The sequence below is a fragment of the Styela clava genome, chromosome 11 (assembly GCF_964204865.1).
Source record: "Styela clava chromosome 11, kaStyClav1.hap1.2, whole genome shotgun sequence".
Classification (NCBI taxonomy): domain Eukaryota; kingdom Metazoa; phylum Chordata; class Ascidiacea; order Stolidobranchia; family Styelidae; genus Styela; species Styela clava.
Window position 1 is genome coordinate 19,118,995 of NC_135260.1, and position 288,358 is coordinate 19,407,352.

Below are 288,358 nucleotides of genomic sequence, written 5' to 3' on the forward strand. Positions count from 1 at the left end.
ATGTCAAGCTGATTATAGTTGGAGTCTCCTAATGCTGTAATGTTAAATTGAAGTCCAGATTATATCATATATTATCAATCATCAGTGAAAGTAATTATGATTAGTTAATGCAGTATGATACTGAGGGAGGGTAATAGGTTATGTGAATATATATACAGATATAGGTTATTATAGGTTAGGGGTCTCAAACTCAATTTACCTGGGGGCCGCCGAGACAGAGCCCTAGTGAGTCCGGGCCGCATCAGGTTTTTCACAATAAAAGCATTAACCTTAAAAAGTTAAATCTTTCTCTTTATTTTTCTATACGCAAAACATGTCAAAAACATAAATGTAAGTAATTTCACGATGGCCCTTTCCCCGAGCATCTACTTCCTTGTTTATTCCGTAACATTGGCTAATCAGCAAGACGCAAAAAGTGACGTAACAATAGACTTTTTCGCAAACGCTCAATCACTCAGAAAGATTTTCAGGCATGTTTGTAAACATTACCTCGTTTTTGCATGCTATTTGTTAGTTTTGGGTTGTGTTTCAGAAATTCAAGTATGAATCAAAGAACTCAATGATGATTCTGATTGCTTGGGCGTCGTAGCTTAATTGCAGTAATCAAAAATTAGTCTAGAAATAGCTGTGATAGACTAGGCCAAACTTCTCCACAGGTACTGTTGAAAAACAGGTTGTAGAATGTTTTGAATCAAAATGATGACGTGAAACATATACCCCAGTTTATAGGCTTCAACTCACGAAGCCACCTCTAAAATAAGCTTCGAGAATTTGCAGGTGAGGTATAAGAAAGTTTTCTTTGGGGTCAAAGGTCCATCGAATATCATGCCTACAGGTACGGTACTAGTAGGTTACCGTATCGCATATGCCTTTCGGGGGATAGATTATAAAATATTTTGTTTTCCTCTACTTGCTGACTTGTCCTGATCATATATTGAATGCATCAATCATTCTAACCTAGCTGAGTGACTTACGGGCCGCACTAACATTAAACTTTCATACCAAGGCGGGGGCCACAAACTATCGTCCTGCGGGCCGCAATTGGCCCGCGGGCCGCGAGTTTGAGACCCTGTTATAGGTTCTAGCAAGGTTTCCCATTTGTAGTCCTGGATTATAGACAAGGAAATATAATTGAGGTTGTCGATTACTAGGTTCAGTTCAAATTTATCATAGATGATTTGTCATTCGTTGAAAAGTATAAATTTGGAATATTCCGATAACAATAGTTACCGTAGCTATTCAATTTGCTGATAGAAATCAGTAAACATAGCCCACATGAAGTAAGTCAAAATCAAACATTTACCGTACTGCATAGACCATGTTTATATCTGGAAGCTGCGATTTGCAGTTCACAGATAAAGGATCAAATGAAATAAATATATCAACTTGGACTGATAACAGGACAAGAGGCTGTTTTTCGGCATTTAATTGAGCTGTTTTATGGTCTATTCTTTTCTTTGAGATGAATATGTAAATCCTATCCTAAATGAAACCATATTACTGTATTAAACAATAATATCCGAATATTTCGCAGAACACAGCATAAAATGAAATATTGAATGTTAAAGGTATATATTGCAAAAAAAAAAGTTTGATATATTTGGGAACATGGCAAAATTTGACACTAATAGACTAACCTGGAAATACTTCTTGCATCCCCAGACTCGTTGTTGTTCGAGGTTCTGGTAAACCAGATCTCCATAAGCTTTTCAACTCCCTCAAAGAAATGATCTCCTTCTCCATTCATCTTTCAATCTTGTGGATTGTAAATTTCACAGCAAAATCCCTCCTAATTGGAACTATGCCCAAAGTCGCAAGGCCCACCACCTTGCCGTTGATTAAATTTGAGATCGTCGTACTGCTGCCTACCACGGGGGACGGACTAAAAGTAGGCACTTGCAAATTAGGCACTTTTTTAGGCACTTATTTAGGCACTTTGGAAAAAAAGTAAAAAGGGCGTAATACCTTTTAAAAACATAATTAATTAGTTAAAAATGGTCAAATTAAATGTTGAAAACGCAAATTGCAACGGGCAAACTCAATAACAATATTTAAAACGTAGTATTAAAGGCAGTCGCACGCGCTTGGTCACCACATATGCTAGGCACAAAATTAGGCACTTCGAAAAATAAAGAAAATGGCAATTATCACTAATAAAAGACAGAGACATAAACATATTACCCACACTGATTAGCCTGGGTAAATATCCAATAGATGCACTTGAGTCTAGTACTGGAATTTAGAAATAATAAATTGTTACCGGTAGGCACTTATTTAGGCACTTCGGAAAAAAGGTGAAATGGACGTAGTAACTCCTAAAAAGGTAATGAATTAGTTCAAAACATTTAAATTAAATGTTGAACGCGAAAATTGCAACAGTTAAATCCAATAACGATTTTTAAAACGTAGTATTAAAGGGAGACGCACGCGCTCTGTCACCAAGTATGCTAGGCACATATTTGGGCACTTCGAAAAATAAAGAAAATGGCAATTATCACTAATAAAAGACAGAGAAATAAAAATATTACCCACACTGATTAGCCTGGGTAAATATCCAATAGATGCACTTGAGTCTAGTACTGGAATTTAGAAATAATAAATTGTTAACGGTAGGCACTTTTTTAGGCACATCGAAAAAAAGGTGAAATGGGCGTAATAACTTTTAAAATGATAATTAATTAGTTGAAAATTGTCAAATTAAATATTGAACACGCAAATTGCAATGGGTGAATCGAATAACAATATTTAAAACGTAGTATTAAAAGGAGTCACACGCGCTCGGTCACCACATATGCTAGGCACACATTTAGGCACTTCGAAAAAAAGAAGAAAATCGGAATTATCACCAATAGAAGACAGAGAAATAAACATATTTCTTACACTGATTAGCCTGGGCAAATATCCAATAGATGCACTTGAGTCTAGTACTGGAATTTAGAAATAATAAATTGTTACCGGTAGGCACTTTTTTAGGCACTTCGAAAAAAAGGTGAAATGGACGTAGTAACTCCTAGAAAGCTAATGAATTAGTTCAAAATATTTAAATTAAATGTTGAACGAGAAAATTGCAACAGTTAAACCCAATAATGATTTTTAAAACGTAGAATTGAAGGGAGACGCACGCGCTCTGTCACCACATATGCTAGGCACATATTTAGGCACATCGAAAAAAAAAAAATGGGAATAATCACCAATAAAAAAAAGAAAATAAAAATATTAGTCAAAATGATCAGCCTGGGCCTGGGTGAATATCCAATAGATGCACTTGAGTCTAGTAGTGGTATTTGAGAATAATAAATTGTTACCGGTAGACACCTTTTACCGTGTTTCCCCGAAATTAAGACAGTGTCTTATTTCAAATTTCTTCCTAAAATTACCACTAGGGCTTATTTTCGGGGGATGTCTTATATTTTAATTTATCAAAAACAAAATTACAAAGTAAAGAATTAAGATATTTTCAAATATGCAAAATATAAAAACCGATATCAATTTACCTTTACTTACGCATTTTTAGAAGTGTCTAAATAAGTGACTAAAAAGTGCCTACCGGTAACAATTTATTATTCTCAAATATCACTACTAGACTCAAGTGCATTCATCGGATATTCAAATAGGCTAATTATTTTGACTAATATTTTTATTTTCTGTATTTTTATTCATGGTAATTACCATTTTCTTTATATTTCGAAGTGTCTAAATATGTGCCTAGCATATGTGGTGACAGAGCGCGTGCGTCTCCCTTTAATAGTATGTTTTAAAAATCGTTATTGGGTTTACCTGTTGCAATTTCCGCGTTCAACATTTAATTTAAATATTTTGAACTAATTCATTATCTTTTTAGGAGTTACTACGTTCATTTCACATTTTTTTCGAAGTGCCCACCGGTAACAATTTATTATTCCTAAATTCCAGTACTAGACTAACGTGCATCTATTGGATATTTGCCCAGGCTAATCAGTGTGGGTAATATGTTTATTTCTCTGTCTTTTATTAGTGATAATTGCCATTGTCTTTATTTTTCGAAGTGACTAAATATGTGCCTAGCATATGTGGTGACAGAGCGCGTGCGTCTCCCTTCAATTCTACGTTTTAAAAATCGTTATTGGGTTTAACTGTTGCAATTTTCGCGTTAAACATTTATTTTAAATATTTTGAACTAATTCAATATCTTTCTAGGAGTTACTACGTCCATTTCACCTTTTTTTCGAAGTGCCTAAATAAGTGCCTAAAAAAGTGCCTACCGGTAACAATTTATTATTTCTAAATTCCAGTACTAGACTCAAGTGCATCTATTGGATAATTTCCCAGGCTAAGCAGTGTGGGTAAAATTTTTAATACTCTGTCTTTTATTGGTGATAATTCCGATTTTCTTCCTTTTTCAAAGTGCCTAAATATGTGCCTAGCATATGTGGTGACCGAGCGCGTGTGACTCCTTTTAATACTACGTTTTAAATATTGTTATTCGGTTCACCCATTGCAATTTGCGTGCTATACATTTAATTTGACAATTTTTAACTAATTAATTATCATTTTGAAAGTTATTACGCCCATTTCACCTTTTTTTTCGATGTGCCTAAATAAGTGCCTAAAAAGTGCCTACCGGTAACAATTTATTATTTCTAAATTCCAGTACTAGACTCAAGTGCATCTATTGGATATTTACCCAGGCTAATCAGTGTGGGTAATATTTTTATTTCCCTGTCTTTTATTAGTGATAATTGCCATTTTCTTTATTTTTCGATGTGCCTAAATATGTACCTAGCATATGTGGTGACAGAGCGCGTGCGTCTCCCTTTAGTACTACGTTTTAAAAATCATTACAGTATTGGGTTTAACTGTTGCAATTTTCGCGTTCAACATTTAATTTAAATATTTTGAACTAATTCATTGTCTTTCTAGGAGTTACTACGTCCATTTCACCTTTTTTTCGATGTGCCTATAGGATGCTTGTTATCTTAAAGCAATCCTAAACAGCGCTTAGTGAAAAGCATAAACTCTCGGTTAATTAGAGTTTAAACCAGACTTCCAATTTCCCTCTGATTCAGTTAGGGCAGAGCTTAACCCAGCAGACAACGAATATAATACAAAGTCACCAACCTTATAATTCTTGTATTGACAACACAGAGCAGAATATAGATCAAGATCAAAACCAGTCAGTTAATTTAAAGAATTATTGTCCGTTTATATACAATAGTCGAGCCGCCTGTTATGCCTTTAGGGTTTAGCTTTTACGTGGATATCGTTTATAATAAATAAAGTAAGAATGCCGTAATTAAGTCTCGGCAATTCTTGTAAAACGATTTAGAAGGATGTCTGTAGCCAATTAAATAGTTAGCTATAAGTGGTCGAGTGATTAAAAGCTGGCTTGTACTAGTTTGTCTTGCTCAAGGGCAAGATAACGTGTTTTTAACTAACGGGTTATTCCTATGAAAGCCAATTAAGTATTTAACGTAAATTTCATTTTTTCTACCTTTTTCAAATTCAGAAGAAATCTTGTCCTAACTGGAATTACTTTTTTTCTTACTGTTAAAAATATGGTCTAATTAACTAATAATAATCCCTACATAATAATTCGGCCCTAAAGAACGGAGTTCGGGGTTTCGGCATAACAAACGTGTCAAAAATTGTACAGATTTCTAAAAAAATAACAAAGAGAAAAACATAAAATTGTAAGTGAAATTGAAAATATATCGTAAAATTGAAATTATAACGTCATAAATTGAGTGATTTAAAGTTATCCCTGATGATGAAATATTAATTTAAATTTAAATAACGAAAAACATAATAAAATGATATCAATAAACCAATATATACTTTTTTTTTTTTTTTCATTTTTTTTTTATTTTTATTTTTTTTTTGAAATATTTATTCAAGTGTATATTCACCAAACAAAATATGTGATACAATACAATGTAAATAAGAAAAACATGTCACCAAGAGAGGTGAAAATTTCAAGAAGGAAGATTGGGGTATAGATTGGGTAGGTTATTGGAAGTATGGGGGGCATGTATAGGTACAGCAGTCTCAGTGTCTTCTCTATTTGTTCTATTTACGTTTGGCAAAGGTTCTACAGGATTAAGTTCCTGAGCGGGGTTTCTAAAAGTTATCCAAAATTGTCTGGCTCTGTTATATACAGGCGTTGACGAGGTTTTGAGCATTGGTATCATACGCTTTATGACGAGTATGGTCAATACAATACCCCAAAACATTCCTAAATGCCATGCTAGCATGTAGAAAGCCGACAAAATTGGATGACTGATAAATGATAAAGCGTTTACAAAGTTGTCTTCAACTTTGTTTTTAGTTGTAGTAAATTGGTTGTTTGTATTTGTTTCGGAGGACGACTTGTGATCCAATAATATCTTTTCTTTGATCAAGTTCAGGTGATTGATCGAAATTAGAATATTATTGAGATCTTCGAAGCCTGAGTGTCCTCCGTGGGGCATATCTTGGAATATCTTTTGATATTCCATTGGTTTAAAGGTTTCGTTGATTTTGGTTAAAGAAGGCCTTAGAGATTGTATGTGGGCATTTGTATGAGTTAGCGTGTAATTGATATACGTATAGTATCGCCCATTGATTGCAAAAGTAAACGTTCGTCCGGAGACGAAGTTTTCAAAAAAATGTATACCTGCGTAGACATTCGTATCTGTAAATATCTGCGCAACTATGGTAACGTTATTTTTGTTGAGAAACGTTACAAGTGGCCTTGTTGCATAAGTATTATTATAGTATAGTGATCGTAATATAGTAACGTTTATTTGCTCACAGTGTATTTCTGTGAGGATATCCCCTACTGTTATAGCAGCATGTTTGCCTCCTAACACTTCATTTAAAATTTGACCTGGATATTGTTTACTTAGAGTTTTGTATATTCGGGTTAGAATACTTTCCAGTTGACACTCGAGGTAATTGATGTCTGATGATATATTAATAATTACCTCGGTTACCCTGTCAGTATTTTCCTGAATAAAGCCAGTCAGAGTGCTAGAAACAGAATCTACCACTACGGAACTATACCTTAGTTTTGGGTATTTAGAATTGATGAAACCAGCAGCTTTCAATGAAGAACATTTGTGAGTTTCAAATAAAAGTGCATTATTTGTACAAAATGTTTTTGTATTAAAACATCTTTGAACATAAGGACCACATGAACCCCATTGGTGGATGCTGGCTCCCAACTCCGGAAAGTCTAATCGGTAAATGTCACCCGACGCATTATAATGCAATGCCATTTTCGAATTGAAATTTTTAAAAGGGGGACAATCTATTAATGGGTAATTTTTCCAAATAATTGTTTGAGTACCTACAGTACATGATCCGGAATTAATACTGCAAGTGGATAATCCTGAAAATGGGCCTAAAAGAATACCTTTTATATGGTCATAATAAATTGTTGTAAGAGCCAAATGTGCATTAAAAATTTTCCCAGTTGTGGTTGTTGGCCAATTATATTCGTATTTTACTTCATTATCAGTAGACCAAGTATTTTCCGAGGTTACTTTCAAATCACCAATATTTTCAGCTTTGAGAGAATGAACCCAATCTTGACAATATAAAGAAGTTGGAGGATCGGCCATATAAGATTTAGATTTGTCATAAATCGAACCAAAAAAGAATCTAGTTGCCTGCCATTCTGTGACAGATTTTTGGCAGACATACACTGTAATATTAGTGTATGCTGAAGATAATTTATGTACCGTGGCATCGCAATAATCTACGCGGGTGATAGTATTTCGTTTACAATTTGGTGGTTCCGGTATGGCATATTCTGCTACGGGTACTTTTGGATCACAAAAATTCACTGACACTGTTGGGCTAGGGGAGTTAAAAGGAAAAGCATAAGAATATATACATACATTTACGAGAAAACTAATAATAAGCGTAATCATGCTGGCGGTTGTGGCGTGTCGTTCTGCCGGAACGCGTTGTTGTTGGCGGTTCAGGCCTGTTTAAAAACAATAACGCTGTTTCAGTATTCGGCTCAATTGGTATTTCTAGTTCTGTTTCGATATGCGCCGGTTTTATTCTATCTATACTAACAGTTCGAGGATTACCATTAATATCTATTTTATAGTACTTTGCATGTTTTTCTAACACTTGAAATGGACCAATATAAGGCGGTATCAAAGGTTTTTTAACTGCATCAACACGTAAAAATACATGTGTGCAATCTTTTAATTCTTTAAATATGAAGGTTTTTCTATTTTCTGGTATTCTTGGGTTTGTTGGTTTTAAGTCTTGGACGAATTGTCTAAGACGCGCTATAAATTCATTAGGTGATTCTAAGTCCTGGTTTATATTGTTTGAAAAAAAATCCCCAGGTAAACGTAAGGATGATCCGTATACTAATTCCGCCGAGGATAAACTTAAATCTAATTTTATTGCAGTACGTATCCCTAACAAAACTAAACTTAAATTTTGATACCACTCATGGTTGTTTGAACATTGTGCCATAAGTGAAGCTTTAATTTGTCTAATGGGTCGTTCAGCGGTTGCATTACTACAAGGGTGATAACTTGTAGTGCATATATGCTGACTTCCTAAAAATTTTATCATTTTGTCCCATAAAGAACTTCTAAATTGAGCACCCCGGTCAGTAGTTATTACCGTTGGAGATCCAAATCTACTTACCCATGATAAAAGAAAAGTTTTAACGACAGTTTCGGCAGTTATATCTCGCATTGGCGTTACTTCGGCCCAACGGGTAAATTTATCAACCGTAATTAATAAATAAGAATAACCGTTCGAAACTGGCAAAGGTCCAATTATATCAGTATTTACTTCTGAAAATCTTTTATTGGGAGCTAAAATAGGTTGTAAGGGTGAAATAGTATGTCTAGTTATTTTAGATTTCTGGCATGGGATACAAGCTCGACACATTTTCCTAATATCTGAATTCATATTTGGCCATGCATACCTAGCTTGAATTAAATGTTGAGTAGCTCTAAGTCCAGGGTGGCTAAGATTATGCAAAGTGTCAAAAATTTGTTGCCTAAATTTCTTAGGTACAACTGGTCTCTTATTGGGTAATTTAGAATCACAAATTAAAGTTAAGCCTGGAACTGAGGTATCAACAAAGTCTAATTGTAAACTCATGGGATTATTTAACAATGCCTGTATTTCTGGGTCCGTGTTTTGCTCTTGAGCGATAGAAGTAAGAGAAAGATCGGAAATCGCTGCAATTGTTGATCTGGATAGAGCATCAGCTACGATATTTGCAGAACCAGGTATATATCTGATATCAGCAGTGAATTGACTGATGTAATCGAGATGTCTGCTTTGCCGAGGAGATGTTCTTTCCATTAATATTTCAATGTCGTTTACAAAATGGATCTCAGTCATAAAATACGTAACAATTAGACGTCCTGTAAGGTACGATGACGATAACGCGTCATGCCCTAAGGATACCAAAACCAGCATAAAAGCGACCATTCGTTGGGAGAGAAAAAAGGGATAACGATGGACAAGTAATTAACGAACTCGGGCTTGCAGTGAAACTTTGATTTTATGTGACTTATCAGTCATGACTTGGAACTGTTCTTTGTATTTGTAAATATACAATTGCAATATATGTATTCGGTACCAGGAGTATGTCTTCTTCATAAGATCAGATCAGAAACAACAGCAATACAGAAATAATAGCAAAAAGATAAATGTTCCCTAAAAATGGTGACCCGACAGACAAACCAGCGCCTTTCTGAGATGGAGTCTGAAAAGCAACCGTTAGAACTAAAGTTGACCCCAAAGACATCAACTCCACAAGCAAGCCGAGGATAAAAAGATCAAGGAAAATGAAAAACAACAACCAAACCAAGATTCAGACAGTATGAAAAATCAAGGAATTACAAGCGAAATACCAAAGACTCTGACAAAAAGAAAAAGACTGTTAGATTTAAAATGTGTATGAGATTCACATTATATGAACTATGGACTGTTATAAAAATATGTGTGTAAAACATTCATACTATATGAACTGCTTTACATCAGAAAAAAACCGTAAAATCAAAAACTAGTCGGAACTCTTGACTACAAAAAACAAATGAGAAAGATATGAAACGAAAGAACTTCATAAAGAAACGCCCGCGAACCAACTTCAAGAAACCGCGCGATTGTAGCATTTTATATTGTACTATAAATATTTCAATTTCGTGTACAAAATGGACAGACATTCTTCTTCACAGGTATTTCACGTTTCCTTCTTTCTAATCTTTAAGGCGTTCTATATTTGGTATTAAACCCAACGAGGTTTACTCAAAAATATTTAATTTATTCGATTTTGGCAGATATTAGCATTCGTTTTCTTTAAATATACTTTACGTTGACTTTAACATTTTTTTTCAAAATATGATTACAAATACGATCGTATTTCGAATCAGCGCTTCGGGATGCATTTGCATAAACGCAAGTGAAATTCTCATTGTTTTTTATTTTTAAACGCCCAAAGAGGCTCATCACAATTATAGCCGGAAAGGCTCATAAACGCAACACGCGTATTTTTTTATTTTTTTCAGCGCTTCAAAATTTATTAATGCGAAACGAAGTGTATTAAAGCTAAGCATTGGTAGTAATCTGTCACCTAAATTATAAAATTAAACCAACGCCAAATCTTTTTCTTTCCATACACTGTATAACACACACACATTCTGTCTCATAATCATAATTTCAACTTTCTTATGTTTTTATGAATTTTGTTGCATTTTGTGTATTGTTTTTCACTGCACGCCCAAGCTTGGCCACTGCTCCGCAGCTAAAGTAGGTGCATAGTATAGGATATTGGGTAATTTTGCTGCTTTTGGTTAAGTTACGTGTTTTGACTTAAAGTCATACTAATCTTAAAATTAGAAGCAATCTCTCAGTCATAAAATACGTAACAATTAGACGTCCTGTAAGGTACGATGACGATAACGCGTCATGCCCTAAGGATACCAAAACCAGCATAAAAGCGACCATTCGTTGGGAGAGAAAAAAGGGATAACGATGGACAAGTAATTAACGAACTCGGGCTTGCAGTGAAACTTTGATTTTATGTGACTTATCAGTCATGACTTGGAACTGTTCTTTGTATTTGTAAATATACAATTGCAATATATGTATTCGGTACCAGGAGTATGTCTTCTTCATAAGATCAGATCAGAAACAACAACAATACAGAAACAATAGCAAAAACACAAATGTTCCCTAAATGCCTAAACAAGTGCCTGAAAAAGTGCCTACCGGTAACAAAATAATATTTCTAAATTCCAGTACTAGACTCAAGTGCATCTCTCAGATATTTACTCAGGCTAATCAGTGTGGGTAATATGTTTATTTCTCTGTCTTTTATTAGTGAATATGCCATTTTATTTATTTTTCAAAGTGCCTAAATATGTGCCTAGCATACGTGGTGACCAAGCGCGTGCGACTGCCTTCAATACTGCATTTTAAATATTGCTATTGAGTTTGCCCGTTGCAATTTGCGTTTTCAACATTTAATTTGACCATTTTTAACTAATTAATTATGTTTTTAAAAGGTATTACGCCCTTTTTACTTTTTTTCCAAAGTGCCTAAATAAGTGCCTAATTTGCAAGTGCCTACTTTTAGTCCGTCCCCTACCACGGGAGTACCACTGTGAAGCTAGTAGCACGGTGACCTTTGTATGCGACCAGGCGAAAAGGTCAAATATCGAGGCAGAATTATGGGCGGAGCCAAATTCGCTACACCAAACAAATACGCAAATGGAATTAACAACAACATTACATGGGTATTTGAGAGTTGTTGTAAGCAAAAACTGGGAATTTCATTAATAAGGGAGTGGAGGAATGCCTTGGCATCAGATGAAAAGCCTGCAATCGATTTGACAAATTTTGTACATTGCGCCATCTCACGGACGTAAAGATTCAATTTTTCCACGCGAAGCTGTGTGGAAGGAGCGTTTATAGAATGATAATGTTAGGTAATGTTAATTATGGATGTTTACCCGAGCACCCATTTCCTCGGCCATGTCCGTAACAATGATCAATCAGCAATAAGTCAACAGTGATGTAACAATTGCAATTCATGCAGTCGCTCAGGCACATCTTTCGCCGGAACAAATTTTTAATTCAAAGGCTCGGCGGTGCGGCTGGCTCATCGTGCTAAGCGTTAGGAATACGCTCGCCACCGCACCTCTGAATGCTCTTCGTGGGTTCGCAGGTTCGAATCGCATGCAAGGATGGTTATGTGCGAGAGGATTGCTGGACTCTGGTTGTGTTTCCAAAAAATAGTTATAAATCAAATAACTTAGTTGTCATTATTATGTCTTCTGAGGACCTTTCGTTTAGTTGCAATAATCAAAAATTGATCCAACAAACAGTGGATAGACCGTTTAAATAAAAATGAACAGTAAGAAATGCCTAAATGACCCTGACCCGGAACCAGTCTTCACTGGCACCGGTGTTGCTCGAGAAAAAGACATCTTGCCCACTGCAGGTTTGACTAGATCACTGGAGGTTTTTAGGCAAAAAATTGGTATCACCCCTAAGACTATGGAACTCATATGCCCACACCCTATAAACTTGATAGCGGTCCTTGTTTGATTCCAGTCGTGTTAGCATGTCCAAATTGTTACTTAGCCTTATGCTATTTTTTTTGCACTTAAAAGCGCATTTGCACGAAGAAAAATCCGCAGAGCGTTTTGCCTTCGTGTTTATTAATACAGTAAATAAATCCTGTGCCCAATCCGGGGAAGAACTGAAACGCCTGGCGGTTAAAGTGTTTTCTGGTTTAGCCCAAAATGTGTTTGTTGCGTTGCTACGTTCAGTATTTCTGGAAGGTTTAGATGTTGATATGAACAGGCACCTTTGTTATCCAGAGTCCGAGTCATTTGAGGAATTGGCAAGGGCAGTAGTAGCGCTTTAAAGGCCCGCAAACCGATTATTGCGACACCCTAAAATGTTTACGACGAACCTGAGTGGGAATTCTAAAAACAGCAGCAGTCATGTTGTGATTTATTTGAATAAATTGAGGAAATGCAGGTAGTTTTGAATCAGTTGGTATCCCACAAGTAATGCTCGATCGTGCTTTTCTTCAGAAAAGATGGCAGGTGGAGGTTCTGCGTTGACTATAGAAGGCTAAACGAGGTCACCGTAAAAGACACATATGGCCTGCCATGTATATAAGAAATTATGAAACATTGAGAGGGACCGAGAATTTCTCACCGCTCCATTTTGCGAGTTGATACTGGCAGATTAAGTCTGTGAAGAGGTTATTCAAAATATTGCTTGATATCAGTGGCCGCTTGTACCTGGCCTTGTTTAGAGCGAAAAACGCTGGTGAGCGTCGTATTAAAAAAAAATAAGTTGAAAACTAATAAGTTGAACGATTTCCATTATTTGAAGCAAAAACCAATAGGGGATATATTAATAGGACTACAGCTAATTTTGATGTCCGTAATCTACCCACAATGGTATGGAAAACGTTCAAATTATTACTATGCCCCTAGAATCGAACCATGGTTGGCTTGTCTAATCGGCGCCGTCTCGTTTTTTTGCTTCGGGAATATGGTAAGCCTATCTATATGTAAAATTTAGAGTCTAGTACAACGGTGCACAACCTGCGGCCGTAGTACAAATAAGTAGACATTCATGAAAAAATAAGTTTTTTAACCCTCCCTCTCAAATTTTTGGCTTGCTACGCTCTTATGATACTATTCTTTACAACATTCCCGCCATCTTTTACTCTGTCAGCATTTAGCGCATGAATCCATTACTGGATCATTTTGGTCAAAACTATCAATTATAGTTTTCGCTTCTGACATCACCAATATTACCGTTGTTGCTCCGTTAGCCACCGGACGAAACTACACATCAATAATATAAAATCAAGAATTCAGAACGCAGGAAAATTTAGGCGAAGTAACCATTTCACGAAATTATTGGTATATACGTAACGTAGAACTGGTTGCCTATATACATGCCAATGCTTCAGTGGCGTTACAATATGAAGTTGTGACACGTGAAAACTTATATGGGGCAGTCAAGAGCAAGGCCATTTTACAAGTCTATTTCAGTAATTAGGAGATAACACAAAAATATCAAAAATTTTTGCCTGTACGCTCCCTGATTCCTAATTGAAACAGTAAAAACTGTATTTGAACATCACTGGGCTCTAGAGTCTAAAGTATTTGAACGGTTTTGCCTATACTTATCTTTATTGCTATCTTCAATTCTTTGCCAGCCCACCATATTTGACTGATATCTGGATTGAATCAATTTAGTAGAAATCTGTTCGTTTTATAACGGTATATATCGATGTTGTTGTTAAAGTTTCTTTAGAGGGATTTTTATATTTTCCTGCTGTTCCCAATCTTTTGAAACCGAAACAGGTTACTTATAATATGGGTAACATTGTTTTTTATCGGATTTGGGTTAATTCAATAATAACGAGTATTGCATTCAGTAAATCTGTCTTCATGCTGTTTATTAGTTTGTTTTTGCATAGTTCAATGCACAAATAATTTTTTCAATATCAGCATTTGATTGAGGTACTAACATTGCTTGCGTAGCGCACTCAAAGAGTTCTGAAAAAAGAATCCCTCCAAATGTATTTTTAGAAATTCTTAACTTTAGCTCAAAACTTCTTTTTCTGTGTTACTTTCTGACTCAACAAAATTAATGTTTTATACCTGACTTTTTGCCCTGTCAGTAATGCTTTTTAAGGATAGCTGTGTCGTATGTTGCTGACAGATAACAAAGACACGCTTTTTAAAATAGTCAAATTTGCAAGTAGTCTCTGCTTTAGCTGTTTATGAAGAGATACTGGATATAAAAAAAACTTTGGCACCTATGCTTTATATTGCTCTCTTCAGTTTGTGATAAAAATCCCCTGGATTTCATATCAGATACTTTTGGTAATCTAAATACGCATTGGAATAAACACGTGTATTATGTTCGGCATGTGATTTAAATTTTATCAACCTTACATGTAATTCTAAATACTATTCGGTCAACTATCCGACTAATATACATATCGCTTTATTATTTCTCACCATGTAAAATCCAGAGTTCTGGACGTTGAAAAATATATATATAAACTTTATAGCTATTATAATCTACTAGACTCTAATTTTTACATATAGATAGGCTTACCATATTCCCGAAGCAAAAAACGGGACGGCGCCGATTAGACAAGCCAACCTTGGTTCGATTCCAGGGGCATAGTAATAATTTGAACGTTTTCCATACCATTGTGGGTAGATTACGGACATCAGAATTAGCTGTAGTCCTATTAAATTATCCCCTATTGGTGTTTGCTTCAAATAATAGAAATCGTTCAACTTATTAGAAATCTTTCACTTTGTTTTCAGCGTTTTGATGATTCAACGACAGTACAGTTGGATGTTAAATTAACCTAACGCATGGTTCATATTATCGCTATGACACAACAATTTTTCTCTCAATCTAAATTAGTGAAGTGAGTTGCAAATCAGCGGTAAATCGGCTGCCCCCGTTAAAAAAATGGTAATAGTATCAAATAGAAAGTTATTTATAACTGTCATACTGCAAAACCGGGACATTCAAGTCTATCCCCGGGACGGCGGAAAACATGCCAAAACCGGAACTGTTTCGCATGGCAATCCGTATTCGTATGGTATGGAAATAGCCAATCCTAATATATTATTAGATATCGACGCTTTTATCTGACCTTGTTCGGAGCGAAAGGCACGAGTAAGCGTCATATTACATCATTATACAAAAGCCGATAAAAGGGCTTAACCATATGGCGAACCACGGCCTTTCGTCCGGTTACCATTCCATGTCGAATATGGGATTAGTTAGTTATTTGTTTTCGGAAGCATGGACTTAATGGTGGAGGAAGCCGTCACAAACCAGCGGTTACGTGAACCATCCTACGGCGGCGAAGAGTCCAGCAATCCTTTCGCACATAACCATCCCCGCGTCGACTTAGTAAATATGTGAATCATATCCATAATCCGCTTTTCACGAAACTAAATTCTGATAAAAGAAGCGCATGGATATGGTAAACTTACACAGAAACGCTCTCACAGAATTATTTTAAGAAGTCTTCAGCCAACGGAGGCGAGCCTGTTTGTTGTGCGGGATCTTCCATTTACCACACATGCGTTTCTCGCGATTACCAGTAATTTGCACTGTGCAACGATGGCGTTTAGGTAAGCGAATCACCCAACTTTGTGAGCCCGCCAGCGACGAGGACGCACATCAGTCGGTTCGGCAAAACACCACTTGGCTATGATTAAGTTGATTTGGGGTCGGGTTAACTGTAAGTACAGGAAATTAGTAAATCAAAAGTTTTATCTCTGGGGGAAAACGTACTCTAGGTCAAGTCGCGAACCATCACAATTCTGCCCAGTACTATTGGTACATATAAACAAAACTACATTCAGAATTTTATGTTCATTTATTTTGGCAACCAGGCTATATATATATTACAACAAAAATACAACTAGCTACTTCAACTTCATTCGAATTTTGCTAAGTTTTGACAACTAGCAATCCCAGACCTAAAAACATATTTGGAGTGAGTTGTTTAACTCAAAATGGCGCTTGTGGTATTTTTCTTGCAATATACGCTGTTGAATTAAATGATATACAAAAGATAGATAGATATACATGAAAAGGGTACAATTGAGGTTCAAAAATTCAATAAAAGCGTAGCCTGGAGTACACTTGAATCAATTATAAAACAGGTAGAAAAGAACAAGCAACGGCAAAAAATAGGATTAGTACAACAAATCTATATTAATAGGAAATAATTATTAGTGAAAACATAATAATAGTATAATACACAGAGAATATATGAAAGGCACTAAAATTGAAATAAAAAAAATTACAGCACCATTATTTGTGGAGAAAGTTGATATATGAAGTTCAAAATTGCTACCAATTTAAGTAAATAGGCAATGCGATATTTACTGTAGAATGGAAAGTTTTTAACTCGGGTATCAAAAGTTATTGAGAAGATGAAATCTTTCGTGTTTTACATACAGTGAACCATATACAAGATCGGTATGCTGCATGAGTTTAGAGAATAATGCTTAAGAAATCACACAGAGGCAAAATAACACAATAGATAAGTTCATAATAAGAGAACAGAATAAAAATACTAATAGGCAGACATTGTGACAAGGCATGAGGTGTAGAAAAATACAGTTAATATTGAAATTTGAAAACATCCTTTTATCAATGTCTTACTGGTATCAGTTTTAGAGCTTAATTTTGACGGTCAAGCTGAAGTTAGCCAGAGACCAGACAATAATTACTAATTGAGTGAAGTAAGGGATGACAAGAATAAAGCACCAATAAATACTCCATTGGTAATGGGATTAAAATACAATACAAACGTTGTATAGAAAACAGTTTCATTAGCCCTTAAAATGTATTGCATCACAACAAATAAATCCAATTCCAATTGAAGACCAAAATAAAGAAAAATTGTTCAGTGGAAATAATGAAATAATTCGATTGACACACTTTAAATCAAATAGAAAAAAATCTTTACGACTACCATCTCTGAAACAATTTTAATTTTTGAAAGAACAATGCTGAATAATTTTTACACTCATATTATTTATTTCATGTGTACGAAAAATGTCTTTATGACTGTTTATTTTCTCATTCTGGTTGATAATGTGTGACTAAATAAATGTATAGCAACTAAGAATATAAAATTGACATAAATTGGCTTACACATCACAGAATACCGTGGGGGCTTTCTGAAAATGCAAGAATTTCCACAGATTTTTTTTAACATATGTAAAATTGGGAAATTTCAAATAAACTGACTTAAAATACATGGTCGTTGAATTATTAAAATTCGAATTGCTTATTTCCTTACTGAATAAGCCATTGGCATATGATGTAATCCTGCAAAAAACCACTGTAAGCAAACAGGAAAACTTTCTGAGTAGTCTCCTTTGTTCAGGATAAAGTCAAGATATCCAAATTTTAATTAAAAGTAGACTTCCATTAGCTCTTAGAACACGACATGGTCTGCACCTTGTTATTTTAAAAGAAAACATAGCGGGAAGTTGCTATGCTCAACTAAGCATGTTCTTCAACTGAATCCCTTCTGAAAATTATTCAGTCATAACCCATGGTTGATAGAGCTTAAATTTCTTTGTGATTTCTGAAGTGGGAAGTATCGCCAAATACCACAATATCATTGTTGCACAACAGGCAAGTAAAAGCAGGTTACACATGGCCGAAATTTTGGTATAAACAATTTTTGTGGCCATGTTATTCAAAAAACACTAAAAAGTATAAATACCAAATCCATAATGAAATTTCCATATTTGGATGAATGTAAACAATGATATTTACTATCTTAAAACACTGACTGTGTATAATAATAGGAATATCCAAAAAGTGAGCGATGAAAAAAAATCATCTGAAATTAATGCTACTTGAAAGAGTATTATTGTTCCTGTAATCAAATCTTAACATCAATTTTATGGCGCAAAATTTAATATTTATCATCCTATGTATGCAAAATACAACAATTCAGAATATTCCAAACGAATTGCAAAGCAAATTTCATATCAACGTTTTAGGATAATGACACCCAAATTAAGTCACATCAAAAAAACCTGAGGTTAGCATCTCATAACTGTCAACTGTATTGACATGAATCATGTGTGAGTATAAATTAACAATGGTTTGATTCAAAAAACAACCTTCGGGTGCATAAAATAACTCAGCAGTAAATATTATAGTCCACCAAAGGCTTAAGCTAAACAGGCTTCAAAATGAAACACAATCAACTTTCTATCAATTACAAAATTTTTTCAACTAATAGCACATGATTTGCTTGTTCATGAAATGAATTTCAAAACGAGGAAAATGAGAAAAGGAATAAAAATTACAGAAAGAAATAAAAATGTACCATATCTCATTGATTATTATTTAAAATACTGTGGCATATGAAAAAGATATCTACAAAGTCATTGTAATGAATGATTATTTCAATTCGATAAACAATAAAACTATACAGCATGTAGTTATATCTTGCACACATGATTAGATTTCTCAGTGTGTGGTTATAGGTAGATAACATTGTACCATTAGCACATGGAAAAGTTTTTGAAAAAAATCATCATAATTATTTCCAGACTGAATGACATGTTTAGCTTAATAATAAGCCGTTTAATAAGGAACATGATGGACCCTAAGATTTTCAAAAAATGAAATAAGAATACAAAGGTAGTATACCAATGTCTTGGGTAAGATTGATATATTATTAAAACTGCTTCAAGCAGTTGATGAAATATTGAAGAAGTTCATGGCACATATAATAAAAGTATTCAAATATATCCCAAAAATCCCTTTATGATCAACTTCAAGTCATCTCATTCAACTCCAAGTTACCAGGGAAAATGAAGTCCATCCTCCTGCATGTGCCTTATTTGTATTCCAAAAAGAATAATTAAAGATCAGAAGTCTGATCTGAATTTTTTCAACTCCATAGCATTGGTTTCAAAAAATAGATGAGAGAAGTGATTTGGTTTCTGGTAATATTTGGAATATGTTCGGCGATGTTTTGCTTTATTTTTAATATAGTTTCCGTACTACTAGTCTCTTTTTCTTGTATGTTCTATTCAAATGAATAGATAAAACATAAAAGAAAAAGACACTAAATTGTTTGTTCACCCATTCTGTAAAAGAAATGAGACAAGGTACACAATACTGTAAGTGAAATTGTGACAGTGGATGCTGCTGATGTCGTAGTGACAGGTTTATCTGTTGCTCTACCGGCTGTAGATGAAACAGCAGTATTTTTAGAACCGTGCGGTATTTCAAAAATTTCCAACAGAATCTGTTGCTCTGATCTATTCAAATTTCCAAAACTTCCCAGATCTACCTCTGTAAAATCTGGAGTTTCTGGTTGCAACTGAGGATGCTTCATAACACGAGATTTGATATCTTTCAGAGTCGCTCGTAACGATATTTTTTTGCCAAGTGCATGTCTTATTAGTTTGATCTCACGTTCTTCAAGATCCTTCATCTTTTTATTTTTTGTTTTCTTTGGGGTTGAAGCATTTTCAGACTCATCAATTTTGGGTTTCTCATTACCATTTGATTCATCAGCAGATCCGTCGCCTGAATAATCAGCCATATCAAGACCAACATTCCCAGTTGGTAGCTCGAGATCTACAAAAGCTGGATCGATGCCCCGATGTGCGTGCCATAATTTTGCCGTGACTTCTCTCAGATTAACGATTTGCTGACGTACAACAATGTCAGGAACTTTAGCAGAATCTCCGTAAATCTCGCTATTGCATAGTCGAGCAGTGGCATTACCATCTGCTAAGTTTTCACTTGACACAGTATCCCCATCCCAACAATCATGCTGTGCAACAAGCTCTGAATTCTCTTCGCATATGGTTGCTGGTAAATTTTTCCAGAAATCTTCAGCACTTTTCTGAGCAGTCCTCATTTCATTGACAAGATTTGACAAGCGACTAGGTTCGTTCATTTTTTGGAAGAATTTTCCATACGCTTGTCGTTGTTTTGAAATAGTTATATCCCTGACTCGATGTTTACGGCGCTTATTCTTTCTGCGTTTTCGCGACCTTTTCCTTTTCTTATTTTTCTTTCTCTCTTTAGTTTCTGTGGATCTTTTTCCACGTCGAGGCTTGCCAGATCTTGGCTGTGAAATGCTTGAATCTATGTCAGTATCGAACTTCAGATTTGATAATCCCATCAGATCGAAATTGTCATCTCCCACTTTGGGATCTCCGTTAATAGAATCACTATCTGCATTAGTTTGCATGTTGCCATAAAAACCAGTGAAGTCAAAGTCACCAGTACTTAGTGGATTCATATTATTTTCTGGTGCTCCCATACCAAGCCGCATATTTCCGAATTTCATGTTAGATAAACCAGACAGGTCAAATGACATATTTGAACTTGGGGGTTGACCACATTGTTGAAAAACCGATTCAGAAATAACCTTTTTATTTTCTTGCAACATCATTACTGCTTCTGAAATCTTTACATCGATGGGTGAGAGAACCGATTCAATATCAAATGGACCTACCAAGCGATCAAGAACAGTCATCGAAGTATCAAGATACTTGTTCCAGGCCATGTTGAATTCCTTGTCATAATTACACAAACAACCTTGTAGAATATTTAAACAAGCATTCTTGCAAGGCTTAACGGTGACCAAACCATTACATTTTGAACAACTCATTATTTTTGTGATTAACTTTGCACAATGTGTAGTGGGATAAATTTTTGAAACACTTTGTGAAACACGTTCACCTGTCTTTAATGCTTGAACAAAAGTCCTAGCAGCAATAAATGATCGCTGAATCTGATTGGAAAGTTTTTGGGGAAGGTCGGCAAATGGTCGTATCACATTGAGGTTATCTCCCATGCATTGCATATAATTCTCATTGAGATCGAAACTTGGATTCATTAATTTGAAGACTTGTTGCATGAGTGTGATGAAGAAACTATCAAAGATGTCAGTGAAATCCACAACACCTCCTTCATAATATAATTTTAAATCATCAAAAAACTTCGCAAAAACCTCTGAATTTTCCATATAAATATCCCCATATGTTTCCTCGAACAAAACATGGAGAGAAGTTTTAGCCGATCCAATCAATTCATGAAAAAACTTGTCAAATTGCTCATGCTTGGCATTCAGCATATTTGTTATTGTTTCAGTCTTTTCTCTAACATTCCTGTTGAACTCAACAGTACTTTCAACACTGAGACGATCTTCCATTGCAGAATTACAACATGTGTAATTTCCTCCGCAAATACTGCCATCCTTTGTCGGTATTGCCTTGTTGGGAACAATTTGTCCAAATCCCTTACCTTCATAAAATAGTTTCACCTCAATGCACGAATCCGAGGCTTCAAGACTTACGGCTCCAGAAATCATGAATAACACGAAGCACCAGGTGAGCATATTTGCTCTTTTCACAATCATTGCTATGCAAATATTATTCTACATAACAGAATATCTATTCCTAGTTTCCTGACAAAGCAAATAAAAATTTAGATAACATTATGACTGACTGGGCTGTTAAAACACCCAGCATTCGACTTTTAATAATACGTTACGAGATAGGTAATATGATGAAGCGATGATATGGAGTAAAAAAATAACTTTTTAGTAGTATTTAATAACGTTAGACTAACTTGGTTCATTATTTTTTTAACAGAGATTTTTAATCAAAAATCACAAGCTTTATTTATTTAAAACTAAACATCGAGCAGCCAAATCTTTAGACACAATTTACATCGGTCTGAAAGTTCTATTTTGCATACCAATGACATTTCCGCTATTCCTAAAGAATTTAATTCCTGCATTAGTTTTTCAACTTGTCAAATTTTTATTATTTTCCATATAGCTAAGATGCATTCATCTCATGATTACGACAAAATATGTATAAAGGTATTAAACTGCGTGCTAATGAATATGAAATAAAACTGAATGAACACGAATGAATAAATATCGTTATGGATAAGAATCAGCAAGTTTAGCAACAAAAATTACATAAAGATAAATTTAAAAAAGCAACAAACGTCAGTTGAAAATTTTCATAAGAGTCAAAATGCAGGAACAAATACTTCAATGTAACAATTACAAAAATTTCAAAATAGATTACAAAAAAAACCTATTTTAGCAACAGATGACTCAAAATTCATCATATTTAATTCTAAAAGATTGAGCCATATGTAAGTAATGAATACTTTCGTGAAGATATGACTAAAAAGGTGGGAAGCACTCGACATACCCAGGTATGAAGTGTTGGGATAAGACAACAAAACACTCGATAGCATCGTCACTCATCATATCATTAGTCATCTCAGCTTTTGTAAATAAATGTCGATGACGATTGACGACACAAGATATCTACCTTATTGGGTTGTGATATTGTTAGTATTGTCATTGTTGTAATAATGCTATATAAATTACATTGTGCGGTCAAATATATTTAAACAGTTGTTGTTTCTTGAAAACTTGTGCATAATTCCTTCTCTAAAAAACTAGAAATGTTTAAAAAGAAAAATATAGCGAGTATTTAATTTTTTCAATATCTTGCATTTATTGTGCACCACTCATACAAGGATTCCAAATTTCTCTATATATATATGTATATAAGAAAATATCAAAATTGCAAAATATATTATTTATTAATTTGAAAAAATACAAAATACAAAGAGTAAGACTAAATGTACCTTCTTACATATTTTACTTGAATTGACCAAAGAAACTAAGATGAACACTTCTGTTACAAACAATACTTTTATGTGTGAACTATTGAAATGTTATGCTCATATAAATAACAATATTAATTTATTACAGTAGATCAATTAAAGTAGCATAAAACCTTACTTTTCCAATGTCTATGCCCAAATGATGACCTTGACCAAATGATGGATCTGAAAACGCTGATTAGTGAAATACAAAAACATGGGATCAAAACAGCTACCGGTATATCATACCTATGACATGGCATACTTCTTATAAAAAAAATCAGTTCAACACGATGAGCTAGATTTACCCAGCAATCCTTATATAGAAAATACCAGACCATAAACCCGTAACACCAGAATCAAACCCAGACTATCATTCGAATGCTGTTGTCAATTCTAGCACTCAATTAGTATGCAATGCAAATCTCCAATACAAAATAGAACAGACAATAATTATATTCCAAGTAATATGTTTCTCTAATGAGACATTTGAAGAACAGAGCATAGATTAAGTAAAAATACCAAAACAATGACATACCAATATGTGTCACCAATTACAAAATGAGATCAATGGGATTCCATAACCTATTTTAATTTAACCTCTTGATAGACAGATCTAAGTTACTGACAAAGCAATATCATTATACTGTGCCATACAATTGGACAACTAGAACAAATGAGATTAGTATCAACATGACATCAAATAAAAATTATTGAAGGAAACTTGTAACACCAGGATATTCATTGAATTCACAGCAGGATATTCAATAATGACATGTTAACACAATAGCTGTATCCTCAAAACAAATTTAACTTGGAAAAGCTCATTTCCTTAACCAAATAATGAATAAAAATTCTACAGGTAATTCTTGACATGCAGATTTAATTCGAAAATACCCTTTTTCAGCATTGCCATATTGGTATCAGAACTGACACCAAATGAACTAAGGTAAGTAATACAAACTTTATTTATACAGGTAATTCAATATTTTTACAGTCAGTATAATAAAAGATATGTATATATATCAGGTAGTAATTCTTGATCACAATTAGAACCAGTTCATGCTTACATAAACCATGTAACAAAACAATGCATTTCTTTATTCTGCTCTAAGAAGAATCTCAAACCAAAGCCAAAAGTGGAAGTAGTGAAACTGATTGACATAAAAGTGGGAATCAATCACATATACATATCTCATATCCTTAGAAGAGATATGAGTAGTTAGCAATTGACATGAAACTTTAAATGGGATAATTCAAGTCAACAGTGACAGGAAACCAATATGTGAGAGGAAATTAATTCCACATGAATGTGATGAGCACTTTAATATCTAGGATACGGCGAAATTTTTGAACTACTCAATGACTTTTGAATATATAAATAATAAAATAAAACTATTAATGAGTTTGCCAAAAACATTGATTTGGACAAGTGAACTGGACAACCTTTCTCCGCAAATTTTCAATTTTGTTTATTCCACTCATACACAAAACTTTAAGGTTAAAAACACTAATTTTGTCAGAGTTATTACTAGATTGCAACACAAATTGAATCTTATGTTTGATTATAATATAGAATATGACGAAAAGGAAGGGACTGTGCACAATAGAGGTCATCTTTAACATTAAGCCTAATTTTTGTTCAAAAATTAGTGGCATTAAATACCTGTATATCGACTGTTTTGAATCAATGCTCATTTTCATAATTTTATGCTTGTGAGCGTTGGTCGGAATACTTCGGTCCTGACGTTGTTTGTTTCAGACCTGACCTTACAATAATTGTAAAATTTATCCTTGAAATTGTAAAATTCCATCAGTAAAAGAAAAGTGGTAAAACTTCATATATAATGAATGCATGACTTAGTTTTAAAGGAATTTTCGATTGGAAGTCATATGGTGGCACAATATATGCAAAATTAGACATGTGGTATTGGGCCCCATGAAACAGAAAAATAAAAGAACTAGCCTTTTGTGGGTTCTAACGACTATTTCCATTGGTAGGGTGACGTATATCAAAGATAAAGTTTTCAGACTCATTTCATTTCAGACTTCATTTTATATTTGATGAAGACAGAAAAATCATGGAAAGTCACTTAATGGAGATAATCTATTTTCTTTCTTCACTATTGAATCTAATGCATTCATTTTGAGTTTGTATCAGAATTTAATCACACATGGCCAGACTGGGTATATGTTTACTGATTTGTGTAAGCGTGTAAAAAGAGACTTAAACGATCTAGAATAGTCTAATTACAGAATTACTAAGTTCACTCTTACAGTATCTTTGCATTATATGCATACGGATAATCTTTTTTTTTTTCAATTTCGTATGTTATTATGTTCGGAAAAAATAAACTTGACTATGCAGCAATGAATGAGTTACATTGTCGGCAAATGTCTGAACGTGTAGGCTACATGGTATACAGATGGTGACATGGGGTCTTACTACTTACTGAATACAGCGCGAAACACCGCAAAGAGCGCGAAACATAGGAAAACAGCGCGAAACAGAAGGAAACCAGCCAAAACAGAGGAAAACAGCGCAAAACAGGAGACGCAGTCATTACCACCTCCTGCCACGAAAGAACCACGGTGCCTTTCGCCATGGTTTTATGGCGCTATTTCCGGCATATATACAAGGTTATGTACCGGATTATAGGTCATCATGCGAAATTTTATCTACCTTTTTGGTGCTCCAGAAGTATGTGCAGCAATATGTCGCACAACCTGAATCCGCTACACACACACATACTATTTTCAGGTTGTGCGCCATCTTGGTGCACATACTTCTGGAGGTCCCTTTTTACCTAACCCTAAAGCCAACCATATCCATATGGAAAATGTTCTAAATTATGCTACCCAAAATGTATCACCGGCAGGGGCAGACCTGCCATTACAGCATTACTGGCTACATATGTTCGTTTGTGTTTTTAATTTGCTGCCGTGGTACTCCAACTCAAAAAAGGTGCCCCGAACTCATTGCAAAATTTTTTTCCGCTTCACACTGTTTCCCTCTGTTTTGCGCTCTTTCCCCACTGTTTTGCGCTGTTTCGCGCGGTATTCAGTAAGTAGTAAGACCGGGTGACATGTATATTAACAATGAATTTAGTTTGAATAGTCAAATACTACCATCTAAAAAAGAGGCTGCGCTATAAGGTATGAAAGTTTGAAAAAAAGAAATACAGAATTGACTTCACTGCCTTATTTCGAGAGTCCAATAGCTGTATGAAGACTGAAAGATCAGAAGATGATTTAATCTCACAATCTACTGTCAGACTGTTGCTTACGACATACATCCAGAAAATAACCTATTGAAATATTTCCCATCAAAATTCTGAAATTTAACTTGAATTACAAAATAATCTGATTTTTTAGCGTACAAGTGCGAAGTTCCCTGTCCAACTTTCAGACTTCATACAGCCAGACGCTTTGCACTGTGATAAAACATCTTTTTAAAATCTACCAGACTTACCCCATCCCACAGTCGTTCATACAATTGAACGAATACAGAAAGAGAGAAATAGCAAAACACAACTGCAGCTGCACTGACTCAGAGTATGCGCCATAAGCGCATTGGAATCATATGAGGTTCAAACAATTTGTGGGGAGAAAAGTACATGACAAAGCGGACAGGTTTCCTGCGGATGAGCTGTGAGGTTATGTCGTTTGCGCGAAACCTTTTGCGGGACCAACTTTTTTACAAGTAGCAAAGTTACATGAGCAAACTTTTATGAGAATGTCATTCTATGCGAGCAGAATTTTACGCAAAATTAATCTTGCTAGATTCAGATAATTCATTTTCGTCGTGCATGAAACATTATAAACAAAAACAATAATAATTCAAGTCACATGGAAATAATCAGACGCACAATGTTTCGAGCCAGTTTATGGCAGACTGTGGATTTCAAAAGGCATGATTCTGCAAACACATGATTTTGCTAATACACCGATGCACTAGGGAAACATGTATTTCCATTTTTTTAGTTTTATTAAATACTTTCGTATTTTAGGCGCAAAGAATACAATTGTACTTAAAAAAAAGTTTCCAATTTTTACATGAGCAGGCAGTTTCTCCATTTTAGTCACAATAACTTCTTCAGTGGATAACTTTTTGGACACAAATGAACCAAAGCGCATTCATAATACTGAACGCTCTTTCACAATCGTTTTCATTTAAATAAATATTCGCGTAAATTACATCCGTTTCCAGTTTCGAACGATGCCGACATGCTTACATGGCCTTCTATTTTAGAACGCCTTGGTTGTCAGTATATTCCAGGACAGTCGTATCCCAGACCGGGACAAGAGACGCCAGACGTCAATTCCGGGCCTTCCCGGTCATTCCGGGACGGTTGGTAGCCCTATCCAAGAATAACGTTCTTTTGGAGCTGTTCTTTATTAATTTTCTTTGGAATATGTTGGACATATTTTCCAAGCGTTCTCGCCACGATTGGTATTGTTGGAGTTTTTAGTCCCCACATCTTCTGTATCTCGATTTTTAGGCGCGGTGGCGTGACACATCTTACTAAGCATTAGGAATATGCTCGACACCCCACCTCTGATTACTTTGCGTGGGTCCGCAGGTTCGAATCCCATGCGGGGATAGTTGTGTGCGAGAGGATTGCTGGACTACTCGTCGCCGTAGGGTGGGTCACGTAACTCGTAAGCGCAAGGTCGGTTACGGCTTCCTCTATCAGCAAGTCCATACTTCCGAAAACAAATAAAAAACTAATCCCATACCCGACACGGAATGGTAACCAGACGAGAGGCCATGGTTCGCTTTCCTCTCCCCCCGGGATAAATACGTGAATCCTATCCTAGATCTTTGTATTTTTAGAGTTTTTCAATTATTTTTACTGGTGTTTCTTTCGAATGGTATAGACCAGTGGTTCCCAAACTTTTCACTACCGTTACCCTAAAATCGATTTATCAAAAGCTCAATTACCCCTTTCATAAAAATATTTTTTTAGCGCATAATTCATCAAATTTAATAACAAATATAACATAGGAATCCAAAAGCATGGGAACAACAATCCCGATTTATTCTCAGTGAGAAGGATGCCATTGTTTCTGCGTTATCAAGCGATTGAACCTAGGAAAAGTGGACGACAGACACTATTTTGAATCGGTGTCAATCACCAGCTTGTTTCAATATTTTGTTTCAATGGTCGTAATTTTTAGGACATTGAACGAATGGATTATCCCCTGAAAATTGTCAAATTACCCCTTTAGGAACCACTGGTATAGACTATAGACACATCAATTACCAAAGAGAATTTCTCTGTGACATCTTTCTATATAATATCAGGTCGATATGCTCCAATGGTTTTGTCAGTGTGAACAGTAAAATCCCACAAGATTATTACATCTTTTTCTGTAACTGATGTAGGCTTGTGATTGTGCCATCTGTAGGTATTTGGTAGAGTTTGCAAATGTTTCAATGCATGTAAAAGGCGGTTTGTTATGCCTTGCTTTTTATTCTGTCGGTGCTAAAACTTTACATCCTGATACAAAATGATTAACGGTTTCTTCGATCGAATGACCTGCATTCTGAATCAATGTTTATTTTCATAATTTTATGCTTGTGAGCGTTGGTCAGAATCTTTGGTACTGACGTTGTTATTTTCAGACCTGACCTTTTTCTATTCTTTCAAACGCCATTTATGCCATTGTTTGACATATTTTGCTATCTTGTTTGCATACTGTTCAGTTAGGAAATTAACAACATCAATTTCCTTCATAAATAGCCTACTTCAGTTTTATTGAAAATTAAGTCAAATTTTTTTTTTGCCATTTTTTTCTCGAAATCTCGCACGATGCGCATTTAAAAATATTATCGCTGTTGATTACTTTTCAAATATAGATTTGGGTTTCTACGAAAAAAACAGAAATTCTGACAACGTAGATTTTATCAAGTTGAAGAGGTTGAGCAAAATCAGAAATAGTAATACATTTATTTAATAGCATTATTCTGTGTGTTTGATAGGATCTTCTGTTTGGACCAAGTATTTTTTTAGTCCTGCAGTAAATGCTTTGTATCTTTCCTCAATTTGAATTATGATTTTATCTTCAACAAAACAGATATTTTTACTATTCCAATCGTTCATATATAAAAGTTTTCGTTGGCAAGACATATTGATAGATATAAATAATATTTGTGATTCTAAACGGCAAATTGCTATGTTTCCGTATATTTTTCATCTTCATTGTTTTTTTAGTTTTTATAATGACATGCAAGCGTATTTAAAAATTATATCATGTTTACCCAAGAATGAAAAACTAACTTATCAAAAACCTTACAAGCCAATTAGCATCTTAGTATGATCGATGATATTAAAAACATTAATAAAACCTCCCGATATATATACGAGAAGCCTTGTAATGTAAAAATGGAAAATAGAAAATGGTCAAAAGAATTGTGCAAGAACTTGAATAATCGGTTGACACTGTATGAAAAAGTTTTCTATTGCTCTATTGAATCGCGCCTTCGTTCATTCCATGTCAAATTTCATTTGCGAGCAGTACCGACCAATGGCCTGTTTTAAAAAATAAATAAATCGTCGAGTACAAAGTGTACATTTTGTGATATGCATGTCGAAATTTTGTTACATTTATTTTATTTCTGTGAATTTGTGCAGCAATTTTGGGAGATAGTTAATGCATGGCTAACTTTTGAGTATGGATTAAACCTCAATTTGACACATAGTGAAATTTTATTGGGGGTAGGGCAAAACCAAGGTATAAATTGTGTAAACTGTCAATTCACAATAAGGAGTAGAAAACTATTATGAGCTTGTTTTTTTAAAGTGCAATTGTATTTGTGTTATTGTGTCTGCTTCGCTTCGTGTTACTGCTTCGCCTCGTGTTTGAGTATCGCTCTTTTGTTCTTGTAATGTATAAAAATGAAGACAATTAAAGTTTACACTTGTAAAATGAAAAACTATCGCATCAATTTCAACTTTCCACTTTTTACATGAACAGATAGTTTCCCCAATTTAATTGGCAATAACTTCCTCAGCGGATAACGTTCTTATAAGGCATAAAAGTTAGAGAAATAGAAACTTTTCCTGGCAAAGTTTGTATTTGTAAATCAAAAATCTTGCACATAATACAATACAGTTCATATTGTATATACAATCTTAAAAATGAGAAAAAAACCTATTAATTCTGTCATTGGAAAATTCAAATCGAAAGACTTGACAGAATCCGTCTTATGTCAGTGGAATACAAATATAATATATATATATAAAATGTGCCGAAAAGCAACTACAGGTAAACTGTCTCGTAGTCGACAATTAACCTTGATCTTTAATAGGGCTTAGAATTACGTGAATAATGCTGTAACAAAGGAAGGATACAACCGAAAACTGGAACATATTCGCTATACTTACTTCTGTTTCTTCAAAGTGATATATAGCTCTTTCAAATTATCTTAATTGATCAAAAAGATAGTTAAAACGTATAGATAACTCAAGGTATGGTATGAAAACAGTTGATTTATTTCCATGATATTTGCTCTAGAACACTGCGCGTTTTTGTATAATTGTAATACTTTGGTTATTGCATATCGATTTTAATCGATAAGTATGTTGATATTGAGGTATTCGTCTGTCTGTTTGTTTGTCTGTTAGATGCACGCGATATCTCACGAAAGCGAGATTGAATCTGCTCCAAATTTTGCACGTGCATTCATCACATGTCGTACCAGAAGCCTATTGATTTTGGATGAATTATGTCGTATAATTAGCGAGTTATTAATTAATTAGTGATGGGACACAAGGTGTCACTATGGAGTAAGAGCGCTGTTTTGGGGATCCCCTAACTTTCGATCGATAAGTCTTCGGTCTCTGACCGATATTCTTGTTTGATAGTTGATGCATCCATGTTCACGTTCTTCTGCAACTCCGGTTGAGCAATTGGCATTAGGTGGTTCCAGCTAAAATCTAAATCTAACTAAATTAATTTTATATTTGCAGGTGAGTGAACACATACCTCTTCTTTTGGCGACACTTTTCACTTTAAATTATGTGCGCTTTAATATTTTTCTCGCTCCTGGTTCTGTAATCTGGTATTTTGCTTGTTTTTCTCAATCATTTCATCATCTTTTATGCCGAATATGATGTCGAAATAAACTTATAATTAATAATCGTATAAGCTTAAAGCGAAAAGTTACCACTGAAAAACAGTATTTTGAATGCGTACTGTTCTTGATTGCTTACATAGAAATTATATAAAAAAAATTCTGTAAAGCAATTGACAATGAGTAACTCAAGTATGGGTTTATCCTTACCCATAATTACAATTAGTATAAAGAAAACGCCCAATGAATAATTCAGGACGTTTTATTTGAGCATCCAGGACATTGTTAACTTCCATAGTTAATAGTCACCCAAATTCTATATTAATTTATGAGATCGTATTGTCAATTGCGGCTTTTCAGTGAATTTTCAATTATTCTCCATAAAATGAAAAAAAATCAACATATCAATGACACCTATTATGTCGAGAAAATTCTTTTTCTCGAATGTTCGCGACTACTGTTTTGGACAGAAGTGTGTATTGCAGTGCGTAACTTCAATGTGCAATTTTGTTTGTGCGCACAGATTGGTATTGGAAAGAATGAGATATAAATTGAGAGAGTTGTATTTGAGGTAAAAGTGAAAAAATTAAAAGATAAATTAGCAGGCTAAACAGTCCCCATTTTATAGAGTTGCGATTTTGGAGCAAAACTAGGCCTGATGTTAATTAACACATATTATATTCAATTTGTCTGAGAAGACCAATTACAATTTGAAACACCATTTTCAGAATATGACTTAAAACCAAGAATGAAATCGATCTATTTCGCTTTACTTCTTTTCTATGTGGCGATATGCGACGCCATTAATCATTTTGATAAAAATGGAAATCGGTAAGTAGAAATTTATTATTGTTATTTATTATATATATATATTAATAAGGAATAATTTCATACTGTATAGCCTTCTTCAGTGGTTCCCCACCTTTAATATCTCGTTGCCCCTTTCGAGGGCTTTCAGACTCCGTGCCCCCAAACCCCCCACTGTTTATCATTCCAGTGGTATTCATAATGTTACTTCGATTGGTAGATTTCAAATACCATTATTTTCAAACATGCTCAACAAAGAGAAAACACGCTGTGAAATAACCTTATTAATCAAGAAAACTAGAAATGAACGGGGAGTTTTTTAGTAGAATTAAAAGTAAAATCAGTTTTTCTTCATCTGGCACGGCGGGCCCCTCCATCTGCTCTGCGGTCCACTTGGTGGGCCACGGGCCCCAGTTGGGAACCACTGACCTACTGCAAAGCCCAAACCGCAGCAGAAATCTAGTTTAAGATACTCGCTATAAGATGTTTATCGGTAATGATTTTAATTGTCAATACATATTTGAAGTAGTATGTTACGCGATTTGGATCTGTGGTTTTTATTCTTCTTCTCTGTTATCTCTCTTTAATGTCATCATGATGCAGTGGTTTTACTGTTTTTTTTTAATCACTGTTGAATATGTTGCTGTGGTGATCTATAAGCCGGGAGAGAATGCTCCGAAACGCGCTTGGAATCAGATTTTTATTTTGCACATCCACCAACTAAAAAATTTCCAATAGGGTTTTATAAAAATGGACATATTGAACGCATTTCAGGTTATTATCACAAACTATATTTGCGCATGTTCGAAAAGATGACATTGCACACATGGCGTATTAGTTATTTAGATTTACAATAAATCATGAACAATCACTTTTATTTAACGGATTTCATTCCATAAACTCGGTACAAGAAAGCCAAAATACAGACTATTTCTCATGGTAAAATTAAACTTACCGAAATGCCCGGTTACCTAATTCTAATTAGTAATACTAGAAAGTGGACTATTTGTTTTTCAACCATACCTGCAAAACTGTAGCCTTTGTTATATGTTTTGGAATCAAATCCTACTATTTAAGCCATATGAAACAATCTGGTGGTTAGCAGAATCGGCTCGAAGTGTTCAACATTATTTTATATAAAACAATCCTAAGCTCACATTTATACCACGCCCTTTCCTATGAAGTAAGCTTCTGCCGTACCATTAGTTATGGGTTAAGCTCTCAGCGGTGATGATGGCATGCTTTTGAACAGATAGTTCGTAATCCCTCTACGAAAAGAGTGCAGATGTGTCATTTTTGCGAAATACCAGCAATTTTCGGTTGACACGATACTACATGTAATTCAAGTCTTCACTGTCGAAAAAAGCTAGTTGCAGAAGTTTTAGCCCTTGTCTCCACTCCTAGCAATGGTTAACTCTCTTCCAGCTGTTGACCCAATTTATTTGACATGGTCTTTTTAAAGTTATTTTTTTTGTCTACCACTAAGCCCTAAAGCTTCTCTTATGGATTTTTAAAAGCGTGTGCTAGAGTTCTATTCAGCAATATATCTTTAAAACACGCTCAAAAAAAAAAAAATTTTGCAAAAATATTTCAAAAATTTCGCGTTAAAATTACCATTAATTTTACGTTTTTTTTAACTACAAAAAATCTCCATACTTCTGCCAACTATGGAGCAGTCGAAATCATATTTATCAAAACAACACAGCGCCAGGGATGGTCAGGGATAGTATATATGACTGAAAATACATGCTTAACCAACAATAAGTCATTATGAATGAGTATTTCCTGTCTGAGCTGAGTCGACATTTTTAGACGTCTGACAGGCGATTTTGAAATCCACGCTATTTATAGAATTCGCACTTTGCGTCACGGCTGGAAGGTTCTCTCGCTTCTCTCATATCAGGCGATAACGTCAACAAAGAGCTAAGAGCGATATTAACAGTAGTTTACCGAGCACAAAATTAAGCGTAAATATTCTCTCATATGAGCTTAGCCGCTGTAAGAGGAAACGGCTGTTCTATATTGCTTAGACGTTTACAACTTCGATCGTTTAAGTTAGGGAAGCGGAAGCAGAGGCCTTAGCATTCATGCCACCGTCGAACAGAAAAGCCATGGAAAATAGATTACCGGTGTTATAAACGAGAAAATTTCTTTTTTAAATTGGAGGTGGGAGATGGATTTCTTTGTGATTAAGACTACAGTCACAGCATATCACGATGCTGTAATGTGGTTTTTATTTAGTATAACTATGAGGACAGATAATGTAAAGCGATATTTTGTCGCTATATTTTCGTCTAACTCATGGTGATCCAAGGTTGCGAGATTAAAGATCCGCAAAAACTTTTGAGATCTCGCAGGCCGCAGTCGGACAAAACCCAAAAGGGATCAAAATATCGCGAGTTTACTTACTTTAAATTTATTAAAAAATGAGAGTTTACTGTTCAAATCGGCCTAATGTTATGGTGCATGTTTTTTTCAATGAAGATATATAAAGCCTCTGGTTATTTTAAAATTGCTCCCCGAGAAGTACCGTGGTATTTTCCGTATCTTTTCTCGTATTTGGTTTTGTACTGTCGCTTCAAATTACATTCTTTCGTGACATATATTACTTGAAAATACACCAGACACTGTGGTTTGCCGTTGTGGGCAAGAAAATCCTCCTTCCAGATTTCCTCTGTCACCTATAAATTTTACTAATTTTATAACTTGGGGTTTAAATCTCGGAATCCCAACCTAAGTTGGAATAGCTAAAAAAAACTTAAAAATGTTGTGCCAATAAATACAGCTATCTGCCAATGTTTTTTTTTTATACGGTAAAATTGTTCGCGGGTTGCGTGCGGCCCGCGTGACAGGGTTTGTGCCGCACGTAACTTATCGTCTAAAATTATCCGCAAGCCTGAAAGCTCAAGATAGTCGCACTAGTCTGACTAAACGCACAGTTCCGCAAGAATAAAAAAATAGATAAATAAATAATAATTAGTTATTTCTTGCAAAAAGGGGAGAATTGTAGGCGTGACAGCTTATCAACAATAGGATGCCTGTTGGAAATGACCAAACTGACGAAAAATTGACGAATATAACATAATTAACAGAATTTATATATATAAATATATATATCTATAGTTAATTACGAAAGAAAGGCGTATTGACCCAAGCGCTCTGGCCTCGCTTCCAGCTGTAGTTCATAAAAGTTTTGGGCGTGACGCGATTTGATGAATGCACATGCAAAATTTGGAGCAGATTCAACCTCGTTTTCGTGAGATATCGCGTGCATCTAACAGACAAAAAAACAGACAAATGCCTATCAACATACTTACCGATCAAGATCGAAAAGTAATAACAAAACAATCTATATAGAGTTATTTTTTTTAAAATTCAACACACCTTATAGTTATAATAGACGTCGTCTCATTGGTCGCGCTGAAGACCTTTCACAAAAACGTAATGCGGCGCCAGTCACCCCTGGTGTGAGTGGTTAGAAATTCTGGTCGCACGTCATTCAACTACTAATGCCTGTTGTTTGCATAGTCAGCATGCACATTGAACTTCCATTTTTGTGCATCCTACCACTTAGTGGTGTTTTTTTAGAATTTCTTTCTTAGTCCATAGAGAGTAATTGTCGCAAAGACAATTCAATTCTTAAATAGAGGAAAGCACTATAACGAGATGCCTGCCCTTACTTCCCAAGACCTTTATAATTTCACAAGATTTCCACATGATTTGTATAGTTCTTTGTTTATGATAAATTGTTACTATGATAAATAAAAGTAATTAGCAAATGATACTGTAATAATCAATGCTGTTGAAATTCCAGTCTGTGGCAAAGATCAAGTTGTCAGACCCAGAGGATTGATGTGGCTCTTCTTAGTCGTGAACATTATCCAGATATTGTTTTTGAATTGATTGGAGGAAAAGGTTTTGGTACTGTGGTGTACTTCAGGTAACATATACATGAATTCAAATTTTTCATGCGGAGTTGGCATATTTCAATTGAATAGTCAAGCACTACCAGACCATTACAGTTCGGGGTAGATTATGTATAAAATGTACTACATTATTGTACAATAAAAATATGAGATGGCAAACATGCAAGACTGTAATTATGGTTTCAAGATTCTAATGTGAAATCGTACCATTTGATATCAGACATTTTATTTGCAGGTGGAGTCATGATGACTGTCGTCACCTATTTGCCATACCTCTGCCATTTGTAGCAAGAAGTATCGAGGTTGAAGGAACACAATTTCATGTGTTAAAAGATGTGATTGATTTATCAAAATCATCAAATTTTTATAGAATAAGAAAAGAAAATTTCATTGGAGGTTTTCTTTTCTGGTTACAAACGTAAGTATAACAGTAGTTTTGCTGCATTTTTGGTCAATGCATTTTAGATATTTAAACAACATATATTTATTAATGTAGAAAAAGGAAGGGAAAATTGAATATATCGAATTACTAATATTAAACTTTTTGCGCTTACAATGAAATTTGTACACGAGTGGTTTTATTTAGTTAAACAGTACTTGCTAAAGTTAAAACACATTGAATAGTCTTTTGCTACTTTTATCTGATATTTCTTCCCATATTTAAAAAGATTGCTTTATCCAACTTTTGTTTTGACAGCAATTGTATAAAAAATTACATTCTACTTTCAACCTTGATTGAAAACTTTTTTATTTGATTATAATAATATGATTTTTACATATCCAGGAGAAAAGAGCAAAGAAGTGCTTGTCAAGTTACTCCTGCTGTACCATTTAACTACAGTGATGTGTTTGCTCAACAAGAGTTAGAAGCCTATGTAAATGCTAATTGGTATCACGAAATATGCAAGGTGTGCTGATTATTTTTGTTTATTTTTATTATATTACTTGACTAATCTATTCTATAACTATGACTCAGCACAAGATAATATTGACAATTAAATTTTGCCAAACACTTTTCTCTATCTATATGATAATAGTCATTGTTCACTATGAAACATACCAAAAAAAAGAGAAATTATGCATTCTAATTCATACTGCTGGTTTTTCCTAATTCAAAGATGTTGAAGTTTTTATTCAGACTTATGTTCAATCAGACATATTATAAGTATCTCATTTTACAGCTCTCAATTTCTCACTGTGCATGGGTTAATAAAATTTGAATCTTTTTGTAATATGACATTTGTCAATTTAATTTTGACGAGATTGTTTTCAGCTATAGCAATACATAAAAATCCATTGACAATTGTTCCATTATTATGAGATACAGTATCAATTATTAAAAGCAGCCTGTATAACTTGAGATGCAGAAGCGTGGAAATAAGCTACAGAATTGTTGCAATGATTCACTACAGGAAGATTTTTATGGAGTTATTGGACAGAAAAACATCTATTTCATTGAAATGATGGGAATATAGACAATAGCCGTTCTGCAATTTGATTCAGATATAATTTCCTTACTCAACAAATGTTGTATCCCACTTGTACTACACTTGGTCTACCCCTACATGTTTTCTTTTTCCACATCTCACTCTTTTCTCAAGATTCTGAATACCGGTATAGATTGTGAGGCTAATGATTAAAGCAAGCATATGAGGTGGAATTCATGCTATGATCATGATATTAAATCTATTTATATGTAGTTCATACAATTGAAGTGGGACACAACATTTGTGAGACATCAGTTTTTCTCTATATGATAATAGTCATTGTTCACTATGAAACATTCCAAAAAAATGGGGAATCATGCATTTGAATTCATACTGCTGGTTTTTTCTAATAGGAGTTAAGCCAACTTGTATCCAAAAATGTTGAAAGGGTCATCCCTGAGGACATTTGCATGGTGACATATATCTAATTTAAGCTTCCACCTGAATGGCACTATTTTTTTACAGGTTTCAACTCATCAGATTTTACTAGAAAATTACATCGATATATCAGAAAATGATTTGTTGAAATTTGGTAAAAATTTGTTCAATAACTATTTAGAAGAGTTTAAAACATCCACAAACAATTGGTCATTGGAAGATCGACTGAAAGCATGGCTGGACTGGACACTGGTAATATTCATAGGATATTCATGCTTTTGTAATAATATGTTTTTGTACTGTAACCATAGCCCGATGAATGCACATATTTAATACCATGCACAATACACAGCATATTCTGTTACGATTTATGTAACTATTTCTTTATTTTTGTAAATGTCAGTTATAGATATTGTCTTTTCACTCAGAGTAATTGTAACTCACTTTAATTCATATTACAGGAAACGTCTGCAACTGAACATTTTTTACACTTCTCTCGAGTACAAGGCCGTGGTAGAATCGCTGCTATATCAGTCGAAAACAATTTAGTGTACATGTATGGACTCTACCCAATATCAATCAAGCATACGAATGTAAAAGCTCGCACTGTTACAGCTTTTGATACAAATAAAAATTATAATAAGGAACTAACTCAAATATTTTACATTGATCTGAATGAAAGATTAATGTATAAACAGAGCGATAATGATAGCTTTCATGTGAAATCATATTATGATGTCTAACCTATGCAATGAGAAATTCAAATAATTTTATTTGAGTTACAACATTTCAAGAAAACACATTATTATAGAATTACTCTGCACTTGACCTTGAACAAGGCTCTGTGTAAGCTCGCATATGACATCGTGAGATAATTGAATTGAATTTTTTTAGATTAATCAATTTCTTGATGTCACAATTTAGTTTGGTCAATGTACTGGCTTGAAGTTTTCTTGGAATGAAGCTGTGCTTGCTAAATCTTTACTAGAAGCTTTTGATGAAATCTACGGTAAATTCTGTTTGTAGATTGGTGACGCTCGAGGAATTTCTCACCTGTACGTACATGGTGAACGACTATATGCATCGGATAACAACAACGTTTTATATTATTCTGACGATATAATTCCGCGTATGTAACTTTACTATATTTATTAGAAAATTTTCAGATTATTCAGTTTGAAATCATGTCTTTCAACCTGCGGGCTGACTTTCACCACTCAAAAATTACCAAGCCCCTGAAATTACTCAAAGTTACTGATTTAAAAAGGGAATATTGGCTTTAGTATGTTAGTGTCACTCAACATGTCTATCTACACATCGCTGATTTATGTTGTACGAATAATTGTTTGGTAAACGGTTTACAGTATAATGTAAATCCTTTTCCAATCATGTAGGTGTTATAAACGAACTAGGAGTTTGTGATTCTGGTTTTATGAGTATAAACAATTCATGCATCATGCTTGTCTCGAATCATGACAAACTTCGAGATGCTAAAGAGGTGTGCGCTGCTGTTGATGGGGTACTGTGGAAACGTGAGTATTTTTCATGATGAATTAGTTTTTTTAGAATCGTATAAACACAATTTGTGACTTGTTGAACTTTTTTTTTTAATGAATTTAATTGTCACCGATACTTTCATTTACATTCTAAAATCTGTACAAAGTATTTTATACAATAATATTACAGGTGCATCACGACCCCAAAAAAACTGCCAAATGAAATATACATCTGCATTTGTACCTGATTATAACTTTGAATTTTCTTCTGATTTCTATGGATATTCTTTTAAAACTGCATATCTTGATTCTGCAGATGGTTGGTCTGCCAAGACGAGTGAGTGAAATTTATCACAATATACAACATTTAAAAAAAATTATATAATCGAACTCAAGTCATGATGAGCGTGTGATTCGACTTAATGGCATGAATACCTCATTTAGAGTTCCACCACTCATTTTGTTTTAATTAATATTCAGATAGTATTGGTCAATGGATCGGGATAGATCTTAAGAAAACAGTGATTGTCTATGGATTTGTTACACAAGGACGTGCAACAATAGCTCAATTTGTGACTTCATTCAAATTTTCTTGTGACGGAAATACTGTGAAGAAAAATAATGTTGACATGGTTTGTCTCACCTAATTTCATTCAGAAAATTTATTTCATAGGGTTATTTTAAAGATATTAACAATGCATGGCCCAAAATTTGTGATTTGTATAGAATTCAAATATTATGTGTGTTCACAAATTGAAAACAAAGTGAGTAGTATAAATGAATAAATATGTATTTATATACTGAATGATTAAAGAGTTTTTGTACCATTACTGTTAGGACTGTGTTTAATGATATATGTATTTCAGTACCTTGTTAATAGTGAAATTTGGAACACTATATGCTAAGAGTCAAAATATTCATTGAAATAGTTAATAAATAGAAAACCAAGATTCATCTTATTTTATTCTATGAATTTTATAATAGAAATATTTATTGATCATTATTAAATGTTTCATAATTAGATTCACAGCACTGTGAATGTCATATCAAATATTATGATTTTGTGCAAGTTTACCGTAAGTTGTATGACATCTGATTTCAGATATTTCCAGGCAACTCTGATAGTAACTCCAAAGTTGTGAATTACCTTCCAGTGAGCTTACCCTGTCAAAGAGCTCATGTTTTGCCCCAAACCTATAACTGGTGGATGAGTTTGAGGATGGAATTGATCCATGCAGACTGTCCCATGGAAAATGTACATGGTAAGTTTCGATTACGCTCAAATTGTGTTCATGTGATTAATTATGTATTTTAAATATTACTTTGTCAAGAGAATGACTTTATAATTGTGGGTGAAAGCGGTCAAAATGAAAAAATTGAATATAAAATTGGTTGTAATATTTTTCACATATTCTACCCTTCAATATGTACGGTAAGTATCGGTATGAAAGAATACATGAAGAGCGTTACATGAAGCTACTTCAAAAAGTTTGTTATATATTGCTTCGAGATCGTATTTCATTGAAGTGTCACAATTTTGGGGGAATAACCATCCTAATTAACATATTAATGATGTTCCTATAAATCAGTGATACATTATTCAATGCTAACAATTGGTTTATAAAAGTTGGATTGGATGAAATGGAAAAATATATTTTAAATTTGTACTTTGAAAATATTTCCTAATATTAGGCTAAGTGTCATGGACATGTTGTTTTCAATAAGTTTTTATGTGTCATAAAACGTTGAACAGTTACCATTAAGCACAGAAGTAACGTTTCATTTCTATAAAAAAAAATTTTCCTTGAATTGCATAAATTCAGTTAAAATTATGTTATCACCAACAGACCAATTTGTGGCCAATTTTTGCTGGTGTATTCTGATAATGAAAAGTTAGTAATATAAATTATGTCTATTACTTGTGTTATCCTCATTGATCTGAGCTGGTGCATTTACAGAACTTGTGACTGTATCAACAAAACTAAAATATTCAACTGTTTTTTCAATTCAATAGCCTTCCAGACTTTGTCTTAGTTTTCTCAAGTTTGAATGGCTTGGCATTCAAATTTCACATTTTTATTCCATTATTTTGTAATTACCGGTAATATATTTTACATACATATAAAGATAAATAATATTAAAATATGTCAGGATCATCACATCTTGGAACCAATTGTGAATTGAAATATACATCAGCACTTGTATATGACTATACTGTTAGTGTTTCATCAGATTATAGTTTGAATAGCCATGAAGGTCTCTATCTCGATTCTACAGATGGTTGGGCTTCTCTAAGCCGTGGTGAGTGAAAATTATTGCAACATAAGAAAATTTTGATAAAACTTAATCAAAAGTAATCATAAATATAGTTTAATAGAGAAACAATATTGGTCATTTGTATAATTTTTTTCAAAGTTTTATTGATTTCCATGACACACCACTTTTGAACTATTTTATTGTTATTCAGATGTTGGACAATGGGTTGAAATTGATTTGAAGAGAACAACCATGGTTCACGGAATTGTTACACAAGGTCGTGCAATGTATGATCAGCATGTAACTTCATTCAAATTTGCTTGTGACGGAATTTATGTGAAGGATAATAATGTGGACAAGGTTAGCAGAACCTGATTTCATTAAACATCTGGAAAATTTACTTCATAGGGTTATTTTATTGTTTGATACAAATTTGAAAAAATATTAATAAAACACAACACAAAATTTAAAAGTTTCATAGAATCCAAATATATTAGTTGAACATACTTAGTGTTCCATTATTTTTGAGTAATTATATTATCATGCAACCTAGTATAAAATATTTTAAAGGAATCATTAATCAAGTATAAACAAGCATTGCAATAGAACTCGGAATGGTTATCCTTCTATCCGAATGGCAGAGGATCAGACACATTTAATAACATTTTATGTATATTATAGCAATAACTAACGATTAAGAACAGGTTCAAATTGAAGATAATATAGTGTGCTTCAAAAAATTCTAGTTCCTATTTTATATTGTTTACATCGTTATCCCGGGGGAGGAGAATGGATAGGCCAGCCTAATCCTATGGCGCACCCCGGCCTCTCATCGAGTTACCCAGTTATTTGTTTCGGAAGCATGGACTTAATGGTGGTGGAAGCCATAACCGACCATAGGTTATGTGAACCACCCTACTATGGCGAGGAGTCCAGCAATCCTCTCGACATAACCATCCCCGCATGGGATTCCAACCTGCGAACCCACGCAGTGTAATCAGAGTTGCGGTGGCGATCATATTCCTCATGCTTAGCACGATGCACCACATCGTCGAGCCGATGAAAGGACGTGGTCCACTTCCTCATCATTTTTTCCCCCCTGGATAAGTGAAAAATTGTAACTGATTTAATTACTACTAATTAATTTGGTTGCATATCTGATTTAGGTGTTCCTGGGAAACTTTGATAGAAATACAAAAGTTGTAAATTTTCTTCCGGCAAGTTTATCTTGTCGAACGGCTAGAGTTTTTCCTCTAACATTTCACTCATGGATGAGCATGAGAATGGAATTTATACATGGAGAATGTTCAGTGAACAACTTCCCAGGTAAATTACAACGATACTGATATCAATTGATCCATGATTGTGTTTGTTGTATGTTAAATGTTGTTGCATGTCTTTCATTGGAAGACGAATTGGGGACATTAACATACTTTTTTGAAGATAATCACCGGACCGTGTTGACATCAAATAAAAAATCTCTGAGAGACATACCGGTAGTTATATTTTGGTGTTGATTATTCTAAGTATTCGACAATCTGTTGAGATGTTCTTTTTAAATATCAAACTCTGAGCATACTATAAGCCATTTGTGTCATAGTATGAGCAGTTAACAAAAACTTATGGTACTGCAAATATAATGTTTAGCCATCACACTGTCATAAAGAAGATTGTCGACGGTTTCGGTGTCTGCAGTAAGCACTGATCATCAACATGAATAAAAGTTAATTTGGTCGATAGAAAATTCCAAAAAATTTATATTTTAATTAAGAAAGATTTCTAGAGCAGGGCTACTCAACTATTTTCATCGAAGGTTCGTACACAAACTTTAAAAATTACTGGGGTCCGGTCATTCGAAGAATATATTTTAGCTATGGAACAAAATTACAAATGCATCGTTTGACAAAACACAAGAGCAATGCTTAATATCACACTTCGGTGTCGGTATGACAAGGCTTCAGTTGTGAAGCCGAGTGTGTGAGTTGACACGCGTGAGAAATTTATATGGAATACATATAAGCTACAAGAACAAGCTAATGTTCACCACCAAAGGCCAATATAAAAAGAGGAGCAAAGAAGTGACTGGAAGCATCTGGCGCTTATCAACAGCCTAAACCCTAAAAAGCGGCCGCGGTCCAAATTTAGCACTCGAAAGGTCCGGATTCGCACCGCGGCCCGCTAGTTGAGTAGCCCTGCTCTACAGAGTACAGATTCCATGGAAGGGCCTGAGTACCCAAGGACCAGAAAATACACCTCTTGTCCCTCTGCTAGTCTGGACCTATGGAGCGTCTATTTCAATTTAGAGTAGGGCCTAGTTCTTCTTGTGATATCAGTAATAAGTAGTTTATTTTTAGCCATGCTGAAAATATGCACTAGACGTATAAATTACATTGAATTGTAAAAAATCCAATGGTTGTGCTGCAGGGAGATGCGGAACACCAATACTGGCTATATAGTTATATGGCAGAGAGTCATTCATTAGACTTTTTTATAAACAATGGCTATTGTACATAAGTTTGATTTTTCAATTTTGTGATATTTTCTGCACCTCACTTTCTGTAACTTGACATTTATGGTTAATTTAAATTTTTTTTGTGAAAGAGTAATTTATTACCTAAACGTTTTTTAGAAAATATTTGAATTTATTTTTAAAACTTATGTTAGTATTATCAACTTTGTATTCAGCATATTAACATCTGACCATTAGGGATGGGAATTGCAGGGAAAACACTCTAATCATTAACCGGTTGAAATTTAGTTGAAATTTACATTAACATTTCTCTTACATTATTATATGTAACGCTCTAATCAACTCGCTCATGCGTGTAACCTTTCTCCCGTCGCACTCTTCGAGCGCGTAATGCTATTTCTAATCATTCCTTGTTAAGATGTCTTAAGAGTCTGTTGTTGTTTACATTTAATATTATTTGTCACTAAGGACTTGTGTGTTGTATTCGGGGTGAAGGATTGTGGCAGGATCCATTAATATACGTCCATACTGGCGGGAGGATAAAATGAGGAGTTGTGTGTATTATGTACCTACTAGTGTACCATCAGAGTGTGTATTCAGTATGGGAGGAAATATCGTAAATTTACAGGCTTTGTCACTACTTCCCGAAAATGGCTATATGCTAACACTTCTGGGCAGAATGTTCACTCAATGTTTATCCATTCCCAGCCCTACTGATCACTTCTTATATCTCATATATGATACTTTATAAAACAGCAACTAATTTTTCAAGACGACTGATAAAATTCTTCATGGTAGATCAAATACTTTGCAGTAAAGAGTAAAGCAGTTCATTTATTTGTTTAGATGATCACACATATGCATCCTCTAAGATCCCCGTTACTTGCGAAGCAAGACTAGCTTCAGAACTATATCCTGGTTTCCTGATAAGTGCTTCCGAAGACTATATTAATGCTAATGGAGCTAGTGCCAGACTCGATGAATGGGGCTGGGCTCTTAAATACAGTAAGATATCTTCTGTTATCGCATACATTAATGTACATTAAATTGTTTAATAAGCATTATTAACTTTCTGTGTACGCCAAAAAGATAATTATTCCTGAAAATCAATCTCATGCTTGTCTGTGACAAAGTGGTGTATTGTTTTTCTAAAATTTGATAACTTTGTGTTCGTCATTCAACTCATTCTTTCAATATTACTAATGCTACAAATTTGACTATAAATTTTCACAAAGCAGTCGATTAATCATCTAATACACTCAACCGGCGAATTTCACTGCTTTTGTAAGTAAATATAAACTGTTTTTGGTTCTTACATTTTTATCAGTTTCCGGGGAGTACTCTCGAAGAATGTTTTTATTCATTGCTTAGTGTATAAGTATTTAATACCAAAAATGAATTTTACGTTTGGAACACTGATGGCCTGCCTGCCCATATGCCAAAAACAATATTGTATGATAAAGCAAAAAGTGAAAAACTACCACTCATTTTAATATTCAGATCATTCGGGTGCTTGGATTGAATTTGATTTTGAACTTACTGTGGTAGTGCTTGGGATTGTTACAATTGGACGTGCTGGTGGATATCAACAATGGGTTACAACATATAAAGCTTCATGTGATGGAAATTCCATTTTTGAAAATGGACAAGAAAAGGTATTTTCTTCAGTGGAATACCAAAAGTGGTGCTGGTATAATAAAAATGAATGCACTGAAGCCACTGTTCCTGGATAAAAATATTTTTGTAATCTTGAGGCCAGAAGTCATTTTATTCACATTTGTCATTCTTCATAAATTTGGTCAGGAATATTCTAGAAAGCTGTAACAAATGTCTAAGAAACACTTTACTGAATAGCATATTGGCTTGTACACATAAGTGATATATCCATTCAGGCAATAGCTTAATGAAGCACAATAATGCAACATTTCTATTACATTACAATATTCCTAGCAGAAAGTGTAATATTTCTATTCTTGTGCAAATCATTTAAGGTGGGATCTAGAAAATGAATAATTGTTGACACTAATAAACCATCCTGAAATATTGTTAGAAAAGATTAAATAGAAATCATCAGGATTTTGGTTCTTTAAAGATTTTCATTGGGCCTCGAGAGTATTATAATTTTGTATTATATTATTCACAAGTGATTAGATTTCACATTTCTATAGAACATACTTAAGAATGCACGGCATTGTGTTGATTTTGCTATCAAACTTAATCAGTAATTTATTTTTCCACCAACGGAAGCGATTCTATGAAACAAAAAATTGACTATAATGCAGGAATTTTAGGGGCGACTTTCACTCTTGCAGAATTTAATCAAAGGGTATAATTCAAAACAGGTATACCAAGGTAACACTGATAAAATCACAAAAGTTGTGAATTATTTGTCTGAGCCACTGTATTGTCAGAAGTTCAGAGTCTATCCTTTAACGGGTCATGGTTGGATGACTATGAGATTGGGATTTATGTTGGAAGACTGCAAAAACTCAGCAGGAGGAGGTAAATGCTTCAAATATTATTTGATACAATTTGATTACCAATTGATTTCAATCAATCCATACTTGAATAACAAAGCAATATATTTTCCAATGAACTGAAATAATCAGCTATAAAGTGTTGTTTATGCGTCACCTGAACCATGAACTTATTTTTAGTTGTGTATGCGAGTCGAAATTTTGAACAATTAGAATTATTCGAAAAGCCCATGTTTCCATGAAGATATTAGTATTAGTTGATTGGTTTTTCCCACTCAAAAATATTGATTCAAATGATGGAACATTCCAAAAGATTTAAAAAAATCATCAACACAAGTACTGAACCAGTCATATTAAAATTTCCATAATATGGTCATATAATGACAAATCAGGCCAAATAAAAAATAATAAATAAATGGTTGAATAAATTGGATACCATGAATTTTTTTGCGTTATTATGAAAACAAGCTGTGCGTTTGTATTGATCTTCTAAGGTCATAGCATTGAATACATTTTGTATCCAGTGACTTTGTGTTTTTTGATTACTGAACTGTACATTCCATAAACTTATTGTTCTGTTTTATAATCCTTTTTGTTCAGGTTGAGCTAGGCTGGGTACAATCAAACCCAAATCGAAGTTCGGGTGTTAAAGAAATATTTTCCATTTTCCTAGAAGTAATTGAGCTCTATTTTTGGGTCACCCAATATTATTTCACTTTCTTATTTTCATTATTAATAATATGTTTTAGAATGGTTTCATTTTGGTGGAAAATATGAATATTATGTTTCCTCTGACATGACTTGTAAAGAACTCGAAGCCACAAAAGTTGAAATCAATTCAAAACAGAAAGCAATTGAAATATCTAGCATGCTGAAGCAGCTTGTAAGATTACATCATCACTTATTTTTTTTTATATCATGAATAAATAATGGCGTAAATCATACTGCTTTAAATTCAGATTCAGATATTTATTTTCATATTGCAATAAACACACATAAAAAAAAAGAACAGAAAACATTGACTCATAGCAGTTGATGCCAGATTCATAAAAAACTCGTCATCCACGTTATCCAGCTAACAACACCTTATTGCCAAATTCAAGCAGCAAAGAAATGGAAGAAACAATTATTCAAGAAATTAACTTAAAATGCAAAATCATGAAGAAAACAATAGATTAGTGACAGGAACCAGATAAATGAGGAGAACTATTATGAATTATTTCCCATAGATGCCGAATTATCGACATCTGGGGATTAGAATATGCTTTGATGAGTGTGAACACAGCAAAACTTTGCTGACTAATATGACTAGGCTCAATATAAAAAATGCTGCTGCTGCCTAGCAATGAGGGTCGCTTTTAAGCCATTCAAATGATAATTACCTTAATGGCTCATTTAAAATTATAGCTAATGTATCTGATACGCAGACTTTTTGATTATTTGTTTCGTTTAAATGAAAACTTTGTTTTTGTAGATTGAAAAATATCCAGGTGATTTTATATGGAGCAAAGTCCATAAAACTCGACACACCAGCGATTATATATTTGAAATTGGCCCAGGTAAAATACCAAAGTGAAATATGTATGTTTCTAAAGTTTTTGTATTGCCTGTATTTTCAATTTATTGTCAAGTCATTGAGTGCAATATATGTCTAATAGCTTCTTTCTGGTAATCAATTATTCATATAGAGTTATTGAAAATGTGTCATAATTACTTTTTCAATATTATATTCATTATTGAATGGTTCTGAAGATCCAACTATTCACAAACAAAGCTTCAGAAGATAATATTTTTTTCACTTGCTTGGTAATATTTTTGTATTCAATCCACTTGAATTATGCAAGTATATGTAATGAAGCCTTTGCTCCCTTAGAATCTCACAATAACAAACAAAATTGCTCCGCCACATCCTGCCAAAAGTTGGGAATAGGCTTGCCATTACCCCTCTGATTACACATGTGTTGGTTCACAGTTTTGAATAATACGAGGGTTAATTATATGCGCTGTGGGGTTGTTCATGTAACCATTGGTAGGTTACCGCTTTCTCCACCATCAAGTTCATGCATCTGAAAACAAACAATTGGCTATCTAATCCTATACCCAATATGACCTGGTAATCAGACAAGAGACTGTGGTACACCATATGATTAAGCCGACTAATCGACTTTCCTCTCCCCTGGCATAATTATGAAATTAAGATGGAAATATTTATCATCCTGTGATTTTTTTTTATTGTACTGAACTATTGAACTATTCATGAATCAGAATTTTGCATTCTATCATTTGCTTTTTATTTATTGTGATGATAGTGACATTCTCAATATTTTTGCGTATGATTCGATATTAGTATCAAATGAAGTATTTTCACTTGTAATGATACATCAAGATATTAGTGTTGTAGTTATCGCTGTTTAAACACCTCTCTAGGTCTCTCACGACTCAGGCCACGTATATAACATTATTTGTTGTATCAGTTTTTTATACACATGGTTTTTGGGATAAACGATTGACTGACTGACGATGTTAGGTAAATCTAAATTTACTATAACATATTATAGGTTGGTGGACAGATCTAGGTTGCTGGAAGGATGTCCAAAATGATCGAGCAATTCCATCTGCTGATGCAAATCTTATTACTGATTCTGGGAATCCTAAGCTTAGAAAAGATGCCATCAGATTATGTGCAGAGTATGCAGACAGCATGGGATTTTCTGTATTTGCCCTACAGGATGGAGGATCATGTTTCACAGGTGTTAACGCTCACACTACATATAATAAACATGGAGAATCATCTGAATGTAAAAATGATGGAGAAGGTGGATATTTGGCAAATCAAGTTTATAAAATAAGAGGTAAATGTTACAATTCATTATGAAAATTTCTCAAATATATATATTACTCACATAAATGTTGAAGAATTTCTATTATTAATCTCCACCTTTTCTAAATATATTTTATATTTTAGAAAATTGGCACACTTTGGGCTGTTGGGTAGATTTCAACACTGATCGAGCAATTTCACCTATGGATTTCAACTTTGGAGATGTATATGATACAGGAGTTGATGCAATTAAAAATTGTGCAAAATATGCTTTCGATCAAGGATATTCTGTGTTTGCTATGCAAAATGGAGGAGAATGTTGGACTAGTGCAAATGCAGAAACTTCTTATAAAAAACATGGGCCAAGTACGCATTGCCAGAGTGATGGACTGGGTGGCGTATTGGCGAATCAAGTGTACAGATTTGCTGGTATGCTTGCTTTTGGAATTCATTACTAAGCAAATGTAAAATAATATTCTTAGCTCTAAAATAAATAGCTTTTCTGTAGTCTTTAATGCAGTGCCCACTTGGAACCATTTTATTTATTTTCTTCAGACAATTGTTGCAATATCCCAATTGGTGATAGAATAAATTGTGGATTTTCTGGCGTCACAAAAGCTAAATCACATGCAATGGGCTGCTGTTTTTCAGATTCTTTGTCTTATTTACCAAGAGGTAACTAACATTCATTTAATAAACAAATGAAGCAAAATCAGTGAATAGAAATTCCCAAATATATTTTATACACATTTGCTCACTTATATCAAAATTGAACCCTTCACTAGATTGGAAAAAGTGCTAATAGAAGAGTTGAAACCAGCTACTGGTACACTGACAGCAACAATATATCAATCCCATGTATTTTATGAGTGTTTTATTCATAATATTGCTCTGAACAATGATCAGAGATCATAAGATAACAATAATAAATTGCGCCAATGAAGTTGTACATTACCATAAGTTACTTTGCTGATTTTTTGCAACACTTAAAAAGTTGATTGTCTCAATCGTTGTAGATTCGTTTAGGCAAGATTCAAGGTTAGCATATAGCATATGTTATTATCATATTTATGTTCAGAAACTTGTTGGAGTGATTTTAATTTGTTGGCTAATACAACTATAGTAGGAAGAAATGGAACGCAATACAAAAGAACAGAAAAGGGATTAAAGTCTCGTTGTCTTGCCATTGTGTTTAATCCAATACTTGGGGTTCATTTTGCTCATAAAACTTATGATTGTGCATTGAAATATCCTGTCATTTGTGAACGAGGCATGTATAATGTATAAACCTGCTTTTATATCATTATTAGAGCACACTGAGAAAATTGAGATATATATATATATACACGATATACATTCATTCATTCATTCATTGTAACATTTTTTCGACTGTTGTACAAAATATTACAACCAGCTGCTGTGACTAGATGCAATGTGTACTAAAAGTTGGTCTAAAAACCAACAAATTTTCACCACTGAGCTGAAACTTTTGAATAATATTTTGAACAAACAAATTTTTTAAGATCTCAAGTCAAATTTATGTTGTACATGGAAGATTGTAATATTTGTGTCAATGTAACATATTAAATGCTTTTTTGTCTTTCTTATTCACTAAACTTTGTTTTCTTGAAAGAAGACATCCAAGTAATAAGTGTATTCTTTGACTGGAAAGTAACTACCATGACCACAAATAACCCTATTGTGAATATCATTAGACTAAGGAAAAGTGTATACACGACTTCTAATATCATACTCACTTTTCAGAGTTGAGACAATGGCATATGCCAGAACATGAAATTGTGTTTCCTAGTGACACTGAAATTGCTGCAGAATGCAAAAATGATACAGATGGTGAATACTTTTCTCAAGCTATTGATTGAAACAGCTTTTTTTGCCAGCATCTATTCAGCTATTTGTTTTACCAGAAGAATGTATCAGTTACCATATTTTCCAGCTAATAAGCCGATCGTCTGTACCCAATCTGTGACCTTATTTTTTGGGGTTGGCTTATTATTAGCTTCTAATCGCCAAAAAGGGGCAATAATGTGCGATCCCCATCAGTTTTCATGAATCGGTTTTCTCATTCTGTAAATCTGGTATACCCCCACTATGACTATTGTAGTTGATGTTACTTTATTTTTGTGTGCATTATGAGCATACTAGCACTCTGGTATATCATAAAAACATGGCATTTTGTCTTTGGCATGTGTACCGTATCCACTTCAAAGTGAGAGAGAGAGAGAAGGAGTTCATTGACCCAATGAAGAAAAAAGAATCGATAAAAATAGAGTATGCATTAGTGCTTAACTAACGAATCTGCCAAACATAGAAAAAAATAATTTCGATTTTTCTGTCTTGCCCTAATGGACAGCAATATCCAAATTAAAAATCCTCACTTGTAGTACCCTCATGCAGTACATTTCAAAATGCACTTTATTTAAGATTATAATTTTTTTTTTCTATGTTCCAGTTACGTACCTTCTTCCAATCCAATGCACTGCAGAAGATGGAAATTGTCTTCTCTCACCAGGTATCATAAATTGATTTGATCTCACTATAATGAAATTGTAAATTAATATGACGTGAATCGTGCCAAACATCAAAGGTCTTATTAAGGACACTAAACAGAAAGATATAAATTAATCATATACCACACAACGGTTATATTAATCTATTTTTGTGCCATCTGATAAATGATATATGTAGCATTTAAAAAATGTTTTCTGGAAACAGAGGCTAAGCAACTTCCATTTTATGTTCATGACTTATATTGGACAAATCATCCATGCTAGTCGACCAGGATGAAATCATTTTGGTTAGGCCATTGCTATCACAAAACCTTTTTTGCAAATATTAACAGAAATTCTTTTTCATTCCGCTATCTCTCCTTGTATCAATTGATACCTTGTAATTTCATTGTCAAAATTTTGTATATATATAATTTATTTTGATTCTTTCCGACAGGTGCATGGACAAACTTAGGTTGTTGGGCAGATGATCCTTCGGATGAAGCTATTTGGCCACCTGTCGATCACTTTCTTGAATTAGATTTGTTATCAAGAAAAAAACCTATTAAAGAATGTGCTGAGTTTGCTTATAGTCGAGGATATTCTGTGTTTGCTCTTCAAAATGGTGGAATTTGTTACACTAGTTCTAATGCTGAAAAAACCTACACAAAACATGGGTCGTCTGCTGCATGTGGCACCAATGGTAAAGGAGGTGTCAACGCCAATCAAGTCTACAAATTTGGTGGGTTAGTCCAGTACATATGAGAATATCTGCTATTTACACCACATGACTTCATCTTTGTTTTGTGAAAATAAAAGTCTGCCTTCATATTTAAAATTTACTTGAGCAAATTTAATTTCTGGGATTAAAATTATTAAACAGGATGCCGTATTGACCCATTCTATTCATCAATACAATATGTCTGATTGAATCTTATTAAGAAGTGTCGTATGTGATAACTCCGGCTATCTAATAAGATTTTTTTTTATTGGTATTGTCTGATAGTCGACTATTATGCTTGGAAATTTGAGTCATCGATGTCCAGAGGATTGCCAATACCTGGGATGGAAATATCAAGAACTTGTTCTAAGTCCAATGGAAAACCTAAAAGTTAGAATTTAAATTTTATTTTTGTAATGAAGCTATAATTTCAATTTTACATGTATCTTAGTTTTGTATAGTTTAATAAGATAGATTATGAAATTTATAAACATTATATCAGCAATGTTACCAGTATCTGCACACCAGTATATGCGATTCACCATGATTGTTCACTTATAGTTAGATTGCACTGATGCGACATTCCGATTTTCCTTATTTAAGTTCTATTACTAGTTTGGGGACTGTCGGTGTTAGTCTCCTCAAAATTCCCCTGTTCATAGATTTCAGTCCCTTTACACAACTTATTGTAAAATAGGCGAACAAAATTAGTTACTTCCATTTTGGTAAACATACTTCTGGAGCGTCAAATTTGTGACAGTGGTTCACGATCACTGTTCTATAAGAATATATTTGGTATCTCAAATCGAAATTTGTGTTCATAGTTATTGCTGACGAAGATTGTGAAGTTCGATTATCATACAGAAGAAGAAAATGTCATCACTGGCATGAAGACATAGGAAAACAAGAATGTCTTGCACATGGATGTTGTTTTGATGACTATATAAATATACATTCAGGAACAATCCAGTGTTTTGAGAGAAGGGATTCAGGTAAGAACAAAGTTAAGCAGGTTGAGTTAAATGCAGTAGCTTGTGATGCATATAACTTGACATATCATTGCCAACATTACCCTAAATAAATTGCTCTGTATAGACACTCAAAATATTTACAAATTCAAATTTGTGACTTGTGACTAAACTATCACTGGGATGAAAATATGTCACGTCATTAATGGCACAAAAATATAGGGGAAGCAAGAATGTCTTGCACATGAATGTTTTAAATTTGTTACTTGTGACTGATTAAACTGAATTTTATTTTTGAATATGAATGAAATTTGTAGCAACAGCTATCAAATGGTGATTTTGAAATCCTAACCTTGAACCCTTTTGAACTAATACCTTGTACAACACAAATTATTGATGGTATGTTCCACGTCGATTATGTTTTACATATATATTGAATTGAAAGGATATTAAAACTGACTGTTAGATTAAATAGATAAATTTGATTTTTCATGACAAAGTATAAATTCAAACTTTTTTCAAGGATATTTTTCTGGACCAAACATTCCTGTCTCAAGAACGCATAACAGACTTTTCTGTCAAAAACCAAAGAAAAAGGCGTGTGAATATTTATCAAATACATGTCATGAAATGGCCACCTGTCTTAATGATAGAATCTTTCAAAATGAAATAGCTCACTGCTATTGTAACGAAGGTTATATTGGAGATGGTCATGTAAGTTTTTTAATTCTTGTTCCGAAACATTGAAAGAACGCTTTTTCTCAGCTCTTTTTGGCAATAACCTGTTTTCATGATCACTTGGATGCAGTAACCAAACAAAACAAACAAACAATAACCAGTGTTTCACAAATTTGACTCTGTAGAAAAATGACTTCTATATCACTTTGGTGGCTTCTTACAGAATTTGTCACATAATCTTTTACCTGTGATATTGAATCAGATATTTAGATTTGAATTCGAATCATATTAAATTTTTCATGCAGAGTCCTATAGTTCCACGCTTGTTAAAACTCCATTAATATAAAATGATAACTGAAATAAATGTTTAGAAAAAAATTGTTAAACATTTCTTGGTAACAATCAATTGCACACAACTTGCATTAACTCTGGCTTGATCAGAGAACAAGTATTACTGTTATATGAAAGTAAACTATTGCTGCTTGATGCAAAATGACTTTGCTGTGCAATAGTTTACAAGATAATCGTTCCATGAATATTAAATTAAATGGTATTAAACCAGATTCATTTATTGACATTCACTGATACCTCTTCTTAACCAGTGGCCGAATGAAAAAAAGCCATACATGAGAATTCTCCAGATATTTCGAGGTGTTTGAGAATGAAATTCGACAATTGACAAAATTTTATTTTTATCTGATAAGATTGATCTGTTCTAATGATTAATTGTTCTTGTTTTTACAGTTTTGTGTTGAACTTCAGCAATGTCCACCATCATGGAATTATACTAAAAATACAACTATATGCTCAAAGAAATTCTTAGAAACAGACAATTACAATTTTACATCATCAGTACCAATTTCTTTAGGTTGGTTTTATCAACTTGAAACAATATTTACCTTTACAATGTACAATGCGGCTATTAAAATTCAAATACCATGGGATACAAATAGTTGATACGCAGCAAATTAAAAAGAATGTACAAATGTAAAAAATATGGAATATTTCAAACCTGGTTTGACATATGAGTTGCAATTGCAATATGGAAAATCAACTCCACAATGATAAAATAAAACTACCGTAATTTCAAGTTTTCAAATATCCTAACAAGGTTTTATAGCAAAACCTATAAATGATTGAATAAAGCCAAAATTGGGCACTGTATGATGGTGTATTAGGATGAATATTTAAATTTGGATATTTTTATAGAAGTTGGCTTTTTGTTATAAATTGTCAATATCGACAAAACCAATGACTCCATCCCATGTTTTTTCTTTAGTTTTGGGATAAGATTTTCAAATTTTCAAAATTATCAGTTATGAAAATATCAAATTTGATATTTTATGTCATTACATATGTCATATGTCAAAGTTTGTCCCTGTTATTTTTTTTTGAAAGTTATTTGTACACTTTCAATTTCAAATTTCTGTATTCAGCACCAAGCTCTTTATTTGTGGAACTGACGTCAAGACCACCCGACTCAAGAGCATTTGGATTTGAAAGAATTGAAATTAACAGAGTTTCATCAAAACAAGTAAATTGGAATCAAGAATTGGAAGCTTGTGTTTTATTGATGACTTTCAATAATGTGGGAGAAATTGTTTTTGAGTTGTGGATTTATAATAACCATGACAGTGTACAAACACGAGGCAGTATAGCAAAATTTTTCAGAGAAGAGACACAAAAAGTGAGTGTTATATTCGTGGGAAGGGTGGAATTAAATGTAAAATGATGTCCTAATACAGGGGTGTGCAAACTGCAGCCCGCAGGCCAAATGCAGCCCGCGGAGAAATAAAAATTTTGAATGGTGTACCTGCATATCAGCAAAACGAGCTAGCAAAATTCTGTTGCAAAATATTACACGGTATATATTACAAAAACGTGTTTCTCACTACATTCGTTTAAAGTCGGTGTGACAATAAATTTAAATAGCAGTTTCTTCAGAAGTTTATGCGTTTCAAATCTACTATTTCTGCAAGAATCCTTAATAATACCGTAAAATCAGTAGCAAATATAAGCAATTTTTTTGCTTGCAACCCCTGGAAAGCCCAAATTAAATAAACGTGCGGCCCGCAGCTTCACCCACCCTTACTTGTATTTGGCCCGCCAATAAAAAAGGTTGCACACCTCTGTCCTAATATATTACTAGGACGTTATAACATTGAGTTGTGAGTGAGGAAATAGGTACATAGTACAATAGCAAAAAAATGGTGCTGCATATAGTTGTTTATGATATATAAACTCACACCTTGCGTCTATATGATGCTTATGTCTTTCATATACTTACTTATATATATATCTTTTCCAAATTGTGAAAAATTAGTTTGAATTTCACATGTTTTGGCTGCATATTGCAGTTTTACCTTACTGCATTTTCACTGAAATGATCGTTGATCTCATTTTTTTTGAAATCAATAATTTTCATGCAGCCATTCATGGGCTAGCAATTTGGGAAAGACCATTTGGATTGATCTACATAATTTTCTCCATACATCCTGGGAAAGTGTTGAGTATGCGATTTGAATCTAAATTCATTAATATGCATTGCCGATATGGTTGGCCTAGCCTTTTAATCGCAAGCCATAAAATAATTCTGTGGAATTCAACATAAAAATATTTCATATGCCAAAACAAAATATAATCTTCCACACAGGCAACTTACTTCAGTGTAACATCATCTGGATTTCTGAAGGATACACTGATGTCACTTATTATAGAAGAACTGAATGAAATGGAAATAAACATAGAGAATACTGAATATGACATTATACCACAAGGTTTGATCATATCGTTTTTGATGAACTGACATCCGTCCCGAATTACATCAGTACATTAAAACTCATCAATTACACATAAAAATTTCATGAAATGGTATAAATATTACAGTCATATTGTAGTTCCGTGTTGAAGCATGTCCAATATTTGAAAAATTCCAATTGAATTGAAGCTATTCATCCTTTCTGACATGTGAAGATTTGTTGTGCAAAAATATTGATCAAAAATATCAAAATTATGGCAGGCAGCAAGTTTCAAATTTCTTTTAACGCTTGGTGTGAAAACTTGTTCAATTTTTGGCAAATAATTTCTAAATTTAGATCATGGGTAATTATATTACTTTCTCACATCAATTTATATTTTACTATCAGGGAAATATGAATTGCTAGATGAAGTGGTTTACACAGAGAAATCGGATGAAATTATATTCCATTGCAAGTGTGTTAAAGACGTCACTGAAGATGGTGTGAAATGTCTTGGTTCTGCTATTCACATAGAGAATGATGTCAAGCGTTGTAGATTGTATTATGAAAAGGCAACAAATGATACGCAGGTAATTCATGGCTGAAATAAAAAATGCTTTGCAGATTATGCATATTCCAAGGGGGAAGAAAGCAACTATCCAGAAAAGAATTAGTGAAACAAAAATGTTTTGATGAGGATCTATTACTCTGAAGAGCAAATTTGTTAAAATATGTTCAACTGGCAATTTTTTCATTGAAATGTAATATTGTAACATATTGAAAAAACAGTGATGACTGAAAACATATTTATTGAAAAAAAAATTAAATTTTTTTTTCTAATTTTAACAGATGAACATCACCACAGTAAAAAAGACAGACAATATTCGAATATCATATCAAGAACAGGAGTTATCTGCAACTGGGGTCACAGCTGAACTTCAATGTCCTTTTCCATCACTCACTCCTGTTGTGATGGCAGTGGATGCGTGAGTCAAATAAATTTGAAATACGTTATGAACCAATTTCATTATTTTGAAAGCCAAGTGTGATTATTGTTTGTTTATATGTTAAATTACGACCTATATATTTTGACATGTTGGTTGTATTATTCAGATATTAGTGTTGCTCTTTTGTTCATACTTTATATCAGGCGTTCCCAAAACTTTATTGGACGCGGGCCAAATTTAGAATCGGGAGAATGTTCGCGGGCCGGAAGAGTTTAGCGCCCGAAAGTTCGCGGCAGTTTAGCTGGGGTTCAGTGGATTCACTTTCATTTGACATTTTTTGCAATCTGTTTGTTTGACTCATAATGGCGCTTAATGTCGTATTCCTTCAGAACTGGAATATTTCATTGGCAAGACAAATCGCTGAAGTTTGATTCTTTGCAATACAGAAATATGAAAGCTACCATTTATCCCGGAAACGTCTATTTGCAAAGTCTAGTTTTGTTTGTTTTTTTGACATCTGCAAGCTTTCTTATAGGGCTGATAACTTAATTGCTCTTTGTAACCCTACCGTGTTCCCTGAAAATGAGACCAATCCCGTAAATAAGACCTAGCCTGAATTTCAAGAATGATTTTAATATAAGCCTCACCGTAAAATAAGACGTATAGTCAGTAGCACCTAGTCGATAGCAAGAAATCTCCCCTACACGTTGGAAATGATTAATCTAACAAGTGTGAAAGAGGAAACGTGCCATTTAAGTAAATGGATATTGGTTTTCATATTTTTTATATTTGAAAATCTTTGTAATTTTTTTTGGACTCATGAAAATAAAAGACACGCCCCGAAAATAAGCCCTAGTTATATTTTTCGAAAGAAAATTGAAATAATCTGTTCTATTTTTGGGGAAACACGGTAATACCGGTACGTATTATTGAGATATCGGCATAATTGAAATGGTACGCGATAAACACGTGCTTAAACTGTGGTAATGACATAACAACATCGTTTTACTCAAGTTCGGCGGGCCATTTTAAATTGTTACGCGGGCCGGAATTGGCCCGGGGGCCGCGGTTTGGGAACCCCTGCTTTATATGATTAATAATTTTGCTTTTTAATATTACAGCACATACACCTTAGATGAAAGCCTTCGCTCCGTTAGTGGGAAATGTAACAAATCCCCTTGTGTTATTCAACTTGCTTGTCCCTGGATCTCCTACAAAGACGATACAATGGTATGTTCAGTATATTTAGAATATAAAATGGCTTACAAATATCAATTATTTATGGTACTGCAATAGTGTGATTAGAAAATAGTGCACCAGCTTATTGCAAATTTTGATAGGGCAGAGTAATGATTGAATAAGAATGGTGTAATGAAGCACTTATATAGATTATGCTGCTTTAATAAAATTTACCATTAATTATGTTTTTTCATTACAAGGATGACCTCCAACAAGGTCCTCTTGGTCTTCAACTAGTATGTCGAAGATTCACAGCTGATATTGTTAAATGTCCACTTGTTGAACAATTTTCTGTATTCAATGGCATGACAAGCAACTCTGTTCAAGTGCTATTGTCAAATGGTAAATATTTTTGAATTTTTGTTACTATGTTTTCATTATCTGAAGATTCTGATACTTCCAAGCGTTTCCGGAAAATAAGGTTTTTACTATCAGAATTTTGTACTAGCAGACTTGAGGGTAGGCTAAATTGAGGCATCCCAATATTTCAGTTTTTCTTAGATAAATCCTGCCATTAATCACATCGTCGGTAAGGTTTTAGACATGGATTGATATCTAGACTAGTGGTTTCCAAACTTTACAAAAAAAATTCCATGACGAATCCCTTGCAATTTTTTTAATGATATCCAACCTTGTACTAAAATAAAACATTAAAAGATCACAACAAAAAATCAATAGTGAAATGCTGTATAGTGAAAACAATTGAAACGAACAAGAATATATGGCGAAGTTTAATGAGATGGGTGCTCTTGTTTTGTTGTAAAACAGAATTTAAAAGTGAACTGGCATAACTTCATAAACTGCCTAGTGTCTACTGTAACTCCCTCCTATTCCGACAACCATGCAAAATGGCTGTGTCAGGCATCAGCTACACCTCTGCAGTTAGTTGAGCACTTAATTTTTGTATTATCAAGTTATGAGCCATATACCAGATTTCTTTTGTGGACCCTCCGAAAGTGCTTCATGGATTCCAAAAGGTCTGTGGACCACATTTTGGGAAACACTGATATATACCGTACTAATCTGACTTTGAACCTAAAATCTACAAACTCTGATTGCATCGCATTGTAAAAACAATTTTTATTATTTTGTCTGTTACTAGTGAAAATGATTGATTTTTTTTTATTTATCTGCTTCTATGCTGACCAATTACTATAATCAGTGTCATCATAAATAACAAATCTATGCCTGTTTCCAGGGGATCTTTTTCAGGGAGTATATTTGGATATGGACGAGTTGCTTAATTTAGGAGCACCATCCATTGCTTATTCTACATCTGAACTTAGCAACAACACTTTTAAATGGCGTCCTCTGGAGTGGTTGTGGATAAATGATGAGTACCCAGACATGGTCTTTGTTGGTGTGAAAAACAGAGCAATAAAATTTAGCGGACAAGAAGCTCGTACTCAGGGAGATATTTGTTGGGGAAGATTAGGTGATCCGATTCTATGTCGTCTCGGAACGACAATTTCTTTTTGGTTTCGAATTCTGGAATTTCCTTCATCCTCCCATTTGAGGATTTTAGATACAGGTAAACATTTTATTATTATTGAACATGAAGTGGACATACAGATCGTTGTGTTGTTGTTGTTAGAATTCTTGTTGGTGTGAAATAATCACTTTTCTCTTCAACTACTTGACCAATTGCTTTGAAATTTTCAGTGGTTGAACATTGTTGTTATTGCTAGAAGGTTATTGTTTTTTTTTATCCCCAAAGTTTCTTTGGGCTACATAGGATTCGTTTTTAAATTCACAAGTTTTGTGTTTTGACGTTTTCGAAATTAAAAATTGTTGGTAGTGATTTTGCGACTGAATGTCACCGATCTCTTGGTTATGCGGAGACGGGAGTTTTTTGAAGATGTATAGTTTAGTAACACACTTACCGTCCTTCTAGTTGCCGTGACATAACCATTTTTGAATATGTCATTCCTTACATCTGATTCCAACCCAAAAATTATGTCACTACCACGTCACATTGACATAAATTATTTTATAACTATCTATATATTACTGTATATATAAATGAATGCCGTCAAGTTATATGGACAGTTGTTCGAAAGGTGCAGACGACAAAAGTATTAACTGAATTGAAGACAATTAATTGCCATACGGCGTTTTCATCTAAGTGCTTATGGTTCCCTGCTGTGATACTCATGTTTTTTGCAAAATATTTGAAGGTGTTTGGGAAATGACTGACGAGTGTGGAGGAATATCAGCATTTATTGATCCTTTGGATTTGAACCTCCATCTTGTTGTTGCTTTGAATCAAAATAAAATGTGGAGTGTTGTTGTTCCAATAAAGAAAATGGTACGATGTTAGATTTTCAAAAATTTAATATTTTATATCTCCTCAATATGAAGTGACAATGAAGTATTTTGTTAATTGAATAAGCGTTTTGCTGTTATAAAAACAGTTTATTTTTTCTGCAAGTTCAAGTTCAGCCTAAAATGAATTGTTTTTAGTAAATCTTTTTAGGCACATAATTTATATCAAAACTATCTTATACTTTATCTTATAGATATGGGCACTGTTAAATTAAGTATTTAATATTTTCTATATGTTTTCACCTAATTCAAACTCAAAATGTTGTCATTAAATGATAAATAATTAAAAAAAATTTATCAATTTTTTTTAGAGATGGTATCATGTAATGTTATCCTGGTCTGAACGTGATGGCCTCTGGACAAATATTAACAAAGGAGAATTTGTGAGATATGCTGAAACACACACTGGAAAAGCAAGAATATTCAAACAAAATGTGACAGAAAAAATTAATTGCAATGATGCAATGTTGAGAATCGGGAATTTTAAGAAAAATGAGTTTTGTGATGGTTCTTTTCAAATTGATGAATTGTACTTATTTCCTGAACGATATGAAGAAGAATTTGCATACGAAATAGCAGGTTTGATATAGGAAAAGTGAATATAGGTAGCCATATATTGTAAAACACAAAAAATATTTTATGAGCACAAACAGTCATAATCATATTCAACCTGCTCACAATTAACGTTCATGGGGAAATGTGAAAACACATAACAGTGAATAACATTAATATATCACCGTTGTTTTCATTTGCTCTTTTATTCTTCATTATGTTTTTACCATTGTTCACTTGTTAGAAGAAAATTAGAATTCACATTATGATAGACATCAGTAGAATTGAATACCTTTGAAATTTCATTAATTTTAGTAATCTTGTTAGTTGTGATATTATCTTATTTTCTTATTGCTATTTATTTTCCTCAGGTTTGAGTTCTGCTCTCCCAATACACCATGAGTTCAATGGGCATAGTTCTTATACCAATGCAAATTCATGCAGTGGGTAAGTCATTACTGCATTACATGATACATACAATTGTTGCATTACTAATATGGCATCAAATCCATTAACTACTTATTATGTTATTAGAAATCATTTAAAAGTTCGAAAGTAAACGTTTTTTTCTGGTCCTAAAAAAATAACGACATTCAAATTGATGCAACTCTGAAGTACAAAACTCTCAGCCACACAGTTGAGAAAATTTGATTCTACTTCTAAACCATTCGAGAAACAAATGAAATTGGGTGGAAAAGTGAAGATGTTTAGGAATTGATCTTACTGAACCGAAATCTGATAATAAATATATTCACCATTAATTAAGTTTCGTTCAGAAATCTTTTGATTTTAATCCTTTTGACTTATATTGCATGTTTTATAATAGGGAGGAAGCGGAAGAGCAAGATGTTTTAGAATCAATTGAATCTGCTTTTGATGAAGCTTTCTATGGACTGGAGCCGACTTTTCGTTGTTTTGAATTTGAACAAAGTTGTCTTGGATCCTCGATTAGATGTGTCAATGGAATTACCATTGCTTTTACCATTACTGTAAGAAATTATGAAAAATTATTTTCCTGACCTTGCCTGGAAAAGTCTGTGAAATGAAATTCTCTATTAGGTAGATTAGAAAAAATAAATTCTAATTTTAAGCATCCGGTGATTGGAACGGTTTGAATGCCAGATATGTTGTATTTTTGCTGGAAATATAGCAAAAGTTACTCTTATGAACAATAAGTTTGAGTGGGTCCTCAAAAAATTAAAATCTTCAAGATATCAACCTAAATAAAAATATTTATAATATCTTGGTGATGTGAGAATCTCCAATGTGGAAAAAAACATCTATTATTTATGAGTTTAACAAAAAAAGCTGAAATAGAAATAACAGAGGCTGTTACTTTCTGAGAGAAAAACGAATAATATTCTATTATTTTTACTCTGCTATCAAAGTGAAACATGAAATTAACAATAAGATGACAAAGATGTAAATTTTCGTAGACCACATGTCTTTTTGACTATAATGAAACAATGACATGGACTCCCCTTTTTTATTGTATATCCATTTCTTTTTATGATTTTATCTTTACTAATCTTTGAGAAAATTGAAAAATCATTTTATTTATTAGACATTCTTATATTAAAGCAAGCTTTTATATTATTAGTTAGTATAAGTTTATTTCGACCTCATAATCAGCCTAATAGATGAAAAATAATTGATAAAAACAAATTGAATAAAACTGATTATAGAATCGGAATAGCAAACAATCCTAAGTAGGGTTTAAAACATACAGTTTTTAGATTGAAAGTCGCTGTTAAAAGAAGTAGTATGTGTTCACTCAGGCAAGTCTTCTCACCTTACCAACTTATTCCATTTGACTTATTTTTTATAGATAAATGCCGAGCTTACGTTATCTGAGCTGAATGCTCTCCGTCCCGACACAGTTGTGGGTAACATACCGGTACCTATAAATCCTGGCCAGAGTCCGTCATATGGATTTTCTGTTTATCTTGATTATATAAAAGCTGCAAGTTCTGGAGCTACACAAGACCAATTCTATATGAGAATAACCACAAGTACAAATAAGGATGGAACATATGCCAAGACATAGTAAAATCATTTTTTATTACTTTTTATATGTACCGGTAATTTTATTTATGTAACACCTGTTTAATAGTGAAGTATTCTATATTTTGATATCTTGGGAAAAATTGTTCAAATATTTTCATACAATTATCCAATTAAGCAAAATTCTTCCTTTGGTCAAGTCCTACCACATTTATTTATTTAATACAATGCATCAAAATTCACATGGCAACTTACGAATAAAGCGCTTTTTTGATTTTAAATTTTGGGAAAATTTTGTTATTTGTGTTTTCTTGCAGAAGTAAGTTTACTGTGAACTCTGTATACATGTATGGTTATGGACAAACAGCAATGATTTGTTTTTTGTGCCAACATCATTAAAAACAATACATAAAAGAAATATCTATATGTTTAGAATTGAATTTTTCAGTTATAAAATGTTACAACATTTCAGCATTGTTTTGAAACAAGGAATATCGTATTTTTTCATACTTCAAATGTCACGACATGGTAAATGGAGATTAATTCAAGACTGGCCTAATGAAAACAGAGTTTTGAGTAATGTAGGTACTCCTCTGGATCCAAGGTATGTCTAACATCTAGATACTGTATTGCAGTGACAAAATTTCATGGACCTAATTTTAGATTTTAAAATTTAATAAATTCTTTGTGACAAATATTTGTTTTACTAACCATCTTATAAATACACTGCTATTAAATCCTGTTTAAAGATAGTATTCTTTGAGGCACATACTAATTTTCAAATGCCTTTTTTTAATTTCAACTCCCAATGTATATCTTATCATATTAAAATGTTGAATTTGGGATGAACTGGTGAATACTCTCGGGTGGAGCAACAAACTCACTAGCCTCAAAACTAAGATCTCTAATCTGCAATTCCTCATTGATAGGATTATTCACTGATAACATGACCTAATAAAACATTTCAATATTCTTCATATTATGTTTATTGGATCTCCGCTATAGGAGACCCTTATTATCGGTTTTTCTGTCTGTCTGTGTGTCCAGCTTTGGCGTCTTAATGGCTGGACCGATCTAGATGAAATTTCACATGCAGGTTATCCTGCCACCCTAGTACTGTGCGTTTTATAGAAAGTTCGGATTGAAGTTTTGTTTCCATGGCAACAACGAAAAAGCGCGCCGATCGTTTCGAAATTTTCAATTTTTTCACAATTTATCGCAGTTTTCTCGCCAACCAAGTCGAAAATTTAAATTCTAAGAACGCTATCTTCCGCATAGCAAAATACTCTTTTCGATAAGTGGTTTTTGGTCTCGATACTTTATAAACTGGAGAATCCTTAGGGATTTTAGTGAACATTTATTTATTTATTTTTAGCCACTTATCAGTCACGCGAGTATGTCAACGCAATGCGCAGCATTCGGAATGAACTCAACGGTACACGCAGCGTTTGAAATGACCTGACATTTTTGATAATGTCTACTATTATTATCACAGAGATATATTTTCAGTTCAGTGATCATTATCCGTTAGTAAACTGAAATGACGCGGGCCTCAAGCAATGGCGGAGATCCAACTGGGCGCCTACCGACTTGTTCTATTTTCTATTCATGGTTATCATATCTCTCTCATTTCTATATTACATGGTTTGTGAAAGCTACACTTTTATCATAATATTTGTCTTACAGATCATTGCCAGAAGAATTATTGAATGCAACAGATCCACATACTCAATTTATTGTCGGACCAACAATTTTGAATGAGAAATCTTTATTTCAAGTTGATTTAAAAGTCATAGAAGAAGATTTAGATCTTGTCGTCGTTTTTAGTAATTTTTGCATGTTTTCGTATTAATTCTTTATTCTTTTACTTTCAGCATTTTGCAAAATAATGCTCTATTTCAAACTATATTTTAGATGAATTCCATGGAGTAACAGAACCTTATTATTGGCCACTTGTTGATGATGACCTAAAAACAAAAAGTGGTAAAATGAAATTTGTGGTGAGGAAGAGGAAGTTTACTTTACTGATATTATCGAACTTGATTCCTGTACTAATAAACAATTTATTCTCTTTAGAAAAATGGAGCAATTGAAAGAATAAATGCCATGGCGGTTATGGGCACTTTATTGAATAATACAGAACTTTATGATGCTGATCAGTAAGGTTTTTCTTCTCTTCAGCATTAGAATAGTTGGTATAGAATGATTTTTCTTAATCAATGGGGCCATTCCTCTGCTTTCAATTTTCTGAAAGCTCAAAATCAGGCCTGAAATATTTTCATAGATTTTTTAGTAGTTATGAAAAAAATAATTTTTGGTGATAGAATTTGAAAGAAACAAAAGAAAATTTCATAATACTATGGATATGAACTTAAATTATATTTTTCAAAATGGAAATGATAAAGCCTACATACATATAAGTTAACTAAACAAGATCATTTAAAATAATTCGAAACACTCAAAATTTGAACTATGAGTCCTAATTCACCGAATTTTTTCTTTTTTTTCTTGTTAATTTACACAAATAACAACAGTGATTTTACTTGTACTTGTTTGTTTATCATGGAAATTTCATTATTCACCAGTAGTTCTTGCAATGGTTTAAACTGGAAAAAATATGTTGTCCTGATGTGAAATACGATAGTTTGAACAGCCTACCGCAAATTAACAAAAAACTTCTCTAAACAGATCCTATGCTTCGATTGAGTTGCCACCACAGGAAATGGCTGCATTACCTTGTCTTGCTAACATTGATGAATGCTGGAATGGATTCACAGTGCAGTTTTGGATGCAAATAATAAAGTGTTCATATAATGTAACAATGTTTTCTTCGAGATTTTTGTTTTTTTTGTGTAAAGAATTTTATTAAAAATACATTTCAGATCACTAGTAATTACTGGTAGTGATTACAAAAATAATATGATCATGTTCATATAGTGTTCGTTAAGCAAGGTCATTCCATATTATTATCCACAGTAAAATTTAATTTGCAGGGGCTAACGAAAATGCCATGTGTACCTAATGCAGTAGCAAGTACAATTAAATATTCAATATATATGTGATAACTGAATCAGTATATTAATACTAACATTCAACTTTCTCATATTTTAGCTATCTGAAAATTGTGTTTTTGTAACAAGCATGCCTACGATATCTTCATCATCAAAAGGATTTGCAATTTATAAGTCATCATCAGACAATTATCTCCATATTTTGATTCAAACTTCTTCTTATCGGTTAGTATAAAATAATAAATGATTAAACAATAATGTAATTATTTTTTCAATTTTTGTTTAACACTCAGTTTGAATTAGTTTTAGTTTGATTTGTTTATTTTTAGAGTTGAATCTGTCTTCATCATTCCTCAGTCTCATGAAAACAAATTCATTCTTTTGAGAATATCATGGCATCCGATTAAAGGTACAATTAAAGTTTTTATTTCCATGTCATGTATATTAGATGTTAATTCGAATGAACACTACCTATTGTACGTAATTTACGGATTTACGGAATTACGGAATTATTTCGAGTTACGGAAGCAAAGTTACGAATTACGTAAAGTCCTAATTATTGGTCGAGCGCTTTCGCGATTAAAACGATCTTACTTCAGAGCAGTCAATTCCGTCGATTGTAAAAAATTAAAAGTTAAAGTAGAAGAAGTTAGAGTTCCGGTATTCGCAGCCGTTTCTCTCTCTCTTTCTACGCAGATGAGGAAGGCATAACGCGTGATTTACTAACCTATTATCCACTTATCTAGCATGGCCAATGTACATATTAACCGTAGATAAGGAATAGAAGTGTGTTGAGACCTATGGACGCCAACACACCTGGTTTCAACTTCTTCGGGTGAAATGACTTAAGAATGTAAGAGAACAACTTATAAAACATGGTCTATTTGTAAATGCCGTGATAATTAATGTCGCGCTCATCAAACAGCAATATAAAGACTGAAGAGAAATTGCGTAATGAACCAACGCAACTTAGTCTTTTCGGCATCGGTAAAGCGATTGAGACGGCAGAGAAACAACAATATGACGCGATTTCCCGTGTCTATTCTGCGCCAGATCCATTTTCTATTACAAAATCTTGATGTTCTGTTACCGATTCTATAGTTATATATCTGTCCGGACTTGGCATTGCTCAATATGTTTTTCACAATGCCTCGCAATATGTCGGCCAATTATGATTACCTGTCTTTACCAAATGCGGCAACTTATTTTGATTTATCGTCGACTCGAATACCACCGGCACTCGACCAAACTTGTGTCAATCTTGGCAAATAGGATTGTCGACTTGAGTTAGAAAAATAAATTAATATTTTCATGAGTGCAAAATAAATGTCACAAAATGCATTGTTTTGCGATATAACTTTGTATTTTCGGAGAAGGCATGTCATATAGTATGGTATTTTAAATTATGCGCAAATAATTAATATTTGATCTAAATTTATCACAAATAATATTATAACATTTAGGCCGCGAAATGATTTAATGTAAAATGAAGCATGGAAATCGGAATATCGTCAATAAGTCGGCATCAATAATTATTATAAAATGCTAACTAAGTAGTAAAGTCGGATATTGTGAAAAACGGTAAAATAAATAACAAGTCTTCGTCGCGAGGCAAGCAATGTATAATCAAACAAGATAATACGCTTGTAGTTGATGAATAAATTAGCAACCCGTAATTTTTATTTAATACGAAAGTCGTATTAATACGTAATACGAATTTAAAAAAGTCAACTATCGTTTCATAATTATATTACCAGTGTTGGTAATGATAAAATTGATCGCATAAAATTTGGTGATAAAGTTGATAAATGATAATCAAAGCTAATACAAAAGATAAAAATCAGAATAAAATTATTTTGAATTCACTCCTTGATATTTGTCTTTAACATCTGTCGTCGGCGTGTAGTACTGCCGGGAATATGAAAACCAAACTTCGATGTCCCATTCGGAATAGAAATGGATTAAATTTGTTGTTATGATAGGTTTAAATGTGTGAAAAAAATATCGCAATTACGGGGTCATTACGTAATCGATTTGGCCGTAATTACGGAATTGATTTTTGTCAATTACGTGCAAGCCTCTATTATATTTATTTCAAAATTTTTGTGACAGTTCCATTATATCACTATTGATTTTGCCCTTTCAACAAGTTGGCATAACCATCTTACATTTTCATTCACATTTATTTGTCACTCGTGTCACTCACTCACTTGTTAAAACATGATTTCGAAACGGGTAAACTTTTTTTTTTTGAAATATTGTTGCTGTTTAAAAAACTCATATTTTTGAAGATAGCATTGCAAACGATGGTCAATATCATAAAAAATTACTTGGTTATTTGTTTTTGAATCAAAGTTGAATCAAATAAAAATTTGTCTTTTTCAATATTTGCAATGTTTGGTATTATAATATGTGTTGACTTTCTCAAATCATTCTTAATGCCAAAAGTAGAGTTAAAATATATTGTATGTTCTGTATCAGCTTCTAGAAGTAAAAATAACTTTTAATCACTTTGCTCATGGATACTAACATTATAAATTGCTATGTGAGTTGTTCATGTGCAGGTTTAAGTGTCTTCATCAATGACGTATTAAAATCAAGAATGTCACCAGAAGATAACAATCTATTGGATATTTCACAAGAGAGCTCAGTTTTGAGTATTGGATGCTGTGCTAATGATAACACATCATGTTCTACTATGAGAATTCATGACTTCTACTATTGGGATGCAGTTGTTGAAGGAAAGCCATTTACGGATTTAGGTAAAATTATTTGAACACATCACTATTGAAAGATAATACATTAATTCATGTTAGAGGTGGAAAAATTTATTTTAGGGAGATTTAAATTATTTTATTATATGCGTAAGTCTCTTATTCTGATCTAACCATTTATTATATTTTATTTTTGTTTAAGCAGTACCTTGATTGGGGTTCTGAAAACTGAATACTAATAATAACGTTTTTCTATATTTTTGCACTACTGGATATGTGTTTGTATAATGTAGAGATTCTGTAGTAAGATTTGAGACAATTGTTATGAGTGATTCAAGGATTATGCTGCTCTCTACTGTTACATATCTATTTCAGTATGTTGCCAAACTCACTTTCTGAGAGTTACTTAACATAGTCAAGTAGCATATTCATATTTTGGGCTATATTGTTTTGTTATTTTTCACATATGTCTCACAGCTCATAGTTGCAGCTCCTCAATGACACAAATAGGAGAAGCTTGCTTTCTGGTTGCATTAACATCATATGATTCACTCAGTGAATCTCAGGAGTTTTGTGAAACTTTAGGAGGAAATTCTGCATCTATACCAACATTGGCACATTATGCAATTTTAACTAAGCTGATAGGCAATAGCTTGTTTCAATGGGCGACAGATTTCAGAGCTGAAAATGGAAAGTTTTTCTGGGAAAAAGCAGGCATCACTGTTGATGAAACGGTAATTAATATGTTTACATTATGTTTTTTACAGAAGATTCTATTTTTTGCCATTTGAAACGAAATTTGACAAGTCTAGTTTTCCACATATGAAATTTACATTATTTAAATTTACCACATGACCACCGAGTTATATTAAATATTTATTAGAAATTTGTACCAATTCCTGACGTATCACAAGTAGATGTCACGGCAGAATTTCTTTTCATTGGAAACTTTCTGCAAGAACAATCAGCTGAAAATCAAGATGGAACAATATGTGAAATTCCGTTTGTTCATGGTAAGTAATCAATTATTCTGTATTGATAATATTCAAATGAGAACAAATTTGCTAATATTTTCAATGTCATTATAAACATGTTCAAATCTTTGAGTCACGCTGCAAATCAGTTTGTTGTAAAAAAATGGATTTTACTACACTCTCATCAAATACTGATTGATAATTAAATTCAAACTTTACGGTAGAAGAGAGTAGTATTAGATAGATAGATGGATAACTAGTGGAAACTTTCTCAATTTCTATAATACATATTGTCTTTTTAATGTGTGTTAAAGTTAAAAACATAATAAATAAGGGAATTATGTTTGAACAGAAAAATTACTTTAGTTAAAATTGATATTTAATAGATATCTTCCTGAATTCCATGATGTCATTCTATTATTTTTAGATCCTTTTTATTATGGATGTGTACAAATAGAGCAAAATATATTGGATGTCAAAGGGTCATTATTAGAAATTCATACAGAAACATCTGAAAATTCACTAGGAACTTACAATTTTGCACAAGCTTGTTCTATTGGATGCTTGAATGAAAAGGACAGAAGCTTATCTGCTATAACATCTGTGAGTCTCAAATTTTTCCAAGCAGTTTTGTCAGTTTTAACTCTTTAATACTGTACTTTTCACTATCAACAAGTACTGTACTATTATTAAATATGTTTGGAACAGGGAAACTGCTACTGTATAAGTGGGACAATGGAAGATTACAATATCCCTAAAGTAAGTCACTGGGAATGCAAGTCATCAATACAAGATGGAAAAATATCTCTAGGAAAATTCGGAATTTCATCTGATAACAATTTTCACCCTGATCACTGCGGATCGATTCAAATGGGTGGATCTTACAAATGCAATAAAAACGATAGTCAATCTGTTACATCATCTGTAAGTTCTATATATCATATATCATTAATGAGTAACAATTTCATCGTGAAATAAAAAAAAATGAATAACTTCTAGTACATCATGCAATTTTTTCAATTACTATATATGTTCACAAACTTTTCACTACAATATTTTCTATAAATTTCACATGAGTCCGCTTAAAGCGAAATATGAAGCTAACTGTGTTATTTCAAATCAAGAATTGTATGGTAGGCAATATATATGGTGATTTGATGACCCATAAACAATACTGTAATTTAAAAGCTAAATTTACTTGTTGCTGTTTATTCTACATACTAATACTTAAAACTATAGACAATTGGAAATTCATGTCCTGCGTATTTGGGAACTTGCCAAGAAAAAGGTGATAGAAAATCAAGAAATCATAAGAATAACATTTTTAAAGATTGAGAGGCTTTGGATTAATGATTCAATTACTAAAATATGCCACTGGATGAAAATATGGCATTGTTTATTGAGAATATGCAGATTCAGTGCTTCATTTATATGTTTTTTTTATTGTTTTCTTATTCACTTACACATCTATATACCTTAGTACTGCACTGTACAAAGAACCAACAGCTGATGGTGCTGACATGCTCCCAAGTTTTGTATCATGAAAATCAGAGACATCACAAAAAGTTTATTGTTAATTTATTGTGGCTTATTATTGTTAATATTCAACAGATTTATGCATCTTTATATGACCGCTATCAATTAACTCTGAAACCAACGAGAAAATTATTAGAATTTGGATTTTCCATAATCAACAATCAAATAAATGTATCAAGCATTTACAGTCACATAATCTTTGAAATACAGTTACACCTATTCTTGTGCAAAAGTTCAATGGATTACCCTGCTTTCGGTATAGTTCATTATTTCTAAGTTTTTGTGGTGTTGTACCTAATGGTAAATAGTTTGACTCTAAATCATATGAGAATGACCTATGGCTTTTCGATATATTCAAAAATGATGAATCTTCACTCTTTGATATTTTCAAGTCTAATTTAAAATCATAATATGGTGTCTTTAGGTTTATATTGAAATCAAAGTTATAGACATTTAACTAGACTCAAAATGGTGGTTAGAAGGCAAATTTTTTCAAATCTTTTTCAAAGTCGATTTTTTGTTGTAATTTCTTAGTAATCCCCCTAGTGCTGTGTTTATATCAAACGTTTTTATTGTTTATGACAATACCATGTTGTGTATGTTTTGCAATATTCAACTGTTTTGGAAGGATGATACCACATCTAGTAATACTGGTTAAAATATTTTATTTATAACATATTATAGATACTGTTGATAGCAACTGTGATGGAGTTTTGATAGATGTAAATTATGACTTCAACAATGATGTGTCATATGACTTGAGAGAACAGACGACAATTCAGGCCACCAATTTTCGGCTTTATCATTACTATGAACAACCGGGTGAATATGAAATCACAGTGACCATAAGGTATGTATGTACATGCTGGCTGTAATGTCATACTTATATGGTCAGATATATAGCATACCGTGTCTGTTTTTGCTTTTAATAAGAAAAGGGATTTCTAAATAGCCACAAAACACTGATCCCAATAATTTATCAGCTCACAGACTTTAGTACTTCCATTAACAATTTTTTGTGTCTTAATTATGAACGACTAATATGTAAATGTTGTTGCTATGTTTTGAATGTTTTGTAACCTTTTTTGGTTTGGCATAGTCCACACTACTTTATTGATTACACTCTTGGATGTTGTGGTTGGACAATGTTTTTTTGAAGATGATTTGTTCAAAGCAAGGTCACATTCATTCACATATCTTGAAGGAAACTGTAACATATTACAATGGGAAATATTTTGTAATTAAGATGTCAATAGTAAGCCAAACATATCTATTATGAGATGTATATCATCAAATTCGTGATTGTTTTGACTTTAATCCTATACCGTTTAATGAATTTTGGAAAACGGTCTTCCAGCGGTAATTAAATTGTACAAAACTGTACATAATTTCCCAGTTGATAAAATCATAGCTGTTTTTGATGTTTCGCATCATTTATGTCATAAAAATGCATCTAAAATACTGTGTGTACTGTGTAACTAACACCGAATTTTACACCAGATTATCAATGTTTATTGTAGACCAGGCGACCCCGTAAACAGCAGTTTTGACCTGGCCCAGTGCCAGCATTGCCATAGTCAACACTCCCATCACTGCTATCACTTTCTACAGCTTTATCACTGTCATTATCAAAATCGCTCTGATTTTGATGAACTATCACTATATTCATACAATAAACGTTTTATTTCATATCTTGTCAAACCTCGCTTTTGACTCGCCATTTTCAATTTAGTCGCCCATGCACCATCCACGTAGCTCCATCCACCTTCGGGTCAGCTGTAACAACAGCCGCCTACCCAGTGGCAATGACATAATTATTGATTTGTCAGCCTACGACGTGCGTGTCCGGTGGTAACGGTACACCAACGACTTGTAATTGTGCATTGCGAGAATACTCGTGGTTAACTTTTCACATATGGCCCGTGCTGGACAATTTTTCTTGGAGACAACAATATAGGGGTTAAGTTTAGGATCTGTAAGCAATCATAATTTGTAAATTCTCAGGATGGATGGTTGATATTGACAATTTACTTAATTCTCTCATATGTGATGATTTATTTATTTGTTTATATAGTGCAAACAAACAAGGAGAAACTTTTAATAATACGAAGACACTAACAATTAGACGTAAACCTGATACAATAGTTTTGTCTCATTTATCGATTCCATTTGGAAATCCTGGAGAAAAGATCAAAGTTAGTATAAGCTGGTTTGAAAATTAATATGTAAGATATTTGGATTTTGAAAATAGGCATTTGTGCATACTGGAAATTTAAATTTGTATAAAATATACATTCTTGGTGTTTAAATTTGTATTAAATGTTCTTTACTGTGTATTGCTTGATGTATGAAAAATGTGATTTTAAAATAATACTTAGATTACATAGATTTTCCTTTACTTTTTTACTTTTATTGTCAAAAATAAATATAGCATTTCCTGTGGTAGTAAGTGCAGCAGAAAGTTTTGTTATGTGTTGGACATTTCTCATTGCTCTTTGTTTACTGACATCAATATTTTTCAATTTTAAAAATACTAGGTACAACCTTTTTCATTATCTGGTGAAGATATTAGATGTCTATGGGATTTTAAAGATGATACTCCACTGGAGAAAACATCACACGATTCCGTTCCTATTCCCTCAGCATATCACAAGTAATCAAACATTTCAAAAATTTTTCTCTGACTGGTAACTTATGTGATTAACTTCGTGAAAGCTAATGTTCAATTTTTCATGTACCGTAATTTTTTTCGCAATACTGGATTTGGAAAATTTCAATCCTAAAAATGATTTTTGACTTGATGACTAGTATTTTTCGTCTTTGGAATTAAAAAATTGTTTTGATACATTCTAATTATTTTTATTAGATTTAAGAATCCTGGGGTGTACGAAAATGTGTATGTTCGCTGTAACAACGAGATATCAATAAGACATATATTTGCAACAGCGTTCATTGATTATCCGATCAATCTTCTTGAAGCAGAACAAAATGTTGTTTTAAACTTTGAATCCGAAAGTTATGAGCACAGCTGGAGAGTCTTTGGAGGCTCAAATATAGTTTGCAAAGTTAAATTTGGCAACACGATTATTCCAGAGAAGATGGTTGATGAAGAAAGGAACGGTATGTAAAAAAAATGATAGAAAGCTTTCATGTATAAAAATCATTGTGTCGCATTCATCCTGCATTACTAAAACATAGAAACGCTCAATTACTTTTTTACCATTTTTTTATTATTTTAGATCTTTCATCTTATTTTCAATATGACGAAAAAACTTCAAAAGGCAAAGCAATATTGAACAGAACTTTATATTATGATGTAGGAAAATCCTTTGTTCCAGCAACGTATATTGTGTCAGTCATGTGTTATAATTCTGCTACTGATCCTGTTCCTATAGCTCTCACCTATCTTATTGTGGAAAGGGAAATAAAAAACCTGACAGCTGAAATTCTTGGTAACAAGAAATATTTCTTACCAAATGAAGAAATGATTATATTTGTCAATATAAAGGTAATATCATAATAGCTTCAGAATTATATTTTGGGTTCGTGAATGATATGGTGTAAATCAAATTAATGAGAATATCAATTGTTTATAAAGCTATGTGGCAAATTTTGAGATAGACATTGGCCCATGCACACACTGGCACCTCCAATGAGTATTATGAAGTCTTTTTTTCAAGTTATGATATCATGTAATGTCATTGTATTGTGATGATTTCTCATACTTTAATGGTCCTATTGTTTGCAACAAATGAGCTTGTGGTAAAGTGTAATAAAAGACAGGTTGAAATTCTAACTGACTGCTCTATATTAATCAGACTTAAAATTATGATTGCATGTTTTCATATTTTGATTGTGTCTCAATTTGAGAATATGTCGAAATTCTGAATTACAGTGTTGATCATTAAATCGTTTAATAACACGATTTTGCAGTTTATAAAAATAATTTTTTGTGTTTGTATTTTGTCTACAGGAAGGGCAAAATATTCAACTCGGATGGGATTTTGATGAAGATCCAGATAAAAATTTTGTTGAAATATGTGGAAATGATAATTGTGAAGAAAGGTTCTGTTTTTTTTTTCTTTTTCAAAAAGTCTTTCTGATACACTCTGCCAATATTATCAAATTATCATTATATTCATATACAGGAAAGTAAGCATGAAATATCCGTATGAAGGAATATATAACATAACAGTGACTGCGTCAAATGCTTTAACATCTCTGAAGAAGACTTTGGAAATCGTAGTGGAAATTTCAATCTCACCATTTTCTATAAAAGCAACTGATGTTCCAATGCCAAATGATGATGTTGAAATTATTCTCATACATCCAGTGTCTGAAGCTTTGTTCCCAACACCTGGTTTAGTTGAATTCAGATATTCTTCAGATGATGATGATGATGTCGTATTCTTGTATTTCGAAACAACGTCTGGAGAATTATTACATTTGCACAAGTGAGTACTAAAATTAGGTAAGGAGTAATATGTTTAATTATATATTTTAGAAATAAAACAGTTGGATGACAGGAATATTCCAAATTGAATACTGACTTTTATAAAAACTCAGTCTGCATCTTTTTTAATGTCAGAATTATGTTATGTTAAGAAATAATTTGTTTTGTACTAATATTTTCAATATGTCAAATTATATTTACATACATAGATGGAAAATAGTTTGCATGGTTAGCAATAAACTAGTTTAATAACTCTCATTGCTAGGATTGGTGCAACTGTGTAAATATTTTACTTATTTTACTTTTTTCTTTACAGATTCAAATCAATTGGAATATATGGCATAGAAGCTTATGCATATAACAATGTTAGTAACTTTAACATATCAACTTCAGTGCAAGTTGGGAAAAATATTTCAGAATTGCAGCTAACAGTGGCATCTTCCAGGTATTAATTCCACAGTCATATTTTACTTATGAATAGGTATAAGGTCCTTAATTTTCAATACCCCATGATGGCTATGTGAGTGGATTTCTGAATTTTTCATTGTTGCAAATTGGCACATTTAATCACTAGTCAAATACATCTTAGTAAACTATTTATTCCTATACCTCAAAAAATCTAAACTGATACCTGGGTGAGGGACTGTTTTATCAGTCTTTCTTCCTCACTCTGGAGTGATTATAAACATTATCTAATTTTGTACAATATTTTTGGCCATACATTGTATTTTGCGAACAATTTTAAACCATTTACCTAATAAAATAGAACAACAATGAGTACAAAAACAATTCAGTAGCTGAATACGGATTTGTAGTAGGGACAATCTGATACAATGTATAATCGTGTTATTAATTTATTGTTATAGCATTCTGATGAATATCTCTCCCCTCTTTCTTTTACTTACAACTAAAATTATCATATTTTATTGCATTTATTGTTAAAACTTAAAACCTGAAATCAAGGTATCTAAGGACAAATATGGATCAAGTAGATTTGCATATCACAATGCAAGAGGGTTCTGAAGTAACTTACCTCTTATCATTTGGTGATGAAAATATCACGAGAACTGACCCATACATGATCACTGAGAATAAAACAAGGAGTCATTCTATTGTACCTGATTTCAATTATGTAAAACACTATTATATGTGAGTACTTCTACCTAATTAATGTACAGTGTTTTGAACTTTTTAATTTTTCATATAATTCACTTTAGGGTTAATATTGTTGTGTGTGTGTCCACCACTTTTAACTTATATCTTATATTTACCCTGCGAAGATAAGGTAAAAGAAAAAAACCTACTGATACAAGTATAATGAAATGCCATTGAATTGCTGATATCGGTATGTTGAGGATGAACATTTTTATTTTTTTTATTTTGTAGAAGCATGTGACTGCCGGATGTACCAGGTTGCCTTGACATATTTAGTGTTTTTTTTATAACATATTCCCATATATAGCTCAACTTTTTTTCTTTATTATCATTTTCTGTTAGGCTTATTAATGGGTGCTGCTGCCTTATAATCAGTATTGGTTTTCCGAATCTTATGTTACCCTGAAATATGAATTTATTGCAAATTGTATGTATAGTGTGTATTTTCAACATGGTATAAAAAATATACTACCGATTACGGTATAACTGCCAGAGTGCTTTATATGCCACAACTCATAATTAGAATTTTATTTAATTAATCAGCATTGTTATTGTACACATCACAGTATAATAGTACACCTTCATACCTTTAAAACCCATTTGCATATTGTTGGTTAAGAGGTTCTGATGAGAATAAAATGATATGCATATTGCTATAATAACAGTCCCTAAAAACTCAAATATGAGTTGTGGTTTGTTGATTTTAACTCAAGAGAAATATTTACAATTCTGGACTCAAATTGATAATTTAAGATGTTTAAGTTTAGACTGCTCAAAAGGAAGACTCAAAATTTTCAACATATAATTAAACGCATTCACCAGAGCTTAAACAAATTTTCATGGAAACAGAAAACAACATGGAAATATCAAATTTTTTGGGTTTAAAATCATGTTGGAGTTAAAATATTTGTTTGTTTTCTGAATGTCTCTGAATCATGTAAATAGTCATAATTGCCATAGTCATAACTGTGATACTTTTGTCAATTCATATTTAAATAAGCATGAAGAATTCAATGGTATTCTATATTCAATCGTATTTAATTTTACCCCTAGGGAACCTGGGAATTACACATGCTCTGTCGTTGCTGAAAATGTATTTGGTCGTGAAGAATTTACAATATCAGAAGAAATTATTGTACAAAATCCTCTCGATGGCGATGTTATTTTGTTTCTTGCACCCATAAATACAGTACCATACCCCCCAGGAGATTTGGTTTTGAATGCATCATTACAAATAATAAAAGAGTCAATTGTTCCATTATTAAACTTCAATAATATTGATGGTTATGCAAACAATGTTCACATGAAAATATATTTGGATGAGTATCTGCTTCTCAAAAAATATGGGGAACACGAAAGTGGTAAAAATCTTAGCCAATTTTATTCTTTGATAAGAAAGCATACAAGATGCAGCAAATTGCAAAATTTCAATATCTCAATTACTGATTTGGAAAGAAGTTACCAAACTCGATTTAAAAAAAAATAATTCTATCTAAACAACATTGAAATCCAACGTTAATACTGAATAACATTTTTTAGATTTCATTAATATAGTCAATTCCTTTCAGATCTTTTTCCAGTCAACATTACATTACCAAAGAACAAAGTCGGAAATGTGAATATAGCTGCCAAATTAGAAAATAGCGTGAGCTCAAAGGCATACATATTCAATTTTATGATGTCTGAATTAATAGAAAATATACTCGTACGTGTTTCAGCTGATGCTATAGATAGTATTGTTGAAACAATATCAGACACCCGCTTTTATGTTGATTCTTCCATAAATGAAAAAATTGTGTTCAAATTAAGCACTATCAAAGGATCTCATGTTAGGTTTGTGAATTTTTTTTAGTTATGTATGTTCTACACAAGATCAAACTTTTGCTTAAATGCCATGCCATATCAAACTCGTTTTGGCAAGAATTGCTTTTGTAATTCTGACATTTTTCTTGTTCAATTTTATAATAATGTAAAAATACTCTTTTTGAAAAACAATTATTTTATACCACTATTATTGGATTAAACTTATACCACTCGAGGGAGGTTCATTTAAATTTGATCTAATTTGATTCTAGTAATTTGAAAGCTGTTTAAAACTGTTTTAGAATTGATGTCAGAAATATATTTTTTTTACTTGTTCAGATATAATGTATTTTTCGGTGATGGGAATAATTCAACCATAGAAAGCACAACTTTGTATGGATCTGAACGTTTTGTTACAACCAAATATGCGTATGATCATCCCGGTGTTTATGATATCTTTGTTACTGCTGAAAATGATGTCAGCAAAAGTAATTTGATGATAAAAGAGTCAATTCGAATCTATCAAAGACTGTCTTCTGTTGTCATGATGACAAATTATCTGAATAACGATAATTTCGATTTTACAATTGATGATCCAAATGATTATGGATTAGAAGAGCGAATTTCTGGACATAAATTTAGGTACTGGTACATTTTTTGCAGACACACTAAAATAATATGCAATGCTTCTCAAATACTTTATTTTTTGGGTAATATGCCAATTTTTTGGGGTAATATGCCAACTCCCCGGGGTCGACTTATTGGTTCCTCGGCTTATTTTCTGGGATCGCCTTATTATTGCCTTTCTTGAACTTTTGCCGGTTCACATGAATTGACGTAATTACACTGTGAACCTAGAATATGTCTCTATGACAAAAAGCACTTACCTATCCATCGCAAGTAGTAAATCGTGAAAAATACTCGATTTAATTGGTTCTGTCTGTTACTGAAAGCTATATAGAAATTCTCTCAGAATTCAAGCAATCGATTTAGCCATTGGCGAATTCCGTATTCAATCAAATCAACACAGACGGTACCAGATATTCGAATACTAAAATTCCATTCGCATATTTTAACATCATATTCGATATGCATTGTTAAATTATTTTGCCCAGCCATAGTCGTGATTCGTAATAAAGATAGTGACTGTGTATCAGAGAAAGATCACATAACCGCTTTCTGGTGACAGGGGATATGTTTTGTCAGTTGAAGAATAAATATCATTCTGTGACATATACAGGTCAAGTTTTTTCGAGTTTGCCATAATAACTCATTTTGTAGTTCACGTGATTCTGTACCTTTGTGCCATGGTTAATCAGCATGAATAATGTTATGAACGTATGTCAGCATGAACAATGGTACATGCACAATGATACATTTCTCAATTATCACAGAGATAAGTGACATTATTAGAGCCAAATAAAAGAGATAACGTATCCTAAACATGATAAAAAGTGTTGTGATGTTAAATTGTGTTAAGGTGGCACCGATATATTTTTGACAGCGCAATCTGGATGCGCTTACTGTAAAAATAAATTCTTGTTTGTTCAAAGCCGAAGGTAGAACACTTTTACTAAAATCTCTTTCACATTTGGGTGGCTCACAACCCCCATAACACCTTGCTGTCTGTGCCCCTGGCTTCAAAACATCAGTTAATACTTATTTTCCTAGTTGGCTTATTAGCTAGAAAATAGAGTATACACATTAAGTATGATTTCATGCTAGTTTGTGTGACAAAAATTCTTTGTGCATCATGGCTATTTATTTAATTTTTCTATTTTTTTCTTTATATCAGGAATTCCCGTTACTTCCCATTGAGTAAAACCTTATTGTTGACGGCATTTATCTCTTCTGGTTCAAATGCAACATTTACTTGGATTTTAAATGAGGAAGGTTTATCAATAACGAGAACATTAGAAGATGGTGTTTTCAATGTTGTCAATTTAACTCATCCTGCACAGAAGTGGATTGTCAATGGTAGCTATGGAAAGTAAGGGGTCTAATTCTTCAAATCGTTAATGGGCTTGAATCATTTTAAAACAATGGTCTGAGTGTAAGGAATGAGTTATTTCCTTCTAAATATACCGATATATACGGTATATCCAGCCACTGAAAAATTGAATGTTTCGGGGCAAAAAAAGTTTGAGAAACGCTGCTTAAGATCATCTTTTGTTTACTTACATTTTAGACAGAATCAGTTTACCTAACTGCTTTGACTAAATCTTCATGAATAAATTTATTGCTTGATTCCCTGATAGATGTTGTGATAACAGTTTGATGTTATTTTTAGTGATAAAATATTGATTGGATTGGACAGAACAGCTTACACACAGAGTCCAATGAGATCTACGTTGTTTGTTAAATATAAAAATCCCGGTAAACAAATTATAATGGTCAATGTTTCAAATGCAATTTCATCACAACAATCCCGATTTGAATTGGTGGTTGAAGATGAAGTAAAAGATGCAAAGTTTATTGAGACAGAACCACCATTAGCCAATTTAACAACAAACATGACATTCTGCATAGGAGAGGTAAATCAATATTTAATGAAATGTTCTTCACAACATAGCAATCAGGGGCATAGCCAGAAATCTTCAAAGGGGGGTTCTAAAATTTCTATTTGCCAAGTTTGATCGAAACAGCTAGCGGCTCCGGCCGAAGAACGTGTGTTTTCATGAGTCTTGAGGGTCTAAAAAGCGTTTCAAGCTACGAAAAATTGCTATTTATGGTACAGAAAGATGCTTTTATTTTTTTTACATTTTAAAAGGGGGGAGGGGGGTCTGCCTCCCAAAACTACCCCTCTGGCTATTCCCCTGATAGCAATATAGCTGTAGTGGAAATTTGTCAAAAAAAACAGGAACTGGGGTAATTTTTTGATTAGAATAATCATGCAAGTGACTTGATATAATTTTTTGAAATCAAAGCAATTGGCTTTTTTCAATTTAATTTGTTCAACATAAATATGTATAGTACTCTGCTTTATACGTCAAAATGAGCAAATTTTAACCTCTTTCAGCTTGGAACAGACTCCTGCATGGTTTTAAATTGGGGAGATGGCACTCCACCCGCTGCTTTTGGATTTAATGAAGATTTTTGTATACAAGATCAAAGAATTGTTTCTGATATTTATAGAAATTTATCCTTGAATAAAAATGAAAGTTTTGTAAAAGAAAAACAGATTACCAGTGTAATGTGGCCTCCAAAACTGAAGCAATATAATTCAACTATGCCATCCATTAATATCACTGTATCGCATACATATGTTGTGGAAGGAATATATCAGGTAAATGACTTTGGAATAATGCTGGTATTTGTGTATTTGTATACTATTATTTCAATTGGACAATAGAAAATATTGTTTAGACAAGATTGCAGCTTTGATGAATAAGCACAAAAATTTGCCTTGAAAACGAAATCATTTATATAAGATAGATTATATTAGTTAGATTATAAAAACATTTACAATAATACACTATTGTCTTATTATTGAGTATTTACAAATCTATTTGGTAGTAAGGCTGTCATAATTTTTCAATTCCTTGAACTTCACACAGCATATGTTCATCTGTTAGTGCTCATATTTTTCTAATAGCATTCAACTCATGACAATGAGTTGCTGCTCTACACTTTGTCGGCTCTTCCATACAGACAGACTCTGCTCTTATCTTTTCTCTTTACTTTTATTTAACTTTCTATTGTATTTGCATTCTTATACTTCTAACACTATCACCGTGGCTCACCTCCGTTCACATTTATCACAATTTTTCATTTACACTAGACACATTTGAAATCATGTGTGGAACAAATCTTCACATAAAACATTAACTCCATTCGCAGTGTGCGTCTTGTGAACCTGCCCTATAGACAAGGCCTATATATCAATCTCTATTTCCAACTAATACAATTACTGAGACTAAATATTAAGCCGAGTGTTATTTCTATCACAACATATTATATTATACAGGCAAGCTTATCAGCATTCAATCGTGTCTCGCAATCTTCTGAAATCAAGACGATCGTTGTTATTAAAATTCTATGTGATTATCCTAGAGCACAGATAGATAAGTCGACATCAAACTCTCGTTCTAAACCAAGAGAGGTAAATATGTCTTCTAAATATTGATCTATATGAATAATAAATACCTGTACAATATGACTTGGCCTATTCGAACAATTTGTTGTTAAGCAGTCCTGTTCTGACTCGACTCAAAGCAAACTTTTGATATAACATTTTTAATCTAAAGTTCTAAGTGACACATAAACCGATTTCACACCAGACGCATAGATTCTGATTTATTTAACTTTGTTTAATGGTTTAATTCAAGGTCGCCCAGGCCGCATGCGGCCCACCAGACTGTTTACTGTGGCCCATGAATGTTAAGCATTTTTTTCCAACTTTTTATAATTCCTATAGGCTGAAGTATGCTTCGTGATTTGGGTGTGATTGTTCCCACTATCTACATTCAAATTTTCATTCTCTTTATCACGTATCGAGTCTTGCACTCTGTTGTACATCATTATTTTATTTTTTTATTTTTACAAAACTACGCGCTCTGTGCGAAAAACCAGGATGCTTTTGTGTGATTAATGGTGACAAGACCCTAATGAAAACTATAGGAATGAATTTGCAACCTAAATTAATTTCATTTTGATTATTATTTTGCGTTAAATGACACTGCTGAAATGTCGCTAATGCGTATCCTTTCCAATATTCTAATAAAAATGACTCAATGTCATTTCTGCATATTCAAATTGATATATTTGTTCAAAAATCTTAGAAACGTTACATTATTAGGTAGGCTGCTTATATTAATGTCTGTAGTTTTGCAACAGGTTCCACTAAAACATTGTTGAATTTCTTGCGAAATTGGCACAAATTAAGCTCATTCAAAAATTAAAACAATATCATAGACATAACATCATAACACAGATATAACACTCTATTTTAACGTCTTTGTTTGTTAGCGAAAAATGTGTGCAGATTCACATGTGTTTCTCAAAAATTGGCAAGTGTATTGTGCAATCCAATTGTTTGATTTAGGGATGCAGCTGTGATGTATCGTGCCAAGCAACGTGTTACCAGATTTTCGAATAGTATACTGCTAGTCTATTATTTTAATATTTGATACAATATTCTAATATTTTGTTCAGTCCTACTCAGAAACCAGTAAATATTGACATGATTAATTTTATGTGAATATACTTGCTTTTTATCGTATTACCTAAATTTTATCATAAATCAGACTTGGCTGGTATTCATGTTTGGGTAAAAACGTATATAAAAAAATAAATAAATAATAAAAAAACGTATAGGCCGTAACGTAATAAAACGTATAGGCCCTCTATAAATTTCCTCATTTGAAAGTGGTCCGTGACACTCAAAAGGTTGGGCAGGCCAGGTTTAGTTGCTCCAATTTTTTCTATGTTCTTTTTCTGGACGAAGCAACTACATTCTTGATCTTTGTTTTTATCAGTTTAATTTATTATTTTTTTGTTTAGGTTCTGAAATCTTTGCCATTTGACTTGTATAGTTTCACCATGATTCGTTGTTTAATATCCAGTCAAACAAGCATGACCTGGTCTGTATATAAGGAATATGAGGAAGAAGGTAAAATTAACATTGAGTTTGCGATTACTAACTGGAAGTGCATGCTGTTCTGCTTGATCAAATTATTGCTATTTGATTCTGCATAGCTGTTATCTACCGTTTTTCATACAGCCCCATACCTGGTATCATAGCATGTTTTTGAAAAATACAATCAAATAAATATATTGAATTAATCCAATTTGAAAATTTCTCTTACTTTGCAGATACAAGAACTGTTGAAGAACAAAATGATTTTTTTGAAGGATTATCTGACGGACAAAGAAGCATTCATGCATTTGTGAAAGAGAATTATATTTCTGATAAATATTATTATCGCTTCTATCCGGGACTTAGTTACACATCAAGGTAAATAATTATCGCTTACTTCAAATTCCTGGTTTTGAAATGATATGAAAGAAATACTGGTATATTTATTTATATTTCTCCATGGGTTATCACTAGAGCTCGACCGATATCACTTTTTGACGCCGATAACGATATCGATATATCGGCCAACTGGTGGCCGATAACAGATATCGCAATGCCGATATTAATTTAAATCATATTTTGAGCCACGCTTTTATGATGCACCTTGTGAGTCTGTAGTTTCATTTTGATATTTGTTATCATGGCAGTAAGACTTTTATTTAACTAACTCCAGTTAATGCTCGAACAAATGTCATTCTGTAACTTTTCCTGCTACTTCAATATTAGTCTAGCTATTTCCAGGAAAAAGAATTGTTAATCAGACGTTTTTAAATAAAACTATAGACATATGCTAAGGGTATTAAAAAATTATAAATTGATATATTTCAAAGTGAATCGTGATAATGATCCTTCGATATTGTGATAGCATATGTGCAGTTACATGTGAAGTTTTTAATAACTTTGTTTCCAGAGACTATCAATACCTTATTTAGTCTATAATAATGGATTAAGTTTTTATTTCGTAATTTTTAGCAAAATGATAAACAACCATCAATATAGACAAAACTGTTACCCCAGAAATTCAAAATTGAATTTTGGGAGGTCACAAATTCGGAACTGACATTATTGCTTTGAGCTACCTGTACCATGTTTCTATGATTACTGACTCACCAGCTTCCAATCGATTCTATTTATAGAACCACCGTTTAATGCTGTTACTAAATTTGCTTTTTTCTCATTGTGTACTCTCTCAAAAATGGCATAAAACGTCATTGTTACTCCAGATAATAACTTTTCAGTTATGACCATGCATGAAATGTCTAATCATAAGACACCGGGAATTAGGAGAGACACTGTTATAACGCAAAATGAAAGCGAGAGAAATATACGCAGGGCGAGAGCCGTTGCAGAACGTAGCCCGGCGCTTGCGAGTATGGCCGATATATATCGGCTGTTTATGGCCGATATGATATATCGGCAAACACGCAATATCGGCCCGATATATCGGTTGAGCTCTAGTTATCACCACATGTGACCAATTGTCACTATTTTAAAGTAATTGATTTCTATGTAAAAATGACAGGTAGAAACAACAATCATTAGTGTAGACATCATAAACAAACTGCTATTGTTCTGTATTTTCACATGACGGATTGAAATTTTGATCATTATTTTAGTGTTTAATATTGTTCTGAAATAAGGCTGCATTTTCTTATCACAGAAGCCAAAAATTGTGTCGTAAATAAATACGATTGATTTTTGTTTCAATTAGCTGCTAATGAAATCTTGGGTGAAAAAGTAACATGACTTCATAGCAATATATCTTTATAGAATTTTTCCAATAATTAGTATGAAGTAAATTTTATATTGAATATGTAATTATTATTGTCAACAGGTCCGAAACAATAAGAATACCTCGGCGATTCATGATGCTAAATATAAGCCTTGTTTGTGTAAATGTAGCAATGGTTGGTGTAGTTGGAATCAGTACAACTGACTGTATATACATCAAAGTCAATCCTACTCCTCTTGTTGCTGGTGTGATATTCGGAAATGCAAGAACTGTTGGGCATGATGAGGTTTGACAATTTCATGATATTTTTCTTTTCAAACAAAACAATCTAGATAACTGGGTTTTATTTTTTTCATTTTTTTAGGAATTGTGCCTGCTAGATTATAGTATTATAAATTTTAAAGTCTGATCTATAGCAAAATGCAAATAGTATGTGAAATCCTATGTCATAGCAAATCAATATATGCTGATAGGTTTAACTCAGTCATCAGTGTGATTTTTGGTGATAATTTGCAAATTTTGGCAACACAGCAAGACAGTTTGGGACATGACTTATCCAACGCTACTCCTTGGTTGCACCAATCTGCATATAGGAAGTACCCACAAAATTCCATCAATTTGATACAACATTAATCTAATCAGCGGTGTGGCACATCATGCTAAGCAATAGGAATATGCTTGCCACTACATCTCTGACTACCCTGCGCGGGTTCACAGGTTGGAATCCCATGCAAGGTTAATTATGTGGGAGAGGTTTGCTGGACTTCTTGCCTCTGTAGGGGGATATACATATGCGCTGGATGGTTAAGGCTTCTTCCACCATCAAGTCCACGCATCTGAAAACAAGTAACTTGCCAACCGATCTCATACCTGATATGGACTGGTAACCAAACGAGAGGCCGGGGTACTCCATATGAATAAGCTGTCTTATCTTCTTCTCTTTCCCCGAGGTAAATATGTGAATCCTATCCTAACTTGTTTCACAGATAATCAAAATCAGTGGTATTGGAGCCTCATATGATCCGGATATCAGTGAACCCGAGGGAGGGTTGCCAGACTATTCACGAGAAAATAATGATCTTGGTCAAAATCTTTTTTATCATTGGTCTGTATTATTTCTCACTAATACATCAGCAGGAGATTTTTCAACTGGGGGAACACAGGAACAAATTGACATGGTGTTTGGAAATTTACCGAGTATGTAAAACTAACAAAATAAGGCAACAAGCTAACAATAATAATAAATTTCACTTACCGGTAATGAATAACCAAGCAAATTTTCTTTATATTAGTTGCATTTGGGGCTGGGCAAAATATTCGGAAAACAAGTAGCGAATCGCAAATTGAAATATTTAAATGTCCCTTTAAAATTTTCAAATGCCATTTTAATATTCAAATATCAAATTCATATTACCATGTGAACTACCCAACTTTGCTTGAACACAAACCTTATGCCCCACTAAATTTTACGCCTCTTGCTAACCGACAGAAACAACAAATTTGAGTAGTTATTGACTTTGCAACATGGTGTTTTTGTTTTTTTTCTGTGCCCAACGCACTAACATCGCTTTGTAAATTTGGAAATGTCAAACCAGAGAATGAGATTTTTGGTGCTAATTTTTTTAGCAGTATTTTAACTCAAAGCAACATTCAAGTTTTCTTCAATAACGACTTTGCAGAGTTTTATTTATTACAAAAATAACGTAGACAGGATAGAAAAGTGAAAGCATAAAAAAGTGAACTATAGTCATCAAGGGCATAATTGGAAATTCCCAAATTTCTGTGCAGCGGATTCTGAGAAACCATGATTACGCACACCACTCTGTAAAGGAACTGACTCTTACAGTAGATATAATTTAACTGTTGCGATGAATATTCGATCCTTGACCGGTGCAAGCTTTCAATATGACTTGCAATTTTAATTTAGTTGTGTTAAACGTAACTCACGGTTGCATGGCGCCGCAACAAAATAAAAGTATTGCTTCTCTAAAATATCCTATCAATCTGGGAGCAAACAGATGTTGGGTAAACTGTCCGAATATAATTAGTTTTGATTCGTATTACTGCGATCTCAGGATGTGGGGTGTTGAAACTATCATGTGACAAAATACAATTAACGATTTTGACAAAGTTTCGCTTTGTTATGACTTTTCAGTCGCCTGGAAATTCTCAAAATATATATCATCCTTCGGCGTTCTGGACTGGACAGTTATATATTCGATTTTGCCCACCTCTAGTTACAATGAAAAGAAATTTTCTTATTGATACAGTACTATCTTTCAAACAATAACTATAATAGAATAAAACTACTTATCAATGCACCAAATGTACACAATATTGCTTCACATAAATATTTGGAATTGAAAATCCTCGGGCCCTGATTCATTTTATGATGTGGCATAACAGGAAACGAGGAAAAAAGGCACAATTGAATTGAATAAAATTAGGTAGGCAATGCTTAACTGGTAAGGTTCAGCCTTTCCCAAATCACTAACTTTTTACTAAATCGAAGTACTACTACTGTGCATAATCAAAACTAAGGTTTTATGTTTTGCCTATTTTATCTTCAATCTCATATATACCCTTCAAATTGTTACAGAATACAAGGAAGTATCAGTTTGTGTAAATAAAAACATTGAATTGCTTTGTCCGAATCAAGAACTCCATATCAACATATTCAATGTAACATTATACAATAGCGCCGACGGTTCAGAGTAAGTTATTTGTAGATTATATTGAATGAATATATCACAATCAAGGTTTTCATATAACTTCTAGTCTGTTTTAATATAGATTCCTCCACGGTTTATCCTTTGCCCCGTTCATTCAACAAATAAATACCTGGTTGACTATTTCTATACCTGACCTAAACTAGATAGATAGGGTATGAGGAATATGATTGAATTGTACTATCAGCTATCTTATCCTATGGTTGAATTTGAAAATCCATGTATATGCAAATTTAAGAATTGTAGCTGTAGTTTGTCATAGGTAACCTCTATATAATAGTAGCTGCTTATTTATTAAAATTGGTTTGAATTAAATATACAAAACACTCAATAAACGTTACTATATGTTTTATGTTCAGATGTGATTTATCAACTTCACATTGTTCAACAGAGAAGATCATGACTAATCTCATGGATCAATGCCAAGGAAGTCATATGTGTACTGTTGAGCCCTTACATAGTTGGTTTGAACCGGATAATACGAGTTATTACCAGTTTTCACCATGGTTGACTGGTTCAGGGGATGCAATATCTGGTTCAGGATCGATTTTGGAACTCATAACTGAATCATCGAATTGTTTCAAATTTATCTACAGATGTAGAATGCCAGGTACAGGAAAAAACATCTACCGGTAATATTTATAATTTCCTTATGCATTATATTCTAGATTGTGGTAAATATGTTAAAAATAGTTGTATTCACAATTTGAACAGGACATTAATCATTAATTTAATGCAATTTTTCTGATGAGAAAAAACATTATCTTGTATTCAATGAGCATTTCAAGTTTGATGCCCAATCAAAAATTCTGGTCATAGCTTGTTGAAGCCTTATATGAATATAATTCAGTGGATCAACTTCTCTTAGATATTTTGAAAAAAAATTGGTAATAAGAAAACATGATTTTATTTAAAATATTAATAACATGAAAACTGATTATTACTAAGCAACATAGTAAACCACCGCAAAGAATCACCGTTTTATATGTGTGATATCCATCTATATATATGATATGAATTTTAACCACAAATTGTAATGTCATACAGATGAATACATTTATTTCCAACCATCTTCATCATGCATATCTTCTGGTTACTATTTAAACAATCAAGATTATGAAAAAGGTTTATCTTCTATCAATTTGGAAAATGTCAACGGGACTACATGCCCCAATCTAACAGTATGACTTTATATTTATATCCATACATTTTATTACTTCTTGACCATGATTTAAACCTAACATAAAATAATCGAATCGTAGAACCTTGAGTCAACATTGAGAGAGAATTATGATATTCAGACATCCACTCGTGCACAAAAACAAACTCATGTATCACAATGTTCAAATTTGCATATATTGAAAAAACTTTTACATCGCGTAAAAAGTAATGTGAGTTCGGGAATCTCTGACCTATTGTAACTATTACCTTGTCGCAATTACTATAAGATCATGTCCGAGTTCTACTTTTGACAGATGTTAATTCAGCTACAGAGAATTCTATAATTACTCTGTAACAATGTCCTCCTTTCATTCAAACAAGTTTTATATGTAGATTTTATTGTTGTCTGAAACACCTGGTTTTGGAAAGAGTGTAATTTGAAAATTATAAGAACTGGTTTTATTCTTTTAATCTTTGATTTCTCCACATTAAATATTTAAATAGAATTGTTTCCTTTAATTTTATTTTGTATCTCTAAGTTGTTCAATTTATTACCCATTGGATATTGTGAATTTTGTCCAAGCAAAACATTGAGTTTCTTAAATCAACTGCTCTAATTCATACATCAATCTCCAATCACAGGTTGACGCAAGTAAACTAAAGAAAAATACCAGTTATATTATATTTGTTAATGTAACCGATCCAATCACTAAGAGAAAAGCTCTTTCATTTCAAATATTAAACATAACAGAAGGAGCACCGCCCACATTAAGGTAAGTGTAGCTTGAATATCAAAATTCTACATTTTGAGTCATCGAACAATCATAGTCAGCGATTAGGTTTTGTATTAGATATCGACTATTTTTTGAAAAAATTTTTCAATCAGAGTTCAAAACAAGTATCCAAAGGGTGTTATATCCATTATTAAAGGTCAAGCCATATTTCTGCATTTTCTATCAAATTTAGTACAAACCGAGATCTCCAACAAATAACATTCACATTTATAATTTTGTCAGGCAATCATGTTAATTAAAAGTCATTTTGCGAAAAGTCTTCAAATTGCATTACTGTAATGTGGAATATTTTTTAATTGAATAATTAGAAAAATTGTGCCTTTTGACTTGACTGGAGAATGATACATGAACGTAATATAATATTTCAAACAATATGTTCAAAATACTTTAATAAATGTATCTTGTATTTGTAGGATTCAGTGTGTTGTCAACTGCAAAGGAAGGGTGAATAGTTTCAAAGTACTTTCATTAAATGTTGGATGCACTTCATGTAAACCAAACAGTAAAATTTCATACAAGTGGTCTCTTCTGGTACAACTTGATAAGAATGGAACATTTTTACCTGAAGAAAATTTTGACAATTTCACACTCACTGGTAAAACATTCAAAATGACATCAAAATGATTATGTGGTTATAAATAATGATAATGAAGTAAATTGATGATGATTCAGCTCATTTATGAGATATATTCCAAAATTATTTATTGTAATACAAATGCGAATACATTAATTTTTTAATTCATAGCTCTGTTTTGTTCATACCACAAATTTGATATCACTAAATCAGTACAAGCAATTATTTGAATGGATTAGCCATTTGAAACAGACCTTCAAAAAAAATTTAGTTTTATAAAATCAAAAATTTTGCGATTAGATCAGATCAGAACAAGTCTTTCTGTGTATAGACTTTTATATTCTTATCATAAAAGTTTTGTTATTTTAGGTAAAACGTTACCTGCACTTGTGTTACGAGCACAAACTCTGAAGCCTGGATTAAAATATAGAATCCAAGCTACAGGTTTTTTGCCAGGTTACCTACCTGGAATGACATTTCAAGATGTTTTGATCAATTTACCACCATTTGGAGGGCAATGTGATATATTTCCGAAATCAGGTGTTTTATTTATGCATATTTAGTAGATTGAGTATTCATATTATAATAACGTACATTATTCCTGGCGTTGTATGGTTCATTGTAGTACGAGAACTTTTTTATTTCTTTCACTTTCTTACTGATACTGAAAAATGTACGAAATAAATCGTAATAATATAGGAACTGCACATTCTTGAAGCACTGTTATTGTGCCAATGACAGAAAAAAAGGATAAGATAGGATTTACATATTTATTTTGGGGGAGAGGAAAGTCAATGAGACAGTTTACTCAAGTGGCAAACCATGACCTCTTGTCCGGTTTTCAGTCGGGTATTCAGCCAGTTGTTTGTTTCAGATGCATGGAATTGATGGTGAAGAAGGCCGTATCTGACAAGCTTTTATGTGAACCGCCCTATGGCGTTGAGGAGTCCAGCAATCCTCTTGCACATAACTATCCCAACAGGATTCGATCCTGCGAAAACCATGTAGGTGAATGAGAGATGCAGCGGCAAGCGTAATTCTAACTCTTAGCACAATGCACCACACCACCTAGTGATTTTGCATTTTCATTAAAGACTGGCTAAACAAAGCATAGTACAGTAATTAAGGGTACAACAGTATCATTGAGTCCTATTTATTTTGACATATCTCACCAAATTGACCTAATTGCTTTTTCTAAAATTTAAGAATTACCCATTCCCACTGAATAATGGCATAAAAAGATGAGATTCAGTACACATCTGAAGACAAATTAAATTATTTTAATAATTACTTCACATCATTGTTCTGTAGGTAATTGTTTGAATCAAACTTTCACTATTGTTTGTCGGGATTGGAAAGATGAAGGAATAAATGCTGAAACTGGTGAATTGGACAATACAGTAACATTGAAGTATGAGGTACATTTGGACTTTTTGCTCTGAGCAAAAATATTTGGAATTCGTCTATTGGACATAGTGTTTTCTATTACTGACTTTATGTAGTGAATTATCTTATAATGTCAAAATAGCAATTTATAGTGGTTTCTAAGCTTCTGATAAAAAAATTTGAGATTCAAGGTTTATTATGGAAGTTGGTTATACTTTGCTAAAACATAAGATATACTTTTCTAGTCATTTGAAGATGTAGAATAGGTTTTAATCCCTAATATCTATTTGAAAGTAATTTGTGGAGCAAGGTATGTGTCTATTAATTATTTCTCTCCATTCTTGTACAGGTTTGGTATCAAAAACATTCTTCTGCAACACCATATTTGCTATCATCAGGAAATAACCCAGTAATAGCTGATAAATATTTAGCTCCTGGCATAGAAGATGAAGAATACTGGTAAGCAGGATAAAAAATTAAATTGGAAGCTGTTATACTCAACATTCAGATACATGTAAATGGCTTAATTTATTCTTGAGAAGAATGGTAGTATTAACTGGAAGTACGTGCAAATGGTATATATTACCTAAGAAATTGCTACATATGTGACTGTCCAATCAAGTAAAAACTAATATTTAATTTTTTTATTGGTTGTTTGCAGTTAATTGAATCCTTACTGGCAGCCAATAATGTGTTTAAAGCTGTAGTAAATAAACTATTTTGTTTGACATAGCCTATCACTTTTCAAGGTTGAGACACTCATCATATCTCACACCACTGTTAATTTTATAATTTTGAAATATATTCAGGGTAACTTTGTATGTTAATATTGTGGATGGATTTGGTGATAAAGCTAAAGTACCTATTAAAGCGAAGGTTTTTGAAATATCGGTGAGTGAAAATGTTCAATATGTTATTGGTTTGCCATGATGAAATTTGTATATGTATTGTATTGTGTATGTATGACAAAGCCTTCACTGTATGTTAAAATAGTATTTTTTAAATACATGTCAGCCCATAGTAGTACATTTTTCGTAAACATGCTGTTTAGGGAACATATGTTTGCAGAATTTTAATAAACTTTGGGCTGTCTGCTTAAAAGTTCAAAAGTTATCAATATCCATTTTTATGCATTTCTATATGATCTGCATGCATAATGTAAATTTTTAATATCAAAAATCTCTTCAAGTGTAATACTAATCCATTTATTTCTGTGAGACACTAAATAAAGTAGGCTTCAAACTTTTTATGTTAAGATTGAAATTATAAATTTTTACCTGGAATTTTTACCTGGAATTTTTACCTACCTTTATATATACAATAAACAGAAAGGAAACAAAATTGAATTTGAGATTTCAAGTTCGTTTCAAATTATTTTCTATAAAATGTTCAGGAATCATTGGATCAAGTTCTTCAAAATATGACGTCAGCTACAGTCAGTACTTCTGGTGCCCAAGTTACATCACAGTTTTCACAGATGGCAGGAGAACTTCTTAACTCACAAGTAATTTAAACAAACATATTTTTGAAATTTATATTTATTAAATTGTAAATTTAATGTATTACATATATTTTAAAATTGTTTTCATTTATAGGTTGCTCAAGATATAAACAGCACTAAAGGTAAATATTTGTCTATATTAATTTTTCGTAGGGATGTTGGTAATATGATTTGAACTTAAGACTAATTAGGTTAATACACAAAAATCTTTTGTTATTTTTAAAATCAAGTACTGGGTACATCTATTGTTTTACTTGTTAATGATATATAATGACCAATTACATTTGTTGTCAAATTTTCTAGTTGTATTTTTGATACTGGGATGCTTCTATAATCCAGTTGCTTTAAGTATCACGCTGTAATTGCTTAAATGAAATCATAAATCTGAATGAAATATTCATTACAGCTTGATATGTGCTATGATGCTATATACCTCAATTCAAAATTTTTATAAAATATGATCAAGAAACATTTATTTGCAATCTCGATTTGTAATTTGTTCAAAGATTGTTCAAATATTTGTATACTTCAAAAAAACTTGAACATCATTTTCAGTTTTGCGCAATGAACAGAATATTGTGCGGATCTTTAGAAGATATCAGCATCTTCTCTGATGCGCAGTTCTTACCACTTCATGGCAGCTCCTGCCTAGAACGAACCGCGGCAGCTCTTGCCATGGTTTTATAGCACTATTCAGTATTCGGTAATCAGTCTTAATGGTATATTCACAAATTAATGTACCAAATTTTAATTGATCATGCGGAATTATATCTACTTGAACCCTAACCCCAAATCCATCAAAACTGTATCCATAAGAAAAACGTTCGCACTTGCCCAATATTTGTCTCCATAAGAGATTCGACGAATCTGAGTAATAGGTCAAGGACTCGAATCGAATCTGCCGAGTTCGTGACGTCATAATGGAAAAGCAGAAAACCGTGTTTTTGACCATGCTACAGCATCGTGCGCTCACAAACATACGTCGTAGCTCATATTTTTTGCCTAATGGTTCCGCAGATAGCTGTTGAATCATTTTAAATATATATTTTTTCTCTTTTTTGGCGGCCATAATACAAACGTAAACGTGGGTCAATGTGCACCTTGGCTGTGAACTGGATTTCCAGCCCACCTTGCGTCAATTCTGGGCGGCTATTCAGAAATTCTTACATGTCAATATGAAAAATAAAAAGCTTTCAACTACAATGCTTTCCCATAATTCCAGATATTTCCAGCCGTAAATTTAATATGTCATGTGCGCATATGGTAGAGAAATGCCACTCGTCGTCAATACAATGCGGTACATCTGCTTGCTATTTAGTAGTTCATGTAAACGTTTTAAAACTCTCCATGCTTTCCATTGCCTTTTTAGCAAAAGGATTGCAAACAATAAACTCAATTTAAAAGAGGTATTGATGAGATTCCTCCTTGGGTTGATCCAGAGCATGTTTCATTTTTACGCGAATCAAAAACTCAAAAATATTGCAATAACACATATTTTATTGTGTACCACATGTATACCAAAAAGGATAGATAGTTTGAAGGCGACTGGCGCAAGATCATTGTTATAAGCGATCAGTAGTTTTTACCTTGCGTTATATTATCTGGATATTTGTCGTCGTTTTATTAGGAGTGTTTATAATGCACACGAGGGATATTGTTACAGATCTAACTTTCATTTTCAACTAGTTAAGGTATGTAGTGCGATTTATAGAGGCAAAAGTACAAACATAGGTGTAAATTAGTAAAAACAGAATTGATTATGGACTCGGTAAAAATGACGTGTACTCGAAATCGAATCAGCGTCCAAAAAATGCCTAGATTCGACTCGAATCCGATTCCGGATCCGAATCCCTGCCCATCCCTATTGGTTTGTGGCAGCTAAAAAGTCAGTCGCCATAGGTTTGGCCGTAGCGGCCATGGTATGGAAATACCGCCAGGGTTTTACGGCAGCTGCAGACGCCACAGAATACTTAAAACTGCACTTGTCCTCTCCTGTGTTTGAATTTTGTAATTATGGTATCTCATATATTGTTTTGAACAATAATCTCGAGACCAGCGATTTATTTTATGGTTAAACAAGTGCAAAAAATTAGCATATTACATTTTTAGTCTTTGAGGATGATATGAGCAACTTTGTAATTTTCATTTATAATTCATAATATTACTCAGATATCAGATACTTTATACACTATTGTATTGAATCAAACTTTGAAATTTATAAAACTAGATAGAAAGAAAATTTCTTCTATCCACAGGAACATCACCAGATGTTCAGGAGGAGAACAAAAAAAATCGGGCAAAAATGAGATCACAACTTGTTGAAGCTGTCACACAAAAAAGCAGCTATGATAATAATCTTGAAGGTACTTCAACTTACTAGAATATTTGTTGACACAATAATGATGACACATAAAAAGATACAAACATGATGCAATAAATACCGTATTTATTGTGTCATGTTTGTATCTTCATGTGTATTTTATCTGCATCCTTCGAATTCTTGCTTGTAATGTTTCAGGGGTGCAACAAGCTAGCAGTGCATTGAAAAGTTTATTAGAGACACCGGATGAAGTTGGAAATGAAACACAATTAGCTGCTGTGAATGCTTTGTCTGATATGGCCTCTTCATTAGCAGGGTATATTTCCTTATTTGTTTTTTAATTTGAAAACAGGTTATCTTTTCCATATCCTAAAGTTATTTCTGGTTGCAAGTGTACATTTTTTAAACCAATCCCTGCTTGTTATCGTTTTTTTTTTAATTAAGTCCCGAGTTAGCCCGAGGTGATTCCTATGTATTACTGGGTAGCAATGCAGTCCATATTCAAATCATTCTCACATGCACTGATGTTTTACAGTGTTGCAAGTTTAGAAGCACCAGAAGATCTAGAAGAGGCTGCATCAGATTTAGTTGGTGCTTTGGATAATGTTGTTAATGCTGCAATTGAGCAAGTTGTCAGTGCTTCTGGACCGTCGGTACAATATCATTAGGATTAATACTTTTTTAGTTTGCTCAATTAATTTATTCATAAGATGTAACTATGATTACTTAAATGTTGTTAAAAGTTTGCATTATTAATCATAGCTTAAAAATTGTTTGTTTTGAATTGAATAAAATTAAATAAATAACCCTAAAAACACACAATATTATTGTTAACATTTTTTTGAGCGAATCGCATTATGAATGTTCATGAATAGTAATTCGTATTGATCAGTTTACACTTCCACCTCCAACAACTGCATCTGCTAAAGAAATTCTTGATGAAAATGAAGAATATTTATCACCAGAAGAAAGAATTGAATATAGAAAACAAAAAGAGAAAGAATCTGCTGAAATTCATGCAGCCAATCGTGAACAGGTGAAATATACTCATGCCTTATGAATATTTTCTTTGAACTACTATGTACAGGGATTTATATTTGTATCTTTTTCATTTGATTTAAAAATTAAGCCAGTTGCTCTTGACTTTTCAGTGGTTTAAAATGGAAGTATCTTCTAAAAACATATGACCTATATCTATTCTCAATTTTAGTTCTTATTTTCTTGGGATTTTGCTAATTCTGAAAAATTTGCCACCCATCATGTAAGTTTTTAAAAAAATCGAGACCGGCAAAGTGGTCACTAATTTGCATAAAGCTAATGTAAGATAATGTTTTTGTTGTAGTATTTCTGCCATTTGAAGCATTCACTCATCTAAATTGAATTGTTTGCTTTTTGAAGGCACAACGGGTTGGTGGTTCTGCTCTAGGTTCAATATTTTCTCTCTCATCATCTTTAATGAAACAAAAACAACCTGGAGAACCAAGTGTAAAGTTATCTGGAAAGGATATGACAGTAGAGGTATTCATATGTTGTTTAGTTTTGTCTTAAGTTAACATTATTTTTTATACTTAAATTTCTCAGCTTTATGATTTAATGAAGAGCGACAGCTAGAATGTGAAGAACTACTGTTTCAGCATAATTTTTATTTTTGACACAAAGTGAAGTGAAGTGGTTCATGTCATTATTGTTATTGTTGATACAAAAATTGCTTTACTCTTAAACTCTTTGACCAGTCACTTTCATAAATTTTTGTTACCTTCCATTAAGATTGAGAGAAAGACAGCAGCAAGTTTGTGTAGTAATGATGATGATTCAACAAACAAAGGTTTCAAACTCCCTTGTGGATCAAGCTTTCTTGATGGGCTTGATGCAGAGGATATCATAGACGTGGAGGTGATGATTTACTTTGTGTTCATAGAATAAATTTTAGCAAGACTCTGAATAAGCAGCCATTATTCTAAATCAATTGTTTTTTTTTATAGTTGATTATCTTGTATGAACTTGATATGTTTCAGGTGGTCGTGAGTAAAAACAATCCATTTATATGGGATGATAGTGCAGACAATATTAATTCTGATATTATCAGTTTGAATTTAAATCTTCCGAATAACAAAGAAATCAATTCAACTAATTCAACAAGGTATGAAAACTATATGTACAAAGTATAGCAATAAAAATGTAATACCAACCTTTCAAATTTTAATGCAGTTATGTGATTAAAAGAAGACAAAAATTGAAAGTTAAATTATTTCAATCCTAAACCTTCACCACTTAATAATCCCATTCTTACTGGTTTTATAATAATTTTATCAAGGCAAAGAGTCTTGGCAGAAATAATTAGATTTCTTTCTCATTGATTTCTCTTGTTCTGTTGCAAGCCGTTCACGCCATATCATAATAAACAATGTTTTTTATAAAGTGTTTACATTTCCCCAAGAACTCACTGGACAAATCGCTGTATTTAGAAGCTAATATAATTCTGCATAAACTGAAATTTTTTGACTCTGCACTGCTGCGCAGTTCTTTACGCATGTGCTGTTCTCTAGTATTTAAAGTTTTCCACGTTTTCGGGTTTTCTTCATTTTAGTTCATTTCGTATCGAAGTTCCGACTAAGAAAACAAAATACAGGGATCCTGAATTATTTACATTTTCTCCTTCTGGATTGGATGAAATGTCTTACCATGAAGTTAACTTGAATAAGCCAGAAGATGTTATATTTCTAACTATTGCACCAGAAGAAGATGCCAATATTCGTTTATATTTTGAACTTGCAGAAAGGTGAGATTTTCACAATGATTTAATTTGTGGTTTTAATGATTTTGAAATTCTGTACTAGGGAGGTGAATAATTGAGATTATAGCAAAACACGCAGTTTTAACTTTTTCACGAAAACAAAACTCTGAATCCTAGAAAGAGAAATAGTTATATATATGATTAAAAAAAAAACTAAAATATAAATTGGGTTAACAGGACAAAATTTATTAAAAGGAAAAATATTATTGACATACAAATATATTGAATTGTCTTACTTTTTATTTTTAAATATGTGTCGTTACACATTCATTGTCGGTAATCGACATAATTTTTAGATGCCTATAAATTTCTAGATCTCCTATATTAAAGACGTATAAATACTCTCTTTCCAACTGATTTTAACTTTTTTCTATATTTCATTTATATTCAGTCTCAAAACCTTTCCGAATCTTGTAAACAACTCACTGGTATTAGATGTGAAAGACGTAGCAGACAATGTACTGTTTCCCGGTAGAATTCGACTTGATATTGATAGTCTGGGAACAACTGGACGTTTCGTTTTCGGTATTCATGAAATCGGTAAGTATTATGATGGGTTGTCCAAAATGAATCGAATACACGAATATTATTTCAGCTAATTTTAAGAATACTTCCGAATTACGGTCACTTTTCACCATCATCGATGTGTTTAATAAAGAAAATCTTCAAACGATTTTCTGCGTTCTGCCATGTGTTGTTAAGACAATGAGATAGAATCGGCACTTCGAATGTTTCTTATCTTCTGTGCAACCTTGCCACGTTTACTGTTGCGACGTTCTTGCACGGTTTCGTGGTTAACATTGTGATCATTTCATTGCAAGGCTTCCGATTTAATTTACTCATTCATTTCGAAATATGTCAGAAAATAAAGAATTATGTCAAGTCCCAATTAAAAACCAAACATCCCGCAATATGTTTACTTCAGTCAATCCTATTCCACATTATTAGTCCTGCACTTTGCGAACAAAAGTGAAATCAAAATTTGATGAAATATTGTGTACGTTTAAATGGAGCGTGTTAAACATAATTCAGTATATATCTTGAAACGATTTATGGGAAGCAATATTGAACATGGTGGATCCATTATTAGATTAGATTCAACCTAGATCAGACATGAAAAGAAATAGTTATAATGCGCTCGAATATGATACCCTGTTACGCAAAATATTCGATTCATGACCACTGATACCAGCATTTGGAATGCCTTTTGGTATCACGAAAAATAAGAGAATTGTTACTCTAGAATACCATAAATAAAAACCACTCTTGATGTATTATTTCATAGCTATGCCTCATGCATATTAATAGATAACATTTTATACATGGCAAGTTTCCTTGAAAACAATTTTATTTATTTATTCAGATTATGATGGTAATGTGAAATATTTTAAAAACATGACTTGGCAGAATTACACACTTCATACATTTACTACATCATGCAGATATTGGAATGAAACACTTGAAAAATGGGAGACAGATGGTATGCTAACATTTAATTAGATAGATTGGGAAAACAAATATTCCATTATACATATCAAATAGGTACTAATACGATCTAGTTGTTCACTTATAGCACAGTACCTTTTATTTATTTATGTCATTCACTTAACTACTTATAACATATATGCTTTATTTTTTCTTCTCTAACACAAAACCATGAGACTACTAAACACAAAAAATTTCAAGCAAGTCAACAAGGTGCAGAGAAAACAAAGAGGGCATAACGTGAAATAGGTTACACAACAACTAATTACTGTTAAAAAATTTATTGTAAATAGGTACAATGCAAAACAAAACATACATCATTTCTGTTTCTATCATTTAGAATCATTTTTCTGATTGCAGGTTGCGTTGTGAGTTCAGAGACGACAGAAGATAAAATCGTTTGCTTATGTTCTCACCTTACATCATTTGGTGCTGATTTTTTCGTTGCACCAAATCCAATTGATTTTGCAGTGATTGCACAAAACATCGGAGATTTGGCAAATAATCTTGCTGTTTTACTCACCTTAGTTGCGATATTTGTTCTATTTATATTAGGTTTGATTTTCTTCAGACGAAAAGATAAGCAAGATATTGAAAAGGTTTTTATATTTAAATATACTGTAGTATATAATAAAAAGTAACTTGGTCCTGAATGAATCCAATTTTGATGAATGCCTTATCCATTGCAGCATAAATACATTCTCTCTACATTGTATGCAGCGTATAATAAACATATTTATCTACAGATATTGGGTACTATACCATCGCTACAAAATGTATAACCAAATGATTTTAAAATCATGCATTTCAATTATTTCATTGACAATATTTCATTGAACATAGTTTTACTGTATCTTCATATCATGTCAATATATGGTTCTGCTTATCAATTAATTTTGGTAAAGTTGCGAAGATCTAATCCTTTCATACCTTCCATAAGGCATACATTTGATCATATTTTTTTTCAACATAAAGTAGGCCATTGTGGATATTCTATAAAAATGTTTACTTGTAATGTAATATTTGTTTACTATAGTATAAATTTGTCTTCAATCCTTTGGAAGACTTAAATTAGTTCCAAATCAGTAATTTTTGTAGAGTAAGTTTTATTTTGTTACTGAAATATGTAGCTTTTAAATTTTTTTTTCCATATGTAGTGGTCTGTGTCTCCACTGCTTGACAATCAACTCATTCACACATATTTTTATCAAATGACAATTCGAACTGGCAAATGGAATAACTCTGGCACAAAAAGTAAAATATATTTCATGTTAAGTGGAGAAGATGGTGACACTCCTGTTCGTCGTCTTTCAACTAAAGATAACATGGTATGTTATTTACAAAGCAAAGTTACTTTTTTCAAGATGTTTTTAATATAAAACTGCTGCATCACAAATATTCATGCGCATTTTTTGTCATTAGCCAGTTTGATGTAAAATAAATTTGTGAATTTGGTAAGATTCCTCTGGATTAGAAATTGAGGCAATAAAAATATAAACTCAAATAAATTAATCAATATTAGTCTTTTTTCATTCTCATTTCATTTATCGTTTTAGGTGTTCAAGAAGAATGAGGTCACAAAGGTAATTTTATCAACACACAAGCCATTGGGAACATTGAATTATATTCGTGTCTGGCATGATAATTCAGGTGATGAAGATTGGGCTTCTTGGTATTTGGATTCTCTTCTCATCACAGATCTACAAACTAATGACAAGTAACGTTCTAATATCTTGCGTTATATTTACTGGTAATACTATTTATTGATGATCTCTTATATTGAATTCAAATTTTGAAATAAGTTGTAATTGGATATTTTACTAGTTTGTGGAATAACTAAAACTCGTATGACATTTGAATGAAATTTCTTTGCCTGCAATATGCTTCCACCACTATCATACTTTGATTCACAACCCTGAAGCACCAATAGTTTTAAAAATAGTAGTGAAAGTTTCATTATTATTTTAAAATATTTTCCATTCACTGTTGTGATTTTTAGGGACAAAGTGGACATCCCATGGATCATTTCTTTATTTTGTGTTTTTCTTCTTGTTTTTTAAAAAAAAATTTCTCATCAACTACTGGACTAATTGCTATGAAATTCTTAGTGATTGTTGTCGCTAGAAGGATATTACTTCCTGTGGGCTCTGTAAAATTCCTTTTTTTGTTTGACGTTTTTTTGTGATGATGTCAACAAAATTAAAAAAAAATTATTTTTGGCGGTTTTGCGACCGCATGTCAGCAGAGTTTGGGCGTAGCAAAAGTTATTTTGGTGCTTTTAGTAACTTCGTCATTCTTAGCTTATATCTAATGACTTAATTCATTTTGAATAGAAACTACTTTCTTTGTGATGATTGGTTAGCAGTTGACCAATCAGATGGTAGTGTTGATCGAGTAATTTTACCAGCAGGAAGTGAAGAAATAGAAAGTTTTAAAAACTTATTTAATGCTTCAACAAGAAGAGACTTTAGTGATGGTCACTTGTGGTTTTCAAGTAAGAATGCTGTTGTGCAATTGCGAACTATAAATCAATGCTTTCAGTTCAGTGCTTTTCAATGCTTCAGAACTCACTTGTGATTTTACTCAGAGCTTACTAGTTCTTACATGGCAGACATCCTTTGTTCAAATATCAGCGACTCACTGGAAAATACCATGCTAGGATATTCCTTGAGTGACATTATAAACTACTACTTATTGGGTACCATGTTATTTGAAGCATATTAGTGTCTTTTGGTTAATATTTCTTTTGTATGAGTAGAGTAGAACCTAACACAAATTGATGTTTACCTATATATATATATCTGCAAACCGAAATCCAATAATTTTCAACACTGTTTAAAGTGCATGATCTGAAAACATATCATAATATCTATTTTTAATATCTTAATATAAATTCATTTTCTCCCATATTGAGGGTACGTTTGAAATAATTTCAGAGTGCTTCCGTTTTCATTGCAGTGTTCTCCCGGCCCACAAAAAGTAATTTTACAAGATGCCAAAGATTATGCTGTGGAGTTACTTTATTGCTTTGTACAATGTTAGCAAGTGCAATGTTCTATGGCAGAGAAGCTGATAATTCAAATAAACAAGGAATCTTTGAAATTGGTGAGAACATTTTTGTTTGCTTTCAATATTTTCATATAAGTCATTCCAATTATCAACTTTTCAGTCTAATTTTTACTCCGAAATTGCCTTGAATTTTTTGATAAGAATCATTTCCATTGATTTGCAGTATTAAATGCAGTTTATTAACTTGTCTGTACTCTCATCAATCTCTCGAAAAAGCTACAAACATTATTACACATACGGTATATTTAATCATGCAATTTTAATTGTTACAATCATGATTTTTTAAGAAAAAAGTGGGTGCTCCAAAAGTATGTGTACCAAAATGGAGGTACCGTAACTAATTTTGTGGTGTAAAGAGACTGAAGCCTATGGGCAGGGGTTATATTCACTTGGTTAACACAAACAGTCCCAAACTCGTGATAGAACTAAAACCGGGAAAATCGTAATAAAATTATTGCCTAACCCTAACTTGGAACACATACTACAGGAGTACCAAAAAGTGTGCTTTAAGTAACAACTGAATACTTCCATTTCCAGGTCCTATAAAGTTTTCCGTACAGCAAGTTATGATAAGTGTTCAGTCTTCATTGATAGTGATTCCAATTAATCTTCTGTTGGTGCAAGTAAGGGAAAGATATTTTGCAATTATTTAAAACGGTTAATTTAAAATAAGTCGAAAGATCTGAATATTTTTCTCACCAAATGTTTACATACTTGCTGAATACAAAAGCTCAAGTTTAACTTTTCTTTTGTTCCTTTCATCAGTTATTTTATAAGATGCATTGTTGAAAAATGTCATAAAATTCAAACAATGCTTACAGATGTTCAGAAAATTGGCACCAAACAAAAAAAATAATGGCAGTGTATCAAAATCAGCTCAAAACATTCTTTCTACAATTTCTCTGCATAATGTTATCAAAAATGAGGAAGAAGAAGAAAAAGAGAAAGCAAAAATGGAAATAAAACAACCGTAAGATAAATTCCAACATTTTATCAAAATTACGCAAGATCAGATTTTAGCTTAGTTTAACACTATATTTTCACTGAAAAGGAAGTAAATGAAAATTAATAATATGATCAGCATTTTAATAGGTATGTCGCATCATATCAACTAGAATATTCTAATATTAAGATTCATTTTGGTGTTTTATGTCAGATATCAAATACTCCTTTTTTCATTTGAAAATTTTCTTGTGTTGGCTTTGGGATGCAGTATATAGTAAGTATGAGTTTACAGTAGGTTGAACCATATGTCATATTTCTGCAGATAATACAAGTTGAATGATAATTCTTTTTCTTGTCATTTTGTTGTAAGATATGTTTTAAGTGGTGCTTACAATGAATAGGCTCAAAAGTCAAAATTGTGTGTGAGAGGATTGCCGGTCTTCCCGCTTTTGCAGTTTGCTTCACGTAATCTTTGTCCAGTCATGGCCTCCTCCTTAATACTTGACATCCCTTATCATGCCAATTATCCTTGTTTTTATCACTGATGTATTGTCTTCATTCTGATTACGGGTGACTACTGACTTACTTCGAAACCGTTAGAAACTGTCCTGCAATATCTATATTTGGAATCTTGTTTTTAGTGTGTCAATTCAATAGGTTTCATTGTATGCTTCCCCCTCTTTACAATGGATATAACATCTTATTTTATAAATTTATAGATTCATGTTTCCACATTGGTGCCTTTACATTGCATGGACAATTGTTGTTCTGACTTCACTCTCATGTGCTGGAGTGGTTTTCTTATACAGTATTATGTGGGGACCAGAAAAATCGATTGATTGGTTGACGTCTATTATATTCTCATTCACGCAATCTGTATTTATAATACAGCCAATCAAAGTAAGTATATTATCTCGATATATCGATGTTTTGTTAAATACAGATAAAATCATAGAAACATGGTCTAAGATATCTCGGATGAATAGCATTTTGATACTTGCTGATTTTCTTTATGAATATAAAAGACAAATTGTTATCAAATGGCAAATTGTCAATGGAAAGTAGTGCATGTAAGAAATTTTTCCTATGAAGGAATTTTACTTACTCCGTGTTATAGACAAAGTGAAATTTGATTGAAAATTAAAAAGAACAAAGACAAAAAGTCCATGGGTATGAAAGTCTAATTGCCAAACCCCAGTGTATAACATCAACAATTTTTAAGATTCTTTTCAACCCATTTAGCCCAGATGGAATTTAAAAAAGTATCAAAAAAGTATTGAGTATTAAACATATTTAGGTTGTTGTAGCAGCCATAATATTTTCAGTATTCGTGAAAAGAATTGCATCAAATAAGGCAAAAGATGCAGTTGCTGAAGTAATGGAAGCAGAACAAGTTGAGAATGATAGATTTCAAGATATTTGTGTAAAACTGGAAGAACAAGAGGAATGGCTTTTAAGATTTCCAGATGATGATTTAGGTTGGAAAATATTGGACTGATTATTTTGACTCATTGAAAAGATCAAAACAGACTTATGGGTGTTGAAAGTTAATATTTTACAATTTTGGAATCATATCAGATATCCAATTTTTTCTAAATTATTGCTATTTTTAATTTTGAACAAAAACAGTTACTTTACTACAAACTAATGTTTTGTGTCAGACAAGCAAAATAAGAATTCAGTTTTGAATTTATAAAAAAAAAATACAAGCATTGGGTGTTCTGTGTCATTTAATAATAAGACTGATTCATTCATTTGACAATTAGCAATAATTACTCGCATTTTTATAGTAAGTTTGAATGTTAGTATTTTTTATACAATGGTCATTCTAATTTTTCACTTCAGACATGGCAATTGATATCTAGCGATATGTAATGGGCTACTACTATTCATTGGAAGGACCAATATATTTCTAGTCCAGCTTTGCCTATCCAATTCATTATATTTGTGACAAGGTGGGCATGGGGCCACATGACCTGAGATGTGTAATTGTGTAGAATTTAAGTTTGCTTAATTGTACAATGTGTTTTGAATAAAACCAAAGAGTACAGGACATATTAATTTTAGATGATGAGACTCATACACAGATGTTACCTCCATCTCCTGATGTTTTGGAAAAATCTCGTCGAGAAATGTTAAAAAGAAAACGAATGGTTTCTACAGCATATGAAATCCTATCATATCTATGCTATGTATTGTTATTGCTGGTTGCCAGTAATTCAGCAAAAGATCCGAATGCCTTCAAATATCATGAATCTCTATCATCAGTCTTCGTAAAATCTGGCGATCCCTCTTTCAATGATGTAAGTGGATGATCATATATTAGTCAAATGATGAAAATAAATCATACTATCTTTTGTCCCATGACTGGTCAATGACATTTCAATGCCAAAAAATTTGACTAGGTCTGATTTGTTTTCTCTTTGTCTCATGTTAACAGTTTTAAAAATATTTTTATTATTATTGTCACGTAGCCCTTCTCAAATATAAATATAGTTAAACTGTGCAAGTGGATTAATTCTTACATAGGAATATTCTTTTTTGTATTAGGAATTTAGCCAATACATGCTAATACTATTCAAATGATATTTGGATCTACTTGACCAGACCTATATTTATTATATTTTTATTTTTTTACTTTCAAGAAGGATATTAATTTGTTTTGACAGGTTCGTAGTTTTGATGACTTTTGGTCATGGTGCAACGGCAGTTTAGTTGACGCTCTGTTTGCACCAGATTGGTATAATGGGAAAAAAGTAAAATTCTCTGAAAGTAGATTTATCAGTGACAGAGCATCATTTGTGCTTGGACCAGCCAGACTCAGACAAATAAGAGTTATTGATGGTAAGTACAACAAATGGGGAGTTCTTTTGTGTGGTAGAAATTTTTTATAAATTTGGGATTTACCGGTATATTTCAGTTTTAGATAATTCTTTGCATTTGTATTGCATTTGTAACTTGAATCAACATCCATTTCAAAAATTTTGTTCAATGATCATTATCATCTGAAACTTATTGACTAACTCAACAAAATATGTGTACCCAGTGGTGGAATTCAAATTTTTTGTCAGCCGGTTCCTTCACAAAAGTCATATTTGTCAGCCGGTTCTGTTACAAAAAGTCATGTATTTATTCAGTAATGCTAACCGATTCGCTGATCTCATAAAATTCCATGAGACTGTTCTATAGAACCGGTGCGAAACGGCTGAATCCCACCACTGTGTGTGCCTACATGATCCTCCTTCGACCTGGAATTTGACCATTCTACATATATTTCAATCTAATAGCCAATATACCTGGCATTGATCGAAAATACAACTTCTTTGTGTCATTATGGTCTGGAAAAAATTTCAAATGATTACATCCTTCAATATCACATACAAAATCAAAATGGACAAAATTTTGTCTTCTGCAGATGTGTGTGTTCCCCCGGGCTCTTCAACAAAGATAACAAGCAGATGTTTTCCACAATATGATTTTTATAAAGAAGAAACAAAAGATTTTCTTCCATTTTGGAAACTTGATTTATCTCATAATGCATCAGAAAAAGCAACACCTTGGACTTATCAAAGTTTCATGTATGAAACAATTTCATTTATTTAGTCAGCCGTTTTAACATACAGAATGAAATTGAATAATTGAATTAAACTCAATATAACTTATAAACTAAACACATCAATCAAATTTATTTTGAAATATTTTTTCGATTTGTTACCTCCTATTAATTTCCCGAAATTCAATATAAATTTATAAAAACCTATTCTATGCGATTCAAGAGTCTTGCTGCACACTAACACAAATGTATTTCTGTAACCTCACCAGAAGAAAAATGTCCAACAATTTCCGACAATTGAAATTTATTATTAAAATAAGTTTGCAGAAATACATTTGTGTTAGTGTGCAGCAAGACTGTTGAATCGAATAGAATAGTCATTTTCACTCTTGCTATAGCATCCTTGTGTTATACACATACGAATCCACCTGCGCAAAGGCATATGGAGCAAGGAGAAGGTAGTTACCAGTTTTACGTAACCCCAACTTTTAGTTATAAAAACCTAATTGCTCATTTTTCCTCGAACATATTCTTGTAAACATTGTAGTGGTGTTACCGTGCTATCAAGTGTTTTTTTCGATGTTGCCGTTTGCAGTGATCTAGGTGGATATCTATATGAAGGAAGGATTCATATGTATAGTGGAGGAGGATATGCAGCAATACTTGGTAACACTCCAAAACAATCCAGAAATATTCTTCAAGATTTAAAGTCTCATGATTGGATTGATCATTATACCAGAGGAATATTTGTAGAACTAACGGTACATTAATAAAATAATATTGCTATACAGTTGAATGGGTGCTTCCAACCTGTCAAGGTAACAGGGCATGCCTATGCTTGCCTTGCACCTCTGATTACCCTGCGTAGGTTTGCAGATTCAAACCCCATAGAGGAATAGTTACGCTATGTGGGAGAGGATTCATGCCGTAGGGTGGTTCACATCACTGCTGGTCGGTTATGTCTTCCTCCATCATCAAGTCCATGCTCCTAATAACTGGCTAACTAATCCTATACTCGACATGAACTGGTAACTGGACGAGAGGCTGTGGTTCATCATAAGATTAAACCGCCTTATTGACTTTCTTCTTCCCCAGGATAAATATGTAAATCCTTTCCCAGGATACAATTTTCTATTTGATTTCATTGAATAGGAAGGCTAGTAAGATACAGACTATTTTCCAGTTTTCGATTCAGCTGGGTATTGGAAAAGTTAACAATCCAATTGTCTGAAATGCAAACCATCTTAATAATTCGGCACAATGATTGCTTTCTTATTGTTTGGAAATAATATTATTACATTTTCATGTAGGTATATAATGCAAATATAAATTTGTTCGGATCTCTTCTACTACTGTTTGAAAGAGCAGAAAGTGGACATTTCGAACCCCATGTTAAAATATATGCAATAAGATTGTTTGAATTTATTGACGGCAAAGGATATTTATTAGTCGGAATTTATGCTGCTTTCTTATTAGTCCTTATCTACAAATGGTATAGGGTAAGTGATACAAATAATCCATTGTTAGTGAATGGTAAATTCATTTATATATGATTATTATTGGAACAATTAATCTTGTATTTGAAATTATATAGTATATTGGAATCAAAGTATGTACTGGGGAAATTTATTTTTGTCATACTAATTTATACCAAAAAACAGGATTGCAAAATTTTGATGTTTATTGTTAAATTTAAAATATGATCACTGATGTTATTACATATGTAATGAAGTTAAAATTGTTCTACAGATTATCAAGCACATAATGAAACAAAAATTATCATATTTGAAAGATTTTTGGAACATGCTTGATTTTGTTAGCTCCGTATTATCGATTGTGTTGATTCCTTTGTATGCCATAAGATATATTCAAGCGCAATACATCTTGAACAAACTGAAGAGAGATCCAGATAAAGGTTTGAATTTTTGTAGAATTATCTTTAAACCTTTGAGAAAGAGTAACGACTACAAAATACCATTATGTGGAAAATTGCGAACCGGAGTAATAGCAAATGTATTTTGAAATGTTTTTTTAAAAAATTATGGCATGTTGCATTAAGCTATTGATTACAATTTTTAGGTATTTGAGAAAAACTGATACTCAGCTTAATTAGGATGTGCAAGAATTTAGATCAAAGTTACATATAACAAGTGTATAAATTGTCACAGGTCCCACCAAAAGTTAACTTTTGATAAAAAAAACATTGGGCGGCATCAAAAACATTCAGCACAATAAAAATTTCTTGATTGAATATATTATGCAAATGTGATTTTTATATAGGAAAGTTGAATGTCCTTTATTGAAGTTTTTCTGAGCAAATGGTCCGTCAATAGTGATACTACCTTTTACTCATCTAGAATAATACATTTGATACATACATCTGAAATGGTTATTGCAAATATTTTCATATAGAACAGTGGTTCTCAAACTTAGAATTTGTCAAGTCTCGCGCGCCACGTCAAAAAGAACTAGCTACAATGAATAATAAGCTACAAATAAAAAATAATAAAGGAAAAGTATGTATTATTTGATATGTTGAAAATATGTGGATGTAAATCTTAAAATAAATGAAACATTTTGAAATGTAAATATCCAAAATAAGGTAGGCAAGATCAAATCTAACAAATATATTTATTTTTAATTAGCTCCTAGCCCCATCAAAAAAAATGTTGACGTGCCCCTTGGGGGCCGCGCCCCATCGTATGAGAACCACTGATATAGAGATCTTATACAGAAGTGCACGTTTTTCAAACAACTTTTCATGTTCTCAATAATTTGTTTCAGAGACTTTCGTCAACTTCCAATATATCACAATATGGAATGACACATTTCGCTACTTGATGTCGTTTATTGTATTTTTTGCTATTGTACGTTTCATACGACTTCTGCGATTTAATCGTCGGATTCGAATGTTGACAAACACTCTCAAAATATCTGCTATACCACTGTTGTCATTTGCAAGCATGTTTGCTTTATACTTCACATCGTTCTTGTTCTTATCATGGCTTTGGTTTGAACAGAAAATATATTCATTCAGTACACTGCTATTGGCGGTAAGTCCATTTTTTTATGGAAAACATTTCTTGTGATGATGGAATTTTAATGTATTAGAAAGTTAACTTACTTTTTTTTAAACAATTTTTATGAGAATGGTGATCTGTTCTAATTTTAAAACTGCTATTTGAATGCAATAATAATTTAACGGCATCTTTGGATAGGGATTGGTATGCACTTTTATTTTGGGTTCAATCAATGTACATACCTCATCCATCCCATGATAGTTACAGAGCAAATCTCCAGTTCAGATTTTTGTGAGCTCTCATCAGATGACTGTTAACAACTCGCCTGAATATAAATGAGTTGTTTACTTCATATCGAACTGAAATTATTGCAATTCTTTACAGAGTACAGATTCTTTATATGCTTCTCTTGTGAGGTTAACCATTTTGTTAACGCTTTGGATGATATAATTATAAAAACCTTGAAAATGATACATTTCAACTATTTCTTTTTAACTCTTGTATACTTTTGAAGATATTAAAAATGGGTATTTGAAAACAGAGTTCAAAGATCTTTTCTGTACATCCAATATTATTTATACAATCATGACGTCCAAGTTAATCTTGTTTCGCATTTCACAGGCTGAAGAAATGATTGTAATGATGCTTGGACGTTTTGACTTCACAGAATTGAAACAAGCAGATAGAATGCTCGGCCCAATATTCTTCAGTACTTTTACACTTGCTTGCACCATTGCTCTTGTTAATATGTTTGTTGTTTTGCTGGACGAGGGCATCAAAAAGGTTATATTTTGTATAGATCGAAGATTTTCTATTTATAAACGAGAAGTTGACTTGTGGATCAATCTGGAAAATAATTGATGTGGCAAAGAATTGTTTTTCTTTAGATACAGTAACAGATTTCAAATTTACTGCTGGCTTCTAACAGCTTGATGTTTTATCCCAGATTTCAAAAATGAATTCTGAATGATTTCATTTAAGGTGTGCTGAATGACCAGCAGTATATATTGTCAAAATTGTGTCCTAAGATTTAAGCTTAACTTACTTGTTTTCGACTAAAAACAAAATTAAGAATGCTTTATTAATTCCACAAATCAAGTTGTAAAATGCATAATGGGGATATTCAATTAAACCATGAAACATGTTTTCAGGCTCGGATAGAGAATGAAACAACTGCAAATGAATTTGAACTTGTTGATTTTTTGACAAAGAAAGTGAAAGAGGGAATTATCAGCTATCTACCATCATACCTGAGTCCTTCAAACAAAGGTATATCATAATCATTTTCAAATTAACATGATCAAAATAGTACATTTGTTGCTTTTTCCTAAACCATTGCTTCTCAACTGGGGTTTCGATGAACCTGGTGCACTTCGAAACATTTATTGGGGTTCTGAAAAGTTTGGTAGGATGCGGTGGGAGTTACTCTTTTTTGAGTGGACTGTGTCAACTTCTCAATGCCTATCTGTGTGAAACAGTATTTTCTGCTTTAACAACTATTAAGTATAAAAACAGAAGTTTCTTAAATAGTGTAGATATGTATATGAATATTTCGTTCAGCAACATGGAGCCACGACTCAAAAGTTTCTTAGAGAAAAGCAATAGCACAAGAATCAGTAAATTTCTTGCAATATTTGCCTTTCATACACTATAGATTATTATTAATACCGATTATTGTTAATAGGAGTCTCGTGAGGACCCAATAGCATATCAGATGTTATGCATATTATGAAGCTATGCATTCGGAAAATTTCGTTCTATCTTTTTTGGCGTGTGAATTATTCCTCAGTCATGGGATGAAAAAGAAAATTCATAATATCTGGAATATTCATAATAATAATATATATAATTTATTCTAGCCAAGTACAAATCAAAGACTGAAACAGCAGAGAAGCCGTTTGCCAGTCCAGACTATATACATTACCCTGATGAAATTCTTCTGAGAAGACTTGATACTATCGCCGATCGAGTAGCTGATCTAGAAAAGTTTTGGATTCCGGAGGAAAAACTGCCTACTATTGATGAGTTGGAAGCTGAGCTGATAGAAGCAGAAAGAATAGAATCATTTTCTAGCTTTTAAAAAAAAATTACTCACAAATTAAAAATAGATTAGTGATTTTAATTATCCTAAAGTAGTGCTTTTTAAATTACACTTGTTGTAGAGTTTAGGAGTCACATTTAGGAGTCATCGTTAAGATTTGATTTTTTTCATGTGCATATTCTTGTTGCGATATCAGTTTGTATTTTTAATTTCAAAACGATTATATTTTGTTTCTAGGTAGAGACTAGAGATTTGAATAGCATGAAAAAAAAGCATAAATGTTAATGACAAATTGACAATTTATTTAGTAAACAGATGTCAATTGATAAAAGAACTAGATTGATGACAATGTTGTTGTTATACATTCTATCATAACTTGCATCATATAAGATTTGTCTCTGAGAACATAGTTACCTTACTACAATAGAATTGAATATGTTGATTTTATGTCTTTTGCACCAGTATTATTGAAGATCAATATTGGGAAATCTATTTTTTGGGTTAACCAGTCTTCCGTGGGCTAACCATCTTTTTTTTGAAATTTTAAAATCTGTATGTCTACGACAATACTATAATCACTATGAATAATAGATAAATATTGAATGATATTTAATCTGCACTACCTTCTGCACTTATTGTAATAAAGATTTTGATTCTTGAAATGCAACAGAATTCCAGCGCAGTATATTGTGTGTTGTAGTATTTTCTTGTTTGTTTTTGTCTGTAATTTAGGAAGCCAAAAAAAATTACAGTTGAATTCACAAGACATAAGCTGTAGACTACCATTACAGGCTTACAGAATGCCGTATTTTTGATTACACAGCAGGAAGGCTTTTATTTTGAACAGCTAATTGATATGTTTCAACTTCTTGCAAGGAATTGAAAAGTATAATGGGGTGGCTGTAGATATAGTGCTATCATAAAATAATATAAATTGGAATGCAAGTTTCGAATCATTTTTTTATGAGAAACATGTTTCGAATCATTTTTGGTTTGAGTACGAATGAATCTGATTCCGTTTATCCTTACTTAATTTTGATTTATTCAAAACAGAAAAGATGAAAGAAAGCTGAAGTAGGCAGTGTTGTCATATTGGGTGTCTGACCAAAATAAAACCATTGAAATCCCTTACTAACTAGGCTATAAGCAAATTTAATTGTACAATTTCCAATTTAAAACACACTTGAGCCAGTATGCTGAAATGGGTTCAAACTGAGACCATTTGGGACACAACATCATATTTATTCTCTAAACTTGGGGCTACTGTTTTTCAGATAGGTGTAATTCTTGACATCACTAAGATTTTGCTTGCAATTTTCCGATCCCAATTCTGTCCAACTCGATCAACAACTAACTAAGCTCCTTGGCTTCAACGTAAAAGAAACGGAAATATATTTATTTCATAGCTACTGTATTGCTTGAACAAGTATTTACAACGTGAACTATTGTGGACAATAATACTGTTTTAACAATGAAGACCGGAATATGACAGATGGACACAATTAAAACCAACTGAAAAGCTAGTAATAAACAAAGTATTCAACAGGAATCTCACCAGATTCAAATAAGACTATATTATGCCATGCTAGCAGCGTGGCATAATTAAATTGCAACATAGGACAAGAGGCTTATTTTAACGACTGCAATGGAATACTTGTGGACAGGATACATGTCTGATTGGGACACTTTACATGGCTTATTTTAACAAGTCCAGTAGTTACTAAAAGGTTGTTTGTTACAAGCAAAAGTTCGAAACAAATGATTTTTATCTTATCTTCTGAATGCTAGATAGTGTTTTTGAAACTTTTGTGAAATGGTAATATTTTCAACCTTTAGCAGTTTATCTGCTGCAAACGAGTTTATAGCCGTATTTACCTTCTCAAAATATACATAGTTCACACATACTAGTAAAAAGAAAATGCTGATTAAAAATGCACAATATCCCTAATGTCAGTTCGGTAAACAAGCAAAATCATAGAAAAAAAGTAGATAAAAGGCATTAAATGCTGTAGAGGAGCACATAATATAATGCTAGATAAAAACTGGGCATGTATTTCATCAGGAAAGTGAACAACTAATATTTTTGAAAAGAAATGATATTCATTTATTAAGTACACAATTGTCCTTAAAAAGACACGACATGACATACAAGAACACAAAATGTTTCAATTATTACAACAATCTGTACAATGTAAATTATCAAGCAATCTGCACTATTGCTGCGCATAAAAATTGTTAGTTTATGAGAATTAAGCCAATTTTCAGTCTCAAATCTGACAAAAAAAATGCTCAGACTGGCCGTAACACCCCTTCAACTAATAAAAAATGTCGCTTTCCATTACTGATTAAATTAAAATAAGAATTAAGATTATAATTGATAATGGATATTCGTCTTTAACAAAAAAGTCAAGGTAGAAGGAGGCTAGATAGATTCGGATAGATTTTTGATATTTTTTGTAAGTCCTGAATAAATCCCGAAGTCAAAACATTTCCACACATGTGATCGGGACATTGTCATCAACTAGAATTTAGTACAGAATACATATGCCCTAGAAAAAATGAATGAACGATTGCAACATAACGGAACATTATTCAAGTGATGCTATGGCAAGCAGTCACTTTATAGAAAAGCCAAAATACATTCTATGCCAAGTAAAAAAACATACGTCTGTGAACTGTTCGAATTATAAAAAAGAAAAAACAAGAAAGGATTTGTACCAAATTGTCATAATTGGCAGGACTGTAAAAATATAAACTATTCGAATAATAAAGAAGATAAAAATAGCATGTGATTTTCAAGTTATGGCATCAATCTAAGACAAGAGTTTTCAATCAGTACTTACAACCAGTTAAGAATATAAGCATTTGAAAAGTTTTCAAATCTATTCAGAGAGTTGACCGGATGATCTAACCGAGGAAAATATTAGAGAAATTCCATAGCAAAAATCTGCTCAATTTTAAAGATAAATTAACTTCCAACTTTGAACCCTCACATCAGAACCAAATTGTTAAAATTTGAAACAGAATATATAAAAACAACACGATGATCATATCACACATCGGTATCATTGAAAAAATGTTTAAAACAATTCATGTCTTGTGCTGTGCACTCATGGGTGATCTCAAAAAGTCTTTGTTAGCCAATACTAGATGAAACCATCTTAAGTTTTTGAAAGTCGTGAGATTACCGATTGTAAAGAGATATTGCTAAAAAGGATTATCAGTAAATTCTATTAAATCATTGTCTCTTACAAAGGCAAGTAGTAATGGCAGCATTGACACATATCTTCACACTGTCTAATGCCTGGTAAAAAACAGGGTTGACTTTTGGTATGATCATATCATATTTCAACATTGTTTTTGTTTTGAGGTTGAAAAATTCTTTGCAGCCTTTACGACATAGAGGAGCATGGAGTACGTGGTGATCCCATTTGTGTTAAAACTTTATCCAACCATTGCAAAGGTCCATTCAGGTGGAGTTCAATCCAGCATGGTGTAGATGTGACAGTTTGTCGTCTGTGAAATCATAAGTACAGTGTTAGAGAGAATACAATAATAGATACGGTTGTCATCACACATCTTTTCACCCCGTACAGGTTCGAATTCTGTGGGGGATAAGCAGTGGCGCAACCAGGCCGTTTTCAACGGGGGGTCCGACCGGAATTAACACAGTGCAACCACGACGTAAGTCGCAACGCCACTAGGTGTCGCCTCGCTGAAACATGATAAATTGCTCATGGTTAAAAGGGAAACGCCGTCGATTAAATCCCAGCCTTTCGCTTACCTTGCACTCGTTCATTAACGGCGCTTCGCTATGTCTTGCACCTCGTGGGTAGCAAAATGCCGTTCATTACATTCCAGCGAATTGCTAACGAACGAAAAGCTGTTAATTATTTTCAACGTTTCCCTCGCTTTGCGCCTCGTGGATAGTGAAACACGGCTTGAATAAATTCCAGTGTTTCCCTCGTGCCGCGCCTTGCTCATTGGGTGAATTCGTCAAGACTAAAAACAAAATGCACTTCTTGCGAATGGACCTTTTCCCGACCCTAACCCCAGAAAAATTCTAAACTAAACTGATGCTCACCGGAAGACATAATGACCATTAAAATAATTGATTTACAACTAATTTTTGGAAACACAACTAAAAACTGACTAATTTAATGCAGAGATGTCCAAATCGAATTTAAATTCAAATATCGCAAACTTCAAATACTGTTTTTTCGTGCTTATAATAATCCCGAATATGGCGCACATATCCTAGCGCCGTCGTCCATGTGTGGTTCGGCAATATACAGCTGACATGAAAGAATTTCGATAATAGCCGACTTGACTTTGAGGACGTTTTTGATTGAAAATATTTTCTTATGGTGTATTTTAACTTAGTCGAGATGGTTTAGGCGTCCTCGGCAAATTGTGTCTTAATTAGTTGTTTTCATCCTCAGTTGCGATAGTGACCGAACATACAGGAAATTTTTTCATTTCTTGTAATTTAGCGCGTATAAAATAGCTCTTAAATAGTATTTAATATCTTTGCGGATTTCGTCGACATCCGGCGTTGATGACAACATCGTTCAGTTTAAGTTAGCGGTATTCATTTACAAACAAAAATACATAACAGCCGACATGAAATATTCAAATCAGCGCAGTGTTTAAAAATAAAACACGTTTTATGGTCTCAATATGCACATAGAATAAAGAAAGGACAGAGAAATAACGACTAAAAACTAAGAACGGTACGGTATGTTTGTGTACTTTTGTTTACCATCGTCATCATAATCAAATTAGTTAAACCTGATTCCCAAATTTTCGTCCGCCAATAATGGAGAATAAAGTTGGAAAAACGTGTTTTACTTTTTGAGTCGGCGTTGATTTAAATTTTTCATGTTATGTGTTATAATTTTTTGATTATAAACCAATACCTCCAACTTAAAATGAATGATATTGTTATCAACGACGTCGGGATTACGATAAAATCTCCGATAGAAACCAAATAATATTTAGAAGCTATTTTATAGATTCCAAGAAATTAAAAAATTTCCCGTTAAGTTCGATATCTATCGAAACTGAGGATGAAAACAATTATTTAGGGCAGGATTTGCTTATAAGTTTATTGCCGAGGCGCACAGCATATCTTGACTAAATTGAAATATATGATAACAAATGTAAAAAATTTTCAACCAAAAACGTCCTCGACGTCTTATAATCACTTCAAGTCGGAGTTTATTGAAAACCTTTCACGACGACTGTTAGTTATTGCCGTGCCACACATGGCTGCTTTCAATTGGATAAAAAATGAAATAATTGTGAAATGTTTTTAAATCAGAACGTGGATGGGGGCGGTAGGATGTTTACGGCGTTTTCGGTTTTCAGCCTTTCATATGTAGAAAATCTTAGGTTAATCGAAGCAATATTTTTCCGAAAATAATTTTCGTATCCAGATTTTCAGAGTTTCTACTGCATTATTATAACATGAAGACGGGCGGCGTTACATTGCGTCAAGATGATGAAGCACGAGAGTATTCGTCACAAGAGAGAGAGAGATAGCATTATGCTATTGTCGCTTTCAATTCGCATTGACAGCGTGCGAATTCTACTTTTTTGAGGTAACATATCTCATTTTCGAATACAAACATATACGCGGGGATAGCGATTATTACGTAACTAACAGCAAAAAAGGAAGATTGAAGTCGGGCGGTGTTAAATTACGTCGAGGTGATAAAGCACTGGAAAAAAGTAGTTTTTACCGGATTGTTATGATCGTAGAACGACGTTGTTTGAACGTAGAACAATAATAAAAAAAAACGAATTTCAAACGGGGGGGACACGACCCCCGTAACCCCCCGCTGGTTCGGATAAGTATGTGCGAGAGCATTGCTAGAACCGTCCCTGCCATATGGTGGTTCACATAACAGTTATTCGGTTATGGATTCCTCCACCACCAAGTCCATGCATCTTAAACAACTGGTTAACTACTCCCGTACCCGACATGGATTAGCTGAGCTTCGCCCATGATTGATGGGTCGTGTTATCATATTTCCTCTCCCCAGGATAAATATGAAATATCCTATCCTAAATGACCATACATAGCAGAACAAGACAAGTTGGAAAATATGTAACACTGAGATCAAATTGAATGCAAAATTTAAAGAAAGTTATACATTATGGTCGACAGGTACAAAAAATGTGGCATACCTGTATTCGGCTCCCCATCCTTTAACAAAACTCATGCGAATCGTGCACATTCTAGTCAGTTGATAAACTGCTTCAAATCCCTGGTTGACAGATTGAGAAAGAAGAGCAGCAAATTCTTGATTGTTGAATATTTTAAGATTGCAGCCTACGCGAATAAATTGTTTAAGTTAATCTCATATAAAACAATAATTCATTACTTTACGGATGATATACCCGTTTTTTGTCTGAATTTTGAATGCACATGTCAACAAGCCAACTTATAAAAACACAAAATAGCATCCAAGCTACACAACCAAAATGGCTCCAAGGTGGCAAGCGTTAGAAACATGCTTGCAATTGCACCTCTGGTTATCATATGATTCTTATATATCACATATAATATGTGATAGGATTGCTGGATTCGTATGAGTCTGAAACGAATAACCCGTCAGCTATTTATGATAGATATGCTAACAAAACCACTTTATCGCCTTTTCTGGGATAAATATGAAAATACCATCAATTTGAATTTTTGCAAGACTGTTTCAATTAGTAATCAACAAATTCAAAAATTGTTTTTGTGCAATCATCATTTCAAATACCTACCAGGGGGAATCTTAACTACAGTGGCAGGATGCCATCCATATCTTTTATTGCAGTTTGGACTTTGTACGAATATCGAACTTTCACTGAGACATTCTGCAAACACTTCACCACCGATGTAGTAAAATCTTACTCCTTTACCTGTTAGTAGAACAATTTTGAAATATAATAGAATTTTTACAGAAAAAATACTGCTGCGTAGCTCTTTATCTTTTGTGGATTGTAATAATGTACCAGTTAAAGTTAATGAAAAACTATGTGATTTCCAACAATTAGCATTATAAGCCAATGAAAAGCAATTTGGCGAATAACAATGAGACAATAAGAACAACATTAATATTTTAAATTTGTAAAGTTAGCAGTAAGTTCATGACATACCAACGTGTCTCCTTGTCTGTTCTATTTGATGTATGCGGTGTATATTAGAGAGAAGTCCAAGACAAAATCTTTCGGAATTAGACGGATCTGTGAAACCGTCAACTGTGAGAGATGGTTGTGAAGCATGAAATGTTTCTCCGACTCTTTGATTCATTTCGTAATAAGAGATTGAACACCAGAATGGTGGTTCACGATAAGCAACAGGCTGAGCATCTGAAAAAATGTAAACACAGAACGATTAGAACTATATGTCCGAAGATCATGATATCAGACAGTAATATGTGTGCAATATTTAAGCTGGCTGCTTTATGACTGAACAGTTCAACTGTAGTATGAACAGTTTAACTAGACAAGAGCTGGACAGAAAACCCTCCTACTCAGACATGGAGGAAAATTGTGTGTATAGTATGTTCATGTACGGGAAATATTGAATTGAAATAAATTAACAGATCATCATCATGTTTTCATTAAGCAAAGTTGCTATTTGCTTGAAATAATGCACTCATTACTGGCCAGGCAAATCGATGGAAATGTCAAAAATTACAAAGCACTAGCTATGAGCGATGTCAGTCAGTGTCTCATTAAAAACAATGCTTTTAAAATGAGGCAAATTTTAACGAGTTTGGTGATAAATTAATTCATATACTACCCAGGTGCATCTTATTTAATTCATTTCTATGTGATTATATATGAAAATACATTTTTACATGAAATAATGATTGATTTTAATAAAACAGACAACATAAACACCAACAAACATCTTGTTAATAAATTGTTATATTATTATCAAAATAGTGAGGCTTATTCGATTTGAAGATTGGAAAGTCAACTTGTTTTGTGAACCAGGAACAGCAGAAGTACGGGTATACCAATACATTAACGCATAACTGGAAACAAATCTCACCTATCACTGGTGAAGACAGTCCTGTTTGAATTGCCATTTCAGAATCTAAAAACAAATACAATCCAAATAAATAAATTAGCATACCAAGATAAATATAAGCCACAGCATATTGAAATGCTGTCGAATCATCTAGGCTAAAGTTTGGTCATAGGCAAAAAGATAAAAAATGCATTCACATTAAAAAATATTCTACATAGTTTCAAAATTATATAAAATGAAATTTATCTAATCCAGGATTTCCCATACTGAGGTCCGCTGACCCCTGGGGTCTGAAACGATATGAAAATATTCAATCTTTAATGATTGATTTCAAACAAACAGCCATTGCATCTTTTTGTTTGAGCAATGTGGACGAATATCCATTGCTTTCAAAGAAGGCAATTTAAAATTTTATTGCCTCTTGCAACACCTCACATGTGTGAGGCAGCATTTTCATCTCTCACAAATGTGACTTGCCACAGAATTGGATCTAAGAGTTTGCTTGCCACAAATTGCTACGAGAATTGATAAATTGTGCAGTAAAAAGCAATCTCATCCATCACATTTGTGTCGTTGTGTTGTAAATTTGTAATTGAACAATATCCCACCTCGTTGGTTAGGCAGAGAAATTGATACGGCATAGGATGGGGGTCAAAACTAAGATTCACAAACAGGGATTCGCGGCCCAAAAAGTTTGGGAAACTTTGATCTAACCAATACCAATCAATTTATACATATTTTTAAAAACAGGTTAAACAAACCAGAATTGTAATGCTGGGAATCAGGACTATTCATAGAATGATCTTGATCTGCTGCCTCACTATCTTCACTCATGTATCCTGGCGGTGGAGTCTCTGAAATAGAATAGTTGGAAGCAGTGAATATGTTATTAACATATGCTATTCACAAGGATATTCGATACCGTCGTTTCTTGAATTTAGGAATAATAAAGAAAAGTATCATTAGAAAAATATCATTGTTAGCAATTAAAGTCTCACAGTATGACCATAAAAAGCTTTAATTTTAAATTTTTAAAAAATTTGAAAAAAAAAATATAAAACCATCACTAAATTATTGTTCATCATAATTTTAAAACTCATTGAATATAATATACATAGGCTTCTGTGTTCTTTGCTGAACATAATTTAACAAAGATTATTTGGTTTCGGCCACGCTTGGCTGTTTAATGAACACATGCCCAAATCGATGCCTTACATGTACAATAGCAAAATGAAGTGCAAATAAAACACATCCAAATACACATTATTCCAACCAAAGTCTTCAAAATATTTAACAATTTAAAGAAGTCGTAACCTAGTGTTACTTTTTACGCTTTTAGTTTAAAAATTCAGAATTATTAGATTATTCATTATTGCTTGGTACTGAATACTGATGAATATAATCCAATCGCCGCGTTGTTTGTTAATTATTAGGATAGCTAAAATCTACTTTTTTTATCTCAAAATATTTAATTTTACAGCTTGAGGTATAATAAAATAAGGTATTATGGTTAGATTTTTGATTTGTTAGATAGGGAAATTCAGCTAACCTACATTTTAATCCATAGCCAATACCAAATGTTCTGGTAGATATGAATTGTCATTGACAGAATAGAATGCAAATAAGATGAATCAGCATTGGTCATATTCCTTTCGCAGACCATCCTTGCAAATTATTTCACCCAATGCCAAATTAGGCAACTTTGCCAACGTATATACACAAATTCACAATTTGAATATATTTATTATAAGCAATAGAATGAGGTAGCCATTCAATTCAGAATGTACATGATATGTAGTAACAATGTTGACTAATTATGTCTAGCCGAGTTGAAAAAATTACTTTATGGTCATACTTGATACAATCTATAAAAGCAATTTATCTGGCAATGATGGATTGGATAGCCTCCACTTTTGTTGAGTGTAAATAATTTCCGAGAATATGACGTTAATTTCTACAGGACAGAAACGTGATCAATATACTGGCATCAATCTATAATTCTTAATAGTTATAATTAATTCCATAGATTATGATTTGCATATTATTTGTCACAACAAGTGTCAGTGTGATTAAACTTTGAAACTCGAGAATTAATGACTGTTTTATTAAATAAATTGTATAATAACGACTCATAAGTACAATTGTGTTTTGAGGGTAGAACATCATTAGCGCAACAATTCAAGTTTATCAAATTCATTTAAAAAACCAGCAATAACAGATGCTGTAGTATCATATTAAATGGGTTTTACTGCTTTTCAGTGGCAACAATAAAACTATACCTATTTCTAACAGTACATCGAGTGTTGGCCTGCAACTTCTTTTAGCAAAGAGTGATGACTACTACATATTTACATTATTTTTAGTTTTAAAATTACCGTTAAAATATTATTAAATAAAATTAGATTACTGACAATACTAACGAGTTCTAACATAAAAAGTTTAGCATTAACAACATATTGAAGAGATTTCATATCAGAAAATTTTGAATTGAAAATATAGTTTTGAATAATGGTCATCAAATATAATATACCGTAGGTAACTTAACTGGTCATGTTCAACTAAGATATTTTCATAAACGATTGTATATTGAAAAGAACATGATATTATAGTACAGAAACTGTTTAATATTGTTTTTTTCCTTTTCTATTGCTATCATAAATAATGTTATTATTTTCGATGTGACTATTGACTCAGGAGGGCAAATTTTATCATTATAATATTATGTATTTTTTAATTATTATTCAAATATTCCATTCACTTTGGATAACCTCGTAATGTGACCCATTTTGATATAAATTTCAGATTTGTGTCATTCATGAAAAATTTAGGAGTAAATTTGAAAAAGAAAATTGTAACAGAATCATTACATTAAATCCATATTTTATCTGACAATCTTCTTCATAATATAATTTTTTGACAAGTAATACGAGGAGAAAATATACATAAATCAATATGGGACGGGGAAACATAATATTTTAAGATATCAGTACTACAAATACTTATATAATTAATTAATAGTTGTGTATATTGTCACAAGTTTTTTTAAAGTGCGACTAATATTGATTAATTTTTTTTTAGAAATTTATAATCATGTCATGCTGAAAATATCGTCATACTGAACTGACATTACGTCAAATATAATATAATGAAATGGAATCAGTGCTTGAAATTGAAGTAAAAGATAAAGTCCCAAAAAATGCATTCAAACACATAGAAATATTCAAGTATTAGTTTGATCATTTACCACTTTAGTGGAAGCTAAATAAAGTTATGCACGACTTTATCAACTTATGTTGAACTCTAATTACTAAGCCCCGTTAATCATTTCAGTTCAAGATTTTCCTTTTTTAAAATAAATATATTAAATACACTTCTAATGTATTAACTATTAATTAGGATCTTCAATTCATTTGGATTTGATCTTTATAGACTCAAAATTAGAATTTCAATATTATTTACTGTACATACCGTAAGAAAAAATTCAAATAATATTAATAAAAAAAAGGTTTTCAAAAATGAACTTCAAAGGTAAAAATGAACTTGAACATAAAAAGTAACTGCATTATTGAATTTACATTTTATTGTACAGGTTGACACAAAAAAACAAAACTAATAAACCTCTTACTTACTTCTACGAAAATGGGGTAAATTATTTAATTTTGTCTACATTTGAACTACATCCTAGATAGAATTACATCCAGAAACTTTTGGGTATAATCACACACAAACAGAAGTTTAAGTGCAAACAAAATTTTTTTTTTTTCATCACTGTAGAAGTTCGTAGGTTCTGTTTTTTGGGTCACCCTGTAATATACAGTTTGGCATATGACTATTTCACATTCATACAAATAATATTTGATATTTCCTTTCAAAAACATGAGATATTTCTTTTGTAATGATTCACAAAGTTGATATATCGGAAGCTCCTGCGAGTATTTATATTTCATTTACCCTGTCAAAATTTCCATTTGACAGCCTTGCCCATAGGCACCAATCGTTATTCTGTTTTTACCAAAAATCTAGAATACCAATCCTCATTTTAAAATGGTCGTCAAATATGGAAACATATTTTGTTCACAGAGTATCAACTAGTAGTCAGCAATAACTAACAAATTTGCACAAACCTGGCAATGGAAAGTTATGAAGCTCCACTCTATCATCGAAGGTCGCATTTCCTGGTACAGATCCACCTTCAATGGTAATTGGTGCCAACATATCCCTGGATGGTAAAGGTTCTCCTGCTTTGGGTACCATCACTGGTGGAAGTACTGTTAAAATAAAAATATGTGCAAAAACAATCCCACAGCATGTTGCTGAAAAGTAGTAGCATTTAAATTAATAGCACCGTATATAGAAATTATCAAATAATGAGAGGGCAATGTGGAAATAAATAGATGCAAAGTTAAAATGCAAAAATATTGTCCACACAATATAAAACAGCAAAAATTACGGGTGAAATATCATGCCCTATAGCCTCCAAAATCATGGAAAATATTTGTGGAGAATAGCAACTCAAAGGATTCCAACAAGATTAATAAGGATAATATAACAAAATGATGCATGTGTCAAATTCCTGGCAAATAATAAACAAGCATGGTGTATCACTAGTAAAGAAACATGCCCAATTATAGCAAATGTATTCAGGTGTAAATATAGAAAATATAGACTAACGTAAGATTTATATGATAATCCAATAAGGTAGAAATTTATCTTGCAATTTGATTGACAATTCAAGACTATTTTTTACGCTTGATCTACATTTTGAAAATGCCGTTTAGTTTGAAGTTTGGAATGCAATATTCTATTGTTTTAAAAAAATATTCAATTACTAAATCACTAGATATCCACCACTGGAAGATAGCATAATATAGAAATCACTGTTGCAATAATTTAGTTTGTAAACTATTCAAGAATTTGTAAATATCTAACCTGGAGCTTCAACTCTGTTGTAGTGATATGGTTGAACACAGACTTCATCATTTTTATGACTGTGCATGCAGGTAGGTATAAAAGACAATTCAATTTGCGATGTCAAATCAGGCCATCTCCATAAACTACAGAACCAAACATTAGGGTGAAGCTTTTTCGATGATATATCAGCTCCACTGCTGTAACTGAGAAATTGAAAAATAAAATTTTTCAAAAATAACAATGAAGTTTTTCAAAACTCTAACCTCCTGTGCAAACATGATATTCCAACTAATGGATCTGCAAAGTTAAAAAAGATATACGGTAGGCCTAATATATACATTCGCTACGATAAACAAACATGATGATTTTCACTGGGCTATAAAAGATCTAAATCAAATGGGATATGTGAACCATGTTTCCATATTTGGGTAGGTAAACTTATGTATACGCCGAAGATTTCTCAAACATGCAGATGGCGGAGATCTTAGAAGGTTCGATCACGGAAAGGTTAGAACTCTAGTGAGTTGATCAATAATGAAAGAAGCCGTATGCAGAAAATTAAACAAGATTATCCTGAGATGAAACAAAAAAAACATGATACCTTCCATTTAAGTTTGTTGATTCATTTTTAGTTCTAACAAACATCTTCCAGTCGGACCTTGAGATATAAAAATAATATTTATTCATTTCGAACGACTAAGTCTTATGAATATTTAACTAACAGTTAAATAAGTTGATTATTATATCATTTAAGAAGAAATTAATTTGAGTAGTAGTAGTTTTTGATTCTAAAACAGGGGTCTCAAACTCGCGGCCCGAGGCCAATTGCGACCCGTAGGACGATAGTTTGTGGTCCCTGCCTTAGTATGAAAGTTTAATGTTAGTGTGTCACTTAGCTCAGTTCGCATGATTAATACATTTAATATAATTTTTAAGTTCTCAGATTTTTGACGTCACAATCACTAATTCTTAATATCTTTAGTTATTTTTTTATTTACCGTAGTCTTAATTTGGTTATTTATATTTTCAAAAAGTGTTTAAAAAAATAAAAAATTTGGGGAAATTTGAATTTTTTTAAACTACAGAACTAATATAAGCTTTTATTGTGGAAAACCTGATACGGCACAGACCCACCCAGACTCTGCTTCCAGTGGCCTCTAGAAAATTGAGTTTGAGACCCCCTCTCTAAAACTACCTACTTACTTGGATATAACAACACAGCCCGTGTTCGGTGTCTGCTGCAGAACCGCTGTCTTTAAATCATTCAGCCCAGTAGATTTTGATTTAAACTTGTTTACCAAAAACTTGATACTTTTTTCAACAAATTTCTTGTCAACTTCATTACCATCATCCTTTCGTGCAGCAGCAAGTTTCGCAATAATGTTCGGAACAGTTGTAAATGGTAGCATGATTTATAGTTTCAAGACTTTCGAGTATCAATCAGAAACCAGTTAACAAATACTGAAATAACAAATTCCAGTACTGCATCAAACAGCTTCAATGCCTTATTCCTGTATTCTTTTCTTTATTGCAGTTCATCTATTCAAATGATACACTGATATTTCAAATCTAAGGTTAACAGCAGAAAATATAAATATTGATAAAATAATGTTCACTGTTGATATCTCAATATCTCAGATTAGGTCTTTACTGCCTTTCATTTTCGTGGACAACACGGAAGAATAGGTAACAAAATTTAGGTACCGGAAGGGGTCTAGATAAATTAACTGTCAGACTGTAATAGACTTCTAACGACTTCTTCCGTCCAATTATGTTAATCGACAGATCACCAGAATTTACGCCACATAGACCTATCATATATATAAATGAAGCTGATTTTGAATTCTTGAATGCAGCAAATTCTGGGTTTCTAGGTTGTGTACCGTATATCTAGGATAGGATTTACATATTTATCCCGGGGGAGAGGAAAGCCGATAAGACGGCTTATCCATATGGCGAACCACGGCCTCTCGTCCGGTTACCATTCCAAGTCGGGTATGGGATTAGTTTTTACTGTATTGTTTGTTTTTCGGAAGCATGGACTTGGTGGTGGAGGAAGCCGTAACCAAAGCGTATATATAATATAAGCGAGGCAACGTTCAGACAATGGACGCCATCTTGTGCCTATTGTTCTCAGCAATTTAACTCGGCGCCTTATGAGAAGATCCAACACAATTATTGAAACATACCTATTATTTTCACTAATATTTTAGGTAGAAAAATTTTGAAGGTCGCGTTTTGAAGTAGAATCATAGCCGAACATGCTTATATCCTTTCATGTTGGCCAAATTACATTTAAAGTACATCAAATTGTCTTTGAAGACAAGTATACCGGTTCCGAGTTGCTTCCGAAGTAAATTGGCCATTCTAATCGTCATAATTAACCATTTGACAATGGCGTTCCTTATGACGTCACAGATGAAAAGTTGTATTTATTCGTCGAAATAACCGGCCGACCCAACTTTGTTTTAATGCCCTTTCTATTTTCTGGTTAACATTTTTTGTCTGTCAAGCTCCATAATGCTTTACTGCTCGGCTCCAAGCTGCGCTAGAAGAACAAATGACATTGTAGGATTTTTGCCGAGACATTTTACTGCCTCAAATTAGCGTATCACTATAAAACCTTTGAAAAAATGACCAAAAATGGTTCTACGCCGTGTTTGTTGTCAAATTTAACGCATTAGATAGTTTTTTATTCTTAATTGCTTTATATATTTAGATAGCATATATCTTAAAGTTCAAAACCCACCCTTCAGTTTCATTCTAGCCCTTAAAACAGCGGACTTATTCGATTCGGTACAACAACACGACGAAAATTTCCCATAAGACTCCATTGTTTCGCGTTTTCCAAATATGGCACAAGATGGCGTCCATGAACTTGTTTAACATTAGGCAAGTTGGTTGCCGGCCGTTGGCCGTAACCGACTAGCGGTTACGTGAACCACCCAACGACGGCGACGAGTCCAGCAATCCTCTCGCACATAACCATCCCTGCATGGGATTCGAACCTGCGAACCCACGCAGAGCAATTAGAGGTGCGGTGGCGAGCGTATTCCTAACGCTTAGCCCGTTGAGCCACACCTAAATAAGTACATAAGTACAAATACATCTAAATAAGTAAAAAGCTGTAAGAAACATCTTGCTTTCGAAGACACAAAAAACTGATAAATCATTAAGAGCAGTCATAGCCAGGTACGGTACGGTACCATAAAGAGACGGGCTAAGCGTTAGGAATACGCTCGCCACCGCACCTCTAATTACTCTGCGTGGGTTCGCAGGTTCGAATCCCATGCATGGAAGGTTATGTGCGAGAGGATTGCTGGACTCCTTGCCGTCGTTGGGTGGTTCACGTAACCGCTGGTCGGTTACGGCTTCCTCCACCAGACCACCACCAAGTCCATGCTTCCGAAAACAAACAATACAGTAAAACTGTACCCGACTTGGAATGGTAACCGGACGAGAGGCTGTGGTTCGCCATATGGATAAGCCGTCTTATCGGCTTTCCTCTCCCCCGGGATAAATATGTAAATCCTATCCAGGATACCGGTAGCCACCTCTGCGAAAAAGCTAACAGAATATCAAAAACTCTGACACAGAAAAGCACAAAATTCCCACGCGTAAAACAGCTGTTCCCACTGACTTCTCATTATAAAGTATATATCATAAACACTTTTAACATAATTAATTGGTTTGACAAGGGACAACGTACATACGTACGGATATCATAAATTGAAGTGGGAACTTTGGAAATGAGCAGTACCGATTCAGCTATAGGCATCAAAACTGAGGTGAATAAGCTGGAGGGCGCAGTGGCACAAAAAATTATGCCGAATTCCTCCGTATTTTACATGAACAGAAATGATAATATTGTTATAAACTGATAATTGTTGTGTTTGCTATTATTTTATTTGTTTATATATGTATAAAGTATTACAGAAAGAGAAAAAAAGCATCTTACCCACAGTGCGATGATGATTACATACGGTATAAGTTTGTCATTTCGGGTCACACTCGTGAGAAATGAAATTGTCGTATTTCTATGGGAAAACTCATTATCCGGCAAATGAGAAACCGGGACACCTGGTTAGTGGTTATTAGCTACCGGTTCGGAAAATTGGTAAGTTTGTATCACTAAATGTCGCCATGCAGGCAGGAATATGAAAACTGATACCGGTCCTCCAAGTAGCGATATTGTAATGTTCAGCGGGCAACTTCGTGATAATGTGTTTCTACTAAACTACTTAGTGAATGTTTTTGTTTATTCATTTTTTCACAAGTGAGCATTAATCACATTTAGTGAGACATGTCTGCTGCCGCATACCTGAAGCAAGTCACTGAGATGCTTTAAGTTTAGTAGAATTTGTGTAGGAATGTAAGTTTCAGAATATCAATGCAACGATCCCAACAACAACTCGAATCGAAGCAATTTTGGAAAAAACGGCTTGACTCTTTCAAAAAAATAATATTTCGATTGCACGACGCACCGTCATTACCTAACACCAACGACTAACAAACCGCCTAACACCGACCAAATGCGTCTCTTTATTTATTTTTTTCATTTCGACTACCTAACTCTTTCGTTATTTTTGTAGTTCCTCAACAACAAATACAACAACCAATTTTCTTTGTGAGCAGTACCTACAAGTGACCAATTATTTAGAACATGTTGGTCCAAGTTTGTCGGCTCCGGGGACAACAAAATTATTTTTGCATTATTCGCGGGCCACAATAGTGCCGAGAATAAGTAAACAGTACAATACAAAACCTGCAAAAGTCCTACTATATCTACATTTAGTGTAAAATTTCACTTCATAACGGAAAAAGTGCTGACGTAAATTTAAGTGCTTTCGAAAAATGCTCATTGCTCTCAAGATTCTAAAATGCCGTTTAAAATCCGATACTTTTGCCACCGACACAACTTGCCGATATCTCAAGCAAGCATTGTGGTATTTTCCCTCCCACATTCAGTTAAAAATCTGTTTGAATTCGTCAGCTTCCTTTTCAAACTCATGTTTACAAAATAACTGCAGATTTATTGATTACCAAATGTGAGGTACATAAGGGTGATTACTAAATTTTTTGACATACAGGCAGCATTTTTTGTAATACTGTTCAGTCTGGTGGCAAAAAATATTCGTTATGAATTATATTGTTAGGCCATAACATTAATATTTAGTTATCAGGAATAGCCAACCTAGGCTAATATAATCCGCATTTGATTTTTAGTTTTCTATGATGCTAAAATTTTTATCATATATTCCCGACCAAAAAGATAGAAAGCTAGTTAACAATTTAGACTGCCAGGCACATCATTCAACTTCGCTAGTTGCCTCTTCGCCAGCCATGACACTACTCATTTCAGTGATATTAGTGATGTAACAATATGTCAAACGATTTATCTGGTTAATTTTATGACGAAACTGCAGAACAGACCAAGTTGTATTCAATACGGAAGGTCAGACTTATGATTTATACACAGGAAAAAAGAATGCATTTGGCGCAGGAGAGAAAAATGTCTTAAATCGCGCATGTAATTGGTGTAAAGTAAATCTTTATAAAATCTCGAACGGTCATTTTATTGCAATGTTAATTCTTGTAGGCTACGTCGAATGAGACAAGTAATTTGCTGCAGGACATCGTTTACTATTGTACGAAGTAACAGTAATTCTGATCCTAAAGAGGTAAAGCACACAGAGAATATTCCTACAAAATGACGTAGCCTACTAGTCTTCGACCCCGTCTTCCTAAAAATACGACCAAAGTATAACAAAATGTGGAGTGAGTGGAATTGCGTAAAACCAAAGTATGAGGTAAAAAAAGAAAAATATTATGTTGATAATGAATCTTTTCAGAGTCGTTTGCTTGGTGAGTCCGGAAATATTCGGTCTTTTTAAACATATTTCTGCCAATGTTAGTATTTTGGCGTCCGACTCCTCACTTTAGTACTATATTTAGTTCGATTTTTGTTCTTGTATAACCCAATGTTAGACTATTCATATAGGTGTCGTTGCTTGATAACCAATGCTGGTTTATCGCGTCCCCTTTCACCAGGAAATGCATTATTTTCCTCTCTTTTCTTACCTCGTTCTGTATGTACAGTGTGTATTTCTTGGTGATAAAATAAATTACTGACTACTTGCTGTGCGCTTAATTTTTAGTATTGCAAATAGGGCTCGCATTTCAAATCGAATAGTAAATTTTTGGAATTTATCCAGACGAAAATTTTGAATTGCCGCCATCTTGTTTTTCTTTCGTTCACCAAAGATCGAGGTACATCTGTCATTTATTTGCTCAGACATATTTTTTTGCAAGACAAACTGGCATGCGAGTTATTTATCGATGAAACAGGCTTTTCTTATTCTGTGTGACCACACAACCAACGGTCAGGGTGATGGATTGTATGCATTCAGTAATTCAAAAAAAAAATTCGCATTCAATCACCAATCTTACAAGTATTCGATATTCGATTAAAAAATATTTGATTCGATTCTGAAACCACTTGGTATTCGAAAATGCCCAGCTTTGATTGCGAACAAATGTTTATGGAATTATGCTAGGGAACTAGGAAGAAGATTCGTATATTGGCGCGTTCATGCAAAGTTTCACAAGAGCCCAGTTCAACAACACATAGCCCAGTTCAACAACGGTTCTATTAATATTTTTCCTTTCTTATTAACGTCGGAGGGATGGTGTGCTATATATACTTCTTTAGCTTTTCGAATACAGTATCACAGTCTTGGGTTCTCAGATATTTATTAGGAGCAGTATAATATAAATAATAAATAACAAAAAAAGTCAACTCTGTCTTAACTTGTTCGTTCCCTCTGTTTTCCTCTTGGTTCAAGCGGCGATTCGCCGAATTATATATTCGACAGCACAGATGGGCCGCCAAAAGTGTCACATCATTAACACTCGTTTTGTTGTCGCCCATCGAATCGAGGTAGTCGATCGAATCAAGGCTACACTGACACTACATGCTCCGCTGTCGCGTTATTCGCACGATTAGGTGAAGTTATGTTGAACGACAATAGAGGGTGGTCCACAGATACCAGCAGTACTAACTCTAGGTTAGTATTTGGATAACTTTTAACTCTTGTAATAAATTCCAACAGTCAAAATAATTGGCGTAAGTCGGATTTTCTGAGGCTCGATCTCATCTACATAAATTTCGTTCTGGGAATTACGACTTTGCCAAGACTAGCGTCATCATATTCATAATCGTTATTGGACACGTAGTGGACATAGCGATCGTTTCAATAATATGTTGTTGTTATTGTTCTTGTTCCTTGGCACGTTTTTAAAAAGTCGCTTTTCTCTTTGATTACTGGACCAATTGCTTTGAAATTTTCAGTGGTTAAAGATTTTTGCTATGACGTCATCAAAATTATTGCCATTAGGTGGCGCTACGTGTCCATATATTTGAGCATAGCTATCTTGTTCTCATTTGTATCTTTATCTGAAAGTGTGCCAAAAAAATACACGCTAATTTAATTTCATCTTTCTCATGAAATCACAGAAACCTTTCGAGGGTACAATCAAGCTATTGTATACGGTCCAAACTCAGGCCCGCGGGACACACGTGGCTCGCCGCTCCCTTATCTATGCCCCGCGTCGCATTTGCGCGAGGGTAAACAAAAATGGCATTTGGTGTTGTTTCGTCATAAAAATAACCAGAAAAATCTTTTGACATATCGTTACATCACTAATGTCACTGAGTTGACTAGTGTTATGGCTAGCTGGGGCAACTAGCGAAGTTGAATGATGTGTTTAGCTGGTCTAAATTGTTAACTAGCTTTCTATTTAATGTTCTGTAATGGCCTAACAATATATATCTTGCCGGGTGTTTTTTTGCAACCAGCCTAAACACAATTACAAAAAATGCTGCCTGTATGTCAGAAAATTTAGTAATTACCCTCCTGTATCTCAAATTTAGTAAAACTCGGTAATCAATCAATCTGCAGTTACTTATTTTACAATTACTTAAGTTATTTTGTAAACATGAGTTTGAAAAGAAAGCTGAATAATTCAAACAGATTTTCGACTGGATATGGGAGGGAAAATACCACAACGCTTGCTTAATATGTCTGCAAGTTGTGTCGGTGACAATCTGAAACAGCATTTTCCCTGTTATGAAGAGTTTAAAATCATACACTAAATGTAGATATAGTACGATTTTGCACGTTTTAATGAGTTTTTTTGGTGGTTTTTGCATGTTTTAGCTTGATAAATGACAAATAATGATTAATGTGTTTGGACAATAAATTTTTTTGTTTTGTATTGCAACCCACCGTTTACCCATTCTCAGCGCGGCGGTGTGGCTCAACGGTCTAAGCGTTAGGAATACGCTCGCCACCGCACCTCTAATTACTCTGCGTGGGTTCGCAGGTTCGAATCCCATGCAGGGATGGTTATGTGCGAGAGGATTGCTGGACTCCTCGCCGTCGTTGGGTGGTTCACGTAACCGCTGGTCGGTTACGGCTTCCTCCACCACCAAGTCCATGCTTCCGAAAACAAACAATACAGTATAACTAATCCCATACCCGACTTGGAATGGTAACCGGACGAGAGGTCGTGGTTCGCCATATGGATAAGCCGTCTTAGCGGCTTTCCTCTCCCCCGGGATAAATATGTAAAATCCTATCCTATCCACTATAGTAGCCCGCGAGCAATACAAACATAATAGTGTGGCCCGCGAGGCCGACAACCTTGGACTACCCTGGTATACACTATACACTATTCTTTTGTGTCACAGATATGACGAATTCGCTTTAACTTAATTGTTAAACTTGCCTAAATATGACCACGGTTCACCAACCAGACACGAACACCGGAGACTGCAACTTGGAAAAGACGCTCACAGCGTCGTCTGGCGGCGGCAATAAAAAATAGTAGTTGCATCGAACCAATATGCTCATTAACCGAACCAACTAAGTACAGAATTTTTTTGTCCATAAGGATAAGGATATACCTGAGAAGATATACCTGTAAATCAGCTGTTTTGATTAAGATTATTGGCTAGTAGACTATTATAAAAATATAAAAATTCGCTGTCTGGTCGTTGATAAAGTATTGCTGTATTATGACAACTCGAGTACTATCATATGCGGAAAAGGCAAGCCAAGAAAAAGAGAAAGAAATACATTGGATCGATCTAAATGCATGTCGTTGAAATTTGATGAAACATGTTATCCAAATGGACTTAGAAGGCAAGATATTTGGACTTTATTTGAGGATGTAGGAATAGAATTTTCTACAGTAGATGGGTTTCTAATTAGATTGAAAACTATAGTTGATATTACATACAAATCAAGAAAAACAGCCATAGAAGTAGACCAAAAATTATGGAATATGAAAAAAGGGGGCAGAAGAGATTTACCCATGCATAGGCTGTATATAGCGGAAAACATTCCTATAACTATACATGGAGTACCTTTCCCAATGAAAGATGAAGCAATAAAAGAACATTTTGAAGAAAACTATAGAAAAATTACAAATAAAATAGAACAATTAACAGATGACAAAGGCATGAAAAATGGAATGAGAAGAATTTTCTTGAAAACCTCAGACATAATCAATAATCCAGTTAAAAGTTATATAAAAATCAAAGGGCATACTCTATTTGTTAAATACTGGAACCAAAAACCTACTTGCAGAATTTGTGGCAGCGAAGACCATTTGATGGAGAAATGTGAAAGGTATATACCAAGAAATGAAAGAATTGAAGTTAAAAGAAGAGAAACTAAAGAAACAATGGTTGAAAAACCAGAAATATCAGGACAAACAACAGTGAATGAAACAAGCAATGAATATGAAACGACAGACCAAGACATTACAATTTTGAAAAGTAAAGAATTAGTAACATTTAAAAACCCAAGATTAAACATAAAAGATAAACCAATGAATAAGAAAACATCAGATGGATCTGGGAGCATAGAAAACGAAAAAGATGAAAATATTCAAAGTACTCCAGCAAATTACATCGTAATCACAAATGATGAAAATGGCGACAGTGAAACAAAATTCAGATCTGAATTATTTGGTAACTTATCAGAAATCAGTGCAGAAGATAGTGATAAAGAAATTAGAGATGTTTCTGTAAATACAGAATCACAACAAGATATTATGCCATTGGATGCTTCTAAAAATAACGATGAAGAAAGCAAAAAAGAATCCAGTGTAGGAAGCACCATAGAATATATAAAAACAATAAACATTGACATAAATAAAGATAGCGTAACTAAAAATTCGGATGAAAATAGTACTAAGTCGCCTAAAAGTCAAAGTCCAAAAAAGAAGAAAAAAAGACTAAAAAGTCGAACAATGACACTTGAACAAGCAAGAAAATTTATAGACGAAGAAATGGATACAGATTGATATTCATTGTTAAACACAAATTGTTAAATCTCCAATTAATTGACTCTAAATAATTGTAATGGTAATTTTTCTTTCTGCTCTTACTCTGAATGTGAACGGTATCCGGGATGACCAAAAAAGAAGAAACTTATTTAATGAACTCTCCAAACGGAATGCAGACATCATTTTTATACAAGAAACTCACAGCACACCAGAGGTAGAAAGGAAATGGAGCAAAGAATGGACATTTGGAAACAGTATTTGAAACTCGGCATCATCAAACTCTAGAGGAGTAGCAATACTACTCAAATCAAAATTAAATAGTTTTGAATTACAAAACATTTTATGGGATAACGACGGAAGAACATTAGCAGCAGATATTAATGTATATGGTGAAAAACTACATTTAGTAAACATATATGCACCATGTAGAACTAATAATAATATACAAGACAATTTTTATGATGGGTTATACAGATTTATTTTTTCACAACATACAATAATTTTAGGGGGGGACACAAATTGTGTACATGACATTGATAGAGATAGAACTGGTAATATTAAAAGACCGAGACGAGAATATGTCTCAGACACTCTAAATGAATTGATTGAATGTTTTGAGCTAACTGATTCCATTGAATTAATTTCTAATGTAACACCATTTTATACCTGGCGTAATTACCAAGTTCAAGCCAGACTAGATAGGTTTTATGTTACATCCAATGAAACTATTGTCCAAAAAATAATGTGTGAACCAACTATTTATTCTGATCACGATGTGTATTTAATAATGATTGAAATTAAAACAAAAATGGAAGAACGTGGAAAGGGCTATTGGAAAAATAATGTTAGAGTGTATGATGAAGAAGAATATATTTCAGAATTAAAAAATAAATGGGACAATTGGATCACATTACAGTGGCTATTTCCAACTAAAGCTGAGTGGTGGATTGAGGTAAAAGAAAAAATCAAAAACTTAACAATTAGATTTTCTGTCAAAATGGCCAAGAAAGAAAGAGAAGAATATAAAATTGAATTGGATAATTTGAAGTTATTGAAAAAAAAACTGGATAAAGGAGAAAGAGTGATGACAAGATTTAAACAAACAAAACAAAAATTAATCAGGATGCAGAAGAAAAAGAATGAGAAAATTGGTATACAAAGGAATGCAGAAGAGTATGATAGTCATGAGAAATGCAACAAATATTTTTTCAAATTATTCAAAACAAGACAGAAAGAATTAAGTATAAGGAAACTAATAAATAAAAATGGAGATGAATGTGAAACTATCCAAGATAAAATGAACATTGCGAAGGAATTTTACCAAGAATTGTATACCAAGAGACATTGTGATGAAACAAAACAAAGATTATTTTTAAACAAAGTGGATGTATCATATCGCAAAATAAACGAGGAACAAGCAAATAATTTAGAAGACATAATACAACTAGATGAGATAATGAGGGTCATCCAAAACTTAAAAGGAAACAAATCGCCGGGTCCTGATGGAATAACAATAGAATTTTATAAAAAGACCTGGGAAATTATTAAAGATGAATTTTTTGAAGTAATACAAGAAATATTTATAACAAATGATATGCCGAAAGAAATGAAAATGGGTTACATAACTTTACTATACAAAAAAGGAGAAGTAAATCTAATAAATAACTACAGACCAATAACTCTTTTAAATCCAGATTATAAAATATTTAGTAAAATTCTTGCCAACAGAATCAAAATAATTCTACCAGACATCATAGATAGACACCAAGGTGCTGTACCAGGGAGGAGGATAAGTGACACACTGTTAATTATTAGAAATATTTGTATACAAGAACAAAATAAAGTAGAGAAAAGGCATTATTATCGTTAGATTTCATGAAAGCATATGATTCAGTAGATTTAGATTATTTATATAGAATTTTAGAAAGATTTGGCATAAAAAATAAATTTATCATTTTATTACACAGTCTATATGAAGGTGCTGAGACTAGAATACTAATAAACGGTTATTTAAGTGAAAAAATCAAACCGGGAAGGGGAATTAGACAAGGTGACCCAATGAGTATTTTTATGTACATCATAGCAATAGAACCTTTGTTAATTAGTATAAACTTGAATGGAAATGTTCAAGGAATCGTGACGCCAGGAAATATGGAACTGAAAAATTTAGGATTTGCAGACGATGTTACACTATTTTTAAATAAGGAAAGTTCTATAAATGAAGCATTAAAAGTTATCGATGAACATGAATTGGCTACTAGAATGAAATTGAATAGAACTAAAACGAAACTCAAACTCGGAATATGGACAAAGGACCCTTCATTTCAAGACATTACCATAGCAGATAAAATAGAAATATTAAGCGTCAAATTTGCCAATAATAATACTGGAAATTGGAACTGGAATAATTGTCTGGAGAGAGTGAAGAAAATAGCAGTTGATCTTCAAAAAATACCTCTTACTTTAGAAGGAAAATGTTTAATAATAAAGCTCAAGATATTACCTCAATTTTTGTTTTTATGTAAAATATTCCCGATGCCAAAAAATATAGCCAAAAAAGTGGATGAAATTATTGAAAAATTTGTATTCAATGGAAAAAGAAAGCTCAAAATAGAGACCATTTGTAAGCCAAAATGTATGGGGGGATACGATATAATGAATATTCCAATTTTTACAATGTCTATGTATATTATGTGTGTTTTTGAATATATAGAAACTATAGAAAATAATGTGATATTTAGTGACAGAACTATCAATTTTAATTACTTAGAATATAACATAGGGCAACAATTATGTGTTTATTTAGGTCTACCATTGAATAATAGTATATTACATAGATTTAGTCCACATGAATATTATAAAAGCGTAATTGATTTTATGAAAACTTATAGTTTAAATATGAATGATATTGAAATGGGTGAACATAGAATTATATATGATAAAGTTTTAAAAAGTATTAATGGGGAAAGACTTGTAATTATCCGTAATTCAAATCTCAGTATAACTTGTAACAGTATTCATAATAAAATTTTGGCAAATTATATGAGGACCTTCAACTATAAGTTAATATGGGATATTCTACCCTTGAAAACAAAACCAGAGATCAAAAGAGTAGCAGGAAATGAATTATGTTTATTATGTAATATAGAACCTGAGTTTGTGTCACATATTTTTATGTTTTGTGAGTTTACTCAGAAAATTTATGATGAATTTGTTTCCCTAATTATATTAAAATTAATTAGAATAAATTTTGTTATAAATTATGATTCTTGTATATTATTGAATTTTAATGATCCTTTATTTAGTCATATAACAGCATTAGATTTGAATGCAATTATTCTTTTATTATCAATAGTGCGATATAAAATTTGGATAATGAGAAATTCTATAATATTTGAAAATAAAACACCTGACATTGCTATCCTTAAAAAACAGATAAAAATGGCCCTAATGTATAGAAAAAATATAGAAAATTCCAGAGTAGACAAACCCTTTGAAAAAGAATTACAAAATTTATGTAAAGCATTAATTTAGATATTAAATCAGGTTTATAATAAGTTTTTTGTATTTACTAATTTTGTGTATTTCCTTTCATATTGTATTATATCATTGTAATTATTAAAAAAACATTATTATCGTTGGATACTTATTACTGATGAAACAAACTGGAAATACTGTGAAACTCAATTTAACAAATGGATCATGAATGGAATGTGGACTATAATTTATTTTATTTGTTTATTTATTTTTTACATATTTATTGAAATCACTCAATGAGTGAACCAATTAAAAAAAAAAAAAAAGGGATAAGTATAAGATTTACATATTTCTCCCGGGGGAGAGGAAAGCCGATAAGACGGCTTATCCATATGGCGAACCACGGCCTCTCGTCCGGTTACCATTCCAAGTCGGGTATGGGATTAGTTTTACTGCTGTACTGTATTGTTTTGTTTTTTCGGAAGCATGGACTTGGTGATGGAGGAAGCCGTAACCGACCAGCGGTTACGTGAACCACCCAACGACGGCGAGGAGTCCAGCAATCTTCTCGTACATAACCATCCCTGCATTTTATTCGAATCTGCGAACCCACGCAGAGTAGTTAGAGGTGCGGTGGCGAGCGTATTCCTAACGCTTAGCCCGTTGAGCCACACCGCCGCGCCATTTCAGGAAAATTTTGGGGTCTGGTATAGTTTAGTACCACATGCACTTCTAGTTAGCCTGGCTCAACAATTTTTGCATATGTCAATCCTTACCTGACTACGTCAGCGAAAAATTACGTCATCTCAACGTGGCAGTGGCGTAATAAGGCCCACCAAAGTATGCGGAGGGTCGTCCAAATCGCGCAGACGATCACCCGAAATCGAGCAAGCTATTTCTCTCGTTTCCTTGTCACAACGACCACGATAGGAGAGAGATCGCCGGCTGTAGCGAGTTCGTTATCGGAGGCGCAGATGCCATTTCGGGCGATCGTAATTATAATTTGGCAAGCCCTATGGCGTGATGGTGACGTCGTAGTGACGTAATTTCTGGATGGCATAGTCAGGTGGTGGTTAGGACTAAAATATGCAAAATTCGGGTCTCGTGTAGTTTCGTACCTAACGTACTTCTAGTGGGCGTAGCATAACAATTTTTTGATATGTCAATCCTAACCCCCATCTGACTACGCCATCCAAAAATTAAATCCCTACGACATCACAATCACGGCATAGAGCTTGCCAAATATACGCACGATCGACCGAAACGGCATTGGCGCCGACGATAAAAAACTGACTGATGTTATCGGTCTCTCTCCTATTGGAATCGTTGCGACGAGAAAACGAGAGAACCAACTGTTCGATTTCGGGTGCTTGTTTGCGCGTCTTGGATGGCAGTTCGTATAGTTTGAAGGGCTCCATTACGTCACTGTGACGTCGTAATGACGTAATTTTTGGATGGTGTAGTCAGGTGGGGGTTAGGATTGATACGTGAAAAATTTTTCATGCTACGCCCACTAGAAGTATGTTAGGTAGGAAAGTACATGAGACCCCAAAATTCGTTATGCTACGCCAAATGAAAGTACTTGTGGTACTAAACTATACTAGACCCAAATTTTGTTCAGGTAGGTAGGTACCATACATGATGGCAGCTACATCAGGTGGTCGGTATTGCCTGCAGTGTTTCAAAAGTTTTCATTCAAGATCGACTGCAACAAAAAAGTTTATAAGAAGAATCAATGTTAAAGTTACAGGTGACAGGTACCGTACTCAATTTGGGAATTTTTATAAAATTATTAAAATGGCGAGGCAATTCTTGTTTCAGTATTTCTAATTACAATTATTATTCTAATTTATTTTTTACTTATTTATTTTTTTGTTTGTTTACTATAAAATTCATCTAAAGCTCTTTTTTTCTAACTTTATTATAGCCCTACTGCCCTATGGTTGTGTGTGTGAATTGATTCAATAATTTTAGGTGAGTAAACACGTACCCACTCCTTTTGGACAAAACCTTCCATCCTATATTCTGTATGTTTTAAACCTTATCCACGGTTTTGTTTGCTCTCCTGATTTCATAATCAGTTTTACCTATTTGTTTTTATCGATCATTTAATCGCCTCTATGCTGATTATGGAGTCGAAATAAACTTATTTATCCAAATAACAAGCCAGTATTATCCATATTGCTGAAAACTCTTGAATGCTACAGTAAAATTTGTTTTTGGATTATTTTTTTCCGAGGAATCCAATGGTGACGTGTTTACATTTTGATTCCTTTTAGTTGAATATGCAGTGCCCGTTTGTGCCGATATGGAGGCCCAGACTATCATGTGAAGGGGGTTTACACATACTGTCGCTCACTGTCACACATAACATTTATTGTGGGGCCATTCTTGCAACTGCATTAGAAGCTTAAATCAACTTATAATTTTGTACAATCCTAATCTGCTGAATGCTTTATAAAGTGTGTTTCAATAGTTTTACAATCACAGATATGAAGCACAAATTATGGATGGGAATGCAATGGCTAAAGAAATTCGTGGAGAGGTCAAGAAAGAGATTAATGCATGGGTTGAAAGTGGTAAACGTGCTCCTCACTTGACTGCTGTTCTGGTAGCAGATGATCCAGCTAGCCAAGCTTATGTGAAAAATAAAATGAAATCTTGTAAAGATGTTGGTAAGGTCAGATTGATTTCCGGATGAAAGACAAAGTTTCTTTATGTTACTTCAAGCAAAATTGTTCTAATTTCATTAATCATTCCTAAATATAAAGTCATTGAAATTATGTGATGCATTGGTACATCTAATTTGCTGACAAATTGTATAAATATGTTATTAGTTGCAGTGTTATGGACTGTTTTTAAGATTTGAATGTGCTTTTCCGTAAATTGGTTACTAGGTAAACGAGAACCTATTATTTTTGTGAATTCTCGTGTTTAGCAACATAAAAGGGAAATTTGGGGTCTCATATATATTGTTAGAAAATATGTTTCTGTCCATAATTTCATCACTCCAATTAATAATTAGATTTTGTTTTCAAATAAAGAAAAGTCCTGCTAACAAAAATTTACAACTCAATATTAGATTGACATTTATGTCATCAAAAGGCACTTTAGTTGCCAGTATTCTCCCATTTTTTCATGTGTGGCTTTTCCATTAGTTATTCGTACCTCTATATGCAGAGTGTTGGGTGTTCAATAATTTAATCCCAAATTTTGTAAAGTCATAAACAAGTATAATTCATATAAATTTCAACACCCTGGAATGCCGCTTGCTAAAATAACCAATTTTTCATCAAGGCATTACAAGCAATACTGTTCTTAAGCCTGGATCAATTTCACAAGAAGAATTGTTATCACTGGTTGATGAAGTAAATCAGGATAATACTGTTGATGGCTTACTTGTTCAGCTACCTCTTCCAGAACATATTGGTATGTTACTTGTATGTTTGATGAAATGAATATTTAATCCTGACCTATTTTATTATGGTGTATTTAGTTTCATCATGTTGAATTTGAGATCAACTTTCATTTTACAAATATATAAAATATAAATCGATTTTAAATGTCATTTGAAAGATTTTACTGTTTTAAATGGTAATTTTGCTTTTTCGTAATAATATTTTCAAAATTTTTGAACCTATGATCATAACAATTAGTTTTTTGAATTCACCAATTTTAGTAACTGTGTTAATGAGGCTTTCTGAAAGTTCATCAGAGTGAAATTAACCACAGTAGTAAATAAAGGGTTTCACGTTTATATCTTGGCTAAGAGGAGAAAGCATTGCATTGCAGTGTGGCTGTAGTATTTGAGATGTCTGTCTCAGAAGTTTAATTTTTTTTTTTCTGAAATTTGTGTGCTTGGTATGGGGTTATAAAGAAATATTTGTACTTCATAAAACAGTTTAATATATATTTTCACAGATGAAAGGACAATATGTAATGCAGTAAAACCAGAAAAAGATGTTGACGGTTTTCATGTAACAAATGTAGGAAGGTTATGTCTTGATATTCCCTCCATTCTTCCTGCAACCCCTGCTGGAATATGGGAACTGCTAAAAAGAACAGGTTATTCTTTTAAAATTATAATAAAAAACATATTTTATGACTGTAGATTAGACACGAATTCCGTTCAGTCATGCTGGTGTCTGTTATTTATCATTCTTGGAGGTGAAGAAGGTCATATGAAGTCAGTAACTATTCATATTGGCCGATACTAGCCTCCTATATTAATGAAGCTTTTGAACAGGACTCATACTGTAGATTTTTGTATGTTTCCTACTATAATAGCACACAGATTAAGTGTTTGGTTGAGGACACAATTTCTTTGTTGTCATTTTTGTAATATGATCTTGCAACAATGCAACCATTGTATAGTCTTTTGGAAATAGAAAAGCCCGAATCGAACACGTGAAATTTTTTAGTTTTAAGTAGTTAACAATAATCATTAAAATTATCATACCACAGGAGTTGAAACATTTGCAAAAACTGCTGTTGTTTGTGGCAGATCAAAAAACGTGGGAATGCCGATTGCAATGCTATTACACACAGATCACAGACATGAGAGACCAGGAGGTAACCCGTCTTATTATTATAGATTGTCAAATTTGATATAACTTGCTTCCAAGTATAGTACATTTATATGTAGCCTACTTGTTTCTGGTCATAATATATTGGATATCCTGGGGATTATTGCTTTCCTAAATTAATAAGCATGAGTGTATAAAGATTATCGTCATACTCAAAACGAGGTTCAAACAAGTTCTGACTACATCATAACAAAAACGGCAGTTCTGGCCACAGTGGCCAGTATATTTTTGTCAATTTCAAAAATTTTTCTCATGTTTATGTTATGTTAACATGAGTTTTCTATTCAATCTATAACCCAAAAGATTAATTGTGCGTTCTCTTTTTAGGTGACGCTACTGTTACAATAACTCACAGATACACACCAAGAGACCAGTTGAAACTTTTTACGAAAACAGCTGATATAGTAGTTGTAGCGGCAGGTTAGGCATTTCTGTTTGCAAGATTCTTTGACACCGATGGTTTATCTAAACATGGTAGAATAACTGCTCAAATTATTTAATCAGACTAATATTTGCAATATTATCAAATCAGCTTTTGACATGGTAATGGTTATTTCCTATTTTCAACCAGTAATTAATTATTCATTTTTTGACACCCTAACCATGAGTTGTAATCGAAAATTGGCAGTTGGCACTACCTTTCTAATTAAGCTTAGCCTATCCAATTTATTGCGCCTTTATTTTTAAGTGGCTGACAATGAGCAAATTAAATTATTTGACTGATTAGAATTAAAGCTCAATTAAGTCCCTTTTCACCTCTGATATCGATGTATTTATGTCAACTCTATTCCATTTCACTTCAGTAAAATATTTGGACGTGTAAAGAAAGTTATGTGAGACAGGAAACTCACATAGACTGTTACAAACATCCTATATCAAATCATAGTCAGCACAGAAGTCACACTGAGTAATGTGTTTGATTTTTACTACAACATTGAACAATTTTTACTTTTTATTTGAAAACACCAATTTTTTGTTTCTATCAAAACAGCAATGATAATAAATTTAGTACACATCCATGATTGCAATTTCGCTATGAAATTATGATTATGAATTTTTCTAAGTAAATTAATCCAGTTGATATTTTTGGGTAGAATTCTTCGATCTCAAAAGTATTTTACAGAGTACCGGTATCTAATCCTTTGGCAGTCACCTATGGAAGATGTGTTGAAGGCACTAATTTAGACTTATATAAGACCTATTGCCAAACTATCAAATTTTACTCTGTAAATGTCTGACATCTGTGAGCAACTTACGTTTTGTTGAAGGAATACCTGGATTGATAACCGCTGATATGGTGAAGGAAGGTTCATGCATTATTGACGTTGGAATTAACAGGGTCAAAGATGAAAAAACAGGGAAAACAAAACTGGTTGGAGATGTTGATTTTGAAGGTTTGGTTAGGATTTTTATATCTATCTGTCAGAGAAAAAAAAGATGATGAGAATGTGATTTGGGCTCAGTGGTGTGGCGCATCGTGCTAAGCATTAGGAATACAATTGCCCCCACACATCTGATTATCCTGCGTGGGTTGACAGGTTCGAATCCCATGCGGGGATGGTTATGTGCGAGAGAATTGCTGGACTCCTCGCCGCCGCAGGGTGGTTCATGAAATCGCTGGTCTGTTACGGCTTCCTCCACCATCAAGTCCATGCATCTGAAAACAAATAACTGACTAGCTAATGGATTGGTAACCGAACGACAGGTCGTGCTTCACCATATGATTAATTGGCTTATCGGCTTTTATCTTCCCGGGGATAAATATGTAAATCTTATCTTATTTTTCATAATGTCCGAGTCAAGTAGGGAATACTTTCATTTGAAAATATGTGGTTCTGTATGTACATGGCTTCTGGTTTTCATCCATTTTCAGGCTAATTCAACTATTGATAACTGCAGAAAACTAATCAAAATCTATTATCATTTTCCTGCGGCCTCAATGAAAATGTGAATTTTTTTGTGTTGGACATGGCTCAGTTTAGAATATATTCAATCTTCCTTATTCAAAAATACTATTTCAGAATATTTGGAATAGTGAACTATTAGGATATACTCGTCCCTGATTCCACATACATGGATATGAATGGCAGAAGAATCAATCTTCAAATTTATTTATAATTTCTCTACAATTTGGTGTATCAGAGGAAATATACATTAATATATTTGATTGTTAAGAAAATAATGATGTTGTAGGCCTACTACTCTATCAATGGTCCAATTAATATCTCAAAGAGTTTTTTTTCAACAGGTGTCAAGAAAGTAGCTGGCTATATAACACCTGTACCTGGAGGAGTTGGTCCTATGACTGTAGCTATGGTGTGTAAGAATACATTATCTGCGGCCAAGGGAGAAATAGAGTTTTAACTCATTTCACAACCGCACATATCACTGTAGTTAGTGATCAGACTCAGGAATCTATATTTGAGTATTTTATTACTAAACTACTTGGATATAACTCTTCAATTCACTTCAAAATTAAATATTCTTTCATGTTAAATTTTATTACATTGTATATGTCACCTTTTCTCTTTCTAAATAGAGGTGTTTGAATTTTTATAATTATTTGAATTTGGCTTTGGTAGAGCATAAAATTGTCACACTACAGCCACTTATTCATCGTATTTACTGCATTTAGTGTAGTAGTTTGAAGATTGATTCTGTATAGGTAAACTACATTTAATCAAGTGAACTAACCGATCCCTAAAAAATTGTGTGTATTATTCACCTGTGACAGTGTAGTTATCAGTTTTTTTATCCTAATGATGGACTATTTGTGTTAGTGCCTTTTCTTTTTTAGTCTGTAGTGCTTGTATAATTTTTTCTTTAATTTGCATGCATGAGTTTCATTCATAAGTTTCTATAATTGTTTTTACTTGTGATATATTTTTTCTTCTCGCCATGTTCATGTTAAGTTCCAAGTCAGTAAAGTTCCAGTAATATTCAATTTTTTTTTATAACTATGAAAGTGTATTACCCTCATTCTACTGCTTTAGTAAAAACAATACTAGTACAACAATATCTTTTTAGTAAAACAACGCTATTCAACAAATTTAATCCTAACAAACTGGACATTTTTATGAAATGTTTTATACCCGACTATGGTTGATTTTGATCATTAGATGGTTTGAAAATTTTTTATGATATTAGCTGTATTCATTGGCCGGCTAAGTCTCGTTAAGGAATGATATCTTAAAGTAAGTTGTATTTTGAATCGTGTTGTAATTATGTCCTGTCCAACGTGATAATGTATGGTGATGATGTTCAGCATTTTCTTTGTTTTATTCGATAGTAACCATATTGATTGTGAAGTTTCTTTTGTTAAGTAAAAACTAGTCAATTTATCATGATGAGAATCACGAGAATCTTTGCGACACACTTAAAAAAGTTGGAGTGAATGAAGAACTACTTACACGATAAAATACAAATGATTTACATTTTTGTTTTAACTCTATTAACAGTACTTGTTTAGAGTTATTCTCCTGCAAATCTGCAAAATATTTCTCACCTTCATATACATTCAATTGATTTTAAAATTGAACATTTATACACAATTTCCTCGCTTATTCAAATCGACACTGTGGAGTTAAAATGCAGTCTTATAGGTATAAAAACAGTGCTCCTATTTCACAGTTCTGGTTATTGTTGCACAATATATTACTCTGAAAGTAGTTAAACTGGTTGATGTAATTTTTGAGAAAATGACTAGTTTTCTGTGTTGCTTTCGATATAAACTTGCATTGGATAAACAAAATCTTGAACTTTCACTTTGATTTGTGTAGATATTTTCAATGTTTGATGTTTTGAATAATTTGCACAGATCAGTGTCTTTGTAGCATTTGCGGTTTCAAGTTTTCTCTACAAAACCAATTTTGTTTATGCCCTTAAATTTCATTAGAAGATTAGATTAGAATATTACCTCATTCTGTCCTATAGTTTCATGGTACTGGAATTTCTCTAATTGATATTTCACAGATACGATACTCTACTTTGTAACCCAGTTTGTACGAATAAAATTTCAGCATACTTGCAGAACCTTAAAATTGTTTTTAACATGAATTTCCCATCTCATGATTGATAATTGATAGATTTGTTGAAAGTTTCTGTCTATTTTCTGGGAGTAGATATTCTTCAGTGACCAAATTTGTACTCTGCACGACTCATTCTTTTGCTATGGTAATGGTTACCTTTTCCATGTAAAACTGCAAGAATTTTTGAAACTGATAGCACTATTTCTTAATAAAAAGCTTGCTTATTAGACTCATGATAGCCTTCGATTATGCTGGTTCTTGTTGGAATACGGAGATCCTAGTATTTTGATGAAAGCTAAATAGCCAACATATTCACATTCAACTAGACTTTAATATTGGAATTATTATATACATGTATTTGATAAAGAGCTAAACCTTTTTATATGACGTGACCCGCTGGTGCAGCGTATTGTATGCCTTTCGCTACTAACACGAGTCAACAGAAGCAGCCACTGACACCACTATTTGGTTGTATAGAAGAAAAAGATGTGTAAAGTTCGCACAACAATACTTGAAAAACCTTGAAACAGCTATGTCAACGATTACAAAGATTAATTAAATTCACACATATCACATGCAAAACTAAAATCGAGTGATCGTTTTGCTTGAGTTACTCGACTTGGTAAACTTTGGAGGGTAGTCTAATTTTCGCTTTTCGCGCGGTCCCCAGCAACATTTTTGATGGTTGGCTACGGTCTGTGAACAATCAGCAGGAAAACAATTGTTTAGGTTGCTGATTTCAAAGATTATTCGCTGTATAATTAAGATGTTATTGTAATCTTTGCTTAGACTGAAAGTACGATAGCCTACTACCTTCTGTACTATTATTGTACGTGGATCTTACTGGATATACTATCTGCATACCTACCTAATTTCACCTTGCAATCAATCACACTACTGCACTAACGTTACTTCAAGATGAACAAGGAAGTCCAAACCCAGATTCTGGCAGCTATCTCATCTCTCCAGGCCAAGCAAGAGGAGCTAATGAAAGAGGAGCTAGATGAAAGATCAATCAATGCTGTTGGACTGAGAATGCTACGCGCTGTGTGTTTCGGTATTTACTATTAGATTTGTATCTCGTGATATCAACATGATCAAGGCCCATCCACTGGAATTAAAGAAGTTTATGGATAAAAGATTGGATTTAAAGTTTGTGTTTGGCAGTCGTCGGGTGCGGTCGCATTTTTGAACGGCGCAGAAAGATTAGATTGACAACAATGAACAAGCACTTAAGGAATATCAACAAGTAAAGGCCGAAATATGAAATTACATGGCAGCATAAAGGTAACATACGGACATCATAACAGAATCGAAAGATGAATACAACAGGGATTGATTCAGATATTTTATTTTGTGACAAAGAGTATGATATACTGCTATTTCTAGAAATTCCGCTTGAATACTGAGTATTCAACTATATGTGTAAATAGTTTGCAGTGTAACTTACAGTGTAACATTTTTAAACATTCATTTAGTGGCATATTTTTGATTTGTTCTCTCTGTGTGTATACCGGTACTGTTTTAACAATGTTAGCCACGTCAATGTATCAATTAGGCTACAGACCTGCTCACGTGTGATGAGCTTTTATGAGTGTCCGCACACCGAATTTGCCGCCATGGTTTTGCGTTTGTTTGTATATTAAACCACTTATCACCTTTTCCGCAATGCCCAATCTAGCAATCAGTGTAGTTTTTCATGGCTTGGTTTTTCTTAAAGCTTCCATGGCTTCATGAGTATGACTATCGTCGCAAATTTATTACATTCCACTACCCACATTATCTTTGCATGAGGTTGTTGTAGGTATTGGTCATTATCAACGTAATTGTTGAAAGAGAGTACAACAGCCCGAAAGTTTATTACTATCGTGTATTTTGTTTTTTAAGTTTGGCCCAAGCCTCATTTAATTGGGCTTGTGTTTTTGTGTGCGTGCTGGTGGGCAGGCACATGAGATACTTCATGTTTTAAACTTTTTTGTAGGTTTTGCTTGCCCTCCAGAATTCTCCATTTTAAATTTAGGTTTGTTATGGAGTTTTCGAAATAAACTATCTATCTATCTATCTAATGTCACATGCAACTCTATTATCTGCCTCTAAAGACCATGGCAACCAGTCCCAGGACATCATTAAGTTCCAGAATGACGTGGCTCAAATCTCCTCCAAGATCCAGGAGATTATTAGCAGGCTGGAGACTTGTGAAAAGCAACAGGACGATTTAGAACAATACAGCCGAAGAAACTGTGTGATTCTCCATGGCTGTAGTTCTGTGCCAGAAACTGAATACCATAAGTTCGATAACTTCGTAGTGAAAACTCTCAACGACAGCCTTAAACCCAACCATCCTATTGTGAACACTGACATTGATATTACTCACAAATTAAAATCAAGATCTCCGAAGAACCCCATCATCATCAAATTCGTCAGAAGATCAACGAAGAATACGGTATGGTGTATGGTAGAAAAAAAGAACTCAAAGGCAGCGGATTGTCCATCACCGAGTCCTTGACCCGTAGCAGGCTCAAGCTACTCAGCGCTGCCAAGGAAGCCTTTGGAAAACAAAAAGTGAGCACAATGAATGGGATTATCTACGCTTACCTAGATAAAAGGCGAGTAATATCTTCCTTAAATGATATCACTTCTCTCTCTCGTCCCCTCTACTCCAAGGCTGCTGCCCGTTCAGTGGGACCACGTGGGACCAACCTCAAGACGTAGCGGTAGCCTATGAGCAGAGGGGAACGATTAACTCATTCCTAATCTCCGTTTTTCCTATTTAAATAGGCTAGTGCTGTCTAATCAATGGTTCTCCATCTTTTAAACATCTGGAAACCTATATAGCCAGACTAGATATTTGACTTATTTTATTCATTTTTTATTTTTTACTTTTATTTTGTTGTGCCCCAGCCATGAAAACTAATTTGAAATACCCATGTAGAAATTGCCACAAATCAGTTCGAATCAATCAAAAAGCTCTTTATTGTGACATTTGTTCTTCTTGGATACATTTAAAATGTACCAATATTTCTGGACAACAATATGAAAATCTTGAATCTGATGAAATACCTTGGTGCTGTTTCCTTTGTGAAATAGACTGTATGCCATTCTCTTGTCTCTCTGATTCTGAAATATCTGAGTTATTTGTTCCCCTTCATACAGAAAAAGCTGAAGCCCAGGCACTTGCCAAAATTCTTGATCCTGAATACCTCAACAAAATGTTTCTTGAATCAGCCAATACTGATACTGATGAATTCAACAACATTGATAGTGTTTTCTTGTACAATTGCTCAATCAATATATCTGCTCCAGTGATGTCAATGCCCTTAAATTCAACGACAGCCTTAAACTAAGTGGTTTCATGACTCTCTCCATCAATATCAGATCTTTAGCCTTTTTCAAAAACTTCACAAAATTTGAAGCACTAGTTAATTCACTGAATTGTAAGCCTCATGTAATTGCTGTAAATGAAACATGGATTGTATCTGGTACAAATGGCCATTTCAATGCACTGGATGGCTATGTTTTTATCTCTAATAGTAGATCTCATCACCGAGGTGGTGGTGTTGGTCTCTACATTCGAAATGATTTGAAATACATTGTCCGCAAAGATATTACTATAATGTGCGAAAAGGTTTTTGAATCTATATTCATTGACATATCATTGGAAAATAAAACAATACCCTGCGGTACTATTTATAGATCACCACTAACTGATGAATTGAACAATGCTAACTTTCGGTATCTCTTGTCCCAAGTTCTCTCAAAGATGAACAGGTTGAATTATAAGTATATAATGGGTGACTTCAACTATAATCTTATTGATGAGTCCAATATGAATACCAGCCTATTTGTTGATATTATGCACAACCTGGCCTATTATTCTTTGATAAACTGCCCCGCCAGGATAACTTCAAGTTCTGCTACCTGTATAGACCATATCTGGACAAACGTATATGATAAAAAAATTAACAGTGCTGTTTTAGCAGAATGTGTTTCTGATCATCTGCCGATTGTACAATGCTCTCTTCTAGAAAAGCAAATTCAGACCAGAATTGAAACGCTTTATCGCCAGTTTACTTCGTCCAACTTGAATACTTTTATGAATGAACTGAATTCTATTGATATTGATGACTTCAGCAGCACCCAGGATCCCAACACTTGCTTTGAAAATTTTTTTGAAAAATTCTCCACTGCTTACTCTCAATCTTTTCCTTACAAAAAACAGACAAACAGATCAAACAAACCTTGGTATGATACTGAGTTACGCAAACTCAACAAAGTCAAACAAAAACTTTTTAAGAAATTAATAAACAATAAAAACATAAATGACAAGCACAAATTACAGTTCAATGAATGCAGGAACCTTTATACTCGATTGCTCCACAAAAAGAAATCAAATTATTACAAATCTAAATTTGCTTCTCACAAAGGCAACATCAAGGCAGTGTGGAAAATAATTAATGAACTTATTGGTAAAAATAAAACAAATTCTTGTCCTTTGATTGGACTCGATTGCAGTAATACACAAACTGCAAATAAATTTAATGAACACTTTTCCCAAGTGGCACAAAGCCTGCTTGACTGTATGCCACAACCAGCTGGCTGTGACAAAAATTACATTTCATATCTTGGGAAGTAAGAATCCGCATCCATGTTCTTAAGGCCAGCTACATCATTAGAAATAAAAAATATCATACGCGAAATGAAGCCCAAGTCAAGTTTTGGAATCGATGGTATTCCATTTAAAATATTGAAATATGTTCCAGAACCAATTATTGATATCCTGACATATATATTTAATCTTTCACTATCTAGTGGATTATTCATTGAAAGCTCCAAGACATCCAAAGTTCTTCCTCTCTTTAAAAAGGGTAGTGTTTCAGATCTTGGAAACTATAGACCTATTAGTCTTTTACCATCATTTTCTAAGATTCTTGAAAAAATAATGTATAGTAGAATGTCAAACTACTTTGAAACTAACAATGTTTTCCACTCGCATCAATTTGGTTTCCGCAAGCATCACTCCACTGCTATGGCTGCTAATGTTTTGGTACACAAACTGACCAATGCGTTTGAATGCAAACAACATGCAATTGGAATATTTCTTGATATCTCGAAAGCTTTTGACACCATTGACCATTCCATCCTCTTAAGTAAGCTCTATCACTATGGAATTAGAGGCGTTCCATTCAATTGGATCAAGAGCTACCTTCAAGACAGGAAGCAAATTGTGCAATATGACAACTCATTCTCTACAAATATTTGTGTCATGAAGCACGGAGTTCCACAAGGATCTTTACTTGGCCCATTATTTTTTCTAGCTTACATTAATGACATGTCCAGGTGTCTGAAATCCTCTGAGTCGATCATGTTTGCTGATGACACTAACTTTATTCTTCATGGGGAAAACCTTGAAGATCTATTCACAGTTGCAAACCAAGAACTAACCAACATTCATAGCTGGATGTTAGTTAATAAATTATCTCTGAATGCTAACAAAACTAAATTTGTATTATTCCATCCAAGCAAGCATAAAAGTGTGAGTTGTTCAAAAAAAACTACTGCTCAGTGGCAGAAATAAAATTTCTAGGAGTTATCTTTGATGGAAATCACAAATAATGCATGTTATTGGTAAAACAAAAAGAAACCTAGCAGTTTCTGCCAAAGTATCCCAGTGTGTTGATCAATCAGCTCTACTAGCAATGTTTCAATCATTACTACTTAGCCATATTCGATATTGTTGTTCAGTCTGGCTTCATGGTAATAAAACACTTGTCTCAAAACTGCAGAGTATTTGTAATAATTTTTTAAGAATAGTTTTTGGTAAAAGAAAACGTGAAAGTGTAGACTCTTACTTCAAATCACTAAATATACTTAAGGTTGAAGATATGATGAAATTTGAAATATTATCTCTAGCTCACGACTTCCATAATAATGCGCTGCCCAATTGCTTTAATGACATACTTGTCAAAAATACCTCCAACCGAAGAAGTAGTTCTGATTTATTCGTACCTTTCATGAGTAAATCCGTGAGTCAGCATTCTTTGTCTTTTACTGGACCCAAACTTTGGAATTCTCTTTCCTTAAATTTGAAGACGTTAAAGTCCAAAAAATCTTTTCAAAAACAAGTCAAGTCTCATTTAGTTTCCAAATATTAAAAATTACTACTGGTGGTATTCGATGACAAAAACTTGGGACACTCCACACTTGCACATTATTGTTTTAATGAAAATGTTGAACAGCTATAATAATATTGTTATATCTTGCCACGACTTGGCCAGAACTAGTCCAGCACCAAAGAAATGGTATTGTGACATGCATGAGTATATATATATATTTTTTGAATATATAGGTAGCTAACGTACCCGGATGATATTTTCTTTAAATAACTGCACACATTCTATCACTTCACGCTCGTGTTTTTATCTTTTTCTAGCTGTGATGTCCTTATCATACACGCTTGGTCTTATGTTTGAGTGGTGGTATAAGGGTTGTAGATAGTACAATATTGTTCCTGCAAGGTGACTAATTATTGCAACTAGGCGAGCAGTAGAGCTATGTTGGATTCTCCCCTTCAGATTTTAATTTGCTGTGGGTCATTGTAATTGGATGTGGTTTTTATATCATTTATGTATGCATGCGTTTTATGTTAAGGCATGGTGTTTGAGTTGACTTGTTGGCCAAGGTATAGATCGTAAAATTTTGTGTGTTTTTTGCATGGTGTGATAAATTTTTCTCTGTCCCAAGCAGAATGTCATCATAGATCATCTATCCATCGCTATATAATGACAATACATCCCATTTAATTAAACAATTATTTTTCGCCTGTAATAAATAGTTCAGAGCGTTCCCCTTCACCCAATCATTGAAACATCTACTCGCGGTTTTATTTTTTGTTTTTCAGGTTACTTCAAAGTGTTTAAATGAAGTAAAACACATAAAGAAAAAATCAAAAAAAGACTCCGATATCCTGTGAAATAACAACCTTATTCCTATATCCTTGTCTGAAATCAATACCCAAGAATGAAAAACCTAACACCCTTTGTAACCAATTTATTTCCACATCCTACTTAACTTAATTATAGTAATTTTACTGTTACCGGTAACTTTAATTACTTATTACAATCTGGACTATAATTTGGCAATAATAGGCTCTAATTTGGGGAATGAAATGGTCTCGCCCACCTCTTCATGCACCCAATTCTGGCAACTTTGGTTGGGCAACTTGGCATTTGACTCCAACTATAATCAGCTTGGCAATATGTTTTCAATAGAATCTTCCTTTTATATCTTAATTAACGATTAGAAGATCGATCAATTTGGCAATGGCAACCATTACAAAAATATCAATATGGTGTGGCAGATAATTTTCTTTTCTAGTATTTATTTATTTTTTGTTTACTGTATAGTATACCCTAAATTTATCGCGTTTTATTCCTATTTAAATAACTTCTCAGTGGTTGTGTGTGTGTGTGGCTGGTGGGTGCATGTGAGCGTGTGTGAAATAACTTAATAATTTTAGGTGAGTAAACACGTACCACTTCCTCTTGGCAAAATCTTCCATCTTATATTTTGTACGTTATAAACCTTATCTAAGGTTTTGTTTGCTCCCCTGATTTCATAATCAGTTTTTATTTATTTGTTTTTATCTGTCAAATGTATTGTTATGCTGATTATGGAGTCGAAATAATCTTATACTTATTATACTTATACCAAGGTGATTAGAGTCGGATACACGGAGTAATCGAGATGGACATCGCGACTGGTAATATTTAACACTGCAATCAAACAATCAAGTCCATGCTTCCGAAATGCAAGTAACTAACTAATCCCATACCCGACATGGAATGGTAATCGGACGAGAGGCCGTGGTTCGCTATATGGTTAAGCCGTCCTATCGGCTTTCCTCTCCCCCGGGTTAAATATGTAAATCCTATCTTAATTATTATGCCGGATGAATAAGTCCAGCAATCAATCGTGGATAATGTGAGGTCTTGTGACTATGAGCCTGTTTTCATCAACAAGCTTATTAATAGGAGGTTGAACTTTAGCAACTATATGATCAAGTGTTCGAAGTTGTGATTCGTATTTTGAGTTGATTCCAAGCACCCCTGAAAAGGGTGATTCAGACACCCATAGTTGAAACAACAACGCTCGAATTATGGATCAAAATATATGAAAAAAAATCTTCCCCGTGACAAAATTTTCACATTGGGATTGTTGAAAAATCTTGGCAATTCTATACAAAGATCATATACATATTTAGTAACATTTTTCTGGAAAGCCAACTGATATTACTGTGAAATAAAAGTACATCGGTTCTCGATGCAATCAATCAGATGTTTTGACTTGTGCCTTGCTTTGACAAAATAAGTCATGTGAACTGCGAAGGTAGATTTGGCAGTTACTGTAGTTGTAATTAGAGTTTCTGTTGGGGTGAAAATGTAACTTCATAAAAAGAGGTCTTAAACTCAAATCTTCAAATTACTCTGATCGACATCCGTGTCTAAACGTTACTCAGTAACGGTACAAAGGGTTTTTCCGGCTCCAATAAACCATACCAGAAAGTTGCATTTAAAGTATATATGTCTCGTGAAACTGCAGCGTTGTTTGTTCAATACGACAATATTATTCATTTGACACTTTTGTCCAAATCATGTGTAATCCTCGGGATGAATGAATATTGAATATACAAACAAAAGTTTCATTTCCACTTCAGTTTAGGAAACATACCAACGTTTCAGGCTACTGTTAAATTGAATAAAATTTTATTGTAATATAAATACTCGAAATAATAAACGTATAGAACCATTAGTATGTAGTTGTAACATCAGACGTTTCAGTATAACACACTAGGACTGTCATTAATCAATATTTGATTATTTTTCCTATTTGAAAATTTATTCATATCTGACTTCAAATAATTGCTATACCCATGTAATACTGTTATAAAAAAGCCATTAGTCGTTGATATAAAAATAGATTTGCGTAGAATATTTATTTGACATCGGGGTTGCTTCACAACAACAAATTGGTGCTAATTATGGGTCAACCGCTTGATTATGGCTTCATTGGCCAACCACGTCGAAATATTTTGAACCAGTTGATCAAATTATTGTACCCTGGTCAATAAATCTACAATCACTGCAACTGGCAATGAATCTGACATTCACATGGAAGTCAATTTCATGCGGCTGATTTGTTGTTCAAGAATAATATTGGATATTGTAAGAATGTAATAGCCTACTATTGAAAATGGTCTGACAAAAAGTAGAAGGATGATGATTAGGAGGAGGTATTAAATGACAAGGATCGTAATATAAAAATAATTGAGAAAATCTTTCACAAGGTTTGGATTTTTTTTTTCTTTTCTAGAAGGTCGAGTCGAAATTTGCATGCTACAACAAAGAAAGTGCTACATAATTCGATACTAAAAATACTTTCTAGATTTTTGAGAAATTACTGAAAAGAACTTCAACGATGATAGACCACGACCCAAATTTAGATGAGAATGCGATCTTAGTAATTAGGGATTTGAAACAAACTTACGAGATTATAAAAGAAGTTGAGAGATGTTGTCGCATGGCAAGACAGAAATAACATTTTTGATGCTTCAAAAAGATTTTTTAGGGCGGACCTGGCGCACTTTCCTCGTCTTCTGAAGAAGAAATATGTGAAGAAGAAATTCGGTGAAGCGAAACTGGGATGTTCATTTAGTAATAACCTGATTATTATTCTCTCTATTTTGTAGCTTTGACATGAAACTTTATTATTTGATTTGATTAATGATTTTACATTTGTTTGATTTTGATAATTCCATAAACACTTCTTTGATGACAGTCTCATACCAATCACTCGAATAGTTTGAATCCGTTTGCCAAAATGTGATATTAACATTAATGCTTTCAAAAGAGCAATCTAACGCAAAATTCTATCTGTGGAAAAAGCTGAGGAAATGGATTAGCCTCAATGATTATATTGGTACTTTGAGCACTAACCTACGCGTTTACAAATTCGTATTCGCAATTATACCTTGTCCCTACGATACAAGAAAAAACACTTTAATTTATTCATTCTCTGTCATTGATCCGCACCGTAAATCATAATTGGAATATATTGATTGATTGGAACTTATGTTGAAACAGACCACGATTTCTACCTGTTCGATCTGACATTTAATTATTTTAATCAATCTTTGTCGAAGCAGGCCATCGAAATGATCTTTATGATAAGGTTGTCGACAGGTAGATACCTCAATTTGGACAATCGCACCATTGAATCTATGTAAAACCAGTTTTCAAGTATGCATTCGATCTTTTGATGTCTAGTACTCTCGCGTAACAATCTTCTATCACCGTAGTAGAAAAAACATACAAACAAAGAAATTTATGCTATCCAAGAATATGACAAGTATTCTAGCGGGAACTCCATTTTTCAAGTGATGTAACGACACGTTTTGACGCACAACCCTGAACCGTGCTTCTTTCTCGTGCGCTTTTCTCACGCATCACTAGTTCGATCCCTTCCCAGCAACCAGCATCCGCACGAGTTGTCGGAATAAGCCTAGAAATTATCGATGAATCGTCAAGCACGGTCATCATGTCAATCGTGCATCAAAGACATTTTTCATCTTTGGTAGGATATCTAGTGAAATATCTTCTACATGTAATGTTTGTCAGATCAATATCTATCGCAGCAATATTTCTCCTTTGAACACCGACGTCGATTAGAACGCAGACTACGCCCTAGTATTTGTATATTGGATAGCAACCAGGCAGGGCGGAATTACCATTAGGCAAGGTAGGCTGAAGCCTAGGAGTCTTTAGCCTTTGGAGCCTCGCGATTCAATTTTGAACTATTACTTATTTTAAAAGCCAGTTACAGAATAAAACCGAACTGAAATTTGATAAAATCTGGTTCATGTTAATAATTCTTGTTCCAAATAATTAAATTACCGTTTGAAAGAGCAAATTAAATAACGTCGAATAAATGAAATTTGGAATGCTCTACCCCTCTGACCTTAAAAACAAATTGAATTAATTGAACAGTTTTACCTTTATATATCAATACTAATTTATCCAAGTAACAACGAATCTAAGAATTATTGTATTTTCTAGTAATTTCGGATTGTTTTATCGTAGACCCGTTTATTTGAAAAAAAAATGGAAGGATTATTTTTATTTATTATCAATGTATTATTTATCAGTAGTTGGGCCACACCTCCACCTCTCGCGACCAGAAACGTATGTTCTTAGCGTACGTATCTTGCCTTAGGTAGAAATTTCTCTATAACACACATTCTAAAGAGTACTTTATGTCGTCACTAAGGACCCCAATGAGCTATGGCGTCATCATTTAAAAGAGGCCTCATAAATGGCACAGCTTAGGTCCTCTGATGTGAATTATGCCTACATTGGTATCATAAAGTTTCTGATATCGTAGTTACTAGGGATAAATTTGTGTTATAATTAGCATAAGTTATGATCTTCCAGCATTTCATACAATAAAATTACCCAGTCAATAACAAGCGTATATAAAATAAAACTAGCCTTGAACAGGGCCATGAGGGAGAGTAAAGCAATCATAGGCATATGTTAGAGACGCACATATCGGACATGAAAACGTGGTATTACTTAGGAGACTCTAAAGAATGCATTGTTCTGAGCTCTATGCCCGATAAATATTGAATACATTATGTTATTACACGAACTGGGCCCATGGATCCTATTGCTAAATTGTTGTTATTTTGGGTACAGTTGTTCATGTTATTGTGATCGTAAAAATTCCCTTTCTCGAACTTTCTGTAAATATATTTAGGCGATGCTCTCTCGTTTTTTTCTGCATTCATATGCAACCTTATACAGATGGTTGTTGCTTGAAAAACTAGCATTCGCTACACAAAGAGCGTAGATTGATTATGATCCTATATTATATATATGCAAATATGGATATTTTTAACTAGATTGCTCGTGACAAAAAAACAAACAGACGTTCACGTATTTAGGTCATGATGGTTGTCACAGCGATACCATTGGTTTACAAAACGTTTGATTGATAATTGTCGTATCATTTTTCAATTGCGTGCGTCAGTAAAATGCATAATTCACTTGTGTTTCGACGTAGATGAGATTAAAGTATATTTTCAAAATGTGTCCATAACAATAGATCCAATCTTGTAAGTTTAATACGAATATGTTTTATAACTCAAATCTGAGAAGCATCGGTAGATAAATGTTTCATGCCGTCATCGCGATATACATAAATTACTCACAAAATACAAAGAAGATGAGCATTTTGAAAACTGTATTCCCAAAGCAAATTTGGACGAACGTATATCGATCATTTTTCCATTCGTTATTTCGTTTCGTATTGATATTAAACTCTTCCACCGATTTGGGTTAGGAAATATAGCCCGTGTTTTTGTGGTCATTCAGAAAGACGAAAAATGCTTATCGCATTCAACATGATTTATGTGATTATTGATTACCGTAGGTTATCAAAACAATATCATTTAGAAGTAAGCCGCATTCGAGTCGTTGCAAGATTCTCAATTCTTGTTTCAGAGAATTATATTGCTATTTCGATTATTTTGTAATTAGTACGTGTAACATTTACCGTTCCAACGTTCCAAGTTCTTCAGATGTGAATGGTAATCTATTTGCTTTTTCAATGCACGAATGCATATCTCAATATTTGATCGCGGATGTGTGGCAGTAACATATTAATATTACTATATTTATTACGCAAATACTCCAGAGCAAATTTTCCATAGCCCTACGTTTTATTCATACGCAGTGGTCATCAATGCACTGACGTACGCGTACCGAACATGCGTAGTGAGCAAGATGTCCTAATATGGCAAATAATTAAGTAAACCGGCCGGTGCGTATAAAACAGGCGTGTCAGTTTATATTTAACTTTGGTTTGTAATGCATTAAATTACGGTTCATTTGGTATTGATTATGTACATACGCACGGCGATGGCTGATTAATTATTATCCATTAATTTTTTTCATGCCTTTCAGTCAAGTTAGGACAGCTATTGTGGACTCTTTTCGAGTGCGTATTCATCGAATATGAAATCACATCTTGAATGATATCGGTATGTTGTAAGTTGGTGCACCTAGCTGGTATAGTGGACTGTCCATAGAAAAGAAACGACAAAATATCTTGCAAATTTCCTTGGTTAATATAACTTAATACTTTGAAAAGCATTGCAGTGCTGGCAATTGCGCCAGGTTTAGATGGTATCGAACAAATCATGGTGATTTATGTATCGCAAATTTCTACATTCATTCCAGTCGCTACATTCATTCAACACGTTTCACTTCTATGCATTTGGGAATATATGTCTTTCTATATATATACCTTCAGATTGAAGATATCGGTAAAGGTTCAGTTGAGTATACCGAAGTTATTGTTGACAAGTTTTATTTTCAGTAGACGTCAAGGAATATATATGTATATATATATATTAATATATTTACCGGTAGTTATTTTTTCTGACTACTCGAGAGGAACCTAATAAAGCGTAATCATGTAAAATACTCCTTAGTAGGCAAGATTAAGAAGGAACAGACTGTAGTAAATTGTATAGAGTGTTTGAGTAATTTATCCATTACATTGATAAATATGAGTTAAGCATGGGCCACAAGTGGGTGCGGTTGTACGAAGATTTATTTAAATTGCTTAACGGGCCAAATTACTCTAGCAAAACTAAAAAAAATGTTTCAATTTGCGATTATGAATTTCCATGGGAAAATAATTCTAGTCGGGTTATATGAGTTCCATATTGAACGCAGCCAGACATCCCACGCCCATATATGTGTGATGCAGAGGTGCGAATTTATAGCCTGAATTAAAGCTTTCCATCCGCGTCGACATAACGCGTGAGCGCTTTATATACCAGTAGTGTTATTTTGTTTTGTAATGATCAGTTTGAAATAGCCACAGTTATATAAAATTGTGATTTGATTCAAGGCAAACCGAAAAAAGTGAAACATGTATAGAACGTGTCATCAATTATTAGGGATGTAGCAACTGTACAAAATTTTGCTTAAAAAATTCTGTAATATTGGTAACGCAATGTAAAAATTGTTGTTCCCACGCATGTACGCAATGCAAAATCGGATTGGCAAAGATTGGGTTTACTCTGAACGCCATAATAGAAGAGAATGGTTGTATTTTACTACAGACACATTACCGACAAAACCGCTTGGTTATTGATTTTTTTCGCGTTGGTGGGCGGAGCACTCGCAGAGAAAAGATTAAGAACAGACTGCTAGCGAGTGTATGCAAAGATTTCTTAGCGACCAAAAGTAAATCAAGTGTAAATAATGAGGCGCATTTAAATTTACTTGGAAATATTGCCAGACAATGAACTTTCGGTGCTCCCGAAGTATGCGAACCAAGATGGCGGACATCGGAACGTAACATGGGTAACAGGTTAGGGTTAGGTGATAATTTTTTTCCAATTTTCCTTATTTTAGTCCTATTATCAGTTCGAAGACTAGCCAAGAGCCTCCCGTAGTATTTATACCTAAAATTATGGCCTAACCCTTAACCTAGTACACATATTACATTCCGATGTCCGCCATCTTGGTTCGCATACTTCGGGAGCCCCGAACTTTCATTGGTGCTAGATTTTCTTCTGCTCTTTCGAATCTGAATAAGGTCGAGTAGGTATATCGGCCTTGATTTTTATTCAACCATGAAGGTAAATTACGGCAATGTAAACATCAACGCATGATCATGTTGTGAATTTTGCCGTCGACAGCTGCTCTATCTTAGACTACTATACCGGTGTCTATAAATAAACCACAAGCGGCATAGTATGTACCCTGAGGACCTTTCTAACAATTGCGGATGGTACCTCGTTCTATTGAGACTCTCCTCGTGAGTTGAGACAGATATATAAATTCCAGAAAGCACCTTGATTGAATCATGTTTAATGCTTAAATGGATATAGCGCTAGGTCTCGTATTATACTTTTAAGAAGTTCTACTCGCCGGAAACTTTAAAATCATTTCTGGTCGAAAATCGATCGCTTATTAAAAAGTTGGAGTTATAAGTGTCACGCGTGCGATTTCTATTTTCTCGTGAATTAAATTGCTACATTGTAGATTTCCACATCAATTTATCAGTCAATGGAGGTGATAGCAAAATCGAACTATTTGCTGGATATAAGGACGCCTGTCTCAGTCGTAATTGTCTTACGTAAGCTTCAGCAAAATTTACCAATGTAGAATTGATTCGACGTTTTTAAAAATGATGTAGTTACGTAACGTATTGTTTACTGATTCTCCCCATGTTTCATATTGCAGGAAACAATATACAAGTATCATTTTGACATTGATATGTAGAGATATTGTTGCCCTAGGCACCTATTACACTCGTAATTGCAGGTTGTCGTACGCAGGGAAAGCTGAGTTGAAAGCTAAATGCTCCTGCAAAATTACATACTTTATTATTGTTTAAAATTCTACAAATTATCAGGATATCATTTCGAATAAATATTTCTCTGGTGAACAGCTGAAATCGGTAGTCAGACATGGAATCCGAAGTTTATCATTGTCGTTGTTTACCGTGGTCTTCTCAAATTCTGATATAGTTTAACGCTGACTATACCGTTTTTAAATTTGAGGTTGTGGGTTTTAATTACAATAATTTTGCTCAAACCACAAATTTAGTCTTCAGGAAAATAAATTCGATGTGACCACAGTTTTTTCCACAGATCGAATTAATTTCCAACTGTAATAGATTAAAGTTTGCAAATAACTACCAACCAAAATAATCCGATTATTTTTTTAACATATGTTTCTAACTGATGACGGGTATGAATATTATCTTTCATTCCCGGTGAAATTCGTCCGACGTCTATCTGCCGCCGTGGTTTCGTTTTCAATTATTCATTCTCTTTTCAATGAATTATCGATGGGAACGCTATAAAGAGGAATGTTGCAAATTGTAAAATTCTAAATGGTTATTTATTGCTCTCTGCGTAAGAACTAGATTTTGTTTTGTGCTTCCGTGTGGAAATATGTTCCAGATTTCGCGAACGTGATTGATAAGTCATCGATTGTTTACCAATAATAAATGGCGAGCGACAAAAGGTTCTCTTCAGGAAAGTAGATATGTAGCCTCGCTCAGTCCCAGGAGATACATGCGCTAGGCTTGTGAAAAAGTACCTCTGCACCAAATTCCCAAGTCGATTTGAAAGTATTTCTTTTTTATAATGTGTCAAAACAATATTTCTATTCACACAGCTAAAGTAGATTTGTTCGTTCGTGTGTAAAAAGTAAACAATACAGAATGGGTACTAGTGAAGAAATTCAAAAAGCTGGAAAAGCTCCAGGTCTACAGGTTTGTTGCATTTAAGTAATTTTATAGGATGATTAAGTATCTGGGTTGATGTTTCACTAATTATATATTTTCAAATACTTTATAAGTAGTCGTTTATAATTAGATCATATTATATCCGATAAATTTCTGCAATCTAATTCTGCAATAGTTTATACAATAATTCTTCTCTTACAGATATGGAGAATCGAAAAATTTGAAATGGTTCCCGTGCCTGCTAAGGATTACGGTTACTTTTTCAAAGGAGACTCCTACATTGTCTTGAGTACCAAAGAGTTGAAATCGGGGAAGTTCGAATGGCATATTCATTATTGGCAAGGTATGTAGGGTTATGTTATTCAGTGATATAAGGCTTTGGCTATATGAGAGTGATATAAGGCTTTGGCTACAAGATTCCTACCGGTGGTAGCAGAAATATAAATAACATTCATTTCATCTGAACTATGTATGCGCTATCATATGTCCACATCAAAATGAAAGTGTATCAATCTTTGGCATTTTTCTGTCAACACAGACATTTGGCATTTATCGTTTCCTGAAGGGGATTTTGTAAAAATGACCGGTCATGGTTTTGTTAAATTAATATTTACTTTTTGCGAAGCTCTTGTGATTCATTTCTAAGATAGCTTTGGGTAAGACCGCGAGAACGCAGGCTCGGAAATTATTAAATTTTGGGACCTTCTGAAGTATGCGCACCAAGATGGCGCACAACCTGACCTCAGGTTGTGTACAAGGTTGGGGTTCAGGTTGTGCGACATCTTGGTGCGCATACTTCAGGAGTACCAAATTTTGTTTATCCGGCGATCTAAAACTCCAATCCAAAGAACAATAACAATATTACTACTCTACTTAATCTTATTTTGGTCGAGATTTTTTACTGAACTTCTGGTTCAAATCTTGATATAATAATTGCACATCCATCCTCATTGAATTTCAGGCGTCGATAGTACGCAAGACGAAACTGGTTCAGTCGCTATATTGGCTGTAAAGGTTGATGATCACCTTGGCGGAGGCCCTGTACAGCATAGAGAAGTGCAAGGTTACGAATCAGCAATGTTCTCTGGATATTTCCGTCCAGCTATTCATTACAGGGTAAGAATTGCTTCTTGTTGGACACGAAATGAACCTATCGATCGTTTTGTCATTTCGTATTGTTATTATTGTTCTTATCACATGAAAAAAATCACTTTTATTATCAATCACTGGACTAGTGATCACCATTTTCAGTGATTAGTGCATTTTGACAGATTACATATTTATGTGAGTCTTGCTGCACACTAACACGAATATATTGCGGTGACGTTCCGTCTGACCATACTTCGTTTTAGCCTTCATTTCCATATGTTTGAGCAACGCTCCTTTGTTTGTTGAAATCATTCTTGCATTCGTGACTCAAATGTGGCATTAGTAGCAGAACACACTACCCCACAAAGTCTATTTATCAATAAAGGATACAATACTTAGACACGTACATTGTTAGCTTCCCAAGCAATGAGCTGAGCTATGTTTCGACGCAACTTCTTTATGTCTTATGTGTCAGTTCATCTGATCTGTGAGTCATCTAAGTAATTTGTCTAATTTCAAATGCTACAAAGATTCTGTGAATTTTACTTATTTGTGTGCAGGAAGGTGGTGTTGAAACTGGTTTCACTCATGCTGAGACGAATAAGGTAGAGGACGTGAATATGCTGCTTAGAGTGAAAGGCAAGAGACCTGTCAGAACTGAGGAGGTCCCAATGAAGTGGAAGAGTCTCACCGAGGGCGATTCCTACATATTCGACCAGGGAGAGGTAATCGAATATTTCACTAACATTCCTGAATTGCCTGATGAGGTTATAACAAATTTATTATTCTGAAACGTGGTGAGAAGTACGCATAAGTGATTGGAAACATATACATTTCTTCTCAGAACATGGATCACACACACCGACATCCCTTCATGGTGTATATATGTCACAGCCAATTATTTAATAAATCACATCTTACTCTTTGTACTTATAACTTTGAAATTAAAGTGAATCTTTCTACATATTTTAATCAGAAATTTTTACCAATAATTCGCGCGATGAGGCATGTGTTATCATTGGTCCTTGTTCGGCTCTTGTTATTATCTTAGTTATAAAAGCCTGGTGGACGTTCGGTGCTCAACAATTTCCTGTTCGATTTCTTAAACACAGAAGTATTTTTGGACCAAGACATAATATTGCTAGGAAAGCTCAAAATTTTTGTCTGGCATTTGCTATAGATATATATAGCCTATAGCCAAATTTGATATTATTTTAGATTCTCAATTTCTCTTGATGGTTCAACACCCTAATAGATCTTGTTTTCCGACTTCTCTGAAATATCTGAGATTTGAATATGTCGTATACGATTAAATTAGAATGCGTTTATTCAAAAAAACATAACATAATATTTTGCAACTTTGTTTTGCAACGCAGGAAATCTACATTTGGTCTGGACCTGCCAGTAACCCATTCGAAAGAAACAAGGCAATTAACGTGGCAAATGCAATCAAAGATGAAAGACAAGGACGTGCAAATGTTTACAAGCTTGAAAGCAACGAAATTTCAAAAGTAATATATAACGTACATGTATTATTTTAGATGGCAAAATGAGACCAAACTAATACATGATACTTTTTTCATTAGAACCTCCTTTCAAATTTATATTATCGAATAGTAGCAGATACAACATACTCGATTGTGAGCCGTTTTGTCGCTCTTTATCCCAAGTCCAAATCATAGACTTTTTATATAATTAAATCTCCTTGACAATTTTGTAGATTTCAAATAGCAAGTTTGTTCGCATGTAGAGGAGGCCAATATAGTTTTTCTTAAACCTTACCCCTTATCATACGTTCCTTTTTAACTAACTGTTTTCGATTAGCTCAAGAAATTCTTTGATGAACCATATCCAGGCAGCATTGCTGCTAGTACTTCGGATGAAGAAGTGAACACCGATGACAGTGTGAAAGTAAGTTAAAATAAAGTTGAAACTAATTCGAAATAAACTCTTATTCTTTATTCATGCATTTGAAAGAGTTTTGAATGAACAGCTTTGAATAATCTTTTCACATGTAAATACCACTTCATTCAATTCTAGCTTTTCCAAATTTCCGACGACAGTGGAAAGATTGCAATCACTTTAGTTTCCGACCAACCCCCATTCTTGCAAAGTCAGTTGGATGGAGGAGACACTTACGTTGTAACCAATGCACGTACTAATCATGTGTATGTATGGAAAGGTAAGTTTTATCTAATGTTATTTCAAACACAGCCCGCATTGTATTTTATTGATTCAGTATTATCATGTGTTTCAATTTAATTTTTCAATTAGCTCGCTCTCATCCCTTTCTTTATATTGGTATGGTTCTTTTGCAATTTTATATGTTGGTGTTTATGTAAAATTGGATTTGGTCACCATCAAATAATATACTGTTGATTGTCTTGTGGTCTGGTGAAATTCATTGATAATTTGAATACAAAAATGCTTTTATCTGAATGGTGTTATTAAAAAAGCGCCAGATCGTCTATTGCAAATTTTTCTTCTTTCGTGAAATCCTGGCGTATATTGTTATATACAAACATTTCGTCATCTTTTTTGACAAGAAGATTTTTCACCAAGCTTTATAAGCCTTACAATGGCGTGCGTTAATGTATGTGTATCTGTAGCTTGAGCTTTGAAAATGATCTGATTTTCATAAGCTTCGTGTATTCGTCCATTCAGGCAAGGGTTCTTCTGCAAAAGAAAGAATGTCAGCTGGTACCCTTGGTAAAGATTTCTTGAAAAAAGTTGGAATGTCTGATAGAGCAGGTCTGACAACTATGGCCCAATATGGAGAAACTTCTGCTTTCAAGAATATGTTCAAGGGTAAGGTGATTTATTCTGTGCACGCACGTCCTGCTAATTTTATGGATTCTTATTAACTTGTACTTTTAATCTTAACCCCACTTGATCGCAATCTCAAGTCAATAAAGATCATTCTGTTTCAGATATGTGGTTTACGGTACCCAATTTTACTGGCCGCCAGGGTGCAGTACTAATAGTGTACTGTATAACAATATCAGGACTGATTTCTGAAAATATTCATAAAATATCCTGTTCGTTAAATGTATGTGATATACACATTGGATATAATAAATATATGACTTTTTCGATACAGACTGGAAGAATTCGAACGACCAGCAAGGTCTTGGTAAAACTTGGTCAATCAACAAGATTGCTAAAGTTGAGAAGGAGAATTTTGATGCGAGCACTCTGCACAATAATCCTGCAATAGCCGCTGAAACTCAGTTGGTTGATGACGGTAGTGGTCAATGCACGGTAAGGATTATGTAAAATCATTAATCAAAGTGAGAAATTTATATATACAATTGTTCTAATCAGAACTTAATAATTACCGATAGTCGGATCACAATTAAAACTCTCTAAAACATAATTTTTTTTACAAATGTCTATTTTACCCTAGATCTGGCGTGTAGAAGGATTCAGAAGAGCACTTGTAGATTCGAAAACTCATGGACAATTTTACGGAGGTGATTGCTACATCGTTAAGTACACTCCTCGCACTAGTAGAAATCATATTCTGTACTACTGGCGTGGAAACAAAGCAACCAGAGATGAAGTCACCGCACTTCCTCGTCTCACTATACAGACTCACGAAAAAGAATGCAACAATAATGCTACCCAGGTATTTTATTTTAAAACAAATAATTTCATAATTTGATTATGTTTCATTAACGTATTTGTTTCAATTTGACCAGGTGAGGGTAGTTCAAGGAAAAGAGCCAGATCATATGATGATGATGTTTGGTGGAAATCCACTCATCGTGCATGCTGGTGGCACCTCGAGAGCTGGCGGGCAGACTAAACCTGCTGACACGAGGTATTCTTATTTTATACTGTTCAATAAATATCTTTCAGCGTACAAATCAGAATATTTTTGAAATTATTGATAAAATCAGGGCATATGGTAGAAAAGTTGACGTCAACTTAATTATTTATCTCCAGAAACACGAACAGCAGAGATCGATCTTTCGTCTTAGGTAGTCACGTTTTTGTTTGTGATCATTGAAGACACCTTAACTTTGAACACTGCCCTAGACTAGTATTTACATAGACGTACGCAACTACTGTGATTGATAAATAGACCGGAAGTATGAAATTTCAGAAAATAGGTAAAAAAAATTGTATTTTACAGATTATTTCATATCAAGTCGTTCTATGGTGGATTTTGCCGTGCAGTAGAGGTTGCTGCTGAAGCTTCGTCACTTAACTCTAACGATGCTTTCTTGTTAATCACACCTGGTGCATCTTACGTTTGGGTTGGAAGCGGTAAGCTAATCAAGTTCAAAGCTGTTGTAATGTATGGCTATGATCCTTAAACCGAAATTAAAATTCTCAGGAGCTGTCGACAAAGAGGTGAAAGGATGCATGGACACCGCTCGTATATTGAAAGTTCCTACTCCCCAGAAATTTGAAGAAGGGTCGGAACCAGGAGACTTTTGGCAAAAACTTGGAGGCCAAGGCGAATATGCCAAAGATTGTAGAGAGGAGGTACAAATATATAGTGTACAACAACACATTATTGTTTTCAGAGCATGGAATATTAGTTTTTAAATATTATGAAGTCCTGTAAGTTGTTCAATAATGGAAGCCTCAGCTAACAAAGAAATTTATTAACTGTGAATATATTTGTAATTTCAGGATGACCGAAGAGAACCAGTTCTCTTCGAATGTTCCAACGCTACTGGAAACTTCAAAGTGGAAGTATGTGCAAGTCCCTGGATACAGGATGATCTTAATCCTGACAATGTTATGATGTTGGATGCGTGGACTATGGTGTACATTTGGATAGGTATGTTAAAAAGGGAAATTTAAAAATCAATTTAAAAAAAATTATAGTTAGGATTTGGCATTTATAATCTTATCAGATTGCAAATACTTCCAGCAACAGATTACACATTTCAAATCAAACTAATACAATAGCATGAGTATACCAAGTTTAAGAACTGCCAGAATGTGTCGGAATTGACATCCGTTGCAATATTGTATATTTTACACCATTACTATAATATTCTAACAATTCAAAACTGGAATCTTATAACAAATTGCATTTGGCTATTTTTGCGCCATACAAATTATATCTGATTATGCTATATATATCATATTTTACTCCCTCAAAACGGCGCGTCGATTCATAGGTTCTATTGAACTATTGCAAACTTTTATAATGTATTTTTAGGTGTGACTTCGAACGAGGAAGAACGAATTGGGGCTTTGAAATCGGTTACGCAATACCTAAAAACCGATCCGAGTGATCGTGATGAAACTACTCCGGTTGCACAAGTACAACAGGGCAATGAACCTTTGACATTTAAGGGATTTTTCCAGGTATTTCTATTGAAACTGATATTCTTCATGATATCTAGTTGTGATATTGTCAAACTAGTTGAGTTGAAAAAATGCTAATTATATAAGCTTTAAATTATCCCAAAAATGCTAATATAAAAACGTATTATTAGCCGTGTCCTATAATTACAATATCATAATTTTTTTGGAGACACTGATTTATAATAAGAAAAATTTAGTAGCTTCGAATATTTTGGGAAGGTTTGTAAAAATTGGAATTTTTTAAAAAATAAAAAAAAAAAGAATATTACTATTATCAGTCTTTATTGCATCAAACTATTATATCTGTAGATGTAGATGGGGGAAACACACATTAATTTTCCTACATTTTTTAAGGGTTGGGACGACGGAAAATGGTCAAACTAGATGGTGGACATCTCAAGTCATACAACATTTCATGATTGAAGCGACTATTTTGTACAAAGCAAACGCTTTTATGAAACACCCACGTATAATGATATCTTCAATACTACCGAATTTGTGACTATATTTTGGGCAATTTAGTTTTTAGTGTACAAGTTATTTTTAGTAAAGCTATGCAGTTTTACTAGCCATATAATGACTTATTAATTCTGTTGTGAAATACCACCTTCACCATTGTAAATTGTTTGTAATGGTCTATGCTAATATGCCATAACATAAACAGCATACCACATAATATTATAACACGTTAGATCGTATTTTGTAGTCTACTTTTGTCCATTTTTGATGATAGATAATGACGTTTTAGGTTTTCTTGTTAAGATTTGCGAATCCATACTGATTATACCTTCTGTCGTATTATTTTTCTTTTACCTTTATACCTATGTACCTATATACGTACATGCGTTGATGATATTTTTCCAATTCACTATAACTATCCTTTAAACTGGGTTTTGGCACCAAAAATATATTTCAAATTTGATTTTGTGGCGTTCTATTTTGTTCATATACATCATGGTATTTAGTGAAAACGCTTTGTAGGATACTAAACACTAGCGTGACGGATGTGCCCTTTTTGCCGTATGAAACAGGCAATAGCGTAAGTCAAGCATCAATGTTTGGTTCTCATAACTTCATGCTTGCAACTAGTAAAGATTTTCATATTTATCCGTGTTGGAGAGGAAAGTCGATAAGACGATAAAACCATATGGCAAACCACGGACTCTCTTCCGGTTACCGTCATAAATTTACATATTTATCCCGCCGGGAGAGGAAAGTCGATAATACTGTATAACCATATGATACTTGATGGTGAAGAAAGCCGTGACCGACCACCGGTTACGTGAACCACCCTACGGCGGCGAGGAGTTCAGCAATCCTCTCGCGCAAAACCATCCCTGCGTGGGATTCGAACATGCGAACCCACGCAGAGTAATCAGAGGTGCAGTGGCAAGCTTATTCCTAACGCTTAGCACGATGAGCGACACCGCCGCGTTGCTGAGTACTAAGAAAAATGAGCAAAACGTTGAGAACAATATCATATACAACCGGGTATATCATATTCATTTTCGTCCAAAACTTGGTAGGGGCAAGCGTTTTGAAGGCATCTTTTCAGCAATCACTCACCGAATCTAAGAATACTCTTTGAATGAAATCTGAGGGAAATTGGTCTTTCACACTGATTGAGTTTCTAGTTTTCTCAAATCAGTTATCTATGCTTGCACAAGCTTCGATACATAGAGATTTGCGTTTTTTTTTTATCAAATGCGTTATCAACATGTTCCCATTTCATCTCTGATCTCCTTTGTACATGGATTACGGGAGATGACCTCGGTTGGTCCATACAAATTTGTGATCAAATCGGTCTTGGAGAGACTTTGATAAACTGAGCCTCGAGAGTAATATCAAAAAAATAGGCCAGATTCTGAAACTACTGGTCACCTGACATTTTCTAAATGAACTACGCTGACCTTGTCGAGGCTCGCTTCATTGTACACGAAGTGGATCTATAGATCGTTTGGATTACGTTGTTGTTGTTAATATTATTACTTATCGATTAGTATGTTGGATAGGTATTTGTCTGTCTGTCTGTTTGTTCGTCTGTTAGATATCGCGATATCTCACGCAAACGAAGTTGAATCTGCCTCAAATGTTACATGTACATTCATCATATCTCGGACCAGAAGCATATCGATTTTGGATGAATTATGTGGTATAATTAGTGAGTTATTAATTAATTAGTGATGGGACACACGGTGTCACTATGGAGTGAGAGCGCTGTTTTGGGGGATCGCCTAACTTTCGATCGATAAGTCTTTGGTCTCCGACCGATATTCTCGTTTATTTGTTATTGTTGTGAAAAAACACTATTCTCTTTTTACCTACTGGACAAATTGCTTCAAACTTTCATTGGTTAGAGTTGTTGTCGCAAGAAAGGATTACTTTTATCAAAGCCGATAATAAGACCTAATCATAGGGCGAAGTCTTTATTGTTCTCATCATTTGTTTTTCTATTTCTCTTGAGAGCCCCAACATTTGAGGCCATTCAGGCAGATCCACTGATTTGTATAATAGTTCAACATTCTTGTTTTAGTCCAAAAATTTCATATTCCAGTATTCCATCAGAGACAGTTGTTATGTGAATCTATGATCCCATCGTCCAATTTCCGCACCCGACGGCGGTCAGATCAGAAATGCGCTTAAGCCTGCGTTCATTTATATTTTATTATATCTTGTCGCTGTATGTTTATATGACTATATGTATATATATATTTGTGACCAGTTTTCATGCCACGCAACTTTCGAAATATGCCACGGTATAGGACAGGGAAGACGAACCACTGACCCGCAGGTCACAAAGTGACCCACCGAATTTTTTCGGTGACACGCCAAATCAGTAATTTATGAAAAAACATACTAACATTGCAATGATAAAGATTGGTAATAAAACTGGCCCTAATTTTATCTACGAATAAGTCTACTACCACAATGTATCAACAGTGCCACATATGCAAACGAGGTGAAGTTGTACGTACCGTGGAAAAAAACACTATTGCGCAACTATCGGTGGTGAGTCGATGAAATTGAAGAATTAAAGGATAGAATTTGCAATAAAACGATTAATATTGGTATTATATGGTCCAAAATTTGAATTGAATGGCTTGCTGAAATTAAATAAAGTAAAAAATAAAATGTATCAAGATAGTTACAAAAATAAAAAATCTGAAAAGTTCAAGAAATACAAAACCTATAGAAAATGTCTTGAAAGCTCACTCTCGACTGCAAAAAAAAACTACTTCAAAGAAAAATTGAAAGAATGTCAAAAAGCATTGCAAAAACTTTGGAGCAAATTCGTAATATTATAAACAAAAACTCATATCTTGCCATCTTTCATCGAAATTAAAAATGAAAAACATTTTAATAGCAATATAATTTGTGATGTTATGAATAAACACTTCTCAGGTATCAGTTGTAAGCTTGCTTCATTGCAAAACTCTTTCTTTCTTTAGGAAACTATACCTTGCGAAGTGGAAAGTCTAATTAATAAATTACATGCCAACAAGGCAGTAGGGCCGGATAGTATTCCGATCAGGCATATGAAGATTGCAAAATCAATTTTAGCTCCAACACTTACAAAAATTATCAACCAATGTTTTAGGAAGGTCATTATCCGGAAATATTAAAATTAGCAAAAAGTAGTACCGATTCACCAAAAATGAACAAAATCTGACCCTAATAATTATTGACCTATTTCTCTCCGTTCTCAGTTTGCCAAAATTTATGAAAAAATTTTGTGTAATCGCCTTGTAGTCTACTATGACAAAACAAATGAATGAATCCCAATTTGGTTTCCGAAATGACTACTCGACCGAATTCGCAGTGATAAAATTGAAACGAAAAATATTTGAAAACTTGTCAAATGGCAAAGTTACCTGTGCTGTATTTTTAGACTTGGCTAAAGCTTTTGACAATGTGAACCATAAAATTTTACTTTGTAAAATTTCTCATTATGGAACCCGAGGTTTACCCCTCAAATTATTACACTCCTATCTAAGTGAGAGACAATAGTACATTAAATACATCGATGGTATCTCTTCGCTCGAATATATATCATGTGGTGTCCCACAGGGGAGTACTCTTGGACCGCTTCTATTTTTGGACACGTTTAGTGGACATAACGATCGTTTCAATATTATATTGTTATTATTTGTCTCCATCATTTTTAAAAAATCGCTTTTTTCTTCGAATACTGGACCAATTGCTTTGAAATTTTCAGTGAGTAAAGATTGATTTTTTTGCCAGAAGGCTATTACTTTTATTTATTTCTAAATTTCGCATGAAATCTGATATTTCGTCTAAAATTTTGCTGTATTATTTTATCCATGGGAACACTGGATGTCCGGTTTGATTCTGTAAATTATTTTTACGCAAAACTCGGAATTTTTTGTGGTTACCGGTGGCGTCAAAGGTAAATACTGCTTCGCTCTGGTTAACGTGTCCATATATTTGAGCACAGCTCTCTTGCTAATATATATCAATGATTTACCAGCAGCAATTAGCTTGGACTCGACTCTTTTTGCAGACGATACCGCGCCCATTGAAAATGTATTAAGTATTTGGGTATAATCCTAGATGAGAACTTGTGATGGAAACCTCATATTGATCACTGATGTAAAAAGTTTCACAATCACCCGAAATATTGTATGAATTACGTAGAATCCTCGGTATCGATGCATTAAAAATTGTATATTATGGTCTTATATACTCTCATCTGAAATATGACATTATCAGTTGGGAAGAAACTATAAAACTACGCTAAAACCACTAGAAATTCTGCATAACAAGGCAATTCGCTTCACGCTATTTGCATTTTTCAACTTTTACAACTTTTTTACTAAAATTTCAACCATCCATATCCATGCCACAAGGAATGTTACAAAACGGACTTACTTCATGCCTCGATGCTCATTTTCATTAACATAAAAATCGCTCTAAACAGAAGGCATTCTAATTTGGGAAAAAAAACGCCTAATATTAAAGAAAACTCACTCGCAACATTCAGTGAGCGTTTAAAAATTCATCTACTTGCTAGATATGGATAGATGAAAAAATACTAGGTTTATTTCCTTACGTATTCAAGTTATATTATTATTGTATTGTTGCTACGTCTATGCTCTATCATTTTTGCCTTAATCTTAATTAAATTCAATAACAATTTCGTTCGTATAATAATAAATTTTGCCACTAGTGCCCAATCAGAAAAACAGCCTTTTTACATTCAAAATATAAAAATAATTGATCTGACTTTGACCCCCGGAAAATTCGTTTTATGCTATACCATTGCAAAATTTTTGGTGCTTATTTTAAGAGTTGTTTCGCGATTTGGCGCGAAACTGGAGTATATTTTCAAATCATCATTTTGAACAATATTGGTAGTATACGGTCCAAAAATGTATCAAGATAGTTACAAAAATAAAAAATCTGAAAGAAAAAAATTATAACAGCAATATCATTTGTGATGTTAGAATTAAACACTTCTCAGATATCGTCTGCAAGCTTGCATCTAAAATTGGGCCATCTCCAAAGAGATTGAAAGCATTCAACAACAGCATTCAATATGCCATTCCAATCTATTTAACTATATTATATGTCGTATATTTCAATTTAGTCGAAATAGTTTGTGCGGCCTCGACAATAAACCTAATTGCAAATTGTGTTGTAATTGTTTTCATCCTTTCATTTCGATAGTGACCGAAGTTTTTTCATTTCTTGCAGTTTAAAGTGTATAAAATTTTAATATCCATTTGGCCCGCCTCTAAAAAGGTTGCACGCCCCTGATTTAATGTATACCTGAATTTCCGAAACACAACCGAAAACTAACAAATAGAATTCAAAAACACGAAAACGAGGTATTGTTTACAACCACGCCTGAAAATCTACCCGAATGACAAAAGTGTCGGAGCGGATGCGAAAGGGCCCATTTTTATGTAACTTTTTGCATGTTGCTGATTAGCCAATGTTACGAAGTAAACAGGGAATTCGATGCTCGGGAAAACATCCTATGGATGTCCGTATCTGTGCGAAATCGAAACATCTCAATGGACCCATCACGGGATAGATGAAATTTCTGTTCCCGTTTCGAAATGTTACATTGCGTGAAATTATAAACAGCGACTACATATGGTCTGTCTAAAAATTTCAATGTAGTGGCGCAATCATTCAGCGATACCGGTATAAGATTGCACCATGGACTCTAGCGAAATTATGTTTATTATGGTTTGATGGTTGCTGGTCTTACAAAACAGGTATGTAGGCGTATGTTAATAGTTTCTGATGAAGGCTTTATTTGTTTTATCCAATTTTCTTTATTCGGAATATGGGAATACAATGTATTGGGGTACTACCTACCAGTACCGTACCGGTACAGGTACATCTCAGCATTGTCTGATTGTGGTACCATACCGTAGGTCTGTAGGTTCACAGGTCCGTGCATGACAAAATAATCGAAAGATACATGACCCTATATCTGTATACTGTATGGACAGCCAGACAACTTTGACAGTCTGATGCAGATGTTAGAAATCAACAAGTGTCTGATTGCTCTGCTCTCTATGCAATAGGCATTGCAACCTAATAACGTAAATACTGTAATATAGTAATAGGAGGTGACCAGAAAACATCTCAGCACAATTCGATACTGTAATAGGAGTTTTTGCCATTTAGCAGATCAACCACTGTTGTACACTAAATCAATGTTTCTTACACTGAATATCTACAGATCTATGCTTCATTGTTGTGTGAAATTCTTGATCTTACTTTGATAGTTCAACAATTTTGGATCATTTGAACATGCCTTGTCAATCATTTATTCATAAGTTAGCCAGTTTTGGTTCCCTTGGTTTCCCTTCCCCAGTAAAAATATGTGTTGAATTTTTTTTTTAAATTTTGTTTGTTATTTTTTACTGGATGGAAAAAATAAACTTGATTTTGACTATAATCCTGTTACTGCACTTTCATGTCAACTTGAATAATTTCAACTTAGCCAAAGTGTGATGATAAATAGCCAGGCTATTTATTAAACCTGTGCCATTCTTATAAAAGCATAATTCAATCTAAAAATGTACTTACTACTGGACAAAGATTCAAATTTTTGTCCTCTCATATTTTTCATGTACATGTTACACTCTCAGCGGATGTGTTTTACTTTGGTTGATCTCGAATATTGATAATATGAGATGATTATCCCCATATGTTCAATATGTAGAGGTTCCTTTGTGCCAGAATTAAGATTGACAGTTTACAATTCTGTTTGTAAATGATTATGAGCAAAATTGCTGTTAATTCAAGGACAAAATGTAGTATTCTCCATTGACGTACCAACATGTTTTTCAGGAATTCTCTCAAGAAATCAAATGGCATCGTGTGTTCAAAGTGCACATGAAAGTTCAGATTTGTACGACCAACGGGTTGAATTTAGATTTTTTTCAAAATCTAAAGATGTTGCCCCAGGTAAAGGAAAAGGAGAAACCATCGATCCAAAATGTGTATACGATTTCAAAGAACTCGGCCAAATAAGAGATTGGAGAAAGAAGCTTTCTAACTTCTGGATATCTGAATTTGAAATAGATGGTTTGAAATGGGCAAGTGTAGAACATTTTTACCAGGCAAACAAGTATAAGAACAACTGCCCTGTTTTCTATAAGATGTTTTCTTTATCATACAAGCCACAAGCAGATGATCCAAAGTGGATAAAAGAACTTCCGGAAGATTTATCAACAAATCCTGCAGCTGCAAAATCCTTAGGTGGGAAAACTGGTAGATATCAAAAGATAGCATACCGACCCAAAAATCTTCTTCTAGATGCTGGATTTTTTGACAATGGTACCTCGGAAAAGATGATGGAAATGGGTCAAACTGCAAAGTATGAGCAAAATGCAGAACTTCGAGAAGTGTTACTCGCAACAAAATATGCGAAACTTGTTCATATATCAAGGGGCATTCCGCCTACGACTTTCCACGACACCATGAGAATTCGCAAAAATCTACAGCAACATTGCATATGAATTTGCAATGAATTTGAATTTTTCTTTAGTCAATGAATCGATTGATTTAATGGAATGTCCAATATATTTATGTAATGTAATTGATGCTGAAGTTATCATTATGTTCTCTGTAAAGTCCAATTTATCTGCAAATGTAGCAAGTTGTATTTACTTTGAGGTGCATCAATTCAAATTAGTTAAAATTATTTTAAAATAGGTGAACTCTTCAGTGACATGATTGTCCGAATCAATAGCTTTGAACGTATTTAGCATAAGGTTTTTACTACCTGAAACAGTATTCTGAAAGTCATTGTTTTCAAAATTATAGACTGATCATGATTTAATATTTTAGTTTGGCATTTTTCTACTCTTTCTTCATTCTTTGAATATCAATTCAATTAAAATCGAAGTGGTAAATCTGTTCAGGTGATATTAATATCCTTGTGTATTGCAGATTTTTTCTATTTTAGCTGTGTCAATATATCGTCAATATAGTACTAATGATCAATTTATTACCAGTTTCATTTTTATAGTTTTCTTACACTTATAGTACACACAAAGTACCTATTTACTCTTATCAATGTATATGTGCAATAAATATATAAAATGCTATATTTTGTGTTTGTATGCGAAAACAATGTACTAGTTATGGATGGCAGGCGTTTAATTACCACCCTGACCGATTTCACATTGAAATGCTGCGTGAAGTCGCATTTCGACGATGATAAATATTTTTCAAGTCCAAGCTCGGCGGCGTGGTTCATCGGGAAAAGCGTTGGGAATACGCACGCCTCTGATTATCCTGCGTAGGAGATAATTATGTGCGAGAAGATTGCTGGACTCCTCGCCGCCGTGTGGTGGTGGCTCACGTAGCCGCTAGTCGGTTACGACTTCCTCCACCACGAAGTCCATGCATCTGAAACAAATAACTGACTAACTAATCCCAAACCTAGGGTTACCATATTTTTGTGACCTCAAAGCGGTAGTAATAGTCAGGACGCGGCAGTGTTTTTCCAGATAAGAACATATCATTGAATTAGACCAGTAATTCTCAATTTTCCATCCGTGGCCCCCATCCGAAGACTTTCACTACTCTCGTGTGGTGTTCTGCTATTCTATAAAAATACATAGTTTTGATTTTAACACGTTTTCATCTGTTATTTTATGTGCCTCATTCAATATTAAAAAGATAACAAATGGCAGCGAAAGAATGAGTGAATTTAATAATGGAATTAAATAAATCACAGTCAAACAGTCGGGACGCGGCTGTGTTTTTCTGGACACGAACATATCATTGAAATAGATCAGTGGTTCTCGGACTTTCATGATCCGCGGCCCTTTTTCAAGCCTCTCATTATTAACTTGTGGTGTCCTGCTATTCTAGGAAAATATCCAATTTTGATATCAACGCGTTTTCATTTGTTCTCTTATGTACCTCATTCAATAATAAAAAAGCTAACAAATGACGGCGGAAGTGCATTACAATCATGTATATAATTAAACACTGGTGTTTCGAAATGAAAACTAAATTTTGTCTTCGAAACGAAACACAAGTTTGTCACAAACAGTAAAACATGGCACGATTATTACGCATCGAAATTAATGTATAATAGCCCATATTTTTTTCGAGGATTAATGCACAATTTTTGCTGTTTTCTATAATTGTAACTGTCGCTACCTAAACATTTATGAAATTTTCAAAATGTTATGTTGTCTTTCCTAATGTTTTTCTTGATATTCAACTTCTTCTTTTTGTTACTGTTTTATTTTTTCCTTGTTCAAAACAGCATTGAAACTTTTCCTTCCAATGGAAATTTTTTCTAAAGTAAAACTTATTGGCTCCCTCATGTGAATTTAGAATTTGTTAAGTCTTTTTTCTAAATGTTGTTTAAAATTTTTAATTTATTCGTGTTGATGATATGATAAATTCCTTGTTCAGAAATTCTGTACTGTAATTTGTATATGATTTCGCCTCAACGAATAGGATCCGGATCCAGCACTAGCCCAGGGGTGGCCCACCTGCTTTCGATCGCGATCGACTTAAATCTTCAAGATAACTCGCGATCGGTAATGATAATGAAGGCATGCACAAAAACGAATGCGTACTGAATATACGGATAACTGAACACACGCATGGTTCCGTAGGCGCACTTTTATGTTCTATTCAATTTGTCAATTTGATTATGTAATTGTACCTGGAGTAAATTTTCATCATTTGTTAAGATTTATTCGAACCACACAACTCAGATCTAGAGCCTCCTTCATTTTTAGTCGTTAAGTGTTTAAAATTCCTTAAAAAAACCTTGCCAAGTATCCATATTATCTAACAGCAAAAAATAAATATTCTCAAACCATTAATGTTACATGACTGCTCAAACTTCAGTAATTTACAATTTCCTCCAAGTCCGATTCTTCGCTTTCTCGGCATCAGAGAAAAATTAGTCATTGTGATGCCACTGCTACCATTGCGAATACTATTGGAGTGAGACAATAACATCTTTGCATACTATAACAACAACTTTCGCATACTGCCGAAGTTATTGTAGGATCGTTTCTCCTTGTTCGGTTACAGCTTCCTCTACCATCAAGTCCATGCTTCCGAAAACAATTGACTAGCTAAATACCCGACATGAACTGGTAACCAGGCAGAGGTCGTGGTTCGCCATACGATTAATCTGTCTTACCGGTTTTCCTCTCCCCGTGATAAATATGTGAATCCTATCTTGTATTCGACACGTTCATTGCTAAACCTTGAAAGCTGCGAATCTTTCATTTGTTACGTAATATTATGCTCTATCGGACTTGCGCGGACTCAAATACTGTATGTGTATATCGTATTCTGCGCAAGTGCTGTACTGTATTCGCCATGTTTCAATAAAACACACAACGGGTCCATGCATGAAACTGCTTTGAAGCATTTTTGGAGATATGTTATTAAATTCACTCAACATCAGACGCGATCGACTCCTCGAGACGTGGCGATCGGCGTGTTGGCCACCACTGCGAATAGCACAAAGGCATTGAGGAAGGATTGGGAGTTATTCTCTCGTAACCTCTACTGATAGTTAAATCACCATAAGCTTGTTTCGAAATGTATTGGATATCATTAGAGAGAATCCCACTTCGCGACAATAGGTTGAAGGAAATTGAGTCAGAAAATGTCAACCAATGCCTTCTTGAAAATAATGCGATATACATGTCGTTCTTCAGTTCCAGGAAAGTACTGTTTGATAGCAGTTTATTTTGCATTTTAATGGTTGGAAGTATCACGCGCGAATACACAATCCACATTTGTATCGGATTTCAAAAGCATTTTCATGTGCCATAGCATACATAGCCTACTTGTGTTGCCTCTTATACGGCGAAGCATTGTAATTTGTAACACCTCCAGTCTCTAGACCAGGGGTGGGCAAGGTTTTTGAACCAGGGTCAAAAATTTTGCCCACTCAGACTGGCGGGCCATGTAAGTGTGACGTAAATAGTTACATTTTATGAACAATATATACAGTGTTACTAAGCAAAGGTAGAAAACCATAAGTCTCGTGCCAAAACTATATTTGACCGCAATCTCAACAAATTCCTTAAGTTATTTCAGCTGAAACATCAAAATTTGATTTCAGTTTGGTTGTGGCAGCATCAGGCGGGCCAGATTGAATTACCCAACGGGTCAGATTTTGCTCGCGGGCCATACTTTGCCCATGCTAGCTAAAGTAGGGGCTCCCAACCTTTTTTATCTCAATTTCTCACTTTCGATTTAGGCTGAGTTTTTATTTCCCATTACCTCATTTCCCGTTACCTCATTTGATGGGGCTGCATATAACCATTGGAGATAGTCTTAGTGCAAAAAATGCATTGTGGAAGTTGCTCAAAATTTTTCCTTACAAACGTGAAAAGTAGCCGAGATGACTATGATCGTACTTTATTTTTACATAAGCCATTAATTACCTTTTATTAACAATTTAGCAGAAGGGACGGGTCAAAAGCGCATGCCAACCCAATATCTCTGAAACATTTAAATAAAAACTGTTCTGTTTTGAGGCTCTGCAACGAAAATCTTCTTGCGTAACATTTAAAGCATTGGTGCTCGTTCGAGACATGTCTGTGAGGTTGTTATCGGCGGCCAAAAATCAAAATGAGTTACGTAGCACGATCAGAATATCATGTCAAACAACGTGATATTTTAGAAAAGTTTCCGTTAATTGAATGGGAGTCATTTCCGCTTCATGGCATAATTGTGATTTTCATTGTGTAAAATTTAATATTTCTGTTGTTGCACGTACATTTTTTAGAGGAGCGTTCTATTTCCCACCTGCATTCGCCAAATTTCCCACTAGTGAGAAATTTCCCACCGGTGGGGAACCACTGCTAGACTCTCTACTGGCCTCGAAACTAGATACATTGTGACGCAGAAAAGCCGATTGACTAGACGCGAACACTTTACGCCCAGCCTTCTCATAGCCCAACGATTACAAACGAATATGATTACAAATGAAATCGTTGAATTTTTCACTAAAATTGTCAAATATCCCCCAGTTTTGGAATCACTGACTTAAAGCGTCGAGCGTTGACAATGCGTTCTCTGGTGAATACGTTGTAATAAATGATATATAGCCTGATGTTTCCGACGGTTTTTGAGTGAATGGTAGCTCATATATTTGATCGGAAATTAATTGAAGACAAACAGATGAAAATAGTTGGCTTTTTTCCTCATCAACCAACCTAGACAGCTTTAAGTGTCGGCATCTACTGACGTGTGATGTACGGTCCCCTTTACCCACGAGTGAATATTCTTCACTTTGAGTGATTGTAGTTTCTCGCAACGGTACTCCCGTAGTGTGTGTACCAGGTAAGAGTTAGGCCATAATTTTATTCCGATTTTCCTTATTTTAGTTCTATCACGAGTTCGGGGACTGTCTGTAACACAACTTGATGTAAAGTAGTCGAACAAAATTAATTACTTCCATATTGGTACACACACTTCTGGAGCGACCTCGCAACTCTGTTATAGGTGTTCTTTCCTTGGGGCTCGGAACTGAGCTTTAACTTTTATATGAAAAAAAATACTGATGAACACCTGAACATATTTATCTGTGCGAGCTGCAACTAGCTTAGATCACAATATCAGACATATCAATTCAACTTTGAAATTATATTTGTGCAGTGAAATTAGTAATTCTAATGCAACCTAAAGAAGTCAACACATTAAAACAAAGAAATATCATTATGCAAGTGAAGGACCTAATAGAGAAGGATGAATATAAATACTGTGCAATGCACACTCTTCTTATCTTACCTATCGAAAAAAAATTAAGAATCGATAAAACAAATGCGTAAAAAGACGAAGAATAAAACATTTTTCCTAATTGAAAACTCTAGCATTGCATTGGATCACGTCGCTGATTTGATTTTCCCAATGCCGTTAAAGGCAGATGCTACCCTAGTATAAGACGTCATAGTCTCCATACAACAGACGTTTTTATCAGTTCGTGTGTGAACCTATTATTCGTCAGTATTCATTCTGCATAAATATATAAAATTTCCTATGTAAAAAAAATTTAGTAACGATCCGCATCACCACAAAATGCATTTCTTTGTTGGATTCATGTAAGATCCCCGTTTGCATTGAAATGCCTCCGAAAATTTATCAAAGTTTTGAAGTGATCCGATTACCCTGCAATAAATCAAATAAAAAGTGTAAAATCAGTTTGGAATGGTATAGAAGTTGGTACATATGAGTGAAAAATAAAAATCGATATATATTTGATAAATGGGAATTACCCAAATTTGCATCTTAACTTGCGCTTAATCTCACCCTGACAAACTCGAACAATATTGAGTGACTTTTTTCGCCCTAATACGTTCAGGCTTCAGGTCAAGTTTTTGGTAACAAATAGTTAGAGGACTTCGAGCAAGTATTTTTCACAAAGGTGGCTTAGATGTGCATTCATAAGCTCTTGCTACTCCTTTTCGATCGCACAGCGTTTTTTATTATATGCTAGTGGGAATGTTGCACGGACAGAAATAGCAAAACGGTGTATTTGTTGGTACAACCTACGAAAAATACGGATTGAGCATACCTATATCTTCCGGGACTGTGTACGCTGTTGGCAACCGTATGTTCAGCAGCCTGGTGTGTATATTTTGCACAACGTACCTGTAAAACAAATCAGGTTTTTGTTTTAATTTTCATACCTACTAAACCGGACTAAGACTCAATTATAAATGATTCCAATGCGGGCAAGTTACTTACGTTTGCAAAACCCACAAAGAACATCTGATTATTTGTCAGTCCAGTAGCAGGTTCAATGTCTTCACCGGTAATGTTGTGTTTCTTCAACCAAATTTGATAACCCTGAGAAGCGTAGGCAAGATTAGTGAGATCGTAGGATTGGGGCAATATTACTGAAATATTGATCAACGATAGCACGGAATCAACCGCTCTTTGGAATTGGCTAAATTCTGATTTGTGTAAATTTGATTGTGTAAAATTAATCGATCCTTGTCATCAGCTACATACTTGGTACGATTCTCTTATTCCACCGTTGTCGGCTATATTTTCACCAAGTGTTTGACTTCCATCAATCTGAAATATAAGGTAAACACAAAATTATATTTCCTCATTCGACATTATGGGAGTAGATTCGAGAAGAAAGTTAATCGGTTCAAAGGCTGAAGCACTTGCTATGAATGTGCTGTATCGTATTACTCTGGATATACCGTTTCCACCAGACTGCACAACAGAGAGAGAAGAAAATGGGGCAGAAAATTGCTTCTGTAAGACATCTTAGATTGTTTTTATATTTGTAACTAATCCGAAATGTGAAATATATGTACGCTCACTTTCGTTACTTACATATTCTCTTGCTGCCGGCCACCAGTAGTTGCTGTATTGTTTCTCAATGCAACCTGTTCTTTGATTGAATTGTTGAAGTGATTTATCTGACCACCAATTCTTGAGTTTACCAAATTTGTCGTGTTTGCGACCTCGGTTATCAAATCCGTGGGTGATTTCATGCCCTAGAATTGTTCCTATAGCACCGTATTGGAACATTCTACATAAAGCACACAGAATGTATTACGCAGCTGACTATCATATTTGTATAGGAAAACAGGGCTATAATTACGGTATGTATTTAAATAGAAGCAAATAAAATAAACAGAAATTCTCATTTTTTCAAAAAAACCTCAGTTGGTAATACACAACCAAATGGCCTACTGTGAATAAAAATTGTTCTGTGGTATATTTTCCTACCTTGGAAATTTGTCTCCCCAGTAGAATGGGTACTGCATTTCTCCTGCTGGTAAAGCTGAATAATAAAACATTGTTTTCATATATATTTGTTTGCATCCAATATAAACTAGGCATCTCACAATGATTTAGTCTTCAGCGAGACGTGATTTGCGGTGTCTTTTCTTAGTTTTATCTATGATAGCCTACTGGCTAGTTATAAACAATTTGTATTAAAATATAATGTTACTAATAGTTCACATTTTTCGGCAATATTGATCTGAAAAAATATTAGTATCCATCAAACTGCACATCTATTCCTGCACATCTATTACTGACCCGTATCTCTGATATAGTCTGCCCAAAGTCATCACAATGAATATGTAAGACATTTCTGAAAGTAACTACCTATGATGTACTTACTTATTGAGTTGTGAGACGGATTATAAAAAGCATTGACCATCGTGGGTCGAGTCGATGGTGATACTCTAGCATTAGCATCATAAGTTGTTCCTAATTTTTTAAATCCGTTTTGTGACATTTGCGTGAGAATCCGAACAACGTTTCCGAAATAATCATTCTTTTTCGCAAGTAGCTAAAAACAAGAAACATATTTTCAAATCAACAAATCCCATTACAAAAAGATTGCGCCGACACTTCGCCAAACGTTTGGCCAATGCATTAAATAAATGTATAATTTAGTAATAAGACTGCAAAGCAATCTCATCCAGTGTAAGTCAAATCAAATTTCGTCTTCATGATTAGATAATTTATGATATATAAAATTTGACTCAAAATGTAGGATGATCATGTGCGAGAGGATTGCTGGACTCCTCGCCGCCGTGGGGTGGTTTATGTAACCGCTGGTCGGTTACGGATTCCTCCACCATAAAGTCCATGCTTCCGAAAACGAATAACTAACTAATACCATACCGGACGAGAGGCCGTGGTTTGCCATATGATTAATCCGACTTATCGGCTTTCCACTCTCCCGGGATAAATATGTAAATCCTTATGTAATACCCATCTCATACCTGTTTCCATTCATCATCTAAATAAGTATCGTTTTCATAAATCTGTTTGTTGTATCCGATATATGGTTTTATTGCCAATGCCTTCTCTTTTGCGTATTCTTTCGTTTTCTTGTCCATCCACGTCACTTCGGTTTTCAAAAGTTCTATAAATCCATTTCTTATGTTCTCAAACATATCTTTCGCCTGGATAAATACGTAAATAAAGATGAAGTAAAAGGGAAATCCTCAATATCGACAGAAATTGTTAACATTGACTATTACTGGTAAATTAAATAAATATGAGCGAATAATGAAGTTATTATTAGATGTTTAGTTAATGACGATGCTAGCAGATTACGCCAATTTTTTCTTTTTCATCAGCAGTAGTGTGTTCAAGAAGCGTAGTCATTGCAATGCTTCAATACTCCCGAAGCGATAGACTCATTCATTAAGAAAATTGACACCAAGCGCTTGAAATCAAAAAGGCTTGTTACTTGTTGCAACAAAAAATAGTATTATTAAAATTGTATTTAAATTTCCTGCTTTAGCTTGTAAACGAGAAAGTACCGTATGCTTCTTTGCTGGTGAAAAGTATTTGTCGACAAACATTTTTCCTGTTGGTCCTTTCATCGAAAATATGGCATAGTTCGCACAAGTGTACCAGCGTTCACGAAGTTTCGTAGTACCGTAAAATGTTCTTTTATACTGAAGATATCTTTTCTGGAAGCTAATATCTAAATTTCGCATGCGATGTTTGACGATACGCCATACCATGTAATTCTGCACAACTCTAAAAGAGAAAAAAAAAGAGTATTGTAAGTTAAAAATTGCCAAACTTCTTTTTTGTTAGAAAATGAGCTATGTTATCTTTGGTTGCTGTTATTTTAAGAAGAGTAATATTTTATGGTTGCGCAAAAACAAGTTATCAGTTACTCATCAATACAGATCAAATAAGTAGAAAGAAAATCGCTTTACTGTGGATCTGTTTTTTTCACGAATTTTATTAAATCCTTGAGATAAGCAATATTCCAGACTTGTACTTTCGTATCCGTTGTAATTGTACTTGTCCATATCATCCGTTTGAATAGTTTCAACCAGTTGATCTGTGGATGACAACAAAAAAAAAAAGTTAACAATTTCTGGTTTTTACCGTCGGTAGAACTCCACAGGCTTGGTATGGTATTGGCACATCGTGCCTAATATTGCGAAAAAACTTGTGAGAAAGAATTGAATTGAGAATGATAATAACTTAAACTTAAAGCATATTCGTGCATCTAATCAACTATATTAAAGTAATATGAAAACGATTTTTTTGTGAGTTGTACTAATATTTTTCAAACTTACTCCAGGTATATCGTTATTCATTTCGGATATTGATTTAGTTGAAAGATAGTCCATATCGAGAATTTTCATGAGCGCGATTCTTGTCTCAAAATCTAAAACTTTCTTCATTTGTTCCTCCGCCCTATCTTCATCAGCCCCTAACATTACAGCCGTATCTTTCATTAAAGAATAATAGGCCGCTTTTCTCTGAATGAAAATAGTAATTACTAAATTATTATGCCACGAACGATGTCACATTGGGTCTCTTCAAAATTATCCCGATTAATTCCGTTCTACGTTTCGGTAAATGCGCAATTTTTCGGGAAAAATAATTTAAAGATGTCATTTACATTCAATTGCATCGCATCAGTAACAGTATTCTTAAATGTAGATATACAAGGCAAAAAAGAACGTCTATAATTTCTAAATATTTTAAATTTTGGAAATAAATTGAAACAAGCCCTGTGACCAACTTGTCCCGTATAAAACTAACACACTAATTTTAGTTCCTTCTTCGAGGGTAACTTATATCATTGTATATATACAATTTTTATATATAATCTCAATAATACAAATGCAATAAAGTGGACTACAATTTTGAATTAAAAATATTACGTTTGCATATCTTGACTCAAAGTAATATCGATTTGGCATCGCCATCTTTCCTTTCCAAGTCTGAAATAAAAAGAATTTTAACTTTTTTCAGCAAACGTACAGTTTATATTCTTTTAACCTCGGTGATAGGCTATCACAGCGTTACTTATAATTGAAAACAATTTGCTTTTAATTTAAGGCAGAAGTTGTAACTTTGCTTGAAATATATTTATATATAAGAATTTGCTTTCATCATAATACAAAGTGAAATTTTGCTACAAAACTGATAAAAACCATCACCGTAAACTTAAAAACCTATTCATTATCTATTATTGTTTCTTTTTTAATGGTACACTGTACCTGAAGTACGTATTGGCCTGAGCTTTTACCAACTCGAGTCGTGAAAAGGACATTGTTGTGATATCTTCCTCTCAGCGTTGCAAGAGTGGCCTCCAGATCAAATTGATCGGGAGACCAATCAGAACTGATGACCGGCCATGTTAAATCACCTTGCAGAAAATCAAGCAGCGGTTTTTTTCCAAGATCGTTGATTAGCTCTGAAAATGATTGATCAATATACTTATACTGTAGATTTGAAAATATTAGGGTTAAACTGATATATTTAATGCCAAAATATCAGTTCTTCAGATTTATACAAAAAAAAATCTTTTAGCATGTCTTTCATTGCGTTGTATCGGAATTTCGTGATATACATACAATACTTCGAAGTACGTCGCGCTTTCTGGGTTTGGGTTTTCCGTCATTTTTAGCTTTTATATATATAGCTAAAAAGTAGAATGAGTCAACATTTACGCACAGCCTATAGAAAATAATGACATATGGTAATGGGAATGTAGAAATGATCAATATCACCAAATGTGACTCTAATGAAAATGAATGTTTGAAATGTAAAATTATAAATCATTTTCACCTGTGTTCATGCAAGATTTGTAAACGATTTTTGCCTTTTTAACAGCGCTTATGTCACTTTTACGAACCTTCTTTTCCAATAATTCTGCAAAAAGAAATGCAACGAATCAATATGCTTGAATTACATAGTTTTTGTTTTCCAATTTATTGTAGTTATTGTTAAGTACATGAAAACCGGTAATTTGTATTTTTTCAAACTGTAAAACGTGAATTCATTCAATACGTATATAGAAAAAAAATATATTCACACCTGCCATATTTCTTTTCACACGATTTCTCAGAACAGTGTAAGTTTGATATTTTCCACGACTGTCTGGTGGAAATGGTGTTTCAGTCAACCAACGACCACAACTGTATTTATAAAAGTCATCACACGGATTTACATTGTAGTCAATTTTGTCCATATAGTAGGCAGCTGAATAAAGTAGAGAAGTTTTCATCGTGATTAAAATACCAGAGATTATGACAAAACTGGGATACAAGTTCAAGTTAGAAATTACGATTTGAATTGGGATAATAAAATTGCTTTTAAATACATTATAGGTAAGCTTCAACTATGAATACAGCAATTATTCAACAATTGCCCCCCAATTTTGTTCCCAAAACGGAATTTTGATGAGTGATGATGCGCTCAATGATTGAAAACGATTTATCGGACAACAGCTATGATATCAATATCAAAAATTGCTGGCGTGATTAACTGATCAGGACCATTTCAACTATCGATTGCTGTGTTTAGGAAATACAATAAAAACAATCGTTTACCCAAATTATATTAATACATTAAAATTAATTTCAATATATGTACATTTTCTTACAATATTACAATACCTGTAGAAACGCAGTTTGGTGATTTACAGGCAGTGGGCAACGGTTTTGACGACTTCCCTGAAAAATAAGTACAATTTATGTTACGGAGAATTTCAATATCGTGAATATTTTAATTCTTAACTATTCATTTTTATATTGGTGGAATACACTAAAAATCTCCTTACCTTTAATACATCTTTCTCCTGATTTAGAGTCACCTCTCAATTCATAGGTCCATCTATATTTAGTCGCGGCGCCGCAGAGTTCATAGTGAGGTACAGGATGTCTAAGATGATAACCTCCCTTGCAATTCAATCGACAAGCAATGACGTTACCGAGCAGTGTATTCTCGGTTGTGCACTTGTGAATAACGTTTCTACGTCCACGAAATTTTGAGCATGTCCCTTCAGTAAAACAAAAGTGAAATGTACCAAAATTGTACGATATTGAAAAATAATTATCTTCATCCACGTCCTAAACCAGTGGTTCCTACTGCAGGAGCGGCCCCAGCTACCCTTTGAGCGTTTTCAATGTAGAAGGACATAACTTAGATCAGAATGGCCATTGGTGGGAAACTGGGAATTAGGGGTCTATGGGCATCAGTTACACGTTTTTATTCAAAAGATGATGCTGATTTCTGATTTCTTTTACTTATTGAAAGGAAATATGCCACTATTTCGTCCGGCGACTTCGTGAAATTTTGTTGAATCCATAATCTAATTTTTTACCTAGTTGTCAAGCATTTCTTCTATTTTGATAATTGTACAATCAGAATATACTTTAAGTCACTCATGAAATTGAATTTGATATATGCCAACGGGTATTTCAAATATAAATATACATCAAATACACAATTTGATGCCTCGCTCCTCCGCTGATGGAACATCATACAGTATCCCGAAAGTTGTTTAAGTTTCCAGAGGCCGCATCAATAATTACTTGGAAATATCATGCAATCTTGACACAATCACAGTGAGTTTGTATAAGTTGTATTTACCGTATATGAAGGCCTATAGGTACTTATTTTCATGTGAATTGTATTAGGAAGGTCGTTTAGCAGTTAGCAAGTTTTCCGAAAGAGTGATCGTTCAGAAAGTTTGAGAAAATTTATCGTAGGCTGGACGCCAGCGGTCCAATTGGACTTGATAATAGCAATAAACAAACGTGGTAGGTTGTATCTTGAGCTGAAAGTATATAAATATCTCACAGAAAAATAAAAACAACTTCAATTGTGTGCTTGTGGTGCGTCAGTTCAAACGTGTGTTGGAGAAATCTGATGTTCTTTTCACAGTGACGTCTCACCAGATAGTGAAACTGAGTGAAAATTTAAGTAAAACTATTTTGTTTCAAGCACGTGTTTCATATTTTGGAATTTGATAAAGTGTATGATTATTTGACCGACTCGCTATTTTTTGGCTATACAAATGTGTGTTTATCACGACTGGATTGCGTAGTAGCATAGTGACGCTCGGTTAAAATTAAGTACACCAGCAGTGACAATACCCTCATATTTAGTAGAAATTCAATGCTTTACGGAAGCATTAAAATATATTAACACAAATCACAAGCGTGAAACTAGTATAAGCAACTTACACATGGAAATAGTCTAGCAATCCCATACGGATGGGAGTCATATCATGTGACAGGCAGTCACTGACATATATGGCGCTCTATATATGGAACAGCGTCATGGTTATTGTTTGCTTGATTTTAATATGTTAATAGCACATTAGCATTGACAATAGCGATACTCACGTCCCTGGTTTATATTTTCGCGTGCCCTCAAGTACTTTTTATCGATCAAACCCCCTAAATCAGACATGAGCGATATACGACCCGCGTGCCAAATCCGACCGTTGGGTGATTCAATCTGGTCCGCCTGATGCTAAAAACCAAACTTAAATCCTTTTGATGTTTTAGCTGAAAATAGCTCGTGGTATATGTTGAGATTGCGGTTAAATTTAGTTTTGGTACAAAGTCTATTGTTTTCCACGATTGCTTTTGTAACACTGTACATATTGTGCATAAAATGTAACTTTTTACGTCATACTTACATGGCTCGCCAGTCTAGGTGGGCAAATTTTTTGGCCCTTGGTCCTAAAACCGTGCCCACCCCTGCCCTAGATGGTGCTGACTGCTTCATTTCGGAAACTCACAGAATGAAGAAGCCACAACTTGGCTGAAACTCCGAAGGAACTACATAATATTATTATAAGACTTCTCTCTTATAAAATACATGATAACAATCCTATTTACCTTTTTGTGAATTAGCCTTCTCAATCCCATATTTCTTTCTAAGTTCACGAAGAAGATTTGTAAGTCGCATGGAAAGTCCCCTCTCTTGTATACTATTCTCCATCATTGTTAAAATCTCCTTCTCATTTTCTACTTCATCATTCTCGTCTGTCAAATCCTCATCCATATCTTCATTTTCATTCGCTGATTCTTCGGAATTTAGTCCCATTAACGAATCCCGAAGGTTTTCATTGGGAGATTGTTCCTGGGAATAACGTTTAATAATAGGATTGAAACAATTGAGAAGATAGAGCATTGATTAAAGTGATTAAAGTCGAGACGTCACGCTCATTCAAAAGTAATTTGAGCCCAAGTCAGTAAAAAGTTTAAAAGATGCGACATATTAATATTTTATAACGCTACTGGAATCTTTGAAAAAAAAGTCTGAGCTTTGTAGCATAGTATAAAAACGCGTAGAAAACCTGGCGCAAATATTATGCATATTCAAGGAATACTAAGAGACTCCAGATGAAATATAAATTTTAATTCAAACAGATCATTGTTTCGTTTAATTTGCTAGGTATATAGACATGTAGATAATGAACGACCTAAAGCCGCACTGGGCACATTAAATTCTTCAATAAATGCCTGCCTTGGTTTATGATAACCAACATGGTTATAGCAGCAAAAATTTTAGTTTTTGTATCGAAATGTAACTTACCACGTCGCTTATAACGTCCAATTCATCTTCTACTTCTGAATCGTATTCTTTCTCGCTTTCCTCGTCTACAGCTTGAACATTGGTACCGAGCAGAGCCAAGAAACCCAGTATAAATACAAAATAGTTATAATTCTTCATCTTGTAAAACAATGATGCTATTGATATTGGCAGTGGTGCGACTCTCAAGTAATCAGGAACACACTGCGCTCAACTAGATAGGTACAATATAACTTATCGTCACAAGCTTACCATACGTTGGCGAAATTGCATGCGTGTACCGGACATAGTAAGCTAGATCTAAAAACAATACGGTCAAAAATATACCACGTGAGGTAAAACGATTGCTTTCTTGTTTCGAACGCGTATGCTATATAGAGATATAATTAAAAGCATATGGAAGAAATTTATATGATCACTTGACGTATATTGAATAATATTTAATGTTGGTAAAAACTATTATTTAATTGGCAATGTTCCAAGCTTGATGCGTATATACACCACTTTATATGTGCGTGCTACATCTATACCCCACACACGATACTGTAATGTGAACTGAATTATGCAAATACAAGGCGAAATGGCTAGGGATGCACGATACTGGATAGATACAATCCCCGGAAATGACTGATAGAGCTTATCTGTTGGATGCATTCTTGAAATTCGACCGGGTATCCGGATATGAGCAATATTTATGGATTTCACCCGACGAGTTTCGTATAAAAATCATGGCAGTGAAAAAGTGGCAAGCTGTTAATTTCGCTTGATACTACTCGTGAATACAATGTGCGGAAATAACTGTTTAAGCTAACAGGTTATTCGGGGATAGAGCCTATGTATAAAAAAAAATCTTGTAGAATAATACCAAAAAGTGTAATACCAAAATGTAAAAGGAACCGAGGCAGCAGCAAAGGCCAATAAAAAAAAAAACTGGCGCAAAGAAGTGACTGGAAACATCTAGCGCCCATCAACAACCTAAAAAGTATCAGAAATATAAATTTTTGTGCAACCCATCCATTTACAAAAATCTTTTGGGTTATACAAGTAACATCCTGAATTTAATAATATTACTTTCTTATCCAGCTCTGGACTTCGGTTTGAGTCAATAATTTCGACTGTTACTCACTTTACTAGAAAAAATTAATATTACGGCACCCGATTTCAAAATCACTGGGATTCCAGTTCAAATGTGAGCCAGAGGCACCAGCCTCCGATTCTGCATCTCTGAAGAAAAAAGAATCACCAAAAAAAAAAATCGATAAACAACGTGAAAGGGAATAGCATGCATATTTTATTTGTCCGGAAAAAGCCGAGCAGATATTTCTTGGATACCGGAGTCTTCTTTTTTGACTAACATCAGTAACCTGGCATATGAAGAGTGTGGGGTCTGTACGCTGAACGCGACTCTTTTGTTTTCCATTTTCGTAATAGATGGTAATTTCACATTTACAAGAATTTAAAGTCGTAATGACTTGTTTCTTTTGACCTATTAAATAAGCTATGAAGAAAATCAACATTTATTTCGTTACAAAATGATTTCATACCGAATAATAATTTTCCAGATTATAACGTCCTTGTTCATCCGGCTAGGAAACTGGTAAAAATTCTCAATTTTATACGCTCTAAATTTGGGTTGGGTTGCGCGAGACTAACTTCCTATCTTTTCTCTATGCCTTTATGCTAGTGGATCCGTATGCGTATACTGCAAGGATACCGTAGCTGGAATAAACATGACTATTCTATTCAATTCAATTAAGCTGGACTCTTTAAGCGTTTTAGCAGGGTTAATTGAATAGAATATTTATACGCTCTGTTCGAAAATAGCGTTGTAAACTCGGGCGAGCGAGCGGAAAATCAGGCAAAATGTCTTTAACTCTACAAGATGTTTCAAAATTCTCTTCGTTACATTTTGAATCAGCATTTTATTCAAATCAGAACTTACATATCAGTGAATGTTTGTAAACAGAGTTCCCTTGTTCCCACGAAAGGGCATCAGAAAATGTCGTACAAAAATTTATAAAATATAGCGCATCACCGAGGAAAACATATTAATATACCATTGGAAATATTTCCCCATCCATAACCCTTTTATTATTCAGACACGAAAAGATTTTCATTTTATTCACACACGTATTTTATTTTATTATTCAGACACGGAAAGATTTTCATTCTATTCACACTCGTATATGTACTCATCGGGATGCTGTACAGCAGGGTCGTCCCATCCGTGGCCCGTGGGCCACATGTGGCCCGCCGAAGGTTTCCGAGTGGCCCGCGCGGTATTATTCGAATCTCAATGTCTCTCACAAGCCATTATTTGAACCTCTAATAAAAAAAACGATTCCTCGTCATTCAAACGCGCGAGAAACACCACCCAGCTATCGAAAGCTTATTTATGTCCCTTTGTGAGCGTTATTGTGGGAGAGAGATGTTTGAATTTATTTTTATCGTCTGCCAATCTGTCTTTTTTCTGTGAAGCTAGAAGAGGCAGTTTTGATGACCTCAATCTTTGACAGCACTTAGGCTACTTGTACGAGCAAGTTTTTTCGCGGATGAACCATGTCCAATCCTCCGTGAGATCACTAATTTCTGACAGTCATATAAAAAATTTGCATTGCAGCATCGTCCATCGCACCGAACATTGACAAACTTATTGGATAAAAGAGGCGTCATACTTGACATTGAAATATCTATGTGCGATGAAAACTTTAGACTTAACTGTATCTTCGTATTTTCATTGGTTTTATAATTTTGGTGTGAGAGTTTTGTTTGTTTTTTCAATAATCTGTAGTCGGTGTAGTGAAAACTAGAACAAAACAAACATATCAAGTGGCCCGCGCAATCATTATTAAACTAAATGTGGTCTTTTGGCCGAAAAGGTTGGACCACCCTTCTGTACATTGTACACGCTGTAGTCGGCAGGTTTTCATTTTTGTCAAAATATCTATTGAATGATCATAGATAGGTCATTAACATTCGACTATAAAATGGAAAGCAACGAATCTGTTAACCAATTGGCGAAATAATGTAATATATACATGGCATCATCTCATAAGATTAGGTGTTGATAAGGTTAAGAAAAATAACTGCGTATTTCGTTGGGAATGGATCAGTTTTAAGGTACTAATATATTTACGGCCTTGTCAGAATTGGCGAAAATATAATCTTGCGAATACAAAGGTGTGGAAATTCTAAAATTAGAGAAAATCGATAGATACTTCAGAACAAAGGATAAAGATAGTTGCGAAGAATTGGTAATAACATAAGTTGAATGTTTATTAAACGCGGAACACGTTGCAATAGAGAGAAAAAACGATTTCTGTAAGTGTAATCCATCTCCACGTCAGTGATTATTGTAAGGCGATTAACATGAGTTTTCTACTATAGCGAGAACGAAAAATGATTTGAAATGGATTTGTTATTATTGAAAGCACTGCCCTCAAGGTTCACAGAGAACCACAATTAACATGTCTATAGCAGTAGCATAACGTACAATGAAGATTATAGCATCAAATTGATACACGAGAAATACATTCCACATAAAGTACTCATGACAAATTCCACAAAAAAATTACACCAATATCAACTTTTGAATGTCTTACAAAATAGACAATCTAGGTAACGCAGAAAAAATGTGCACATCAGTAGCTTAGAAAGTTGTAATGCAGAAAATATTAATGGTAACGAAGCGTTGATATACGCAACGCATTCTTCTACATTGCTTTCTTCCTCATTCGGAACAGTTGTCGAACTGACATCAATATGATTCCATGAGTGACAACGATTAAGCGTTATATTCGGAAATTGTGTAAAGATGTTAAAGTACCGATCGATCAATCATGATTTATTAGTGAACACAATATAAATGTATCACAACAAAAAACATTAAAAATAACAGGAGTGGACTAACTTGAATTGTGTGACACTGACCAGGAGTCGCGAGGAATCTCGGAAGGTCTTCAGGCAGCGACACCTACAACGATGATCCAGGTTAGTCAGTGGAAAAAAGTTAACCAAATACCAAAATACTTCAACGAACATTTTAAGAAAAAAATCTAAAAAATAAGAAAATTACCAAATATATATTATAAATGATATATAAAAACATAACATTCCGGTTATGAGCAGATTTTTCAAAAACTGCCAATGAAATTACAAAAGATGCAACATGACGTATTGTATAAATCCAACCGGTTCTAGAGAAAGATATTTTTTAAGCACATTATACTCGTACGTCTGGTTTATTAAAATTCTTGAGACATTCAAAGGCATGGTAGAATACATCATAAAAATTATTGAGTTTCTGATAACAGCTAATGAAAAACCGTATGGAATTAACTGATTGACTCCTGAAATTAAGTGGCGATAAAATTGAACGACTCAAATCTTGATTTCATTAATTTGATAAAGAACGTATTTTTGTAAACATGACCTTGGAAATATTTACGAATTGGGCTTCCCATATGATTTCCGCAATTATGATCACTCCCAATTTATGGTGTGGTTTCTTCATCGGTTCATTATTTTGTGTACCAAGTCGAAAGAGCTTTCGCAATACCAGAAACGATATTTCGAATAAAAAGAATAATTTCTTACTTTTGAAAGCGATTATTTCTATTAGACTATTTCTATTTTGAGTATGCCATGACCTACTACATGAGACCACTGGCTGTTTTTTAAACTGGCGCATCTGTCGTAATTGGGCTTAATTCGTAGGAGTTTAACCGAATTTGAATTATCACAATGAATGCGGTAGAATGTAGATAATTGAAAGTTGAAGATTAATCGAAATCTCAAATCTTATGATGGACAAAATTTGATTCTTCATTATCATGAACTGACGTTCATTCAAGGACATTTTTAATGAATTTCCAAGAAAATCAGTTCAAGAAGTTACCCATATAATTAGGAACGTTATATCAACTTATGTTAAGATATGCAAGATAATGTCTTCAGACGGTAGTCATTATCAATGCCTTTGTTCAGATAAAAGCTTCCCTATGCTTGTGGAGAGATAAAGTATCGCCTCAACAACAGCATCCATTATCGGTTATTTGCGTTAATTACCACTGCCAATGTTATGATAGGTGATGCCTTTAATTTAGTTGAACAAAAGCCGGGCTTTCTCTGCGGGCATGTTGCAAAGACTCTGCCTACGCCGGTATTTATTTCTGTGAACCATGACTCCGTTGTGTCTGTGCGACGAAGTCCAGCGAAGTTTCCTGGAAAATCGTTCAGCACAAAGAAGGCTAAGTTTGTCGTTAATGCGATTCACAGGTTGTGAACCTGAAGAGTTGCAAATCACTTCACTTGGTAATTAACGGATTTACGATGTGTTTCCCGGAAGAGAGAAATTTGAATTCATCATTGCCATGAACAGGTGACTGTGTGATGCTCATCATATCAGCACACATACACATGTTGAGTGCAAGCGATAAATGTACATACGATAAATAAATATCAAATTCTATATTATTCGTATCGATATTCAAATAACAGAATGCCATCAATAAATATAGGAAAATACTTTATCCTTATTCAAATACTTTTCGTACGTAGAAAGTGGAACTGGCGACTGACGAAATGGCTCAATTTTTTGATTTTTTGGATGAAATTGTAAGAAATTACAGCTTTCGCACATACCATGACATCCCAACCTTCGACATTGCATGAAAAATACCGAAATAGCGGTGGGATCGTATTTGTAATAGATAATGCGCATATATATATATTATAATCTCAATCCCTCTGTTAGCTTATTGAAAAGGTTGGAAAATGTTATTCACTTATCAAGTATGGTTTTATTACTACTACTAGTAGACAATCAGGATTGTATTTAAATATAGTACGGAAGAGATCGGAATACGTTTCGAAGTAAACGTAATAAAATACACAGAGAGAAACAGCAATCCTGTCAATAAACAAATCTTACGTTTGAAAAATCCGCGCTTTTGCCTGGGGGAAGTTCGTTCAAGTGTATGGTTGTTTATTTTCCGGAAAAGAAAAATAAATCACAATTCTAGGTCTTCAACAACGAGCAAGCGAGGATCATATGCGAAATATATTTGAAAGTTACAATTCAAATATGGACCTGGTCAAAATCATAGAAATAACAGTTATGACTACAACTAAATTCAATTTATCTTGAAACAGAAATTTCCAAGGATTCAACTCACTTCCATTAAGTATATTGCAACGTTCCAAGATATAGAATAATATAGTTGAACCCTTTTACAAGCTGTTGTCATATGAAGCAGTTCAAGGAATCGCATGGCCAACGAGTTCGAACTGGCAATGGTTAGAAAACTGTTCATACAATGCCAAGTAATTTTTGTATCCAGTACCAACATGTAAACCAGATGCTATGACCAACACGTTCGAAAAAAAAATTAAACGTTAGTTCTCAAATTAATTTTCGACCTAATACCTAAAAAATTTTTCAAAAATGTAATTTTTGATGAAAATTTGACTATATAAAAATCATCAACGAAATATTCCGTACAGCAATAACTTAAAAATTGTTCCACAAAATCTTGCAAAAAGCATTTTATGCTTTCGATTTACGACCACTCATTTTGATGAAATGTAAGCTTTGACGAAGCATGTCATAAATTCCCAATGGATGATAATAAAAATCTAATAAAGAAGGTTAAATTTCCAGGTATTGGCGGTCAACGCCGTCGCTAGCAGAATAGGGTAACAAACACACTTTACGATTCTACTCCCTTTGTTTTCTCTGCGCGTAAATCCTAAACTCCTAATTGCCCATTATTATTGCTTCCCAGTAAAATTGGATTCACGTCAGCGAAATCACGTTGATTCTCTCACTTACCTTACGTAAAGTTTTTCTCTCTCATTAACGCCGAACTTGACTCGCACGTTATATCATATACAAGTGCATCGACAACGTTCATGTCATTAACACGTTGCAGTGGTGCACAGCACCTACCATATTGTCAGGTACTGGTATTCAACTATATTCAAAAGAAAAGAGATTTAAACTTAGGAAGTTATACAGTTTCACAGGCTTGCTGTAAATAAATTTAGGTACTCTCAAGTGATTCTAAACGCAGAGAAAAGGAAAACAGCGTTAGATATTGATATAATTAGTTTGAGATGGAGGATGAGTTTTGAATTAGGAACCAATAGAGAAATATGTATGTGTTATAGACAGGTATCTATCTAGCTTATAATTACCAACCTATTTGCCTAAAAAAGGCATTCATCAATGCGAAGCGCATTTGTGTTGAAAAATTTGAATAAGCCATAGTTTATTTCCGTGATATTCAGCTAAATAAAAACTTATTCCTATTCTAAATATCTATAGGTTTTAAAATATTACGAATTGGGAAGGAAGGAAATCGAATTGATAGTATTTGACGTAGTTTTATCAGAACTATTCACAATTACGTGTAGCATGGCATCATTACATATAAATCTACGCGGAATTTCAGAATAAGTATTATTATGCTCTTCTGCGTTCAATAAGTTCAATAATGGGGTCAGATAATGGAAGTTTTAAAACCCAAGGTTCTGTTTGATGTCATTTCAGGATTTTGCAATGTTGTTTCTGATTCAGTCAACATTTTCATCCCTAATATTTTCTCAAGTAAAATTAAAACATGAACTATTAGGAAACGTATCACACTACCGATGCAAATAGGTACCGCTTTGTTAATAATCTACTGGTATGATATATATATAATGTACCGTGGTACTAAGGTACTAAATGTTATCCCCAGGATTCAAAAGCACTCTGAACTTATACGGTTTCGTATGTTCCAATGCAGTTTGGGACAACGCCTGGTTCGCGTCACATGCAGTAACTAAACGTTTGTTCAGAGTACTTCCGAACCGGATTACCAACTTAACGGCTGGGACTCAAATAACACACTTCATATTGAAAAGAGTATTTTGAATTTTATATAATACGCATATAACATAGCAGATGATTTTGGCATTGGAGCTAGACGTTTTTCATAACCAGACTGAGATAGAAAAATGTTCAAAATCAAGATACTTTCAATTACATTAATGAAGTTGTAGATTGATGTGATTGAAAATATTTTTATTTTGTTAACCTTGGTATGTAATTGTGTTTGTAAAGAGGTTTTGATAAATAACGGACTCGAGTTTGTCGAAAATGGGTTTGCATACCAGCTATATGGAACTTCAACAACCCCTATACGCCGAACCTATTGTGTACGCTTCCATATGAGCAAAAACTTTAGATCGATTTTAAAAAAATACTCCTCTTTTTTGTATCGTTTTTATAAAAATACCGTATAAAGTATGATTGTGTTATGACTGAAAAGATAAAATATCACCTATAAGGTACTTATCATCGTGTTTTGTAAAAGATTCAGCGATTTCCGACAGTCATACTTCTATAGTAAAATTTTTAACTTTTGTTGTTTTCGCGGTCTCGGTCGGCTTGGGAAGTATTGAGCATAAAATTTTGATTTGGTTAGCATAGAAATAATGAAGCGTAATGAAATTGAGAAAATGATTGAAATCTGAAATGAATGTCCGAATATGGACCTAATACGATAAGGAGTGAGTAGTCTTTACAACGCCGGGGATAGTAAAATACGTTTTACTAAGAATTTCATGATCACAGATTCGATTCTTAAGTTAATACCGTGCGTGCACTTGTATCAGCGCGCCGATGCAAATTTAACAGAAATTCAACTTGTTCATAAATCCTCCTGAACGTGTTGTTAATTGATTAAATTGATTAGGCCAGTATTAAACTAAAACAATATCCTTTTTTGCTTGCTGGAACCGACCAGCTTGAAGAAATGAGTGTTACATAAATCCCATGAAGCAGGAAATCGCATCTCATACCGCGTGATGTGAAAAGCACGTACCAGACTGTAAGAAGAAACATGGTAACGGTTTGAATGAAAACAAAATAATCAATTTTATACGCAAGTCGATGTTTTGCAAGACTCACGCAAGGCGTTCGGGTGAACGATAGATATAAATCAATTGAATAGAAAACAATGAGCACCCTAATTGCACTGTTGATCTATACAGAATTTTAGTGTAGATATTTTCAACTGAAGTTGACAATTAGTGTACATTTTGAATTTTCGTTGTTGTGGATTTTCATGATAGTGCAGTTAATGTTCACAGCACTAGCACGAAAAGTTTATTATCTTCAGATTTAAATTGTATTTATTAAAAAGATAGATATTTTCAACTGAAGTTGACAATTAGTGTACATTTTGAATTTTCGTTGTTGTGGATTTTCATGATAGTGCAGTTAATGTTCACAGCACTAGCACGAAAAGTTTATTATCTTCAGATTTAAATTGTATTTATTAAAAAATACGGCAGGTGATTTGACCCATGTTTGAAATAATTACGATATTCCTTTCATAAAGTTGTACTGCAGCTGATTTTACGAGGGGAGCAAATGAATATGTGAGTGATGTGACGTCTAAAGTTTCTCTTTGAATTTCCAGGATTTAGCTATAAGAAATGTGTTAAATTCTTGTTTGTCAGCACACAACCAGTATTTCAGACATGAATTCTTTCCGTGCATTCAAATTGAAGTTGCCGAAAAAAACTGACGAGGAAACCACAAAGAATTGGAACAGTGAGTCCTCAGGTCAGGTTACAATAACAAGCGACACGAAGTATTTCCATGCGGGAGAAGATCGATATAAAAACTTTGCGAGTCCCAATGTTTCCATTCCAGATTTTTCATCTTATGGGGGCCCCCCGTATTATTCAAAACATGCCGTAGATGAGGACCTTTGTTTTATGCAAAGAAATACAAGCAGTGAAAAGTCGGATGTATCCCAGCCAGGGTTTTCTATGATACAGAGAAGATTCGCTGCACCGCTGTTTACTAGCATGTTTAGTTCTCAAAATCCCGTATCATGCCCGACGTTCGGTATGTATAATCCATTACCGGAAGTCATGAACCGTTCGACGGAAACTACAACAGCTGCAAGTGTTACACCAAAGCATGCCACGCCGACAGTTACACTTTTTGGGGGATGCGCTTCGCCGCCACTCAATGACAGCGATACCAGTTCGAAGTGCTCATCTTCGCCTGGTAGTATTGATTCGGGTTACCAAGCTGGTAGCCTAGATTTACTTGAAGAGTCAATGAATGTGTCTGATACTGACGTCAAGCAAGAAGTAGAAAAAAGAGAAGGCTCATTCGAATGCTCATTTTGCAAACGAACATTCTCCTATCTATGCCATTTGAAAGTGCATGAAAGGGTAAATAACATTATAATTCAACAACCTTTATGTACCGCCACCCCTTATAGTATTCTATACATTATCACATTTGCGCTTATGATAAAAAGCAGTCCATTCGATCTTTGCCTAATTGCCTAATTGCTTACCCCACTCAGAAATAAATAAATGTCAAACGCCAATAATAACTGAGGCTCATGCTTAAAATTAGAATAGACGAGGACGCTGTGGGTACGCTTTTTTGACACGTATATAATCCCTGTGGACGAACCACCAACAGAAGGCTATGTACCCCTTTTTGCACTAACTTTATTCCCCCACGTGTCTTACGTCATTTGCTGTCAGGTCGTCAAACTTGCGTCAACGTCTAAAACCAATTCATTTTGTGGACTCTAATATTTCAATAAATATTAACTTTTTAAGGTACACACGGGAGAGAAACCATATCTCTGCAAATTTTGTCCTCAGCAGTTTAGCCAGCTTGGATCACTGACAGTACACATGCGAATACACACTGGTGCTAAACCTTACCAGTGCCGAGAATGTTCCAAAAATTTTCGACATGTCAACAGCCTTCGTCGTCACCAAAGACAGGTTGGTGAAAATCGTCACTGTAATTGGAAGTGCCATCCTACGATTCGGCAAAATTGATAAGAAAATAGAATATTCTCAAACTTTTGTTTTTTCCACCGTATCTCCTATACTAAAAATATCGATAAACTTGATATATGACGTGTCTAATCTAATTGGTTTGGTTGTGACAAATAGCCTAATTTTTTTTATGTTATTTTTACCAAGGTTCATAACATGACCGCCACACAGCTTGCACCGGTGTTAGACAAGCGTGTGAAACTTGAACAAATGCAAGAGCAGTATCGAGTCAATGACAGAAGTGTAGAAGACAGCGAATCTAAAAGGAAACGAACAGCAGTTGATGCACGTGCATTATATCACCAACAAATCTTTCAGCCTTACAATCACGGTTATTTTGCTCAGAGAAATATTTTCCCCGGTATAGCACCAGGGATGTTGTGGCCGCAGAAAAGTGTCATTGCTCCCAGTCAAGGAGGCATCGTGTCAAATTTGGATCGTTGTGAATACAACAATAAAGTCATCCAAGACCTGGAAGATACACGGAGATGTAAAAAATTTGGGCAAGATGTGAAATCTGGAATTCAAAATGCTGCAGAAGCTCTTCTTTCATTGTCAGATTCTACTACACCATTACCCAGAAAGAATCTTGCTCCCAAGACATGGAGACCTTTTATGACGGAAGAAGACGAGGAAAAACCTTTGAAAATTGAACGTGGAGAAATTTCCCACACTGATAATAGGAACGGCACTGGTCACGGACAACACAGAAATATGAAATCGATACCAACTTTTCCCCCTCCATATTCAGGAAATGCTTCAAAAAATGAAAGAATAACACATTTGAAGCAGGAGATGACAAAGCTCCCCCGCTTAATTCCGATCTCGGTGGTAAGGAGCGAAAGGGCATTTCTAAAACCACAAGGCTCATATTTTCCTGTTTATAAAAGTCAAGAAGAACAACATATCAGTCCATACATATCGCCGTATTTAGGGCCACCGCCACCGTCCCTTCGCGGGGAACAGCAGCAGCCAAACGAACGCTCTGACAAGAAAGAATCGAATCTGCAGGTGGCTGCCGGCGAGAACCTGGCTAGGTATTGGAATTTCAATGAACATTCGTCAAAAGAAGACGATTCGTCTGATGAAGGATTTTTATCTTCTTGTTCCACCGGGGAAGGTAAAACCCCAAGTTCCAAATCAGAAGGTTTGGAAGTAATTGCTGAACATGAAGGGAAATCTATTTCCAGAGAAGTTTCAGTTTGATTTGAGTCTTCAAAGTTCACAAAACTGTCAGCTTGTTGTGATAATCAATTACAAGGTGGCACACGAAAAACAGAACCCGTAAATGCCCCATAACTACCCATAATTACTTCCGTGAATATGGAGTAATTATTTGATTTTGTTTACACTTGAACTTCTGTTTGTGTATGATTATAGCCAAAAGTTTCAGGAATTTGGGACGTTTTGCACAAAAGCTATGTTCTCTCTAGATTATGTCAAAATGAGACCGACTTGCACCCGCTGCGCAAAATGGTCAATCACTAGCAAGCACCCCTATATGTGAATTTCCCCGATTTTGGCCGCAATCTTGAGTTCACCAATTGTTTGAGGATTGTTCTGATATTTATTGCCCTTTAACTGCGATTGCAGTCTTGAGTTCACCAATTGTTTGAGGATTGTTCTGATATATATTGCCCTTTAAATATCCCCACAGATACGAATAAATGAGGTGCTCACTCGACGTCTTGCTGAAACCCCTGTTCATCTCGATCAACCCCTTTACACCCATTTACAAACAATGTCCAGTACTTCTCAGCAACACAACGTAACGATTTCACCACTTGAGCTCTTTCATTTTGTCTTCAAAGCAATACATACCGATTTGCAATGTTAAAAATGGCTACCCATGCCGTGCACTTTACTGAGTGCTGTGCCCCAGTTACATTATTTTTGCTATTGACATGCCCGTACAGCCGAAAGTGCGCTTTAGCGGAAAACCAAGTGGTAAATGACAATTTTGTGGAACGGATGCAAGTCTGTATCCAACATCAAGGAGGTCAATTAGAACTTATTTAGAGAGAACATAACTTTTGTACAAAGCGTTCTATATTTAAACTTCCGGGTATATTCATACACAAATAGTCCAAACGCAAACGAAATGAACTATTTTTTTCATTTTTATGTAAGTAATTAATAAATTTATTGGTTCTGTTTTTTGAGTCACTCTGCACCAACCTCAAATCCCATATAAATCGGCTCAAACAACAAGTGACGCATTTTCTGCCTCCAGCATATGCTTGCCAGTCGCCTCAATGCATATAATAGTCATGTAAGACAAGATGCTTTACCTCAGACACATATCAGAATATACACTTACACATCGCTACCGAGAAGACCTGCATGTTTACTCATTTTTTATGCATTTGTCGTATACACCATAATTTTTATTATTTTTTCTTTAATTTCAATTATTCCAATCAAACATTGTTGCTATATTCCTAATGTTGATTGTGCTGAACATCATTTATTATTTTCCTACCTACCTAATACGGGATACCTGCCGATTATACATTTTTTTTATAGGACACACCATAATCTTAGTGGATATGTTGACCATAAAAGTGGATATTTTTCACACTTAATTTTTTTTTTCATAGGACGCACCATAATCTTAGTGGATATGTTAACCATGAAAGTGTATATTTTTTACATTTTTTTTTTCATAGGACAAACCATAATCTTGGTGGATATGTTAACCATAAAAGTGGATATTTTTTACACTTATTTTTTTTTAATTGGACACACCATAATCTTAGTGGATATTTTTGTCATAAAAGTGGATATTTTTTTCGTGTTTTTTGTTATTAATACTTTCTATTTTCATCAGTTAGTATATATGTGTCTCAGGCGTGTTTTAACACCATGTTGCCTTTGCAAAGTTAATATTTTTTTGTCTTCTATCTACAGTGGATGTTGTGTTTCCGAATTTTTGATGTTCACTCAATAAAAAGTTATGTCACGGAATTTTTGTGGTAGTTGTCAATTCATTAAAACACTAGTAGGCTGTATTAGAACAAACGGAACTCACGTAGTATGTGAACCAAGATGGCAGACACCGGTACGTAGTATGTGTACCAGGTTAGGGCTAGGCCGTAATTTTATTCCAATTTTCCTTATTTTAGTTCTATTACGAGTGCGGGGACTGGCCAAGTGACTCCCGTAGTATTTGTATCTGAAATTATGGCCTAACCCTAACCTGGTACACATACTACGTTCCGGTGTCCGCCATTCTGGTTAACATACTACGGGAGTATCGAACAAACTCAATATAACCAGGCAGTGTTTTTATAACGTTGAAATCTATAAATATGGAAAATAGAAGTTTAGAAACCGGATAGATAACGAATCAAGTTCTTTCTATATCGTAGACCTGTATATTGTGCGGAATGAAATGATAATTTTATTGATTAATATTCTTTTATTCATTAGTTTTTTTTTAACATGTTCCACCCCCATCAGATTAGCACTATAACGTCACGTTTTTCGGTGTGATGACGTTTTATTACAGCCCTAAGCTTCTGAGATTAGCTTTTAACTTCAACATATCAAACCAATATACCTGCGTGAGCAGCACACGTATCCTGGAAATAAAATTTTGTATTTCACGCAAATTCTAAAAAAATCATTTATCATATAAAGCTTTTATGCACTGTGGGAAGGTGCCTGTCAAATAGCTTACTATGGCATATCATGGTCTAAACCCGGCTCATCCGACCAACCAAACAATATGATGGCGCAATAAGAACAGAGTCGAAGGTCCTAAGGCAGCAGCATTTGTTGATACAAATCAATTCCAACGCACGACTTTCTACTGAAGTCAGTTCAACAACTTCAACGTGATGAGTATCTTCTTACTAACAATCAAAATAGAATGTTGTCGACCACGTTATAGATAAGGTGCTGCCATGAACCCCGATATAAAATAACCGATTTAATCCCCAAGGACCAACACGCGATTAATCGTGCGCAATCAAGATTCCACTTGCGGTTATGGATTCAAATAACTGAGAGCATCATTGCGTCAAAAACTAAGCAAGTAGTATGAAATGGTAGAAATTTTATAGGATAATCAATTCATGGAATTTTGCAAATAAGATCTAGCAGCATTGTTAGTTTAAAACTAGGCTAAGTTCAAGTTTACGACAGAAGCTGAAAAGTCCTATATAATATTGTATATATATAAAAGCGAATTGATAAGAAATTTCGTCACTCAACTTTAGTAACGTAGGTTACGTTCTAAATTATGATACATGCATCTGGTATGTTGGAAAAACTCACCTGTAAGAAGGAAATTATCTGCACTGAGTACTCGAGTCAAGGTAATTCATATCTGCAATACCTTCCAACTAGTTTAAGCATGTTCACCAAAGGCGAATTTTTGTAACTTTGGGATTGAAAAGTGGTGCCATGGTGATACTTACTCATGTAAGATTGGAAATGAACAAATTTTAGGCGCCTCAGAAGGAATATATAAAAAAAATAAAATAATAGCATTCTGGCGATTGTTTTCACTTTTAAAAGCAAAATATTGGTCAATCAATTGGTCCATTAGTTGCGATAAGAGCTAATTTTGTGCAACGACAATTTTGTAAAACAATTCATAGGTACGCTACGTGTCTAATAAAATATATAGTTGTATATATATATGACTATCAACTAAATGAAGATATCACTTTATTTGCAGAACAAACGTTTTTATCAAGAATTTGCCAGTTTAGTTATGTATCATTACTCTCATCTTGGAATATGGTATGTTTTAAAACTGTCTATACTTGCGAAGAACTTTCTTCGCCTGGAAGACGGTGCTTGGTTTGCTAAGGTATGTTTTAATGAATGTTTAGGTCTTGAACTTGATGAACGTGAATTTCATGTTTTACAACACGATAGGCATTTGTGGCAAATTCAGGATGTTATATTATCTACTATTATAATATATACTGTATATAGCTAAACATTTTCGAAACGACACACATATATATATAAAAGAAAAAAGGATTGTCAAGCTTTGCTGTCGTAATGTACAATTTTCTGTCTTTTGTCGTGGATTTCTGTAGCACGAAGGTATCCATAATTTTTTTAAAATATCACTCAGAAAGCGTAAATCATGTTCGTTACTATACCAGTCTCCCGATATGCTTATTTATAAAACTGTGCAAATATCTTTTAGGTTCATTGGAAAAGACAACCAGAAATATACGATATCATATACTATGTTACATTGTGCGAAAAAGACATACAAGCCATCATTATTCAAAGGTATTCAAAAATTTAAAAGTCTGAGACATCATTGATAGTAGCTTATTTTTCATACAGATAACCCTATACCAATATGGGGAATATGACTCTTTGTTTAGCAATGCCACCTTCAAGATTAATATTAGCCCAAATTATGTTTCTTCTATTACTACGCTCCAGCAACCCTATTGGTGTTGTAGAAAGAATAACGGTGAAAAAAAAGTGTAAAAATATTAAATTTCTTCGGCATTTGCATAAATATGAGGCTTCTGTATATATACGTATTTTTGCAATCTGTCATCTTCAATTATTCAACGCGATCAAGCATATTCTTGTGTCTAGAATCGCATAGGTTTCAGCGTTTACAAACATTTTTATGTTAGAAAACAAAATTCGTAATACTAGTCCATCGGGATAATGTAGAACTTCATATATATTATCAACAAGATGGCCCAAAAATCACGTGGCGAATGCTCTGTCGCCTGTCACTAATTCATGTCAGGTATAAAATAAATTACTGAGGTTATTATTTAGTGAATTTTAACAGAGGAATCCAAAAGTTTCTTGACCGCAGAAGACAATTGAGAAAAATACAACGACAAAAAGCAAAGATAATTCAAAGATGGTGGAGGCGAATTCTTCAATGTAGACAATGTTGGGTGAAGATAAAGAAGGTGAGTCTCACAACCGTCTTGCAGTCATGACCCAGTTATCTGCCCAATCGTTAGAAATTCTTGTGACGCGCTTAGGGGGTTTTCATAAACATACAAATTCAAATGAATTCATTTTTTTTTATTGTAGCAAGTATTCCATTGGGGATTCAATACTAAAAAAATTTGCATTATGTTTTACAGGAACTGGAAGATAGTAACAGAGGTAGAACCGATCCACAAGCAATTGTTTTGAGTGCAAATGTTCAGACTCAGACTGATGAGGAAGAAAGCGTTGAAAAGATCAATTCAACGAGACTACAGGTCGGTCTTATATTCATAAAGAATCGACGTAAAAGAGGTTAAATTATGTTATTCAACTTCCTATATTGAGTATGAGTCATGAGTTGTATAATATTGCTTCTGTGTTGTAAAGTTAACACAATCGCATTCAATTATTCTAAACAACTGGTAGATTGATAATACAAATTTTACAAACTGATACAAAGCGTGATTGCATCGACTGGAAGTATTGGATCGTAGAAATAGTTTTTCAAATGACTTAGATGTTTTGCTGCGTATTTAAGTGGGTAAAAGATATTACAATCAACAGTAAACATTCACCTACAAATCATGCTTCGCTGCAGTTGTACTTTACTTCTACCGCTCTTATTTTACGTAGTCAACAAACGTTTTTGTTATACGTGCCGCCTAACATATGATAGGATTTACAGAAAAGCCGATAAGACGGTTCCATCATATGGCGAACCACGGACTCTCGTCTGATTACCAGTCCATGCCTGTATGAGATTAGTTAGGAAGGTATTTGTTTCAGATGCATTGACTTGATGGCGGAGGAAGTCGTAACTGACCAGCGGTTACGTAAACCACCCTACGCGCGAGGAGTCCAGCAATCCTCTCAGACAACCCCGGGGGATTCGAACCCACATAGGGTAATTAGAGGTGCGGTGATGAGCGTATGTATTCCTAACGCTCAGAACGATGCGCCGCACATTCAGACTCTATTCAGGCACATTTTATGCCTTTCTCAGTCCTATTAGATGGCGATCACTTTTGGGCACACAAAAATTCTCATCAAATACATTCCTTTGCCAACTAAAGCTCTTTCTGCGATTTCAGGAAACGACCGTCAAGGCCACACTGAAAACGATCCACGATGGTTTAATCTACATAATAAATTCTATAGAATCGCGTGAAGATAATAGAAACTCGATGACGGTTGCCTACGACGATATCCTGCCGATAGCCTTGGCTCTACAGGAAGCAGTGACATCTTTGGAGAACTCCGGAGATGGAGATGACATGCCAGTGCATCACATTGAGAAGTCAGCATCCTAACAAGAGTCGCTTCCTGCTTGCAAGGTAAAGAAACTACAAGTACAACAAAATTCCCAGAGAACTGTCCGCTTTGACAACTAGTATAGAGCTTGAAAATAGCAGAATAAAACACACAAGAGAATTCCCTGACATCTCCTTTATTTCTTTTTTCCCAAAATGTATACATGTAAAGTACAGAACAAGTTGTAAGAAAATTTTAATATTACACAGAATATACCAATTTCATGTTGAAATTATTTCCAATTCAAGGTGTTGTGGCAACACAGCACACAAACAGGGTTGAAGTAAGAATCTCTCATCAAATAGTGAAATAAAAAATTGCAAGACATAAAAACATAAAAGTGCAAGTAATATTTAAAAACACAAATACCACCTGCAGATGAGTTCTCATTGTGACGAAGGAAGATCAAGTTTCAGTTTCCCAAAACGTGGTTTGATGTGTATTGCAGCACCTGGCAAAAAAATAATAAATCATGTAATAAATCTCACATTTAAAAAGAGCATACCATTGAACCCATCAAAACTTTTTAACTTCAAAATGGATGGCAACTACCCAAAACAATAGATGTGCCTGGAACACACTACTGCCACACCATCTGATTGCAGTTTAGAACAGGGGTGCGCAATTTTTAACACAGAAGGGCCAGATACAAGTAACTGGGTGAAACGGCGGGCCGCACCTTCATTAACATAGGCTTTCCAGTAGTTGCACACAAAAAAATTTGGTTAGTGATCTTATGACACGCATCGCTCACTTCGCACAAACCAGCTTCGGGCATTGTAACGGCATATGCATAAATTGGACTCAGGTATTGGCTTGGCAACGCGAAGGGATTACTCGCACGTTCCAGAGCAAACTAAAGTGAAAACTCGTTTCACGGGTCGCACACCATTCAAAATTGGCACTTCTCCGTGGGCCGCACAATTTTTCTTTACGGGCCGCAGGTTGCACAGTGCACACCCCTGGTAGATATCATGATTCCCCACCATATTATCAAGCCATTTTGTCAAATTTATCTTATCCCCTATAAGTTAATGGAAATATTATTCTAAATCAAAATGGAGGCTAAAACATAAGAATCCAACTATAATCAAGCTTTAAAAATTCTAAACAATATTTTAATGAAATGGCCAGGTATGAGCCTGTTTAAATCTAAATTTCAAAAAATAAAAATGTCCTCACTTTTGAATGGTTTGTTAATAGGCTGAGGTGAATCGACATTCAAACTGAGAAAATCAGGGCAAGATGAGGTTTGAGCAGACACAAATTCATTCGAGGATCTAGAGAAATCAAGATTTTTTTTGAATGAATCTATTCAGATAAAATAGGATGAATACTGCAGCACTTGATTGGACAAAAAAAACTAAAACATTTGTTTTACATCTTGTATGTTTAATCACATGTAACTAAAGAAATGGCTATTTGATATTCAAAAATGGCTTGCTGTGAAAAAAGCATTAAATGAATATAAAATGATACCAAAAATATTGGAGCCATTATTGAAGCCAGTTGAAAATAGACAGACAACTGCTATGAAATTTTCACAATCACAATTTTCAAATATCAAAAAATAACAATTACACCCGAACCAATAGTAGGAACAATTTTCAGTTCTTTTTCATTCTAATCATAGGCCTACTTATTATCATATCCCAATTGTAATATAGAAGAAGGTCCTGGTTCGTCACTTTTACTTGGTTTTTCTTTCACAGTGCTTGGCTTCACACTTGATAAAAAGAAAATCGAATTGATATATTTATTAGTGTTAGTTCACACATTTATTTGGATAAACATTCAATTTATTCCCATAGATTCAATCAAAACCATCTATTAGAACAGGGGTTCCTTCATTGCAAAATTATTATTTTTTAACAACAATTAGATTCTAGTTGACAACTTGACACATACTTTTCTGAACACAGGGGGAAATAATAAATCGATGGTTTTGTCGTTCGTAGACATAAAAACTGTGGAAAAATGGATTTTACCTATGTTTATGAATCTTTAAGTGTTGTAACTGACATGATTTTCCTCTGGAACAGCTTGCTGATTCATAAAACTCGGGACAGCATTTGATGTGCTGCATCTTACACTAATAAACCATATTGAAAGAAGAACAATGATATTACCTTACAATAAGTCAAATTTTTACATGACATGCATTTGTAGTAGTGACATATGAATACTATTGATTTTATATATTCTATAAAAATATCAAATATCACCAAACTGTAGATACCAAACATAAGCAATATTTAATCTTCGATTCAGCTAAATTTCTTTCACTGTTCCACAAATAAACGATTTAGTTTTAATCCCACTAACACTACATGTGACACTGACGGACGATTTTTGCTCCCAAGAACATAAAAACTTTGAGAAATGCAAGGCACAATTGTTTACAGATGGTCAACTACCTCAACTGAAGTATGTACTATTAAACAGCCATTTGTAAGATAAGCATCATGCAATTAAATAACTGTGTGATCATTTTACCAAATTGTGAGTTTCTACGCTTTCCTTTTTCGTTTTTATGGAACATACACTCTACACCAGTGATTCTCAAACTAGGGTTTGAGAGCCGCATGCGACTCTCAACAAGCTTTCATGCGGCTCTTGTTAATGCTTTAAAAATTAATTACTTTCAAAAAAAGTTTTCATTGAAAACTAATCATTGACTTTAAATTAAAATGCGGAAGTCTATTAGTTAGTCGAATGGATTCCCCCGTGTTTATTTGCGTAGCGTTGACTAATATACAAGATGCAATAGGACGCAACAGTAAGCGTTTTCGCGGCCACGTTGACTTGCTCTCGTGGATTTTCAGTTTTTGTCGCATTTCCGAATATTATGTATAAATCAAATAACTCAATGATTATTTTAATTGCTAGAGCATTCTAATTTTGTTCCAGTAATCGAAAATGGTCCCGAAATATCTGGCGATCATCTCAAGCAGCTACTGCACCTTGCATCCTCCACGATTACGACCCGCTTTGACAAACTTATTAGAAATCAAAGCCAAATTAAATGGCTGTTAGTCTAGGGTGGGCAAAATCGAATCTTCTTTCGAATCGAATAATTTGAATAATTTTAACTAATACTGAAGAGTCGAATAATGAATATTTTTTATACGTCGGAGTTCGATATTGCATTTGGAAATTAATAGAAACATTAAAAAGTCGGCAATAAAGCGTTTTTACTAGTTAAATGGTTAAATGCATCATAATCGCTGATTGTCTTTGTCACCGATATCGTTTCGGTGGCGATATCTTAAAGTTGGTATGCTATATTCTCGTCCTTTCTCGTCAATTTGCAAGAATAAGGGGTCGCCAGATGTCGAAGTTTCATATTTTCAGTATACCCTTGCGTTCACATCAGCGACAGCTGTTGAATATAATAAGGTCTGATTTCAAAACCAAATTAATTTTATTCTGAGCTTTATCCTCTACCTTGGATTTAATTTTCCTTATCACCGCTTGTAAATTAACCGTGCCTGTTTAAAGTAAACGGTAATCGAGATGCAGATATTTATTAGAATGATAATTGAATTTCTCATGCTTTTCTATAGTGTTCGTGTTATTTTACTATCAGATATATGAACCTAGCAAATTTACGATTGCGTGAATCCTGAATGTTGATTTAAAATAGTGATTAAATAAATTAGCAAAAGCATTTCTAGGCCTTTGTGTCTAATAGAGGCTCAAACGCTAATTATAACTAATTCCTTCAAGTTTTAACTTTTTTTTTTCAACAAAACAACACCCCGATGGTTATTATAGCTAAAATACTTCTGAGTAATGCTCAATTTTCTTTACGAAATTTGCAAATCCAGCACTCCACTCAATGATTTTGATTATGTCATGCCTTAAGCTTAATTATTACTGCCCAAATGCTTCAAAATTTAACAATTGTAATCATTTTCGATTATAATAGACGCAGCAATTCGTGAACGAGTCAGTGTGCATTGTTACAACGAAATTCACGATTGATTTTACGTTCTACTCTTGGCTCAACGGCCATGCATGGTCGAGTAAACTGTTTACATATTCGAAGCATTACCTGGCCAAGAATGGAAGGGATCACTAAAGAGCTAATACAAAGTGCTTTAAAGGGAGTGGGACATGACATTCCTTATCTGGTTACAACCTAATGAGTGTTTTCATACAAGTAACTCATACCAGATTTTGGAAAAACTTTCGGTCATTTTTAAATTCATGCTATTTTTATAACTAGAGTTTTCTTACGACCTAAAATCGCCCTTTTCACAACGAAACGCCGAAATGTCATTTTAACAACTTAATCAACAATTTAATCAACTTTATGTTCGGTAATGCAAGAAATGGCTAATGGCGTGTCACCAAGCATGCGGAGTTTGAAATCTGGGAAATTTATTTTAAATACCTAATCTGGTTTGACGTTTCTAAATTTACGGAACGGTCGGTACGTTTTTTGCAAACAATGGAATTGAAACGATTCGTTAAGTGCAAAGATAAGCATATAACACCATAACCCAAAGACAACGACTTTTCAAAATTGTCTTTTTTTTCTGATAGCGAGCGCCGTTTGGAAATTTCGAGTTGGAGACACGAGGGTTCGCTGTCCAAGCAGAGCGGCGTAGGTCACGTGGTAGCGGATATTCGAATAGTAAAATGCCAGCCCTAGTTGTTACGTGTGTTGTTGTTACGATGACTTAGTACTTTAAATACGCGCTTAATGGTTTGCTGCTATTTTACCATGCGTTGTTTGTGTGCGGCTCTTCATAACTTTGAGGTTTGAAATGCGGCTCTGGGACAAAAAAAGTTTGAGAACCACTGCTCTACACATTTGTGTATTATCATATGTAATATTAAGAAACCTTGTCTAAAAAATCTATTCATTTACAAGTACAATGAAATTTAATACCTTGTCAGCATCTTGACAGAATCCAGTGGTGGCGAATCTCCTGCAAACTGGAGCTTCTTTACCAAGATAAACATGAAGATACGGGCAATTAACTACTGAACATTTTCCTCTCAAAAAGAACAAGCAAACAGGAATCTATAAAACAACAATTTTAATATTAGTTAATTAAAAAAACAATATAAAGTTATCTTAAAAATGTAAAACCAACCAGTTTTTATTTCAATAAAGACAGTAAAAAGTAAGACTTAAATTATCACTGACACAATTCTTAATGCCAACTTGAAAGTATTTCAGCACTATGGATAAAGTCTACAAATATTAAACCCCTGGGACTGGAAACCCAATGACAAATTGCTGTAGGATCCCGACACATGATTTGGATAGTAAAGAAAGCCGCAACTCCCCAACAGTTTCGTTAACCTACTGACGAGCGCTCCAGATGATGTTGAGGATTCTAACAACTCACAAGAAATATATTTTATTTCAAAAAAGTAAAAGGTACAGCCATGCAAAACAATTCTGGTGAAAACGCATTGTTCAAGGTTACGTAAAAAATATACCTTCTCCTTTTGAACTTTGTGTGAAAACGAACATTTGTCATTGCGACAAGTTCCTCTGAGAAATCTTGTACAAACGACAACTCTGGATGGATCATGGATGAAATTGCATCTGTCACCTCTCATGCATTTGCCAAATCTGGTATGGGTCAAAAAAATGAAACAAAATCTGTATATGTTCAATTGGTAAATTATATTTTATCCTCTTCATAGACACTCCATATGCTAACAGTGGATAGATAAAACTGAAACACCATTAGAGATATATTTTCATTGCCTTAATGAACTATACACGAATTTAATCGCATATCATTCAAATTGGACTGAATATATTTGAATAAAATGACTTAACTTGAATGCATAAAAACTGAGTGGGCAAAAAAGCTGGTTAGTCAACTCTATCAAAACTACTATCAAAAAAATCCAGTAAGCAAATATTTACAAGGTAAATTCTTGCTAAAGCCCATGGAAATACAAAAAATGTTTTTGATTAGCAAATATATGATAATATTGTACAGTTTTGTTCTGCCATTAGACTCCTGTCAAGCTGCAATGTTCATTGTCATGCTAGTACTTCATCAGCTCTCCAGTTTTTTTTTTTAAATGCATACAGCCAAACTCTATAAAATATAATACAGTATTTACTAACCTTCCAAAGTACAAGCAATGTTGTTTTTTCCTTTCTTTGTTGAACCTTGCTGTTTTGTGGCTCCTGACAACAGCACGACTGGACAGAAGATTAAAATAAATAGTTATTGAAGAAGAACAATGACAGTTATGACACAATTCAAAAATTAGTAGTATCAAGATTGGGACAAAGTAAACAGGCTTGAAATTAACAAAGATTGTCTGTGTCTATACCATTACTAAAGTTCCTGATATCATGGCATATAATAATGCTTTCAATGGCCAGTATTGGGACTATGATCTCCACTCAAATAAATGTTCTAAGTCCTGATTTGACTGATAAATAATATCCACATCACATCAATATGGAAGTAGTTCAGAAAATTTAACAAAGCAAGCAAAATCAACAAAACAAGCCAATTTTACAAAAAAAATCATACTTACTTTGCCAAAACTTGTTTCAATGTTACAGAGTGCTTTTTCAAAAGACCTGAAAATTAAGTTATAATTGAACTTTTCATATCCATACTGGTGCTTATAATTTAAAACAAATACTTGCATTAAATGGAAGATGGAATCCTTACAAAAAAATGATATAAAACTACTGGAAAAGAAAAAATATGTAAGTAGTAAAAGTGCCGCCACCTTCGAGAGCTGCTTTGCTCAATGTAATATGACTTGACAGTTCCTTCGGTTTATGACCATGATCCAATACTCTTGTATGATTTCTGCAATAAAAGATCAAAGATGTGAAAAATATTGTAAGGTATGAGATATATCAGTTTGAATGATCGAGCCATTGTCAAATTATTGTTTCATGAAAATTAAATTAATTTAAGAAATTTCGACAAGAAAATCACATCACAAGCATTGAAGAAATAGCAATGTAGCTCATAATAACAACCTAACAAGTGGCAATTTTGTCAAGATAGCTCAGTTGTACATACATCATTTTTCTTACTGACAGACATATTATTATGGGTTATAACAATTGGGTGTTTTAGTCTCAATTTGAAATAACTCTAAGCAGAAAGAAGCAAGTAACATATCAATAGAATATACAAACCTTAATTTGGAGGTATTTTTGGATAACTTCAGAGTATTTGACTTTCTATGGTTAATGTAATGTTGAGATGAGGCTACTCTGTTCAACTTATACGGATTGGATTGCACTCGCTTGGCAGTCCATTTTGAGGTAGAGTGAGGCACTTTAAAATATGTCGAACTTCGTCTGAACAAAAATAATATTAACATATCTTGGGATATATGCTGATACAAGGTATCAAACTAATCATACTCTAACTATGATGAATTATCTAAATATATTCAAAAAATAACAAAGTTGAATATATTTATCAAGAATAACCTACTTTCAAGTCAATAACACTATGTTAATAGAATGTATAAACATGTCAATGCACTCTTTGAATATCTACTGTATACAGTGATGAGCTGGATAAATTGTAACAACCGGAATGCAGATTATTCATGAAAATGTATTATATTTATGACATGTCCGCAAATGCCACAAGGTGTTGCCCTGTTCTTATTTTGATCAGTGTTTTCATATCTTGAATCGATTAAAGATATTACAGCACGATTTGTATGGTGTGCGTTTATTTTGTTGTGTGTTTCGACTGTTTTTGGTGGATAGCCAAGGGCTACATTAAAATATGAAGAAACTACCTGAAATAATATATCTGTGTAAAATGACAAGCGTATTTATAGCAATATGCTTTTATCAAGTCAAAAATAACTTGCAATGTGAGAAATAGCAGTACTAATAGGTAATAGCAATAGCAGTCTGCTGCAATGTAAAAATATTTATGGCGAACAAATGTACAGTTAAAAACCAAGTTCACCAGATAAACTAAACTAGCCTGACATAATAGGAATGCTGTTTCTGCTACAGCTCACCACTGACTGTATATAAATAAACTGACTAGGTGATCTTAAAAACATACGCCAAACAGCACATGGTTTCATCAAATTATGATCCGTAGCCAATCAATTTGTCTTTATCAAATATTTTTAGGGATCACACAGATGTGCCAATGTCTCATGAGAGCTAATGGTCTATGAATTCTTATGTTTTTACAAAATATAGATTCATAATCTTTTACCTCTTTGGTGACCATTTATGATGAGATTGTTGGGATGGTATTCTTGATAACACATTTCTTTGTTTGTTCAATGCGCCTTTCCCTGATGTCATAGGTTGTTGACTAATATTTGAATTATTAATAGGAGATCTCACTCCCACTTCAATTTTTTGAGAGTTTTGAATCGACACCTTTTTTTCACTAGCTTTTTTTCTTAGGTTGGTTTTGGCAGTTGGAATAAATTTTTTTATTGGTATATTCAGGTGTGCAATTTGAGAAGCTGATTTGGCAACAGCAAAGTCTGCAGTTTTCACAGTTGAATCTTGCAATGACATGGTGCCTGATGTAGATTGACTGACAGATCCTGTTCCTTTTGACCATTTGAATTTTGACTGAAATTTCACACCAGTCTTATTGGCCATCATATCAGGTGTTGGTGGTACTTTTGCATACGGTTTTTTCTTCGGGACATAACTTGCATGAGATTGATGATGCTGAAAGAGTTTGTTAAAAAAGATGATCTCATGCAACTTCAATGAATTATTTGGTTATTGTTGAAAACAATGTTGAACATAATCATAAATCACACAAAAATATATGCTACTATGCTCAAACTGCCATGACTAGTTGAGCAAAGAATCCGTTAAAACTACACCCCGTGTGCTGAACCACCTACATTCGTTTCCGCCTAATAGCTGGAACTCCCGTAGTATGTGTACCAGGTTAGGGTTAGGCCCTAATTTTATTCCGATTTCCTTATTTAGTTTTATAACGAGTTCGGGGACTGTCCGTATTAGCCTAGTGAATATACCCCCTGCCCATAGGCTTCCATCCCTTTACACAACTCGATGTAAAGTTGGCGAATAAAATTGGTTACCTCCATATTGGTACACATACTTCTGGAGCGCCTAAGCCACCGAATCCACAACATCTAATAGTAGTAACATAATGATCTTGGATAAATTCATATAAAATTCATATGCAATTTATATTCGATGTTGAGAATCCACTACAACAATTGACCATAATAAAATCTGTATATAATAATTCTCACCAGTGTTAACTCTAAGCGAATTATTAGTGCGAAAGTGCTTCGCAGTCGAAAAAAAAAGTGCGAAAGTGCTTTTGCCGATTTTAACAAGTTAGGTGCCCTAGCCTTTCATATAACCCATTTAAAACGGCATAGATACTCGAAAAAGCGCTCCTCCGGTTAATATTATGAATCAAAGAGAAGCCTTTCCGTTAACCGAGTTCCCTTTAAGCGAATTCACGTTTAATTAAAACAAGCGAATTCATCGGCAACGTAAGGACATCTGCTAACACCGGCCGCGGACAAAACTTTCATGCAATGTATCACATTGTCAGTTGCTTACTCGCGTGAACAGCAAAGGCTTTCACATTTGTTACTCCTTCCATCTAACAGACAACGATTGATACATGCAGGCTGGAAACCATATTAGTTACAGGGTGGATCATTTGTACAAAACCTGTGCAAAATAATTCCCCCCCCCCCCCCAAATATAAACAGCAATCAACTAATTAGGGTTAGGTGCGCTGGAAATTCAACTTTTCGATGTATCCCTACACCTAATCTGATAATTATTAATTTGTGATTTTGAACCACTTTGAAAGTCGCCACCCGCTGTTTTAAAAGATAGGTTAACCTACGTTCCCTCCGAAATATTACGCAGGATACTCCCCTGTTTTAGGAGATAGGTTGACCTACTTTCCTTTCAAACTTTTTCTTCGAAATATTACAACAAGATCACTTTGAAAATCCTCCCGTTTCGTGAGCTAGGGTGACCTAATTTCTCATTTACATTTATATTATACTATTTCAGAGCTTACCCCAAGACAAGTAATTTTTAAATGTCGACATGCCTTGGTTTGCGTGCGAGTTAGTTTAAATCGGGCAGAAAACATCATATATTGGCAAAATGTTTAGTAATGCCATGTACTTTCAGCATTCATAAATAGCACTCTTTGTAATGCTGCTGACCTAGTATCAAATATTTGCATCACAACGCCACTTGCGAGGTTTCCATATATTTCAATTACACTAATAGGAACGATGACACCAAAGAGTTTTCTTTTGCGAAGGTACACGAAATATAACGAGGGTGATTCTTGAAAAAAACATGAATATAAAAAATAAACGAATGATATGATAGTGGATCCCAAATAATTTTGAGAGTGTCTCGGAATACCAATCCATTTGATAAATAATTTTTATTCGACCACATGAACGCAGATATCTTGAAAATTAATGTTGAAAGAGGAGTAGGCATTCTCAGATATCAGACATCGAGTCGCAATATTCAATCGTTCATATGCACAAACCTGACATTAATAGTAATTGCTACCCAAGTTTAGAAGCCAACAAACAGAAAATAACTTATCCTAAAACACAATTAAAATTCAGTCGGCAATAAATTGCGCCAACACGATGCCATACAAAACAAGAAAGATTTGGTCGTGAGAGTTATGTTAGATGACTGCAAAACGACGTTGTTTTTTAAGCAGGATATAAAACAATCACATTAAAAAAACGGGAGTCACGACGCCCTTAACACATCGTGTGTATTAAACTTCCCTGGTAAGTACTTTGGTAAGTACAATTTCGAATTTAAAATAAATGAAAACCCGACATATAATAAAGACGGAAAAGTAAAATGAACATTTATTGAAAAAGTTATTATTTAATAAGAAAGACAACATGATCGTACAATTCCGCCAAAACCTCGATGTTCGCAAGTGAGATGACAAATAAATACTTCCCTGTATTCGATCAATTAACTTTAGCGTCTCGTTGTTCTGCCAACAAACAGCCGGGTGCAACATATTTCCGTCCTGTGATATGCTCACAAATATTCTCGATATTAATATCATACCCTCGTGTATGTACTTTCTATTAGCTCTTTAGTGATCCCTTCCATCCTTGGCCAAGTCATGTTTCGAATATGTGAACATTTTATTTTGAACAGAGGTAAAATCAATCGCGAATTTCGTTATAACGGCTCGTTTACGAATTGTTGCGCCTGTTATCGTCGAAAATGATTACATTTGTTGTATTTTGAGGCATTTAAGCAGTAATAATTAGGGCATGACATCATCAAAATCGTCAAGTGAGATCTTGAAATTGCAAATTCCGTAAATAAAATTGTGAATTACTCGGTAACGAATTCAGCTTTATAGCCGTCGGGGTATTGTTTTGTTGAAAATTATTATTAATGTGAGAGCGCCAAAAACAAACAGTCCATACCGATGCGACTGCAATTTATATGGCCGCACTTGGTGTGGCGCGTTTATTAATAGTGTAAAATAAAATAAACGAATATCAATTATAACCAAGCCTGTCAGCGTGTTTATTTTCTGTGGGCAAGAATCGTAAAATACCATCTTGAGACAAATTCACTTCTATTGCAAAATCTTAATTTTCAGTTATTATCGATATACAAATAACGTGTGGCAACTTTTTAATTTATCGTCGACCAAAAAACCACCCCACACTCGTCCAAACGTGTGTCGAGCTTGAAAGACAGGAACAGATTCATCGACGACTTTAATTAGGGAAAATATGTATTATATTGGGAATGCAAAATAAATGTAACAAAACGCATTTTTTTGTGATATAACTTTGTATTTTCGAAAACGGGTTGCCGTGAAAGGTAAAATTTGATCTAAATTAATCGCAAAAATGTTTTATTTTAAATGTAACAAAACACATTTTCGCGATATAACCTTGTATTTTCGAAAACGGGTGTCCTGAAAAGTAAAATATGATCTAAATTAATCGCAAAAATGTTTTATTTTAAATGTAACAAAACACATTTTCGCGATATAACCTTGTATTTTCCGAAACGGGTGTCGTGAAACGTAAAATATGATCTAAATTAATCGCAAAAATGTTTTATTTTTAATGTAACAAAACACATTTTTCGCGATACAACTGTATTTTCGGATACCGGGTGTCATGAAGAGTAAAATATGATCTGAATTAACCGTAAATAATGTTTCATTCCAAATGTATCAAAACGCATTTTTCGTGATACATTTTCGAAAACGGGGCGTCATGAAAAGTATTAATCTGTTTTATCTATCGTCTAACTAACGTCTGGTACACATCATTTTCGGGGAGAACTCTAGCCCGCGAAACGTCATTTAATTTAAAATAGAGAATGTTTCACGCATTCCAAAACGAAAAATCGCCAATAAGTCGGCAGGGATTCAACCCTCCGGATTCAGTATTCTATATCCCCCCGTGTCAGAACTTTCTGAAGAATGGAACAAAGAACCCGTCAAACCGTCGCGGAAGAAGGGGAGTATTTTTTGCACTAATAATTAGGGCGTGACATTATCAAAATCGTCAAGAAACTGGTGAATTTGCAAATTCCATAAATAAAATTGTGAATTGTTCGGTAACATTTTAGCTATAATTATCGCCCGGGTATTGTTTTGTTGAAAACACGTTGAAACTTGAGGGAATTAGTTACAATTAGCGCCTGACCTCTATTAGGCACTCGAGCCCAATCTTTTTAGCATTAAGTCGCATACCTAAAATATCCTGTAAAAGAAGTGCTGTTCATTAACGTCATCTCGTCTTATGACCACGCAGAAATGCCTTTATTGCCGAATTATTCAATCACTATTTTATTAAATCAACATTTAGGATTGGCACAATTTCAGATTTGCGAAGTTTATCACCATAGAAAAACATGAGAAAGTTAATTATCGTCTTAATAAATATCTGCATCACGGTATTGACAATAATATTACAATTCGCATAAAATTGGGACGGTAAATTTACAAATCTTGATAGGTAATATTAAAGCCAACGCAAATGTTAATTTGAGTCCTCAATGTCTTCAACAGCTGTCCCGAAATATAAAACTTCGATGTCTGCCGACCCGCAAGAATTCATATTTGTAAAAAAGAGAGGGCGGGAATATAGATTACCAAAACCTGGATATCGCCGCCAAAACGATCGGTGACAAGAACAATTAGCGATTACAACTGAATTAACCAGTAAAAAGGCTTGTTGCCGATTTTTTAATGTTTCCACCGACGTTCCAAAAATATTTGTTATTCGGTACTCGTTAATATTCGATTCCAAAAAATATTGAATTTTGCCCACCCCTACTCGCATATCAATGAGAAATAGTTGTGTAAATATCGCAAAATTCCGGAAAATGCCACATGCTTTCAACATTGTGATTACAATAAAATGGCACTTATTATTAATGGTATTTTGTGGATTTGGTGATTTTGCAAATCTGTGACATGCTGCTAAAAGTTTCGTCTGATTTGAAAATCGTGCACTTTGGTCACAATTCATCCAAAGTGACTATAACACTTTACTAACACTTTTATAGTCACTTTGAATTCATCGATATCATTGATAGTCACATGACCACTCTCGTTCAAAGAAACGCACTGCTATTTTTCCAACATCTGCTTTCAAAGACGCCGGGAGCGTTTTTGCGGGAGAAGCGGAATCGGTGTGCTTGTATAATAATCATATTATAAATAAGAATTTTGCCGTTAATGCAAAAGCTTTATCTCCTATGTCTGCATCTCATAGGTTAGAGTTCCGTTAAATATCGTTATAATATGCGGAATTGAGTTACAAAAGTACTAGTATGTTACCTGTTTGTCATCTTAATACTCGAAAATATTTGTTAACTTTGAATTTTTATTCCATTCAAAATCGGAAAAAAGTGCTATTTCTCTTCAAAATCGGTAAAAAGTGCTATTTCACAGTCCCTAAAAAAAGTTGCAAAAGTGCTTCGCAATTTTCACAAAAAAGTGCGCTAATAGTGAACACTGATTCTCACCTTTTTTTTTTGATCTGGATATTGCCTTGGAATATACTGAATATTCGTTGATTCAGGCCTAAAAATTAAATACAATATAAATACATGAATGGATGGATAACTTCTAATACATAAAAAACAGGACATATAGTGCAATATTTTATAGGTGAATCATTATCTGAGAAGAAGTACATTATCAACTGTTGAACTTGATATACAGCTTAATAAGGGTAACCAAATTATTATATAAAAAGTCTGAAAAGGATGAAAATGATCCTACAGTGATTTCCATCGATACTTTGTTTCAATCGCAGACTGTTGTTTTCCAGTATCAGCGTCACCATATTTTTTCCCTTCCTTGTGTTGTTGGATGAGAACTAAATATGAAATTTTACATAATGCTGTAATGATTCACAATAATTTAGTAAATCAATTTTTATTTAGACAGAACGAAATAGGAAAATGCGAAAGACTGATTGTGATCATTCTGAAAATTATATCTCTGTCCAGTACCTTAATTTGTGAAGATTGTTGAATTCAAAAACTTAGTCAACAAATTATGAAATATTTCGTTTGTAATGTCTGAATGCTGGAATGCTACATTCAGATATTTGAAATGTAATGTCAACAATCCATGCAGATTTAGACTACCAAATTCACAGTGTGAAAAAAAGATTGCATTTATAATGCCACAATATGTCTTCCAAATTCTACCTGGTTTCGACTTTTTCTGTAAATAGTTATTAACTGTAATAGAGTTATTAACTATAAACAAACAGGGGGATTGGACAAGAAAAAAGATCATGCCATAATTTATGTTGCCAAATCGCGACTACTAAGCCTAGAACTTTATTATATTGTTGCCAAATGAGGGTTATCAGAATCACAAGTGCAGTTTTAAGTATTCTGTGGCATCTGCAGCTGCCGCAAAACCATGGCGGTATTTCCATACCATGGCAGCTACGGCCAAACCTATGGCGACTGACATTTTAGCTGCCACAAACCAATGTCTGAATGTCGAGCTGCCGTTACTGCGGCAGCAAATTGAAAACCAATGGCAGGTAAAATTTTGCTGCCGTAACCACGGCAAGTGGGCGGTAAAGACAGGGCTGTCCTATATGGTGACAAATATTAGGTAAGTTGGAACGTTTTTCTTCTGGATACAGTTTTGATAGATTTGGGGTTAGGGTTTAAGTAGATATAATTCCACATGATCAATTGAAATCTGGTTCATTAATTTGTGAATATACCGTAAATACTGATTACTGAATAACGTTAGCGCTATAAATCCATGGAAAGAGCTGCCGCGGTTCGTTTGTGGCAGGAGCTGCCATGAAGTGGTAAGAACTGCGCCTCCAGAATCACACAAAAGTTGCTAGGATAGGATTTTCATATTTACCAGCAAACCCACATAGCTGCATAGAGTAATCAGAGTTGCGATCAATGATGTCGAGTATATTCCTAACGCTTAACATGATGCACCAACAGCTGAACCAGGGTAGAACTTAAAGGATTTTAAATATTATAGGCTACCGGTACTTGTTTTGGGTCTCGTGTAGTTTTGTACCTAACGTACTTTTAGTGGGCGTAGCATAACAATTTTTCGATATATCAATCCTAACCCCCATCTGATTACGCCATCCAAAAATTAAATCACTCCGACATCACAATCACGTCATAGAGCTTGCCAAATATTCGCACGATCGACCGAAATGGCATTGGCGCCGACGATAAAGAACTGACTGACGTTATCGGTCTCTCTCCTATTGGAATCGTTGCGACGAGAAAAATAATTGTTCGATTTCGGGTGCTCGTTTTGGATGGCAGTTCGTATAGTTTGAAGGGCTCTATTACGTCACTGTGACGTCGTAATGACGTAATTTTTGGATGGTGTAGCCAGGGTAGGGTTAGGATTGATAGGTGACCACTAGAAGTACCGGTACCGTATGTTAGGTAAGAAACTACATGAGACCCCTTGTTTTCATAGTCTGATACCGGTGCGGTAGCCCAGTACCGGTAGTCTATGTCAGTTTTTCAATTAAAAGCCAGTAATTTAAGCGTTAAATTCGGAAATTTTGCTGTACCTGATAAATACTTGATTTCCTCACGAAGACGATCGGCATGAGACATGATGATGGTCTTGTACCGGTACCAGCCGAGCAACCAACCTTCCAAAGTAATCACAGAACAATGAGCAGTCTGGCTTTTGTGAAAATTATACCCCGGAGGGCGCTAGTGCAACCTGTGCTACAGTGCTGAAAATGGTAAACTGTACTAGCAAACAAATTCATTTTGTAATCCCGAACTTTCCCTTGCTCATGATCAAAAATATGCGACAAATTGAACGGTCGTGAAATGAATCATTCAATAATAAAGAGTACTGGGATATTTTAGCAACACAAACTGACAGATTAAAGACAACACTCACTGTTTGGAATACCGTACCGTATTTCTTAAGGTTTAGTTTGCTCTGTTGATTCCATATTCAGTTTTTATCAATTATTTTATAGACAGTTATGCTGATTATAGAGTCGAAATAAACTCATAATTTCACGAGCACGCCGAAGCTCAAGCCAGTTAAAAGCGATTTATTTTAAATATCACATCGTGCTAAACAGGGGTTATAAGTATAAGTATAAGTTTATTTCGACTCCATAATCAGCAAAACAATAAAATGAATGCTAAAAATAAATAAATAAAAACAGATTATGAAATCAGTAGAGCGAACAAAACCTTAGATAAGGTTTAAAACGTACAGAATGTATATAAGATGGAAGGTTTTGCCAAGAAGATGTGGTACGTGTTCACTCACCTAAAATAATTGAAATATTTCACACACGCTCACACGCACCCACACACACAACCATATAGAAGTTATTAAGTAAAGGAAACATGAAAAATTACATACTGGTAGTTAATAAAAAATAAATAAATAAAAATTACTTGCCACACCATATTAATAAATTTATCATGATTGCCACTGCCAAATTGATCAATTTTATAAATGGGAGTGAACAGTAAAGATAAACTTTTATAAAAAAATATATTGTCAAGCTGATTATAGATGGAGTCAAATGCCAAAATGCCCAACCAAAGTTGCCAGAATTGGGTGCATGAAGAGGTGGGCTAGACCACTTCATTGTCCAAACTAGAGCCTATTATTGCCAAATTGTAGTCCAGATTGCAATAAGTATTTAAATCTATCAGTAACTTTATAAGTATGAGTAATTATAATTAATTAAGGTAGAAAGACAGGGTATAGGAATATGTTGGTTGCTAAGGTTATAAGTTTTTTTTTTTTCATTCTTAGATATTGTCTTCTGCAAGGATAAAGGAATTAGGAATAAAGGAATTAGTATTGTTATTTCACAGGATCATTTCTTCATTTAATTATTGTGGCGTAATAGATTCAAGTTTATCGTGGATGAGACATCAGCCTGCGAATTTTGTTGTTGTAGACACCATTTATATTCAATAAACTAGCCATTGTATTGATCATCACAGAACGACCTGAAAAACAGAAAAAAAAATCTGCGAGTAGGATATTCAAGGGTTACATATTTGGAAACAGCACTACCCTACACTTTTGTTTAGAATTAATTATTATTTCGAGTAGATATTGATTATTAGTTATCTATCTATAAAACGCTAGTTCAAAGACCAGAGTTGAAATATGGTTGGGACACAGGGTGAATTCCTCGCAAACCATGCAGAAACTCTCAAACCACACTGACCATTCGTATGTTGGCCTTCACATCAACTTCACAGCAGAACCTCAACCTAGGATAAAATTTTGTATACACACAAAACAAATCATAGAATACCACAACAAATTAAAATGAAGGGGAGAATCCAATATATCTCCACTGGTCGCCTAATTACAATAATAGGTACAGGAGCTAAACTATACGGTCTACAACCCTCATAAGGTATCACACCACCCATATAGAAACAAAGACCATGCATGTGTAATGTCAAAAATCCAACGTTAAGCAAAAAGGGAACATGCGCATGCAGATGTTAGAGTGTAAACAGCCATATGAAAAATAAATAAATAAAATAATTTGCTGTGCATGCTACAGAACCCGACACACCAACAATAGATGTAGAACAGGTGGAGAGAGATTAACTGCCGGCTCAACAACAATCAGCAGCTGCAGGAGCAATAGCAATATTGTAGCTGTTTAATATTTTCATGAAAATAAGTATGTGCAAGTGAAGAGTGTCCCAACTTTCTATCATGGTCATTCATGAAGGTTCAATATTTTTTGTGTCCGAGCTATCAAAACGTTGTAGCTAATTACATACGAAAGAGTATATATATCAGTGTGGTTATGGGAAAATAACTTTTAATATTTGGATACCAAGTACGACTTAACTTGTTTCTGAAATGATTTTTTGGATTTTAATGACTTCAAATTCAAGGGGAGAGAGTTCCATAGCTTAGGTCCATTATAGCATAGGGCATGCTGGCTCACAGATTTACTCATAAACGGTATAAATAAATTGGAATTACTTCTTCGATTGGAGGTGGTTTTGGTTAGTATGTCGTCAAAGCAGTTTGACAATGAGTTGTCATGAAAATCATAAACTAATGATAATACTTCAAATTTCATTATGTCTTCAACCTTGAGTATATTTAGCGATTTATCGCCGTTCAAAATTAGAATCGGAAGGATGTTCGCGGGCCGGAAGGTTGTAGCGCCGAAAGTGCACGCAATTTTAGCTGGGGTTCTGTGGAATCACTTTCAATTGACAATTTTTGGAGCATGTTTGTTTGACTCGTAATGGCACTTAATCTCGTATTCATTCAGCACAGGAATAGTCCGTTGGCAAAGAAGACAACTCGCTGAAATTTGATTCTTTTTAACGCAGAAACACAAATGCTGACATTTATCCAAGAAACGTCTGTTTTCAGCGTCTAGTCTTCGTTTGCTTTTTGACATCTCTGGGTTTTCTTATGTGACTGATAACTAAATTTCTGCTCTATGTAATCCTAAAAACCGGTACGTATAATTGAGATACCGGTATAATTGAATTGTTGGGATAAACACGTGCTTATTAGCAAAAAGGTAGAAACAAAATCTGTTGTGCACCATTTCACTTATGCTCGGCGGGCCGTTTTAAATCGATATGCGCGCCGGATTTGGCAACCCTTGTGCTAAAGGCTTGCCACAGCATCTCATATTACGCTGCGTAGGTTCGAATCCCGTGAAGTATAATTATGTGCGAGATTACTGCTCGCTACTGTTGGGACTCTTGACCGCCGCCGCTGGTCGGTTATGGCTTCCTCCGACATCAAGTTCATGCAAATAAAAACAAACAAAAACTCGCTAACGTATCTCCCACCCGGGATAAATATGTAAATCCTATTCTAATTGCAAATTACAAACGTGTATACATAAGTAAATACTATGGACCTTTTACCGACCTTTGACCCCCGAAAAATTGTTCCTATACTTTGCCATTGCTAAATTTTCGGAGCTTGTTTTACGAGTGGTTTCGCGAACTAAACCTTTGTCCAATTATATGGTCACGTTCCACAATAATGAATTTCGATAAGGCTGCGAATACAAATATTTTCGAGATGTTCCATTGAAAACCGGTAAGGCGAAGCAGTATTCAGTTTGATGAATTAAAGCTGAGCGAACTTTTAAATCACAGGTGAAACGTCCCACTCCGACTCAGTGAGGCGTGAAAATCCTTCAGTTAACGGATTTCCTTTTTAAATCAGTCCCATTAGGGATCGATCAAGTCCAAATATAGCAGTTGTGCCCATGTTGCACTGAAATGTGACGAATCCGACGACAATTTGAATCGATTCCTGTAAGATGCTTCGCGAGATAAGAAATCTCGATAAGCTGACCTTCACGAGCGCTGCAGTCTACACATTCAGTTCGCAAAGATTTTGGAGATACACATGAGCGATCCTTGCACAAATGGTAACTCAGGGCGACGGTGAAATACAAAAATTTATAAGAAAACCTAATTGTTAATCGGGGTCGGGGTTTGGGCATTAAAATACCACCTAATCAAAAAATAAAAATGTTGAAAATAAATAGCTTGTTGCTCATGCCCAGGCCTTTCCTCGAACATTCGCTTCTTGTTATGTGATTTAAATAAGAAAGATATAGCCTATATTAAAGAAATAGCCTATATACTGGAGGGATGTCTGTAAAATGTTAGTAATAGTGGGATACTCAACGCGGGACCGCGGTCCGATTCCGGACCTTTCGAGTAATTGATCCTTTATTTTGGACCATTAGCCCCACTTTTGAACTTTCCTATAAAATGACTTTTATAGTTTTGAATATATATGAAAAGAACTATAACACCATAATAAACAATCTTGATTAGCTAATAATCATTAGCCAGTCGAGGAAGTACGCGTTCAAGGATGCCGAAATAAAATTTCTGGAAAGACCGGAGCCGAATGATTTTGAAGTTTTGTATGCGGATCTTTGATAAAAATAGTTCAGTAGCCCTGGGCTATAGAACTTGGCACATTGACGGGAAAGGTCAGTCAGACAACTCAGCCACTCACCACCACCACAATCAGTTACACAAGACAATACAGGTAATGTCAGCATTTACCTAAAATAAAAAACGAGACTATCGCTTGGAAACCGAAGACTCATCGATCGATAGTTAGGGGATCCCCCAAAACAGAAACTGCAGTTTCGATTCACCCGCTCTTGTAACTTGCGCACTGCGCATCGCACACACACACTCGGCGGGTCTCAGAATTCTCTCGCTTTACAAAAATCTAGATCACTTCATCAATATTTGATTGATAACTCGCTAATTATACGACATAATTCGCCCAAAATCAATTGGCTTCTGGTCCTAGATAAGATGAATGCACATGCAAAATCTGGAGCAGATTCAATCTCGCTTTCGTGAGATATCGCGTGCATCTAACAGACAGACAAATACCTATCAACACACTTACCGATTAAAATCGATAAGTAAAAACACAATGAGAAAAACATTGTCATAACGCGAATTCTATAGCTTGTATCTGCTGACCTCCACAACGTGCTGCCCGGGGATGCTGCCCCTATCCTGTGGCCAGAAACCGGTAGGAGATTAGGTTTCTTGGCGCCATGGCGTTGGCGTACAGACTTACGCTTCTTAAATTGTTTTCAAATTCAGAATTCCAGAATTCTCCATTTTAAATTTAGGTTTGTTATGGAGTTTTCGAAATAAACTATCTATCTATCTATCATCCAGTAGCATTGCCTGACAGACACACGCATCTTGTCCATAACTAGAATTGGTCCTATTGGCTATTACTTATATTACGCAATCTTTGAGACTTCATCTAGTCTATGACGTCCTATTCATTTTTATAATGGTTTTGTGACGTCACCGTGATATTTAGGTCATTTAATTGTTTAAATCTAGCTCTCTAATCCATATCAGGGGTGTACAAACTGCGGCTCGCGAAGAAAAATTGTGAGGCTCGCGAAAAAGTGCCAATTTTGAAGAATATGCCCGCGAAACAAGCTTTCACTTTCGTTAATCTGAAACGTGCGAGCAATTTCAGTCTCATTGTGTTGCGAATCATCAATACCCGAGTGCCACTGTCATATCAAGATATTGTTGGAAAATACACAATGTTATAAAAGCTTGTTTCTATCTCACTGAATTCGTTTAACAATAGTCGTCAATTGCGAGCTCGTATAGTATCACATATAAGATGTGCTTGTGGTGATATAGAACAGGGTGTGCAACCTTTTTTACAGGCGGGCCAAATACAAGTAACTGGTACAAGTAATGCACCAAAAAACTCTACCTACGAAAGTCGCTGGATACGAAGTCTTTGTATTCTTTATTCGGTATTTCTCTGTTCTTTCTTCTTACCATATGTACCGTACCTTACAGAATTTTCTACTGGCGAAGGGGTTTCCGTAACTGGAACGAAATAAATTTGTTCCAAGCCCCTTCATAAGTAGAAAATTCCGCAAGTACGGACGCTCTTCACCTGAAAATGCATTCATCCGTTCCAAGTCCCCACAAAACTCAGACTTAATATATATTTGACTGGGCTAAGCGAATAACGTGGAAAGTGGGAGGACGGCGGTCGAGGGAGGTGAGAGGAAGCGCTAAAAGTTGAAATCTAAGAGAGATGAGCCCGCGCACATGAAGTTTCAAAATTAGAATTTAGTCTTATTATTTAGCAGTTTTATTTATATATTTTTCATGTCATCATCTTTACTTTTAACTGTTACGCGTATCATCGTCTTCTCAACTAAAACTGAGTGGGACTTATTGTACGTGCCCGCGGGAAACAAACGGGCCAATGGGATGGCATATATTTGATTGGCGTGTGGTAGGGCAGCTACCACGGACTATAATTTTGATATTGCTCACGACACCATTTGTTGATTCAAAAAAAAAGCAAATGTAATTACGCGATCATCGCCATTATAAAATGAGTGAACCTGATTCCCAAATCCTCATCTGCCAGTAAAAGAGAATTGAGTCCGGAAATCTTTTTTTATTTTGCGAGTCGGCGCTGATTCAAATATATCATATCGGCTGTTATGATTTTATTTTTGAATATGATTTAATACCGTCAACTTAAACTTAACGATATTGTCATCAGCGACGCCGCGATAGATAGTAAATAATATTTAAGAGCTATTTTATACGCTCTGAATAAGAAATGAAAAAATTTGCCCTCATGTTCGGTGACTATCGAAATGAATGGTTGAAAACAATTAATTTAAAACACAACTTGCTTTTAGATTTATTGCCGAGGTCACACAAACTATCTCGGCGAAATTGAAATATACGATAATAATCGTAAAATATTTTCAATCTATAACATCCTCGACGTGTAATAAGCACTTCAAATCGGCGCTATTGAAATCCTTTCATGGTTTCAAAATGTATTAAATCTAAACGTTGACGTTGACTTCAACCAGACCACCGCTCCAATATGTCATGCTAACTTTAACACCAATGGCATTTTACCTTATGCTGGTTGTGTTAAACCAATGATGTGTTCAAAAATGACATTTTGTTGTGCAGGGAAATTCATTTTGCTTGTCTGCGTGTAAGTATCTCCCACAACATATTTCTCAAATGTTCCAATATGTTATGTTTGGTCCCAAATATTATTTCATAAATTCAACTTCATCACTCAGTTCACCCACGTCACTTAGTTCCGCTTTCGCTACAGCGAAATAATTTTTTGTGTGTCTCAGTATTTGTATCACTGATATCAATATATTTGTGTGATATATGGAGATGTTATGCTCGCTTTTTTCGTGATATTTTGATAATATAACTTTGCGCAACTTTTTAATTTCAATATCGTTTGAATATTGTAATATTTATATTGTCGCAGAGTATAGAGAAAAAATTTTGCACACTATTTCGACTTCTTAGCAATGTTTTGGCACATTGGGTTCAACATTACCTCGATAATTTTGACTGACTGGCGCCACGCCATTTGTGTCTGGTAGGCTACTTCTAAAACTAGCAAATGAACAGCTGCTTGTGTAGTGAGGGTCTCTTGCCAAGACAGTTTCTATATAACGGTAGGCGTTGTCAACTTGCCCATGCACACTCGTGTTCAATAGCTACTTTTCGCATATAATTCCATCATTTTGGGGTGGACTGGCAGACCATAACTAATCTGGAGCAAAAGTTGGAATTGTATTTTTAAATCAGTATTTACACAGCTGAAGTCTAAATATTTTCGCCTAAAATAAATATAGGAAGAATTCCTAATTATATTGATCTTGGCAATTTCAAAAACATCTATTTAGGTGGAATATATTGGTACAAAAGAAAAAAATTAGGTTGTCTAAGAAAATGTCTGTTGAACTCAGTAAAATAAATTAGATCTTCATGTACACGAGGTTCTTCATTTTTTTTATTATTATACCGATCCATTTTCACACAAAATAATTACAAAACAAATCCACATTCATCATTGTCATGCGGAAAATGAAAAAAATAAATAAATCAGAATATACGTGTTAAATAAAATTCTTTAGCACCCGCTGTAGACGTAGTACAGAATTGAGTCATCATACAGTGGCCAAGCCTGGTCTGTAAATATTATTGTCGTTTATGCCTGTTATACCATTGACAGTTCCAAAACTCTTTATAGAAAATAAAATATTCTGCTTTGGATTGACAGTGCTTATGATATTGTTTGTCGTTAATCCAATTTATGTTGTAATATTTGCTTTACAAAATGTAAAAAACGAAGCGCAATCGCAAAGCGAAGTTTGCTCGTATGTCCTCATAGATAAAGTGTGTTGTCATTTGAGAAAACATACGATCATTAGCGGCTACGGCAGTAAACGCTAATTTCAAATAGCATCTTGATAGGCTCATCATTAACCGGATACAGAAGAAGTATCAGTAATATGCGGCTTCAGTCAATTCTTTGAAGCTCCATTATTCTCACAAAGTTTTTAGATCGTTATTAAAGTCTTTCCACACTCCCCTATGAACATCCCTTTCGTGTCTTTTTTGTTCTGAAACATGTGATGCCACTTTCCAGCCGTAGTGAACAAGGAATCCATTCTGAAGAACTATAAATCTATATCCAAGCGTCGCCAGAAGTAATTTCTGAAAAACGGAAAAGGTCTCAGAATAATATGATCATAAAAACAACTAGCTTTTTATGTAATATTGGACAACAGCAGGTAGCGAGCGTTCACATAAGACTAGTAGAAGAGTTACAAGCACTGATGTTGTAATATTTATATTAAATTTGTTTTTCTATAACAGTTTATTAGTTTGTCGACCAAATTACGATTCCACTAATAGAGACTATCATCATTATCATATTTGGTCCAGGATACAACAACTTTTAGTGAAAATGGGTGCTTATTTAATTGTAAAAGCCCAAGCATTTATGGGTACTCCCGTAGTATGTGAACCAAGATGGCGGACACCGGAACGTAGTATGTGTACCAGGTTAGGCCATAATTTTATTCCAATTTTAGTTCTATTACGAGTTCGGGGACTAGCCAAGTGACTGCCGTAGTATTTGTACCTGAAATTATGGCGTAACCCTAACCCGGTGCACATACTACGTTCCGGTGTCCGCCATCTTAGTTCACATACTGCGGGAGTTGACACATAAATGGTCTGTATGGACAGTTTATGCTGCATCGCAGTTTAACACATACTTGTGCAAGTAATAGTTTAAAATTAAATGCGATAGAATGTTTCAGCTTACATGATGTGATTCAACTTCGCTCCATCCACTAAACCTTTCGTCATACATTGGAATTCCTTTACGTGTAATAACAAAGGGTTCATAAAGTCTACTGTATTTTACTTCATAAAGACAAGAAAGTAAATTTCCTCCATCAGACGTTCTCAGCCATTTCCAGTGATTGGTTTGAGGGTAACTAGAGGAATCGATATCTTGAAAAAAACGTCCCGCTGTTTTTGCATCCACTGCCGCTCGGAGTGATTTGAGCGTCCTTGGAATCGGATACTCTTTCTTGGTTTGAAATGCGGGAATAACATACATGTCGGGTAATCTTACTTCATTATCTTTGTGAATATAGCACACGTCGTTTCCCGCCCTTTTCGTATGAGCAATGTCTCCCACTCTGGCTTTAGGAGGATGATATTTTGCCAAAGCGTAAAGATTGTGATTTTCTGCAAATGCGATGAAATGTTTCCTCAATCCCTCACTAGGAATAAGGTCGCTGTCGATGCATAAAAAGTAGTCTGTTTTACATGAGGATAATGCCACATTCATTGCTATAGTCTGTGGGTAAAAAGCAATGTGTTCGCGTGTGCTCCCTTCTAAAGCAAATTTAATATTCGTTTCAGAGAATTCTTCCAACACTTTTTCTATTGTGACATTACCATTTTTAAAAGTCTCGTCCAGAGGAAATGTTAGAAATTCCAAATTGTTGTTTTGTTTTAGTTTTTTTTCTTCTTTTACTTTCACGGAATAATAATCTTTGCGTAACGGAAACAAAATATGATAAGTGACAAAGCGTCTAACGTTGACTTCTTTGCTTCTAATGTGTTTGATTGTATTTACAGTGATATTCCATATTTTGCGCTGTTAAAATGAAAAATAAATATACTTTTTTTTTCATTTGTCAGGTATATAGATGTACAGTATTTATGTATAACCTGAAAGTGTGATCTATATCGATGCATGGGGTCAAAAGAAATTTCATAGAATACAACACATGCATACCCCCTACTATGTTGTGCATCAGCACGATGGTTAAAAGTTGAAGAAGGGTGCCAAAGGGAATGATGAGGACAATGCCAAGACTGTAACATTCAGTTTCGTGTCGACAAAACCTCCAGTGTTTCGTTACCTTTTTCACTCATACACGCCGCGTTGTGCCTCAATTGTACAGCAAGAGCCTTACCGTTGGCAGAAACACAGTGACTTGTATCGGTCCTTCCCAGGAATTAGCTAGGTCAATACTATTTTGAAGTCTAGTTCCATCTAAATGCGTAACAATGGAAACGTCATGCTGAAGAGGCCTTTCTTTTCCCACAAAAACTTCGCGGATGATTCCAAATTTACCATTTTTATGTTTTTGTATATCAAAAGTAGTTCTAGTTTCATTCACTCGGGTATGTTGTGTTTCGACATTTGAAAATGGTAAATGTGAGCAGTCACATTTCAATTTAGAAGTCGGCGTCTTCTCAAAATATTTACTGAAAGACCTGTAGGTATTAGATAACATTATTATTTATATAGTTTCTGCACCAATGCGGTTCTATAATAGGGCACAAGACTATATCCATTACATAATGCAAAATTTATGAGCATATCATATGTAAGGCGTAATAACGGAATGCCAAATTGTAACTAGAGCTGCGTGCAGCTTTAACAGGCTTCCCGCGTAAAAAAAAATTTGCATTTTATTGCTAGCTTAGAACTTCTGCACATTTGAGGTGAATTTCAAGTTTGTAGGACCAATTTGAAAAAATAATAATAATAAATAAATAATAATAAAACACAGGAATACAATAGGTTCCCTGCTGACAAGCAGCGGGAAGCCTAATAAAGTCTTCGACTTGGGCCTAATGCTAGCAAGTGCAGTTATGACCACTTTGTGGCGTCTGAAGCGCAAAACCACAGCGGGAATGCCAAACCATGGCCGCTATGGCCAAGCCATGTCGGCTGACTTTTGCGCTGCCACAAACAATGGCGTGAGATGTGTACCAAGGCAGCAAAATAGAAACCATGGCGGGTAATAAAGTATGCTGCCACAAACCAAGGCATATAGTAATTCAGGGAAAGATTAAAAATTCATCCTCTTCATGGCTATTTATAGAAGAGTCCATATGTTATTCCTTATATTCAAGTCGTGTTGTTTGGGTCTGGTGTCTATGCTCTGTAATTTGGAACGATAAGTTAATAAAAAAAAAATATTTTGCTCAAATTTGTTTAACTTGCCGTTAGGGTATGCGAATGATCATGGCAAGAGACGCCATGGTTTGTTCGTGGCAGGAGCTGCCATGAAGTGGTCTTAACTGCGACTCAATGCTGGATCGATATATATTATATTTTTTAAGTGGAACTTGGCCAGTTGAGCATTAATAAGACAATCCTGAAATAAAAACAATTCAAGATCATTATACTTACATAGTATCGCTGGCAAAAAAGAGAACAAATAACGATACGACGCAAACGACTAGAAACAGCTTAAAAATGGAACGCCTGTTTGTCATCTCAACAAACGTTTATTTTTATACATATATATGAATATGACTGACTTCTTTCGCGGATCCCCAAATCCAAAATTCCAAATAAACATAGGATGTTAAAATATCTAAAAATAAAATAAAAATTTCGAAATTGATGTCCAAATTATTTTAATCCCCAGTCGTCAATTTTGGTATTGCCTACTTATTGCAGAGCCGCAAAAACATCCTAATATTCTATGTATGAGCGGTAAAATGATGTCTAAAGGCTCAAATATATTTAAAATAAAGGTACGAGTTCTCGCGAGGTGTGATATTGAGAGATTAAACTAGGCGACGTCGAAATGGCAGGCCTGCATCGATCTCGCTTGTTGGACACGTAGTGGACATAACGATCGTTTCAATATTATGTTGTTGTTGTTCTTTGACACGTTTTTAAAAAGTCGCTTTTCTCTTCGAATACTGGACCAATTGCTTTCAAATTTTCAGTGGTTGAAGATAAAATTTTTCTCCAGAAGGCTATTACTTTTTTTTCGCTATGACGTCATCAAAATTATTGCCATTGGGTGGCGCTACGTGTCCATATATTTGAGCATAGCTCTCTTGTTTCTCATATCTGTTTGTAATAGCGTTTCAAAACTAATATATGAGTTTGATATATTTATTCCTGAATAGGCTTGCACGTAATTGACAAAAATCAATTCCGTAATTACGGCAAAATCGATTACGTAATGACCCCGTAATTGCGATATTTTTTCACACATTTAAATCTATCATAACAACCAATTGAATCCACTTCATTTTCGATTGGGACATCGAGTTTGGGTTTTCATATTCCTGGCAGTACTACACGCCGGCGACGGATGTTAAGACAAGAGTGAATTCAAATTAATTTTATTCTGATTTTTATCTTTTGTGCTAGCTTTGATTTTCTTTATCACCTTCGCAAATTAACCGTCCCAATTTTATGCGATCAATTTTACCATTACCGACAATGGTATACGGATATTTATGAAACGATAGTTGACTTTTTTAAATCGTATTAATCGGGTTTCCAATTTATCTATGCCACGACGAGCGTATTCTCTCGTTTGATTATACTTGCGCTAGCCTCGCGACGAAGACTTGTTATTGCACCGTTTTTAACATTATTCGACTTTACTACCTAGTCAGCATTTTATAATAATTATTGATGCCAACTTATTGACGTTATTCCGATTACCATGCTTCATTTTACATCAAATCATTTCGCGGCCTAAGTTGTAACATTATTTGCGACCCACTTAGATCAAATATTAATTATTTGCGCATAATTTAAATACCGTATTTATATGACATGCCTTTTCCGAAAATACAAAGTTATATCGCAAAAAATGCATATTGTGACATTTATTTTGCACTCATGAAAAAATTAACTTATTTTTCTAACTCAAGTCGACGATCCTATCGGCCAAGATTGACACAAATTTGGTCGAGTGTCGGTGGTATTCAAGAATCAAAATAAGTTGTCGCATTTGGTAAAAACAGTTAATCATATTTGGCCGAAATATTGCGAGGCATTGTGGAAAACATATTGAGCAAGGACAAGTCCGGACTGATATAAAACGATAAAACCGGTAACAGAACATCAAGGTTTTGTAATTGAAAATGGTTCTCGCACAGAATAAACACACTGGCTCCTACTTGATAGTAGTTAAATTGAGAATATTGAACTGTTAAAAACAAAAACGATCGTCGAAATTCTTAAATCTTGTTGCCTTGGTTAAATATAATCTAATGATAAGGACATTTTCAATTAAATACTGTACAAAGATAGTTATACATTAAACATTTAGGCTACAATTTACCTTTTTTTTAAAATTTTAATCATGCATCGTGGTGTAGAAATCCCACTATTTAAATACGGGTATAACTATAAAAATAGAATAGGATTCTGGATTCGATTTAAGTATTCTAAAACAGTGGTTCCCAACCGCCGGTCCGCGGACCGTCAACGGCCCGCAAAGGATTTTTACCGGATCGCGGGAAATCCCGTCATATTGTTGTTTCCCTGCCGTCTCAATCGCTTCACCGATGCCGAAAAGACGAAGTTGCGTTGGTTCATTACGCAATTTCTCTTCCGTCGTCATATTGCTGATTTTTACCGGATCGCGGGAAATCCCGTCATATTGTTGTTTCTCTGCCGTCTCAATCGCTTTACCGATGCCGAAAAGACGAAGTTGCGTTGGTTCATTACGCAATTTCTCTTCCGTCGTCATATTGCTGTTTGATAAGCGCGACATTAATTATCACGGTGACGAATTGGCAAGAGAGAGAAAAGTGAGAAAAACGGCTGCAAATACCGAAGCCCTACCCTCTTCTACTTTTTAAACTTTCACTTTTTACAATCGACGGAATTGACTGCTTTGAAGAGCGCTCGTTTCAATCGCAAAAGCGCTCGACCAATAATTACGACTTTACGTAATTCGTAACTTCCCTTCCGTAACTCGAAATAATTCCGTAAATCTGTAAATTGCGTGCAAGCCTATTCCTGAATAGTCAATTTTTCATTGTTTTTAACTGAGTACCAAAACGTTTCTCTTTATCCGCCACCTAGATTTTACCGTTAACCAGGAGATATTCTATAACAGTGGTTCTCAACCCCTTTCTAAGCTTAGTCCTGATCTAATACTTTGCAGTCTAGCGTCTTTTTTACTGCTTTTGGCATTTGGGATATGAGTTTTGAAATAACTGCGTTATTGTCATCTTGAACATAGCGATGAAATATTTGATATTGCTTATCAGACACAAATGCTTTAATGCGGGATAAATTGAAATGAATATACTTGCCTAGATATTTTCATTTCTTCTCAATCATTTCGATTATAAATAAGACATTAACTTAACCCTGGTCTGCCTTTGTTTCCCCTTTTTGCTGACAGCCTTTGCCATAAACCGCGTGAATATGAAATATATGACTTAATCAAGTTTCAGGCATCTGCGTCATCAAAAATGGATATGGCGATGAAGTGATCGGATACGGTGACCGTATATTTGAACCCACGTACATTTGAACCCATGTGTATACCACGGGTTTAATCTATATGCGGGTGCTAAAACCCATGGGTTAGGGTTAGTATGGGTTCAACTATCCGAAAAACAAAAAAATTTCATAGGTGCAATAGCATACAGGTGCAATTGTCATGGGTTCAAATGTACGTGGGTTCAAATGTAATGGAACCATCGGATACTTATGGTTACTTTAGAGTAGGACAGGGCCTCCCAACCTTTCTTCGCTGTGGAACCTAAATTTTTATTCAAAGTTGTATGAACCCCCAAGTGTTTATTGGTGATATCCATATCAAATCACTTGCTGTCCTAATAGAACTATTTCATTTTAGTGTACTCAGTATTATTACGATATTCAATTTTGGACTGCCAGGAAGGTATGCCTGTGACCCTTGCTTGTCGAGTTTGTTTTTTTGTTTGGTTCGAGGTTCCTAACTTATATACACTTATAAAGTTGAATATACTAGACTTTGCACTAAATTAGAACTGTAACATTTTCTTCCAGTGGAGATTCTATGTACTTAAAATTAGAATATATTATATATAAATTGATGTAATAAGTATTAATATTACTAAGTGTTACGGTTATTTTCTCATCCTTTACCTACTTCTTTCTGTTCTTTTATACATTTTTGGTGATAAATGACCACATGTCGACAAACTGACCTAATCGTAACAATACAACGACAGTAGAGGAAGAATCACAATCACTACAAGGTACGCTATTTACACGCCTCCGTTGGATATGACTGGCGCCACTAGGCTGAGAGCCACTGATCTATGTGATCGAGTTTTACCCAATGTCGAAATTGCCAAACTTCATCAAGAATTTTTGAAATGTACAAAGCAATTGGTAACTTTCAATATCTTTTATCTAGATAACAGAGTTAACATATCGGTGGCAAAATTTTAATATTGCGTATCATATTATTAATAGTCCGTTTTTCCTCGTTCAATTTGTTTTCGCATAAGACACTTTCAAGGCTCTCTATAAATTTTTCATTGACATTGTGGCTTCAATGTGGACCCCTTTTTAGTCATTACTGAGATCTATCTAAGAAAATAGCATTTGCTTTCACGCATATGATAGGAATAATGTTGCTTGTCTATTCAGCTGCTGCTTACTATATGATATTATTATGCTGCCTAATGCCAGATATACATACGGAAATACAAGAATGGTTCGTCAGCCGGAAGTGAACGGTATCGTCCGGACAGAGTTACTCATTCCTTTTTATTCTTACACAAAATGATATATATTGTAATATATTTATAGGTTTCCGAACGGGATGCACGTAAAGAAGATCACGCTGGTTACAGATGTAGCAGTTTGCTGTGGTTCTGACGAACTGAGATGCCATATATCAACTGTAGGCAAACCGCGGCTCGCCAGACTTTTGTACGGCTCTTCTCGCTAGCATTTATCATTATCCAAATTCAACAGAGAAACTGTAGTGTAACAGCTTTTTTAAAAGAAAAATTATGTATGGAAAGCGTTGGGGCGTGGAATTTTAAATCACCTAAGCGACAAATCTTATATACGTCACAATGTTCAATAGTCCGATTTTCCACTGATATTGCACCCCAACACAACCGCAAAAAATCTATTAATTTTTCTAGTTTTTATAAAGTGTTGCCCTGTTCTTCTTCTGATCAGTGTTTGCATAATTGTATCGATTTAATTAAAGTTATTGCCCGATTTTGTATCGTGTATGTATATTTTATTGTGTTATTCGACTGTTTTTGGTGAACGGGCGCGCATTTTTTACGTTTTTCAACTTTGTCTTTAAGTTATGCTCGTCCTCCAGGTCTCCTGCATTTTATGTTTGAGTGACCAAAATGAAATTGATTGTGCTGCGTTGGCAGCATTGTAGCTTGATTGCGGTTAGTCTCAGTTACAGTGCGATATGTCCCCAAGCAAGAAGCGAAAATACGAAGATGAGAACAGAGTTGTCAAGTCAGAATGGAAGGAAGACTATGAATTCACTAGTCAAGAAAATAAACCGTTGTGATTAATCTCATAGGCTGCTAAGTCATAATAAAGTCAGCAATGTTGAACGGCACCGTGAAACGAATCACAAAAGCTTCGTACAAGACTACCCTCGTCAATCAGCTGTAAGAAACACAGATTAAATGACTTTAAATGAATTCTAAAAAAAAAAGCAAAAATGTATGATATATATATATATATATAGTGGAGTGGACGAATAGTTCACAGGGCCCCTGGGTTACTCACACGGGTCCATTTAGAAAACAGTAGTTCATTTTAAGAATTTCTGATTTAGTATCTGGCGCTGAAGAGTCAATATATATATATATATATATATCATTTGGCAGTGGCGGCGCGTGGTCACTTTGACAACCGGGGCAAGCTACTGCGGGACCAAGTCACCCCCATCTACGGGGACAGGATGAGCGCTGTAAGTTCTCCCATCATTTTTTGAGTATAAAAACCATTCCATTGGTAACAACCAATCGGCAAAAGCGACAATTTTTAACGATAAGAAAGTGTCTTTAAAACCGGTCCAAGTCAAGGGATTAATAAATATAGACATAGTTTATTTTGAAACCTCTTCCAAAAGGAAAGGCAATATTTACCCAGATAAATACAATGACATATTAACAGAAACTTCGGGAAAGCAGACAAAACCTAAAATAAGGTTTAAAACGTTACTATGAAGAAAGGAAAGTTAATGCAAAGATAAGGACATGCGTCGCTCACTCATAGATATATATGCTGCTAGACTTCTACTGCTTGAACAAATATGCAACACGCCGCGGTTTCTTGGAAGCAAAATGCTCAATAACGCGCTGATTAAAGTCATGCATCCCAGAAATAACGTCTCTGTGAATGGATAAAACAGCCAAGGAATTTAATCTATCTTGCTTCATTGTGTTTCTGAGATACGTTTTAATACGCTTCAGCGTGCTGAATGTTCGCTCTGCGTAGGCGGAAGAAATAGGCGTTGTCAAAATGATGTCCAGGAATTTTGCAGACGCCGCAAAGGTAGTTACTAGAGTGTTATCTATGAGGAACCCATAGAGCGCGCAAGTTGATGTGATGTTCAAAAAAGTTTGATTGGTGTATATACATCGCAATTCATTTTCCAATTTACCCACGTTTATCATGGGGTAAAATTTGGAGACAGTAGCCAACAAATGGATGGGAAATTGACGTGCAAATTTTGAAAATTTTTTGGGGTTCATCAAAGAGAACGCGACAAGGTGTTCAGTGCGCAGACGATCGTCTATTTGATTCACCAGAATGTCACAGCATTCCTTTGCAGACAAAATCAAACGCTGCGTTGTTTGCCCGCGGCGTAAAGAAGCACTCCATGTGTCGTCGTATTTTATTGTTTCCCGGATACGAGATACAGCATCGCAGAAGCCTGAAATACACGACTGCACAGACGCTCCATCCATTAGCCTTGACTGCAATGCGCCGTATAATACATCCACGTGATAGAATATTGTGGAGAAAAAATGAAAACTCACCATCTCCTAGCAAGACGCTTTAGACCTGCCGCCTCCCTCACAGAGCGTTCGTCCCAAACCGGAGAGCTCTGATTACCATTGAAACACTCAATGAGCTCGGACCTAATTTTGGACACGCCCTGCACCACGCGTGATTGGAAGTTCCAACGTGTTGATGCACAAGCTGGGAGACGGCGGCTACATATCTGGCGAAGGAGGTCAGAGCGCTTCGGCGAAACGGAAAAAAATGAAGAAAACCCCGAAACATTTGCAAAAAATATACGGACGAGAGGGGTATCACGACACATATTTTTAATAACGAGGTTAAATTGGTGTGCATAACAATGTAAAAAATGCGCATGAGGAAAATCTCCTTTTATATAAACTTGAACACCATGTTTCGACCCACTCATGACTGCCGCGCCGTCATACGTTTGAGCTATCAATTTTGACTTCGCGTTGTAAGGCTGTAACACTTCTTTCAGTACAGCCGATATCCCGCAAGCCGTGCGATCAACGATTGGTACAAAGATGTGAAATCTCTCGGTAGGTTTACCATCTTTCACAAACCGAAAAATCACAGCCAGTTGGGAAACGCACGTGATGTCAGTTGTCTCGTCAGACTGAATCGAAAGGAACTGGCAATTCTCAATTTCCAGAGCCAAATGTTGTAAATAAATTTTATACATTGAGTCGAGCAAATCATTTTGGATATCCTTAGATGTCCCTTTCGAAACAGTTGCGGCATCAAGATGATCTCTCAATACTGTATCTAGGGATGCGGTGTATTCCACCATATCCAAAAATACCCCTCTATTAGAAGAGCCAGCCCGTTCATCGTGCCCACGGAGGGACAGCTCGTGACAACCAATGAACTTCAAAACATCTATCAATCGACCGAGAACATGGCGGTTTTTCTCGACGTTTTGGTTGTGCCGACGAATAGAAACCGCGCGTCCTTCATCCAACTGTGCTGCAATATTGACATTTCCGAATGTTCGGTATTTTACTGCATTGTCCAGATCCTCCATAGAAGATTGATGATCCCTGGCACGCTCGGAAAGATGTTTAAGATCTCTAAAACCAAATTTACACCAACGTGAGTCACGGGCGATAGCAAAAAGTAGGCAATAAAAACAAAAAAGTGCATTTTTGTCCTCGCTGTAACACAACCATTCGTGTTTTTTATACCAAGTTTCTGCGCAGAATGTACGCCGACGCTTTCCTCCGTCATGGGATTGTTCCAGTGAACAATTTTTTGGTTGATAAGGCCCAAGACGTTGTACCTCTAATTTTTGTTCCAGCGGCAGCTGCGAAAACGGAGTGCGAAGTAGTGCATCAACCTTATTCATTATGAGGTCTAAGGCTAAGAAATGCGAAGCCGGAAAGAAGTGAGGAGCTCAAAAGGAATGTGGAAAATCGAAAGCAAATGGACTAAAGGTCTCTAACTGATTCAAATAGCGAAACAAGCGACAAAAACGAAGGTGAGGAAACTATCAACTCTTCAAGCAACCAACGAACGAGAAGGAATGCGTGAATATGTCAACACGTTGTTGTAAGAAACGTCGGCATTGTGTCGTCATAATTTCGGGGCTAGCCCCGATGATGTAGTAAAAGAAACAGAAAACAAACGAGACAAACGCGGCGAGTGGAAGATAAAAGAGAGAATACGATATACAATGAGCAACCGGGGCAAAATCGGCGTCGCCCCGTCGACGTTCGGCGAAGGCTTTGCGAGCGAAAAATGAACCATGTCGGGAGAATATGGCTAGTGTAGACAGTCTGTGCAACCGATATTGAGGTATTTTTTGAATATTTTTTATTATACCGAAAAAACAACCGGGGCATTGCCCCGGTTGGCCCTATTGACGCGCCGCCACTGTATTTGGCAAAGAACCCGATGCATCAATTGAAGCTAGTTTTGTCATATCATGGAATGTTGCTCGTGCTAAGCACAAAATACTGTGACTGTATTTTATGAAAAAAAATATTGCTGATGTTGCCGCAGTCAATAGCCTAACCCTAAACGCCGTTTTTGCACCGCACTACACAAAGGTGCAACTCCCAAATTAGTAATAGTGTAACAGTTACAATGCAGAATGATGTAATGAGAATTATGCGACTCTCACTTATTTCTGAATTGATGCATGTGGCTCTTATACTAAAAATTTTTGCCTACCCCTGCCATATATGTTGCAACCTCTACTCAAATTGTTGCAGATTCAAAATTACCAGATAAATAAATGCGCCTCGCCCACTTTTATAAATTTGTAGATTGGCAACTAACTGCTTCTCTCAGATGCGACAGAAATAAACTAAATACTTGCTGGCACCAAAACCAAATCTTGGTCAATATGTGAGAGTAGGCTATACAATATTTTAGATGGAAGGCACTGTAATGGGGTATATTCGAACTTAGTGCAACTTGATCCCAACCAAACACTAAAACAGGAAAGTGGTGAATAGCAGCACCAGCACTTTCAGGCTTTGAGGTTTTTTGACTAGTCATGCGTTGATGAGTGCCTCGGGTTCGGAATCGTACCTAAGTTAACCAGACTCGTTAATAAAACCGACACATAAAAATCGTTATTGACAAATTGGAAAAACACGGACGAAGAAATTGTTTAATTTTAAAATTCTATACGATAACTTTTCAATACAATTATGGTATGTCGCAAAACTCCTTGATGCAACGTTATCACCAAAGCCCATATATACCTAAGTTGCGCAACAATGGAAATTGGCCGCCATTTTCGATCAACATCGCCTGCGAGGTTACGGCGGTTCTGCGTGATCCGCGGCTAGGCTGGTGCTTTCTGCTATAGAATTAAAGGCCGTTCGGCTCTTAATTGCAGCGGGAATAGCAAAACAGTGCAACTATTGAAGCTATCATCAGATGCAGAGAATGAGAAAATGGGAAAATAATTGTAGGCGACGTAAAGGCTGGAAATCTGGCCCAGGCAGTTCCTTGTGTGAGGTTAGTCAAACGAATGGCCTAATGTCAAACTAACACCAGGAAAGATAGGTTGTACACAGTTTTAGGATGATGTCATATTTAATTATTTATGTCACGTTGCCGATTCGACTCATTTAAGTTAGCTCTGACCCCAGGAAAGTTGAGAGTTAAATTAGTACGATTTTCTAAATGCTGGCTTCAGGTGTCAGGTCAGGCAAACTGTTTTCAAATCTTCCTAAGTAATGCAAAGTCAGAACATTGCATTGAATGTATCAGATTCATTGTCACGATTGTTTAAAGCACTGCGGTAACAAAAATTTATGGTAATTAGCAGCATTATGAGTAGACAATTCAGAGCTTAGTGGAAATAATGAATTTCTGAACTGAATGCGTGTTTCGTTAAGTCACTGTCAATTATATTTTGTGTTAAAAATGGGATGCTGAACGCTTGTTATTTCGAAAGTACGTTCATTGTGTAACCTACAACTCATTCCTTTTTCAGACGCATTTTTGAAGAATACCAATTTGATCCGAAGAGTACGGATAAATGGAAAAAATCTAAATAAAAGGGGATGACAATATTCGATGTGCCAAATCCACCAAATAATTCAAATCATCAAGACCTGAATTAACTAAAATATTGACTGAGATGAAGTTTCAAAAAATAACAATAGCCCTACAGTGAGTTGTGAATGCCAAAGTAAACTCTAATTGCCAGTTTGAATGTTTGTAAATCATTTCTGAACGTTTTAGGTTTGATTGAAACATCCGACTCCAGGACGAACCAGTTGTGTCATAAACTTATAATGTTGGGTCATATAAAAAAACACAAAAATGTGAAAATTGGGGAGGGGGGGGGGGGGATTTCCCTCTATTCGTTTTTTGCGATATGAAACAACATAACACTTTCATTATAACACGGGGGTGCCATTTTTTGCGTTTTTAATCATCCACTCATATGTAGTCGCCATCGCTTGGCTGACATGGGCAGTCCAAAGCTCGTAATGGAACTAAGATGAGGAAGGTCAGAATAAAATATGGGCCTAACCGTCACTTGGTACACATACTGCTGAAGTTTCAATTATTGTACCTTTTTCCTGTCTTTGTTATTTAATTGTTGAAATTTCTATTGTTGGTCAATCGAATAGCACTTCTTTTCTATGTCTTTCATATTAAGGTATTTACATACTATTCTTGATCAATTAAATGGTCCATTTCTCATGTCTTTGTTATTTGATAAGTATTATTTCTTTTTATTGGTTAATCAAATTATTTCCAAATTGATCTGGACTATTAGTTTATTTGTAATGGTTTCATGAATCATACTGTAACACCAAAGATTTAAATAAAAATGTTCACTATTCCTATGATGATCATTTCTCGGTTTGTTTTGTAGACACGATTCCCAAGATGTGAATTATTGAATTTTCCTATTGATTGATCCTTTGTGTGAGTCAGAAACATTCTCAAAACCCCACCTGCTAAACCTCATTGATAAGTACATTATAATTATTAACATTTTTGGAGTGCAAGTTCGTAAAAATTCAAAACATATATAAAAAGTTCATGCATTTTTTAAACATTTTCAGATTATGACAAACCTATGAATAGATTTCCTCTTGACCTTTCCAGTGTGTTACTTTTTTTAATACTGTGTAATGTGTATGTCCACTGAGTTGCACTTTATTTTATTTATTATTTTTCACGTTCAGACACATTCTCATCACATTTATTTTTTTGTCCCTGATCCACTTTGTATATATAGCCAATTTATTTATTTTTTTTCTGATTATTATCGTCCAAACCCCATTGAATTTAGTTATCAGTTAAGTATAATTTTCCATCACATCCCCTCATTTTGTTCACAAATTTATTGTAAAAATATTATCGTAATAGTTCAAGTTTTGCCACTAGTCATTTTTCAGTGTTAATATTAATCACTTCAGCGTGTATCGCCGGATGAGAACAGAAGGGGCCTAGGTCACATTTTTGGAAAATTCACTTTTATCAATATTTTGGGGTTTTGAGCCATGCTCTACAAGGTGGTGGTCTTGAAATCCTGAATTTCTCAATAATAAAAATTTTAGCTGGACTTGGGACTATAATACTTTGTAGAAGTTAAGAACAGAATGGGGCTAAGTCCAGCTAAAATTTTTATTATTGAGAAATTCAGGATTTCAAGACCACCATCTTGTAGACTCTACAAGGTGGTGGTCTTGAAACCCTGAATTTTTCAATAATAAATGTAAATAAATACAATGTAGAGCAGTGTTAACTCTAAGCAAATTATGAGTGCGAAAGTGCTTCGCAGTCCAAAAAAAAAAGTGCGAAAGTGCTTTTTCCGATTTTAACAAGTTAGGTGCCCTAGCCTTTCATATAACCCATTTAAAACGACATAGATACTCGAAAAAGCGCTCCTCCGGTTAATATTATGAATTAAAGAGAAGCCTTTTCGTTAACGGAATCCCTTTAAGCGAATTCATGTTTAATTAAAACAAGCGAATTCATCGGCAACGAAATGACATCTGCTAACACCTGCCTACCTACTTTCATGCAATGTATCACGGTGTCAGTTGCTTACTCGCGTAAACAGCAAAGACTTTCACATTTGTTACTCCTTCCATCTAACAGCACGAGGCCGGCTGGAAACCATATTAATTACAGGGTGGATAGTTTGTACAAATCCGGTGCAAAATAATCCCCCCCCCCCAATATAAATAGCAATCAACTAATTAGGGTTAGGTGCGCTAGAAATTCAACTTTTCGATTCATCCCTAAACCTAATCTGATAATTATTAATTTGTGATTTTGAACCGCTTTGAAAGTCGCCACCCGCTGTTTTAAAAGATAGGTTGACCTACTTTCCTTTCAAACTTTTTTCTCCGAAATATTACACAAGATCACTTTGAAAATCCTCCTGTTTCGTGAGCTAGCGTGATCTAATTTCTCATTTACATTTATATTATACTATTTCAGAGCTTACCCAAAGACAAGTAATTTTTAAATGTCCACATGCCTTGGTTTGCGTGCGAGTTAGTTTAAATCGGGCAGAAAACATCATATATTGGCAAAATGTTTAGTAATGTCATGTACTTTCAGCATTCATAAATAGCACTCTTTGTAATGCTGCTGACCTAGTATCAAATATTCGCATCACAACGCCACTTGCGAGGTTTCCATATATTTCAATTACACTAATAGGAACGATGACATCAAAGAGTTTTTTTTTGCGAAGGTACACTAAATATAACGAGGGTGATTCTTAAGAAAAACATGAATATAAAAAATAAACGAATGATATGATAATGGATCCCAAATAATTTTGAGAGTGTCTCGAAATACCAATCCATTTGATAAATAATTTTTATTCGACCACATGAACGCTGATATCCTGAAAATTAATGTTGAAAGAGAATTACGCATTCTCAGATATCGGACATTCAGTCGCGATATTCAATCGTTCATATGCACAAATCTCACATTAATAGTAATTGCTACCCAAGTTTGTAAAGTTTAGAAACCAACAAACAGAAAATAACTAACCTAAAACACAATTAAAATTCAGTCGGCAATAAATTCGTCGCCAAGACGATGCCATACAAAACAAAAAAGATTTGGTCGCGAGAGTTACGTGAGATGACTGCCTTTGTTTTTTAAGCAGAATGTAAAAAAAATTATAATTAATAAACGGGAGTTACGACGCCCTTTACACATCGTATGTATTAAACTTCCCTGGTAGGTATTTTGGTAAGTACTATTATTATTGTACCTATACACCTGTTGGATTATTTCGGACAATTTCGAATTTAAAATAAATGAAAACCAGACATATAATGAAGACGCAAAAGTAAAATGAACATTTATTGAAAAAGTTATTATTTAAGAAAGACAACATGATCGTACAATTCCGCCAAAACCTCGATGTTCGCAAGTGAGATGATAAATAAATACTTTCCTGTATTCGATCAATTAACTTTAGCGTATCGTTGTTCTGCCAACAAACAGCCGGGTGCAAAATATTTCCGTCTTGTGATATGCTCAAATATTCTCGATATTAATATCATACCCTCGCGTATGTACTTTCTATTAGCTCTTTAGTGATCCCTTCCATCCTTGGCCAAGTCATGTTTCGAATATGTGAACATTTTATTCGACCATACATGGCCGGCGGGATGTTAAAATTGTAAACAAGAGAGAGGTAAAATCAATCGCGAATTTCGTTTTAACGGCTCGTTTACGAATTGTTGCGCCTGTTATCGTCGAAAATGCTTACATTTGCTGTATTTTGAGGCATTCAAGCAGTAATAATTAGGGCATGACATCATCAAAATCGTCAAGTGAGATCTTGAAATTGCAAATTCCGTAAATAAAATTGCGAATTATTCGGTAACGAATTCAGCTTTAATGACCGTCGGGGTATTGTTTTGTTGAAAATTATTATTAATTTGAGAGCGCCAAAAACATACAGTCCATACCGATGCGACTGCAATTTATATGGTCGCAATTGGTGTGGCGCGTTTATTAATAGTGTAAAATAAATTAAACGAATATCAATTATAACCAAGCCTGTCAGCGTGTTTATTTTCTGTGGGCAGGAATTGTAAAATACCATCTTGAGACAAATTCACTTCTATTATAAAATCTTAATTTTCAGTTATTATTGTTATACAAATAACGTGTGGCAACTTTTTAATTTATCGTCGATCAAAAAACCGCCCCACACTCGTCCAAACGTGTGTCGAGCTTGAACGACAGGAACAGATTCATCGACGGACGACCTTAATTAGGGAAAATATGTATTTTATTGGGAATGCAAAATAAATGTAACAAAACGCATGTTTTGTGATATAACTTTGTATTTTCGGAAACGGGTTGCCGTGAAAGGTAAAATTTGATCTAAATTAATTGCAAAAATGTTTTATTTTAAATGTAACAAAACACATTTTGCGATATAACCTTGTATTTTCGAAAACGGGTTTCCTGAAAAGTAAAATATGATCTAAATTAATCGCAAAAATGTTTTATTTTAAATGTAACAAAACACATTTTTCGAGATACAACTGTATTTTCAGATACCGGGTGTCATGGAGAGTAAAATGTGATCTGAATTCACCGTAAATAATGTTTCATTCCAAATGTATCATAACGCATTTTTTTGCGATATAACTTTGTATTTTCGAAAACGGGGCGTCACGAAAATTATTAATCTAATGTTTTATCTATCGTCTAACTAACGTCTGGAACACATCATTTTCGGGGAGAACTCTAGCCCGCGAAACGTCATTTAATTTAAAATAGAGAATGTTTCACGCATTTCAAAACGAAAAATCACCAGTAAGTGGACAGGGATTCAACCCTCCGGATTCAGTATTCTATATCCCTGTTGTAGAACTTTCTGAAGAATGGAACAAAGAACCCGTCAAACCGCCGCGGAGGAAGGGGAGTATTTTTGCACTAATAATTAGGGCGTGACAACATCAAAATCGTCAAGAAACTGGTGAATTTGCAAATTCCATAAATAAAATTGTGAATTGCTGGGTAACATTTTAGCTATAATTATCGCCGGGGTATTGTTTTGTTGAAAACGCGTTGAAACTTGAGGGAATTAGTTACAATTAGCGCCTGACGTCTAATAGGCACTCGAGCACTCGAAAAAAAAAGCACTCGAGCCCAATCTTTTTAGCATTAAGTCGCATACGTAAAATATCCTGTAAAAGAAGTGCTGTTCATTAACGTCATCTCGTCTTATGACCACGCAAAAATGCCTTTATAGCCGAAATATTCAATCACTATTTCAAATCAACATTCAGGATTGGCACAATTTCTTGCGAAGTTTATCACCATAGAAATACATGAGAAAGTTAGTTATCGTCTTAATAAATATCTGCATCACGGTATGGACAATAATATTACCATTCGCATAAAATTGGGATGGTAAATTTACAAATCTTGATAGGTAATATTAAAGCCAGCGCAAATGTTAATTTGAGTCCTCAATGTCTTCAACAGCTGTTGCCGATGTGAACGAACGGGTAAACCCGAAATATAAAACTTCGATGTCCGCCGACCCACAAGAATTCATATTTGTAAAAAAGAGAGGGCGGGAATATAGATTACCCAAAACCTGGATATCGCCGCCAAACGATCGGTGACAAGAACAATTAGCGACTACAACGGAATTAACCAGTAAAAAGGCTTTGTTGCCGATTTTTTAATGTTTCCACCACGTTCATTCGGTACTCCTTAAAAATATTCGATTTAAAAAAATATTGAATTTTGCCCACCCCTCCTCGCATATCAATGACGTCCTTTCAACATTGTGATTACAATAAAATGGCACTTAATGGTATTTTGTGAATTTGTTGATTTTGCAAATCTGTGACATGCTGCTAAAAGTTTCGTCTGATTTGAAAATAGTGCAGTTTGGTCACAATTCATCCAAAGTGACTATAACAGGTTACTAACACTTTTTATAGTCATTTTGAATTCATCGATATCATTGATAGTCACATGACCACTCTCGTTCAAAGAAACGCCCCGGGAGCGTTTTTTGCGGGAGAAGCGGAATCCGTGTGCTTGTATAATAATCATATTATAAACAAGAATTTTGCCGTTAATGCAAAAGCTTTATCTCCTATGTCTGCATCTCATAGGTTAGAATTCCGGTAAATATCGTAATAATATGCAGAATTAAGTTACAAAAGTACCAGTATGTTACTTATTTGTCAACTTAATACTCGAAAATATTTGTTAACTTTGAATTTTTATTCCATTCAAAATCGGAAAAAAGTGCTATTTCTCTTCAAAATCGGAAAAAAGTGCTATTTCGCAGTCCCTAAAAAAAGTTGCGAAAGTGCTTCGCAATTTTCGCAAAAAAGTGCGCTAATAGTGAACACTGATGTAGAGCATGGCTCGAAACATCAAAATATTGAATAAAGATAGTCGTAATTTCCAATATGATGGGCATGAGAAATTAAATGTCCGAAACTTACATCCCTAAAAATTTGTTCAGTGCAATTTTACCTTTCATTCCATGCAAAAAATTTCAGAAATTGTTGAGAACAGAATGGGCCAAAAAGCTTTATAGGGGTAAAAAGCAGGAAGGAATTGAAGCTGAAGTGCCAAAAAATATTGATTACAAAGATATTCTCATGCACATCAAAATAACCAGAGCTCAGGTCTCAAGTGTGAATATCTAGCTAGATATTCAAAAATGAAAAAAATCCAAATTGTTCTTTGCGTTTTTCTCAAAATTTTGGTTGTGGCTATTTTATTGATGACTGTATTTTTTGGTTGACAAAATAATAAAATCTTTCTCTCATTGCACTACCATGTGTAAGGACGTTCACAAATCAGTCATGCAGCTGGAATGTCTAAAAAGGGAGAATTTCTAATGTAACATTGACATCAATATTTAGCTACAGTCCCATTTGACGTCGCTTTCACTGTCGAAAAATTTAGTTCGTTTTAGGCCTGTTGTACTGTGAAATTGTTTGTGTCTACTATTCTAATGGAAAAGTCAACATGGAGGTTTTGTTGCGCCATCAGGACGCCCTGGTTGTCAGCAAATTCCGGGACGCCAGACGTCAAATCCGGGATTGTCCCGGCCATTCCCGGGACGGTTGGTAGCCCTAGCATCATCAGGTCTTGGATAGTTTTAGATTTTGCCTACTTACCCGAAGGCTATATGTGTGTGTGTGTGTTGACTTGCATTGTCTATGTATTTGTTTTAGTGTTACGGAAAATCGAAATAAACTTTACTAACCGTGCGTTGCGTCTATATTATGTTTGTTACCGAGCGGCGTGGGTTCTTAATGTAAGTGCCCCGTATTGGGTTCGATACTGATTGAGACGTCCTATCGGATTTCTGCGCCCTCGGAATATAACTACTGATTTAAATCTGCCCCAATAGCCTTTTGAAACTACTAAAATTAGGCTTGTTTGCGTTACACTACTCGAGCCGAATGATCGAAAATGGCGTCCATTTGACGCCATAATGGGACAAGTTAGTTGCACGGGGTTGGTTATCACTACCCGTGCCAAATCGATATCTCAATTATTGTTTCACCCAAATACAACAAAGATAATGTTTCGATCAGTCACAAGGCCGTAGAAATAAAGATTAATCAAAAAAATTACATGGAACTCGGAAAATGTCATCTACTTTATAAGCTGCAAAATGTGTGGCATGCAATACATAGGAGAAACAGGAAGACGTCTGAGATACAGAATGAATGAACACATCAGAAGTATTGAAACCAGAAACAAAGATCTGGTTGTAGGTGTCCATTTCAGCCAACCGGGACGTTCACTTAAGACTTCGGTGTCGTTGGCATTGAGGAACTATTTCATGAACACATTTATCGAAAAAACTAGAAATCGAATTTCCTTCATCTCTTCGGGACACATGAACCACAAGGGATGAATATTAAGGAAGTTTGGAGCAATTAGGGCCTACAAATCTTTCAATAAATGTGCAACTCATTTATTGTACTTAATAATTGGAAAAGTTTTACTTAAGAGTTGGATCACACATGGCCAGATATGTCATCAACTGACGAACAATCTATAAATTATAATTGGCTCACAAACGACTTTTCTGGTCAGCCATCATCCAATGCTGGGAAACACAAAACACCATTGTTTAATTTAGACTTTATTTGTTAAACAAAACAAAGAAAGAGATCTCATCAATGACCTCTCATTTCATTCACCCTATGTACGTCTGAGAAAGTTTGACTTTGGTCAGACGAAACGTTACAGAAATATATTTGTGTTAGTGTGCAGCAAGACTCTTGAATCAAATAATGTTCCGATCGTCGTGAAATATATTTGCCACAGAACAAAGATTATGGTCTGATCGTTTCGGGAGCGTAAGTGGCACAGGATTAATGCAACACGTGGAGGCCATCCAAAGGGACAAGTTCAGGAGAGAAAAACTCGGCCTAACAGGAACATTTATGCTATTTGTCGTGCTACGGCACTCTAGGCCTAAGAGTTATCTCGTTATGAGGGAAGTTTTTGCCACTTATTTACACATCAAGCCAGCAGTACAACTTTGAACTAAGTTTTATTGTACCGAAAGTAACAATTTTAACACAAAATAGTATTCTTATAATATGAATATATTTTTATAATGTATTGGATGAAGCTTTATGTTATGTTTGTTGAATTAACTTATCAAACACTGCATGTCTCTACACCTGTTAGCACAGATCACGTCCACCTGATCGGTGTTCCATAACTTTCTGGGATCCGAAGACGGACTTTGTGATATCCACGAGACGATCATAATATAGAAAATTAAAACTCCACTTTACATGGTCTAGAAATCTACAATGAGAAGGATGACGTAGTGTATCTCTTAAAGCAGGGGTCGGTAAACTGCGGGAAAACACATTTTTTTTTGTCTACCCCAAACGACGTCATATTCAATACATGAAACAGTGACTGTTGTACAGTGTTTGTTTTGTAGTTAGTACCACAGACGGAAGCGCATGTTAGTGGTATGTCATTTACTTGTCGAGCAGGCCTACTGATGGTTGTAATGGTCAATTTCAGATTCGGACATTTATTTTCGTCGTGCAACAAACATTGTACATATAACCAAAAAAAAAAAAAAATGAAATAAATTCATCGAAAAAACGTTTCAACTGCAATAGACGAGGGGTCGCGAAAAAACTATTAAATTCATCGCCACGAAATGGCTATCAAAGTCATCATTTAGTTCAGTTTGATATTTAAATTTTGGCGGTAAAATGGCTGGAAAACGTAGAAAAGTTAGCGACGAGGCTCGAGAGTTTCACGTTCTTGGACGGAAAAATATTTCTTTGTTGAGAATTATTCAAAACCTATTTGCTTCATAAAGCAAAAGAGCGATTATGTACTGCAACACCATTATCAAAGTTGCTAGTCCATTCAAACGCTTTGGCCATGACACAGATCAAGATCAACGTTCACACTGGTGATAAGTAAAAACCAAACAATGTAAATTTTTGATAAGAAATGAGAAAAGGCCACTTGCACTTCACATCGAGACAGACGTGGGTGCGCCATCAAGTTTAATGTGGCGATTGTTTATAGGCGGGAATTAATGCGGCTCTAACACCACCGTAATATGTATATAGCCCAGTAGTACACAAGGTTTGCCGAAAGAAATGGATTCATTTTATGCTTGATTAAGATATGATAGATTGGCATGAACAAATAAATTAAGATATATTACTGACAGCTAAAAATCAAAGTGGATTAAGTTAATATATGTTTGAATAGGTCGCTTTTGTCTAAGAATTTGAAGAATAGTCACAAAAAGAATGGAAAGCAATGAGGTGAGACATTGCCATCGTTCAAAAAGCTATGAGGCCTCAGGATGAGAAACGACGAGCTGACCCTAGTAATAGACAACCTCGATTATATTTCCTCGTAAAAAATCCATGACTATAAATAGGAAACCCTAACTTGAATCTTTGATAACCTGGCAATACCGACTGCCATGATTGGGCAATTTGTCTTGGTGATATCTTTTATCGAATATTTTTCTATACATTTCGTAGGGTGGTTCACATAACCGCTGGTCGGTTACGGCTTCCTCCACCATCAAGTCCATGCTTACTAAAACGAATATCTAACTAATCCCATACCAGACATGTAACCGGACGAGAGGCCATGGTTCGCCACATGGTTAAGCAGTCTTTTAAAGGATGTTTCAATAAAATGTCAGTTGACATTTGTACGTCATATACGTTAATTTGGAAAGATAATTCTGCAAAATGGCAGAATAGCTATTTTAATCAACTGATCAGCAAATTAGTTACTAAAACATTAAAAAAACATTAAAAAAACATTCAATACTTGCAATTGCTGCAAACATAAGGTAATAAACAAAAAGAAGAGTTGATGCCTGGACTAAGCCCATCATGTTGTACATTCATGTCCTGTTAGCTCTCCTAATTTAGTCAAAACAGACAGTGTTTTCTAGATTTGCCTGTTATTGAATTGACTTCAATTCAAACCCTGTGATATTTTGAATCTCATATCCCTACATGCAACATGCTGAATATTGGTTGGAGAACTTGGTATAAGCATAACTTTAATCATACAAGGCTTTCAACAAAAAATTACTACGCCTAAGAATTGGGGGGGGGGCACTGTCAAACTGAATAAGACAAAATGAAAAATGTACCGTTGTCTTGAGTAAATTCACAATATTGCGGCAATTGTGGTATTGATTTTCCAGTTCATTAAAAAAAGCTTTTTACTAATGGACCATAGGTAAATCAGAGAGAAATTATAAAAATGCTGATTATACAGCCCCAATCTTAGTCAATGACAAAATCGGAAAATATGCCATTGTCTTGCCCATCACTATCTGAATACAGCAGAGGTGTGCAACATTTTTTGTCAGTGGGCCATATAACCAACTTCAAACATCCAGCTGGGTCACACAAAAAATTGAGCTGGGAAGGCAAGAAAATGTGGCTATCGCTTAGCCTAACAGTTATAAATGAATCTGACAAAGCGGCGAAAGATTTACCGCAGCGACAAGAGCAGTTCATTTAAGTGAGCACCTTTTCAAACATAAACTGCCGGATTAGGATTTTGTGCCTAAAAGGGAAAAATATGAGTTTTGACGAGGGCCACACTAAATGGCTTGGCGAGTCGTGTTGTGCCCCAGGGGCCACCTGTTACACACCCCTGGTCTACAACATAAGGTTGTTTCAAGACTTTTTGGTATTACACCCTTCACGAACCTTTCTATCAGCTTCACAAAGATCACAAATCCAACTACCTTCTGGTGGTTCATCCATCGGTGGTGAAAGGCAGTACATATGGTATCCACGATCACAATCGTCACAAAAGAGAAGTTGATCATCATTGTCAGAAGTGCCACATAGATGACAAGATTTGCATTCAATGCATTGCCATTTGTATTTTTTGACATTCATTGTCATAATGTCAGTGAATTGCAAACAGGTGGGATGTCCAGAACGTCCACAATCAGAGCATGATACAAGCTCCTCGGATTCACCTGTTTTCTTGTTTTCATCAGCATCTCCAAGACAAAAATCACAATAAGCACTATTGACCGTCTGTTTTTTCTTTTTGCTTCTGGTCAATCTTTCCTCATCTTCAAAATCATCCCCAACATTTGATCCAGTCATACTCTCAGACCTGGACGATGGAAGAGCAGATTTTGATAGGACTCCAGGATTTGAATCTTGATCAACTACACTAGGAATATCATTATCATTTCCGGGGTTGTAATCTTCATCTGCATCTACTTCATCTTGGTGGTATCTTTGAATGTGATAATTAAGGCCAGTTTTATTTTTGTATCGTTTTCCACAATAAGCACATGGATGTGGTTTTTCTCTCTCCTCATCTCTTTCCATAGCGGTCCTTCTAGTAGTCCTGCCACCTCCTCTTCCGCCACCTCTCGGTCTTCTTCCTCTTTTCCTATGTCGTGGATCGTCATCATAATCTTCATCATCATCGTCTCCATATTCATCGGCTCCTGCATCTTGTATGTCGCTCATCGCATCAAAATCCAGTGCTGGGCCAGAAGAACTATTCGAATTCTCATTAATATGCCCCTCTAAACCTTGGATTAACTGTCCTGTCAATGATTTACTGTTAGTAGCCATTGAGTAAGGATCAAGGATAGGCATAGTCCTAGGTTTCTTTTTCCATCTTTTACTAGGATATGTATAAACTTGATTGGGTCCAAGACCAGGCCCTCTTTGCCATCGTTCAAAAAGTAAATTGCAGCTGTTTTGGGCTACTCCAGTTTGCGAGTCCAAGTAAGGCAATCGGACTCTTCTTTCAGTCATTAATCTTGAATTAAATGAATGGCATTGTTCCATTGCTTCCTTGTAAAACAAAATTGATATGCCAGGAGGATTCGACATCTCTTTCATTAATAAATATAAAATTGCTTAAAGTTTGATTATTTCAAGCTGTAAAAAAATTTATCGATCATGCAAATATTGTATGGCGTCATAATACTTATCAGCTTAACATACGGTAGCCAGTTACCGAAACCTTGGCTACTACTTATGATTCCTGTGTCATGGATGGGATAGGATTTACATCATTATCCTGAGGGAGAGGAAAGCCGATAAGACGACTTAACCATATGGCAAATCACGGCCTCTCGTTTGGTTACCATTCCATGTGTGGTATGGTATTAGTTAGTTATTTGTTTTTGGAAGCATGGACTTGATGGTGGAGGAAGCCATAACCAACCTGCAGACCTGCGGTAACGTGAACCACCCTACGGCAAGGAGTCCAGCGATCCTCTCACACATACCTATTTCCGCATGGGATTCAGAGGTGCGGTAGATAAAAGCTTGAGGTGTTGGGGATCTCTGGATTTTGGCAATCACCGAAAAGAAAAACATGTCAGTTACTTGTCCTAGTTTTCTAGACCTCCTTAATGAAACATGATCATGCCTCAAATTTAACCAAAGCTACTGTACCGTACTACAGTTCATGGAAATAATAATGCGATCAGCTGTCACCCCCCAATTTCAATTAGACCCAAATTACTGAATTAATATGATAATGTTCAAAATTTTCAATTAACAGGATTATAATTTCTGAATTGTGAGAAGTTAGGCATTCTAAACCAGTTTAACATACAACAGCACAATACTGCAATATTCAGATATTATTATTTAGAGCAGGGGTTATGAAACTGGGGGTCTTACAAGGCAGTGTTTCTGAAGCTGGTTTCGATCGAACCCCTGGGGTAAGAACAAGTTCCTCTGAAAGAGATGTACGGTACGGGTACGGTACACCATGAAACCATCTTATTACATAGCCTACCGCCGGCAGGGCAGGCTACCGGTACTAATTTTGTAAAATTAACTATAGTTCATCTTAGATATACGACATTACACGTTTGAACAACCCATGACAGTAACACTGTGTCTTGTGTATACATCCCGTCTTCAATGTTGATATTTACTGACTCCTGAGTTTTTCTTTTACGAGACGAATAAACATACATACATACTGTGCAGCTGTGTGGAGTTTCGCGCAGATGTAAGTTTTAGTACCTAGGTAAAGCTAGCGGCCACTTCCAGCGGACAGTTACCAATTTTTCCAAATTTAAACCCGCCATGCTCCACGACAGTTGTCGCGAATTCACTTAATTGCGCCTACATGGATGCAAAAAATTAGGCGATTCTCCCTTTTAGAAACTGACGACAGACCTGAAACATAATAAAAAACAAAAATGATTGAAACAACACATTTTTTCCTCGATAAAATGAATTATTGCTCAGAAACTCATTTCTCGACAAAATCTAAAATTTAACTGAGTTGCAGCGTAATTTATGCAAGAAATAATTTTTTCTCAACCAATTCATTAATACAGTGAATTTGATGAAGATATATAAAACATATATTAAATTTTAAAACAATTCCACTATGCGGAAAGTTAGGAAATACTCCCCAATTTAAAGAAAATTTTTAAGAAATTATCAATATAACTCAGTTAAAGCGTAATTTATGCAGGAAATAATATTTTCTCATCCAATTCATAAATACAGTGTATTTGGTGGACAAATATAAAATACATATTGAAATTTAAAAAAAATCCACCGTGCGGAAAGTAGAAAAATTCCCCCCAGTTTAAGAAAAAAATACAGAAAATCTCCAATTTACCTCAGTTAAAGCGTAATTTAGGTAAGAAGGAATTTTTTCTCATCCAATTCATTAATGCAGTGTGTTTGGTGGACAAATATAAAATAGGGGAGAGTGGGGCACGGTAGCCCATGGGGCACAGTGGTCCAATCCATCCACTAGCGACACCGGTGGTCGTACCGGGCACGTGACCAAACTGAAAAAAGTCACGGTCAAGCCTGTCCTCTAGGAAATTTATTTGCGCCGGTAGGTCGTATTGGAAAAAGTTAGGAGACTTTCGTTGTTTTTAGGGGGCCAAAGTAAAAATAAATTGCCGGAGTTTTTTTCTTCTAAACTGCAGCCCGCATGACTTTTGTCGCCCATATTGGCATGCCAGGTAGGTGCCCCACAGTGGCTTACGACGGGGTATAAGATAGATCGGCACTCTAGCCTACTTGTCGTGAGAGGATCAATTATCCCAAAATGGTGAGCTTGGGCACAGTGGGACATCAACCACGAGTACACACTGGGGCGTGTCCCACTGAACCCCTCCACAGCTCTGTAGGGTTTGAGGGACCTAGAGTAGCCTACCTTCTGTCCCCGCTCCTGCTTGCTAGTTGCAATGTTGGATTGTCTTCCTATTTCAGAGCAATCCTAATTGATTTAAATAAACAACTAGCGAAATGCCACGTAAAAGGAAAAGAAAAACCTCCATAGGACAGATCGATCCATTGGTTATGAAGAGAGCAGCGGAGCAGGTGATTCATGAAGACAAATAACTGCGTACAACTGCAAGAGAAAATGCCATTCCCAAAACAACCCTATCAAGGTACGTCAAAAACTGAAGTTTATGTCAGAAAGTTCTGTGTCCGACTCAGCGCCCTCAGATAGCCTCGAGTATTTTCGTCCTAACTACACGGTAAGAAGAATATTTTCGGATGAGGAAGAAGGTGAGCTTTCGAGTTATCTGCTACAGGCATCCAGACACTACTACGGGCTTCGAAAAGACGAGGTTCGAGAGCTAGCGTATAAAATGGCAGTTAAAAATGGAACAAACACTCCGCGGTCATGGGTTGAGAACAGTAGGGCAGGAAGCGACTGGCTGTACGGATTCATGCAGCGTCATCCTAAACTCTCTCTGCGCAAACCAGAAGCCACAAGTTTGTCGAGAGCTACCAGTTTCAACAGGAAAAATGTTGGCGAATTCTTTGATAACCTTGATTCCGTAATGAAGCGTAACAAGTTTGAGCCAAATTCCATATATAACATGGACGAAACCGGGTTAACTACCGTTCAAGTGCCGTCCAAGATCATTGCCGAAACAGGTATAAAGCAAGTGGGAAAGATTACTTCGGCCGAAAGGGGACTTCTTGTGACAATGATAGGATCAGTCAATGCACTAGGAAACTCCATACCTCCGTGCTTCATTTTTCCTAGAGTCAACTTCAGAGAACATATGCTGAGAGGTGCGCCACTTGGTGCAGCTGGGTTTGCAAACAAATCTGGTTGGATAAATTCAGAAATCTTTTTTTCATGGATGAAACATTTCGTAAAACATGCAAACTGCACACCTTCAACTCCCGCACTATTACTAATGGACAACCACAAGAGTCACATCACGATTGATTCTCTCAATTACGCAAAGGAAAATGGTCTGGTTCTCCTCACATTTCCACCCCACTGTAGTCACAAACTACAGCCTCTGGACAGGTCAGTATACGGGCCGCTGAAACATTACTACAATAACGCCGTTGATGCGTGGCTAACTCTTCCAGAACATGCAGGCAAAACTCTAACGATATACGATATCGCCGGAGTTGCTAAAACAGCATACATTCGCGCGTTCACGCCTGAAAATATTCAGTCGGGATTTCGGGTGTCTGGAATATTTCCGTTTGATCGAGATATATTTGGCGACCATGAGTTCTTGTCTTCCTTTGTTACAGATCGCCCAGAACCAAAAGAAGATGATAGCGAAGAGTGTCAGGCTGCGCCAAGCAACGCCGATGTAAGCTCTTTGCCTGGGACCTCCGGCACTACTGCACATTTCTCACCAGAAGATGTCAGACCGTTCAACAAAGCCTGTCCGCAAAGAAAAAAGTGTGGGAGAAAGAGCTCAAAGACGCTAGTTCTCACGGATACGCCGGTGAAAGAGGCTTTAACAGCTAAATTGACTAACTCACAATCCAAAATCAAAAGCTCTAAAAAGAACCCCAAGCAAAAGAAGGCTGCGCCACCTGCTGAAACGAGCAGTGATGAATCATCTGTCCCCTTGAATGACGATAGCGATCTGGAAAGTGAAGTTGATTCGCGTGTAGACGATAGTGTAGATCGAGTGGCAGCTGTGGGGGATTTTGCCATTATTAAATTCAGTAGAAGGCGTGGTGGAAACGCGTTGCATTACGTCGGTAAAATTCTTGACAAGGACGACGACGAGAAGGAATTTGAAGTTATATTTATGCAAAGAATCCCGTCGAAAGCAACAAATTCCGCTTTTGTTTTCCCCGAAGACGAAGAAAGCACATTCGGGCTGGATGAAGAAGATTTAGTCTGTCGCCTTGAAGCTCCAGTTAAAGTTGGCGGCACGGCAAGAGCTTCCAGACACTACCGATTTAGTGAAGATCTCACACAATGGAATATCCAGTAGCTTTGAAGGACGAATAAGGGCTCGATATTTCAGCAAAATTTCTTTCCTGATGGTGTTTTGTTCTTTATAAATTATTTCCTCCTCAGTGTCCCACTGTGATCCAACCACCGTCCCACTGTATACCGACGTCGGGGCACAGTGGGACAAATTTTTTTTTTTAAAAAACCTGGCTCACAGGAAAAATATTCCCATTGAGCAAATTCTTTGGTAAGAAATAAAAAGTTCGTTTCTCTTACAATGTAGTCATATGATTTAGAAGTTGAAATAGCGTAGTAAATAGTTCGAAAATCACCAAAGAAAAAATGAGGGCCACTGTGCCCCACTCTCCCCTACATATTAAAATTTGAAAAAAATCCACCGTGCGGAAAGTAGGGAATTCCCCTCAACTTAATGAAAATATTTAAAAAATCGTCTATCCAACTCAGTTAAAAAATAATTTATGCAAAAAAGAATATTTTCTCATCCAATTCATTGATACAGTGTATTTGGTGGACAAATATAAAATACATATCAAAATTTAAAAAAAATCCACAGTGCGGAAAGTAGGGAAATTCCCCTCAATTGAAGAAAAAAATATAAGAAATCGTCAATTTAACTCAATTAAAGCGTAATTTAGGTAAGAAGGAATTTTTTCTCATCCAATTCATTAATGCAGTGTGTTTGGTGGACAAATATAAAATACAGATTAAAATTAAAAAAAAATCCACCGTGTGGAAAGTAGGGAATTCCCCCTCAATTAAAAATTAATATAAGAAATCGTCAATTTGACTCAGTTAAAGCGTAATTTAGGTAAGAAGGGATTTTTTCTCATCCAATTCATTAATGCAGTGTGTTTGGTGGACAAATATAAAATACATATTAAAAGTTAAAAAAAATCCACCGTGCGGAAAGTAGGGAAATTCCCCCCAATTGAAGAAAAAAATATAAGAAATCGTCAATTTAACTCAGTTAAAGCGTAATTTATGCAAGAAAGAATATTTTCTCATCCAATTTAGAAGTTGAAATAGCGTAGTAAATAGTTCGAAAATCGCCAAAGAAAAAATGAGGGCCACTGTGCCCCACTCTCCCCTACATATTAAAATTAAAAAAAAATCCACCGTGCGGAAAGTAGGGAATTCCCCTCAACTTAATGAAAATATTTAAGAAATCGTCTATCCAACTCAGTTAAAAAATAATTTATGCAAGAAAGAAAATTTTCTCATCCAATTCTTTAATACAGTGTATTTGGTGGACAAATATAAAATACATATCAAAATTTAAAAAAAATCCACCGTGCGGAAAGTAGGGAAATTCCCCTCAATTGAAGAAAAAAATATAAGAAATCGTCAATTTAACTCAATTAAAGCGTAATTTAGGTAAGAAGAAATTTTTTCTCATCCAATTCATTAATGCAGTGTGTTTGGTGGACAAATATAAAATACATATTAAAATTTAAAAAAAATCCACCCTGTGGAAAGTAGGGAATCCCCCCTCAATTAAAAATTAATATAAGAAATCGTCAATTTGACTCAGTTAAAGCGTAATTTAGGTAAGAAGGAATTTTTCTCATCCAATTCATTAATGCAGTGTGTTTGGTGGACAAATATAAAATACATATTAAAAGTTAAAAAAAATCCACCGTGCGGAAAGTAGGGAAATTCCCCCCAATTGAAGAAAAAAATATAAGAAATCGTCAATTTAACTCAGTTAAAGCGTAATTTATGCAAGAAAGAATATTTTCTCATCCAATTCATTGATACAGTGTATTTGGTGGACAGATATAAAATACATATTAAAATTTAAAAAAATCCACCGTGCGGAAAGTAGGGAAATTCCCCCCAATTTAATGGAAATATTTAGGAAATCGTCTATCCAACTTAGTTAAAAAATAATTTATGCAAGAAGGAATATTTTCTCATCCAATTCATTGATACAGTGTATTTAGTGGACAAATATAAAATAGATATTAAAATTTAAAAAAAATCCACCGTGCGGAAAGTAGGGAAATTCCCCTCAATTGAAAAAAAAAATATAAGAAATCGTCAATTTGACTCAGTTAAAGCGTAATTTAGGTAAGAAGGAGTTTTTTCTCATCCAATTCATTAATGCAGTGTTTTTGTTTGACAAATATAAAATACATATTAAAATTTAAAAAAAATCCACCGTGCGGAAAGTAGGGAAATTTTCCTCAATTGAAGAAAAAAATATAAGAAATCGTCAATTTGACTCAGTTAAAGCGTAATTTAGGTAAGAAGGAGTTTTTTCTCATCCAATTCATTAATGCAGTGTTTTTGTTGGACAAATATAAAATACATATTAAAATTTAAAAAAAATCCACCGTGCGGAAAGTAGGGAAATTCCCCCCAATTGAAGAAAAAAATATAAGAAATCGTCAATTTAACTCAATTAAAGCGTAATTTAGGTAAGAAGGAATTTTTTCTCATCCAATTCATTAATGCAGTGTGTTTGGTGGACAAATATAAAACAACATATTACAATTTAAAAAAAATCCACAGTGCGGAAAGTAGGGAATTCCCCCTCAATTAAAAAATATATATAAGAAATCGTCAATTTGACTCAGTTAATGCATAATTTAGGTAAGAAGGAATTTTTTCTCATCCAATTCATTAATGCAGTGTGTTTGGTGGACAAATATAAAATACATATTAAAAGTTAAAAAAAATCCACCATGCGGAAAGTAGGGAAATTCGGTACTCTCGAAATATGGACACAAAGATGACGCAAAACCTGAATATAAAAGGTGTTCCAGGATAGGTTCAGATTTAGAATCTAGATTGTACGCTTTTGGGAGCGCAGGGAATAACCCATTTATGCAAAAAATAATTTTTTCTCATCCAATTTATTAATACAGTGTATTTGATGGATATATATAAAATATATATTAAAATTTAAAAGAAATCCACCCTGCGGAAAGTAGGGAAATTCCCCTCAATTGAAGAAAAAAATATAAGAAATCGTCGATTTGACTCAGTTAAAGCGTAGTTTAGGTAAGAAGGAGTTTTTTCTCATCCAATTCATTAATGCAGTGTTTTTGTTGAACAAATATAGAATACATATTGAAATTTAAAAAAAATCCACCGTGCGGAAAGTAGGGAAATTCCCCCCAATTGAAGAAAAAAATATAAGAAATCGTCAATTTAACTCAATTAAAGCGTAATTTAAGTAAGAAGGAGTTTTTTCTCATTCAATTCATTATACAGTGTGTTTGGTGAACAAATATAAAATACATATTAAAATTTAAAAAAATCCACCATGCGGAAAGTAGGGAAATTCGGTACTCTCGAAATATGGATACAAAGATGACGCACAACCTGAATATAAAAGGTGTACCAGGATAGGTTCAGATTTAGAATCTAGATTGTACGCTTTTGGGAGCGCAGGGAATCCCCCATTTATGCAAAAAATAATTTTTTCTCATCCAATTTATTAATACAGTGTATTTGATGGATATATATAAAATATATATTAGAATTAAAAAAAAACCACCGCGCGGAAAGTAGGGAAATTCCCCCCAATTTGATGAAAATATTTGAGAAATCGTCTATTTATCTCAGTTAAAGCGTAATTTATCCAAGAAAGAATATTTTCTCATCCAATTCGTTAATACGGTGTATTTGGTGGACAAATATAAAATACATATTAAAATTTAAAAAAATCCACCGTGCGGAAAGTAGGGAAATTCCCCCCAATTTAATGGAAATATTTAAGAAATCATCTATCCAACTCAGTTAAAGCATAATTTATGCAAGAAAGAATTTTTTCTCATCCAATTCATTAATACAATGTATTTGGTGGACATATATAAAATACATATTAAAATTTAAAAAAAATCCACCGTGCGGAAAGTAGGGAAATTCCCCTCAATTGAAGAAAAAATATAAGAAATGGTCAATTTAACTCAGTTAAAGCGTAATTTAGGTAAGAAGGAAATTTTTCTCATCCAATTCATTAATGCAGTGTGTTTGGTGGACAAATATAAAATAGATATTAAAATTTAAAAAAAATCCACCGTGCGGAAAGTAGGGAAATTCCCCTCAATTTAATGAAAATATTTAAGAAATCGTCTATCCAACTCAGTTAAAGCATAATTTATGCAAGAGAGAATATTTTCTCATCCAATTCATTAATACAGTGTATTTGGTGGACGAATATAAAATACCTATTAAAATTTAAAAAAAATCCACTGTGCGGAAAGTAGGGAAATTCCCCCCAATTTGATGAAAATATTTGAGAAATCGTCTATTTAACTCAGTTAAAGCGTAATTTATCCAATAAAGAATATTTTCTCATCCAGTTCATTAATACAGTGTATTTGATGGTGATATATAAAACGAATATTAAATTTTAAAAATATTCCACCGTGCGGAAAGTTGGAAAATTCCCCTAACTTATGTTAAAATAAACGGAATCGTAAATTTATGTAAACTAAAGCGAAATCTTGTCATATTTATTGATCATTCCCATTCGCCTCCATAACTAAATATTTTTGAAGTTTTATCATGTTCTTATTTCATTTTATTGGTTTACACTACAACCTCGTAACACCCCCTCTCAATCCATATAGCACTACCTTCCGTAAAACCTCAGTAGTAACTTATGCTGGTATCTTTGGGTCACCTTCGGTGAACGTGCAGCCTCAACCAAGTACATCAGCAGCGTAAATCAGAATAGTATTGTCAACCTTAACAGATGAGGTGATCAAGATTAGTAAAGATTTGACACTTATGGCGCTACATTTGTTATGTCGAATATGTATGTCGCCGAACCGTTTAATGCTGTTGTTAAAAAATATCTCAGAATTTGAAAGACTGTGAAACTGTATTAAAGAGCTAAAGGAAGTATGGCACACCGTACTAAGACGTTGGAAGAAACGACGATACGATCGATAGCAGCCGCTACGATCACTGTAAACGTATGAAGAAACTTTCAATTCCCAAATGAAGTTTTCACATGAATCAATCAACAAATCGTTTTATTCGCAAATCACAAAAAAAATGGAAGCAAAAAATATCACGAAAAACTTGTATACAGTAGAAACTCTACGTACAAAAGGCTCTGGATACGAAAAATCCAACAATTCTTTTCCGAAAACTTGCATAGTGATATTTGTTCATTTTAGATTAATTTAATGCAGGGATGTTCAATACAAACCTAATATTTGAATATTGCGACCTTCGAATATCGTTTTTTGGTGTTTTTGAGAATACCGAATATGACGCACATTTCCTAGCGCCGTCAAACTTTCGATTTAAAAAAAAATATTCACAGCTATTCTATTTTTTATCGCAATTGAAATCAGCCGTGCGCGTCGTGGCACTAAATTATGGCCAGCATGAAAGAAATTCAAAAAGCGCAATTACAATTATTACACAATATTCACAATTATTATCGTCTATTCCAATAAATCTGAAAGCAAATTGTGTCGCAATTAATTGTTTTCACCCTCAATTTCGATAGTGACCGAACATAACGGGAATTTTTTTCATTTCTTGCAATTAAGAGTTTATAAAATGACATTTAAATGTTATTTAATATCTAACGCGGATTTTATCATTATCCCGACGTCGTTGATGACAATATCGTTCACTTTAAGTTGGCGATATCAATAAGCAAAATTAAAATAATAACACCAGACATGAAAGATTAGCGCCGACTCAAATCAAGTAAAAACCGACTTAAAAAATAAAACAAGTTTTCTGGTCTTAATTCTCCATCAGTGGCGGACGGTAATTTGGGAATCAATCATTTGATTATGACGATGGTAAACAAAGGTACATAAGCATACCGTTCTTAGTTTTTATTCGTTGTTACTGTGTTCTTCCTTCTTTCCGTATGTTCTTTGTTTATTTATTATGCTGTAATCTAATTCTAACATGTAGTTGTTGAATTTTAAGCATTAATATAATTGATACGAAAATGATGTCCGAGTTTTACGTGGACTTAAAACGGATTAGGGCATTTACAGGTAAAACGCCTTATGTAATACCTAGGGTCTTCGGAACGAATTAATTTCGTGGGTAGCGCTTCTACTGTATATTCATGGCTCTGTACTCAATGGACAGGTTAACGGGAAATGGCCATTTGATCTACTTGTTAGTGTCAAGTGGCAACCCTTTGAAACTTATTTTTACATCAAATGCGTTTTAATGCCAACCGGCCTCGTATGCTGGACATTTCCAAAGTACGTCCAATATCTCCGCAATATCTCCGTTGTAGCATCCAGCATGAAACCAGTGTGGACACACATCACAGCCAATCTTTAAAAAAAGTCAAAATAACATGAATATAAAATTATATATTGCATGTTTATTGAACACCTATTAGGTTACTTACCCATTCTCCTTCTCCCGTCTCCCCACAAAAACTGCAGTACGTCTCCACGCAGTCTGTCAAAAATGTATTTTTTAACTGCGTAATGTTTAGATAATTATCTAAATATCAAATATTCATTTTGTCATACCGGAATTCTGAATCACCCAACTGGCAATTTTCGCCCTTTCATCGATTGGTGAAACAACATGGATGCTTTTAGTTTCCAGCATCATCCAAGCGAACTGCAATCGAATATATGCCAAAGAACCAATAGACAAAATAAGTTGTTTCAAAATAACGCAAAATAGTGTGAAGAAAATCATGTGAATGTTGTTTGGTATATGAAAATAAATTAATCAATTCTTATGGAACAATTTCTTGTGAATAAATTGACAAATTACATATACTGATGTATGGATAATTAAATTTGTATGACTTCCTATATACCATTATCACGTAAATTCCACAACTGGATCCATCCCTCTGAATGGGATGTTCAGTAACCGTTGGTGTCCAGTTTTCGCATTCTTTTCGTAAATTCATCCAGTTTCTGTGTGTTGTTACGTGTGTAAATTCAGTTTTACTAATATACTTTTCATGTAACTTCATTTTTAAAAATCAATACTTTTCATTCAATTTCAATGTCATTCACAATTGTCAATGTCATTCCAATTGTAAATACAGTTTGTTACTGGTACAATGTGATTATGTAGTTCATATATTATTTGTAAGAACAGGACACGTTTTTACGAAAACAGCCGAATACTTTCAACAAGAGAAATAGAATATTAAAAATAAAGGACTGGATAACTGTAAAGAAGATAATTTTAAAAAATCCACTCCAGGATTTGAAAGCGATCTGGCAACAGTGAAGTAAAGGTTTATTGAGTTTCTACTTTAGCTTGTAGTTGAAATGGCTAACGATAAGATGTATTTCAGGAATTGAACTCACTTATAATTTTTACATGCGTGAGTGGTCTCTTCAATTGAACTTCCATACGGATTCAGAAAGTAGAAATTATTTCTCGTTGTGTCAATGAATTGCAAAGATATTTTGTTCGAATCAAAATGAAGAATCAAATACAAAAAAGCAATATGTAATTTTGCCACAACAATTTTTTATTTATTGAATATTATTAAAATTTCAAAACAAAACTTCATCCTCACCAAAAGAACCCAGTGATTTCCATTTATCCTGCACGCAGAAACAATCACGCTATAGTTTCCTAAATTTAACTGTAAAACAAATGAGATGATATAAGTATGATATTAAAGTGTTGTAGGAAAGATGAATATGGACTTTTTAGATAAAAAAACAATGTCGATTTTTCCAACCCTAATTTTGTTTATACCAATGGTTTTCGATCATAGTTCCGCAAGTATATTCCAGCAGTTTTACATTCAAATCCGAGGTGTTCGGCGTCACTTTGTTTTTTTCATATTTTTGTAACAAAAGTAATCATGAAATCAACTTATACATATCAATTACACCGGGGTTCTCGAGCCTCGGATATATTTATTGGTTGTTTCCTATCCGCCTGAAAAATTAAAAACATCAAAGATTGAAAGATTGACTTACATCAGTCATTGAATGGTGATGCATGCTGGTATGTTGGTGAAAAATACAACCAGCAATATAACTATCCATAACGTAAACATCACGGCGATTCTTTGTCATCAGTTGAAAGGAGTAAATAATAGTCTGAAAGTATGTGCCGATCAAAAAATTTGAGAACAGTTACAAACGAATTATAAAAATTATTTAATTGCTTGTGATTTAATAAATTATACTTTTATATCCCATTTGGAATCATGTAGAGGTAGAATTGTTATTGAGTTGTCTGTCGGGAACAGTAGCAGTGAGACGGTCATTTATTCCCTGCGCTCCCAAAAGCGTACAATCTAGATTCTAACTCTGAACCTATCCTGGTACACCTTTTATATTCAGGTTGTGCGTCATCTTTGTGTCCATATTTCGAGAATGCCGAATTTCCCTACTTTCCGCATGGTGGATTTTTTTTAACTTTCAATATGTATTTTATATTTGTTCACCAAACACACTGCATTAATGAACTGGATGAGAAAAAATTCCTTCTTACCTAAATTACGCTTTAACTGAGTCAAATTGACGATTTCTTATATATATTTTTTAATTGAGGGGGAATTCCCTACTTTCCGCACTGTGGATTTTTTTTAAATTTTAATATGTATTTTATATTTGTCCACCAAACACACTGCATTAAGGAATTGGATGAGAAAATATTCTTTCTTAAATAAATTACGCTTTAACTGAGTTAAATAGACGATTTCTCAAATATTTTCATCAAATTTGGGGGAATTTCCCTACTTTCCGCACGGTGGATTTTTTTAAATTTCAATATGTATTTTATATACATCCACCAAATACACTGTATCAATAAATTGGATGAGAAAATATTCTTTCTTGCATAAATTATTTTTTAACTGAGTCAAGTTGACGATTTCTTATATTTTTTTCTTCAATTGAGGGGAATTTCCCTATATGTATTTCCTAATATGTATTTTATATTTGTCCACCAAATACACTGTATTAATGAATTGGATGAGAAAATATTCTTTCTTGCATAAATTATTTTTTAACTGAGTTTGATAAACGATTTCTCAAATATTTTCATTAAATTGGGGGGAATTTCCCTACTTTCCGCACGGTGGATTTTTTTAAAATTTTAATATGTATTTTATATTCGTCCACCAAATACACTGTATTAATGAATTGGATGAGAAAATATCCTTTCTTGCATAAATTATTTTTTAACTGAGTTGGATAGACGATTTCTTAAATATTTTCATCAAATTGGGGGGAATTTCCCTACTTTCCGCACGGTGGATTTTTTTAAAATTTTGTTATCTATTTTATATTTGTCCACCAAACACACTGCATTAATGAATTGGATGATAAAAAACTCCTTCTTACCTAAATTACGCTTTAACTGAGTCAAATTGACAATTTCTTATATTTTTTTCTTCAATTGAGGGGAATTTCCCTACTTTCCGCACGGTGGATTTTTTTTAAATTTTAATATGTATTTTATATTTGTCAACCAAATACACCGTATTAATGAATTGAATGAGAAAATATTCTTCCTTGGATAAATTACGCTTTAACTGAGTTAAATAGACAATTTCTCAAATATTTCCATTAAATTGGGGGAATTTCCCTACTTTCCGCACGGTGGATTTTTTTTAACTTTTAATATGCATTTTATATTTGTCCACCAAACACACTGCAATAATGAACTGGATGAGAAAAAATTCCTTCTTACCTAAATTACGCTTTAACTGAGCCAAATTGACGATTTCTTATATATATTTTTTAATTGAGGGGGAATTCCCTACTTTCCGCAAAGGTGGATTTTTTTAAAATTTTAATATGTATTTTATATTTGTCCACCAAACACACTGCATTAATGAATTGGATAGGAAAAAAACCCTTCTTACCTAAATTACGCTTTAATTGAGTTAAATTGACGATTTCTTATATTTTTCTCTTCAATTGGGGGGAATTTCCCCACTTTCCGAACGGTGGATTTTTTTTAAATTTTAATATGTATTTTATATTTGTCCACCAAATACACTGTATTAATGAATTGGATGAGAAAATATTTTTTCTTGCATAAATTATTTTTTAACTGAGTTGGATAGACAATTTCTCAAATATTTTCATTAAATTGAGGGGAATTTCCCTACTTTCCGCGGGTGGATTTTTTTTAAATTTCAATATGTATTTTATATTTGTCCACCAAATACACCGTATTAATGAATTGAATGAGAAAATATTCTTTCTTAAATAAATTACGCTTTAACTGAGTTAAATAGACGATTTCTCAAATATTTTCATCAAATTTGGGGGAATTTCCCTACTTTCCGCACGGTGGATTTTTTTAAATTTCAATATGTATTTTATATACGTCCACCAAATACACTGTATCAATAAATTGGATGAGAAAATATTCTTTCTTGCATAAATTATTTTTTAACTGAGTTGGATAGACAATTTTTCAAATATTTCCATTAAATTGAGGGGAATTTCCCTACTTTCCGCACGGTGGATTTTTTTAAAATTTCGATATCTCTTTTATATTTGTCCACCAAACACACTGCATTAATGAATTGGATGAGAAAAAATTCCTTCTTCCCTAAATTACGCTTTAACTGAGTTAAATTGACGATTTCTTATATCTTTTTCTTCAATTGGGGGGAATTTCCCTACTTTCCGCACAGTGGATTTTTTTTAAATTTTAATATGTATTTTATATTTGTCCACCAAAAACACTGCATTAATGAATTGGATGAGAAAAAACTCCTTCTTACCTAAATTACGCTTTAACTGAGTTAAATAGACGATTTCTCAAATATTTTCATCAAATTGGGGGGAATTTCCCTACTTTCCGCACGGTGGATTTTTTTAAACTTTTAATATATATTTTATATTTGTCCACCAAACACACTGCATTAATGAACTGGATGAGAAAAAATTCCTTCTTACCTAAATTACGCTTTAACTGAGTCAAATTGACAATTTCTTATATTTTTTTTTTCAATTGAGGGGAATTTCCCTACTTTCCGCACGGTGGATTTTTTTTAAATTTTAATATGTATTTTATATTTGTCCACCAAATACACCGTATTATTGAATTGGATGAGAAAATATTCTTTCTTGGATAAATTACGCTTTAACTGAGTTAAATAGACGATTTCTCAAATATTTTCATCAAATTGGGGGGAATTTCCCTACTTTCCGCACCGTGGATTTTTTTTAAATTTCAATATGTATTTTATATCCGTCCACCAAATACACTGTATTAATGAATTGAATGAGAAAATATCCTTTCTTGCATAAATTATTTTTTAACTGAGTTGGATAGACGATTTCTTAAATATTGCCATCAAATTGGGGGGAATTTCCCTACTTTCCGGATTTTTTTTAAATTTTAATATGTATTTGATATCTGTCCATCAAATACATTGTATTAATGAATTGGATGAAAAAATATTCTTTCCTGCATAAATTATGCTGTAACTGAGTTGGATAGACGATTTCTTAAATATTTTCATTAAATTGAGGGGAATTTCCCTACTTTCCGCACGGTGGATTTTTTTAAAATTTTGATATCTATTTTATATTTGTCCACCAAACACATTGCAATAATGAATTGGATGAGGAAAAATTCCTTCTTACCTAAATTACGCTTTAACTGAGTTAAATTGGGGATTTCCTATATTTTTTTCTTAAACTGGGGGGAATTTTCTACTTCCCGCACGGTGGATTTTTTTCAAATTTTAATATGTATTTTATATTTGTCCACCAAATACACTGTATTAATGAATTGGATGAGAAAATATTATTTCCTGCATAAATTACGCTTTAACTGAGTTATATCGACAATTTCTTGAAAATTTTCCTCAAATTGGGGGGTATTTCCCAACTTTCTGCATAGTGGAATTGTTTTAAAATTTAATATATGTTTTATATATCTTCATCAAATTCACTGTATTAATGAATTGGATGAGAAAAAATTATTTCTTGCATAAATTACGCTTCAACTCAGTTAAATTTTAGATTTTGTCGATAAATGAGCTTCTGAGCAATAATTCATTTTATCGAAGAAAAAATGTGTTGTTTCAATCATTTTTGTTTTTTATTATGTTTCAGGTCTGTCGTCAGTTTCTAAAAGGGAGAATCACCTAATTTTTTGCATCCATGTAGCCGCAATTAAGTGAATTCGCGATAACTGTCGTGGAACATGGCGGGTTCAAATTTGGAAAATTGGTAACTGTCCGCTGGAAGTGGCCGCTAGCTTTACCTAGGTAGTTTAGTGGACCTGTAAACTGGTAAATGACTGCTACACCTTAGATTTCAGTTACACCTCATCGAAAACTCATATGGTCACAGATTTCGTACACTTTCGTGTTTTTTTTGGACACGTTTAGTGGCCATAACGATCGTTTCAATGTTATGTTGTTGTTGTTGTTCTTTGACACGTTTTAAAAAAGTCGCTTTTCTCTTCGAATACTGGACCAATTGCTTTCAAATTTTCAGTGGTTGAAGATAAAATTTTTCTCCAGAAGGCTATTACTTTTATTTATTTCAAAATTTTGCGTGAATTCTATGAAATTTGATATTTCGTCTAAAATTTTGCAGTATTATTTTTTATCCATGGGAACACGGATTTTAGTCAGTGTCATGACTGGCTGTACGTTTTGATTCTGCAAAATTCTTGCTACTGGAAATTCTGAACTTTTTTGAGGGTACCGGTACCGGTAGCGTCAAAGGTACCGGTAAGGACTGTTTCGCTCTGGTCTAACGTGTCCATATATTTGTGCGTAGCTCTCTTGTTTATCATAACGCTTTCTGCATGCTTATGAGCCCAAAATATCTTACTGTTTCCACTCGAGCATTGGTACCGTATCTTAGGTCAGAGTTCTAAACCTACGAGTCGCGACCATATACGGTAAATAAAGTGTGTGCTTTAGCGGGATCAATTGAAGCAGAGACAAATCTATGATTGAAGCCTCTTTCGTTTTGGCGATAGACTTCCAACTTTTTCGTGGCGCGAAATGCATTTCTCATGGGATTTGACAGAAATCAATTATTTGCGTTGATTTTTCTCGCGTATTCGCCTGATCTTGAATTTTTTCTTATTAAGTATGAGGCGCTAATATTTTGGCTGTTTTTTTCAAGTTGCGTAAGTGCGACCCCAGAACATTAATTACCCAAAGTGACTTATTGGAATCGTTATACATAGGAATAAAACTACAGGGCGCTTGGACTCCGTTTTGCGGAATAATTTGAAGATCCCGTTTTGACTTCGGAGAACATCTCTGCGGCGGAGGTTGTTGTTATGAGAACAGTCAAAAACAATTCTTTCTTTTCTATTTATTATGTCGTCTAAACTTTAGGCCAGGGTAGTCCAACCTTTTTGGACGAAGGGCCACTTTTAGTTTACGAATGATTGCGCGGACCACTTGACATGTTCTAGTTTACACTACACCAACGACTAACATACATGCACTACATCGACTACAGATCAATCAAAAAACAAAGCCCTTAACCCTTTCCATGCGATTTTTATTAAATAATCGTATTTGCTACGCCGATTTTATGCATTTGTACCCCCACAACTAATCGATCGACTAACAAAAAACTAATGATCCTCAGCTGCCCACTGACGGCTCGTTGGAAAGCTTATTTAAAGAGCTTGCAATTGGCGATTAGAAAAAAAAGTTTTTTTAAAAGTGGTGGTCTGAGTCACAAACCGGATAAAAAAAGGCATTTTTTTTCTTGGGAGTTGAAACTTCAAACCGTAATAGAAATATTCGCTAAATCCTTTACTGTTACCGCTTCGTGGTTGGCAAACAATAGCATAATATTGCTGTAGCAATTTCGTGATCCAACTCAAAATGCTTTGGTAGATGGAAGGGATAATATGTCTTCTATTACCACCCAAAAGACACCGAAATTTGTATAAATTTCAAAAACACTCCCTTGTTCCGCCGCAAATAAAATTCCCGTCGTAAACGAAAGCGAGATTTACCGTCGCTTATGTTAATCTCGAAGAAGACTTCTTATCAATAAACTAAAACCCGAAAAAACTAGACCAACAGTTTGCGACCGATTGCTAAATAAAACAGTGGAGTACATCAACGTACCCGCCGCAATCTAGCGACTTTCGTCGTGGGTACGTATACGTGCCCACCGCACGGAAAGGGTTGAGGCTTAAATTATACGAACATTGAAAATACAAAGATACAGTAAAGTCAAAAGTTTTAACCACACATATATATTTCAATGGGAGGTATAGCACTGCGTTTATCCGACAAGTTTGTCAATAGTAGGTGCAATCAATGACATATTGGTGCAATGGACGATGTAACAATGCGGAGCGGATTTCTCACATGGCTGTCAGAAATTAGTGTCTCACCGGGGATATTACATGGTTCATCCGTGAAAAAACTTGCTCGTAATAGTAATACCAAATATTGTGTCATAAAACTGCTCTTCTAGCTTCACAGAAAAAAGAGAGGAAAACAGATTGAAATACATGGCAGACGATAAAAATAAATTCAAGCATGTCTCACTAGCAATAACGACCACAAATGGACATAAAAGAAGCTTCCAATAGCTAGGTGGTGCTTCTCGTGCGTTTGAACGACCTTTTTTGTATTATAGGTTTCAATAATGGCTCAAATTTGTGAAAGACATTGGGATTCGAATAATACCGCGCGGGCCACTCGGAAACCTTCGGCGGGCCACGGGTTGGACGACCCTGGTCTAGGGCCTAGCTAGGCTATGATATGTCTCATCGTCTGCATCCGTAGGTTGTCGCCAATCTAACTATATACCTCCATTATCTTAATGTCGGCGATAGAAGTTTATTTTCAGTTGATAATATTTTGAACGCTGTTCTTCCTTGGGTTCCGACCGGTTAATTTTTATCGATAATTGCTTTTCTGTTTTGACGCGAGTTTCGCGGGCTTTACTGCATCTGACGTGTCACGCGTGGCTCTTGCATCTCGACTTTACGCGTCGTAGGACGTTCTTGTTTAATCTTGTTATGGTGTCAGTGGTGTGGTTTCGCATTATCCGCTTTACTGACTTAGCGTGTGGGTGGCATTTGGTCTCGTTAGGTAGAACTGTGGTGAGGATATCGTAACCGGGGCCCCATATGACCATCGTCGTCATTTATTGCTTTAATTGTCCATGTATTTTATATTTCATTCTTATTAACTGCTTTCTAAATTTATTTGCTATCTTTATGCCAATAACGTTATCGTTCACGTTTCCTGTCAGTTTCTTGTCAATTTAGGCCTTTGGAGCGTTATCATATGTAAGTTTATTTTCTATCAACTTCTGCTTATGCATTTTCTTTCCGCACTCATCTTGTGATTGTTTATTGATTATTTCATTTTATTTACAGTCAACCGTTTTACAATAAACGCGAATGACACGTTTGAGGGCTTGCCATCCTTAACCACGCGTAGACAAAAGCGTATCAACACAGAGACTGAGTTTGAATCATTGTTGACCAAAAGTCGGAATTCGATAAACGAGAAGGCTCGAAGATCGCAGCTGGCATGCCTAAAAACAGAGTTACATTTAAAACTGGCCGCCTATAATCAAATTATATCGAACACATTACCTCAAATTTGCAACGCAGAGTCGAAAGCTGCTTTCGAAGAATGCGTTCAGAAAGTGATATCTGAAGTTGAAGGTATGAACGATGAAATTGATAGTTACATCGACCGTGAACCTGAAATATCGTGCGTGGCTCCTGACGAAGGGAACTCTCAGATTTCAAGTGAAAGAATGGAAGAGGACAGCGATAATACAATAAATCTCCAGCCAGCGTGCACCAAGCAGTCCGGTGGTGAAATGGGGGCGGCGACTGACCAACTTCGAGAATCTAGAGTACGAGAACACGACGATCGCCGAGAGACACCAACTCTTTTAAAAGAGTCCCTTTATGAGCCACAGATTCAATAACTTTGACGAACACGACGTGTTACAATCAACTCGAAAAAAAAGTGCCCGCTTCGAACCAGAGACTTTTACCGCGTCAGATAAACGTCGTGAATATACGATTTCTTACACTTCAAGACATTACCAAAATCCTTCACCAGCAAACCAAATGCCGTTGCCAGACCAATCGGTAGACTCCTGGATCGATAATCTCCAACCAAATCAAGCAGGATCCAGAACGATAAATGATAACATTTCTCTAGCTGAGCAAACGTGTTTATCTTTGAGTTCAAATTCTAAAATGTGGGCTGAGCATCATTTGCCGCCGGTACAAATGAGTCCGTTTGATGGGAGTGCTATAAACTGGCCTAATTTCATTGAATTGTTTTATGAAAATGTTCATTCACGGTTAGACTATGATGGTCAACGCATAGTGAGATTGTCCGCGTATTTGTCGGGTTCGGCGAAGCGTCGTGTTGAGGGGTTAGGTACCGCCGGTAGTCATTACATACTGGTTTTAAAGGAATTAAAACGCCGCTACGGACAGCCGGTACTTATCGCACGGGCGGTGCTTGACCGAGTTGTAAATGGAAAACGTATGTCGCCTCTTTCGGCCGATAGATTGCTAAATTTTCACTCAGACGTGCGTGACTGCGCGGTGAATCCCAAAAAGATATGTTATTTGGCTGACATCAGTAGCGTCGAGAAGGTAAGGAGGGTTTCAAGCAGGATTCCTCAAAAACTGAACTCGAGTTGGAATAAATTTGTTGTAGGTTTTATTCACAAAAACTCTAATCCGACATTAATTGACTTTGAGCAATGGTTGTGGGAAAGAACTGAAGAAATCGCCAATCCTTTTTCTATAGATGTTACTTGCAATGTGATCAATAGAACTGATTTAACTAACCACGAGATGCCCAGAAGCGCTCGTCGCCGATTTCCGACTCCATTTTCAACGTTATCAAACTTGGAATCCGATAATACGTCATATAGTGACTCATCAAGTTATCAATTCTGCAATGCTCGCCATTCTTTGAGAAGTTGTGAGACGTTTTTCGTTGCGACCGATTATGTAAAACGTGACTTTGTTGTAGATTACAGACTTTGCTTTAAATGTCTTGAACCGGGCCATCGTGCATTTATGTGTAGATGTGATGTCGAGTGTAGTATATGCAATGGGAAACATCACAAATGTATTCATGGAATTCGCATGTTTGAAAGCGTCCCAATACCAATAAACCGACAGGGTATAAACAATGCGGTGTCGGTAACAACTTGAGTTCAATTTCAGTTGCTGCCTGTTCTGGTTAGAGGAGCTAATGGACGCTCCGAATATACAGTTGCTTTGCTTGATTCGGCAAGTCAGGTCTCTCTCATTCATTCCAAACTTAAAACTAAATTGGATTTGCGTGGACGTCGTAAAGGTTTCATGTTAACCACCCTCGGAGGAACTGGGGTCTTGCATGACTCGGAAGCGGTCGAACTTTTTGTGCGTGACAAATTAAATCCCGACGGCAAAGAACTACATCTAAAGTCAGTTTTCGTATGTGGTACCAGAATTCCCCACTCTGAAAGATGTCATGAAGATTTTGAAACCTTCCATCATTTACGTGGATTATCACTTCCTGACATTAGAGAAAACGAAGTTATGTTGCTCATAGGCGCGGACCATCCATTTGCTCACTTTCAACTTGAAAGACGTGTAGGGGGAGACAATGAACCGATTGCAATAAGAACACCACTCGGATGGACTTTGCTAGGCGCAAACAAACGCGCTTGTGAAGACGATTTAATTCATGCTAATTGTCATTTATTACACGATGATTACAATATCTTGCAAGACCAAGTTAAGCAATTTTGGAGAACGGAAGCGATGGTAATGAGATACAACACGAAGCGCGCCGAATCTGTGGAAGATCGCGTGGCTGCGAATGTGAATAGAGCTAAAACGTCTATTGTTGATGGGCATAATAAAATCGGCTTTCTGCGATGCTTCCATTATGTCGGAGAACAGTCTTATTGCCCGTACGAAATGTAGGAATCCGAAAAAACGACTGTTGGAAAATGACGGTCTGAGAGACATGTATGTACACCTCTATGAGGAAAAACATCAAACGTGATTGGGTGCAAAAACTGACTGTTAAAGAACGTGATACTTTGGGTCCTCGAACTTGGTATCTTCCTCATCATGGAGTTGAGAATCCAAATAAACCTGGCAAGATACGAATAGTTTTTAACGCCGCGGATACATATCGGTTTGAATAATCAGATATATTCGGGACCTGATCTCATTAAGAATCTGATTGGAGTTTTATTGCGCTTCGGAACAAGATTGATTGCATTGAATGCTGATATTGAAGCCATGTATCACATGGTGCGTCTCCACAGTCGGACACGGATTCAGTCAGATCTTTCTTGCAAGGAAATCTGAGATCGACAACCCCGCCTGATGTGTATCAATTTCTAGTGAGAATATTTGGCGTAGTCGACTCGCTATACGTTGCAAAAACCGCGCTTGATAACACCGGGCAATTTTCAATGGGAGCAGTAGAAACTGTTTTTAGGGATTGCTACGTAGACAATTTGCTTTCATCAGAATGTAATGGTGACTCCGCTTTTTCCGACGCTTAAGAAGTTTCTAATATATTAGCAAGCAGGGGTTTTCGATTGGAAAAATGGCTTTCAAATTTCAAAACATTATTGTCGAAATTTAACACAGGGGATTGTCGTAATCCTGACGTTGAATCAGATTTTGATTATGTGCCCATTTCTAAGGTGCTGGGACTTCATTGGAACACTAATGACGACAATTTCTACATTGTTTACAATTCGTTGACAAAACCTGTGACAAAAAGAGAAGCGCTAAGCGTGGTCGCATCAGTTTTTGATCCCTTCGACATTTTAGCCCCTATTATTTTAACTGCGAAACTCCTTATTCGGGAGTGCTGGAAAGATGATTTGAAATGGGACAAAAACTTATATAACCTCAGGGGAAATGCCCAGGAAGAGTGGACCGAATCATTAAAACAATTGACTAATTTCCATGTGCCTAGACAATATTTAGGCGCCTCGAAAACCGCTATTTATGAGATTTGCAATGCGTCTGAACAAGCTTACGTCGCAGTGGCTCACTTGCGTGCCAAGAAATGTCAGTGTGTGAATTATAGTTTGTCGATGGCCAAATCAATTGTTTCTCCGATCAAAACTATGTCCGTTCCCAAATTAGAGCTGCAAAGTTCTTTATTAGCCGCGCGCGATATTATAAACAGTCCGATATTACTGCATCTGACGTGGCACGCGTGGCTCTTGCATCTCGACTTTACGCGTCGTAGGACGTGCTCGTTTAATCTTGTTATGGTGTCAGTGGTGTGGTTTCGCATTATCCGCTTTACTGACTTAGCGTGTGGGTGGCATTTGGTCTCGTTAGGTAGAACTGTGGTGAGGGTATCGTAACCGGGGCCCCATATGACCATCGTCGTCATTTATTGCTTTAATTGTCCATGTATTTTATATTTCATTCTTATTAACTGCTTGACCATCGTCGTCATTTATTGCTTTAATTGTTCATGTATTTTATATTTCATTCTTATTAACTGCTTGACCATCGTCGTCATTTATTGCTTTAATTGTTCATGTATTTTATATTTCATTCTCATTAACTGCTTTCTAAATTAAGATGCTATTTTTATGCCAATAACGTTATCGTTCACGTTTCCTGTCAGTTTCTTGTCGATTTAGGCCTTTGGAGCGTTATCATATGTAAGTTTATTTTCTATTAACTTCTGGTTATGCATTTCTTTCCGCCCTCATCTTGTGATTGTTTATTGATTATTTCATTTTATTTACAGTCAACCGTTTTACAATAAACGCGTATGACATGGAACATCTCACATGTTTTGTCGAAGGCTGCCCTCGATCCAATTGCTTTTGAATTCTAGTAGGCTCGTGAGCCATGTTTCATTCCTTTCTCAAAGCGATAAAATCTTATGACTTTGGTGTGGGCACAAAGTTGGCGATAAATGTACGCGATGAAAGTGAAAGTCGAAGAAAGAATTTTTTTCACATTTTTGAAATTATTATTCCGGCAGCGTGTGCAGCTGCCAGAACGCAACATTTTGGCGTAGTTCCACAGCGTTGCAAGGGTATCTCGATGATAAATACAGAAAAAACTTGATACAAAAAACCTAGTTCACGGACAGACCGTTGTTGTAAAATACTCAAAGCGGTTTCACGATGATGAATTTGTACTAGGTTTAAAATATTTGACAGATATTTTACTCGTTTGAAAGAGATGAACCTTTCTATTCCAGGCCCTACTGTTATTATTTTGGATCAGAGGATTACTCGACAAGCCAAGTCTATGGGTAATACGATTGTAAACTGGGACTATCCAAACTCTCCATTGGTAGAAGAAGTACTGCTTCAAGTTTGATCTAGCTAGATGTTGTAAACCTATGCAAATTATCTGCGCACGTAAATGTGTTAAGATTTAGAAGCATTGCAAAACTGCATGTTATTCGTGCCATGCGTTACCAACAAGCGGGGGTGTCCGAGGCTATCTTTCCAATACGACGCCTACTCGCTCCGAACAGACCAAGTACAAGCAGTCACTG

General features: G+C 34.4%; 15 protein-coding genes and 1 long non-coding RNA gene across 24 annotated transcripts in view; 8 read left to right on the forward strand and 8 right to left on the reverse strand.

The window, feature by feature from the left end:
* LOC120347781 (S-adenosylmethionine decarboxylase proenzyme-like) overlaps positions 1-1,894 on the reverse strand; it is an 8,124-nt gene extending 6,230 nt beyond the window's left edge. Inside the window, exon 1 of the mRNA XM_039417872.2 lies at positions 1,638-1,894. Coding sequence (XP_039273806.1) covers positions 1,638-1,747 — 110 coding nt within the window. The 5' untranslated portion in view covers positions 1,748-1,894. The remainder of the gene's footprint in view (positions 1-1,637) is intronic.
* A 3,200-nt stretch (positions 1,895-5,094) lies between these two features.
* On the reverse strand, positions 5,095-9,182 carry LOC144429752 (uncharacterized). Its single transcript, XM_078117949.1, has one exon. It carries the CDS (start codon positions 7,890-7,892, stop codon positions 5,952-5,954), a length of 1,941 nt encoding a protein of 646 aa, XP_077974075.1. The 5' UTR covers positions 7,893-9,182; the 3' UTR covers positions 5,095-5,951.
* Positions 9,183-16,380: 7,198 nt separating this feature from the next.
* Positions 16,381-22,012, reverse strand: LOC120346900 (glypican-6-like). Its single transcript, XM_039416688.2, has one exon. It carries the CDS (start codon positions 21,941-21,943, stop codon positions 19,631-19,633), a length of 2,313 nt encoding a protein of 770 aa, XP_039272622.2. The 5' UTR covers positions 21,944-22,012; the 3' UTR covers positions 16,381-19,630.
* A 13,902-nt stretch (positions 22,013-35,914) lies between these two features.
* On the forward strand, positions 35,915-50,702 carry LOC120347843 (uncharacterized). Its single transcript, XM_078117619.1, has 22 exons — positions 35,915-36,044; positions 36,266-36,448; positions 36,815-36,938; positions 37,983-38,147; positions 38,357-38,614; positions 38,922-39,024; positions 39,290-39,427; positions 39,582-39,728; positions 39,872-40,023; positions 40,494-40,653; positions 41,543-41,692; positions 41,859-42,007; positions 42,814-42,973; positions 44,964-45,122; positions 45,618-45,772; positions 46,460-46,619; positions 47,344-47,477; positions 48,069-48,153; positions 49,153-49,446; positions 49,560-49,844; positions 49,971-50,090; positions 50,494-50,702. Exons 5-22 carry the CDS (start codon positions 38,450-38,452, stop codon positions 50,700-50,702), a joined length of 2,925 nt encoding a protein of 974 aa, XP_077973745.1. The 5' UTR covers positions 35,915-36,044; positions 36,266-36,448; positions 36,815-36,938; positions 37,983-38,147; positions 38,357-38,449.
* Positions 50,703-51,183: 481 nt separating this feature from the next.
* Positions 51,184-115,107, forward strand: LOC120348022 (uncharacterized). The gene is made up of 92 exons (XM_039418133.2): positions 51,184-51,266; positions 51,886-51,945; positions 52,380-52,664; positions 52,929-53,033; positions 53,468-53,635; positions 54,135-54,325; positions 55,034-55,157; positions 55,726-55,976; positions 56,943-57,066; positions 57,436-57,617; positions 57,877-58,013; positions 59,096-59,204; positions 59,414-59,555; positions 60,412-60,744; positions 61,391-61,521; positions 61,850-62,117; positions 62,462-62,537; positions 62,917-63,079; positions 63,919-64,136; positions 64,567-64,698; positions 65,781-65,920; positions 66,009-66,094; positions 66,171-66,253; positions 66,783-66,909; positions 67,206-67,330; positions 67,435-67,514; positions 69,670-69,867; positions 70,297-70,553; positions 70,703-70,832; positions 71,221-71,396; positions 71,502-71,717; positions 72,405-72,585; positions 73,014-73,179; positions 74,404-74,524; positions 74,867-74,982; positions 75,196-75,449; positions 75,569-75,837; positions 76,303-76,394; positions 76,478-76,783; positions 77,099-77,227; positions 77,746-77,931; positions 78,991-79,298; positions 79,506-79,770; positions 80,080-80,382; positions 81,536-81,730; positions 82,031-82,274; positions 82,760-83,026; positions 83,708-83,842; positions 85,243-85,351; positions 85,555-85,696; positions 87,153-87,336; positions 88,037-88,247; positions 89,650-89,764; positions 90,139-90,389; positions 90,827-90,960; positions 91,583-91,713; positions 92,148-92,329; positions 92,678-92,848; positions 93,620-93,726; positions 94,044-94,153; positions 94,504-94,585; positions 95,088-95,198; positions 95,290-95,317; positions 97,451-97,558; positions 97,714-97,831; positions 98,051-98,168; positions 98,408-98,551; positions 98,914-99,033; positions 99,283-99,408; positions 99,531-99,655; positions 100,103-100,294; positions 100,701-100,849; positions 101,673-101,789; positions 102,155-102,393; positions 102,952-103,122; positions 103,351-103,511; positions 104,128-104,288; positions 104,753-104,899; positions 105,401-105,486; positions 105,685-105,833; positions 106,528-106,708; positions 107,106-107,286; positions 107,876-108,111; positions 108,478-108,652; positions 109,224-109,386; positions 109,957-110,122; positions 110,672-110,860; positions 111,111-111,276; positions 112,146-112,414; positions 113,003-113,164; positions 113,533-113,650; positions 114,241-115,107. Exons 1-92 carry the CDS (start codon positions 51,197-51,199, stop codon positions 114,459-114,461), a joined length of 15,150 nt encoding a protein of 5,049 aa, XP_039274067.2. The 5' UTR covers positions 51,184-51,196; the 3' UTR covers positions 114,462-115,107.
* Positions 115,108-115,816: 709 nt separating this feature from the next.
* LOC120348023 (mothers against decapentaplegic homolog 3-like) lies at positions 115,817-128,937 on the reverse strand. The gene is made up of 10 exons (XM_039418134.2): positions 128,572-128,937; positions 127,970-128,026; positions 127,387-127,571; positions 126,582-126,725; positions 123,219-123,311; positions 122,479-122,523; positions 121,575-121,787; positions 121,200-121,337; positions 120,615-120,759; positions 115,817-117,938 (listed from the first exon to the last, which is right to left on the reverse strand). The coding sequence occupies exons 1-10, from the start codon at positions 128,775-128,777 to the stop codon at positions 117,815-117,817; spliced, it is 1,350 nt and encodes a 449-aa protein (XP_039274068.1). The 5' UTR covers positions 128,778-128,937; the 3' UTR covers positions 115,817-117,814.
* Positions 128,938-136,049: 7,112 nt separating this feature from the next.
* LOC120347066 (bifunctional methylenetetrahydrofolate dehydrogenase/cyclohydrolase, mitochondrial-like) lies at positions 136,050-150,044 on the forward strand. Of its 3 annotated transcripts, none has more exons than XM_039416885.2 (9): positions 136,050-136,299; positions 142,823-142,958; positions 143,692-143,876; positions 144,499-144,630; positions 145,123-145,266; positions 145,666-145,773; positions 146,115-146,207; positions 147,056-147,181; positions 148,036-150,044. In XM_039416885.2, exons 2-9 carry the CDS (start codon positions 142,840-142,842, stop codon positions 148,149-148,151), a joined length of 1,023 nt encoding a protein of 340 aa, XP_039272819.2. In that variant the 5' UTR covers positions 136,050-136,299; positions 142,823-142,839; the 3' UTR covers positions 148,152-150,044. The 3 variants fall into 3 exon arrangements, with proteins under 3 accessions (XP_039272819.2, XP_077973787.1, XP_039272817.2); XM_078117661.1 differs by lacking the exon at positions 136,050-136,299 and adding an exon at positions 142,433-142,668; XM_039416883.2 differs by lacking the exon at positions 136,050-136,299 and having other exon boundaries at positions 142,694-142,958.
* Positions 150,045-166,074: 16,030 nt separating this feature from the next.
* Positions 166,075-173,486, forward strand: LOC120347636 (gelsolin, cytoplasmic-like). Its single transcript, XM_039417684.2, has 16 exons — positions 166,075-166,171; positions 166,346-166,487; positions 167,106-167,260; positions 167,794-167,958; positions 168,610-168,744; positions 169,058-169,144; positions 169,274-169,415; positions 169,898-170,041; positions 170,334-170,494; positions 170,640-170,861; positions 170,935-171,056; positions 171,372-171,505; positions 171,576-171,727; positions 171,878-172,028; positions 172,416-172,564; positions 172,919-173,486. The coding sequence occupies exons 1-16, from the start codon at positions 166,121-166,123 to the stop codon at positions 172,946-172,948; spliced, it is 2,142 nt and encodes a 713-aa protein (XP_039273618.2). The 5' UTR covers positions 166,075-166,120; the 3' UTR covers positions 172,949-173,486.
* A 4,915-nt stretch (positions 173,487-178,401) lies between these two features.
* LOC120347376 (uncharacterized) lies at positions 178,402-181,158 on the forward strand. 2 transcript variants are annotated; one of them, XM_039417303.2, is made up of 2 exons: positions 178,402-178,809; positions 179,897-181,158. In XM_039417303.2, the coding sequence occupies exon 2, from the start codon at positions 179,917-179,919 to the stop codon at positions 180,565-180,567; it is 651 nt and encodes a 216-aa protein (XP_039273237.1). In that variant the 5' UTR covers positions 178,402-178,809; positions 179,897-179,916; the 3' UTR covers positions 180,568-181,158. The 2 variants fall into 2 exon arrangements, with proteins under 2 accessions (XP_039273237.1, XP_077974241.1); XM_078118115.1 differs by lacking the exon at positions 178,402-178,809 and adding an exon at positions 178,840-179,142.
* Positions 181,159-185,680: 4,522 nt separating this feature from the next.
* Positions 185,681-195,723, reverse strand: LOC120347726 (phosphate-regulating neutral endopeptidase PHEX-like). Its single transcript, XM_039417792.2, has 19 exons — positions 195,401-195,723; positions 194,701-194,944; positions 192,630-192,848; positions 192,466-192,522; positions 191,885-192,049; positions 191,636-191,719; positions 191,065-191,261; positions 190,726-190,785; positions 190,132-190,317; positions 189,763-189,890; positions 189,355-189,577; positions 188,809-188,991; positions 188,198-188,369; positions 187,799-187,853; positions 187,400-187,598; positions 187,064-187,129; positions 186,797-186,898; positions 186,624-186,700; positions 185,681-186,217 (listed from the first exon to the last, which is right to left on the reverse strand). The coding sequence occupies exons 1-19, from the start codon at positions 195,536-195,538 to the stop codon at positions 186,118-186,120; spliced, it is 2,655 nt and encodes an 884-aa protein (XP_039273726.2). The 5' UTR covers positions 195,539-195,723; the 3' UTR covers positions 185,681-186,117.
* A 9,111-nt stretch (positions 195,724-204,834) lies between these two features.
* LOC120347691 (uncharacterized) lies at positions 204,835-209,245 on the forward strand. Its single transcript, XM_039417755.2, has 3 exons — positions 204,835-205,636; positions 206,039-206,209; positions 206,414-209,245. Exons 1-3 carry the CDS (start codon positions 204,929-204,931, stop codon positions 207,470-207,472), a joined length of 1,938 nt encoding a protein of 645 aa, XP_039273689.2. The 5' UTR covers positions 204,835-204,928; the 3' UTR covers positions 207,473-209,245.
* A 1,250-nt stretch (positions 209,246-210,495) lies between these two features.
* Positions 210,496-213,513, forward strand: LOC120347113 (uncharacterized). Its single transcript, XM_039416959.2, has 6 exons — positions 210,496-210,588; positions 210,954-211,088; positions 211,437-211,525; positions 212,052-212,178; positions 212,359-212,478; positions 213,295-213,513. Exons 1-6 carry the CDS (start codon positions 210,520-210,522, stop codon positions 213,511-213,513), a joined length of 759 nt encoding a protein of 252 aa, XP_039272893.2. The 5' UTR covers positions 210,496-210,519.
* A 121-nt stretch (positions 213,514-213,634) lies between these two features.
* Positions 213,635-230,093, reverse strand: LOC120347112 (uncharacterized). 5 transcript variants are annotated; one of them, XM_078117697.1, is made up of 15 exons: positions 229,959-230,093; positions 229,598-229,681; positions 227,794-227,890; positions 227,535-227,592; positions 221,722-222,194; positions 220,665-220,829; positions 220,244-220,326; positions 220,043-220,088; positions 219,621-219,698; positions 218,975-219,110; positions 218,415-218,549; positions 215,503-215,606; positions 215,154-215,240; positions 214,697-214,794; positions 213,635-213,965 (listed from the first exon to the last, which is right to left on the reverse strand). In XM_078117697.1, exons 2-15 carry the CDS (start codon positions 229,641-229,643, stop codon positions 213,901-213,903), a joined length of 1,671 nt encoding a protein of 556 aa, XP_077973823.1. In that variant the 5' UTR covers positions 229,644-229,681; positions 229,959-230,093; the 3' UTR covers positions 213,635-213,900. The 5 variants fall into 5 exon arrangements, 4 of the variants coding, with proteins under 4 accessions (XP_077973823.1, XP_039272889.2, XP_039272888.2 ...); XM_039416955.2 differs by lacking the exons at positions 227,794-227,890; positions 229,959-230,093 and having other exon boundaries at positions 221,722-222,196; positions 227,536-227,592; positions 229,598-229,802; XM_039416954.2 differs by lacking the exons at positions 215,154-215,240; positions 229,959-230,093 and having other exon boundaries at positions 229,598-229,800.
* Positions 230,094-237,457: 7,364 nt separating this feature from the next.
* LOC120347784 (beta-1,4-glucuronyltransferase 1-like) lies at positions 237,458-241,286 on the reverse strand. Its single transcript, XM_039417874.2, has 4 exons — positions 241,123-241,286; positions 239,894-240,197; positions 238,726-239,571; positions 237,458-238,109 (listed from the first exon to the last, which is right to left on the reverse strand). The coding sequence occupies exons 1-4, from the start codon at positions 241,206-241,208 to the stop codon at positions 237,942-237,944; spliced, it is 1,404 nt and encodes a 467-aa protein (XP_039273808.2). The 5' UTR covers positions 241,209-241,286; the 3' UTR covers positions 237,458-237,941.
* A 6,880-nt stretch (positions 241,287-248,166) lies between these two features.
* LOC120347570 (uncharacterized) lies at positions 248,167-252,048 on the forward strand. 2 transcript variants are annotated; one of them, XR_013479021.1, is made up of 3 exons: positions 248,167-249,504; positions 250,559-250,680; positions 251,162-252,048. It is a non-coding gene; the product is annotated as an uncharacterized LOC120347570 (long non-coding RNA). The 2 variants fall into 2 exon arrangements; XR_005570110.2 differs by lacking the exon at positions 248,167-249,504 and having other exon boundaries at positions 250,423-250,680; positions 251,162-251,340; positions 251,413-252,048.
* An 8,166-nt stretch (positions 252,049-260,214) lies between these two features.
* Positions 260,215-263,611, reverse strand: LOC120347452 (zinc finger protein ubi-d4-like). Its single transcript, XM_039417444.2, has one exon. It carries the CDS (start codon positions 263,574-263,576, stop codon positions 262,377-262,379), a length of 1,200 nt encoding a protein of 399 aa, XP_039273378.1. The 5' UTR covers positions 263,577-263,611; the 3' UTR covers positions 260,215-262,376.
* Positions 263,612-288,358: the final 24,747 nt, after the last annotated feature.

What these genes read in the sequence shown, in the direction of transcription:
- LOC144429752 (XM_078117949.1), bottom strand. Translation starts at nt 7,892, where the DNA reads ATGATTACGCTTATTATTAGTTTTCTCGTAAATGTATGTATATATTCT.
- LOC120346900 (XM_039416688.2), bottom strand. Translation starts at nt 21,943, where the DNA reads ATGATTGTGAAAAGAGCAAATATGCTCACCTGGTGCTTCGTGTTATTC.
- LOC120347843 (XM_078117619.1), top strand. Translation starts at nt 38,450, where the DNA reads ATGTATGGACTCTACCCAATATCAATCAAGCATACGAATGTAAAAGCT. An exon ending in TTCTGACGATATAATTCCGC is followed by an intron (nt 39,025 to 39,289) that starts GTATGTAACTTT and finishes CCAATCATGTAG; the next exon opens with GTGTTATAAACGAACTAGGA. An exon ending in TTTGTCTTATTTACCAAGAG is followed by an intron (nt 50,091 to 50,493) that starts GTAACTAACATT and finishes ATTTATGTTCAG; the next exon opens with AAACTTGTTGGAGTGATTTT.
- LOC120348022 (XM_039418133.2), top strand. Translation starts at nt 51,197, where the DNA reads ATGCCAGAACATGAAATTGTGTTTCCTAGTGACACTGAAATTGCTGCA. An exon ending in ATATGGGGAACACGAAAGTG is followed by an intron (nt 79,299 to 79,505) that starts GTAAAAATCTTA and finishes AATTCCTTTCAG; the next exon opens with ATCTTTTTCCAGTCAACATT. An exon ending in AATTCAACTAATTCAACAAG is followed by an intron (nt 99,656 to 100,102) that starts GTATGAAAACTA and finishes TCTTCATTTTAG; the next exon opens with TTCATTTCGTATCGAAGTTC.
- LOC120348023 (XM_039418134.2), bottom strand. Translation starts at nt 128,777, where the DNA reads ATGCTACCATTTACAACTGTTCCGAACATTATTGCGAAACTTGCTGCT. An exon ending in GGCTGTGTTGTTATATCCAA is followed by an intron (nt 128,027 to 128,571) that starts GTAAGTAGGTAG and finishes TTATATCTCAAG; the next exon opens with GTCCGACTGGAAGATGTTTG. An exon ending in TCAACAAACTTAAATGGAAG is followed by an intron (nt 127,572 to 127,969) that starts GTATCATGTTTT and finishes TCAATTTCTCAG; the next exon opens with TTACAGCAGTGGAGCTGATA.
- LOC120347066 (XM_039416885.2), top strand. Translation starts at nt 142,840, where the DNA reads ATGATGGCAGCTACATCAGGTGGTCGGTATTGCCTGCAGTGTTTCAAA. An exon ending in GGAACTGCTAAAAAGAACAG is followed by an intron (nt 145,267 to 145,665) that starts GTTATTCTTTTA and finishes ATCATACCACAG; the next exon opens with GAGTTGAAACATTTGCAAAA. An exon ending in TATAGTAGTTGTAGCGGCAG is followed by an intron (nt 146,208 to 147,055) that starts GTTAGGCATTTC and finishes GTTTTGTTGAAG; the next exon opens with GAATACCTGGATTGATAACC.
- LOC120347636 (XM_039417684.2), top strand. Translation starts at nt 166,121, where the DNA reads ATGGGTACTAGTGAAGAAATTCAAAAAGCTGGAAAAGCTCCAGGTCTA. An exon ending in ACACCGATGACAGTGTGAAA is followed by an intron (nt 169,145 to 169,273) that starts GTAAGTTAAAAT and finishes ATTCAATTCTAG; the next exon opens with CTTTTCCAAATTTCCGACGA. An exon ending in ACTAAACCTGCTGACACGAG is followed by an intron (nt 171,057 to 171,371) that starts GTATTCTTATTT and finishes TGTATTTTACAG; the next exon opens with ATTATTTCATATCAAGTCGT.
- LOC120347376 (XM_039417303.2), top strand. Translation starts at nt 179,917, where the DNA reads ATGGCATCGTGTGTTCAAAGTGCACATGAAAGTTCAGATTTGTACGAC.
- LOC120347726 (XM_039417792.2), bottom strand. Translation starts at nt 195,538, where the DNA reads ATGAAGAATTATAACTATTTTGTATTTATACTGGGTTTCTTGGCTCTG. An exon ending in TGGACGTTATAAGCGACGTG is followed by an intron (nt 194,945 to 195,400) that starts GTAAGTTACATT and finishes CGTTATTCCCAG; the next exon opens with GAACAATCTCCCAATGAAAA. An exon ending in TCTTTGTGGGTTTTGCAAAC is followed by an intron (nt 186,701 to 186,796) that starts GTAAGTAACTTG and finishes TTTGTTTTACAG; the next exon opens with GTACGTTGTGCAAAATATAC.
- LOC120347691 (XM_039417755.2), top strand. Translation starts at nt 204,929, where the DNA reads ATGAATTCTTTCCGTGCATTCAAATTGAAGTTGCCGAAAAAAACTGAC. An exon ending in ATTTGAAAGTGCATGAAAGG is followed by an intron (nt 205,637 to 206,038) that starts GTAAATAACATT and finishes TAACTTTTTAAG; the next exon opens with GTACACACGGGAGAGAAACC. An exon ending in TTCGTCGTCACCAAAGACAG is followed by an intron (nt 206,210 to 206,413) that starts GTTGGTGAAAAT and finishes ATTTTTACCAAG; the next exon opens with GTTCATAACATGACCGCCAC.
- LOC120347113 (XM_039416959.2), top strand. Translation starts at nt 210,520, where the DNA reads ATGCATCTGGTATGTTGGAAAAACTCACCTGTAAGAAGGAAATTATCT. An exon ending in CACTGAGTACTCGAGTCAAG is followed by an intron (nt 210,589 to 210,953) that starts GTAATTCATATC and finishes CTTTATTTGCAG; the next exon opens with AACAAACGTTTTTATCAAGA. An exon ending in ACGGTGCTTGGTTTGCTAAG is followed by an intron (nt 211,089 to 211,436) that starts GTATGTTTTAAT and finishes AATATCTTTTAG; the next exon opens with GTTCATTGGAAAAGACAACC.
- LOC120347112 (XM_078117697.1), bottom strand. Translation starts at nt 229,643, where the DNA reads ATGTCTCATGCCGATCGTCTTCGTGAGGAAATCAAGTATTTATCAG. An exon ending in GGAAATCAAGTATTTATCAG is followed by an intron (nt 227,891 to 229,597) that starts GTACAGCAAAAT and finishes TTTCATATTTAG; the next exon opens with TTCTCATCCAACAACACAAG. An exon ending in AAGTATCGATGGAAATCACT is followed by an intron (nt 227,593 to 227,793) that starts GTAGGATCATTT and finishes TTTAATTTTTAG; the next exon opens with GCCTGAATCAACGAATATTC.
- LOC120347784 (XM_039417874.2), bottom strand. Translation starts at nt 241,208, where the DNA reads ATGACAAACAGGCGTTCCATTTTTAAGCTGTTTCTAGTCGTTTGCGTC. An exon ending in TCACTGTGTTTCTGCCAACG is followed by an intron (nt 239,572 to 239,893) that starts GTAAGGCTCTTG and finishes TCATTTTAACAG; the next exon opens with CGCAAAATATGGAATATCAC. An exon ending in GCGAAGTTGAATCACATCAT is followed by an intron (nt 238,110 to 238,725) that starts GTAAGCTGAAAC and finishes TCCGTTTTTCAG; the next exon opens with AAATTACTTCTGGCGACGCT.
- LOC120347452 (XM_039417444.2), bottom strand. Translation starts at nt 263,576, where the DNA reads ATGAAAGAGATGTCGAATCCTCCTGGCATATCAATTTTGTTTTACAAG.